This window comes from Balaenoptera ricei, chromosome 19, assembly GCF_028023285.1.
Source record: "Balaenoptera ricei isolate mBalRic1 chromosome 19, mBalRic1.hap2, whole genome shotgun sequence".
Lineage (NCBI taxonomy): Eukaryota > Metazoa > Chordata > Mammalia > Artiodactyla > Balaenopteridae > Balaenoptera > Balaenoptera ricei.
In genome coordinates this window covers 41,739,270-42,027,627 of record NC_082657.1, presented here as the reverse complement: position 1 = coordinate 42,027,627, position 288,358 = coordinate 41,739,270, and the positions used below count along the sequence as shown (strand labels likewise).

The window sequence follows — 288,358 nt, the reverse complement described above, 5'->3', positions numbered from 1 at the left end:
TATGTAATCATGAGTAATGCTCACAAAATCTTTCTAACATTCAGATTTTTATGCATTAAGTTAGTAAAAAATATAGAATTACATACATATATACATATATGTTATAATATATGGACATAGGCATAAAAGGAAATTATACATAAGATATATTATATTATTAAAAATGGTTTTCTGTGATAGATTGTGAATGAATTACTTGTGGTTATTTTTCTGAAATTTCAAATTCCAAAAATAATTGTTTATTTTCTGAAAAAGACAAACACCAATTATAAAAATAAATTGTATTCTGCCTTCCTGGTAGTGTATACCACTTCTCACTATTTTTAACAAGCCCCACCCACAACACTACATATATTTTTGTCCAATTTTATTGAGGTTTATTGACAAATAAAATTCATATATTTAAGGTATACAACATGATAACTTGATACACGTATACAGTGTGAAATGATTACCGCATTCAAGTTAGGTAACACATCCATCACCTCACATAGTTAACGTTGTGTGTGTGTTGAGAACATTTAAGATCTTCTTTCTTTGCAGATTTCAGGTTTACAATACTGTAAAATTAACTAAACTCATGATGCTGTGCATTTGATCCCCAGAACTTATTCATGTCATAAATAAAAGTTTGTACCCTTTGACCCACATCTCTGCATTGCTTCTACCCTCTAGCCCCTGGCAACTATGGTTCTATTCCATTCGTATGAGTTTAACTTTTTTAGATCTCAAATATAAGTGAGATCATACAGTATTTTTCTTTCTCTGTCTGACTTATTTCACTTAGCATAATGCCCTCAAGGACCATCCATGTCATGCAAATTACAGATTTCCTTCTTTCTCATAGCTGAATAATATTTCACTGTTTACATATATTTATATATACACCACAGCTTCTTTATCTGTTCATCTATCAGTGGACACTTACATTGTTTCCATGTCTTGGCTACTGTGAATAATGCTGCAATAAACATGGGCATGCAGACATATCTTCAAGATCCTATTTTCATTTCCTTTGGATATATATCCAGAAGTGGGATGACTGTATCAATATCTAACTCTATTTTTTTTTTTGCTGAATCTCCCTACTCTTTTCCATATGGCTGTGCCAAATTATATTCCCACCAAAAATACTCAAGGGTTCTCTTTCTCCTCATCTTCTTCAACACTTGTTATTTGTTGTCTTTTTGATAATAGCTATTCTGACAGGCGTGAAGTGATATCTCACTGTGGTTTTGATTTGAATTTCTATGATGATTAGTGATGCTGAGCATCTTTTCATGTATCTGTAGACCATCTGTATGTCTTCCTTGTGAAAACGTTTATCCAGGTCCTAAGTCTATATTTAATTGGGTTATTTGTGGGGTTTTTCTGCTACTGAGATATTGGAGTTCCTATATATATATATATAATATTACCCCTTATCAGATATATGGTTTGAAAATATATTCTTCCATTCCATAGGCTACCTTTTCCTTTTGTTGATGGTTTCCTTTGCTGTATAGAAGCCTTTTTTTTAAATTAATTAATTAATTAATTTATTTATTTATTTATTTTTGGCTGTGTTGGGTCTTCGTTTCTGTGCGAGGGCTTTCTCCAGTTGCGGCGAGCGGGGGCCACTCTTCATCGCGGTGCACGGGCCTCTCACTGTCGCGGCCTCTCCCGTTGAGGAGCACAGGCTCCAGACGCGCAGGCTCAGTAGTTGTGGCTCACGGGCCCAGCCGCTCCGCGGCATGTGGTATCTTCCCAGACCAGGGCTCGAACCTGTGTCCCCTGCATTGGCAGGCAGATTCTTAACCGCTGCGCCACCAGGGAAGCCCCAGAAGCCTTTTACTTTGATGTAATTCCACTTGCTTATTTTTGCTTTTGTTGCCTGCACTTTTGGTGTCATATCCAAAAAATCTTTGTCAAGACAAATGTCAAGTTTTCTCCCTATGTTATTTTGAGGAGTTTTATGGTTTCAGGTCTTTCATTTGAGTCTTTAATCCATTTTGAGTTCATTTATGAGTGATGTAAGATAAGGTCTGACTTTACTCTTTTGCATGTGAATATACAGTTTTCCTGACACCATTTATTGAAGAGACCATACTTTCCCCATTGTGTATTTTTGATGCCTTGTTAAGTTTAGTTGACCATATATGAATGAGTTTATTTCTGAGCTCTCTATTCTGTTTCAACAGTTTATGTGCCTGTTTTATGCCAGTACCATACTGTTTCAATTACCTTAGCTTTGTAGTACAGTTTGAAATCAGGAAGTGTGATGCCTCCAAGTTTGTTCTTCCTTCTCAAGATTGCTTTGGCCATTTGGGTCTTTTGTGGTTCCATACAAACTTTAGGATTTATTTTTCTAGTTCTGTGAGAATTGATATTGGAATTTTGATGGGGTAGCATTAAATCTGTGGATTCTTTTGGGTAGTGTGGGCATTTTCACAATATTAATTCTTCTAATCCATGAATATGAAATATCTTTCCATTTATTTGTGCCTTATTTAATTTCCTTCATAAATGTTTTATACTTTCAGTGTATAGATCTTTTACTTCTTTTAGGTTAAATTTATTCCTAAGTATTTCATTGTGTTTGATGCTATTTTGAATGGAATTTTCTTCTTAATTTCTTTTTTAGATAGTTTGTTGTCAGTGTGTAGAAATAAAACTAATTTCTGTACATTGCTTTTCTATCCTGCAACTTTACTGAATTCATTTACTAGTGCTCACTGGCAGGGTGATGCCACTTGGTTGTACTCTGCAACTGAGTGGGTCCACAGTTGGGCTCCATAATTACCCCTGGTCAAGTGGGGCCCCAGGCTGTGCTTCCTGGAAGATGGGTGTTGCTGGCTTGACTCTGCCTTCAGGCACAGCTGCAGGCTGGTCTCTGTAATTGATTATGGCCACAGACTGTGCCCCACAGTTGAGCAGGATCACTGGCGAGGTTCTCTGCTCAGGCGGTGCTGCTGGCTGTGCTCTGCTGTAGGTTTGGGTTGCTACCAGGCTACCAGTTTGGGCAGACTGCAGGTTGTGCCTAGAAGCTGACAGAGTTGCTGAATAAGCTCCCTGGTTGAATGAGGTTGGTGTGTGTACCCCAGATTTGGGCGTGGCTGGAGTTTGAGCCCCACAATTGGGTGGGGTCACTGTCTGGGCTCTCCGGTTCCATACGGCCGCCTCTCATTTCATTGGGATCATTGGCTTGGCTTCTTGCCTGGTTAGGGCCATAGGCTATGCTCTGCAGTGCGGCAGGGTCTCTGGTGTGGCTTCCTGCCTGGGTGAGGCCAATAGCTTTGCTCTCCCACTGGGCTGGATTGCTGGTTGGGAAGCCAAGGCAGGCAGAACTGCCAACCATGCTCCCTGGCAGGACAGGGACACCAGGTCAGCTCTGTGAGTGAGTGGAGTGGCTGGATGGGCGCACTGGTCAGGTGATGCTACCAGCAGGGATGCAGTGCCCCCACGAAAATCCATGTGCTGGTCACTGTGAGCCCTGTTTCTCTTCTTTGTTCCTAGCTGACTCCAGGTGATCTAACCCTGTTACTCCCCCCATGTTCCCCGTGAGACAGAATCTGGCCTCCTAGGAAGTGCCTTGGATTCTGGGGAAGCTGAATATCTACCTTGGACTCTCTTTCTCCACTTGAGAAATTGTAGGCCCAGAGAATCCCTCTCAGTGTGGTGCTGTGTCAGCATGGGGGAGGGCTGTCACAGTCAAAGTGACACAACTCTTCTTACTCTTCTAATGCAGCTTGTCTTTTTTTTCTAGTCCATGGGTGTCCTTTACTCTCACCCCTGGGTTCTGAGATTTTCAAAAAGGCATTCTTGTCTGTGGATAACTGCTAGTTGCTCCTTCTGTGAGGAAATATAGCCAGGGACCTCCTACTCTACGATCTTTCTGACGAACCCAGTCACTATGTATATTTTAATTGGACACATAACCAGGCAGACATTATCATTATGACAGAAATACAGAAAACGATTTGTGGCCACAACACAGAAAGGGCAGCATTAGCAGTAATAGCATAGATAAGCATTTTTTTTGTTTTGGAAAGGTTCAAAATTCATGATTTTCAAGCAACAAAGTACCCCTAGAGTAAGAGACAAGCAACATATAGACCAGTTCTTTAAAAACACGACAGAAACAATGAAGGCATGGCTGAAGCTCATCAACCTATTAAAAAAGATGGAGGAAGACACTTTCTTCCACTGTGAAGTTGGCAGAGCCCATCAACTCAGGACACACTTGACAGCAAACTGAATATAACCAGAGCATGCCAGATTTGCAGAATGCCATTACTCATGCACTGGTTCTATAGCAGTTACTAACAGTAAGTTATTGAGAGCAGTAGGCCATTCTCATCCTCTCATCATCCCCTAACAGTTTAATGGTGAACGGAAACATGATTTTAAGGATTTCTTTAAGATGGAGAAAGAACTGACTTCTGTTAAGTCATAAAGGAGATGATTATGGACCAAATGGGAGAATATGCTGAAGCAGACTTAAAGACAACTTACAGGCCTGGCAAAGGTGGAGTTCCTCTCCCTTGTAATTTGTAGACAGAGTTCCTGAGACTTGACCAAAGCACCAGCTGCCTTTCATTTCCTCAAGCTCTGCTCTCACTGTATAAACCCGGTGATGGAAAAGGCAGCTTTCCAATGGATCACAAATAGATAGCAGCCATTTGGAAGTACTGCAAGGAAAAGAAAGGAGTGTTAGTGACAAAGTATTTATATTTCTTCAGAGTCTTCTATTGTAAGATATTGCTTTAGGTAAACTATGCAAACTTATTATTTTCAATTCTTCTTTCCTAATAATTTTAGATGTGGCTGAATGGCCCTAGATTTGAAGAGATGGTCAGTTATAACGTGTACAGTAAATCTTTCTTCCTTCATGTCAAAGGTAAAAGTAATAACATTGATTGAAAACCTAATATGTGTCAGGGTTTTATATGAGTTTACTCTTTTTGGTCTCACTACTATTCTTAGGGTGCACATTACTGTAAAGAGAAATGGCAACCAGGGAGATGATATGAGTATCAAAAACATGTCACTTGTAGGTCTTGCAGGAGAATTATGAAACCAGTTGTCTCTGACTCTAAGTTGAATAGGCTTTCAACTTTATCATTTAGCCAGAAAAAGGTTGAAATGTGTGCTACAGGAATAGTTAATTCATTTTAAAATAAACTCTCATGTATTAATTATAGGACTTTTCACAATCAAAGCATGCTTTTTAAACTGGCATTTTAATATGAACCTTCCAAATTAATCAGACAATTAGTGCCTTACAGACTCAAGCCTTGTAAACCAAACATTGAGCAAATCTTATCTCTCAAGATTAATTTATATGGTTTGTCTAAAGTATCATATACCACAAAATCATATTTAAGAGTGGGTATGCAAAGAAAAGAATGCTATTGCTTTATTTATAGGATAACCCAAATAAAGTAAACTTGATTAGAAGAAATGATTTAGGAGGTATTAGGTTATGATAGTAATGTTCTGAACTTAGAAACAGTAGCACAGGCTTGAAATTTAGCTTTACTATGAATGAGGTATCCTCAGAAAACTCAGTCAAAATTGTTGAACTTCAGTGTCCTCACCTGAAAACTGAAGGTAATAATGACCAACCTGCAACATTGTTATAGATGAAAAAAATATATAGTAGAATAAATGTTTCATAGTAGGTACAGGATTGTGTTAATAAAATAATTAGGACAAAGTTCATTAGAAATCTATGAAAATCCTCCTTGATTATACCTTTCTAAGTTTTACTCATTTAACACATTTTTGTTGAGTGTCAACATTTATCAAGTGCATTAGTCTGTAGAGCTGCCATAACAAAATACCACAGACTGGGTGGCTTAAACAACAAAAACTTATTTCTCACAGTTCTGGAGGCTGGAAGTGCAAGATCAAGATGCTGGTTGGTTTGATTTCTCCTGAAGCCTCTTACTTTGGCTTACAAGTGGCCCCCTTTCTTCTGTGTCCTCATATACATCTAGCTTTTCCTCTGTGTACATATATATCTGGTGTCTCTTCCTTTTCTTATAAGGACATCGGTTAGATTGAATTTAGGCCCACCCAAATGACTTCATTTAACCTTAATTACCACTTTAAAGTCCCTATCTCCAGATACAGACACATTCTCCGATACTGAAGGCTAGGACTTTCACATATACATTTTGTGAGGACATGATTCAGCCCATAAAACCAAACATTTTAGGGTAGGGAATTGACTAAAACTATGTGCAAAACAAGCGTGTTACTTGACCTCAAGGAATTTTAGTCTGGTGGAGGTATAGATGAATTAAAAGGATATTATAACAGCATGTGATAAATGACCTTAGGGAAATCATGGGGTGCCTGAAAGCAGAGAGTGGAAACATTCTATTCAGATTTGGGGATCAAGGAAAGATAACCAAGGAATTTCTTCTAAATTGCCAACTGACATAGAAATAGAAGTCAGATTTGCAAAGATGAAAAGGTAAAGGGTACCCCAGGCACAGGAGACAATCTGTGCAAAGTCACAGAACTGAGAATTTGTGTTTAGGGAACTTAAGTGAGCTGAAGTGTGGGAGGAAGAGAAAAGAAGAATATGCAGAGATTTAAAAACCATGGTGCAGTCATAATGCTCCTTTCTAGCTAAATCAGAACTTTTGACCTAATCCTAAGGGCACTGAGAACCTCATAAAAAAGTGTTAGATAAGAGGGACACATTAGCAGTTTTGTATTTTAGAAAGATTTGTGATGTAGGAAATGAGCTGATGAGAGACAAAAATGAAATCAAGAGATGAAATTCCTCCAATGCACCAGTCACCATGATCTGGGACATGGAAATATCAAAAGGGATGAAAAAGTAAATTTGTGAGCGACTTGTGGGGTAGAATTTATACTTAGATTGGTTGAGGAGGGATGAGAGAGAGTGCAGAAGAGTCTAAGATGTCTGCCAAGATTTTGAGTTGAGTCTATAAGTGCGGGGTAGTAATATTGCTTGGAAGGAGGGTTAAAGTGAATGGGAGGTTTTAGAGTGGAAGGATACATTCTGTTTAGATGTACTGCTTTTCAGATGGATATCTTATTGGAGATGTCAAAGACAGCAGTTTCTATGGGGTCTGGTTGCTGCTAATTGCATTTTAGTGAACCATCTTCAACCAAATTCAGCTCTATTATTTCTAAGGTAAAATTCATTTATGTCAACTCTTTATTTTTGTAAGACACAACTAATAACTACTAGTTTTCTTTTACCTCCTTTGGAGAAATTATGGATTATAAGAGGTAACTGGATTGGTCTTTTTGACCATTATTTCATGAATCTGCAGACATCAGTTCAGCTTAAAATATGTCTGTGCATGTAGTAAAATATGTTTATCCCATGATGAAAGATGCAAGTAGACAATCAATGAAAATTTATGTAGGGAAGTCTCATTTGTTGCTGTTAAGAACAACTTGAATAAAGTCCAAAACCATGTATTTAAGAAAACTAAAACAGAAAAAAAAATTCATTTAAGAACACAAATTATTCAATAAAAAAGAAACAACCTGATATAAAAATGGGCAAAAAATCTGAATAGACATTTCTCTAAAGAAGAGATACAAATGGACACGATTACATAAAAACCGGCTCAACATCATTAATCATTAGAGAAATGCAAATTAAAACCACAATGAAATAATACTATATACCATTAGGATGGTTATTATTAAACACACGCACACACACACACACACACACACACGCACAAACCCAGAATATAGCAAGTGTTGACAAGGCTGTGGAGAAATTAAAACCCTTGTACATTGCTGGTAGGAACGCAACATGGGTCAGCAGCTTCAGAAAATAGTGTAACAGTGCCTGAAAAAAATTAAACATTGAATTACCATATGTTCCAGCAATTTCATTTCTGGGTATATACCTGAAAGAATTGAAAGCAGGGACTTGAGCAGATGTTTGTACACCCATCTTCATAGCAGCATTGTTCACATTAGTCAAAAGAATGGAAACAACCAAATATCCACCTATGGATGAATAGATAAACTGTGGAATATGCATAAAATATTTTATATTATTTATTTTTTTATTTTATATTTTATATTATTTAACCATAAAACAAATGCCATTCTGATACATGCTACAAAATACATGAACACTGTGCAAACTGAAATAAGACAGTCACAAAAGGACAATTACTGCATGATTCCATTACATTAGGTATCTGGAAGAGTCAAATTCATAGAGACAGAAAGTAGAATGGTGGTTGCCAGAGTCAGAGGAGAGAGAGGAATGAGGAGTTATTTTTTAATGGGTACAGAGTTTCAGTTTTGCAAGATGAAAAGTACTGGAGATGGATGGTGGTAATGGCTGCATAGCAATGTGAGTGTGATTAAAGCCACTGAACTGTACACCTAAAAATCATTAGAATGATAAATTTTTCCAAAATTTCAAAAAACTTTAAAATAATTGCATAGTATTTCCTTTACTTATGGATTAAATTTAAAAGCAAAAATCTCAGTTTGTCATACAGCAAGTATATGGTATCAACACTCCATGATACAATCAGCAATAGTGAATGCTATCAATACATCAGAAGGTCACATTATCCTGCAAGGTGTTTATGTGATATACATATGTTAGAAACAATATTATGAAATAAATGTTAACTTTTCAGCACAGATGGAGAGTTATAAACCCTGGGATCTTCTCTGTCCCCACTAGCAGAAGCACAACAATTATCAACAGATGCTGAGATTAGAACTTACTAAAACTTGGGTGCAAAAAAAAAAAAAAAGTAAAATAAAAGTCAATTTATAAACAATATTGTTATGTCTGCAATTTATATATTTCAGAGGATATTTAGAAAAAGCCCCATGGTAATGAGTTTCAATACATCAAAGCAGAAATAAACACATATGTTCACAGTGTCTTGGAGAATAATACAAATAAATTACTACAAAATGAGGAAAAAATTGATTGGACTGATACTCCTTGGAGCTGCTGTTTCTTTCTGGTTAATTCCATTTATTACATGAAGTTGCTTGAAACTTCTTAAAAGTCTGTTTAATATTAGCTTGTTAAATATTCATAAATGTTTTAGAATTTGGTTATTGCTTTCTTCAGATCCATAACCTTGCTTTAATAGCCCACATATATTCACATCCACTTAGCAAACACATTACACTGTGTCATTAAGTTACACAATGAGTGTAACTGCTTTACTTACTACTGATTCTCTCCTAGGTGTAAGTCATCAGCTAAGAATCTTCTCTCAGAGTCTCAGAGTCTGGAAAGCCTCCTGGTATCTGAAGGGATCAAGCCAGGTGAGAGTCACCGTATCCCTCCCAACATCTTTATTATTTATCACCCTGCTCCAGCAGGTCAGGGTTTTTTCTGAGGACACTGCCAATCTGACTTGAATCAGAAGAAACCTCAGAGCTCACTCTCAGTTAAAGGAGGCCGAATGCCCAATGGCTGAGGAGAGCTCCAAGGAGCTTCACAGCCTCATTAGGGCATAAATGGGATTTCCTGATCCAAATTTGCACATAAAAAGTCAACTCACTTAAACAAACAAACAAATGAAACATTTCTTGATTACATGTTTCAAATCCTTTAGATTCACCTCTTTAGATTTCCTGCTTCTTCCTGACATCTGACTATGCCATTTTCACAAATTCTTAACATGTCCTCAAGAGACCAAAAAGAAAGGATAATGTGAAACTCAAATGATTGTTTTGGACTTTAGTTGCAGTCAGAAATTAGTGTGAACAGAACTTGAAACTGCTGGCAAAATGATAATTTGGGAGCATCAGTGATTTCAGTTTCCTTGACACCCCCTCATATACACCTTACTATCCCCAAATGTTTTTCCCAAACAGCCAGTGGAATTGAAACACCTGCAGCCTGGGACTTCCTTGGTGGTCCAGTGGTAAAGAATCCGCCTTCCAATGCAGGGGCTGGGGGCTCAATCCCTGGTCAAGGAACTAAGATCCCACATGCCATGGGGCAACTAAGCCCTCGCGCCTCAACTAGAGAGCCCACGTGCTCTGGAACCCGCATACCGCAACTAGAGAGAGAAAACCCTCATGCCACGACTAGAGAGAATCCTGTGAACAGCAACGAAGAGCCCGTGTGCTGCAACGAAAGATCCTGCATACCTCAATGAAGATCCTGAGTGCCACAACTAAGACCAGACACAGCCATAAAAATAAAATAAATAATTAAATAAAATAAATATTAAAAAAAAGAAACACCTGCGTTCAGTATTTGTTACTTGTTAAAAGTGGTCTTCTCTTTGAGGTGTATATCCTGTGCATGAGAGACATGAAATGTCCACTTGGGAATCCAGGCAGGAGCTGTGTTAGGGAGATGAAATAAGAATATTAGTGAATCTCCTGGATATTGTATCAAGTAAAGTAACTAGCTTGATTCTCAGGAGGCCTGTGAAGGACTATGTGACTCCGGATAAGCCTGATAAACTCTATCTCATTTTCCTCATCAGTAACATTTAAATCTACAAGCATTCCTCAAATCTCTTCTTCCATTCAGTGCTGTAAGAGGTGTACCCAATGTTTGAATGTGTAAGGCCAACACTGAGCTATCATCCAGGTGACAGTCTAGACACAGAGATCATCAAACTCTAATGTGTATGAATATCCCTGGGGAACTTGCTATATATGAATATTCCTGCAGAACACAGAGAAATTCTGATCTAGAGATGTTAGAAATAGCTGATTTCTCCTTTTAAAAAAAAATTGAAATTTTTTATTATTTAAAAAACTTGTTTTGTTCCGTATGTTCTGATCAAGTATGTTCCTGTCAATGATTTTGGGTCATCTCTCTTCTGCATTGCCATGCTGTGACTAAGGCAGCGGAAAAATTTCCCTTAAGCATTACATACTGTACCTAAAAATGAAAAGGGTCTCATTTTGTCATAGCCACATGCCTACCATGTATGACAATGGTATATATTGGTGATCACTTTAATCAAAGAGGGTGCTTTTAATTTTTGTTCTTCTGAGGATACTGACTGAAGGTATGTATATCTTTCACTCCAAGTTCTAAATATGATCTTATCGTGCCTCTTCTGAAAGTCCCTTAGTTACTACCCAATTATTATACCAATGTTTTTCAAATTTTGGCTAGGGAGGATCCTCAGGGAGGACCAGCCAGAAAAGTAGTTGGAGACAGACCTTCAGTTGTGCCAGTCTCCCTTTCCCTCAAACCCCCACCCACCTACATGCACACACACACACACACACACAACTAGAAAACTGCAGTTTTAACCTGGTTTTGCTTACTGGATTTCCAAAGAAAATTTTGATTGGGTTTCAGAACTAATCAAAGACAGAATCAAAGCATCAGGTTTACTCTCTCTGACACGAAACACAAGTTCCATTATCAACCCTGTTTCCTGTTTCTCACATAGTTCCTTCCTGTTATATACTAGCTAGCTCACTCCTACTCATCTCCGAGGACTCAGAAACATTTTAAGGCTATATTTGGGACCCCTTTTCTGTGATTCCACAGATTTTTGTAAATAATTTTGCCATAATCCAAACTGTAGTATACTATAATCATAGGTTTACCTCTTGATATCTATATCATTCATGGAAAAGAGAGCCCTTTGAGGGCAGATACCATGTCTCCGTGTCTGTTACATGCTTTTTAGTTTTAAATTTCCAGTACCTAACACCTTGCTGGATACATGATACATGCTAGTACTTGTTTACGAAATAGATAGAAATACAAAACAATTTCTTTTTCATTTACTCTCTTTTAATGTGTTATTAATGCTTCTAGCTTTCTTTTTATTTCTCAAAGACAAGATACTAGCAAAACCAGTACATTCAGACAAATTCAGAAGATTACCTGGATTTTGTTAGAGATAAAATAAAAGAATTTAGGTCAAATAACATGTAAATCTTTGAAAGGATCTGGCAATACTTCAGGCTTTGCTAAATTAAGGGTTTTTTGTTGTTGTTGTTCTGTTCTGTTTTTACAGCTATTTAGAAATCAGTGGAGGATGTAGTTTTAGCCTAAGAATGTTCAGCAGTTCCCTACTCACCTCAAGATAAAATCAAACATTCTTCTGCCCTGAAAACTCAGCTCTTTGAAACTGAGATCTTTCCCCATTCAAATCCCATGTGATTCTACATCTTTCTACAAACTTAAGATCCAGACATAATTGGTCCTAATTTGGTCAACACCTACTAATACCTCAAGACCCAGTTCAAATGGTTATTAATTATACAGCCTGTCTTGGTAAATATGTTCTGTTAAAGTGCTTGCCTGACCTGGTAATTTTAGGTCTCCCCTCTTTCTTACTGACATGATGCTATCAAGGCAGTTTGAAAATTTCCCTTAAACACATCCATGACTTACCTGAAAATAAAATATGCATCATTCTGTTGTAGTTAGCACCCCACTATATGTGAGGATGTTAAACACTGGTTATCATTTGAATAAAATACGATACTTCTCTCAGTAATTATTTAAATTATTGTTGAGTGAAACTGATTTATTTATCATTCTATGAATTTTAGCACCTGTATAGAATCATGTATACTACAAATGGGACAAAGAACAGTTCCATCGTTTCCGAAAGACTACTTCAGGTTATCCCTTTATAGTCTCACCTTTCCCCCAACCCTAACCCTTGGCAACTGCTGACCTGTATTCTACCTCTACAGTTTTATTTTTTTGAGAAGGTCATATAAATGGAATCATAAAATATATAACCTTTTGAAACAGGTACTTTTTTCAATCAAAATAATCTCTTTGAGATTCATTCAAGTTGTTGCATATATTAATATCCCACTCCTTTTTATTTCAGAATCGTCTTCCATTGTAGATGTACCAGAGTTTGTTTATCCATTTATTCATTAAAGGATATTTGGATTGTTTCCAGTTTTTGGCAATTACAACTAGAGCTGCTATAAATTTTTATGTATGGGTTGTTGCATGAACATAAGTTTTCATTTTTATAGGATTAATACCCAGGAGTCGATTTCTGGGTCATACGGTAAGTGAATGTTAAAATTTATAAAAACTGTCTAAATGTTTTCCAGAGTGGTTGTACCATTTTGCATTCCCATCAGGAACTTATGAGAGTTCCACCTGCTCCTCACCCTTGTCTATAATTAACACTAGCAGAATTTTTTGGCCTTTCTAATAGGTGTGCAATGGTATGTCATCATGCTTTTAATTTACATTCTCCTAATGACTAATTAAATTTAAAATCTTTATTATAGGGTTATTTGACATACATAATCCTCTTTAGTGAATTACCTATTCAGGTTGTTTGGTCATTTGTTGCTTTCTTCCTCGCCAATACTGCCTTTTAAAATTTTAAACAGCTTTATTGAGATATAATTGATATACCAAGGACTGCATATATTTAGTGTATATAATTTGATGAGTTTGGACACATGCATACACCTGTGAAACAATCACCACAATCAAGGTAACAGACATAGCCATCACCTCCAAGGTTCCCTTGTGTCTCGTGATGGTTAATTTTATGCGTCAAATTCATTGCACTAAAGGATGCCCAGATATCTGGTGAAACATTATTTCTGGGTGTGTCTGTGAGGGTGATTCTGGAAGAGATTAGCATTTTAATCAGTCAACTGAGTAAAGAAGATCCTCCCTTGTCAATGTGGGCAGGCATCATTCAATCCATTGAGGGCCTGAATAAAACAAAAAAGAAAAGGCAAATTCTTTTTCTCTCTTCTTGAGCTGGAATGCCCATCTTCTCCTGATCCTGGACTTTAGAGGTCCTGATCTTGGGCCTTCAGACAAGGAGTTACACCATAGGCTCCTGTGGTTTTCAGGCCTTTAGACTTAGACTGAATTATACCACTAGCTTTTCTGGTTCTCCAGCTTGCAGATGGCATATCCTGAGCCTCCATAATTTCATGAGCTAATTCCCATAATAAATCTCCTCTTCCATAACTTTATATATCCTATTGGTTCTGTTTCTCTAGAGAGCCATGACTAATACACGCCCCCTCTTCTAAATATTTCTGTGGTACAAATATAACATGAGATCTATCCTCTTAACATTTAAGTGCATAATACAGTGTTGTCAGCTACAGATACAATACTGTACAGCAGATCTCTAGAACTTACTCATTTTGCATAACTGAAACTGTGTACCCATTAAATAACTTCCATTTCCCTTCCCCCAGACCCTGACAATCACAATTCTATTCTCTACTTCTACGATTTTAACTATTTTAAATACCTAATATTGTATAAGTGGAATCATGCAGTATTTGTCCTGTGACTGCCTTATTTCACTTGCAATAATGTCCTTCAGGTTCATCCATGTTGCTGCAAATGACAGGATTTCCTTCTTTTTAAGGCTGAATAATACTCCACCGTATGCAGAGTATATCACATCTTCTTTATTCATTCATCTATCAATGAACACTTGGGTTGCTCTGATACCTTGGCTATTGTAAATAATGATATGATGGCTATGGAAGTACAGATGTCTCCTTGAGACACTGATTCCAATTTTTTTTTTCATATATGTATCCAGAAATGGGATGGTTGGATCATATGATAGTTTTATTTCTAATTTCTTGAGGAACCTCCACACTGTTTTCCATAGTGGTTGCACTGTATTACATTCCTACCAACAGTGTATAAGAGTTCCAGTTTCTTCACATCCCTGACACACATGGTTATCATTTTTCGTTTGTTTGTTTTTTATTAATAGCCATCCTAACTGGTGTGAAATGATATGTCATTATGTTTTGATTTGCATTTCCCTGATGATTAGTGACACTGCACACCTATTATTTAATGGTGGCCATTTGTGTGTCTTTGGAGGAATATCTTATCAAATCTTTTGCCTATTCTTCTATTCAGGTTATTGTTATTATTTTTTATATTGAGTTGTAGGAGTTCCTTATACATTTTGAATATTAACCCCTTAGCCCTAAAAATGAATGAAATTCTGCCATTTGCAACAACCTGGATGGACCTAGAGGGATTATGCTTAGTGAAATAAGTCAGACAGAGAAAGACAAATACAATATGTTATCACCTATGTGTGAAATCTAAAAAATCAAACAATCATGAATATAACAAAACAGAAACAGACTCACAGATATAGAGAACAAACTAGTGGTTACCAGTGGGGAGAGTGAAGGTGGGAGGGGCAATATAGGGGTAGGGGATTAAGAGTTTGAAACTACTATGTATAAAATAAATAAGTTACAAGGATATATTGTACAGTACAGGGACTATAGTAAATATTTTATAATAACTTTAAATGGAGTGTAATCTATAAAAATATTGAATCACTATGTTGTACACTTGAAACTAATATAACATTGCAAATCAACTACACTCCAATTTAAAACATTGAATAAATACAAATAAGCATAGATTCAGATATGACCAGAAAGCTTTAGAAGCAACATGTCACGGTAAAAAGGTCCCTTCCTATTGAGAAATGGATGATCATAAATAAGCCCTCGTGGGTCAGGATATATGGAAAGACATTTGGGTTCACCTGCAAGAGTCTGAGGATGCCTCACAGTTTTCAATATTCTGGCTCACAAGGCACCAAAACCTCCTGGCAATCAGGAAGCTGATGCCCTAAACCAGATATAAGCCTTAGCAACCAACCCTTCAGTAGATACAGCAGATCAGATATGTAGAAAGAATGGCTACCATAGAACCCAGATAGGATGACATATTGCCAAGGATGCTGAACTGCCTTTTATATACAGTGAGTTGGTTAATGTAATTATAGCGTGTCCTTTGTGTTCTAAACAATGTCCAAGGCAACTGCCAAAGGAATCTGGGGCCATCCACCAGAACTTCCAACTTGTGAAGGATTGGCAAATTGATTATATTGGCCCATTCCCTCCAAATGAGGTTTTTAAGTATGTCTTGATTTGTGTGGACACCATGTCTGTCCTAACCCAAGCTTTCCCCTGTTGCCAAGCAAACTAGGCTACCCCCATTAGGGCATTACAGAAGCTGAGTACCATATACAGCCACTCTCATGGAACAGTGATTAGGGGTCACATTTTAAGGGTCATGGCATGCAAGACTGGGCAAAAGAACATGACAGTGAATGGAGGTTCCGTCTCTGCTATAACCCACAGGCAGCAGGGTTGATAGAAAGGAAGAATGGAATATTAAAGAAGCAAATTAAACTAGTAACAAGTAAAACCACTTTGGCCTGCTGGACCAGCGTAGGTCCCAGGCTTTCGTACATCTGAATAACCAACCAGTAGAGCCCGTTACCTCATATACCAGACTGGGAACCCCTGCCAAGACACTCAACACTGTAGAGGTACAGAAATCATGGGAAACAGCCAGCGACCTGACTCACGTTATGGATCAAGCTGTTATACTGCTGAGAACACCTAGCCCCATTACACCTGGGAAAGGCGTTTTCTTCTGGAATTCGCAGTGGGATGTCTCACAGGGATGGTGCAGCCAGAAAGCCGCCAAACAAGCCACTTTCATGCAAGTGAAACCCCTCGCTGACCACTCAGGGCACATTCTGGAAGGGGAGTGAAAGAGGAGCGCACCTAACAGCTAATTACGAGGAATAAAGTGTTGGAGAAGGTCATCCAGATGACGCGACCCGTTGGCCGACCTGCGAGCTGGAGCTGGGAATTCGGTGTTCCTCACCCCCTCCCCTGTCCCGGGAATGTACCTTCCGCCCACCATTCCCACAGCTGGAGCCGTTTCACTGAAATAGCCTTGAGAGAGTAACTGAGAGGGTGTACGTGACTGAACTCTCTTAAGGCCTCTCTATTAACTTTGAAGATTCTGCGGGCAGGTGCAGATACCTACTTGTCTCGCAGACAAGTCTCCTGGGTAAGTTCCCTTGCTTATTTAAAGGGCCACCTACCAATTCGGAGTGGGCTGCCTCTTTCCTCAGTCACTTCTGAAGCTCCGTGTCCACGCTCCATTTTGTGAACTAACAGGGAGGAGAGACTGGACCAGGCCCAGGAGCGGCTGAGAGGCCTTGGCTGTGGTGTGCACTCCTCGGGCTGGCCGGCTGGCCGCAGGCTTGTGCGCGGCAGTGGAGGCCAGTGACAGGAGTCGGGGTCTGCTGTGTGCAGATGCAGAGCTACAGGTGTAGCTGTGGGCACAGGCGACGGCACAGGCGACAGCACAGGGTCCGGAGCCCGGGGTCCGGGCCTTGTCAGCGTCCGCGAGCATCTCGTCAGGATCTCGGCTGTGCCGCCGGCGCACGGGCTAGCTGTGGGCATGCGCACAGCGGAGGAGGCGGGTGGCGGGAATCCCGCCACATCCGGGAACCTGAGCGGTCGTCGGAGGCTAAAGTGCCTCCTGAAGAGGCGAGTTGGTCGCAAGTGAGGGCTCCCAGCGCCAGACCGTCCATGGTGGCTCTGGCAGCCGGTGAGGAGGAGGACAGAAGCAGGTAGAGACTCAGTCACTCGCATCTGTAAACGCCAGAAAACCTGTGGGGTCCTCAGCGGCAGGAGCGGTCTGGGTTTGTGATGGCTGCTCTAGCCGCTATTTTCCTCAGTGAGGAAAACTGCTGGTGTCCTCTTCAGAGCAGACTGCTGGGGTCCACAGTGAGGTCCTCAGTGATGAAAGCTTCAGGGGTCCACTGGCATGTGCAGCAGCTGTTGAGGCCCTCGGAGGCAAAGGGTATTGGAGTCCTTGGCAGAGCAGGTGACCGGGAACTGTGGGCGCTCTGCCGGGGGCTGGTATCCGTAGCCTCTGCTTTCCTCCTTGTTTCGAGCTGTCTCTAGACAGCTCGGCTGTGCCAGTCGCTGGGTGGGATGAAACCGAAAGCGGTCCTCCTGCAGGGCCCCGGCAGGCTGGGAAGCTGGTTGCTCTTCCTGTTCTCCTTTTCCTGGTGAAGGGAATTCTCTGGGGTCTGGGAGTTCCCTGTCAGCGCCAAGTAGTCCCAGCCTGGGGGATGGGGTGATGCAGGCAAACTGAAACTATTCTTCCTTCCCTTTTTGTGAGGTTATTATCGGGCTTTTTGTTCCACTGTGTTGCTGAAGCTTCTAAGTGGACTCCTGAGCTCCCCCAGAGCTATGTAAATTTGTGGATAGCTGCTTAATTGTTGTTCTTTATGGAGGCTGCAGTCTGCTACTCCACCATCTTGGTGACATCGCTCTTACCACTCCCCAAAATTTTTTGAATGAGCTTCTCTATATCTACAAAAATATACTGCTGTAATTTTGATTTGAATTAAATTAAATCTTTTTTTAAAAAGTGCGAGGAATGACATCTTTACGAGGTTGAGTCTTCCAATTCATGAACACAATTATGTATATGCATTTTTTTAAAGATCAAATTGGTTTTATTGAGCGATTCATGAATTGGTTAAATAGAAAGATGCTCCCTATGCATCTCTGTTTTTTAAGATCTTCGATTCTTTCATCAGTGCATTTACGGTTTTCAGAATACGGTTTCTATATATGTTTTACATATTTATACAAGAGTATTTCCTTTTGGGGTTATTTTAAATATTTACATTATTGTTTTTGACCTTCATTTTATAACTGTGTATTACATTGCTAGACATAGGAATACAATAGATTTTTATGTGTTGACCTTGCATCCTACAGCCTTGATAAATTCATTTATTTAGTTGTGAGAGGTTTTATTCTGTTTTGTTTGTTTTTAGAGCCTCTGGGATTTTCTCCTTAGATGATGAGGTCATCTGCAAGTAAGAACAGTTTTATTTCTTCATTTCAAATTTGTATGATGTTTATTTTATTATCTTGTTATATTTTCCTGGCTGGAGCCTCCTGTTTAATAGGAATGGTGTGTTTAATAGGATTGGTGTGAGTTGATACTCTTATTAGGTCTTTCACTATTAAGGGTGAGGTGAGTTGTAGTTTTGTTTTGTTTTTGGTAGATGCTCTTTATCGGGTTGAGTGACTCCTATTTCTAATTTCTGAGAATTTTTATCAGCAGTGGATGTTGAATTTTGTCAGATACTTTCTGGGCATGAACTTTTCTGATCATGTGGATTTTCTTTAGACTGTAACTATAGTGGGAGATGTTTGTTTTCAAATGTTAAACAAGCCTTGCATTCTCATGATAAACCATAGATGGTTTGGGTTTATTATTGTTTTATATTATGTTGGATCCTATTTGGTAATATTTTGTGGGGATTTTTGAGATTTTATATATTTCGTGGAAAACCTGCTTTACATGAATGGAGTTTTAAAAGCAACAGTTCATACAAAGGCTCCAACAAGGTAAGTGATTGGTGTTGGTTTCTAGTTTAATTTCACTGTGATCAAAGAACAAAATTTATATGATTTCTCTTATTTTTAATGTGTTAAGGTTTGTTTTATGATCCAGGATATGATGTATCTGGTGTATGTTCCATGCAGGCTTAAATGCATATTCTGCTCTTGTTTAGTGGAGTGCTCTATAAATGTCGATTAGATCCAGTTGACTGATGGTGTTGTTCAGTTTTCCAATATCCTTGATGATTTTGAGTATTAATTCATATTGATCCTGATTTTTACTCAGCAAGAGTGTTGTTTCTGATGTTTATTGTGGATTTATCTATTTGTCTTTTCATTTCTGTTGGTTTTGCAATGTGTATTCTGTAGCTCTGTAGTAAGGTGTATATATACATTTTCTTAGGGAATTGACCCTTTTATCATTTTGTAATGCCTCTCCTTAACCTTAGTAATTTTCTTTGACTGGAAATTTACTTGTCTGATGTTAGTATTGCCACTCCAGCTTTCTTTTGATTAGCATTCATGTGTTATGTCTTTTTGCTAGGCTTTTAATTTTAGTCTCCTTATATCATATTTGAAGTGAATTTCTTGTAGGCAACACATGTTTTTAGATACATTCCTCTAATCTCTGTCTTTTCATCGGCATATTTAGATACTTTACATTTAATGTAATTATTGGTATGTTTGTATTAAGTCTATAATTTTATTAATTGTTTTCTGTTTTGTCCCTTGGTTTTTTGTTTCTACTTTCCTATCTTTTGTGGCATATTTTAACATTTTTAGTATTTCTACTTGATTTATCTATCTATTATATAGTTGATTATAATTTTATGGTATTTTTGTGGATTACTCTAGAAATCACAATATAGATTCTTAATATTTCACAGTATAATAGTATCAGCATTTTATCATTTCAATTGGGATGTAGAAACGTCACCACCATATAGTCCCTTTAGCTTCTTTGCTTTATGTTACATTTTCTTATCAGTTGAAGCTACCTATGTTGAAAACCCCATGATACAATATTATGAATTTTTGCTTTCAACGGTAAAACATTTTAAAGCTCTTAGAGAATAGTCTATTATATTTACCTAAGATATTAACCATTTCTGTTGTTTTTACTTTATTCCCAATATTCCAAGTTTTCTTGTGATATTTCTTTCTGTTGGAAGGATTTCCTTTAGTGATTATTTTAGAGCAAGTTGACTGGCAACAGATTCTACTAGTTTTTCTCTGTCTGAGAATGCCTTTATTCAGCTTCACTCCTGAAATATAGTTATTCTGATTACAGAATTCTAGGTTGACTTCTTTTTTTTTCTTTTAGCAATATAAAAGTATTGTGCCACTTTCTTTCCATCCTCCAAGGTTTTTTTTTTTAATTACTACTCTTTATTTTATTTATTTATTTGTTTATTTTTTGGCTGCATTTGGGCCTTCGTTGCTGCACACAGGCTTTCTCTAGTTGGGGCAAGCGAGGGCCACTCTTCGTTGCGGTGTGCGGGCCTCCTACTGCAGTGGCCTCTCCTGCCGCAGAGCACGGGCTCCAGGTGCGCGGGCTTCAGCAGCCGTGACACAACAGACTCAGTTGCTCCGTGGCATGTGGGATCCTCCCAGACCAGGGACGGAACCCGTGACCCCTGCATTGGCAGGCAGATTCCCAACCACTGCACCACCAGGGAAGTCCCCCTCCAAGGTTTTTTTTTTTTTTTTTTTTTTTTTACTGTCTTCAGTCTTCAGTGTTTTGAATATATTTCAAGGCATTAATTTTGAGAGGGATTTCACTGACCTCTGTGAGTCCATCGGTTTATTTCTCTCTCTTTTCTCTTTTTTTTTTTTGGCATCAAACTCTTTCTTCTTTTTTTTTTTTCTGGGGCTTTGATCACTTGAATATTTTATCCTTTGGTGTTAACCCACTGGTTTGTGAGTAGCCGTTTATTTGAGAAAAAGAGAAAAACAAGTATAAAAATTATACTTCGAAAATAAAACCTTCACAGTTAACATGGAGATGCTACTAGGCTGAGGAAATTACCTAATATCAAGCAGAAACAAGAGAAGAAACACTGACATGTATATTTAAAGAATAAAGTGGATATTTCTGAGAACCAAGATAGAAGTATGTAGAAAATAAGCAATGACTATCTGATAATTCAGTCTTTCTCATAGCTGTTGCTGTGCTGTAAAAAAAAGTGCATGGTGCTATCTGCCAAAGGTGAGTCATTCTTGCAAAAAAATTAAATATTAATAAGTTTAGACATACAGTATATTTTATACAAATTCTTTGATCAGTGTTCCAAGAAATAAAAACTTGGAGACAAATAAATGTTTAAATTGACAATTTTAATACATAATTATGTGAAGTTCTATTAGTTTTGCTAGGAGTTAATGCATGTTACATTATTTAAATAGTACCCAGTAACATTTGCTGGGGTTTTCCAGTGCTTGGATATTCACTGTATACTATTGATCTTTGAAAAAAGAAGTGCATAGAGAATATATGAATGTTGCTGTGGAGTACTCCAACAGAAAATTAGAAACTGATGTAAAATCTGAGGCAGAAAAAGAAATACAGATTTTTAATGGCAAAATAAAAATCAGGACAAGTAGACAAAATATTTTTATTATTTAAAAAGGAAGTGACCTTATACAGAACAGCATACATCATAGCTCTCAACTTGCAGATATTTTGGATGAACTTATAACAATTCAACCAACATCAATGCAAAAGGAAGGAAATCTTTCTATGTTTGGAAAATTTGTTGTGCAACAAAGATTAAGATGACAGGATAGAACAATTAAGCTTTTTGTGTTTTAAACTTTCATTTTTAGTGATAATAACTTTTAAATATTAAATACTTCTGCTATTATATTTTAGTTTCAAATTATTTTATTTGACATTCATTAGTGGTAATGTTTCCTTCTTTAATGTTTCTATTATAAAATATTTCCTTATCAGGCAGAGTTCATTTTGCATACTATTTAAATATACAATCTTGTCATAACATATTTGTTTATAGTAATAACCACCCATGTATTTGTATGAAATTTTTACAATATCCCCCCTGAAGTATTTAATATAATCCTGTCATGAAAAAAAAGATTCACTCTTTATTTTTTAGCTGTTCATTATTATTTGAAAACAGTTTCAAAGTGCATAAAAATACAGAATTATTTATGATTTTGGAAATTCTTAAGAATTCCTGGGAATTATGACTTCTCATTTTCAAATTCCAAAGGTTAGTATCTTTTGGGAATTTGGAATAAGGAGATGGATACTAAGGCTTCTGTAGAATCCTAAGGATTCCAAGAAGTAGCTGTGTAAAAATATCTGAATGAGGTGCTCCTAAGGACTTTGCCTATTTTGAATTTACAGTCTTAGTTCTAACTTCATCTGCATGCTCAGTGAGGAAGTACCCCACATCTAAACATGATTTTATGTTATGCTGGAAGGCCTCATCCTTAATTCAGGGCAGCTTTTCCTTTTGTGGCTTTTGAGGTTTATGTTTCTGCTGAGTGTTAGAATTTCAAAGGTGAGAGACTATTTATTTACATTATGGCCAGTTTGTCTAAGGGAAGTCTGACAGTTGTAATAAGTCTGTTGAGCCTTCAGAGATTTTAAAAGGAAAAAAAAAAGAGACTCTCATTCTGACAGGTTAGCAGTGGGAAACCTTGCCTTGATTTCTGAACTTATTTGTTCTTTGAGTTTTTATGTACCATATGGAAAACCTCCTTTATATGAAAGGAGATTTAAGAGCAAGAGTTAGTACAAAAGATCCAAGTTAGGCATGTGAAATCAGGAAACACAAGTGGAGTGAAATGTGCTTAAGTTGTTGGTAAAACATTTGCTCCTGTTTAATAGCTTAATGAATGGATCTCCTCTCCTAATCCCTCTGACCTCTGTTGTGGGTTCTGAGTGTGAATTCCCTGCAGGGAAACAATATATACTACCTACAATGCAGTAAATTGGGAGGGAAATGGAATCTGATTTTTGTCTTTAACAGCCCAATTTTTCCTTTTCTTGCACATTCAAGTTCCTGCTTCCCACCCTCTAAGGAGCAGGAAATTTTCCAGAGAGAGAGAAGTTAGAAAGAGAGGGGCCAATTTTCTGCTCATTTGTGTGTGAAGAATCTCTAAACAGAGATATCAATGTAATGATAAGGTACTCAGAAAGAAGGCGGCCTATGTACTTAAGATCCTGATTTCAGTGCTTTCAGATAAATGTACAAAACTGGGATTGCTGGATCATATGGTTGTTTTTAATCTTTTGAGGACCTTCCATACTGTTTTCCATAGTGGCTGCATCATTTTACATCATTTTACATTCCTGCCAACAGTGTACAGTGTTTCAGTTCTTCACATCCTCACCAGCCCTATTGTCTTTATTTTTTTTAAATATATAATAGACATCCTAACAGTTGTGAGGTGATATCTCATTGTGGTTTTGATTTGCATTTCCATGATGATTAGTGATGTTGAGCATTTTTCCTATACCTGTTGATCATTTATATATTGTCTTTAGATTCCCATGTTCTTTAAAGCATTATTCACAGTAGCCAAGAAGTAGAAACAATGTAAGTAACCATCTACACATGCCTGGGAAAATGTGGTATATACATACAATGGGATATTATTCAGCCTTAAAACAGAAGGAAATACTACAATATGCAGCAACATGGATGAATCTTGAGGACATTATGTTAAGTGAAATAAGACGATCACAGAAGGACAAGTACTGTATGATTCTACTTATATGATGATTTTATATGATGATCTGAAATAGTCAAATTCATAAAGCAAGGAGTAGAATGGTAATTGCCAGGGGCTATGGGGAAGGGAGACATGGAGAGCTGTTCAGTTTTAGTTACGCAAGATGAATAACAATACTGTAATTTACGCTTAAAACTTTGTTAAGAGGGTAGATCTCATGTTAAATGTTCTTACTACAATAAAAAAAAAAGGAGACCTAACAGAGAAAAGACAGTTCCATGCATGTCAGGGTGCGCTATTTGACCATCTTGCAAGTAGGAGTACCTGGAGTATTTTGGGTGGATGATGGAATAAGAGAGAAGAGGAAATGCAGTTTCACCAAATAACACTGTGAAATGTAAAGTAAATAAACTTTGATGTGCTTTGAGATAATTAATGACATTTGAATCGAAAAACTTCTGATTACGATTGACCCTTGAACAACTCACGGGTTAGGGACACCAACCCCTGTGCAGTCGAAAACCCGTATTTCACTTTTCAGTTGGCCTGCCATGTTCCATATTTGTGGTTCTACATCCATGGATCCAACCAACCTCAGATCATATAGTACTGTAGTATGTATTTATTGAAAAACTTCCACGTATTAGTGCAGTTTAAACCTGTATTGTTCCAGGGTCAACTGTATTTTACTATTTTTAACACAGTTGCATTAGACTGCTGTAGACTAGGACATGTAAATCTATCTGTATGGATTATATCCATTTGGTATCATACCCAAATACCTCCCCTCTGCTCCAGGAAAAGACAAATTGATCTCACTCTCATTTCTGTAATTCTACCAATGTAGTTCCTACTAATTCTTTAGGACTTACATTATTATCACTTCCAAGAAGGCATTTTCTCCCACCACCCCCTCAGGAATAATGTTAACTATTCTGTCTATTGGCATCCATTATTTACTTCTTAACCTTTATCAAATCATTTGTTGTACAATTCCATAATCAATGATTTCTTCTGTTTTGTTCTCTTTCTTGATCCTCAGAGTTAGCACAGGGCCTGGATGGATGAGAGTCCCCCCCCCCTTGAAATATATTTTAAATGAATAGAGAAATAAATAAACTTACCTAGCTAAGATAGTTAAGACAAGTGGTATGGAAGACTACTTATAGTTTAGTATTCATTTTTAGGGAGAAAAGTCTAATCTGGAGGAAATGATACCACTTTGAGAGTTAAAACAGAAATGATAATGGTACAAGTGAGAAAATTTTCTGTTCCAATTTCTCACTTACAGTTCCACCCAAACTGAAAAAAGTTCCAAGAGATGTTTGAGAACTGGTCCAGTGGGATAAAGTTTAGAAACAAGTTCTGTATATGAGACGTCCTCAAGTATCTAAGGGGACATAAGCGGTAGAGTATCTGATAGGGGTCTGGCCCCTTGATAAGATATTCAAAGCAGAACTGGCCATATTTTTTCATACAGTTTGGATGAGGCTTATATCAAGATCTTTCCTTACATTCTTATATATCCTCACTCTTTTTCATGCTATGGATATGTATTTTGCTCTTTACACATTTTCCTTTCTAATCATTTGTCATAGGCATCTTTTTTCCCCTTCCTAATGATATATCCATTGTTAAATATTATATTTTATGTTTTATATTTTTGATTTTTACCTCATGTTTTACCTCAATTATTTCTCATATGCAGCACAAAAGTAACATTTACTATAATAGAACTTCACTGTTGGATATATAATTCCCTACCCCATCACAATTGCCAGTGCACTTATATAAATTCTATGAAAACTTCCTTTTTTTCATTGAATATTATTTTTATGGGGTTTTTTCTAGCATCTTTATTGGAGTATAATTGCTTTACAATGTAGTGTTAGTTTCTGCTGTATAACAAAGTGAATCAGCTATATGTATACATATATCCCCATATCCCCTCCCTCTTGTGTCTCCCTCCCACCCTCCCTATCCCACCCCTCTAGGTGGTCACAAAGCACCAAGCTGCTTTTTTTTTTAAATTTTTTAAATATTTATTTATTTTATTTATTTATTTTTGGCTGTGTTGGGTCTTCGTTGCTGCGCGCCAGCTTCCTCTAGTTGTGGTGAGTGGGGGCTACTCTTTGTTGCGGTGCGCGGGCTTCTCATTGCGGTGGCTTCTCTTATTGCGGAGCACAGGCTCTAGGCACGTGGGCTTCAGTAGCTGTGGCATGCGGGCTCAGTAGTTGTGGCACGTGGGCTCAGTAGTTGTGGCTCATGGGCTCTAGAGCGCAGGCTCAGTAGTTGTGGCTCACAGGCTTAGTTGCTCCATGGCATGTGGGATCTTCCCAGACCAGGGCTCGAACCTGCATCCCCTGCATTGGCAGGCGGATTCTTAACCACTGAGCCACCAGGGAAGCGCCAAGCTGCTTCTTGACAGTATCGAATTTGACAAAAAATATTTTAAATTTCCTGATTTCAGATAAAATCATATTTTAAATGGTGAAGTATGAAAATAATTAGACCCTGTTTACTTAATAGTTTAAATACAATAGACTGTTTTCTCCTAAATAGAAGAAAGAGAAAAAGAAAGAGAAAAAGAAAGTATACGTTCTTATTGTTTCCCACTGGCTGTATTTAGTTGATTTCATGCACTTAATATTTTTTGTCCTTGGTGTTCACTATAATTAGCTGAACAAGATACTTGAAATAATGCATTTTAATGAAAACAATTATATAAAAGTGCTTTTAAAGATCAATTGACAGCCTTATATAGCACTTCTCAAACTGTGCTATTGGATATGTTATTAAAAACACCCTATGATTTTAAAATAGAAGTTTGGAAAATGCTGGATTACACAAAGTCAAATGGGTGTTCAATAGTGAGATTTTTCAGAAAATATTAGTGTACAATAATCCTAAATAAAGATATACTTGGTACCACTTTTGAAACTATTTTTACCATGTGCACACTCTCTCTCTCTTTATTTTGTTTTTAATTTCTAACATTATATATGTGTGTGTAACAGGTAGAAATTATTTAGTTTTTTTTCAAGTTAATTGAAAAGTAAGATCTAATACAGAAGTTGTATGTTTGCATTAAGGGAAGACTAACATCTTGGCATTCTGTAGGAATGAAGATTTCTCTGTGGTTTGAACATAGAAAAATGGCATAAACTTTGACTCATTACATGGTATGCACAGTGGAGTCATGCAGAATTCAAAGGAAACGAAATCTAAAACACTAGCTCACCTACTACATGTGACCTCATATTTCACATTAAATTAATTACTTTTCTTTTATAATTGTGTTTGTTTTGAGCTATGATTCTGGCAGTTTAAAAGTTTTAAAGTGAGTATAAGGATTTTATACCTATACTAATGTTTACATATATTTACATAAGTTTATACTGTTTTAAATCAACTCATAAGATGTAGGATTTTTTCCTCTGTAAATAATAGTTTTATTATTCAAGGTTTAGAAACTTTGTCACATGATGGACATCATCTAAAGGTGCATTTGATCAGTAATGTTTGAATTTCATAACTATTGACTTAGAGCTAATAAATCACTTGTCTTATGGAAGCTCATGTCAGGAATAAAAATGAGTTAATAATTATAATCCCCAAATAAAGTATCTCCTCAAAAACTTGAACTCATCAAAAGAAAAACTTCATCTGCATAATATCATAAAGTTTCGTAAGAATAGAAGTGTGATGTTACCACAAAAAGAGTAGAGATTTTAGTAGTTTCTGGTTGAATGTTACTGATGATTTAACCCATTCCTCTGTGAATTTCCAAATTATAATATCATATACTTAATATATTATTTTAATATATTGTTATGGATGTTATGGACTTATATATTTTCAGAGACAGATAACCTGCATGAGAGTGGAAATACATACACTTTGAGAACAAATAGAGTAGAAATACCTGCTCTGCCACTTGTTAGTTTTGTGATACTGGGTAGTCAAACACTAAAAATATTAATTAAAAAAAAGTCTTCAAAAGACCTCTGAGAATGCATAAATCTCATTTACTGAATTACTGAATGTTATTTTTTTCTTCTCACTAAATACTCCCTATACAAACTTAATGGTTAATATAATAAAATAGGCCATTTTATATAATTATTCTATGGACTTCAGTTTCAAATGTTCTTCTTCTGAGAAGAAGATTTAATAATATGCCTCAGGGAAGAAATGTACAAGTGCTAAGTCTTACTTAAGGTATCTTAAGAGGAAAATGTTTTTTTATGAGTATCTCCAAGTACTTTTATGGCATAAATGTAGTTTTCCTGTCTAAATATCTTTTTGATGAATTTGATATTCAAATAAATATTAACATGATCCACATACAATACCCATTTGAAAGGTTATGGGTGAAAATTCAAGAGAAAAGTTTTTTTTAAGAATAATGCTCAAGTGAGTTAGTTCATTGCCATAGAATATATTTTTCTTCTCATTTGAATCATAGTTTTTTTCAAAACTAAGAACAATTCTCACTTATGTTTTCTAAAGATTTCTTATTCTGTGGAACATAATGTGTGTAAAAGGTTCAAAGTAGGGATAAAAGTAGTGAGAATTAGCAGCTACATAACCTCATGCATTCTATGTATCTATACCTTTATCTGTTTTGGTTAGAATTAATTCATGCATTCATCCACTTTTCTCCCCAGTATTTTAGAGATGAAAGAACATTTTTATAGACTCCTGCATGTACTCACTTCTTTGACGAGTTTGCTTGGCTATTTAAACAAATCAACATATCTTCAGTTGTTTATGATATCATTATCATCCCTGATGTCTTTTTTTTAAGTGAGGGAGGAACAAACAGCATTAAGATGTGCTATTGGCTGTGTCATTTTATGCATAATATTATTCATCATTAGGAGAACCCCAGGAGAAAGGTATCGCCATGCTCATTTTACAGTTGAGATAACTGAAACTTAGAAAGGTTAAGGGGGAAATCACGAGTTATGCAATAATTAGGTGGGTGGCTCTAGATCTATTTGCTCCCCACAGCCTTGGTCCTTTTAAAAGTCAGGCAGCCGTCTAGTATGACCGTATCACATATGTCATTGCTCAGTTTCTTCTCTGTTTTGAAAATTCAAATTCAAAGCCTCTTTAACCCATTTTACTGAGTGAGATTCATCTCACTTTGTTAAAGAATCTCTTTTAATTGATGTTAATTATAATCCTCCTTGTTTCTTCCTTTGACTTAGTTTAAAACCTTCCAGTTTCAGGCAAACCTCATAAAACACATGACCGTGTACTTGCTGGTTGATTCCTGTCTGTGGATGATATTCTCAATGATTCAAAAATTTGACCTAAATAAATGTACTCTGTTCATACCTGCTCCCATAAGGACACTGGTTTCTTTCTGGAGAAAACTCTGGTTTCTGACCTCCTGAGGAGACTTTGACAGAGGTTGGGCTGCACAGGAAGGTAACCTGTAGTGGCACATCTTGAGGCAGAGAGAAAACAGAGACAAAAGCCAGGGGAAATGTAGGTGTTGGTTGTAGCAAGGAGAATTTTCAGGTCCACACCTAGAAACGTGCAAACTTGCGAGATTTGCCATTCTATTCAGCAAACATGCCTTGAATTTTCAACACATGCCAAGCAATATGTAAGAGAAAGGAAGGTTAAAAATCAGGTAATGAAACTAACATTTCTTAAGATGTGACAAACATTGTGGTAGATAGAACCTAAGTTTTACATTCTACTGATGTATTTTTTCTAACGAATACCTATTGTGTTGGTTAATTTTTTTTTTTTTTTTGGATGGTTAATCTTATATGTCAACTTGGCTAGGTCATGCAGTGCCCAGACGTTTGATCAAATATTATTCTCTGTTGTCATGAGGGTATTTTTGTATGAGATTAACATTTGAATCAGTAGACTGAGTAAAGCAGATTGTTCTCTTTAATGTGGGTGAGCCTCATCCAATCAGTTGAAGGCCTCAATTGAACAAAAAGTTTCACCTTCCCCTCCTGCCTTACTGTCTTCAAGTTGGGACATTGTTTTGTTCCTGCTATCAAGTCAAATTAAAACATCAGCTCTTCCTGGGTCTGGAGCCTGCTGGTCTTTGAAGTGGCACTTAGACCATCAACTCTCCTGGGTCTCCAGCTTGCTGACTGCAGATCTTGGGACTTGTCAGATTTCATAACCACATGGACCCATTCCAATAAAGGAAGAGAGAGAGAGAGAGAAGGAAAGAAGGAAGGGAGGAAGAAAGAAAGAAACTCCATTGGTTCTGGTTTTCTGGATAATACTGAGCAATATACCTATGTTGGTGTGCTATGGACAGGAGATTTCAAGGAGTATGAGATAATCCATTTTCTAATTTATTCTTCCCTGATTTTCTCCATCAACATGGCCCCTGAAGTTTCTAACTGAGATCCAGGGACCTCAGAACAGGCATCTTTCTCAAGAAATCTGAGACCACATAGATTTTTAGCCTTTACCAATTCTCTCCCTGCTCCCAATCAGTCAGAAATCTATTTCTGGGAGATTGATCCATTGCTATTGATCAGTTTTCCAAACTGCAGCCGTTTCTTGCTATGTCCATGGTTTTGTCACAATTGTCATCTGCAATGTTGACTTCATATTTAAATATACTCACCATTTTTTACTTAAGTGCGTGTGCTAAAGAGGTTTGACTATATTGGTATTTTACATGGAAAACTAGTATCACTTGCTTTAAAGAGAAGGTAAAAATAAACCTAAGAAAACAAGAGAATACTCTTATATTCTAATACGACCTTATTGCTCACAAGGCTCTGAATTTGAACCAGCTTTCTCTTTGTTTCAAGTGGAAATTAGCAAGTATTAGAAAACTGAAACTTTCTCTTTGATGCAATCAGCATGGATTAAAGATAGTTCAAAAAGACGTTACTTCTTACTGCTTGAATCAGTGTTTAAAAGGTGTACTCTTGGGAGTTCCCTGGTGGCCTAGTGCTTAGGATTCTGGGCTTTCACTGCCACAGCCCAGGTTCAGTCCCTGGCTGGGGAACTGAGATCCCGCAAGCCACATGGTGCGGCCAAAAAAAAGGTATACTTTTTACTACTCCTAATTACCTCTAGTAATACTATGATATGTACGCTGCATTTTGAGGAATGTTATTATTGAACATTTCCATCTTTAGTGGTAAATTATACCTTCTGACCATGCTATTCCTGGCCTCGTGCTTCCCTTCCTCATGCTAAATTTTCTGCAGAGAGGTACTTCCTTGGGAAAACTTTGTTCTGTTGTAAATAACTGTCTTCCTCAGCTCCATAAAGGTAACTAAATTATTGATATATTAGAATCACCTGGAAAACTTTTGCAATGTCACTACTTGAAATTCCTCCCCAGTGGAATGAAGCCATCTCCATAGTTAGAAACTAGAAACCTGTCTTTTTAAAACCAGCCTTCATCCTCATCAAGTCATGAACCAATCTGGACTGAGGCAAGCAAACTAAATCCAATAACCTAAGATCTGTTGCTCCCAGGGTCCATCAATGATCAAAAGGTGTTGACCAAATGGAACCAATACTGAGGAGAGAAGTTCAGTGAGATCATGAGAATGTGCCATTAAGGAACCACGAAAAGTGTTAAAAGCAGAATGGAAGTCTTGGCAGCTGCAATCAAGAATTTAAAGGGAGGTCAGCCTCCCACTTTGTACTTTCAGAGTGAGACATGATTCTCAGGCAAAGATGGAGGAACATTTCAATACACTATAAAAAGTATGGAGGAATATTTCAGTAAAATATGTAAGCAAATAAAATTTTTTATTCATTAGAGTGGCTCAATAATGTATTATCTCATTTTACCACTTACGAGTTTTCACTATTTCCCAAGGTAGGGATTTGGGATATAAAGTTTCTCTTGAGAAACTTTTAGTCAAGTAGGAATGACCTAATAGTGAACACTCATAGGGATACAGCAGTGGCTGAATGACCCCGTGATCTGGGGTGACTGAGGCTGCTGTATAGGTGAAAGGTAGGACCTGATGACATCTGGGGCTTCTTTTTCTCTAAAATCCCAAGTACTATTACTGACTTGTTGCAGAGGTATGCTATAAATAGGGGGTGAAGTATATTATACTCACACATCTATACATGTATGTATCCATTTGAAAGACATCACATGCATTCTTCAGATAGCTTTCATCAAGCCCCATTTATTCCTCCTTTTCTAACATAGAGGAGAATGCATTTGGACGTGGAAAAGGCAATGCTTTTTTCTCCCCCATTCTGTTCTTGTTCCTATTATAACTCGATTACTTTATTTCTAGGAAAAGGAAGTAAGTTAGCTTTGCTTTGGCTCTGGTAATTCTTATTATTTGCTGTGAATGGAGTAATTTCCAGTTAGTGTGTTAGGGATCGATTACAATTTCAGGGTCCTGTCTCTACCATTCGTGTTACCTTAGGTTGAGCGTAAGACAGAATTGTGAAGAAGGTAAAAGTAGTTTTGGTGCCCTCTCCCCTTTTCTTCCTTGGTCTCTATAGCCCCATTTCCTGCAGTCAGACACTTCCTCTCTGCTCCCTGGCACATTTCCAAAGGACTGAGTTTCAATTGTGAAACCTTAATTGTCCCTTTTTTAATGCATATTTATGGATTGTGTATGACCAGCTATACGCTAACCACAGAACACAGAGAAAGGTAGCCTTTGCTCTCCAAAAGTTTATTGTTACACAGTAATACACTGGGGAAAAAACAATTGCAAAAAGTTAGGGGGGAAATTGCCCTAGGATGCCAAAAGAGGGAGATGATCTCTAACTGATGGGGACATTTGATTTGGGTTTTGAAGTATTGCTTTGCAAAAGTGATCTCAGATGGAGAGAACAGGCAAAGCCAAGATGAACTGAACCGAGGGTGATACATACAAAGGTTGTGGTTAATGGACCACCTGGTCTGGAATAAATGATGGGGAAAAAGGAACTTGTGTATAGATATGGATGGATACAGAGAAATCACTAGATGATTCCAAGGTGATCTTTTCCCTTAATATGAAACAGTTAAATAAAAGTAAACCTTTTAAATAATGATATGGGCATGCTAAGACATGTATAGGTAAATAGAGCATTTTTTTGTGTGTGTTAAATAATGAATATCAATTGTCTGACTATAGAAGCAACATATAATTGTTAATATGTTCTTTTTCTTTCTGTATGTTTAAGTTTCCTGGCTAGAGGTGGCCTCTTTTTTAAAGTGAGAATTCAGTTTGGCATGTTTGTAAGAAAGTAAAGAAGATAAGAAGAGTGACATTAGAAACAAAATAAGGAAGGCCCAGAATGCTAAATAGGAGCAGAGGACTGTTGGGCAGTCCATGAGGAGATTGCTGCATCCTGCTGTCTTTATTTATTTTATTCAATTATTTAAAAATCTTTATTATATTTTTATCATAAAGAAAAAATATGGCAACTATAGAAAACTTGGAATCATAGAAAAATATATAAGACAACATGAAAGTCATCCAAAATCCACTCTTCAGAGATAGTAATTATATAATACATGTTTCCTTCCAGCTAAACATGAATATATAATATATAACCCCCCCACCCACACACACACACAATTTTGACATTGATAGAACTAGAATTACACTGCATGTATTTTTTTTAACATTTTTATTGGAGTATAATTGCTTTACAGTGGTGTGTTAGTTTCTGCTTTATAACAAAGTGAATCAGTTCTACATATACATATATCCCCATATCTCTTCCCTCTTGCGTCTCCCTCCCTACCACCCTCCCTATCCCACCCTTCTAGCTGATCACAAAGCACCAAGCTGATCTCCCTGTGATATGCGGCTGTTTCCCACTAGCTATCTATTTTATGTTTGGTAGTGTATATATGTCCATATATACACTGCCACTCTCTCACTTTGTCCCAGCTTACCCTTCCCCCTCCCCATGTCCTCAAGTCCATTCTCTAGTAGGTCTGCGTCTATATTCCCTTCTTGCCCCTAGGTTCTTCAAAACCTTTTTTTTTTTTTTTTTTTTTTAGATTCCAAGTATATGTGTTAGCATACGGTATTTGTTTTTCTCTTTCTGACTTACTTCACTCTGTATGACAGACTCTAGGCCCATACACCTCACTACAAATAACTCAATTTCGTTTCTTTTTATGGCTGAGCAATATTCCATTGTATATATGTGCCACATCTTCTTGATTCATACATTTCTCGATGGACACTTAGGTTGCTTCCAAGTCCTTGCTATTGTAAATAGAGCTGCAGTGAATATTGTGGTACATGACTCTTTTTGAATTATGGTTTTCTCAGGGTATATGCCCAGTAGTGGGATTGCTGGGTCATATGGTAGTTCTATTTTTAGTTTTTTAAGAAACCTCCATACTGTTCTCCATAGTGGCTGTATCAATTTACATCCCCACCAACAGTGCAAGAGGGTCCCCTTTTCTCCACACCCTCTCCAGCATTTATCGTTTGTAGGTTTTTTGATGATGGCCATTCTGACTGATGTGAGATGATATCGTGTTGTAGTTTTGATTTGCATTTCTCTAATGGCTAGTGATGTTGAGCATTCTTTCATGTGTTTGTTGGCAATCTGTACATCTTTGGAGAAATGACTATTTATGTCTTCTGCCCATTTTTGGATTGGGTTTTTTTTTTTTTTTGATGTTGAGCTGCATGAGCTGCTTGTAGATTTTGGAGATTAATCCTTTGTCAGTTGCTTCATTTGCAAATCTTTTCTCCCATTCTGAAGGTTATCTTTTCCTCTTGTTTATGGTTTCCTTTGCTGTGCAAAAGCTTTTAAGTTTCATTAGGTCCCATTTGTTTATTTTGTTTTTACTTCCATTTCTCTAGGAGGTGGGTCAAAAAGGAATTTGCTGTGATTTATATCATAGAGTGTTCTGCCTATGTTTTCCTCTAAGAGTTTTACAGTGTCGGCCTTACATTTAGGTCTTTAATCCATTTTGAGCTTATTTTTGTGTATGGTGTTAGGCAGTGTTCTAATTTCATTCTTTTACATGTAGCTGTCCAGTTTTCCCAGCACCACTTATTGAAGAGGCTGTCTTTTCTCCATTGTATATTCTTGCCTCCATTATCAAAGATAAGCTGACCATATGTGTGTGGGTTTATCTCTCGGCTTTCTATCCTGTTCCATTGATCTATATTTCTGTTTTTGTGCCAGTACCATACTGTCTTGATTACTGTAGCTTTGTAGTATAGTCTGAAGTCAGGGAGCCTGATTTCTCCAGCTCCGTTTTTCTTTCTTAACATTGCTTTGGCTATTTGGGGTCTTTTGTATTTCTATACAAATTGTGAAATTTTTTGTTCTAGTTCTGTGAAAAATGCCAGTGGTAGTTTGATAAGGATTGCATTGAATCTCTAGATTGCTTTGGGTAGCAGAGTCATTTTCACAATGTTGATTCTTCCAATCCAAGCACATGGTATATCTCTCCATCTGTTTCTATAATCTTTAATTTCCTTCATTAGTGTCTTATAGTTTTTTGCATACAATTCTTTTGTCTCCTTAGGTAGGTTTATTCCTAGGTATTTTACTCTTTTCCTTGCAATGGTAAATGGGAGTGTTTCCTTAATTTCTCTTTCCGATTTTTTATCATTAGTTTATAGGAATGCAAGAGATTTCTGTGCATTAATTTTGTATCCTGCTACTTCACCAAATTCATTGATTAGCTCTAGTAGATTTCTGGTAGCATCTTTAGGATTCTCTATGTATAGTATCATGTCATCTGCAAACAGTGACAGCTTTTTACTTCTTCTTTTCCGATTTGGATTCCTTTTATTTCTTTTTCTTCTCTGATTGCTGTGGCTAAAACTTCCAAAATTATGTTGAATAATAGTGGTGAGAGTGGACAACCTTGTCTTGTTCCTGATCTTAGTGGAAATGGTTTCAGTTTTTCACCATTGAGGACAATGTTGGCTGGGGTGTGTCATATATGGCCTTTATTATGTTGAGGAAAGTTCCCTCTGTGCCTACTTTCTGCAGGGTTTTTATCATAAATGGGAGCTGAATTTTGTCGAACGCTTTCTCTGCATCTATTGAGATGATCATATGGTTTTTCTCCTTCAATTTATTAATATGGTGTATCACATTGATTGATTTGCATATATTGAAGAATACTTGCATGCCTGGGATAAACCCCACTTGATCATGGTATAAGATCCTTTTAATGTGCTGTTGGATTCTGTTTGCTAGTGTTTTGTTGAGGATTTTTGCATCTATGTTCATCATACTGGTTTGTAGTTTTCTTTTTTTGTACCACCTTTGTCTGGTTATGGTATCAGGGTGATGGTGACCTCGCAGAATGAGTTTGGGAGTGTTCCTCCATCTGTTGTATTTTGGAAGAGTTTGAGAAGGATAGGTGTTAGCTCTTCTCTAAGTGTTTGATAGAAAATTTGCCTGTGAAGCCATCTGGTCCTGGGCTTTTGTTTGTTGGAAGATTTTTAATCACAGTTTCAATTTCAGTGCTTGTGATTGGTCTGTCCATATTTTCTGTTTCTTCCTGGTTCAGTCTCAGAAGGTTGTGCTTTTGTAAGAATTTGTCCATTTCTTCCAGGTTGTCTATTTTATTGGCATATAGTTGCTTGTAGTAATCTCTCATGATCCTTTGTATTTCTGCAGGGTCAGTTGTTAGTTCTCCTTTTTCATTTCTAATTCTATCGATTTCAGTCTTCTCCCTGTTTTTCTTGATGAGTCTGGCTAATGGTTTATCAATTTTGTTTATCTACTCAAAGAACCACCTTTTAGTTTTATTGATCTTTGCTATCGTTTCCTTCATTTCTTTTTCATTTATTTCTGATCTGATCTTTATCATTTCTTTCCTTCTGCTAACTTTGGGGTTTTTTTGTTCTTCTTTCTCTAATTGCTTTTGGTGTAAGGTTAGGTTGTTTATTTGAGATGTTTCTTGTTTCTTAAGGTAGGATTGTATTGCTATAAACTTCCATCTCAGAACTGCTTTTGCTGCATCCCATAGGTTTTGGGTCATCGTGTTTTCATTGTCATTTGTTTCTAGGTATTTTTTGATTTCCTCTTTGATTTCTTCAGTGATCTCTTGGTTATTAAGTAGTGTATTGTTTAGCCTCCATGTGTTTGTATTTTTTACAGATTTTTTCCTGTAATTGATATCTAGTCTCATAGCGTTGTGGCCAGAAAAGATATTTGATATGATTTCAATTTTCTTAAATTTACCAAGGCTTGATTTGTGACCCAGGATATGATCTATCCTGGAGAATGTTTCATGAGCACTTGAGAAGAAAGTGTATTCTGTTGTTTTTGGATGGAATGTCCTATAAATATCAATTAAGTCCATCTTGTTTAATGTATCATTTAAAGCTTGTGTTTCCTTATTTATTTTCATTTTGGATGATCTCTCCATTGGTGAAAGTGAGGTGTTAAAGTCCCCTACTATGATTGTGTTACTGTCGATTTCCCCTTTTATGGCTGTTAGCATTTGCCTTATGTATTGAGGTGCTCCTATGTTGGGTGCATATGTATTTTCAATTCTTATATCTTTTTCTTCGATTGATCCCTTGATCGTTATGTAGTGTCCTTCTTTGTCTCTTGTAATAGTCTTTGTTTTAAAGTGTATTTTGTGTGTTATGAGAATTGCTACTCCAGCTTTCTTTTGATTTCCATTTGCATGGAATATCTTTTTCCATCCCCTCACTTTCAGTCTGTATGTGTCCCTAGGTCTGAAGGGGGTCTCTTGTAGACAGCATATATACGGGTCTTGTTTTTGTATCCATTCAGCCAGTCTATGTCTTTTGGGTGGAGCATTTAGTCCTTTTACATTTAAGGTAATTATCGATATGTATGTTCCTATTACCATTTTCTTATTTGTTTTGGGTTTGTTATTATAGGTGTTTTCCTTCTCTTATGTTTCCTGCCTAGAGAAGTTCCTTTAGCATTTGTTGTAAAGCTGCTTTGGTTGTGGTGAATTCTCTTAACTTTTGCTTGTCTGTAAAGGTTTTAATTTCTCCGTCAAATCTGAATGAGATCCTTGCTGGATAGAGTAATCTTGGTTGTAGGTTTTTCCCTTTCATCACTTTAAATATGTCCTGCCACTCCCTTCTGGCTTGCAGAGTTTCTGCTGAAAGATCAGCTGTTAACCTTATGGGGGTTCCCTTGTATGTTATTTGTTGTTTTTCCCTTGCTGCTTTTAATACTTTTTCTTTGTATTTAATTTTTGATAGTTTGATTAATATGTGTCTTGGCATGTTTCTCCTTGGATTTATCCTGTATGGGACTCTCTGTGCTTCCTGCACTTGATTAACTATTTCCTTTCCCATATTAGGGAAGTTTTCAGCTATAATCTCCTCCAATATTTTCTCAGTCCCTTTCTTTTTCTCTTCTTCTTCTGGGACCCCTATAATTCGAATGTTGGTGCGTTTAATATTGTCCCAGAGGTATCTGAGACTGTCCTCAATTCTTTTCATTCTTTTTTCTTTATTCTGCTCTGTGGTAGTTTTTTCCACTATTTCATCTCCCAGGTCACTTATCTGTTCTTCTGACTCAGTTATTCTGCTATTGATCCCTTCTAGAGAATTTTTAATTTCATTTATTGTGTTGTTCATCACTGTTTTTTTGCTCTTTAGTTCTTCTTGGTCCTTGTTAAACGTTTCTTGTATTTTCTCCATTCTATTTTGAAGATTTTGGATCATCTTTACTATCATTATTCTGAATTCTTTTTCAGGTAGACTGCCTATTTCCTCTTCATTTGTTAGGTCTCTTGGGTTTTTACCTTGCTCCTTCATCTGCTGTGTGTTTCTTTGTCTTCTCATTTTGCTTGACTTACTGTGTTTGGGGTCTCCTTTTTGCAGGCTGCAGGTTCGTAGTTCCCGTTGTTTTTTGTGTCTGCGCCCAGTTGCTAAGGTTGATTCAGTGGGTTGTGTACGCTTCCTGGTGGAGGGGACTGGTACCTGTGTCCTGGTGGATGAGGCTGGATCTTGTCTTTCAGGTGGGCAGGTCCACGTCTGGTGGTGTGTCTTGGGGTGTCTGTGACCTTATTATGATTTTAGGCAGCCTCTCTGCTAATGGGTGGGGTTGTGTTCCTGTCTTGCTAGTTGTTTGGCATAGGGTGTCCAGCACTGTAGCTCGCTGGTCGTTGAGTGGAGCTGGGTCTTGGTGTTGAGATGGAGATCTCTGGGAGATTTTCGCCGTTTGATAATATGTGGAGCTGGGAGGTCTCTGGTGGACCAATGTCCTGAACTTGGCTCTCCCACTTCAGAGGCACAGCCCTGACGCCTGGCTGGAGCACCAAGAGCCTGTCATCCACGTGGCTCAGAATAAAAGTGAGAAAAAAAAGAAAGAAAAAATAAAATAAAATAAAATGAAATAAGTTTTTTTAAAAGTTATTAAAATAAAAAACAAAAAATAATTAAAAGAAAATTTTAAAAGTAATTAAAAAAAAGAAAGAAAGAAGAGAACAAAACCAAAAAACAAATTCACCAATGATCACAAGCGCTGAAAACTATACTAAAAAAAAAAAATGGGCAGCCAGAACCTGAGGACGAATGGTAAAAGGAAAGCTATACAGACAAATTCACACACAGAAGCCTACGCATACACACTCACAAAAAGAGAAAAAGGGGAAAAAATATATATATATCATTGCTCCCAAAGTCCACCTCCTCAATTTGGGATGATTCGTTGTCTATTCAGGTATTCTACAGATGCAGGGTACATCAGGTTGTCTGTGGAGATTTAATCCGCTGCTCCTGAGGCTGCTGGGAGAGATTTCCCTTTCTCTTCTTTGTTCGCACAGCTCCTGGGATTCAGCTTTGGATTTGGCCCTGCCTCTGCGTGTAGGTCGCCTGAGGGCGTCTGTTCTTCGCTCAGACAGGAAGGGGTTAAAGGAGCAGCTGCTTCAGGGCCTCTGGCTCACTCAGGCCGGTGTGGAGGGAGGGGTACGGAGTGCGGGGCGAGCCTGCTGTGGCAGAGGCCGGCGTGACGTTGTACCAGTCTGAGATGTGCCGTGTGTTCTCCCGGGAAAGTTGTCCCTGGATCATGGGACCCTGGCAGTGGCGGACTGCATGTATTTTTGTGTACTTTTTTTTTTAATATAAATTTATTTATTTATTTATTTTTGGCTGTGTTGGGTCTTTGTTTCTGTGCAAGGGCTTTCTCCAGTTGCGGCGAGTGGGGGCCACTCTTCATCACGGTGCGCGGGCCTCTCACTGTTGCGGCCTCTCCCGTTGTGGAGCACAGGCTCCAGATGCGCAGGCTCAGTAGTTGTGGCTCATGGGCCTAGCCACTCTGCGGCATGTGGGATCTTCCCGGACCAGGGCACGAACCTGTGTCCCCTGCATTGGCAGGTGGATTCCTAACCACTGCGCCACCAGGGAAGCCCTGTGTACTTTTTTTTTAACTGACTCATATCTTATTCTATTAACCAGCTTATAAAAACAGAACTTCCTGAACAATGTTAAATTATAAGGCTGATAGCATTCATCCTCTGGTGTTTGGATGATATACCTTTCCATTGTTCTATAATATGTTTCTAAAGAGATATAAAGACAGGCAGATAGATGGATAGATTTAATTTACTTTCATTTCACTTTGGTCTCCTGAGTAAATAGTTGGAGTTTGCCAACCATCCCATTACATGGAATGCCCATGGAGTTCCACATCTGGAAGTTCGTTGTTGTCAATAGCCACAAACCCACTTCTCAGTACAGTCCCTCTTTAAATATACTGGAGATCTGTTAGACTGAAAAGAGACAGCCTTACCCCAAATGTCAGGTTTTCAGACAAGCTGGCATATGGAATAACTGACAACAGCGATCTCCTACATGCATGCCTACCAGGAGACTCGCTGCCACCCCTCTATGGACAGCCTGCCCCTGTAGCTGCTACTTACTAGCCAGCTGTTTTATGGATGTTCTAGTCTAGGAGCAGAAGTAGCAATTGAGATTGTTATGTGGATGAAGAAGAAGAACCCTCAGGCTGTCTCAGTTAAAATTCCTATGCAGTGATAGAAGATGATTGCAGAGGTGAGAAACACATCATTTCTGAACAAGATAAGAAACAGCAGTAGTGAGATAAAGGGATTCCCTAACATATGTGACTGATGGATTTCTGTGATTTGTTGCATAGCAAATGTGAGTTGCCAATTTCTCAGTCTCCTTCCAATTCTTGTCAGTTTCAGTCCTGTCATTTTCTGGCAATTAAGTAAACCTAGTGTTCAATATAGTTTTGAATTTTTTTTCTGCAAATTTGGATTAGTATCTATGATATATAACCAAGACCCTCTTTAATGGAGCCAACTTTTACATATGGATATGTTAGGGATTCTTTCTGGTCTGAATCTTTCTATTTTTCTACTTCCCCCTCAACCCTGCCCTGAAACATGTCCCGTATTTCAGGGGCCGGCTGAAGGCCGTTTTCTTTGTATCTGGGTTTACTCTCTGTTTACATCACTTTGACATTGATGTTTTATGGGAGAATCCCTTTGGATTCATGACCTTACCTTCATCCATGCATGCTGTGAGGCCTTTTAGACCTAGATTGTATCTGTATCTCCTCAGTTTCCAGAACCCTATATCAGAGTTCTTTGGTTGCCTGGGAGAGGAAAATTGGGGATTTCTATGGGTTTCTAATTATTTCAGTGGGAAATTGAGAGAGGCTGAGCCAGCAGCTCTTAGTTGCTCAGATGTCATTTAAACCTGGAAATAATTCCAATGAAGTTTTCTGAGGAGAGAAATGAATGATTGGTACTATACTTAAAGATAATAAAAGTTTGGCTGCAATGTATAGAAAGCTTTAAAGGGGAACTGAATTTGAGAAAATCGGTAAAAACAAAACGAAACGAAACAGTGTAAAACTTTAAGCCAGAAGTAGTGAAGGCCTGAAATAGGGTAGTGTTTGTTACAACAGAAGCACTGGTATTACTTGGCTCTTGACTCAAAGCCAGACAAATAAAAAATTTAGAAAAAAATCTGTGTTCTTTAGATGACTTGAAAAAGATGGTGGTGGGCAGCCTAGTTAAATATGCTGAGCTGCAATTTGTGTTTTTCTTTTTCTTTTTTTCAAAAAGAAATGAAGATTGAAAAGAATATTATCTACATAAAGAAAATTGTGATTATTAAATAATCTGTTGGAAAGACTCTGGTACACAGTAGGTATGAGAAAAATATTAGTCTTTTTTCTTGTCATTTTTAGAATTATTTATTTATACTCAACTGATTCTGTTTAGCTATTTGTATGTTTATCTACCCACTGAGTTAAAACAAATCCTTCTGTTGTCTTAATTTTATTAAGCTGGATAAACTGTGTTCCTGTCTTGCTTTGTTACCTTGTCCCTGCATCAGAAATAAATGATGAACATCACTATCTCTGGGACCTTTGGTTATTATCTCTGGTTTTCAGAATTGTGCATTTTCCCCGTGTATGTTTTCAAGCTGATATGTCACACCAAGATAACTCAATGTGAGCTGCAGAATTTGTATCATAGTATCACTGAGACTTCCTATCATTTGCCATGGCTGAAACAACCTGACATGAAATATAACACTATAACATGTCAGGTGGAAAATTTAAACATTGCTTTTTCCCAAGGAAGAATAGAATCTTTATATTATAAACCACACTATTTCAACAGGGGGGAAAAAGTTATGATACTGTATTGATTCTTCTAGGGAGCTGAGTTAGCGAAAATCCCTTCTACTTCAGGATTCTTCATTTCCCTCTTTTGACACAAGAACAATTCTAAACAAGCTGTTTCGTAGCTAACTAAAATCCTTTTAAAAATATCCCAAGAAAGCGTTTTGATAAGTACCAAACTAGTAAAACTGTTGTTTACGAGTGTCTTGTTAATTTCTTCTCTCATATTTTCTTGGTAAACTCTAAGTAATCAAGATGGATACAGACATACCTTATTTTATTGTGCTTTTTTTAATAGCACTTCACAGATGCCGCATTTTTTCCTTTACAAATTGAAGGTTTGTGGCAACCTTACATCGACCAAGTTTATTGGTGCCAATTTCCCGACAGCATTAGCTCACTTCTTGTCTGTGTGTCACATTTTTGGTAATCCTAACAATATTTCAGACTTTTTCATTAGCATTATATTTGTCACGGTGACCTGTGATCAGTGATTTTTGATGTTGCAAAAGATCATTGCAAAAAAAATTACAACTCACTGATGGCTTAAATGATGATTAGCATTTTTTAGCAACAAGGTACTTTTTAATTAAGGTATGTATTTTTTTTAGACATAATACTATTGCCCACTTAATCGACTGCAGAATAGAGGAAACATAACTTTTATATGCACTGAGAAACCAAAAAAATTGTGTGACTCATTTTATTGCTGTGGTCTGGAACCGAACCTGCAGTATCTCTGGGGTATGCCTGTACAGTCACTTACAATTTATAAGTCTCTCTCCTTCCTATTTGCACTAGAGAAAAGTAGAGTGTTACAAAGCATATAAGAGCTAATTATGCAAGAAAGCTGAGTTGTAGATGGTGCATTAGTTTCCCTGAAGCGATCAGTCTCCAGTAATTAGCATGAGCTAAAGAGAAAGAGAGTCTACTAGAAACTACCATCATTTCTATGACTTTCTTTCTACTTTTCTCTCTTTATTTTGCTCTCTGCCTCCTTTCACTCTCTTGTTTGCTAGACATTCTTCTTGGCTCAATCAGAAAACAGACTTTGGTTCCTTGTAATAAAAATAATTTATAAATGCACACTTGAGGTTTCTTTCTGCTGTCATTCTGATTTTATATTGATGATTTTTTCTTGATCACTGGAGTACTGGAGGTGAATAAAGTAGCAAATAATCATAAAATGATGATGAGGATAATGATGACATTGATGACACAGATAGTTCACATATGAGTATTTTTTATTCCCTGGAAATCATGTTAAATAGTTCCCAAGCCAGGAGTGGTCTGGTGGTGGGAAACATGGCAATTCTATGTGGTAGGTACATTTAACGTTTTCATTTCCTCACAAGGTGATTGAAATTAATACAAATCAAATTATTCTTCTGAATTATTGTTTGTTAGTAACAGAACCAAAATACAGACCTTATTTATTCTGACTTGAAATCCTATGTGCCTACCCCTCATGCTGTGCTCTATGGAAGATGGACTTGCACTGATAACATAGGATTTAGAGTATTAGCCAAATTCTACTTAGTGGGGACAGATCCAGGGGGTTTCTAAACGTAGACACCACTGCTTCTTAGTGATGCTGCTTTTATAGAGGCATATATGGACTTGTGGGCTCATCCCTATTCTTTGCATTATTGGGTGTTTGGATTTTAAGGTAGTTATATTCCATAGGCAGAGCCAGCAAAAACAAAACAACATAATTAAGTGGCATAGGTGGGTTAAAATGCAAACTACTTATAAAAGATTATAATGGCATAATAGCAGAACAGATAAGGGTATGAATATTTCGGTTGGATAGTGGTGGATTTTAGAACACAGTTCACACTACACCCTTTGTGTGACTTCGAATTCATTCTGCCTTGGTTTCTCCATCATACACTTTTATATTATTGTTCTTACAGGCCTGTTGTGAGGTTTAAATAAGATAATGCATAGAAAGTGTTCTGCACTGTACTTATAAAAAAATAAGCATGCCACAAATGCTGTCTATCTCCTTTCCCGTATCTGTGGGGCATTGGTCTTTCCTTGGTCACTCCGGTCAATCCAACAGACATGGGACTATCAACAACAAAAGGAAACAGAACAGACACAATTGTTGCTGATAAATCATCCTGGATTTAGAGACTTCTCCCTTTGAAATTTAAGAATATCAAAAGCTTAGCCAAGGTGGCAGAGATTATTATTCTTTCTGTTATCCCTTAAGAACTTGAAACAAGATCACATTTGAGGGGGCTTCTTGAGGACGTGCTTTGCTTTGAAGACTGAAATTTTATGTATGCATGTAATGCCTTGTTTGGGATGGTTAGATTTTTACACCCTAGTGGGAAATTCCAGAGCACCTTCTGTGTTCTAATTATTGCTTTAAATTTGCTCAATCTACTGAAGTTGTAGAATATAGTTTTGGGTGGTGCCCAACAGTAAGAATTTGGGGAAGAGAGATAGAATTTAAATACAGATTTGTGCTGGTGCTGTTCCTGTATCCTGAAGTGTCTTTTCCTCTTGGAGCACATTATATCCTCCTTCAAGACTCAGTTCAAATGTCATCACCTTCCCAGGTCATTCCCTAACCCCTCCTATCAGTATAGAAATATGTATTACCTTGTGCCTATAACTGGAAATAATACTGAATAAAATAAGTATTTATTGAACACTCTATCTGCCAGGCATAGTGCTACCTCTTTAATATACTTTATTCCATTAATCCTTATAAGAATCTTTTGCTGAAGACATTATTGCTATGCCTATCTTAATGATGAGGAAATGAAGGCTTAAAGATGTCGTGTAGTTTTCCCAAGGTTACCAAGCTAGTCTTGGGTTTTCCTCAGAGAAGATGGATGTGTTTTGCCCAGTTGCTGCATAAACTAGGCTCATTCCAGAATATTAATGGAGTCAATTAATCTTTTTATTATAACCTCCCCAATTCTCTGGAAATGTTTGTCAAATACAGAATATTAATAAAAAATTAAAATGCAATATACTGAATAATTAAACCCACAAAGGCCTGATTTATCTTTAATGCTTTTAATGATATTTTTAAAAAGGGAAAGTTTTGATAACATATGCTTGGGGCAGCATATGAAGAGATGAACAAGCTGTTCCTTCTTATTGTTTATTCTTAGAGGCTGTTGGTGGGGAAGCAAAATGCCAAGGACAGTGATACTGTGGGTATGATTGCTGTGTGCATGCGTCTGGTAGTATATTATATTTTTCTTCCTTAAGTTTTATTTTTGTTCCATATTCAAAAGTCCTTTTCTCAGTTGTGCTTTGTTTTTTAGAAAACATTTTTAATTTTGAGGATTTTTTTTCCTTTTTTGTCTATCTATTGAGAATTCACTAGATTAATACTTTCAAAGTCCTTCGTAACCAGGTTCAAAGGAACTGAAGTCATGGCACCCTTACCGTATAGCATGAATCTCTCCCTAAAGAATTATCAAGGTAAAGAAATGAGCAACCAAGCCATGAAAAGACATGGAGGAAACTTAAAGCCTAAGTTACTAAGCGAAAGAAGTCAATCTGAAAAGTTCACATACTGTGTAACTCCAAATATATGACATTTTGGAAAAGACAAAACTATGGAAACAGTAAAATGATTGGTGGTTTGGGGCAGGAAAGGATGACTAGGTGGAACATGGGATTTTTAGGGTGGTGAAACTATTCTGTATGATAAGGTAGATACATGTTCAAATCAATACATGTTTGTTCGACCCAAATAATGTACAACACAAGAGTGAACCATAATGTAAATTTTGGACTTTGGTTGATAATGATGTCTCAGTGTTGAGTTACTCATTGTAGCAAGTGTACTAAATTAGTATGGAATGTTGATAGTGGAGGAGGCTGTGTGTGTGTGTGTGTGTGTGGGTGTGTGTGTGGGTGTGTGTGTGTAAAGGGGCATACATGGGAATTATATGTACTTTCCACTCAACTATGCTGTGAACCTAAAACTGCTTTAAAAAATACTTTATTTTAATAAGGAGGGAAAGGAATAAAGCACAGTGGTTCCTTTACTTTTCATATTTATCCTGTCAGACAATCCCAATTTCTGTGATCCTGTAGGAAAGTGGTGATAAGAAGTTTAAGGAAACATTTCCAGAAATGGAAAAAATTGCTAAAAATAGGAAAACTACAAGTTCACAATGCTTTTCCTCCTTCAATATCTAACTTTCCCATCTACTTCTCCCTTCTTTGCACAGATAGCACTTTCTTGTGTTACAGAGCACAGCTTAAACATTGCCAATTTAAGAAGCTTTTCCTGACCATCCCATTGATCACAGACATATGGATGGTGCCTAGCGTATTCACCTACTCTAGTTCTCCGCATACTACTGTTGTTCTTCATATTTATAAATCCCTTTACTTTATCTTATCTGTCTAGATCTCCTTGCCTTACAGTTAGCTTCCTTTGGGGCAGATTAGACATGGGTATCTTCATGTTCTGTCTAGGCCACTGTTTTCACCGTGGAGGACGGCAGTCATAAAAGATACTTTTATGACCCTTAAAGATACAAAAGACTCTCAAAAAGGAAATAGGGCCCTTGGACTCTAGGAAATTTGGCTACTCCAGCTGGTCCTTCAGCAATTTTCAAATTGAGTCCTACGTAGCAGTGATTATGCTTGAGCAGCATTTGTTAAGCCCAGATGTTAAGCCCATTTATTTATTTAAATGAGATTTACCGCTAGGGAAAAAACACTTATTGTGTAGCATACCTACTATGAAACAAATCTTCTATTAGGCACTGGAATGCAAAGATGAATAAAACAGAATCCTGAGTCCTCCAAGTTCAGAAAGAAGCATTGAAGAGGGAGGCATGATTATACTGTTATAATACTACACAGTGTCAGTTATAATGAAGGCTGGTTTCAATATTTGAAATGAACAGTAATTCAGATATTTGATAAAGGTCAAGGGAAACTTCACCAAAGTCATAAATTAGTAACAATGTTCAAGATTCTATAGGAGTTTGGAAGAGAAATAAGGAGGAAAGAGTTTCACGATCAGTTACCAGATGATCTAAGGCTGAGGTGTGTAATAGTGCATGGCTTTAGTGGGATGACAAGCAGTTCACAGTACCTACACCTGCACCTCTGGGAGGGAGCTGTGAAGGAGGAAAAGTTTCTACACACTAGTAAGCCCCTTCACTGGTGGAAACGGGGTGGGTGGGGGTGAAGCTTCAGAGCCACAGAGGAGAGGGCAGCAACAGAGGTGCAAAGTGGAGAGATGCCCGCACAGAGGATCAGTGCTGACCAGCACTCACCAGGATTGTCTGCTCACCTGCCGGGGCAGGTGGGGACTGGGAGCTGTGGCTTGGGCTTCAGAGTTCAGATCCCAGGGAGAGGACTGAGGGTGGCTGCTTGAACACAGCCTGAAGGGAGCTAGTGCACCACAGCTAGGTGGGAGGGAGTTCGGAAAAAGTCTGGACCTGCCAAGAGACCATTGTTTCGGGGTGCGCGAAGAGAAAGGATTCCTGCTCCGTGTGCCCACAGAAGGCAGAGCTCATCTCTAAGCGAGCTCCAGAGACGGGTGCGAGCCGCGGCTATCAGCTTGGACCCCAGAGACGGGCATGAAATGCTAATGCTGCTGGTGCAACCACCAAGAATCCTCTGTGCAAGCACAGGTCACTATCCACACACACCCCCGCCCCCGGGAGCCTGTGCAGCACGCCACTTCCAGAGTCCCATGATCCAGAGACAAATAATTTTTTAAAATTATTATTTAAAATTTCTTTTAATTTAATAATTTATTTTTTATTTTGTAAATTTATTAATAAATTTTTTTTTCTTTCTTTTTTTCTTTCTTTTCTTCTGAGCCATGTAGCTGACAGGATCTTGGTGCTCTGGCCTGGTTCCAGGCCTGAGTCTCTGAGGTGGAAGAGCTGAGTTCAGGACATAGGACCACCAGAGACCTCCTTGCTCACATAATATCAATTGGCAAGACCTCTCCCAGAGATCTGCATCTCAGCGCTAAGACCCAGCTCTACCCAATGGCCAGCAAGCTCTAGTGCTGGACGCCCCATGCCAAACAACTAGCAACACAGGAACACAACCCCACTCATTAACACAGAGGCTGCCTAAAATCATACTAGGTTCACAGGTACCCCAAAATGCACCACCGGATGTAGCCCTGCCCATCAGAAAAACAAGATCCAGCCCCACCCACCAGAACACAGGCACCAGTCTCCTCCACCAGGAAGCCTACACAACCAACTGACCACCCTCACCCAATGGAGGCAGACACCAAAAACAATGAGAACTACGAACCTGCAGCCTGCGAAAAGGAGACCCCAAACACAGTAAGTTAAGCAAAATGAGAAGACAGAGAAATACACAGCAGATGAAGGAGAAAGGTAAAAACCCACCAGACCGAACAACTGAAGAGGAAATAGGCAGTCTACCTGAAAAAGAATTCAGAGTAATGATAATAAAGATGATCTAAGATCTTGGAAATAGAATGGAGAAAATACAAGAAACGTTTGACAAGAACCTAGAGGAACTAAAGAGCAAACAAACAATGATGAACAACACAGTGAAATTAAAAATTCTCTAGAAGGAATCAGTAGCAGAGTAACTGAGGCAGAAGAACGGATAATGACCTGTAAGATAAGATAGTGGAAATAACTACTGCAGAGCAGAATACAGAAAAAAGAATGAAAGTAATTGAGGACAGTCTCAGAGATTCTGGGACAACATTAAGCGCACCAACATTCGAATTATAGGGGTCTCAGAAGAAGAACAGAAAACAGAAAGGGTCTGAGAAAATACTTGAAGACATTATACTTGAAAACTTCCCTAACATGGGAAAGGAAATCGTCAATCAAGTCCAGGAAGCGCAGAGAGTCCCATACAGGATAAATGCAAGGAAAAACATGCCAAGACACATATTAATCAAACTAGCAAAAATTAAATACAAAGAAAAAATATTAAAAACAGCAAGGGAAAAGCAACAAATAACATACAAGGAAATCCCCATAAGGTTAACAGCTGATCTTTCAGCAGAAACTCTGCAAGCCAGAAGGGAGTGGCAGGACATATTTAAAGTGATGAAAGGGAAAAACCTACAACCATGATTACTCTAGCTAGCAAGGATCTTATTCAGATTTGAATGAGAAATTAAAATCTTTACAGATAAGCAAAAGTTAAGAGAATTCAGCACCACCAAACCAGTTTTACAACAAATGATAAAGGAACTTCTCTAGGCAGGAAACACAAAAGAAGGAAAAGACCTACAATAACAAACCCAAAACAATTAAGAAAATGGTCATAGGAACATACATATCAATAATTACATTAAATGAAAATGGATTAAATGCTCCAACCAAAAGACATAGACTGGCTGAATGAAATAAGACCTGTATAAATGCTGTCTACAAGAGACCCACTTCAGACCTAGAGACACATATAGTCTGAAAGTGAGGGGATGGAAAAAGATATTTCATGCAAATGGAAGTCAAAAGAAAGCTGGAGTAGCAATTCTCATATCAAATAAAATAGACTTTAAAATAAAGACTATTACAAGAGACAAGGACACTACATAATGATCAAGGGATCAATCCAAGAAGAAGATATAAGAATTGTAAATATTTATGTACCCAACATAGGAGCACCTCAATACATAAGGCAAATGCTAACAGCCATAAAAGGGGAAATCAACAGTAACACAGTCATAGTAGGAGACCTTAACACCCCACTTTCACCAATGGACAGATCAACCAAAATGAAAATAGATAAGGAAACACAAGCTTTAAATGACACATTACACAAGATGGACTTAATTGATATTTATAGGACATTCCATCCCAAAACAACAGAATACACTTTCTTCTCAAGTGCTCATGGAACATTCTCCAGGATAGATCATATCTTGGGTCACAAATCAAGCCTTGGTAAATTTAAGAAAATTGAAATCGTATCAAATATCTTTTCTGGCCACAATGCTATGAGACTAGATATCAATTACAGGAAAAAAACTGTAAAAAATGCAAACACATGGAGGCTAAACAATACACTACTAAATAACCAAGAGATCACTGAAGAATTCAAAGAAGAAATCAAAAAATACCTAGCAACAAATGCCAATGAAAACACGATGACCCAAAACCTATGGGATGCAGCAAAAACAGTTCTAAGAGGGAAGTTTATAGCAATACAATACTACCTCAAGAAATAAGAAACATCTCAAATAAACAACCTAACCTTACACCTAAAGCAATTAGAGAAAGAAGAACAAAAAAACCCCAAAGATAGCAGAAGGAAAGAAATCATAAAGATCGGATCAGAAATAAATGAAAAAAAAATGAAGGAAACGATAGCAAAGATCAGTAAAATTAGAAGCTGGTTCTTTGAGAACATAAACAAAATTGATAAACCATTAGCCAGACTCATCAAGAAAAAATGGGAGAAGACTCAAATCAACAGAATTAGAAATGAAAAATAGGAAGTAACAACTGACATTGCAGAAATACAGAGGAGCATGAGAGATTACTATAAGCAACTATATGCCAATAAAATGGACAACCTGGAAGAAATGGACAAATTCATAGAAAAGCACAAACTTCCAAGACTGAACCAGGGAGAAATAGAAAATACTAACAGACCAGTCACAGGCACTGAAATTGAAATTGTGATTAAAAATCTTCCAACAAAAGCCCAGGACCAGATAGCTTCACAGGCAAATTCTATCAAACATTTAGAGAAGAGCTAACACCCATCCTTCTCAAAATCTTCCCAAATATAGCAGAGGGAGGAACACTCCCAGATTCATTCTACAAGGCCACCATCACTGATACCAAAACCAGACAAAGATGTCACCAAAAAAGAAAACCTAGGCCAATATCACTTTTGAGCATAGATGCAAAAATCCTCAACAAAATACTAGCAAACAGAATCCAACAGCACATTAAAAGGATCATACACCATGATCAAGTGGGGTTTATCCCAGGAATGCAAGGATTCTTCAATATATGCAAATCAGTTAATGTGATAAACCATATTAACAAATTGAAGGAGAAAAATCATATGATCATCTCAGTAGACGCAGAAAAAGCTTCGACAAAATTCAACACCGATTTGTGATGAAAGCCCTCCAGAAAGTGGGCATAGAGGGAACTTACCTCAACATAATAAAGGCCATATATGACAAACCCACAGCTAACATCGTTCCCAGTGGTGAAAAACTGAAACCATTCACTCTAAGATCAGGAACAAGACAAGGTTGCCCACTCTCACCACTATGATTCAACATAGTTTTGAAAGTTTTAGCCTCAGCAATCAGAGAAGTAAACGAAATAATAGGAATCCAAATAGGAAAAGAAGAAGTAAAACTGTCACTGTTTGCCGATGGCGTGATAGTATACATAGAAAATCCTAAAGATGCCAACAGAAAACTACTAGAGCTAATCAATGAATTTGGTAAAGTAGCAGGATATAGAATTAATGCACAGAAATCTCTTGCATTCCTATACACCAATGATGAAAAATCGGAAAGAGAAATTAAGGAAACACTTCCATTTACCACTGCAACAAAAAGTAAAATACTTAGGAATAAACCTACCTAAGGAGACAAAAGACCTGTATGCAGAAAACTATAAGACAGTGATGAAAGAAATTAAAGATGATACAACAGATGGAGAGATATACCATGTTCTTGGATTGGAAGAATCAACATTGTGATAATGACTGTCCTACCCAAAACAACCTACAGATTCAGTGCAATCCCTATGAAACTACCAATGGCATTTTTCACAGAACTAGAACAAAAAATTTCACAATTTGTGTGGAAACACAAAATACCCCGAATAGCCAAAGCAATGTTAAGAAAGAAAAACTGAGCTGGAGGAAGCAGGGTGCCTGACTTCAGACTATACTACAAAGCTACAGTAATCAAGACAGTATGGTACTGGCACAAAAACAGAAATATAGATCCATGGAACAGGTTAGAAAGCCCAGAGATAAACCCACACACATGTGGTCAGCTTATCTTTGATAATGGAGGCAAGAACATACAATGGAGAAAAGACAGCCTCTTCAATAAGTGGTGCTGGGAAAACTGGACAGCTACATGTAAAAGAATGAAATTAGAACACTGCCTAACACCATACACAAAAATAAGCTCAAAATGGATTAAAGACCTAAATGTAAGGCCGACACTGTAAAACTCTTAGAGGAAAACATAGGCAGAACGCTCTATGACATAAACCACAGCAAGATCCTTTGTGACCCACCTCCTAGAGAAATGGAAATAAAAACAAAATAAACAAATGGGACCTAATGAAACTTAAAAGCTTTTGCACAGCAAAGGAACTTATAAACAAGATGAAAAGACAACCCTCAGAATGGGAGAAAATATTTGCAAGCAAAGCAACTGACAAAAGATTAATCTCCAAAATATACAAGCAACTCACGCAGCTCAATATCAAAAAAACAAACAACCGAATCCAAAAATGTGCAGAAGACCTAAATAGACATTTCTCCCGAGAAGATATACAAATTTCCAGCAAACACATGAAAGGATGCTCAACATCACTAATCATTATAGAAATGCAAATCAAAACTACAATGAGGTATCACCTCACACTGGTCAGAATGGCCATCCTCAAAAAATCTATAAACAATAAATGCTGGAGAGGGTGTAGAGAAAAGGGAACCCTCTTGCACTGTTGGTGGGAATGTAAATTGATACATCTACTATGGAGAACAGTATGGAGGTTCCTTAGAAAACTAAAAGAACTGCCATATGACCCAGCAATCCCACTACTGGGTATACACCCTGAGAAAACCATAATTCAAAAAGAGTCATGTACCACAACATTCATTGCAGCACTATTTACAGTAGCCAGGACATGGAAGCAACCTGAGTGTCCATCGACAGATGAATGGATAAAGAAGATGTGGCACGTATATGCAATGGAATATTACTCAGCCATAAAAGGAAACGAAATTGAGTTATTTATAGTGAGTTGGATGGACCTAGAGTCTGTCATACAGAGTGAAGTAAGTCAGAAAGGGAAAAACAAATACTGTATGTTAACACATATATATGGAATCTAAAAAAAAAAAAAAATGGTTCTGATGAACCCAGGGGCAAGACAGGAATAAAGACCCAGACATAGAGAATGGACTTTAGGACATGGGGTGGGGTAAGGGTAAGCTGGGACGAAGTGAGAGAGTGGCATTGACAAATATACACTACCAAATATAAAATAGATAGCTAGTGGGAAGCAGCCGCATAGCACGGGGAGATCGGCTTGGTGCTTTGTGACCTCCTAGAGGGGGTGGGATAGGGAGGTTGGGAGGGAGATGCAAGAGGGAGGGGTTATGGGGATATATGTATACATATAGCTGAGTCACTTTGTTATACAGCAGAAACTAACACAACGTTGTAAAGCAATTATACTCCAATAAAGATTTTTTAAAATACCAAACTATAATATACTTTTACCATACAATCCATCATTATAATCCTTGGCATTTACCCAAAGGAACGAAAAACTTATGTTCATATAAATACCTGCACAAGAATGTTTATAGCAGCTTTATTCATAATTGCCAACACTTAGAAGCAACCAAGATGTCCTTCAGTAAGTGAATGAATAAATAAGCTGCAGTACATCTGGATAATGAACATTATCTAGCATTCAGTGCTAGAAAGAAATGAGCTATCAAGACATGAAACGACATAGAGGACAATTAAATGTGTATTACTGAGTAAAAGAAGTCAGTCTAACAGGGCTATATAATGTATGATTCCAACTATTTGACACTCTGGAAAAGGGAAAACTTGGGAGAGAGTAAAAAGATCAGTGGGTGCCATGGAGTGTGGAGTGGGGAGGGATGAATAGGTGGAGCACAGAGTATTTTTAGGGTAGTGAAACTACTCTGTATAGTATAATAACGAATGTATATCATTACACATTTGTCCAAACCCATAGGATGTAGAACACAATGAATGAACTCTAATGTAAACTGTGAACTTTGGGTGTTTATAATGTGTCAATGTAAGTTCCTTCGTAACAAATATACTATTTTGGTGGGGGATGTTGATAATGGGGGAGGATATGCATGAGTAGGGTTGGAAAATATATGGAAAATCTCTGTACCTCTCTCTCAAGTTTTGCTGTGAATGTAAAACTGCTCTTAAAAAATAGTCTTTAAAAAAAGTGTATGGTCACCTTAGTGACAAGGCCAAGGAGGGGGATAGGATCTGGACTGTGGGGGTGTGGTATATTATGGTTAGAAGGTTGGGCCTTTTTCCTATGAAGACCCAGATAAGTAAACTGTGAAGGATAATGACCAGATAGGATTTTTATATTTTATTTATTTACGTGATATTTTAAAAGGCAAGTCACTCAAATAGCAACACGAATAGTGAAATATACAGGAAATGAGGATCCTCAAATAATCTAATAAGAAAACTATTAATATTGAAAATAATTGAGGAGTAGTACAGTGTGGACTAGAGCTAAGGCATGGTGAAGGTAGGGAGAAAAATAAGGCATTTAGAGATTTCTGTGAAAGAATCAATTGGGCATGGGCAGAGGGTGATGACTCCATGTTTGTAATGTGACTTACAGCCTGAAAATACAAAAATTCAGAAGGAGATGACATGCTCTGATGTGGGAGATGATAAGATGAGGTCCTGTGGGGCAGGTATGGGAACACAGATACAGGAAGGAATTGGTCAACAGTGATGATTATTTCAGACAAGTGAAGTGTGGGTAAGGCAGTCTTCTGGAATTTCCACAGGCATTAATGATTATAATAAGTGAGCAGAATAAGGATGATGTGAGGTCTAGGAATCTAATATCAATCAGAATTTGGAGGTTTGCTAAGATAATATTTGATGAACACCTCAGTGGAACAGGCATCGTGTTATTATTTTGTACCCATGTAAAATCACATAAATCTCACAGCAGCAGAAATAGGCTGTCATTCTTTCCCCCAACAAATGTTTATTTAATGTATCTTGTGTTTCAGATAGTGTAATCATCATTGGATAACTGTCTTTTACTTTCAAATGTGAAAACTTATGCTCAGAGAGGGGAAGATATTTAATGGAATAACAAGCTAATAACTGGCAGGGGGTGGGGAGGGAATGAACCTGGTTGTGTTTAATTCCCCAGTCAATGCACCTTCTTCTGCACAACCTTGCTATCAAGGTATCAGACCTAAGAACAAATCTGATTGTAAAGTGATTAATTGCATTTGGGTGGAGGTAGATTGTTTAGGATGGGACTTGCAGTCTAACTGGAGTCTTCTATATAGAGAAGAATACCAGTGTCAGGATTTTAAAGTATTCTAATCAGGCACATACACACAAAACAAGATATCTAGGTGGTACAGTGATAGACACAGGAAAATGTTCATCCATAGAAATCTGCTGTCATCTGAAGCTTAACATAGTGGTAAAGGTGGTTCCTGGTGGGTAGAGAATATAATTGGAATATCTCAGGGCAGAAGCTACTAGAAATGCAGGCAAGTTCTTGACATCAATGATATTTTTAGGAGGGAGAAGGATTCAGCCCATCTCTGTCATGATGCCAGGGAGTTCTCCTTGTTTACGTAGTGCTTGTGTGTCAGTGGTGGGGAGAGAGGTGATTGGAGGTAATTCAAGGTTCTTGTCATCCTCACTCCTTTCCGCCCTCCCTTCATTTCTCCCTAACTTTGTTTTCTCATTTCTTCCTTTCTTCCTTCTTCCTTTTACAAACACTAGACTTTTATTTACTATGTGTGATGCACTGGGAATATAATAAAAAGCAGGGCATGACATTGCCAGTATGGGGCTCACATTTTTATACAGAAAGGTAAAAATAAATAAAATAATTTAATTAGTGCAAAATAACACAAAAATCAAGAACACGGGACTGAGCTAGATCTACTTTACATAGGGGCTTCAAGGCAACATTTTTTGAGGGTTGATAGTAAAACCAGGTCTTAAAGGATGAGAATGAGTAACTTGGCACACGTGAAAGGTTTCTTTTCTTTCTTTCTTTTTTTTTTTTTTCTGGCCTCGCTGCGTGGCATGTAGGATCCTAGTTCCCCGACCAGGAATCGAACCAGTACAGAGTCTTAACCACTGGACCACCAGGGAAGTCCCGAAAGGTTTCTTAATAAGAGGAACCTACAACCACCTAGTTACTCAAACCTGCAATGATGGCTCTTTTGTTCTTCACACCTTTCATAAAAACCATCACCGACTCACTATCACTCTGGGTTACAAACAAGAAAATAAAAACACTTATGAGTACTTAGAAAAAAAGGAGATTTAACCAGGAATTAGTTACATTGGTGGTAGATAAGCAGAAAGCCACCTACATTAGTAACCTACCGTGCTTAGGCTGGTGGAAGAAAATTGGTGTTCTCCAATAGGGGCTGAAGCATTAAAGATACACAGATGCCTCTGAGGATGGAGCCGGGAGGCAGAGAGGGATCACGTGAAACACCATTTCCTCCCTGTTTTTTTTTTCTTCCAAATGTCTTACCTGTGCCACTCATTGGTTGAGCATCTAGATGACAAGGGGGGCTTTAGAAGTAACACCCGCTGGGATAGTCACAGCTCAATCCTTATAAAAAGCAAAGCAGGGCTGGTTTGAGGAATGGATCTGAGGATAATCAAGTCTTGGTTTCTCACATAGTATTGTCTCAGAATGTTATCTGAAACCTGTCCACTTCTCTCCATTTTTAGACCTTGGTCTGAGTCATCATCCTCCCCCACACAATAGCCTCCTAACTTCCTCCCTAGATTTAGTCTGATGTCCTGACAAGTCTCTGCAAAGCAGTATGAATGAATGAATGAATGAATGAATGAATGATATTGTTGAAATAATAACGGGTGGATAAAAGGGAGGGGGTATGAGGTTCAATATTCTATATGAACTTCTGACTTAGGAATTTGCCTCTGGTGAAGTAACAATTTTTTCTGAACCTGTATTCCTTATTGGTAAAATACTCATAGCAACTCTCTCACAGGAATGATAGAAGCAAAAACAATGTTAGGTATGTAAAAGTGCTTAGAAAACTGAGAGTACAGTGTGCTGCTGTGAAAAATCAAAACCACTGGCCCAGTGGGCATCTGTATGTTTGAATCCTCACTCTGATATTTACTATTCACGTTGTTGCTTAACCTTTCTGAGCCTCAGCTTTCTCTTGTTTACCATATATCTTTCCCTATTTTTTTTCTTAATCTGGCCTGCCCTCAGGACTTGCTTTGACTGATAGAAAGTGGTGGAAGAGAAATGATGCTGCTCCTGAGGCCAAGCCTTCTATTTGTACCCTCTTGGGACACTGCCTTGAGACTGCCGTGGGAAGCTGGGCTAGTGGACTGGGTTGTGCGAGGCCACATGGAGGAGAATGGAGGGGCCTCAGCAGCAGCACCAACTACCAGTCACACAATTGAGGATCTAGAACCTTCTAGAATAGCCAACCTCCTGATAAATGCAATGCAAGAGTGAATACAAGTAAAATCGGAGGAGAATCTCCTAACCACCCCACATAATCAAGATAAATAGTAAATTGCTATTTGTAGCCATTAAGATTTGGGGTGATTTGTTGCAACAGTAGTTAACTAATACGGTGTATATTATCAAATGGCATGACTTATTAAGAGAACATTATTATTAACTATTGATAAATTATGATTGATGCTACTATTGACATAATAATAGCATTGTTGTATTTTAATCTCTTCAAAATAACTAAAGGGGGGCTTCCCTGGTGGCGCAGTGGTTGGGAGTCCGCCTGCCGGTGCGGGGGACGCGGGTTCGAGCCCTGGTCCGGGAGTATCCCACATGCCGCGGAGCGGCTGGGCCCGTGAGCCACGGCTGCTGAGCCTGCGCGTCCGGAGCCTGTGCTCCGCAACGGAAGGGGCTGCGACGGTGAGAGGCCCGCACACTGCAGTGAAGAGTGGCCCCCGCTCTCCGCAGCTGGAGAGGGCCCTCGCAAAGAAACGAGGACCCACCACAGCCTAAATAAATAAATAAATAAATAAATTTAAATTTCTAAAAAAAAAAAAAATAGCTAAAGGTAGCATTATGTCCAGAGCTATTTCAGTAGCATATGGACCATATTATGACTTTAACATTATATTGAGGACAGGGTTCAGTTGCAATTTATAGGTCTTAGCTTCCCTTCCCCTCCACTTTTTAGCATGTTATCTCATTCATAGTAGATATACATACACATTATTTAGCTTAAGGGAATATAAAAAATGTACAATTTTCAGAAATTGAAATCCTTATTTTTCCCAACATTGACAAACACTTTATATAGACTCTCCTTTGATTTTTAAGCTAACTAAAGAAGAGGGCAGGTGGCATATGCCCTTTTGCTGATTTTTGGAACAAAGACCAGGACAGGCAATTGAATGCTAGTTTGAAAGATGAAGTTGACCCCGCTTGTCCTGTGACCATCTCTTCTTTTTCTGTGGAAGAAAGCTCTCGAAAGTCTTCTGTAAAGCCAAACTTAGAGTGCTCTTATCTGAAAGGAACTGCTCGTCTCCATCTATGACTCAGATTATTTCTTTGCATATTAAATTAGAAGAGACAGTTCCAGCTGGATCCATCAATGTATTTATAACTCAGTCACACAATTTTCCTCCAGGCGGAAAACTTGGCAAACATTCTCGCAGCCTCGCTGTGACTTTCAAAGATGAGAAGAGGAAAATAATTGTGGCAGTTTTTATATCAAACTTCTTGTCTAAATTCTGAATATAATAGGAGAAGTTCAGTCCCCTAGCACATCACAAGTCACCATTTCCACCAAAGGAGGGAGTGAGTAGGACAGCTGAGGAATTTACCAAAAAAATCATAATTTCTTCTGCCTCTCTTGGATCTTATTCCCAATGAATGATCTTTGGTAACAACAGTGAGAATGTCCCTTGAATTCTATGAAAGAAAGGAGTATTTTCATTCATTAATGACCTGGCACAGTATCTAGCACAGAATCAAGACCACTGTGCTGGGTGCTTTAGACACACAATGTCATTAATCAATAAGGCAGATTTGATTTTCCTCAAACTTAGGTTGTGACAAGTTAGTTAGCATATTCAGAGCACAGAGTCATCTCCTATAATTTATTTATAGCTTGTTTCCAAGGGAAATTATATAAGTATATATACACATGGGACTTAAAGTGCTCTTATCTGAAAGAAGTCAGTCGTGTGTGTCCATCTATCAGTCATATATATCTGTATTTTTACTTAGTTTGTGACAGAAAATCAAACTCAAAGTGTTCTAAGTAAAAAGGCAATTTGTTTAGTCATATAACTAAACATTCAGGGGTAAGTCTCCAATCAGGTACAGCTGTAAAATGGTAATATCACTAGGAATCTCACCACGTGTCCCTCTCTCTGAAATTGAAACACTTCTACTCTATTAGTTTCAAGATTAACCAATCCTATATTTAGAAATTCTAGTACAAAAGAATCTTCTATTTCCCAATAAATTTAATTAAAATACCTGATTCAAGTCTCATTGGCCTGTTATAAAGCATTCAGCCATCCCTAGAGTAATCCCTGTAGCCAAGAGGAAGAATTAGGCTGAGAAGTTCAACCTGGATCATGTGTCCTCTGGCAAAATTCTAGCAAGATCTATATATTAGTTAATATAATTATATCGATGTTAACCTTCTGATTTTGAGAATTATACTATGCCCATGTAAGATGTTTATATTTGGGGAAGCTGGATAAAGGTTATGTGGGAACGCTACAGTTTTTGAAACACTTCCATTAGTCTAAAGTTATTTCAAAAACATTTAGAAAAGTATACATTGAACCTAATGGAATGTATGACAGTAAAACTTTAGAGGGTAAATATCTGTGAAAGGCTTCACCTAGCAATTTTCTTTCATCATATGAATTAGAACCTTTGGGTTCCATGGTTGACCATTCCAGTTTTCTCTTGCTTCTTCTTCTTCCCTGCTTTCTTCACAGACCACTTCCTTTTTATATAGATACTTTTGATTACAAAAGCATGTGTTATTATTTATCTGTTCACATATTTATCTCCTCAGCTAAGCTGTGTGTATCTAGAGTGTCAGGTCTGTAGCTCATCTTCAAAGTCTCAGAGCCAAGCTGAAAGTCTAGTACAGACCAGAAGCTCATTAAATGTTACTAGAATACATGAACAGGAGCATGCTAATTTATTAATTCATATCAACAGCTGGGATAACAGACTATTATTTTAACTAGCTAATGGTTTGGCTTTTAAATAAATATTTAAATAGAATTTTAGTTTATAATGTTCATTTAATTCTTTCCTTTCATACATCAGTGTCCAATACCATATTATAGCTAGGGAAAACATATCCTGAGTCTGTTTCTCAGAAAAATAAATGGAAAAATGCTAATAGCATTGCTGTTTCTAACTGCTTTTTGTATGTGGGTTGTAGGGAGTGGGGGGAAAGGCATTGAGAGTTTATTTATGCATTTATTCTATCAATATTTATTAAGTGTCTCAATGCTGTTTTAGGATATGGTCTATACCACCTAATTGTAGGAGATTAGTGGATTCATTTGAAGAAGGAGGCAATTCAGTGAGGGGGAAAATCACCTTAAAGTGTAGCATATCAAAAGTAAACTCACAGTTCCTCCACCCCACCCCCTGCCATTGTCCCCTGCTGTCTTTGGAATGAGCCAGGTTTCAGTCAGCTCTAGTGTTGTCATATGATATACATCCATCAGCAAACATGCACTCAACTCCTGCTGGGGCAAGTGTCATGGGATAAAATGATCTTGGAAATGCTTGCCTATCTGAATATGCCTGAGTGCTAATATTTTATATATTCTATATTTGGTTCTTTTTTAACTAATTAAAATTATTAAGATGGTTTAGATGTAAATATGTATTAGGCAATACAAATGTAACTGATAGCAAATAATATCAACTCAATTCTATTTCAGAGAAATGTGTCCACATGTCTTGTTATGGTAAATGTAATAAAAGTGCAGAGGTCTTGTATCTGGTGACATTCAGGAAGAAGGAATCAGGTATCCATTTGTCTAGGGCTGATGCAATGTTGTAGGCTTGGGGTCCAGTGTACTGACAGTTCTCTGTTCATCAACATGAAGAAAGTCAAAGAGATTTCCTGAATACATGTGATAACGTTATGGGAATTAAATTCCCTGGAGTTTCTAATAATAAATTAACTATCCAGAGATCATTGTTATGTAATCTACTGAAATGGAAACTGACCTAATTCCTACTTGCAATGGACTGAATTGTCTCCCAAAATTCACATGTTCCAGTCCTAGCTCCCACTGTGATGGTACTTGAATATGAGGCCTTGGGGAAATATTTACGTTTAGGTAAGGTCATGAGGTGGAGCCCCCATGATGGGATTATTGCCTTTCCAAAAAAGACTCCTGAGAGCTTGCTCCCCCTCTTTCTCCCTGCCATGTGAGAACACAGCAAGACGGTGGCTATCTACCACCAGAAAGAGAGCTCTCATCAGAAACCAACAATGCTGGCACCTTGATCTTGGACTTCTAACAACTGTGAGAAAATACATTTCTATTGTTTAAGCCACCGAGTCTATGTATTTTGTTATGGCTGAGTTGATTAATTAAGACTCTACCTTTTCTTCTTCCCATGTTAGTTAGCAGAGCTGTAACACATATTCAAGTGTATTGACAAATATTTTTATACTGGATGCCTCTCAACTCTGAAGGGCTAGAGGTTTGACTTGATGGAGAGCTTCAATAAGATATTAGGGGAAGTAGAAGTGATCAAGATTACTTAAGAGAAAGCTTCTGCTAGTACTGATAATATTTTATAATTAAAGAAACACATAATCCAAGGATAGTGTCAACTGTGGGAAATATCCTGATCTGTGACTGAAATTTGGTAAAAGAAATGGGATACATCTTATTTTCTCGTTTGATCACTAAATTCCAAACATAAATGGTTTTTGCTTAAGTTTCCGTATGTCAAAAGTACTTTATTTAAATGGTCCATGTGGTTGGTTTAAGGTGATTAGAATGAGAAGTTTCTATTTGTAGGGTATTTATTCCCTCATATAGAATCTCTGAAGAACAGTGTTGAAACCACTGTTAGATGCTTCAGGAAGCACTGTGCCTTGACTAAGCCTGACCAAGACCTAAAACTTAGGATCACTGGGAAAGCTCATAATTCTCAAAGATTATGATTTTTAGTGTATGAAGTTTAGTAACCGATAATGCATTGTATAGAGAGTTTTAAGTGTCTCGTTTACCTTACCATAATATCTTAGTGATGTATACTTCCTTAATTTTCACGTCTTTTAGGACAGGGACTTCTTCAACCTCCCTGTCTTTAGCTATCTTACTCATTTCCAAACAGAAAAACATGAGACTACATACTGTGGCTAATAGAAAATGAAATATATGACCCTGTATTTCAAACAACTTATATTTAATGGGGACAAAATAATATGAATATAAAATTAAATATTTAAGCAATTCGGAGGAAAAACCAATGACTATTTGCTGTTATTCCTGGAGGGATAGGAATTAAGTTGGACCATGGCATCATAGGGACTGAAATGAGAATGAAGAATATATCAAGTGGTTGTGAGCTAAGATCCATGGATGCGCAGCAAATACAATATTTTAGGGAGAGGAAGGCAGCTATTTCAAGCAAAGTTCCCCCACCCCCGCCACAAGAGAATAATGAAGGTTGGTTGGGGCCAGACTGGAAATAGTGTATCATAACTACAAGAATATAAACAGCATCCACTGATCCAAGAAATAGAATAAAATTTGTTTTGGGAATACTGAACCAGCAGCAGTTTACAGAGTGGGAGTGGTGGGTGAAGAGAGTTGGAGGCACAGAAGCAAATAATGGAGGAGGATCTGGATGGTCTTAAGAAACAACTCTCTTCTTCTGCCAAGTTTCTATTGCTTAAGGGATTCACAACAGGAACTGGTAGCCTAACAGGAATTAAAGTGCCATTTTTATAATTCTAGATTACAAAAGGCAAGGCAGACTCCTTGCTTCAAACTTGACCTCTGTGATGCTCAATTTTATAGATGCAGTTTTGGTTCTCTTTCACTGACCCGTTAGATTCTGAAACAGACCATACTCCTTCCAGCAACTGTGCCTTTGCATATTTGCACATCCATCTCCTCTCCTTGGAGCACTTTATTTTTGCTGTTGTGAATTCATACTCAGTGTTCAGATTTCTGCTCAAATATAACTTCTTCAAGGTGTCTTCCCTACCATCCTCACATTTAGACAGGCATATTCACTGCTTTCATAGCTCATGTTCTTTTTATTCATTAACTTATCTCATCTCAATACCTATACACTTGTTTGTGACCATGATGATTAATGTTTATCTATTCCCACTGAAATGTTAAGTCCTAAAATAACCAGTCCATAGCTAGAAAGTGGCAGAGTCTGGACCTAAAAGTAGCTATCTCTGAAGAGGTGAAAAAACCTAAAATATATCTCAAACAGAGTGAGAATATGGAGGAATCTTGCCAAAGCAAACACAAACAAACAAACCACAGGATTAAACCTACTTTGATATCACTGAGACAAAATACCCAGTACCAAGATTTGAAATGCTTTACCCTTAAACAGGACACACCAAAAAGTAATATTTTACTCCCAATTCAGACTATGTCACTTTCTGACATAGGGATTTGCAGTAGAGATGCACAGAGACACCATGGAAATGCTTGGAAGCCCTCAAGTGCTGAGAATTTTGGGGGCAGACTTCTTCTCTCCGCACAGATGAACAACATGAGCTTGCTGGAAGGGGTTCAAAGAACAGCCCACAGCACCACTCAAGTTTGCTTAAGTGACTGACGTTGGCTTCAGCCTAGAATCCAAAGGTGACAACTGACAAGGAAGAAAGGAAGGGAAAGCAGAGGCGAGGTTTGAACATTTGCAAAAGCCTAAGGCAGCAGAAGGCAAACATCTTCTGGGGTTATCACAATGTTCGTAACGAGTTGCACCAGAAATCTGTCTAACAGAGTGACAGCTGGTGATTGGAGCAGCCAACCCTAAAGAATTACCCCTGTCCGCCTCCTTTGTAGGGTCTGAAACAATAGGCATGACAAGAATGGGTTGTGTGTCTTTTCATGTCTAATTTATTCATCTCTGAAGGGAGGATTATAATAAGATAGTAGACATTATATAGTGCTTACTATATGTCAGACATTGTTCTAAGTGTGTTGCTTATGTTAACTACTTTAATAAGCCCAACACTCCTGACATAGGTACTGTTATCAACCCCTCTTTTCAGATGAGAAATGGAGGCACACAACATTAAAATAATTTGTCCAAAGTCACACAGCTATCATTAACAGTCTAGCTGCTAAGAGCATGTGCTTAATGCTGGCACTACATTGCCCCCGTATTATAGTATGATGGTTAACATTTATTGAATGTGTATCATGAGTGTTTTATATGCCAAACAGCGACATGTGAAATCCTTTGTTCAGGCTTGGGAAGAATGTTTTCCACTGTGACTCTATAGATGAAAGAATTTAGGCAGAGAGAGCTGTCATGTTGAGAAGCAGTTATTGAGCAATTCCAATGTATATGGTAAGATGCTATGTGATGAGCACACATATAAAGATGAATGCCCCACCCACAAGGAGCTGATAGTTTAAGAGACTAGAGGTAGGGGAGTAATGGTAAGAGACAAAGCTAAACATTGATTTGACCATCTACCGTGTTCCAGGTACTAGGCAAGGCATTTTGCATATACTGTTCCATGTAATGCTTACATCATCCCTATGATGAGAAAGGTCTCATTCTAACCCAGTCTTCTATCACTGTGTAGTTTTTATTATATATATATTTATAAACATCAGAAAGGAGCTGGAGAGAGTACCTTAGCAGAGGTGTTCAGTTGAGAAAGCTGTACATCTCTCATAGCCCAAGTTCTCACTGTCAAGTCCATGCCACTTGGCTGAAGCTTCCCTAGGTCTCAGACTGTAGCCCAATTCATATCTTTAATTCTTGTCTTTCCACAGTAAGCATGTGTGAGGGACTCAGTACTGATAAACAGTGTAACTTCAAAACCTTCAGAGAACAATCCATTCTAAGTGTTTTTCATGGAAAATATCCAAAGTACTCAATAATTGATACAAATGATCAGGTGCTTTTTTTAATTAAAAAAAGTGTTTTGCAGAGTATTTTTTTTTTAATTTATTTATTTATTTATTTTTGGCTGTGTTGGGCCTTCGTTGCTGCATGCGGGCTTTCTCTAGTTGTGGCAAGCGGGGGCTACTCTTCGTTGTGGTACGCAGGCTTCTCATTGCAGTGGCTTCTCTTGCTGTGGAGCGCGGGCTCTAGGCGCACAGGCTTCAGTAGTTGCGGCACGTGGGCTCAGTAGTTGTAGCTCGCGGGCTCTATAGAGTGCAGGCCCAGTAGTTGTGGTGCACGGGCTTCCTTGCTCTGTGGCATGTGGGATCTTTCTGGACCAGGACTCAAACCCGTGTCCCCTGCATTGGCAGGCGGATTCTTAACCACTGCGCCACCAGGGAAGCCCTGCAGAGTATTGTTAAAAAGGGATAGATGGGAACAGATTGAGAGAAGAAAGGAAAATGTATTTGCATATAATACCAAAAAAGCCCACAGACTATTACACTGTTTCAGATGCTTTTGTAGGCATAGTTCTTTTTAAGGATGATTATGCACATTGTAGCAATGTGTGGTATGGATTTTCCCTTGACAATAAAATCAGTAACTTGTTGTATGGTACTGAGTACATCCCACCACCTCTCTTGACCACAGTCTCTTCGACTTCCAGTTCTGTGTAAAGGCCACTATAGCAAGATTCAAAAGAAACACCTCTGACCAGAGCTCCAAGAAGATAATGACCAGGGCTTCAGTGACTCCACATGGCCTGCACAGTAAGACCCAAACTCTGCAACTTGAATTCCAGCGCTCTGAGTGTGCCACCACTCTCTATTTACCTGGCTCCCTTCATGTCTTACTACCACCATACAGCCCTAACTCCAAACATTATGACTTGTGCTTTTTTCGTTTTAGAAAATGTCATGTTTATTCAGGATTCAGTCCCTTTTCAGATGCTGTTTCCTCTTCTTGGTATGTATTTTCATACCTTTATCTTTTAACAGATATCTACTCATCCTTTAAGCCCCAAAATTCCTACTCTGTGAGAGCAGTGGCTTCAAAAAGGTACAGTTGAAGTATTATCTTTAAAATGTATGTATTTGCCAATGTGGTAGGTGAAAATATCTCATTTTGCAATTCCCTAATTTCTAATAAAGTTCAACTTTCTGTTATTTGGAAATTGTTATTTTTCAAGCTAAATATCTTTTCATAAGTGGAACATAGTGTGCCTGTGTGTGTGTGTGTGTGTGTGTGTGTGCGTTGCACAGTTGTTTGTTCCCTATTTGAGTTAAGGGTGTGTTTCTCCCTTTTATGCTTCACTTGTAAACATCTGGGTCTTTAGAATGTACTTTTCAGATGTTGAGTTATAGGATATCTTGTATAGACCTCCTAGGCAAAGTCAGGTGAGGCTCTGATGGGATTCAGCAAGAATCTGTTCTGGTCCTTCTAATTGGTGATGTGTGGGTAGCCATGTCCATGTGTATCTATTGATATCTCTGCCTGATAGAAGTTATAAATGAATGGAGGGAATTATTTTTTTCTTTATAGTTGAAAATTTTTCATGGTTCTTCTCTACCTAAATGAATATATGAGAAGATTCAATTCCTACATCTCCTCCATTACCTGTTTCTTTTTTTTCTCTCTCTTTTTTTTTTAACATCTTTTTTTTTTTTAATGACATCTAATGTTTATTAAGCTTCTACTGTGTGCCAAGACCTTCTGCATCATCTCACTGGATCATCTCAATAACTGCATGAGATGGGTACTTTTATTATCCCCATTTAATGGATGAAGAAAGTGGGTTCCAGAGGTAGAAGTAACTTACCAGGAGTCACATAGCTAGGGAGTGGCAGAGCCAGGCAGGGTGCCCATAGATCTGACTCCCCCACTCCACACCAGTGTGCCACACAACCTTGGGATGATGCCTCCATTAAAGCAAAGGAAACACAAGCAAGTTCCTGAAAGACATTCTTCTAAAACACAACAACTATGACAGAATGTTAAATCAAATTCAAAACCATGCAAAGAAAATAAAGCCCTGGTTCTTTCCCCTTACATATTCTCATCAGAATTCACAGTCCCATTATGTGTATTGCTCCCATTGTTCCAGTTTCTTCTTACAAAGAAGTTTTTGGGTTTTTTTTTAACATCTTTATTGGAGTATAATTGCTTTACAATGGTGTGTTAGTTTCTGCTTTATAACAAAGTGAATCAGCTATACATATACATATATCCCCATATCTCCTCCCTTCTGCGTCTCCCTCCCACCCCTCTAGGTGGTCACAAAGCACTGAGCTGATCTCCCTGTACTATGCGGCTGCTTCCCCTTAGCTATCTATTTTACATTTGGTAGTGTATATATGTCCATGACACTCTCTCACTTTGTCCCAGCTTACCCTTCCCCCTCCCCGTGTCCTCAAGTCCATTCTCTATGTCTGTGTCTATTCCTGTCCTGCCCCTAGGTTCTTCAGAACCTTTTTTTTTTTTCTTTTTTAGATTCCATATGTATGTGTTAGCATATGGTATTTGTTTTTCTCTTTCTGACTTACTTCACTCTGTATGACAGACTCTAGGTCCATCCACCTCACTACAAATAACTCAATTTCGTTTCTTTTTATGGCTGAGTAATATTCCATTGTATATATGTGCCACATCTTCTTTATCCATTCATCTGTCGATGGACACTTAGGTTGCTTCTATGTCCTGGCTATTGTAAATAGAGCTGCAATGAACATTGTGGTACGTGACTCTTTTTGAATTATGGTTTTCTCAGGGTATATGCCCAGTAGTGGGATTGCTGGGTCGTATGGTAGTTCTATTTTTAGTTTTCTAAGGAACCTCCATACTGTTCTCCATAGTGGCTGTATCAATTTACATTCCCACCAACAGTGCAAGAGGGTTCCCTTTTCTCCACGCCCTCTCCAGCATTTATTGTTTGTAGAGATTAATCTCCAAAATTTATAAGCCGCTCATGCAGCTCAATATCAAAAAAAACAAACAACCCAATCCAAAAATGGGCAGAAGATCTAAATAGACATTTCTCCAAAGAAGATATACAGATTGCCAACAAACACATGAAAGGATGCTCAACATCACTAATCATTAGAGAAATGCAAATCAAAACTACAGTGAAGTATCATCTCATACCGGTCAGAATGGCCATCATCAAAAAATCTACCTGTTTCTTTCTATTTGCAAAATCTATCTGACTTCATATTTCAGAATGTAGCACCCAACCTTCACTCCCAGAACTTAGCTCAGTAATTTACATAATGAAACAAAGGAAAGGAGCAGAGCATGTGTTTTGGCTGGGTTGATGGACGTTCTGGGTGGTAGGCCATAAATCTCTTCAACTTTTTAACTTTTTTTTATTTTTGGTTGCGTTGGGTCTTCATTGCTGCTTGTGGGCTTTCTCTAGTTGCGGTGAGCAGGGGCTACTCTTCGTTGTGGTGTGCGGGCTTCTCATTGCAGTAGCTTCTCTTGCTGCGGAGCATGGGCTCTAGGCGTGCAAACTTCAGTAGTTGTGGCACGGGGGCTCAGTGGTTGTGGCACACAGGCTTAGTTGCTCCGCAGCATGTGGGATCTTCCCGGATCAGGGCTCGAACCCATGTCCCCAGCCTTGGCAGGTGGATTCTTAACCGCTGCGCCACCAAGGAAGTCCCTCTTCAATTTCTGATTTCTTCTCAATTGAGTCTCTCCACACTGTAACTCATGGCAATTATATCAAAGACATTTGAACAATTTGCATGCCTTTCAGTATTGTGGTAAATTTGAAACAGTTGCTCTTCTTTTCATGGGCATTTTATTGGAAAACTTTCAGACAATGGAAGTGAATCAGCCTTAGTTAACTGATCAGTGAGTCATATGAGTCATATTCTAGCACTTAATTCTTTTATTTTATTGACACCTACCTGTGAGCCCCCGGGTCTAGCATTTTAGCTGGTATATAATAGGTGCTCAATAAAATGTTAATCAATGAGTTGATTTCTCCAGTGTGCACTTGGGTAATATGGAATATGCTAAATTAAGTGCCTTCCTACTTCACCCAGCTACAAGTTTAAATATAATTCTGTCCCCACGGCAATTTCTCAAAAAAGAAAGGCCATTAACTCTACTGACATGTGTAATCTCCAACCTGACTTAGTACCCCAACCTCGCATTTCTCAGATGGGTTTAGTTGCTTAAATGAAACTATGTGGGGCTATTTGTCTCTCTGTCTAGTAGAATTCATGACTGAGTAGCCTTCTCATATTTCAGTTCAGGCTTCAGTGGGTTTCTGAGGAAAATTGCTCTATTTTTGAGGAAAGAGGCTTAAATATTTTATTTCAAGAAAGTATGCAGATGATTAAAAGTACAACTTAATTGGAATAGTTTGTGTTCACTGAATATTTGCATTTCTTATTCCAAATCATCTAGTGTACTATAGCTTTCATTCATTCCTTCATACTTACTAACCCCCGGAGAAAATATCTACCCCAAGAATGATCTCAAAAATTGTGTCAGGGTATAATGAATGCTACCATCTTTTTGTTTCTTTTCTTATTAATTTTCAGTTTCTCAACATAGAACAATTTAATTTCTTTTTTTTTTTAAGACATTTTATTCCATCAGTACTTTAAAATATATAGGAAGGTCCTCTGGCAGTTTAGAGCAGATGAAGTTGATTTGGAATTCACTGATCACCATCATTATCATGGTCATCATTTTGAGAGGGGAAAAGAAGGAACACAGTTCTGACCCTTAGTTGGTTAGTGTTTCTACCAGAAGAGCAAGTATCAGTTTTGAGATCTCTGCTGTATTATGTAGGTGGTTCACCACATCATTATTTGCATTGAAGATACTGAGATGTACCACTTAGATTCCTCTTCAAGAAAAGGCTTACTGTCCATCTGCATGGAGTGTGGTAGCTGACAGACTTCACTTGGTAGCATTTTGAGGGTCTGTTTCAGGAACTCTCTAGCCTAGATCACTCCCTCATGTGGCCTTAATCCAGTTATTAAGCAAAGTACTGGTAAAAAAAAAAGTCTGACCATTTCCACTCAATATGATGGATAACTTTTTTTTTTTTTTTATGATGGATAATCTTTGAGCCACACTTCCTCATTGGGATTACGAGGCAGACTTTGTCAGATCTGCCTTGCAATCCTACAGCCCCTCTGCCCATTCACGCTTCTTACTATTTTCTTTAAAGGATGACTCCCCAAAGAAACCAGTACACTCCTAACTATCTCAGCGTCAGCTTTCCGAAGAATCTAATCTTTGGAAAATATGTTAGGAAGGTAAATAAGAAGGCAGACCAAATGGATGAAACATCAAGCAGGAAAGCTGGCTTTGCTTTGCCTCCACTCTTCTATGCAGATATCCAAGGATGCACTCAGATTTTAAGCAGCCATTTGCTAGAATGATTTGGATGTAGAAGGAAGGAGAACTCCTTTCTTTTCAGGGTTACAGCTGAACCCTTGCCAGCTGCTCACTTTCAAAGAGCATTGTGCTAGAGTTTTGAGAACAAGCCTATCTAATATTGAAAATAAAATAGTGCCATACTTTCCCTTTGGTTTCCTCTTTTGTGCTTGCTTGCATCTCCCTTTTCATGGTAAGATGGTGCTGATAGGCCATGATAGAAATGAAGCCTTCCTGGTCCCTTGACCCACTGGCTTTCTTAACAAAAGCAGAAAGTTATTACAATCCTGAGTGCTGTAAATCAAGAATTTCATCGTCCTGCATATGCATATAAATTCCTTAAGATGAATTAATCATCATTTAGGATCCTCCCTACAATCCTTTGATTATGCAAAACATATTCAGCTAAGAACATTGTGGTTCAGGGAGTTAAGATGGCTTGACTTAGGTGTCATTATGATCATTATCATCATCTCTTACTGAATATTTAGTGGGTGGCAGATACTGTGATGGGCATTTTATATTAATTATCTAATTTGCAACACCTCTATGACATTGATACCATGGTATCCAATTTTCAGATGTGAAAGCTAAGCCTAGAGTGTCTAGTAACACATCTAAGATCACACTGTTAAAAATGCCAGTTTTTCTGTGCTTATCAGGTCTGACAAATGGATTCAGTTTGCCTGGATCCAAGACCATTGCTCTTTTTCTTTCATCTAAGAGTTCTATTAATAGGAGCACAAGAGAGAATTTATAATACTTCAGATGGATTATGGCTTTTTTTCTGACATATCTTGCTGGCATGTATGAAGAACACAGATTTCATTGCACAGAATGTATTTTCACTTCTCAGATCAATCAGAAATGTTTATTTCCTTTCTTTCTTTTGCTTTTCTCATTAAGAATGTAGAAGTTATCCTTATTTTCTTTGTCAGGTCCATATCGTTATTCTTCCCAAGCAATAACCATTTTCCCATTTGAGAGGTAATATGTTAATTAAACTATTATAATGTTGTGGAGTCCCAAGAGCATGATCTGTAAATATAATAGATATGGCTTTGAATAATGGAGCTGATGCTGATGCCCTGGGTATTTGACAATTTATTCATTGTGTGTTTAAGGTTCAGAGGATAACACCTATTTTATAGGAATTCTATGAAGGTGAAATGATATCATCCATCCAACTTTTATTTATTTAGCTATCATTTGTTGGTGACTGGAAAGATAGACATAAACAAGTAAATGCAACAAAACAGACCCACAGGTTGTTAGGGCAGCATAAAGGTACATAGTAAAGTACTAGACACAGGCAGGGGGTTGGACATGCAGGATTTTCTGGAAGACTTGATACCTGAATTCAGGTTTAAAGTATGAAGAATTAAGGCTGAGTAAAGAATAAAGCAATGGGGAACAGAGAATTTCAGTCAAAGCAGAGGGGACAGTAAAAGCAATTGAAAAAAAATCATCGAAAAAACATACTACGGTTGTCAGGAGTACTTACCTGTTGTGAGATGTAAATTTTACAGCAGTGGGCAGATGGAGTGATGCTATTTGGATGCTTTTTTGTGTGTATAAATATCCACAGACTAGAATGATACCTCATACACAGGGCTGAAGAAATCATACTTCTCCTTTTTTCTTTCTCTGAGACTCTTGTTTTTAGATGTTTCTACCTTTTTCACTTCTTAGTCCTTCTATAGGACCTACATAATTCCCTACCAATCATCAGAGTCCACTCATCTGAACTGTCATCCGTTAGTATGGGTTCCAATCAATTAACCAAAGATATTTACCCTTTTTTTTTTTTTCCTCCCAAGAGATTTTCCACAGAGCCCTCATGTCTTCTAAGTAACATTGGCTTCTTTTTATTTTCTATTTATCAGGTGTGGATCAGGTCTTAGGAAGTGATATCATAGGTATCTTAAAAGGATTATCTGCTTGGAAAAATGTGGGGAGGGTGGAAACAGAGTAGGGAACTTGTTTATTTTAAAATAATGAAAAGCATGGAACAAGAATTCAAATTCTTGAAAATGAAGTAACTAAATAATAGCTTAATATGTACATACAGTAGAAAATAACACTTTGGTTCCTTTTTTACATTATTTCTTTTATTGTTGGATTTCTTGGGGTGATTGGAAACAGCTGTGGAGAGAATTTTGTAGGAATATTTAGAATAAATTTATCTGTCAAAGTGGAATTCTAAAAAGAGATTTGAGAGCAGAGAATCATGTTTTTACAGCCATCACTCAAAGAATTTTATTTATTTATTTATTTATTTATTTATTTATTTATTTATTTATTTAACATCTTTATTGGAGTATAATTGCTTAACAATGTTGTGTTAGTTTCTGCTGTATAACAAAGTGAATCAGCTATAGGTATACATATATCCCCATATCTCCTCCCTCTTGCGTCTCCCTCCCACCCTCCCTATCCCACCCCTCTAGGTGGTCACAAAGCACCGAGCTGATCTCCCTGTGCTATGCGGCTGCTTCCCACTAGCTATCTGTTTTACATTTGGTAGTGTATATATGTCCATGCCACTCTCTCACTTTGTCCCAGCTTACCCTTCCCCCTCCCTGTGTCCTCAAATCCATTCTCTACGTCTGTGTCTTTATTTCTGTCCTGACCCTAGATTCTTCAGAACCACTCTTTTTTTTTTTTAGATTCCATATATATGTTAGCATACGGTGTTTGTTTTTCTCTTTCTGACTTACTTCACTCTGTATTACAGACTCTAGGTCCATCCACCTCACACTCAAAGAATTTGAAAGGGATCTGCTATGTGCAAATGGAAATTACATTTCTCACTAGCCAGATATGCTTACATTGCAAAGATAACTTTGCAAAATTTTGTCAGGGAACATTCATTTATTGTTCTGCTCATTAATTTATTTATTCAGTCACTCATTTTATAAGATAGGTTAATTAAGCAACTACTGTTAGTTGGGTTCTGTGCTAGCTGTTCAGAACAGTTATGAAGAAGAATAAAGGTTATCTTTACCAGAACTTAGCATTTTCAGTGGGAAGACAGATGCTATACAAATAATTATAACTCAGTGTGATGTATATACTTAAGCAGAGGTGGTGATTGGTTGCCTTGGGAGCACACACATATTAGGCACAATCTACAGGGAGAAAATCAGAATTGAAGGATGAATACAAATTTTCTGGGTAGACTACAGAGGAGGAGCTTGACTAATGATAAGAGCCTCAAAAGAGTTAAATGTTATCACAATAGAGTTAAACGGCTAAGATTTTGGATTCTGGAGTCAGAGGAATGATTTTAAATTCTTGCTTTTTTCCTATTATTACTCTCTAATATTTCTCCCCCACTGAGTACTTAATATGTATTAGGCATTGGATAAGAAATCTATCAGATCACCTTCTCCAAAGTTCACGGCAGCCTTATGAGTCATCAACATTTTACAGATGAGGCAACTGGCATAAATAGTTTATGGCACGCTCCAGGTCATACAAATATCAGGAAGGATCTGGACACATGTGGTTTGACTCCACAGTCAAACTTAGCTTCCAGAACAGCTAATGTTATCCAATCCCTTTGCTCCATCTAAGCTTTAAATATTAAGGTCTTTGAATAAATGGGGATCATCATTGACTCTGTACCATGAGTCAGTCTCTGTGTTAGGCATTTTAGTAACACAAATAATAACAAAACTAGCAATAACAACAAAATGGCTACCAACTGACCTTGTTTTATAGAAGGCAATGCATTAATCAATACTAAACCTTAGAAATGGTTATGTTTATTCGACAAATGAAGAAGCCTGGGTTTAGCTAGGTCATGTAATTGCCCAGTAACAGAGCTTGATAATGATAAAACATATAAACACACACAGAATCCAGGTTTGCTCCTAGAGCGCATACATATCTAACCTTACCACAGTACTTCCTGCTGCTTAGAAGGCACCAGATCCACTGCTTCACTGGTCTGCTGTCTGTGCTTTCAGCACTGCTACAAGACCCAGAACATGCCTATTGTGGCAATGAAGAAATCTTGCAATTATTCAGAGACAAAGCCCTCTGAATAATAACTCAGGGCTCTGAAATGTTAACTTAGAAGTGTTTACCGACACCTCAGGGGGAGGCAACCATCGGCAGCTGCATCCGACAACACTATCGATGCCCATTGATTTGATTGCTACCATTATTCAGGTAAACCCTCCACTAAAGCCCTAAGATGCACTGTGACTATGGACATGCTCAGAAAAATCCCACACATCTCTTTATGAGCCCACCTGTCACTTCCTTGTGGGGGATTGGTTGCTGCTTTTTCCCTCAAAATACATTTTGAAGAATGGAATAAAGTCTCTGTTCTTCAGCTGCAAAGTCTGATAAGCATGATTAGGTCGTCTTTTCCAGCCTCAGTTACTTTATTGGAGGTACAATAAATGCATATTAGGAAGAATTAAGTAATGATAATTGACATGTGATAAACTAGGTAAATAATTACTATGGTGGCTAATATTTATTAAGCTTTTACTGTATACCAATATTGTTCTTTGTCTCATTGAATTCCTTCGATAGGCCTGAGGGTAAGTATTATTACTTCCATACTTTACAAATGGGGAAGCTATTATAGTGTTATCTTAGTCTGTTTAAGCAGTTATAACAGAATGCCACAGACTGGGTGGCTTATAGACAACAGACATTTATTTCTTATAGTTCTGGAGGATGGGAAGACAGTGAGGGCTTGCTTCCTGGTTCATAGATGACAGTCTTCTTGCTGTGTCCTCATATGGTAGAAGGAGCAAGGGAACTCTCTAGAGTCCCTTTTATAAGGGCACTAATCCCATTCACGAGGACTCTACCCTCATTACTTAATAACCTCCCAAAGGCCCCACCTCCGAATATCTTAACGTAGGGGGTTATGTTTTAACATATGAATTTTGGGGAACACAAACATTCAGTTTATACAAAGCATATATACCCTAAGGTGACCCCCAATGAAACACAACCACATATAATCTTTTCCCTTGAGCTCAGGCAGAAACTGTGACTTACCAAAGGTGAAGGGAGTTTTTAGGTGTAATTGAGGTCCCAAAGTATTTGATTTTGAGTTAATCATCCTAGGTGGTCTGATCTAATCAAGTGACTCCTATAAAAGAGTACCATCTGTTCAGCATATGAAGAAGACATTTTATCTTCTTTGTAAGAACTTAGCATTTTAGATGGGAAGGCAGATTCTAAACAAATAATTATAATTCAGTGTGATATGTAGTACCTAGGCAGAAGTAGTGATTGGTCATCTTGGGAGCACAGATATATGATCCATAACCTACATGGAGAATGTCAGTATGGAAGGATGAATACAAATGTCCTGGGTGGACTACAAGGGAGGAACTTGAATCATGGTGTAGAACCTCAAAAGTGTAGGGCAATATAGTCACGTGGCTAAGACTGGGTCAGAGAAGTCAGAGAGAGTCTCTTGCTTGCCCTAAAGAAGTAAGGTGCCATTTTCTACAGCACAAGGAAATTAATTCTGCCAAAAACTTAAGGGAGATTTTAAAAAAAGATCTTTTTTCAGTCAAACCTCTGGTCAGAAGGCAGCCTGACCAACACATTAATTGCAGCCTTGTGAGACCCGGTAGAGGACTCAGCTGAAATATGTGCAGACTCCTCACTCATGGACACTCTGAGAAAATAAGTTTTTTTTTTTCTTAAATCATTTTGTAATTGAAGTAAATTTCACATAACATTAAGTTAACTATTTTAAAGCCTACAATTCAGTGGTGGTTAGTATATTCACCATTTTGTGCAGCCATTGCCATTTTCAATTTCCAGATATTTTCCTTTTTTAATATTTATTTATTTTGTTTATCCATTCATCCATCAGTGGCCATTTGAGTTGTTTCCATCTTTTGGCTATTATGAATAGTGCTACTATGAATATGTGTGTACATGTATTTGTCTGAGTATCTGCTTTGAATTCTTTAGACTGTGTAACTAGGACTGGAATAGCTTACCTTTTCAAGGAGGAACTGCCAAATTATAATAAATGTGTTTTAAGCCACATTTTTAAGCAGTGATCGAAAACAGCTTCTCTGAGGAAAAACAACAGAATTCAGATTAAAATGTCCATGTATAGAAATAGTACTTGAAAGATCAGGGATTTGATCTCAGATCTGTCTGCAGTTAGGTACAGGGATCATAAACATGTCCATATTAATTCATATTTTCAACAAAATACAGTGTTGCTGAGTTCCTTATGTAAGTCAGTGGTTCTCAAAGAGTCTTCACCAACAGCATCAGTATCACCTGGGAGCTTGTTAGAAATGATTATGACCAAGCCCTACCCAGAGCTTCCAAATCAGAAAGTCTGTGGTTGTGGTCCAGCAACCTGTACTTTAAGAAGTCTCTGGGAGCTTCTGATGAATACTAATGTTTGAGATCCACCACTACCATCAAACAGTAATCTGGGAATTTAAGTAAGGAAATGATGGAAATGAAGATTCCCTCATTGAATGCACAGTTTACTAGGTGAAACTGATAGATGAACAAACATGTCTAATATAGTGCAGTCAGCAGTTAGAGAGAGGGTATAAATTATGCTCTATTAGACTCATAGAAGAATTAAGCCTTCTCTGGAAACATTGGGTTTCTTCACAGAGAAGGTAATGTGCAAAAAGAGACTTAAAAAAGAAGTAGGATTTCTGCAGTTGATGGAAAAGGGAAGCATTTAAGGGGATTTAAATATTTTGTATAAAGTGATGGAAACATGGGCCGTGATGATGCCTTTGGAGAGTGTAGGAGGCATATAGGAGAATGTAGGGGAGGATATCAGAAGGTGAGACTGAACAAGTGAGCGCTAAAAAGTTTGGGCTTTATCTGTTGCACTTAATGAACCATAAAAGAATATTTAGAAAAAAATAGCATCGACTTGGAATTTCATTTCAGAAGGGATAAATTTGGTGGGAGAAAGATGTAGCTCATGAATAGGAAGACTCTTGTTTAATTTGCTACTTTAATGAACACGTCACTAGGCTTCAGTGTTCTCTAAAATAATACATATTAATTCTTTCTAAAAGGCTTTCCTTAAAAATCAGTTATTTGATGACGTATGTATTTTGTTTGTTTTGGTTTTACTTTTTTTTTGAACAGCAGTAATTATGCTGTAAAACGTTGCTATTATGTGCTGCCACTGTTTTAAAATTAAGATTTCTTGTTCTTAAAATTAGTGAAACTGTCTAAAAATGACTTTGATAAAACAGTACTGAATATTGAAACATTTTCTGGGTGAATCTTGGTGCATTCTAAGGGAAACATTATGGTGGGAGTAAGTATATGTTGAGGTGGTGGGGAGGGAGTGACATCACCCTTTCACATGAAAATAGCCAATGTAGGTAGTACGAGCATTGGCAGATTTTACCACAGGGCCACAATTTCAAATTTAAGCTTTTCTATGTTAGGCTTTTCTGGTTGGTTAACACATTCTATGGGGAAACTGGAAAGCTGACTGAGTGTCGGAGAATTCCTGGGTTAGTGTAAAGTGTTCATTCTGCTTCTTGGGTCGGAGGGGGTCCCTGCAATCTCATTTGAAACCCCAGCGCCAAAGTGAAACAGAATACCCTAGTTACTCTGCATAATTCGAGGCAGCCAAGCTGAAAATTATTTGGAACTTTGTGTTATTTATACGATTTGTTCTTCACTAAACCTGCAATCATTAGAGTCACTCTGGAGTCCATAGCTGAGCTGTGGAGCACCACAAGGAATAGAGTGCTACTTCCCGCTTCTCATTTTTAGAAGCGCTGTCAAAGCTGTTCTTTATGTGGAAAAAGCACATGATTTCAATTAGTTTCTAGGGGATAGCAACCTGGAAACTCATTTATTTGATACCTTGAAGTCTCAAATTGTTCTTATGCACCAAACCATGGAAGGTGAAGAAACCAGCAGCTTTATCACTATCTTTCATGTACTTTCTGAGCTACAGTCAGAAAGAGCTTGGTTATAACACATCCACATAACATAGACATACACACACACTTACACACAATCTGTTGAAGGAGTGACAGGGTTCCAGGGCATTTTGGTGACCCTGACAATTTGTATTCAGTTATTCTGAGATGCCCTTTCTTGGATAATTATTTTCAAAAATAATTTGAGTTATTTCTGAAAATAGGAATTCAGTGATACTGTTATTTTGGGATGTGGGTAAAGAAAAAAGGGGAAAGAAGACATCAATACAAACCTGAGTTACAGGCTTCCATTTCCCACCCCAACCTCATTACTTAGAAGTAAGATAACATTTAAAGACGTTCTCAGTAAACTAGTAATAAGCAGCGAGCCTTAGGACTTCCATTGGGTCTCACCAGTCTGCCATTATAAGACCACGTAATTCAGGACTTCAGGATGCTCATGGGATCACTCCAAAAACAGGGACATGGATGAGGTAGCCAGCATTCTGCCAACCTTGAGTTTCCTTCTGAGCCATTCCTCCTATGTATGGATTCTTCCTTTGGTCCACTGGGTCTTCTGCAGATCACTTTCTCAAACTAGCTCACACATACTATTTGTACTTTGAATGAACTGGTCACCTAGAGTCAGTTTGTCAGCTTTATGTCATGGATCTACTTACTCCTTTCTGGGGAAAGTTGTTCTGATAATAACTTCTTTCCTGGCCCTTAAAACCCATCTTTGCTGAACTTTTCCAATGGGTACGTACTCCGTGGCTGAAGCTTAATATCCTAGACATAAATGCCTCTCCGATTCATTAGAGAGATCCCTATGTTTTGTCATAGATCTCAGAAAGCAAAGCCCTAGACCCACTTTTAATTGTCCACTTATTCTCTTTATTTATTTAAAATTCTCCTTTGTGTGATCTTGGGAAAATTAATTTATCTCTCAGTCTTATTGTCTCTTATCTCTAAAGAGCAGTGATTGAAAATGTTGCTATCACAAGCCTCGACACAAAATTACAGTGCTAAGAACGTAAGGATGAAATGAAATGTGATGGGCATTAGTGGGGTGAGGGAATATCAAACTTAGAAATGAAAATACCTTCAGAGGGTCAATCGGAAGCTGATAAGATTAATTTCCCAATTTCCATAATTAATGATAAAAAAATCATCAATTAAAATATACTGCCATGCTTACACTCTTCTCATCTCTGTAGTACTTCCTTACTAGAAAAGCTGAGTGAAGCTCAGTTGCCTATTTGGCCTTTGATGTATAGCTGTGCAGAAGATGTCTCTCCAGCAAGTACATAGTTATGGTCACTAAATATAAAGTTCTTTGGATCAATGAGATGACACAGATAATTAATTCATAAAAAGCCTCCTAGGAAACCTATGCATAAGGTAAAAAAAACCCTCTATGATGTGCTTCAGAGAATTCTCATTGTCAAAGTGAAAAGCAGTAGAATCACAGGAATTTTTAAAAATTGTAATTTGGTAAAGTAGCCTAGTCTGTGTGGCATTCACTAGTCTGTGAATCTGTGCCATTAATAATTACCATATGTTACAACATGAACAGCCAATATAAATTAAAAGATTAAATATGGTTTATTGGCTCAACTTTCTCTCAGATCACTTACTTTTTTTTTTTTTTTTTTTTTTTTTTAAGATCACTTACTTTTGAAGCCTTGGTGTCATCCTCACCCCTGTCTCCTCCTTCACCATTCCGTCCAATCAGCCGCAAAGCCCTAAACGTTTTATCTTACACATTCAAATTATCATGACAGCCTTCCTGCCAGTACTTTCCTTCAGATCTCACCAAATCTTGCTTGAATTATTGAGCAGTTTTTGCGTTTTGTCTCCCTCCCTCCTTCCCTCCCCCTCTCTCTCTTTCTTTCAACCTCTTTAATCTGCTATGTGATGCTAGAAGTATGTTTCTAAAATTACATATCTGATGTTACCCCTTGCCTAAAAATGTCCGGTGGATATTTATGGTCCTTATTAGGGCTTGTTAAACATTCCTTTCTAGCTCCACCTTCTTCGATCTAACCATCCCCATATCACTTGCCCTCCTCTAGCCAAATATTTGAGAAACATACTCTTAATGATGAATATCATGCATTTCCATATGTCTTTCCCTCAATGCATACTGTTTCATTGGTATGTAATGTCCTTTACTTTTACACTTAGTAAATCATTACTTTTTCTTTAAATCTCTGTTCTTTTTGAGAAAATATTCTCAGGTCTTCAGGAGCAATTGGGGACCCTTTTAATGTAGCACAATAGTAACTTATTGATTTATCTGTTACTATTCATAACATTGACCACTATAATGGACTGAGAGAGGACCCCACCTAATCCAACTTACAACCACAGGGCCTTACTGTGTCAAGAATATGTCAAGCACTGAATATATGGTGTATGTAGAAGGAGATGGACTAAGAGAGAACATTTGTTAAAGCAAGAAGAATCCACGTGGTAGAATTTAACGTAATGAAAGAGTAATGTGCAACTTGGTTCTGTGTTAGCTTCTCTGGAGGATGTTGAAGGTCATGGCCAGAAGTTGCATGTGGCCTATATTTAGGCTCATTGGTGGGTCTGGTTTTTAGAATATTTTTGAAAGAGCTGGCGATTTTCTTGTCTAAAGTCATTCTCAACTTCTCTTTCTTTTCCACTGTGGACAAATGTAGCCAAATCATCAACAAAAAAATGAAGAAGGTAGTGGTGGTTTCATCAGAGGAAGCATCTACATGAGCAAACACAGATGCAAATGCAGAGATAGATAGAGAGAATAGAATAGGATAGAGAGAGAGAGAGACAACAGAATCTCACAGCCACAACTAGCATTTTGCAGAGGTCATCGGAAAGAACAAAAGCTTTTTGTAGAAATCAGTTAATTAAAACTCAATACAGTAAGTCCCTTACATACGAACCTTCAAGTTGCGAACTTTCAAGATGCGAACGTGCATTCCATCAACATCAAGCGTGAGGGAAATTGCAGCTTGCCCTCCATCTCCTATTGCTGACGATCCTTCAGCTCTACCATCTCCCACCTCCTCTCTCTCCTCCAGTTAGTAACTCTTCTTGCCTGTTCACTCGATGCCAGCCCCCGTATGCCAGTTGTTGTACTGGACTACTGTACTTTTCAAGGTACTGTACTGTAAAATTAAAAATGTTTTCTTTATTTTTTGTGTTTGTTTTTTATGTATTATTTGTGTGAAAAGTATTATAAACCTATTACAGTACAGTACTATATAGCTGATTGTGTTAGTTGGGTACCTAGGCTAACTCTGTTGGACTTACAAACAAATTGGACTTTCGAACGCACTCTCAGAACGAAACCCGTTCATATGCAGGGCACTTACTGTAATTAAAGAGTGTTCTTAAAACAGGGCGATGTATTAGTCAGGATTTTCCAAAGAAACAGAACCAATAGAAAACTAATCTCTTTCTCCCATCTCTCTCTCTCTCTCTGTCTCTCTCTCTTTCTATATATATATATACACACACATATATTTATCTATTATAAATAGATAATATTCCATAAAAATTTTTGTTATGTAAAATAAATAAATAATAAATAAATATATTTATATATTTATTATGAAGAATTGGCTCTTGTGATTATGGAGGCTGTGAAGTCCCATGATATGTTGTATGCAATCCAGAGAACCAAGAAAGCCAGTGGTGTAGTTCCAGTCTGAGTCCAAAGACCTGAGAACCTACCAGCAGATGGTGTAGGTTCCCAGTCCCTGGACCAGGAAGACCAATATCCCACCTTGTTTCAGGCAGAGAGAGTAAAATTTTCTTTTCTTTGCCTAATTTTTGTTGTTGTTGTTGGCCCCACCATACGTTATGTGGGATCTTAGTTCCCCAACCAGGGATTGAACCCATGCCCCCTGCATAGGGAGCATGGAATCTTAACCACTGGGCCTCCAGGGAAGTCCCTCTTAGCCTAATTTTTAATCTCTGCAGGCCCTCAGTGGATTGGATGATGTCCACCCACATTGGGTAGAGCAGTCTGTTTACTAATCTTAATATTCAAAGTGCTTATAGAGGTGCAGAGACCTTACATGAAGATTGATTTTTAAAGTTTAATCCAATAAGAATCACCAGGAAGATCTGTTAAAAATGCAAATACCATGGTCAAACCACTAGAGATTCAGATATGTTAGCTGTAGGAGGCAAACATTGGCTGTTTGACCATTTGAGTTGACTCCTCGGCAGCTTGTGGAATCTTAGTTCCCCGACCAGGGATCGAACCTTGGCCCCTGGCAGTGAGACACCGAGTCCTAACCACTGGACCACCATGGAATTCCCCTGATTTGACTCTTGAACAACGCAGGAGTTAGGGGCGCTGACCCTCTTTGCAGTTGAAAATCCGAGTATAATATATAGTCAGCCCTCCATATCTGAGGTTCCTCTTTATCTGCAGATTCAACCAACTATGCATTGTGAAATAGTGTAGTAAATAAATTGTAGTAAATTGAAGAAATCCATGTATAAGTTGACCCGTGCAATTCAAACTCATGTTGTTCAGGGGTCAGCTGTATTTAGTTTCCTATTCTTTCATCAATACAACCCATATTTTATTTTGCAGGTCTGCCCTACACTTAGCCCTGCAGCTTGTTTGGAATTGATCTCACAGTTAGTTTTGCACTGCTATATGGATGGATGGATACATCCCTAATATGCAACAGTGCTCGCTATTGCTGCTTGAAAATACTTGCTTTTTCACTGAAACTCTCTGTTCCTCAAATGTTGTGGGATTAGTCTGGAACTCTTAGATCCATTGTTGCTCCATGTGAAGAGTTGACCTAAAGATGAACTATGTGCAGGAGATTCCCATGTGCATTTAGAATGGAAAATATATAGATAGTAGATTTATGTTGAATGTTTTAAGAATACATATATATCACAATGAAACATATACCCATGTTCCCTTGATTTATTCTAAAGTGGATCTTATACTTCTAGCATTTGATGTTGAAGTAGAAGGAAAGAAAAAAGTACATATGTGCTGTGACTAAAACCCTCAAAATAGTTTGTTATGTTAATACTTGACACCATACTTATGCTTATGTTGAAAAAATATGTTTGTGCCTATCAAATGTGTTTTATTTTTTAACACATTTTCGTATATGTCAAAGTAGGATTTTGAACTAATGTTCATTACCAGGAATGAATTCTTGAGTTCAGTTCCACTTTATATCTCATTCAGAAGAAATTCTGATCTTAAATAAAACTGGATTCAGAGGTCAGTCATTCTATTAAAATGAAAAGTACAAAATAATCTCTTTTGCACATGATCCAATGATATTAAACTAGCATCAGTATAATTGACCCTTTTGTACAATTTTAAAACATTTCCTATTGCTGATAGTCAAATATTGCAATAAAATGAGAGGACCTTGTTCAAACATATTATCAAAATTGTGAAGAAAAGTATATTTTGACCTCAATTCAACCAGTTCTGCTAAATCAACCAGATCTCTTTCACATTTAGTAACTTTAATTATTAAATTTGAGAATGTCTAGATATTCCTTATGAATTTGTTTGCAAATAGTTCCATTAGTTAGTATTTTCAACTCTGTGCTAAGGACTATAAAGATAAATTTAAAAACTAGATTCTCAATTGCACCTCAGGTACACTATACGATGTAGACATCTTCTCTAACACTCGGATGTGCTGTGCTGTGGAGACAAAAAAAAAAAAGATATGTATACCTATAATGAACATTACAATTAATAAGAATTATCACTTTTGACAGTCTGTTGCATACAAGGCACTGCTAAGATATATATCTGGCAACCATCTGTAATGATCACTCATTACTTACAGTTTTGTTTACAAGATACAATTGATTCCAATTTTTTATTTTTTCTTTTGGCTGCGTTGGGTCTTTGTTGCCGTGCGCGGGCTTTCTCTAGTTGCAGCGAGCAGGGGCTACTCTTTGTTGCAGTGTACGGGCTTCTCGTAGTGGCTTCTCTTGTTGTGGAGCACGGGCTCTAGGTGCGCGGGCTTCAGTAGTTGTGGCACACGGGCTCGGTAGTTGTGGCTCGCGGGCTCTAGAGCGCAGGCTCAGTAGTTGTGGCACACGGACTTAGTTGCTCTGCGGCATGTGGGATCTTCCTGGACCAGGGATCGAACCTGTGTCCCCTGCATTGGCAGGCGGATTCTTAACCACTGCGCCACCATGGAAGTCCCTACAATTGATTCAAGTCCCTACAATTGATTCAAAGTTTTAAAGGACCAAGTTATAAACAAAAATTTCTCACAAGATGTATAATTCAAGGACAATTTTACTGGGAAAGATTTGGCATACAGGGGTATTAAGGAAGGCTAAATAATCTCTCATGTTTTTTGTTTGTTTGTTTGTTTCTTTGACGAAGCTCCACAAAATCTTTGCAAAGGTTCAGTGAATCAGGGGTCATTTTCACGGCTCCTAAGACTAGGTCTCACAGCATCAACCTCCTTGCCAAGATTTCCTTGAGATGTTGCTGAATATTCATTCCATCAAACAAGGACTCCTGATTTCTTTTACCCATGGAAGCCGGGCAATGCAGCAAAAACCTATTCTTCACTGTCACGCACATCACATAGACAAGACTCTGCTGGCAGTTCAAGATAAGTAATATCTGCCGGAAGAGGGTAAAAGATGTAAATCCTTTCTGTGTCTTATGTACTGCAGACTTGTTTAGCACAAGAGTGTCTGGTTGCTGGAGAAGTTGATCTCCTCTAAATGACTTACAAACTTTAAAACCACAATGGTGGTGAGGAAGTAGGGTGGTGAGGGCAGGGGAAGGTGGGGGAAATACAGCTGGTGCAGGAGGGGAGAATAAGATTATCTCCTTTGGTAGGAATAGTGTAAAGTAGTGAATCTGGCAGCAAATGTAGAATCAGAGGTTATCTGTTCTCTTTGATGCTTCTATCTGGATATATGACCTTGGATAAATCACTGAAGTCTCTAGTTCTTGGTGTCCTCATTTGTAAGGTAGGAATTGTCACCTATGATACCTGCTTCAGAGGGATGGGTGTTCTAAGGGCACAATAATTTTTTAGATGATATAGTTCATGCTTCAGCTCTGCTCTGGCCACAATTCCTCTCCAAATGGTGCATTTCTCCTTCTCTAATTTGAGAATATACATAGAGGACAACTCTCAGAGACACCCCTCTTGCAGTATAAAAAGACACAATGTAAGAGAAAAGAGTGGTATTGGCATTGTGAAGATCAGGAATTAGGAGCAAGTGGCAGCCAGATGGTTAGTGGTGAAATACTCAGACTCTATAATCAGGTAGATGTAGATTTGACGTTGAGTAAGTTACCTTGTGAAACCTCATTGGAATTTCTCTGGAGGAGAGTGGGATGATAGCGTCTACCTCCTAGTGTTACTGTGAGTATTAAATGAGATTATGTTTGGTCCCATGTCTGGCATAGAAATGCTCTCAAAGGTCTGCTGTTGCTGATCTTCTGTTGTTTTTGTTGTTATACTTTTCTGTTATTACCAGAACTATCATTAGCTTTTACTGAATAAATATGTCTGTGTAGCACTTACGCAGAAGAGCTCTATAAAGTAGCCCATGTGAGAAGCAACCAACAGCATGTCGGCATCAATAGTTAGGGATTCCTGTCTTTTGATTTGGGGCTCATATTTGAAAATCCTTTTGGTTTTCTCTGTTCATGGTATTCTAATTCATATGGGCTCTCTCTCCCAATAAAGAGTCACGTGAGCATCTCATGTCTTAGTTTCAACTATTCTGGAAGATAGCTACATGCTACTTTGAAGTGTCTTATTCACCTAGACCTTATAAAATGTAGTTTTATATATGCCATGTAGTCTATTTTTAAGTCAGGTAATCAACCCCAAATATACCCTTAAAATATGGTGATGTATTATGGACAAAGAGATAGATACATGCCTTTACTTATTTAGTTCAGGCTTCTGCCCATTAGAGGAAACCCCTTTTATCCTCCACGAGTGTGGACAATCCCACTCTAAGGTCTCCAGAGCTCAGATCTCATTGCACTGCCTTGGGAGAAGAGGGCCTCTAGAATGAGTCTTATCATCTACTTGGTGATTGCACTCTATTCCTGCTTTTTAAAAAATCACTACTGCATGCAAGACCACCCCCAAGATGGCAAGTGCTGATTCTTAGCACCAAAACATCTCAGATGTTAGAAGATCTTACAGCCTTCCATAGGGCCACAGAAGGGTCCTTAGGGGAATAATGAAAATAAGGTTGAAAAGTACTGCTGTAAGGCTACTGAGGTCTCCAAAATGACTTACCTGTACTATCCTATCTGAACATAATATTTGGAAACAACTGGGAAAAAGGCCAATGGTAATCTGTTACAGACTGAATTGTGTCCCTACAAAGTTCGTATGTTGAAGTCCTAACCTTCAGTATGTTAGAATGTGACTATATTTGGAGATAGGGTCTTTAAAGAGCTATTTAAGATTAAATGAGGTCAAAGGTTTGATCCCTAACCCAATATTACTGGTGTCCTTTTAAGAAGAGGACGAGATACCAGAGGTATGTGACCAGAGAGAAAAGGCCATGTGAAGGCACAAAGAGAAGGTGGTCATCTGAAAACCAGGAGAGAGGCCACAGGAGAAATCAAACCTGCTTACGCCTTGATCTTGGATTTCTTGCCTCCAGAACTGTGAGAAAATAAACGTCTGTCATTTAAGACACCCAGTGTGGTATTTTGTTATGGCAACCATATCAAACTAATTCAGAACCACAGTATCAACTTTATATTGTAAAGCTGGTATTTTACATTGTCAGAAAGTAGGCTTATTAATACTGAGACTCAAAAATAGTCAGACTTAACCACTTAGTCACAGGGCATGACATAAAATTCCACACTTCCTCAGGTGAGGTCCTGCGTGTAGAAATTTTAGGAGGGCACCGAAGAAAAAATAATACGCTCCATGTGATAAAGGCTGAACTAACTTTCAGGAGCTGTGTGGCAAAAGTGACTAGGTTATGTATGGCCCAATTCTTCCAAATGCATCTATCAGATTAATCAACTTCTCCACTCATGGGAAGTGGTCAGTGAGGAGTGGAAAGAGGTCCACATGGAAGGAAACATCTGGACATCGACCATCTCTATCACCAGCCTAGCAACTATCTCAGAGGTAGAGCTCATTAACATTCTCTACATCGATCTAAAATGATTGAGCCCAAGCACTGGGGTATCAGGAGGCATTAGCCAGGTGTCTGATCTGAGAAATAAAAAATCATTGGCGTGGTCATGTGTTAGGTACTTGCTATCCATTTCCCTACAGAGTTCTGGGGCCCAAGGCTGATTTATGGATATACCTGAATGATTAGGATAACATGACTCACTGTTGTAAAGGATGAAATTTGGCAAGGTCACTACTTCTTATTTGACTCCATTTTCATCTCCACGAAAAAGATGTCAACAACTTCTAGGATGTTAGTTAAGGGAAAATGAGATGATGGACTTAGATGTGTCTTTCCTGGAAGAAATAACAGCAAGCATATTTTTGAGGAGTAGACAGTAGTATGAAAGACTACATCATTAACAACTTTGAAGCTGGGGTGGGCCATTTTGAATCCCAACAAAAACAACTGGTCCAGCAGCCACAAGCATTCTAAGTAAGAATGTCACATATTCTGTGACCTAAGTTTCCATTCTCTCATGACATTGCAATGAGTGGACCAAGGACTTGACCCCCAAGCAGCTCATGATACAGTGATATTTATGCAAAGACATGTGGTTTATGTTGCAGACATGCCACATCACTTCCAGATGTTTGCAGAACATCACTGGCAGCATCTTTTGAGAGGCTGTTAAAGAAGAACAGGGCTGGTACTTTCCTGATTCTACTGTTCCTGTACTTTCTTTTGTGGGGAAGGCAGAATGCCAGCCACGCCAAGGGAGATTGTTGCAATGTATGTGTTATATTTGAACTTCAAATCTCCAGTAATTTTCTCAATTGTGTCTTTGTAATGAGTTCTTATGAGGCCAAGAACAAAAAGGCTGAGATTCTCAAAAGGAAGTTGACCTCTTGAAAAACTATGTTCTTAGGCTCAACCTAGCAGCCTCTTCGTACCATCCCCAATAACTCTTGTCTTAATCTATCCAACCAGCACACTTTTCACTTTAATTAAGTGGGGGAGGGTGGAGAGAGAGGAAGACAGAGGAAGAGGGAGAGGAAGATAGAGGAAGAGGGAGAGGGAGCGTGAACAAGAGAGCCTATGCTAGAATTCTAGCAGGCCATTAAAGCTCATAGACAGAAAATGGTCAAATATGGGTACTCATAAAGAATTCTGAGAGGGGGAGTGTCTGAGTAGCATCTTCTTTCTGAGTTGCTTTTCATCCCCTCAATTAAGTATAAGCTAACATGCAGTGCTGACTATTGGCCATACTTCCATCTATAGAAATGCCCCCCCAGACTGGATAATCCTGGCTTCCCATTCACCCAACCCCTATTCATTGTGAAACTTCTTTCACAATGGTTATTGGATAAATCACTGGACTTTTCTGGTCTCACTCCCTTCACAGGAGATTTTAATTATTGCTACTACTTTGCTGCCACATATCCTCTGCCTTATGCAATTATTTGCATACTATTTTGGTTTATACAAGTCTCTTCTATCACTTTAGGAAGTTCACAGATATTTTCTGTAAATGTAAATATATGCATATATTTTCTACTTATAATGGTCACTGATGAGTATCAAACTTTCTCCCCTACCTCAACATGCAGCATTGTTAAGGTCTTCTTGAATTAGTAGCAGAGAATTAAAATATTATTTGTAAGAAGCAATTGAGATTTTCCCCCATAAACCCTCTCCATCTCATCAATCAACCCAGGAAAAGAGCCCATCTATATTTTCCTGGCTAAGATAAAATTCTTAGACCTTCCCAACATGTGATTTCTTTAAAATAACTTGAGGAGGGAACAGATTCATATTATATGAGTAACTTAGTCTGTTTTTTTTTTTTTTCTTCCTCTTCTTCAGTTAAATTTCCTTTGGATGTAATAACATTTTCTCTCCTCTCCACTCCACCAATCCATACCAAATACACTCTACTCATAGCTGTTCATTTTCAATGTCCCTTTAAAAGTTTAAATGTCACATTTGCATTTCAATGTTTAAAATACAAGAAGCTGAAAATGAAATAAAACCATAGGAGGGGGCCTTTCAGTGAATGGAAAATAGTAATAAATCCAGTGTTCTGACCCCAGTTATGGGTGTTCAGCCTCGTAAGGCCCCTTTCATTCATCCTGCTCAGGCTGGGTGACACAAGCCCCTTACCAGACTCCATTCTCATCTCCCTCTCTTCCCATCAGAGTGTCCATGTGCCACATGATCAGTGTTGAGACATATGCTTTCAGTCTGTCTTTGTATTCCCTGAAATGAAACCTTGTAGCAAAACAAAACCTAAATCTTTCTGTGACTACACTGGACTTTAAAACTATAAGGATAATAAGGACTTTGGTAGTGTTTTTTGATCCAGGGAGAACCATTTCTACCAGTTTTCAAAAGTAGATACAGGGGCTTCCCTGATGGGGCAGTGGTTGAGAGTCTGCCTGCCAATGCAGGGGACACGGGTTCAAGCTCTGGTCTGGGAAGATCCCACATGCCGCGGAGCAACTAGGCCCGTGAGCCACAATTACTGAGCCTGCGCATCTGGAGCCTGTGCCGCGATAGTGAGAGGCCCGCGCACCGCGATGAAGAGTGGCCCCTGCTTGCCACAACTGGAGAAAGCCCTCGCACAGAAACGAAGACCCAACACAGCCATAAATAAATAAATAAATAATTAATTAATTAAAAAAAAAAAAAACCTGATCTTTAAAAAAAAAAAAAAAAAAAAGTAGATACATAGCTGATGGATAGTGCAGCAGCTTTTTTATCCTTTTCATGGAATTAGCAAAATTATCTGTCATTGAAAATAATAAGCAGGCACTGAAAAGACAGCAGGTTGCTCCACAGAGGAGATTCTGTAAAGAATGTGTCTTTGGGGCCAGATAAACTGGGGTTCAAATATTTTCTTTATCACTTGTTGGTAGGGTAACTGTGAGACATAGCTTTTCTGAGCCTTAGTTTTCCATCTGTAGAATAGGCACACTAATGTCTGCTTCAAGCTTTGTTGTAAGGATTAAGTGATAGGACATATGTAAATTTCCCTTAAACCACATTGGGTAATTGGTAAACATTCAATGTATTATTATTATTACTATTGTTATTGTAAGCAATACTGTTTACTAATATTGGTATGCTAATGCCTTTTGTCTCTGTGGACCTTCTCTCTTGTGAGATTCACTCAAATGGGTATCTTATTCCCATAGTTGGAAACACCAACTTTGCAGGACATGTGTATTCTTAAGTGGACTCTTAGGCTCAAAAAAGCTTCAGGGAGTAAAGTTAATTCATTACTTCAACAAATATTGATTGGAGGCCTGGTCTGTGCCTCATATTGTTTTACAAGTTAGGCATTCAGTAATGAACAAGGTGAATGAGTTTTCTAGAGCTTATATTCTAGGGGAGGAAAACAGAGAAAAATAAACAATTAAATATACAATCAAACCAGATAATTTTATAGTGTGGTATGTACTATAAAGAAAGTAAAACAGAAGCATGTGACTGTGGGGGGAGATTAATTTGGACTCTGTGGCCAGGGACAGGAGCAACCTCACACTAGAGTTGGTTCTGAGTTTATTCCTAAATTCCAAGTAAGATCCAGTCATAGGAAATGCTGGGATGGGAGGAAAGACCATTCTGGATAGGCAGGGAAACCCATTAAGCTAAGATTAGAAAGAAGACCAGTGAGTCTCAGGGCTACTGACTTGGGCAAAGGCGATATGGGGTACTGAGAGGTGAAGAGGAGTAGTGGGCAGAACAATTTTGTAACAACCTTTCTAGGCCACAATAAGGGATTTGTTTGTATTATACTTGGAGAAGTAGAGAAAGCGTGCCCTCAAAAGACTGATGAGTTGACTCTAGCTAATGTCCAATTGTGACATAATAATGGCTTGGTCCAGGTTATGTCCAATAGTACAGATGGGGAGTAGTGGATAGATCAGAATAAATTTTGGAACTAGAGTTGATAGGCTTTATTTCATGGATGTGAGGGATGAGGAAAAGTGAAGAATAAATTATTCCTACATTATTTCTAGTCATAGCACTAAATGAGACAGATGTGAAATCTTCAGAAGGATAATAAATCTCAGGAATTATAAAAGTACATCTGGATATGGAATCAGAACATTGGGAGTTGAATACCAACTATTCGACTTACTATGTGGCCAGAGGCAAATAATGTAATGTCTCAACTTCCATCTTCTATAAAATGAGGATAATAAAACTATATTTATGTACCTGTGAAAGGTGTTTTGAGAGCCAAATAAAACAAAATCACTGTAATTTTATGGTAATATTTTATCAAGTGTTTAATATATGCAGTGCCTTGTGCTGAATGCTTTCATTTTACTCCTTAAACATGAGATCAAAGACATTTGTTGGTAGTCCCATTTTACAAGTGATGAAATTTAGGCACAGAGAGATTAAAAATGTACATGTGGCTAGATCACAGGTTTAGTTCCCATGCGTTGTAGAATCTAGAGTCTGTGCCATTAACTGTTACCTAAAATGTCTCTTAGTAAGTCCCAAAAAGGTTACTGAAATTTATAGTTGCAAATCATCTATAATATTGTTAATAGGAATGGTAAAAAGAAAAAAAAGTAATTTAATAGGAATAATTTAAAAAATAAGAAGATAAACTGTGTATGAGTAAAAGTTTAACTTCTCCTGAAACATGGTTACTTTGTGATGGGAAAGCAAACTGGAATGAAATTATGTGATAAGTTATCTTAATCCTTTAAATAAAAAAAAAAAAGAGTCTGACAGCAGTGACAGTATCTGATAGTGCTGTCTCTTACAGTACCTAGCATCTAGTAATAGGTCCCTAAGTAGGTGTTTAATAAACTCCTACAGAATACGTAAATAGATCTTTTGGGCAATAGTCTATATTTCCACAATATAAATTTCTGAAGAGCAAACCCTTGACTCTTTTTTCTCTTGTCTTATTTTGCCTTCCCTCACAGTGTTGAGAATAGTAGAGGTTCATTAAATTTATTATTTATCAAATAAGCTCTTGCTGCTAGGCACTAATGAGAAGGAGCATGAACACAGATGGTACAAAAGTGCCAGTAAGTCAATGACTGTTTTTGTCACTGTCCCGAAGCAAAGCAATCATCACATTGTTGGAGACTGGGGTCCACATCTGATCTAAGAAGAAGTGTTTATTCTCTTGTTTATCTTGTTAGTTTATTTTCATTTCCTAATTGGTTAAGATTTGCTTAATAACTTAAGATCCCAGGGCACATAGAACCTTGAAGATTTCACCATTTACATAATGCATTTTATGTTTAGCCTTATTCAATGTTCTGTCATGTTGCTGAGCTTTGAAATGATATATACCCCAGATATCAGGATATTACATTGAACAGTTAGAGAATAAAGTTGACCCACTACCCTCCCTGCCCTCAATCCAGAGGAAGTCCTATTTCCCTGGTATGTGACCTCTTTACATATTTTTTCTCTGCATTAATAGTTCTCACTGTTTCTTTCTTTCTCACTTATTTATTTATTTATTTACTCATTTGCACCGAACATGTGTATCCCTTCTATGCTCTATATATCCCAGGAGTGTAGAACTATGTGTGCTAAACTATAAATCACTCTTGCCTAGAAAAGCATCTGAGGTAACATATGCTTGTTAAATAAATGAGAGATACATATGCCTCTGGGCCTTTACACACCTTTTTCTACCAGAAAAGAGTCAAATTCTTAAGCAACGATAATGAGAAGTTGTATTTAAGGTGAGGTATTAGGGGATGTATCAGCCATCTATTGCTGTACAACAAGTTACCCCCAAACTCAGTGGTTTATGGCAATGACAGTAATGTTGCCATCCGTCCCAGTTTTAGGAATTTGGGAAAGGTTAGGCTGGTAGTTCCAACTGGGGGTCACTTATGTGCAGTGAGATGGGGGCTGGCTGATCATGTTATCTCTGTCTTTCTCATGTATTCTCCATGTATGTGATAGCTCAGCATGAGCTAGTTTGGGCTTCTTCACAGTATAGTGGCCTCAGAGCAGTCAGATTTATTCCATGGTGGCTCACTTCTCTTGTCTGAGTCTTCTAGAATTCAGGCAGAAGCTGCATCACGTTTGTGAGCTACACTTGAAAGTCACTTAATGTCATGTCTGCCATATTCATCTAGATGACTATTTACTAAGGTCAGCTAGAGTCAAAGGGAAGGGTTATAGGCTCGGCTTTTGATGGGAAGAGTGTCAGAGTATTTTGTAGACGTGTTTTAAAGTTACCACAGTGGGTTATATAAAGTATAAATTTTTCTTTGGGAGGTTTTTCTGAAATCCCCATAACTATCTTCTTCCCTTTTGTATTTCCCCATTTAACTCTTTATCAGGAGACAGCAATATGTGTAGTGATGAGGCACACATGCTTCATCAAACAAAATGTATCTATTTTTGTAGTAGGAGAGAGGTCAATTTTTATGAACTTCTCCATGAAGAGGAAAGGGAATTTGGAAACATGCCTGATGTCTTACCTTGTTTCCATTTCTTTTCCCCACAAACCCTTAGGCTGGAGACTCCAACAGGCTGGGTTATTTCAGAGGAGACACAAATGAGCAGAGTTGTATGAGCTGGTTGGTAGAGGGGGAAAGCCTCTCTGGGAGCCCCAGTGTGAGTTGGAGAAGACAGATGTGTTAGCAGCTGTTCAGCTGGATAATGAGTCAGCTCACAATGCATGTGGATAATCTACAATACAGCTAATACATTCACAGATAATCAAGAATTGACCATATGCCACAGCTGGACTATGTGTGAAGGCAGCACATGAGGAAGGAGGAAAAACAGGAATTTGACTGTTATCTTAAAAAAAAAAAAACACTCCTAATATCATATGGATAATAATAGTGGGCCATTCACATAAGTAACATTTGTGTTTATCAAAGCATTATCAGATCTTCCTTTAATTTGCTTTCTTGTGAAATAGAGAGGCCACTCCATTTTTCTTAATGGAGTGCTTTAAAAGGATGGGAAGGAAAAAGAGAGAGGAGACTAATATTTACCGCTCGCTAACTCTGTGTTAGGCACTAAGACCTGCCCAGAACTATAGAAATAATTAGTGACATGACAGATAGAATGTGGCCATTTTAGCTAGCAGTCCAATTCTCATGGAGTGCAATATTAATTATGTATTGCAAATCCAATAAAAATGCCTTTTAGCTGTAAATATTTTTCACTCTGTGCATTTGTGAATCAGAAAAATATATACTGACCTCATAGAATCACTGTCTTCACTTTGCCTCGGAATTGAGGTTTATTTTGTGGTTATCTCACAGCATATTTGCATATTAAACTTATAATTTCCTTAGTACCATCAAGCCTACTTACGAAAAATTCAGATTCTCAGAACCTCCTCCCTAAAGATTCTGATTCAATTAGTTGTGAGAGGACCAGAGATCTTCATGTTTAAACAAACACTTTCTGTCTGAGGCTCTGAGAAACATTTTGGGAAACACTATTCTAGAGCATCGTTCTCAACCTGGGGTGATTTTGCCACTCTGGGGACATTTGTCGATGTCTGGAGATAGTTTTGGTCATCACACCTGGGGAACAGGTGCAACTGGTATCTAGTGGATAGAGGCCAGGGATGATGGTAAACACCCTGCTGTGAATAGGGCAGCTTCCCACGACAAATCTGGCCCCAAGTGTCAGCAATGCTGTAGTTGAGAAATCCTGTTATAGAGGAACTGTAAAAGCCAGTCACATGACCACACAAAGATTTAATTACTACTCCATGATATCTGTCCATATCTATATCTATGTCTGTGTTTATTTGTATGTCCATATCTATATCCATATCTATCCATATCTGTGTCTATATCTATGTCTATGGCTATGACATGTCCATGTCTGTCTATATCTCTGTCTGTATCTATATCCATATCCATATCTATATCTATATTTATGTCTATGTCCATGTCTATATCTATGTCTTTGTCTATGTATATGTATGTCCATGTCCATATCTATCTATATCTCTATATATCTATAAGATTTTATAATATTAAAGATAATTTGCATCTATAAGCTTCAGTAACCTTTTTAGGACTTATTAAGAGACATTTTAGGTAATGGTTCATGGCATAGACTCTGTATTCAAGAGTGCGTGAAAACTCTATATACAGGCACACCTCAGAGATACTTCAGGGTCCTTTCTAGACCACCATAACCAAGTGAATATCACAATAAAATAAATGACATGAATTTTTTGGTATCCCAGTGCCCATAAAAGTTATGTTTATGCTATGCAGTAGTCCATTAAGCATGAAATAGCATTATTTCTAAAACACAATGTACATATCAATTAAAAATACTTTATTGCTAAAAAATCCTAACGATCATCTGAGCCTTCACAATCACTGATCAGAGATCACCGTAACAAATGTAATAATAATGAAAAAGGTTGAAATACTGCAAGAATTACCAAAATGTGATACAAAGACACAAAGTGAGCAAATGCTTTTGGAAATAAGGCACCTATAGACTTGCTTGACACAGTTTGCCACAAACCTTCAATTTGTAAAATATGCAGAGGACAGATGAATTAGCAGTTTGGGATTAACGTATACACACTACTGTATATAAAATAGGTAAACAACAAGGGCCTACTGTACAGCACAAGGAACTATACTCAGTATCTTATAATAACCTATAATGGAAACGAATCTGAAAAACTGAATCCCTTTGCTATACACTTGAAATTAACACAGTATTGTAAATTAACTATACTTCAATTTAAAAAAAATTCAAAGCTTTAGACAAAATTCTACATGCATTCATGATAAAAACCCTCCAGAAAGTAGGCATAGAGGGAACTTTCCTCAACATAATAAAGGCCATAGATGACAAACCCACAGCCAACATCGTTCTCAATGGTGAAAAACTGAAACCATTTCCACTAAGATCAGGAAAAACACAAGGTTGTCCACTCTCACCACTGTTATTCAACATAGTTTTGAAAGTTTTAGCCACAGCAATCAGAGAAGAAAAAGAAATAAAAAGAATCCAAATCAGAAAAGAAGAAGTAAAGCTGTCACTGTTTGCAGATGACACGATGCTATACATAGGGAATCCTAAAGATGCTACCAGAAAACTACTAGAGCTAATCAATGAATTTGGTAAAGTAGCAGGATACAAAATTAATGCACAGAAATCTCTTGCATTCCTATACACTAATGATGAAAAATCGGAAAGAGAAATTAAGGAAACACTCCCATTTACCATTGCAACAAAAAGAATAAAATACCTAGGAATAAACCTACCTAAGGAGACAAAAGACCTGTATGCAGAAAACTATAAGACACTGATGAAAGAAATTAAAGATGATGCAAACAGATGGAGAGATATACCATGTGCTTGGATTGGAAGAATCAACATTGTGAAAATGACTCTGCTACCCAAAGCAATCTAGAGATTCAATGCAATCCCTATCAGACTACCACTGGCATTTTTCACAGAACTAGAACAAAAAATTTCACAATTTGTATGGAAACACAAAAGACCCCGAATAGCCAAAGCCATGTTAAGAAAGAAAAACAGAGCTGGAGGAATCAGACTCGCTGACTTCAGACTATACTACAAAGCTACGGTAATCAAGACAGTATGGTACTGGCACAAAAACAGAAATATAGATCCATGGAACAGGATAGAAAGCCCAGAGATAAACCCACACACATGTGGTCAGCTTATCTTTGATAATGGAGGCAAGAACATACAATGGAGTAAAGACAGCCTCTTCAATAAGTGGTGCTGGGAAAACTGGACAGCTACATGTAAAAGAATGAAATTAGAACACTGCCTAACACCATACACAAAAATAAGCTCAAAATGGATTAAAGACCTAAATGTAAGGCCGACACTGTAAAACTCTTAGAGGAAAACATAGGCAGAACGCTCTATGACATAAACCACAGCAAGATCCTTTGTGACCCACCTCCTAGAGAAATGGAAATAAAAACAAAATAAACAAATGGGACCTAATGAAACTTAAAAGCTTTTGCACAGCAAAGGAAACATAAACAAGACGAAAAGACAACCCTCAGAATGGGAGAAAATATTTGCAAATGAAGCAACTGACAAAGGATTAATCTCCAAAATTTACAAGCAGCTCATGCAGCTCAATATCAAAAAAACAAACAACCCAATCCAAAAATGGGCAGAAGACCTAAATAGACGTTTCTCCAAAGAAGATATACAGATTGCCACCAAACACATGAAAACATGCTCAACATCACTAATCATTATAGAAATGCAAATCAAAACTACAGTGAGGTATCACCTAATACCAGTCAGAATGGCCATCGTCAAAAAATCTACAAACAATAAATGCTGGAGAGGGTGTGGAGAAAAGGGAATCCTCTTGCACTGTTGGTGGGAATGTAAATTGATACAGCCACTATGGAGGACCATATGAAGGTTCCTTAAAAAACTAAAAATAGGACTACCATACGACCCAGAAATCTCACTACTGGGCATATACCCTGAGAAACCATAATTCAGAAAGAGTCATGTACCACAATGTTCATTGCAGCAGTATTTACAATAGCCAGAACATGGAAGCAACCTAAATGTCCCATCGACAGATGAATGGATAAAGAAGATGTGGCACATATATACAATGGAATATTACTCAGCCATGAAAAGAAACAAAATTGAGTTATTTGTAGTGAGGTGGATGGACCTAGAGTCTGTCATACAGAGTGAAGTAAGTCAGAAAGAGAAAAATAAATACCATATGCTAATACATATATATGAAATCGAAAAAAAAATGGTTATGAAGAACGTAGGGGCAGGACACAAAAAAAGATGCAGTCGTAGAGAAGGGACTTGAGGACACGGGGAGGGAGAAGCATAAGCTGGGACGAAGTGAGAGAGTGGTATAGACTTATATACACTACCAAATGTAAAATAGATAGCTAGTGGGAAGCAGCTGCATAGCACAGTGAGATCAGCTTGGTGCTTTGTGACCACCTAGAGGGGTGGGATAGAGAGGGAGACGCAAGAGGGACGAGATATGGGGATATATGTTATATATTCACTTTGCTATAAAGCAGAAACTAACACACCATTATAAAACAATTATACTCCAATAAAGATGTTAAAAAATAAATAAAAATAAAAAAATAAAAAAACATGCGGTATCTGCGAAATGAAATAAAACAAAGCACAACAAAATGAGGTGTGTCTATATGTGGGAGTGTGTATATGCAATGTTTTTTCTATACCAAATAATGTGAGCTTAACTTCCTTTCCTCAGTGAAAGTCTGATGATATCTTAAGAATTTTAGCTGCATCTAAAAATGCCTTATTTTGTTGGAGAATTTCAACCACAGCACAGAAAGTTAAAGATATTTCTTATGTTAGAGGTTTTGAATTCCCTGAGTAAGATTGGACAACCCATCTCAAATTCCGTTCCTCAATCCAGAGACACAAATTGGATACTAAACTCGTAAAACGGAGAAGTTGTAAAGTGTGTCTTTAATATGTTAAAGAAACAATCATGTATTTGGAAAAATCAATCTTAAATGTACCCATATGTATGTGACTGATTAGTGCCTTTTTATGTTCTGCTACCTGGGGCTGTACCCTAATATACATAAACTATTCTGAAATTTCCTCATTCTTTCTCATTTGTAGTAGAAAGGTAGAGACTAGTAAGAAGGAAGAACAGGAGATTGTGAAAAATGGGACTTGCTATGAAGTCAATGAGAATATTTATTATTCATAAGAGGGAGATGAAAAGGAGATGTATTATCTCAGGGCTGATTTTTTTCAACTATTACCTCTCCTTGCCACCCAGGCTTATTTCTCTTTTCTGGGATACTCACATTCTTTGTATCCACTGGATATCTCCTTTGGATATCTCTCAATAAACAATGGCATTCACCTTCCCCCAACACATGCACCTTATACTTACTTTTTTCCAAGCATCAGGCTGATATACAGACTTTCCTATTACAAATTATAGATATTCTAGTTATTCTAGCATTCAAACCCTGTCAGGTTCATACAGATGAATAATTCTTGGGTCACTTCTGAAGTTTATCTTAATAACCCATTTACTCATTCATTCTATACTTATTTATCAAGTGACCAGTATGTGTAGACTTTCTGCTAGATGCTTTCAGTAAAGAATGAGTAACAGTAAAGTTCTGAACTTCCTTGGGTTTATTAGTGAGCAAGGAAGGCAATAGACAAATTTTTTAAAATGCTTATATTTTATGAAGGAAAATGTGGCAAGATAATGGGAGAGATGGAAAGAGGTGGATATTCTGTATAAAACAGTCAAAGCCGGCCCCAACTCAGAAGGTTATTTTTCTGTGGAGAACTAATGTGTCATGATTCTTGATTCTTCTTCTCTTTACTCTTCTAGTGTGACTCTATTTTCATGTTCCACAAGTACCTTATTGACAAATACAGAAGAAATTCCAGAGCCAAGCCTTTAGAACTTCCATAAGAATTTCAGATTACTCAAGAGAAGGCGGCCAGTTTAGGGCAGGTGAAACCCTAATGCCACCTTCTAATAAGAATGTACCTGTATCTGTCTACTTACCTTACAGAGACCAGGCTCTGACTATACTATTCTGTCTTCTATTCTGTCTGAATAAGGAAGTAAGCTCAATTGCCTTATATTAGTATCCAGATTATCATGATATCATAATGTAGTGAGATGTGAATTTATAGTAAAAAACAAAAACAACGGACTTGAAATCTTGACCATGTCACTATGTAATTTTTGACATGTTACTTACTCTTCCTGAATGCCATATCATCCATTTATAAAATGAAGATAATATTGATGGTGCCCATTCACATCTCTAGTCTCAAGCATCAGTTCATATACAGTTGAGTTACCTTCTGTTGAAACTTGCTGTCTTTGCTTTCTGTGATGTTGCTCATCCATGGATTTCCTTCCACCCTTCTGCCTGCAAGTTATCAGTCTTCTTTGCTATAAATATTACTTATAAGCTGTTCCTTTTCAAAATTTCATCTCCAGTATGGGTCCGTCATGTCAGCTGCAGACCCATGTGTGACTATATTTGTGTTGGTGTGTAAATATAAAAATGTCTAGTTGGCATCTGCCCTTGGATTTCATACAGTAATGCCAAGCTTAACATATTCAAAGCAGAACATTTTATCCTTACCCCAAATCTGATTTCCTCAAAGCTGTCATCTTTAGTAAAGTGTTCACATATGAGCCAAGTCTTTCTAGGCACTTTAGATCCCCCAGCTAGTCTTTTAACTCCCAAAGCACAAGTTGCCATCATCTGGTCTGTGGCAGTAATCTTAGCCTCACTGTCATTCTTGCTCCCTTTCAGTCCCATATTGCATACAGAAAATGGAATCATCTTAAAATAAAAACAACATCAGTGAATGCTGTGCCATTGGTTTCAGAACAAAATTTAGAATCTTTCACATGATTTCATTAACCCACATTATCTGGTTTACATTATCTACATTCCCATTTCCTGCTTCTCTTCTTACTGCCCTTCATTCTTCCAGTGGGCCATCTCACAGGCATTTCACACCTATTTTTTCTGCCTGGAATATTTTTCTCCTTCCTGTTCACTGTGGCACAGCTCATTCTTCTTCTTCAGATTAAATCCTTCTTCCCCAGGGAGGCTTTCTCCTCTACCCTTCTCTAGTTCCTGTTGAGGTTGGGTTCTCATTATAAAACTCTTTTTATTTCTTTCATATAGCTTAACATAGATATAAATATTTCATGATATATGTGATTTTCTGATTAATGTATATTTCTCCCATGAGAATACATGATTGCTAAAGGGAGAGACAGTCTGTTTGTTCACTGCTCTATTGCACACTAAACACACTGTCTGGCGAATTACATGGTTCAATAAATATTTTCGATAGAATGAATGCATAATAAGTCATCACGAAATCCAACCATCTCTCTTATTTTCAGCAACCATGATATCACATATAACACAAAAATTTTATTTAAAATAGTCTGTTTTTAAAGTAGCTTCACTACATTGCAGTGATTTCAAATCATCCTCAGTCCTGGAAATAATTGGTCATGTAATTCATTGCTTCTTTCATTCATAAAGTTTATTTTGTGATAAACTTAGTCCTACTAAGTCTCAAGCATTGTATTAGGCCCAAAAGAAATAAGCATTGAAGAACACTGCTATTTCCTTTGCTTTGAAGTCTATTAAATCTGTTTGTGGTATTAATATTTATCAATCAAAGACATCAACTAAAATATCCAGTCATAATAAAAAAAGAAGAGATGTTTACAAAAAAGATTGATCTAGAGGAAATAAAAAGAGTTTGTTGTGCAATATTTTTAAATATCCAAGGGAAATCTGAGACTTGGAAAAATTATTGTAGCAGAGAGAGAGAGAGAGAGACTGTTATTTTAATTAAAGTGATTCATTTGAGGACAAAGGGACAAATTCTAGGGAAGACAGAGCCCCAGATTTCCACTCATGCGGTCAGTGGTGGATTACACCTCAGAATGAGAAGGGGCAATTCATAGTCTAAGCTAAAAGCAAATAACTTTAATTAAGCCTGGCTCATGGGTCTAAGCTTAGGAGACCTTTTTAATAAGAGAGATCGCATGAATGAGGAAAATTTTATTCACCACCTCACCAGGCTACTTTTCCCCTCTTTTTGAACTGCCTTTGACAGTTTCTTCAACATATTTGAGGATGAGAGTAGATGAAAGAAAAGCAGTTCTGACCTTTGGCTTGAACTTATGAAATGAGAATTGGTGATGGTACTATGATAAGCAGTATGCAAGATTCAGAATAAGGCAATTTAAAAGTCATATGGTGTATAATGCTTCTCAATGGGAGAATAATTTTCTAGCCTCCTTTCACATAACATATCAACTCAACAAATAGTTTTGAGTGTTTGTGTACCCGACACTGCCCTATATTCTGCAGTTGGAACAAAATACAAAACAGGATAAATAATTATGTAGTAGATATTATAATGGATAGAATGGCAAAAAATTTTAAAAAGCCTATAATATTATATTATATTAGAATGTATAGTATATCAGATGTTTTAAAATAAATACAAGTCAAAACAAATATTTAAAATAATCGGTGAAGGGGAAAATCATGCTGAGTGTGAGTGGATGTTTGAGAGGGAACCACCTGTACTGAATAAAGCACTTCTAGTGAGCCGAACCTCTGGACTTTTTGTGGCAGTTAGAAATCCCTAAATGCTACAAGTTCCTTTTTTTTTAATTAGCTTCATTCTTGGGTTGATCTGTTAGGCTCTCTCTCTGCTCATATTTTTATAAGGCATATAATTCTAAGAGGTTTAATGTGGGCTAGAGACAGAGTCTGTTGTTACATCTGGACAGAGTAACACAAGTGTGATCAATGTTTGTTTGTCGGAAACATTATTTTCAATAGTTAAGCTGAGAAACAACTGAACCAACAAGAAAGTCATACAGAATATATTGGGTCTTTAAATGCATATACTGAGCTATAATGTTCTCTAAATTATTAAAATGCAGAGGCACGTACCTGTCTAGCAATGTTATATTTTTATTACTCAAGGTGTTTGTGCATGTGATCCAAAGACACATGTGCAGGTTCACTAGAGTTCCAAGGAAACACACACATACACACACACACACACACACACACCCTCTGCTATAGACTAGATATTTGTGTCCCCCCCAAATTCATATGTTGAAACCTAATTCCCAATGCAATGGTATGTAAAGAAAGAGGATTTCTGGGAGGTGATTAGGTCATGAGGGTGGAGCCCTCATGAATGGGATTAGTACCCTTATGAGAGAAGCCCCAGAGAGCTTCCTTGCCCACTCTGCCATGTGAGGTTACAGCGAGAAAGTGACCATCTATAAACCTGAAAGTGGACCTCCACCTGACACCAATTCTGCCAGCAGCTTGATCTTGGACTTCCCAGGTTCCAGAACTGTGAGAAATGAATCTTTGTTGCTCATAAAACAAACAGACTTAGACAGCCCCTTATTATTTTTTTCATTTATTTAAATTGGAGTATAATTACTTTACAATGTTGTGTTAGTTTCTGCTGTACAATGAAGTGAATCAGCTATATGTATATCTATATCCCTTCCCTCTTGGACCTCCCTCCCACCCCCATTCCCCATCCCATCCATCTAGGTCATCACAGAACACCAAGCTGAGCTTCCTGTGCTTTATAGCATGTTCCCACTAGCTATCTGTTTTACACATGGTAGTGTATATAGGTCAATCCTACATGATTGTATACAGTGGAAAAGCACTGGACTTGGAGATAGAGAATCTGGGTTCAAATCCTGAACCTGCTATAGATGAGCTAGTGGCTTTTACAAGCATGGATTTCTCTTCTGTCAAATGGAAATATTGATATCTGCCTCATATATTTGTGAAAGGACTAAATTACTTTAAAACTTTCCCCCAAACATTAGGCAACGAAATAAATGTAAGTGTAATTGCAGTGTTGCTGATGAATGAAGTTTTTAAAATATCATGGCCAGTTACGTGTAAAGTGTTAGGAATTATATCACTAACTCTACGAGTGGAAGACAATACAGTATCAGGAACAGAAAATATCTGGTTAAACTGTATGCTATGGTACATCTTTTTAATTGAAAAATGCAATTGATTTGTTTTCTATTTTGCTAATCATCACCTATGTCAACAATTGATAAAGCATAAATTAAAATTTTCATGTGTCAACATTAAACCTATAAAATCTTCTTAACAGCTGGCATAGTTGTCTCAAAATGTTAGCCTGCTGGATAAATATGTACTTAAGGAGACAGGAGCGTGTGGCCTTCCCAGAGCCATGCTTCTAAATGTTACAGCAGTTCTAACATACTTTCAATTAAATACAAATTAAAGCTCAGGAAATGTCACAAAAGGGTAACCTAATATTTGATCATTAATGTGCTTATGCAAAGGAATATTTACAGCGGTGCATTCAGAAGTGATCAACTCGCCTTTCCAAGTTCCATGAAACCAAGGTTTAAGAAAATGTTTAGATAAAATTTAGAGCAGAGTTTCTTGGTAGTCTGTGCCCTGTAGACTGATTTTGATCGTAAGGAAATGTTGAGAAGTGTTTGTGTTGCAGTTTTCTTTTTTAGTTCAACAACCAAGCGTCTCATGATTAGAGTTAGTTAAGTTATTGTCCAAGATCACAAAAGATCATCTTGTCCAAGATCATCTTGCCCAAGTCATAAAAGACATTAAATGGATAATTCATTAATATCTTCCAAATAGATATATCTGAACCACCTGTGTGGCCAGATACTGTAAATACAGAGTATTAGTCTAATCACCATTAGACCCTAAATGTTAAAAACTCTCTCTTCCGCTTAAAGCATAACAGACCAGTCCGTTTTCCTTCCTCTGGTGATTTAAGTGCATTTGGAAGAATAGTGAACAAGTGATCATCCTCATTTATGTTATAAACCGGTGTGTCCTTATAGATGCTATTCTGCTATTGAGCAACATTCCCTGCTTACAGTTTAATACCCCAAATCCCTTTTGCCTTTTCTCATAGCTCTTATTTGCCAACACTTTAATTATTGTGAATAAGAAACTTGCCACATTTGCCACTTCCAGTGCATCTATTTCCATAGAGCACAGTGTCATCTCCAGGTCTAAAACAAACCTTTTTTGCTGGAGTCTGTAAGAAAGAAAAAGTGGTATCACCTAGATCTCTAAACATAAAGTTTATATATAAGTTGGTATTATTTCTTAGAGATCAGGTTGACAGTCAAAAAATGGTATATGGACCCATCTATTGACTTAAGATATGGGACTATCTCTGGTTTAGTGTTAACTAATGCTTTAGAAAAAAAAATATATATATATATATATATTTTTTTTTTTTCTGATTCAGAATCAGAGATAATTTCTTACAAAAATCAGATTTTCTAATACTTAAAATCATAGATGAATTTTTCACCTCTTCTTAAGTTTAGGTACTTTTTAAAAGATGAAGAGCCTGTGGGAGTCCCAATTAGAGTCAATTATAGTTTGATTGACTTACTTTACCACTTAAACACCTAGAAGAATAACACCTAGAAGAGGTTATTCCTTCATAAAGAAAAAAATTTCCTGTCCCATGTCTACCAGACTTAGGGTTTTATTCTTTGTATGGAAAATAGCCATGGTGCTTGACTGGACATAACAATTAAACTATATAATATACCACTGAATCTAGACATGAGAAATTCTGAATGAAAGTTCAGAGAGATAAAGAGGAAAGAAGAGGGGGAAGGGAGGGTGAACACCTGGAATAAAGAAAATGACAATTAATTAAAATATCTATGCCTAATATGTAGCCAGAATACTTACTCTCTCAGTGTAGTTCTTTATTTTCCCCACATTTTATTGCAGTGTCTTTATAGGATAGCCTGATTATCTGATATGCTTATTGTGTTCATTTTCATAGTTTTCTTTGCTATTTTTGAGTCTTTACTTATCACATAACTTAAGATAAATTTATCCAATTCTCCTTTACCATCTTGATCTTGTTGGAATTTCAATAGGAACTGCATTAAATTCATTTATTTATTTTGGGAGAATTTACATTTTTATCATATTAAAGAAGCCTTTCCATTTGTTACATAGCTTTTTTCATATAGGTCTGACGCCTTTCTTCGACTGAGTATATTCCTACGTATGTTATTAACTTTTTGCTATTGGGAATGGATTTTTAAACTTCAATTCTTCATTTGTTTTGTTTGAGTAAAGAAGAATCTACTGATTATTGTATACGTGTAATCTATTGCTTTACCACATTTCCTTATTAAGCTCTAGTTATACATATGATAATAATCATCACCAAATAGGGATACTTTGACATCTTCTAATGTATAGAAGATTATCCAATTATTTCATTCTATTATTGCAATTGCTGACACTTTCAGAGTAGTGTTAAATACTTAGGGTGATATAGAGTATCCCTGTTTCTGGTTTGATTTGATATGGGTTTTTGTGTTTCACTGTTTAGGATAATGGCAATCATCCATTCAGTAATCCATTCAGTAATTTTTTAAAATGGTTGCTAAGTTTTTCCGGTTTTATTGAGATATACATGACATATAGCATTGTATTAGTCCAAGATATACAACATAATGATTTGATATGTGTATATACCACACAATGATTTCCACAAGTTTAGTTCACATCAATCATCTCATCTGATTACAAAATTTTTTGTGTGATGAGAAATGTTAAGATCTACTCTCTTAACAACTTGCAAATGTGTAATACAATATTGTTAACTGTAGTCACCATGCTGTACATTATATGTAGTTCTTAAAGATTATTTCTACATTGCAGTGGGATCATCAGGTTTTTTACGTTTCTCAAAAAGGCCATTCTATGGATTTTTCCTCTTTATGTTATTTTTATTTTACAGCTTTGTTATTTGTTTTTCTCATTTTAAAATATATGCATGCTGAATGCAGGAACATGAATTAAGACATGGGCATTTTTTCACAAGAGACTGAAAAAAATGATGGAGAAGGTAGAAAGCAAATCATATCAAGAACCATTTTAGGAATCAGAAGAGAAAGAAATCATAGATGACATAAGCAGATGGAGAAATATACCATGTTCTTGGATTGGAAGAATCAATATTGTGAAAATGACTGTACTACCCAAAGCAATCTACAGATTCAATACAATCCCTATCAAACTCCCAGTGGCATTCTTCACAGAATTAGAACAGAAAATTTTACAATTTGTATGGAAACACAAAAGACCCCAAATAGCCAAAGCAATCTTGAGAAAGAAAAATGGAGCTGGAGGAATCAGGCTCCCCGACTTTAAACTATACTACAAAGCTACAGTAATCCAGACAGTATGGTACTGGCATAAAAACAGAAATATAGATCAATGGAAAAGGATAGAAAGCAAGCCCAGAGATAAACCACGCACGTATAGTCACCTAATTTACGACAGAGGAGGCAAGAACATACAATGGAGAAAAGAGAGCTTCTTCAATAAGTGGTGCTAGGAAAACTGGACAACTACATGTAAAAGAATGAAATTAGAACATGGCCTAACACCATACACAAAAATAAACTCCAAATGGATTAAAGACCTAAATGTAAGACCAGACACTATAAAACTCTTAGAGCAAAACATAAGAAAAACACTCTTCAACATAAACCACAGCAAGATCTTGTTTTACCCACCTCCTAGAGTAATGAAAATAAAAACAAAAATAAACAAATGTGACCTAATGAAACTTAAAAGTTTTTGCACAGCAAAGGAAACCATAAACACGATGAAAAAACAACCCTCAGAATGGGAGAAAATATTTGCAAATGAAACAACAGACAAAGGATTAATCTCCAAAATATACAAACAGCTCATGGAGCTCAATATCAAAAAAAAAAAAAAAAAAAAAAACCCATTTAAGAAATGGGCAGAAGAGCTAAATAGACATTTCTCCAAAGAAGACATACAGATGGCCAGAGGCACATGAAAAGATGTTCAACATCGCTAATTATTAGAGAAATGCAAATTAAAACTACAATGAGGTATCACCTCACACTAGTCAGAATGACCATTATCAAAAAATCTAGAAACAATAAACGCTGGAAAGGGTGCGGTGAAAAGGAAACTCTCCTGCACTGTTGGTGGGAATGTAAATTGATACAACCACTATGGAGAACAGTATGAAGGTTTCTTAAAAAAGTAAAAATAGAGCTACCATATGACCCAGCAATCCCACTACTGGATATACACCCTGAGAAAACCATAATTCAAAAAAGTCATGTACCACAATGTTCATTGCAGCAGTATTTACAATAGCCAGGACATGGAAGCAACCTAAATGTCCATCGACAGATGAATGGATAAAGAAGATGTGGCACATATATACAATGGAATATTACTCAACCATAAAAAGAAATGAAATTGAGTTATTTATAGTGAGGTGGATGGACCTAGAGTCTGTCATACAGAGTGAAGTAAGTCAGAAAGAGAAGAACAAATACCGTATGCTAGCGCATATATATGGAATCTAAAAAAGATGATACTGATGAACCTAGTGGCAGGGGAAGAATAAAGATGCAGACCTAGAGAACGGACTAAAGGACACAGTGGTGTGGGGGAAGGTGAGAAGCTGGGGAGAAGTGAGAGTAGTATTGACATATATACAGTACCAAATGTAAAATAGATAGCTAGTGGGAAGCAGCTGCATAGCAGAGGGAGATCAGCTCAGTGCTTTGTGACCACCTAGAGGGGTGGGACTGGGAAAATGGGAGGGAGCTCAAGAAGGAGGGGATATGGGGATATATATATGTATATGGTTGATTCACTTTGTTGTGAAACTAACAGCATTGTGAAGCAATTATGCTCTAATAAAGATGTATTAAAAAAAAAAAAAGATGTCTCAAATGGACTGTGACTTATCCTCAAATATTTAAAGGACTGTAGTGTGGAGGAGGATATGGACCTGATCATTTTTCTTTTAGAAAACCGTTACCTCCACCATTCCCAGAACCGCCATCATAATCATGTCAACCCAATAGTTAAGACTGATGAATGCTGAGGCAAGAACAAAGTCAAGCCATATTTTTGTGTTGGGTCATATGGTTCTTATAGCTTTTGACTGGGAGAAGTAGTCCATGATCTCATGTCTATTATATAGCAGTAATGGCCCTGGTGCCAAGAGTTGTGTCTTAATCATAACATATTCCCTTTTCACGCTAAATGTTTTCTCCTCATCATTTATCTTTGCTTAACATCACACAGTCCTCCTCTCAGTCCTGCACACAGTTTCCATGAGGACAGGGATTTTTCTGCCTTTTTGTCCATCACTATGACTCAGCATATAAAAAAGTGCTGGTTATATAACAGATGCCCCAAAACATTTCTCAATTTAATTAATGAATTGTAGCAAATATATTAGCTGTGTGGTATATCCCAATTAAACACAAAGCATAGTTTAAAAATTAATTAGGGTCAAATTAAATATAGGATTAAACTACCTCAAGCAGTAGTCCCAATCAGTAGAAGTCTTCTCACAAAGATTATTGACAAAGATTTTGTACTGGACTCAGGAACTAGAATGTGGTACTGATATCGAGGTAGTACCAGGAAAATGGTTGGGACAGGTGATTTTTTTTAAGTCCTTTCTATGCTCATTTTCTATTACTTGCTACTGTTTACAGACTTTTATGTTTGCCAGACAATATACATATACACACATTTGTGCATACATGCACATATACATATGCACACACACATTTTTTTCCCCATTCCCCACCAATGATTTGTTCTTATTAAAATGGCTCTATGGTTTTGTGGAGTTTTCCAGGACTTCTTTTATGCATCATACAAATGTTTGAAACTTGGAGTATGACTGCCTTTGGCTTAATTATTTTAAATCATTCCATAACTTTTATGCAATATAATAAATGTGAAGTTTATTTGCATCTGGGGAAAAAGTTAAATTTTGCATGCATTAATAACTAACCAAAGTACAAAGTAATTAACACTTTTCAATGCTTTCTGATAAGTGCAGCCATAACATAGCAATTAAGCTCTCAAAATCCACAAAGAAGATACAGGAAATTATAGTCTTTAAATTCTATATTAAAATTTAGAAATCTGTTTTAGGTTTCTGTAGAGTATGCGTGTGTGCATTAGGTAGAGTGGAGAAGAAAGTTCAATTTAGTAAAGTTTTAATTAGAGAACCTACAATCAGGTAGTACTGAATGATTGTTTAAAATGTACAAGTTTGAGCTGAATGATTTTTACCAGTAAAAACATGTTAGTATTCTTAATTAAATATGGAACTAGAGAAGCCTTTAAAATAGTTTAACACATAAACTACCCGCCTCTAGCACCCACCCCACTTCTATTTGTCAATGTATAATTAAGAATTAGGAAATTTTATAAGTGAAAGTATAAATTACATCTACTTGAATGATTACAAATATTTAGTCTTCAAAAGAAGTGGTGTTTAGGGTATTTTAAATTGTGTCATTTTAGTACAATTTGAGGTCACATCTGTCTAAAATGTTACATATGATCTAGTGGAATTATAATCATCATCATCAACAACAACAATCCTCGACTCTGAATTTGATTGCAATGGGACATGACAGGAGATCTTATAACAAATATTGCTGATTTACACACATATGGATTTCATGTTTACCCACTGATCAAGAGACTAAAGGGCTATAGATCAGATTTCTCTCCATCTCTCCTGTTGCAGATTGTGGTATGCTAGGATTGTATCATATAAAATTATAGCATGATACAATTATAACAAAATTGTTAACAATATGATAAAATTATGATCAGTTGAATATATTTTCCAAGAAAGTGAATCAAACCTTTTAATAGGATTTTAATGGTGATATTATATAGTAAATATAAGAATGTTTTTATTTTCTTCTAAAGTTAAGCTATTTCTGATTCCATCTCTTTAGTTACATGGCCTCAAACAATGGATGAATCTCTCTGTGCCTCTGCAGATATTGATGACACCTTGGGTTGTAATGAAAAGAGAATATGTGAATACAAATACATTGCTTAGACTATTGACTAGAGCTTAATGTGTTCTGAGTAAATTTTAACATAATATTATCTTATTCTTTATGGTACCCATTTTAGTAGATTCAAATGGAGTTATTTCTCTAAATCACAAACGTGGAAAATAAGGTAATATTATAGTGAGGGCATTATAATTCATGTACTATAAATTTTGAAGCCCAGCCTCAGTCTGTATTTCATAAGTGAGAATGAGAAGAAACTTTCCCTAATTTGACATTGTGGAGCTTTATCTTTTGAGTGGGTTCTAAACTTCAGGATACAATTGCTAAAGGTGCCAATATATTTATTTACATTATAAAAAATGTTATGTATATTCAACATTATATACATATACCTATATATAATATGTATGTATATGTATGTGTGTATGTATGTATGGGTATACACACACACACACACAGACACACACAGAGGCACAGACTTTATGACCTTTTCAGGACTTGTGCCTGTCTGATTGGACAGTTTCTCCTACTCTCCTTCCCAATTAAAGGAAAGAATTTGCCATGTGGGGAAGGCAGGAGAGTTACAAATACGTTTTCTCAAAGGTGGTTTCTAGTAATCCATTTGTATGGAATATTGAAAAGGTCAGTGTAATACAGCATGCTCTCTAATTCTTTGAAAATATGAGGCATTAAAATTCTGATGCCTCATTCAAGGTTGTAATGAGAACATAACACAAATTGAACCTATTATTTTGACAGTGATAGTAATGAGAATGGCAAAGGAAATAAACTTGATACTGCAAGTGACTTTTTTATTTCAAAATTTCTGAACTTCCTTGCTGTCTGTTTTGCAAAGGGGAAGCATAATATGCATACAAATACTAAATTCTTTAAAATAAAAATACCCCATGGAAGAGTGGAACGATAAGGTATTTTAAACACTAAGAAAATGTTTATAATTGTGTAAAATCAGACGAAGACCTCTTTTTCTTTAATGCTGATTCTCATCATGGAGAGCAAATTTTCTGAAAGTTTCCAAAATAAAAGCAGCAAAAGTTTATATAGAATTATAGAAATTAGAGCTATAAAAGTAATTAATATGTTAACTCTTTGGGTAAATCAAGTGAAGAAATAGATTGAAAGAAATCCTTAAAGTCATGGTAACAAAGCAGAGACTAGAATTCAGCTCTCAATGATCCCTGTCTTGTGCCTCACTTATCTCCCTTTTCAAAGAATTATCAGCTGCCTGCTATTGCCAGCAACCACCAGTCTTATTTCCATTCATAAAATAAAATAAAATAAAATCCTGCCATTTCTACAAAGAGAAAAGGAATTCTAATATTATCATGAGGATTTTGCAGCTATGGAAAAACAAAGACAATCCATTCTTCCCTTATAATGTCTTTAAAAACGATTAACTGTTTGGCTGTATCCAGAGCTGAGATGTTGGTTGAGTACAGAGAGGGGTATCTGCTAGTGAACTTGATCAATGCAGACAACAAAATTGGATCTCTTTATGCCCAAAGTGTACTTTGTACCTTGTACCAAGAGAGGTTTAGGCTGATGGGCTTCATTGACCAAAGTTGGGTAGTCTCTGTACACAGCTAAACTGTGATGAATGTCCTCTTTCTCTCTAGGTATGTGTTTGTGCTTTTTCGTACCTCCTATCTCAGCTTAAAAGAGAGGCAAATAGGTAAACTGTTTACTCATGAATCAAGATAGACAGTACTTCCTAGTTGTACAAACCAAATATCCTTTTTATTCTTTTACCCTTATGATATGGAGTCATAATTTTATTCGTTGTCTCACTCTACAAATATTGTGCATCAAACTACTGTTTGAGCTTTGATTCAAAAAGTGAGCAAGCAGCCATGCTTCCTGGCTTCAGGGAGAGTAATGATAAGTGAGACGATGAGCGTTTAAGTATGACACTAATAGTAGTTAAGCTACATCAGTGATAAGTGATGTACAGGGGAGTTACAAGGAATAATAAAACTATATCATAGGCAATTTGTTTACTGCTATAATGCTAGTATTAAGGACAGTGCGTAGTACTAGTGGACCCTCAATGAATTTACGTTGAATGAATTTGACCTGGTCAGGAGTGGCCTACCTCACAAATTCCTGCTTCAATTTTGCTCCGGGGTGAGGAGAGTTAATTAATTAATGGAGAGGGTGAGGTAGAGAAAAGCCATTGAAAAGGTTCTGTGGGTCAAGAATCATGCTGAGTTCAGAGAGGGCCAGTGTTTCTGAGATCTAAGAGGATTATATATGTAATAACAGAGAGAGAGACAGAGAGCTGGCAAAAGATAAACTGAGTTAGAGAGATACATAGGAAAGATTGTACAAGGCATTGTGGACCATACAAAAGGAGAATATCCCAAAAGTAATGGGTAGCCTTTCAATATTTTAAATGGGCATAGGAGTGAGTGACCTCATCAGTTTTATCTTCCTATTTTTAAAAATTAATCCATGGAAATAAAATCCAGTATAAACTTCTAGCTCGTTTAAAGGGACCACTGCTCAGTGCTAATCTGAAATAATTCTTCTCCCTGATAAGCCCTTGAAAGTGCTGGCAAGTATCTTTGCTCCCATTTTCTGCAGTTCACCATGATACTTTAAGCTTGCATCTAGTGCACCCTGGGGTAGCCCTATCAACCCACATGTTCAACTTGACACAACTCTATATTTGTTCTATACATTTGCTGAGATCCCATGATTCTATTTATGGATAAGCTCTGCAGCTCCCTGCAGGATACAGCTCTTTGCTGAAACTTAACCATTTAGCAAATGTTCTGACACCAATATAGCCTTCACCTGTCTTCTTCTTTTCCTGGGAATGGACCTTTACTCATAGGCCTAGATGATATAGGTATCATTGGCCTAAAATCACATATCCACCCTTGGATTTTAATACAGCCTTCCATCAGCACTGCTTGGAGTCCTTTTTGGGCCCCATTCAGTATGTGAGATTTGTTTTGTTTTGGTTTGGTTTGGTTTTTTTTGGTATTCACATTAGTCAGAGTGGAATCCCAAGCATCATGTTCTCTTAGATAGTGCCTATGACTGTGCTGGCTCTCCCTATGTCCTTCATTCTTAACTCTCCGTTTCACTCATGATCCACACTGTGCTTGAGTGAGTTTTATGACTGAGTTTTTAAGGCATTACATGTAAGTGTCCCTACTCTAGTCCTTGCCTTTTCTGACTAGCTTGTTAGGCGATTGTGACTCTTTACCATAGAGAGAAAAAATTGCATGTGTGTGTGTGTGTGTGTGTGTGTTTATCTACATCACATCTATACCACGCATACACACACACATACACACAGATTCAGAAGAAATTGTTTTAATTATGTTTCCTGGAGGAAGATTTTAAAAACTCTAACATTTTGATGGAATGACATGAGACTCTAAAACAACCCCTTCTCTGGAGGAGCCATTAAGCATCTGGGGTTAAATGTTGGACAGAGGATTGGGTGAGATGATGATTGAGATGGTCTGGAGTAAGAGGTGTGTTGTCAGGTTGAAAGTTTATCTCAGGATCAACTGAACCTTCCATTTCTGGATGGACTTGACATTGACAGAATCAGTCCATGTGCCTCAGTATTTCCCATGTCACTCTGTTGTTGAAAGTGCACCTGTCTATAAATAGGGAGACCTGTATTCTAACCCTTGCTTGGCAATTTTGTTTGAGAGATATTGAACAAACCTATTTCCTCTCGTGTCCTCGGTTTCAACTGTCCAATGAGTGGTTTGGATTTTCCCCTCCTTCCCAACTGTGTGTATAGAAACAAATAAACAAGGTAAAAAGGAATTGTCTGGACCCATCCTAGACCACTGAATACAGATATCCAGGAGTGGAGCCAGACAGCACTTTTACGGTAGGTCCTCATGATTATAAAACGAAGCCCAGTTGAGGATCTACTCTACTGTGACAGTGTCAATGTTGCCTCCACCACCAGAAACCTTCTCCATTTACTCTTTAGCCTTCATACCTATTAAAATGTGTCAATTAATGAACCTAAACATTTTTACTAAGATAGATATTGCTCTTCTTCTTTTTTTTTTTTTTTCCCTTCCTTGCAGGAATGCTGTTTTCTCTGCTTAGAAAATACCCTGTTCACCTTTGGCTGTCTAACTTCTACTTATATTTATGGTTTTTAACTTGGATATTGCTTTCTCCATAAAGTCAAAACTTGGTTAGAAGCATCATGCATATATCACCATTGTACCCTCTGTGTCACAATTAGTTCATTTATAATTTATTTGTCTCTTCATCCACCTATGTACCTTTTAGTGTAATCATTTACTTCTTTGTATCCCTCAGTCTGAGAGCCAGAACTGTCTATATCTTATTCAACACTATACCCTAAACTCCTATTAGTAAGCCTGAAATAAATTTGTTGATGTTTTGAATAGATGGTGTATTATATATCTCTATACTATATCTATATTTATATATCTTTCGACAGAGAAAGAGAGAGAGAGAGGTCAAGTAAAACTTTTAATGAGCATGAAGTACTAAGTGTAATTACTGATATAAGGCCAAAGGAAAAACATGTGATATTTTAGTTTTGCCCCTTGATGTTAAAAATAATGATTTTTTAAAAATTAAATCTTTAAAAACTATAAAATAGTCTCCCTAAAACCATAACTGCCTTTGTGGGCCTGTAAGGTCCCAGAGAGACATAGATTAGAAACCAGTGGATCCAAGTCCAGTTGAGCCAAGTCTCAATTCCTTACTGGGTATAAAAATCTTATGTTATCTTTCTGTGAGTAAGTACTTTAAATATTTTATATTTTTAAATGCAAACTATTTTGTGAGAAAGATTTGTTTACTATGTTTTTTTCAATCTTCTAGTAAAGTAAAATAATAAAAAGACAGTAAATATTTGTTGAATTTATTTATTTCTCTTTAAAAAGGCAGTCTGACTTAGGTACATCTGGTATTGTTTATACAGCAGAAACTAGAATGACAGCATTTCCACTACAACAACCAAGAAACATCTTCATGATTTTCCTAATTACAGTTCTAAATTTTCACAGGTGTGTTTCCAATAGATAGATATTAATGGGGCCTAAATAACACATAGTTTAACTTATCTACTTTTCTTTATAGAATGACCTACATTTTTCGCTCTATCAAATCCACATACTGAGATGCCAAAAGAACAATGAGTTTATTTGAAAGCTTAGCATTCATTAAGAGTTTTTTTTTAAATGTGTGATCACTGGGGATCATGTAGTTCTTCTTTGATGTCCATTTCTTTCCAAGTATAAAATTAATGCATTACTCGATCATTATAAGGTAGCTTTCCTAAGTCCTTTCCTAAATCAAATACTTAACAGTAAGGCCTCTTCCTCTGATTATCAGCTATTAAACAATGTCTTCCTGTTCATATTTACCTTGATTTGTGTTCTGAAGCAGGACAGCAATTACAGTAATGATATCTTGCTTTTGAATAGGACTTTAGAGGAAGTAACTAGATAATATTTCCCTATAGAAATTTCTTAAAATGTACTTATTTACTTATAATAAGGAAATAAATAATTTACTTAGAATAATCCAAACAAGATGTACATTCTAATACTATTTAAGAAAGAAAAAAATCTAAACTCGTATAAAAAGTAAATAAAATTATAAAGTATGTGTGTCCAATGAAATATGAGGAAATATGCAAATAATGGTTTACAAATTTTATAATAACATATAAAGAATAATACTGATAAAATCCTAACATGCAGGATTTTGGAAAAAACAGTAGATATTCATTTGGAAAAAAAGTTAAATTGTAACAATAAAGAAGAAAAGCAGAAATTAATATTCTACTATGTTCTACTATTGGTTTTACTATACCAATATTTTAGGAAACTTGGTTTCTTGGTTTTGTTTTAGCTCAGTACACCTAAGTATGAAAATAAAGACTAACTTGTGTCAAGCTTCTGTTGTGATTTACTGATCATTTATATTGATCAGTGATCATTTATATTGATTTTTCTCTTTAATCTTATGTATTAGCAAGCTAAATTTATAGATGAAAAAAGTGAGGTTAAGAAATCTCATAACTTGTAAAGGCCAATCAGTTAGTAATTAGTGATGGACATAATAATCCAGCTCACTGTCTTACCATGTTCAAACCATTCAATAATTGAAAAATAACATGGGAAAATGCCTTTGAAAATGAAAGCCTGAAGTGTGAGTGTAATTCCAGAAAAGGATGGAAAAGAAAATATTTTCTTATTATCAAATTACTATATGAATTTAGACATATCTCCCTGAGGCAGTGTTTTCTAATCAGCAAAAGGGTAATAATACCACATACTAACTTGCAACTTAGATAGAGATAGATGATAAGACAGAAATCGTCTAGCAATTATTTGACAATATTTTCAGGCTACAATGTGCTACCTGTTTGGAATACAATAAGTAAAGTACAGATATTGTCTGAACCCTGAGAGAGCTTACACACAATAAATAGTATCTACTGTTACTCATAACATCTTTAGTTTACTGTTACTCTGGAAGCAGTTACCCCAAATAAGTAATAGAAACAGAGTAAAATCTTGTGCAGAAAATGGATGGTTAAAAGGGCAACATTTCTTCTCTAATTGGTACCCTTCCAACTTTTCACATAGATTTCTGTACTGTAAGCCAACTGAAATGACAGCAAAGTGCTAGTGATAAGGGAAGACTCCCAATTAAAGCTTTACAAGTTTGCAGGAATAAACACAATATGCTGTTTTGACTGCTGTTGCCAGGCGTGTATTGTTTTCATGTTAAATTTCTTTTAGAATCCATTGCCTTGCACCTGGGAATATAGTTGCCAAATAACGTAAGCACTCCAGCCCCAAGATTATATTGTAGAATAAGAACAGCCCTTATTTCTGGCAGACGCAAGTAATTGTGGCAGATTTAGAAAAATGTAAATAAAATAAACACCTACATCATACATCTCCCACATCACAACAACAATTAAATATTTTCTTTTAAGTCTATTCAGTACAGGGCTAGGTTAGAGAGATGGATGGAGGGGGATTGTTAATTTCTAGATTTGACCAATTTTGTGTTGGACACTTTACGATATTTAATAAGTTGTAGCATCATGGTTAAGACAATATCAGTCAAACTTAGGTTGGAATCCTGGTTCCTTGACCTAGAGCAATTCAGTTAACCTCTCTGAGCCTCAGTTTCCCCAAGTTTAATTGGGCAATGAAAGTGTCTTTCTCACAACATTGTGATGAATCAAAAAAGACAAAGAAAAAGGTACATAAGACATTAAACTTGATGCCTGATACATAGTGAGTGATGCATATATTAATATTATTAGAGCCAGGTGTTGTCTATGTCTATTACAATAACTAGTGATGTGCTTTACTTAGAACATAAAGAAGGAACCAAATTCTGATAACAATCCTTTAATGACATCTTGTCTGGATTTTCATTGGCACCCAACATATTTATTTCCAACATGTTTACTATGTGAGGGCATATCTGTTTTGTTGTCTGGTGGTCTGTGAATTAATAAACAGTATATGTATCTCTAGACATACATATCAGGTATATGTGTGTGTATGCAGTATTAAATATATTAATATATAGTAATATACAAAAATCAATGTTGTATTTGCTCAAAAATCATATGATGTGAATGTCCTCGAGTTCTTTCTTCCCACCCATCTTAATTACAAAGTCCTCAGGCTTTTCTCCCCTCTATATATGCTGATCAGTCAGACAAGTGTTTTTTGTTTGTTTGGTTTTGTTTTGTTTCCTTTTAAGATTGAGTAGTCAGCAAAATGATGTTCTTGGTCTCAAGGAGCTTATTTTCAAGGAGAAGTGGGGGACACAGACAACACTCACTTGACCAGTAATTTAATAAAGTAAATCCAGAGACTAATGCATTTAAAGGAGGTCATGGGATAGAGGATGAGAGGAAGATGCTTTAGCTTAGCTAGCTGAATAAAACTTTCTTAAGAAATGAGTATGTGATATGAGAAGGATTCTGTCTTTCCTGGTTTTCCTTTGGACTTTGGTCATAGGAATTGTGGGGTAGAAACGGAACAGAGACAGTTTGAAATGAGGCACATTGGCCAGGGATTGGGAAGTGCCTACAGAGCAGGCAATCAAATGCAGGGGGAATGGAGAGCAAGATGCCCAAGTAGCTATTGTATGTGAGAACAATGGAAGGGAAACAAGAAAAAAAAAAAGGATGACTTTAGACCTTGTGCCCCTTCATGGCCTTTAAGCACTGCAAGTAAAATGCATGAACTACTTTGAAATTATGTGACTTTTCTTTCTTTCTACAATAGTGACATTCATTAAGTTAGAAGTATGGGACTTCGTAAGTTGGCTGACTGTGTTCAGAAAGAGCTAAGATACTTCCTCCTTCTACAGCCTCATTTTTTCTCAGCTGTAAAGTGGGGAAAATAAAGACACGTAACGGCGTTGAATGATTTAATATTTGTGAACTGCTTTAAAAAGTATCTGACACATAATCATTGCTGAATAATTGTTAGCTATTAATTTGTCGTTAGTGTTGAAATATTTTGTGTTGATGAATGCATTTTCTGTATAAAATTAATTACTTTCACCAGACAATGTTTGTGGGAAAAATAGCTTTTTTCCTGATTGGAATTCTCCTAAATATTCTTCCCCAGTTTCACAAAGCTATTGTAAATACCATGCAACACTTACACCATCAGTTGTATGTAATTTGATCACATAAAAATAAGCATTATTTGGTTTATAAACATAACTACCCAATAGCTAGTTATAAACCTAGAGGGAGAAGTAACTAATTAACAAAATCATAAATGCAAAGGAACATAAGGAGACCAAGGCAAACCAAAGGGTTTGATGATCCATATTTTAACGGAGACTTTTTTTTTCTTTTTTAAATAATGGAGATTAAAGAAAAAATTCTTTCACACTTTGTAAATCCAAATTAGACTTCTTTGAGTGTTATAGATTAAGTTCCTTATATATTTATTTAATACCTACTGTAGTGTCTTTTGGGCTCTCTAAAGAGAAAAGTGATAAATCATGGTCCCTATCCTCTAGGGATCATAGCTTTGTCAGGAACAAAGAAACAACACATGCATAATTAATGATGTTACAACGTGATGAATGCATTTTAAAGATATGAATAAAGAGTTCTGAGAACACAGAGATAAGAACAATTAATATAATTTCTCAGAGGGGGAGGCATATAAGTTTGGCCTTGAAACTTGTCAGGTGAAATTACACAGTGGAGAAAGAAGAGTGAAATCATTCGAGATAGAAGGTTGAACATGAGCTAAGGGCTGGAGGCCCACAGAAATTGGGGGCACTACTGATGTGGGGGAAATGAAAGAAACGGCCAAATCATTAAAAGTTTTCTATATCGTGCTGGGGACATTGAACTTTGTTCTTTTCATTTAAGTGAGCCATTCAATGATTTTAAGGAAGGACAGGTCATTAATAGAATCAGCTATAAGAACAATCATCTGGACATTCCTGTCTAGATATGACATGCCAGGCACCAGGACTTTTCTGGCCAAGAATATGATTTTTCTGGAGAGTGATGATATCAAGTAAGGTTTATACAGCCCTTTACAGATACTCTATAAGCGTAACCGTCCCAGACTTCAGACAGTACTACAAAGGTACAGTAATCAAAACATATTATTGGCACAAACAGACATGTGGATCAATGGAACAGAATAGTGAGCCCAGAGATAAAACCACACACCTACAGTCAATTAATCTTCAACAAAGGAGGCAAGAATATATTGGGTTGGCCAAAAAGTGCCTTTGGTTTTTAAGTAAAAATAAAAGACACATTTGTCATTTTCACCAAGAACTTTATTGAACAACATATTCACCCTTTTGTTCCACTACCTTCTCTCATTTTTCAGGCAACTTCATAATTCCATCTTCCCAAAACTTTTTATCTTTTTGAGCAAAGAACTGTTCCAGGTGCCTTTTACAGTCTTCCAGGGAATTGGAATTTTTTTCCATTAAGAGAACTTTGTAAAGACCTAAATAAATGGAAATCTGAAGGTGCAATGTCTGATGAATACAGCAGATGAATCAGAACTTCCCAGCCAAGCTGTAACAGTTTTTGCCCAGTTATCAAAGAAACATGCAATCTTGCCTTATCCTGATGGAAGATTATGCGTTTTCTATTGACTAATTCTGGATGCTTTTCGTCGAGTGCTGCTTTCAGTTGGTCTAATTGGGAGCAGTACTTGTTGGAATTATTCATTTGGTTTTCTGGAAGGAGCTAATAATAGAGGACTCCCTTCCAATCCCACCAAATACACAACATTACCTTCTTTGGATAAAGACTGGCCTTTGGTGTGGTTGATGGTGGTTCATTTATCTTGCTCACGAAATGAACTACCATTCCATTGTCTTCCATTCCACATCATTGTGCAGTATCCACTTTTCATCGCCCATCACAATTTGTTTTAAAAACAGAATGTTTTTTTTACCTTTAGATAGAGAATCACATGCAGAAATATTGTCAAGAAGGTTTTTTTCACTTAACTTATATGGAACCCAAACATCAAAGCAATGAACATAACCAAGCTGGTGCAAATGATTTTCAGCGATTGATTTGGATATTCTGAGTATGTCGGCTCTCTCCCGTGTGGTATAACACTGATTGTTCTCAATTAATGTCTCGATTTGATCGCTATTGACTTCAACTGGTCTACCTGACCGTGGAGCATCGTCCAGCAAGAAATCTCGAGCACGAGACTTCACAAATCACTTTTGACATGTTCAATCAGTCACAGTACCTTCTCCATACACTGTACAAATCTTTTTTTGCATTTCAGTTGTGTTTTTACCTTTCTTGAAATAATAAAGCATAATATGCTAAAAATGTTGCTTTTTCCTTCCACCTTCAATATTAAAATGGCTACACAAAAATTCACCAATTTTGATGTCTTTTTTTTTAAATGCACTCTGATATGACAGCTGTCACATGCGACCTAACAGTTGTTTTGGATGAAGTTAAAGATAACTAAGTGCTACTAGAGCCATCTTATGGAAAAAAACCAAAAGAACCTTTTGGCCAACCCAGTGCAATGGAGAAAAGTCTCTTTAGCAGGTGGTGTTGGGAAATCTGGACAGCCGCATGTAAATCAATGAAGTCAGAACACAACCTCACACCATACACAAAAATAAACTAAAAATGGCTTAAAGAGTTAAATATAAGACATGACACCATAAAACTCCTAGAAGAAAACATAGGCAAAACATTTTCTGGCATAAATCATACCAGTGTTTTCTTAGGTCAGTCTACCAAGGCAATAGAAATAAAAGCCAAAATAAACAAATGGGACCTAATCAAACTTACGAGGAAACTATAAACAAAACGAAAAGATAACCTACAGAATGTGAGAAAATATTTGCAAATGATGTGACCAACAAGCGTTTAATTTCCAAAACATACAAACAGCTCATACAACTCAACAACAAAAACACAAACGACCCAATCAAAAAATGGGAAGAAGACCTAAATAGACATTTCTCCAAGGAAGACATACAGATGGCCAACAAACACATGAAAAGATGCTCAACATCAGTAATTATTAGAGAAATACAAATCAAAGCTACAATGAGGTACCCCCTCACACCGGTCAGAATGGCCATCATTAAAAAGTCTACAAATAACAAATGCTGGAGAGAGTGTAGAGAAAAGGGAATCCTCTTACACTGTTGGTGGGAATGTAAATTGGTGCAGCACTCTGGAGAACAGTATGGAGGTTCCTCAAAAAACTAAAAACAGAGTTGCCATATGATCCACTAATCCCACTCCTGAGCATGTATCTGGACAAAACTATAACTCTAAAAGATACACTAACCCCTATGTTCATAACAGCACTATTTACAATAGGCAAGACATGGAAACAATCTAAATGTCCATCGACAGATGAATGGATACAGAAGATGTGGTATATACACACATACACACATACACACACATGCATACAATGGAATATATGGAATATATGTGGAATATATATATATATATATATATATATATATATATACACATATATATATACACACATATATACACACACACATAATGGAATATTACTCAGCCATAAAAAGGAATGAAATAATGCCATTTGCAGCTACATGGATGGACCTAGAGATTGTCATACTAAGTGAAGTAAGTCAGAAATAGAAAGACAAATACCATATGATATCACTTACATGTGGAATCTAAAATATGACATAAATGAACTTATCTGTGAAAGAGAAACAGACTCACAGACATAGAGAAAAGACTTGTGGTTGCCAAGGGTGGGGGATGAGGAAGGGTTGGATTGAGAGTTTGGGACTAGCAGATGCAAACTTTTATATATGGAATGGATATAACAACAAGGTCCTACTGTATAGCACAGGGAACTATATTCAATATCCTTTAATAAACCATAATGGAAAACAATGTGAAAAATAATATATATTACATACATATATATAGTATATATATAATATACATGTAACTGAATCACTTTGCTATACACCAGAAACTAACACAACACTGTAAATCAATTATACTTAATAAAACAAGGAAGCTTTGTGTGTTTTCATTTTATCTAACTTTGTAATAAAACTATTAAACAGAGATCATCACTATTTCTACTTAACAGATGAGGAAACTGGAATTCAAAGTTTCAGTATGTACCCCAAGGTCACATGCATGATAAACCTCTATATTGTGGGTCTACAGTTTAGATAATGCTCATTTTCAAACAAGGATTCTGAACAACCTGAGAATAGAACGAAGAATACATATGGAGGCCAAAATATCTTTTTGGTTATCATTAAGGATGGATGAGATCAGAGGATGTGGCATTAGATTAATTAGTCAGATGAACTTGCTACTTCTTTATCCCAGAATTCAATGTGGACTCACTCAGTCCCAAATGGGTTTGGACCAGGGCAGCAGGGCTAATCACTTGGAGTGGGTCTGCCTAGGTAAGATGACTTGAAGGATCACTGGACACATGTAGGCTTAAGCCCCAAGAGGAAGAAATAGGATGCAGAGCTGAACATTGCAATTCTTTCAAATTTATCTTTGTGATTGTCATTCCAGATTCCCTAAGATAAAGAGTACAAAGGAATGGAGAGTACCCACAAAGGTCACAAAGGTGGAGTTCCCTATACCCGAAAGAAAACAAGATGCAAGGTGGGGGATGAAGCATTTTCCCCACTCCAGCAGTCTTTGAACCCAGTTAGTCACTCTGGACCCATGATGTTTTCATTATACTGACTGATCTTAACTCTAGGTCATTGATTCTCATTTTCCTCCTCCCTCACTCCCAAACAGCCTTGAGATAAAAAGCAAGCCAAAGGCTTCAGGCTAGAGGACAGCTGAGTTTTGGAAATAGAGTAGTTTTTTAAGTTTCTGCACTTAGGAGATAAGACTCCTGAAATGGTGTTCCAGTGTAGGCATTAGGCTAAGCGTGCTGCACAGAGAGAAAGGCACTGTGGTTCTTCTGCAAAACTCTTTCTGAGTGAAAGCTGCCAGTGAGCATTAGTGGTATCCAAGAGGGAGAGCTACTCTGCAGCCTGTTGTGCCTTCATAGAGGGAGATTTTGATGATTCCACTTAAAAAAAACACACAAGACTTTCCAACATCATTGACTTTGTACTGTTAAAATTTTAAGTCTGTTGTTATGTTTCTATGTGGACATCACCATTTTGATGAGCCAGGAGGGTCAAATTATATCATCAATGATGTCTTCATTACATCACCTGGGGAGTTAATCAAATGAAGAACTACTCTTCTTCCTAAATAATTATACCTCTCTGCATATCTCGTGCTGCCTTTGCTGAGAAATGGTGTTCTTTTTTAACTTAGCCGCACAATGAACTTGGTGAAATGTGCACAATAAAAGAGGTTCCTATTTTGAGCTGCTTTTTAACTAAGAATATTTTATACTACTGCATCTTCATAGTCTTTAACACACTGACATTATGTAAATTAAATATGTTAATCCCCAACTCTATGCAATCTTCTTCCATTTAAACTTTTTTCCCCTTTTGTTACCAGAGAGGAGAAACAAAAAGAAAAAAAAGAGGTTGTAAGAAAAGACTCCTGCAGAAAATAATAGCTATGTTCAATGTTTTCCCTGGCTTCTTATTGTTTAAAATGTGCTTTTCCTGCCAAGGTCCCGTTAAAGTGCATTACCTCCACATGCTAATAGACTAATTAAAATATGAATAAATTTAAAAAACACATTTCCTATAAACTTTTTTTTACCTTTTCTGGTGAACTTGGAGTTAGAGATTTTCTGAACTTGGAGTAATCAAAAAGATGTCATTCACTTTATTGCTTTCTTGCTAAGAAAACTTCAGCTCCTTCCCCTGTCTTCAGTATAAACCTATGAGTGGATAGTGCTCCATGGAAGTAGAAGAAAAGTGTTATTTAGGATCAAGAAGCCTACATTGGCAGCTTGGCTGTGTAATCTTGTTCTTGGTGTCTTTTAACTTCTCTGTTGCCATTCTTTTCTTATATATGAAATAGGTATCGATTTACTGCATCTCGAAAGGAGATTATAAAGAAGAGGTGGTGGTTTTGACAAGGACTTCCTTGCATCTGTCTAGCCCTGGTATACAGAATTACATCTGGTTTATCGTTTATCCTAATCATTTAGCCCAGGTAGGGAGCATAATAGGAATTTAGAAAATGTTCATCACATGGATGTAGTTTTGAGGATTATGGCATAGGTTAGATTGTGGAGGCCTGTGAAAGCTGATCTGAACTATGGCTAGGAAGAGCTTGGTTAAACCATCCGTGTCCCTGATGTCCTAGGTAAATAAGAGAAAGCAAACAATAAGGAAGATGTGAGGCAATTTATTGGATTCTAGAAAGCTATCCTAGTTGCCTAAATGTTGCTAATTGAATCTCATAACTTTTGGGTATTTAATAAGTATCCAAGAGTATATTATAGGCTACACTTAAAACTTATGCTTAAAATGTTGTTACAAATTGGACAGGTTACACACTAACTCATACTTAATGAATCATTATGGGGAGAGGAGACTGCATGTATCAGTTCTCTACAATACCAGCCACTGAGATAGACCCTTTCTTGGAGCATTTTCTTTAACCCATGTGACTATCTATGAGGAATAAGTAATATTGTTTCCATTTAACAGATAAGGAAAATGAAGGAACGATATTTAGAACTCAGTTTGTGTACAAAGATTTTATTCATGAGTTGTGGTGGTTTTTATGTGCCTAAATAAATCAGTGTCATTACTAGGACAAAGAGGTTGATAAAGTAATTGATTGAGGCACTATAGTAAACAGTTATATAATGAAGCCAGAGAAGAGTGAACTGAGTGGTGGTCATCAGGATTTCCCTTGGGATAAAAGAGATGGGTCCACAAGGTCTGGGGTATCCATTTCATGAAGTTTTGAAGCTCAGGAAGTCTTGGACAAGCATCTAGTGAATAGATTCTCCTGACTATGGCCTAGGGCAGAAAGATCTTTTTTCCTTTGGATCATCTAACACCTCCAATGTCTTTTAGAAAGACGGATGATATATTTTTAAAAAATATTTATTTATTTATTTGGCTGCGTCGGGTCTTAGTTGTGGCACATGGGATCTTCGTTGCAGCAGGCGGGATGTTTTGTTGTGGCGTGCGGGCTCTTGGTTGCAACGCGCAGGCTTCTCTCTAGTTGTGGTGCGTGGGCTTCTCTCTAGTTGTGGCACGCGGGCTCTAGAGCACATGGGCTCAGTAGTTGCAGCGTGTGGTGCTCTCTAGTTGTGACGCATGAGCTCTAGAAAGCACAGGCTTAGTTGCCCTGTGGCATGTGGGAATCTTAGTTCCCCAACCAGAGATCGAAGCCACATCCCCTGCATTGGAAGGTGGATTCTTAACCACTGGACCACCAGGGAAGTCCTGAGATGGATGATATTTTATTCTAAAATGCCTGATCTTTCTCACATATGGTATTGCTTAGAAATTGAGTTTTGTGTCACTTGATTACAGCTGCATAATTTCACTAAAATGAACAACTCCTCTTCCAGCAACACATATTTCCTATTCATTGATAATGCTTGGTGCTTGGGATCCTTTCCTCATCTTAGAGAGGGATTTATGGCATAATTGTAAGAGTAAAACAAATGTCTTTTCCAAATGTACAGCCTCATGTTTGTGGGTTCCTGGAATAAAATGTAAGAGTTTCTGAGGAGAAGAAAGGAAATCAGAGTGTCAATTTTGGGATTCAGAAATCAAATTTGGCAGCCACAGTCTCAGGTCAGCTCTTGTTATCAAACTATAAATATCAATCCTTTTTTCACCAAACTCCAAACTGGGTTAAGCCTTTTTATGATCCATGTACTTAATATTCACTTATTCATTCACCAAATATTTGAGTTACTACTCTATTTAGTCACAATGGAAAACAAAGGGAATGTTTTAATAAATTAAATAGGCATGATCCATGATCTCAAGGAGCTTGCAATCTGCTAGAAGAGATAGACACTGATCAAGTAAAGAAATAATTCATTATATGATTCCTCATTGTGTTACATTCTATGGAGGATTCAAAGAAGGTGCAGTGACAGAATAACAAGAGGGACCTACTTATATATGGGATAGCATTTAAAACTCTAAGCTCAGGAAGAGAATCAAATTTTTGACAAGGGGAGAAGAGGAGTTTCCAGGCAGAAATAGGAATTTCACATCTTCAGGGAGGAAGAAAACCTTCTTTACGTGGGAGGTTGTTCAGTTTTCCGGTGCTAATCTATGGCTCTCCATTCTGCCTGCTTTGTTCCTTCTGGCTATCTTTTTCATTCCTGTCTATCCACTGCTGATACCTACATCTCCAACTTAGATGTCTCCTGTGAGATTCAGATTTTAGAGCCAGTTTGTCCATTGAACACCTCAAACTATGCATCTCACAGGTATATCAAAGTGACTGTGACTAAAATGAAAGCCTTTACTTTCTCTTTCAGTCCTTCACCATGTCCTATAATCTCTGACCCCTTTCTACTTCATCCTTATGTCTAATTAGTAACCAAAGTTCATCAGTTCATCCTTATATTTTTTCCTGTATATATTTCCCACCTCCCTGTCCTGTTGTCTCTTAGTCTTCTCTTCATATCTGCTGCTTCCTCTCTACTTTAGGTTTTTGTTTAATATTCCTTTTTACAGCCTCAGAATGATTTTTATGAATCCCAAATCTATCATGTCACATCCCTGCGTAAACCTCTAGTGATTTCTCATGGTCACAAGAGAAAGTGCAGGTTCTTATTGACATAGAAAACCCTTATCTATCTGGTACCAGCATATTTTTCTTGACCTTTCCTCTAACCATCCTCTATTTTAAAATATATCATTGTATTATTTTATTGATTATATTTATTTTATATTAAATATTTTCTAGGTATTTCAATCAAGAAGAATAGAGGATACTTCTCTGCCTTTGCACATGATGTGCATTCAGCCTAGACTGCAACCTGCTTCTTTGTGTGCCAGTCATTCTTCTTGTCATACTTCAGGTCCCATATTATATATTAGATTCAGCACTGGGGGGCTACATCTATCAGATTAGTCAGCACAGTGGATTCTAGTGATAGCTGTTTTTCTTTCATGGCCATGATTCTTTTGAGTCCAGGAATTTCCCCTTCATTATTGCATTATTATATCTTCTAACCCCCTACACACATTAGCAGGGCATTTGGTACAGAGTGAGTTCTTGAATGAATGAGGGCATGAGTTGTCAGTGGACAAAAGTGTCTTTCAGGAACCACTTTCTTTCATGATTCTGAAAACTTTAAAATGAATGACACATATGTCTGTACAACAGAGAAATTACAACCTCACTTAAACATCAAATCCTCATTTGAGAGAACAAGTTAAATTGAGAAGAATGTATCCAAAATCAACGAGCAGCATGTCTTTGTGCTTAAAAGGCTGTTTCTTTCCAGTCAGTGTGATGAGAACAAGGATTGACATTCTCAGCCTATCTGAAAAACAGGCCTTGAAGTATCAGACTTCATTGATCATTCAGTAAGCAGTTATAACCACAGAGCCACAACCAGAAAGTTCTGGAGGGGAACAGAAGGAAAGAAAGCTCTGGGTTCTGACTTAACCTTACCATTTAGTCAGTATCATTCAAAGATTCAAAGGTGTCTTATGTTTGTTGTGCCTATACACATAAATTTCAGCCATCTTTAATCTACTACAATCTGACTTCTGTGAAAAAGAAGGCATGCTTTGACTTGTCCTAGCTGGGAGCATGCTAGTTCCAGGTTGGGTTGTGGGGGAGGGAAAAAAAAAAAAAAACAAAGTGAAGAGAAAGAGAAATTCATACATTAAACCCTCTAGAGCAGTGATTCTCAGCCAGGGGTGATTTTGCTCAACGGGATATTTGGTAAAGTCAAGAAACACTTTTATTTATCATGAGGCGTGTACTAGTGGCATCTAGTGGGTAGAGGCCAGAGCTGCTGCTAAACATCATACAGTGTGCAGGATAACCCATCCCCCTAACCAAAGAATAATCCAGCCCCAAATGTCAATAGTGCCAAGGTTAAGAAATACAGCTCTGTAGTCAGTGGCATTAATTGATCCTGTGACCTTAAAATTCACTTATAATTTCAGGACCTCATTTAACTCATTTGTGAAAGAAAGAGGTTGGACTAGATGGTTGTTGAATTTTCTTTGATATATGGTGTTATATAAGTCCTAATCCTAATATGGGATAGAAGCATGAAGACATTATAAAATAGAAAGCAACAATTAGAGTAAGTAAAAACACATGGCAAAGACTTGAGTCATTTGCTTTGAAACATGTAGTTGATATAAAATAGGTTATGCAGGAATTTTTTGCAGATATCTGGGGTTGATCTTCAGCAGCCCTCTGTATTAATCTTTGAGATTCTCCTTCGTAGAGAAAGACTGCAACAGAATTAAAAAGATATACCAAATAGAATCTAAAGTTCTTTAGGACGTCTCTTTCTGCAGATTCAAAATTACTAGTCTCAGTGAAAGGCCATTTACGTGAGACTCTAGCAGTGTGTGCCACTGATAAAGACAGACTCAGAGACATGGGGATGGTTTGCTGAATGATTGAAAGGAGATATTTGTGTGGGCGATTTACTTTCCTTTCAGTTTCAAATTTTAGTACCATGCTCCCCTTTATCCTTCCAACAGTATAATAACCGTGACCCCAATTCACAGCTTGAATCTCCTTATACTAACAGAAGGTCATCTTGGAATGAATGGCCTTGCATTGCCAGATCAAAAAGTGCAGTTTGGGAAGGAGATAAGGAAGAGAGGACAGGAAGAAAGACCTGCTGACAGTTCCTTAATTCTTCCAACCTTAGAAGTGAGAAGACATTGATTCTCTGTTCTGGTGTAACAACCTATGCAAACCATCAGTTTATTATAAATAGGTCTTAATATTCTGTGGGTCAGGACACATCAGGGACCATTTGTCTTTGTTCCATGATGTCTGGGGTCTTGTGGAAGCTGGAATGACCAAAATACCTTGTGGCATCTCTCTGTCTCTCTGTCTCTTTCTCTCCTCTCCCTCCCCCATACCAACTCTCCATATGGCTAACTTGGGCTTTCTCAGAACATGGCAGCCTTAGAGTAATCAGACTTCTTCCACTGTGGCTTAGGGCTCCAGGAGAACAAGACAAAAGCTGCCTGTCTTTTTCAAAGCTAGTCATGGAACTGACAGAATATCACTTCTGCTGTACACTATTTATCAGTGCAGTCACAGGCCTTCTCAGATTCAAAGGGAGGTGAGATATACCCCATCTGTCAATGGGAGATGTGTCAAAATTTGTATGACCATTTTTAATTTGCCACAATCTAAGTTAATTCTTCTGTAAAAATGTTGAAAGTGTGTTCTAAACACTCTGTTGGGAGCATCAGTATTTCACAGGACTGGATAAGGAGATAGGAAAAGATGAAGTGAGATATAAAAAGAGAACAGTCAACGTAAAAAAATAAAGACTGCCTATATGAGACCTAATGTCGTCAAAATTTTTTACTTTTATTTTAAACTCAACATCTGTGATTTGGGTTCCTCTAGTTGACTTTTTTGGGCTCTCATTTCTGCTCCTACAACCTCATTTGTATATGCATTACAACTGCAATTTTTTCTTAGTCTCCCTTTAGATGATCTAAAAACTATGTGTCACTCAGAAGTTTCACTTAGCCACTTATTAATAATCTTAAGAAGTTACATTAATCATCCTGATTTTCAATTTCTTCATCTGTGTAATGGTGTTAATACCAGTATTTACCTCATTAGGTTGTTGTATAGATGACATAAGTTATATAAAATGACTACTACTGTTGAACACGTAGAAGAAACTCCATGAGAATTTGCTGGATTAATTTGCCAATTCTCAAATTAAGGGCCACACTGGCAATAGCTAAGTGTTTGGTGGGAGAAGGGTGATTAAATATGGGTGAATTAAATAAACCTTTTGGTGGCTTGAATAAATTAGCAGGGAAATGTATCTTATGCATCTCTTCTTATTCTATATTTTACCTTGTTGATAGTTGATATTATCTATCCCCTTGGTATAAATGATTATTTTTATGCTGTGGCTGCAGAATCTCTCTTTCTGTTATGACTTAACTTTTTAACTCCAGGATGGCATGTAATTAATTGTACAAAAGCTCTTCAAACTCTACATGTCCAGTACCCAACTCATATCATGCGAATTTTTTTTTGTCCTTTAGTTTGATTATGCAATTCAAGAAATAGAGCAATAAATAGAGCAGAATATAAAAGCTCCTATAGCTTTATTTGAAAAAAAAAGAAACAAAAACAAACTACTTTCGAAGGTTTTGGCATCTATAGTTTTAGATGTATTTCTCTTCATGTGTATCTAGAAAAAGAAAGATGGTTAAAAATATAGAGGAGTTGAATTGGTTTATTTGACCCAAAAAAAGAGAAAATTTAATCATATTACATATGATTTAAAGCTCAAATGTAATGTACCGTGTGAAAGTGACTGGTGCACAGGAAATATTTGCTGTCTTCTATAAAATTATCCATTATAGTATTCTTCATGTTGAATTCCTGTCCCTTCATTATGATTCTGCATTTTCTTCACTTCAATGAAAAATATGTCTTTATTTATAGAAAAACATGATTATATATTCAGTTATGTACTATGTATCCTTCACTAGGCACTAGATGTGCAAAAATAAAATATACTTTCTTCTTTTAGGAAATTATGAGGGAAAGAGGCAGGAACAATGAAAAAATCATACAGTGAATGAGCCACTGGGGTCATGTGCAAGCCAGAAAGGTAGAATGGAATAAGGTGCTGAATCACTAAATATGTACAGTGATGATGTATGTTAGGTAGTGTGTTTGCTAGTAACCCCTTATTGTTGAACCTTAGGGTAACCGTACAGCATAATCCTCAAGAGCACAGGCTATGAAAGCAGAATTTGTGGGGTCCAGTAGTAGTTCTGCCAGTTATTATGACATTAGGCAAATTATATCATCTCTCTAATTCTCAGTTTTATGCATTTGCAAACACATATGTTGTGAGAATTAAATGACATAATACACATAAAGAACATGGAGGAGTGCCATGCATACTGAATACTCAGATGTCAGTCAAAATCAGAAGGGGAAAGAGAAGGGGAAAGAGAGGGGAAGGGATGGTTTTTGAAGTCCTTTTAGGCTATACATAGAAAATATGAACTTTAACATGCTAAGTGATAGGTGCCATTGAAAGATTTTTAGCACAGAGTGCCATGGTCAAGACTTTGATTTAGGAAAAAAAATCGGAACAGATGAAACTCATGCACAGGCAGAACTCCTCAACCAGGTACTACAGATGTGAATAAGGGAGTTCTAGTGGTCTTTGTTTGGTGTGACCAAATGCTTGGCAGAGTTTTTCCTTTCTATTATATAAAACTTTCTATAGCCATGAGTTTTCAAACATTTTGTGTTTCAGAGATTGAAAAGATCTCCCACACTTTGTCATTATCCAGGTGGATATAACAGCCTCAAAGTATGTTTTGGATTTCAAGCTCAGAAAAATTTGGCAACAATTTCTAATCATGAGTGTATTACATCATTGTTTTAAACTCAAAACTTCACACAAGGTCCTGACTATTCCATAGTACAATAATAATTTTTAAAAAGGACAGTTTCCCCATAGTACAATAATAATTTTTAAAAAGGACAATTTCCCTCCATTTTATGGGTAGCCTTCAAGTATTTGTAAGAATGTTTTTAGAAAATAAGAGAAGTTTCTTATGTTATTTCTTATCAATAACATATTGAAGTTATTTTGATGCCATTCAGGTGAGCCTTGAATGTGAACCTCCATATGTGTTCTGATACTTATCAGATCATAACGTGACAGAGTTTATTCATTGTCAGAGAGTCATTATTGCCAAACTCACAATATTCCTTGTGAGTGATTCCTGAAAGACCGTCTCAGATTTTGACCCAAGTGAAGCCAATGCCATCTGTTCATGGGCAGTGGAGTTCCAGGGTTGGGACAGTCAATATCCAGCTTCTGAAATAAATTGCAGATTTAATGAGACACAAATAAAAACAGATAATTGTGGCTGTGGATCTGAGAGGTAAGGTGTGGAGTCCATGCATGACTGAACAGGAAAAAGTGCTGCTTTCCTGTGGCACGTTATAGGACTGCCAGACAAGTGTGATTAAGGCAATTTACACGTGAAATTCGATTATGAATAAAAGGATTCCCCTTCTTTCCATGCATGTTACGTGAAGGAAATTTGTGAGTGGTCTTAATTAAAAACAACTGGTAGCTATTGGCAGTTGGGCATTAGGTGGAAACTGGCAGCCGCTAACGGGAGAGAAGATGGAGAATTAATGACAAGTGAAAGCTTTGTCAGAAAAAAGAACTAGGTGCTTGCTGTCAGTCATCCATCCTGTGCCTCCACAACCAGCGATTCTCCCGAGGATGCAGGCTGCTGGGCTGGCTTCTGCAACATGGCAATCAATATCACACTACTCAAACACAGAGTCTAAAGTGATAGGGGACTTTGACAATGGTATGCAGGTGTAGAAAAGGCAAAATTCTGACTTTCCCCATTACCTAACAACTCAATCTTTTCTGCATTTATAATTTCCTTTAGAAGTCACACTGTAAAAATTATTATCACACTCCTCTTACAATGAGGAGGAGGAGGAAGGAGGAGGAGGAAAAAGGCAATGGAAATTCCTTGGAACATTTTAAAGGTCATGTAACTCTTTTAATAGTTTTTGTTTTTTTTTTTTAACTCAGTGTGGAATAAGGGACATAAAAATGAAACAGGATAAATAAGCTGAACAATCTATCATTAGCAATCAACTATTATAATAATGAGAATAAAATGAAACTTTACATTAGCATTTTTATTTTAATAATACAAACCTTTTATCTTATGTTGCACACACATGGTGTCATCCAAGATAAATGCAATGAAATAGCTGTTATAAGTGCCATTTTATGGATTTAAGGGGAAAAAAACCCCTGAGAAACAGTAGGGTTAAAGAGATTTCTAGTCATAACGATTGTACAGTCCAGATTACGTCTTTCTTTTTTCTTCATTTAAAATTCTCTCTCTTTCTCTCATCTCTCTCCACAATCAGTTACCTCTGCTTTTTCTGCTTCTGCTAACACCTGGCCAAATATGGCTTTCCCAGACCTGGCTTCACATCACCTCAGGTTTAAAATCTGATGTAAAATCTTGTAAATGAATTTTAGAATTAGAGTATGAACTGAGATTTAGATTCTCAATTCAGAAAAAGTCAAATTTTTATATAAATAAGAATTGAAGATTAAATTATTTTTCCCGAATGTAAGGATCAGAAAAATAAAATGGAAGAAGTTGGTATAAGGTGACAGAGGGGATATAGCCACAATTAGAGCCAATGTAACAACAGGGCTGCGGATACCTCACATAGGAACACCAGGCATCAGGTCTGAATCCTTACAATGTTATACTAATACATAATCTTTTCCCAGAGGTCTTCATCTCCTAGTGTGGCATTGATATTTCCATTGTGGAAAACACATATTCAGGTAAGGAATATACAAAATCTGGAGATTCTAGGGAGTTCTGTTACCTAGAGGAAATATAATAAATAGGAGATGAAATTGCAAACCAGTTAGTAGGTATTTAACAAAGTGGTTGAATGATTGAATAACTGAACCCATGCAGTCTCTCTAGAATATATCAATGAATTACATATTCTCTCTGTTTGAAATAAAACCCAGAGTATCCAAAATATCCAAATAGGGTCAGTGAGACTTAACCAGCCATGAGTGTGAATGATCTATCTATACCATCAAAGGCTAAAAAGAAAATATATGAACAAAATAAAATAACTAGTGCAGGAATAAAAATCATACTTAGAAAGAACTATGTGGAAAGAATGATGGTGAGGTTATGAATCATACTTACTTCTTCAAGTGTATGGATTAAATGTCTTTACATATACACATCACTCTGTAAGTGCGTTAGACTAAGTTGGTGCATAACAACTCAAATGGAACTTTTCTCATTTCTTGCTTCCACTTCAGCCTTTTTCCTTGTGCTCTTTTTTTTTCTTCCCTTTCTTTCTCTTTCTTTTTGCTTCTTTTCCTTCATAATCCTCACCTGAAAGATGGACACTGTTATGTAAGTTTTACAGAAAAGGAAACATTGACTTATTACCATTAAACAACTTGCCCAAAATTTCAGTAAGTGAGAGCTGAAACTTGTACCTAGCTTGGTCTGTGTCCAAACAAATCACACATTCAAAAATATTTCCTCCCCTCTCAAATTCTGGCCCATTTATCCAATTTTGTCACTTTATAGATGGAGATATCAAACTTTGGTTACTGAACTACTGAGGAGTCCAATTTAGTTTTAGTTTGAGAATTGCTGACATATGTGTCTAAATATTTCACAAAGCCTACTGCCAATGCATCAAAGCAGCCTTTGATAAAATGGTATCCTATTTTTCTAACATGATTCTTCAGCGATAGAAATTTATGTGAACCAAATCTATAGTTTTGTCATCTCAGTGTCTAATGCCATTTCTTTCAGAAATTGCTTGGAATAAGGGACGTAATCCTTACAGAACAGCTTACACAAAATACAAAGGTTTATCATGGGGCCCAAGTACAGGAAAGTCAGTTAGGCCTCCCTTGAGCCAGTAACCAAGGGGCAAAATGGTATTGTATTGCAGGTAGCTGTGCTCTTCTCAGGCCACCTTAATCTCTTATCTCTAATTATCTCTCTCTCTCATCTATCTCCACAATCAACTACCTTTGCTTTTTCTGCTTCTGCAAACGCGTGTCCAAATAAAGCTTCCTCATACCTGGCTACTCCTCACCTCTAATTTCAAAACAGTGCTTGACTGAACAAGGTGAGACTGGATTCCAAATTCCTACAAGAAAGAACATTATGGGCCCTCTTTGAGAGGGGGGTTTGCCTCTGGTCCAGTCAGCGGTGGACAGGGTCATGTGACTCTCCATCATCTTGGCTGAGGTTGTGATGGTGAAGTGAGAAGGCAGTGCAGGCCTCTACAATGAAAGTGAAGGATGGGGGCAGAAATGATTAGCTTTTCTAGGCCAGATATTGTCAGGCATAGAGGTATGGTTAAGATAAGGCCCTCAAGAGCTCATAGAAAGAAGGGCAGGTTAGCATGAGGCAAAGGTGTAAGTAACTGGCATATTTGCAGCTCAAGAAACCTATCAGTCTGTAAATTCTCATTCACATTTCTCAATACTTCTTTAAGACAATATGGTCACTGCCTTCACAATTGCCTTTATTTACCCAGATGAATTTCTGAGGAGTGAATGAGAAAGGAGAATAGGGGAATGAAGGCAAATGAAGGAAAGAAATTACAGTCAATCCTCAGTATCCATGGGTTCCGTGTACTATGTTTTACATTTGAGGCTGGTTGAATTCACAGATAAGGAACTCGCAGATACAGAGGACTATGGGAATTGAGCGTCCTCAGATTTTCGTATCCATGGCGGATCCTAGAACCAATCCCTCTTGGATACCAAGGGACGACTGTAGGTTATTTACAGGATGGGATAAAAACGAAAATGCAGCTGAACTGAACTATATAACACAGACCGGGGGATGGGAGAGAGAGGAAGAAATGGACAAACAGAGGGACAATATAAGGGAATGAAAGACCTCAGAGAGTGTATGTGGAAAGAGGAAACATACAGTATTGCTGGATTTTAAGAGTTTAATCTTCTTTAATAGTTCTGAACTTCCTAATGAAGGACTGGAGTGTTTTGATGAACTGTGCTGTAAGTGGTACCTAAGTTTCTGGATTCAGGATTCGTGGAATAAGGATCTGACAAAAGGAAGTTGCCATAGGAATTTTCAAATTTGAAGAAGGAACATCTGTCACAGGAAAAGTTAAATGCTTTGAGGACTTTGTAATCTTTGGTTTGAGCCTTGAAGGGGTTTAGGCATGTGGACTCTAGAGGACCTGGCCATGGAAGTGAAGGAAAAAGAAAGAAATTGGGGTGAGGTAGCACTGAATCCCTTCTGCATGAAAGTACTAAATGTAACTTCTATGCAGTTAATTCTTCTCAAGTCCCTCTAAGACCCTTAACTCCATTTATAGTCAAGGAACTGAGACTGGGTAATGTTATGTCCCACAGCTCAGTAGTGGCCAGGTATTCATTGCAATCCCTCCTAATTCCAGAAGTCACAGTGATCCCAGTTTACCAGCCTTTCTCTCAGATAGGAGATAAACGTAAAATTTGTTCATTTGTTGTATTGTTTATATTTATTTTTAAAATATAACTAGTCAAAATGTGACCTCTTCCTTATATAGTTGATTTTCTAGCAATGCAGTGAGTCAGGGACTCTGATTTGTATTTACAGGGATTCTATCTGTCTTTTTTTTATTATTCAAGTGTAGTTGACTTACAATATTATATTTGTTTCAAGTGTACAACATAGTGACTTGATATTTTTATAGTTTATACTTCATATAAAGTTATTATAAAATATTGACAATATTCCTGTGCTATACATTACATCTTTGTATCTTAACTATTTTATACCTAGTAGTTTGTACCTCTTAAGCCCCTTCACCCATCTTTTCCTAACCCTCCAGCCCCCTCCCCACTGGTTACCACTCATTTGTTCTCTATATTTGTGAGTCTCTTTCTGTTTTGTTATATCCCTTTGTTTTATTTTTCGGATTCCACATATAAGTATACCTGTCTTGGATCATGAATCAAATTATGATATAGAATAATATGGTATTCATACCTTCTTAGCTCTTGACTTTTATATTTTAAACAAAAAGGCTCTATGTTAAGTTATATAAATATAGGGACTTCCCTGGTGGCACAGTGGTTAAGAATCCGGCTGCCAATGCAGGGGACACGGGTTCAAGCCCTGGTCCGGGAAGATCCCACATGCCGTGAAGCAACTAAGCCCCTGCACCACAACTACTGAGCCTGCGCTCTAGAGCCCGTGAGCCACAACTACTGAGCCTGCGTGCCACAACTACTGAAGCCTGCGCACCTAGAGCCTCTGCTCCACAACAAAGAGAAGCTACCACAATGAGAAGCCCGCGCAGTGCAAGGAAGAGAAGCCCCCGCTCGCTGCAGCTAGAGAAAGCCCATGCACAGCAACAAAGACCCAAGGCAGACAAAAAATTAATTAAAAAATATATATATATATTTATATATATAAAACTTCCTCTGTACCATGTTTGGGAATTACTTTTTTTTTGTAAAACTAGAGACCTTGCTATGGTTTCAGAATGGAGAAGTTTGACATATGTTCGGACATTCATGAGTTCTCCTTTCAGAAGTAAAAGCAGCAAATTTAACAATAAGGCTAGTGTCCTTTCTGGGACATTTTAGAGAGCTTTCAAGGAAAATGTAAAGAACTGAGCAAACAGCTGTAGAGAGGAATTCACCAAGGAGAACTTTTATAAAAATCACCAAATTCAGAGGAAAGCGGTTAAAATTCTGAGCTCTTGAGTGACTATCTGGTCCCACATCCTGCCTTTACAAAAACTTTCTAGCTGGTAACCTTTGACAAGACAACCTTTCTCAGTTTCTACTTCCTCATCTATAAAATTGGATAATACTATTATTATTGCATAAAGTTGTAGTAAGGTTTAAAAGAGTTAAAATGTGATAAGCACTTACACCAAAGCCTAGCACATAGTAATGGCTCTAAAATTTTATCTGCTCTCATCCTTCTCCTGTATGACTTTTTTCCTCCCCACATATCTATCCTATTTCTTTGAAGAGATTCTTGGGAAACTGGAGACTATGAAGTAGAAATCTAGGGAGGTGGTGGCCTAATTTTGCAACCAAACATTGGAGGAAGAAGCTGAGAAAAGTATGTGGAGATGGTGGGAGGAGTACTAAGGCCAAATCAGACGTAGCTGGATTCCTCAGGACTGTGGGAAGTAAGGAGGAGGGAAGGATGGAAGGGAGGGAGAGGAGGAGGAAGGGAGATGCATGATCAACATTAGTGAAGAACTATAAATTCCTTGAAGCTGGTGTGAGATGATATCTCATTGTAGTTTTGACTTGCATTTCTCTAATGATTAATGATGTTGAGCATTCTTTCATGTGTTTGTTGGCAATCTGTATATCTTCTTTGGAGAAATGTCTATTTAGGTCTTCTGCCCATTTCTGGATTGGGTTGTTTGTTTTTTTGATATTGAGCTGCATGAGCTGTTTGTATATTTTGGAGATTAGTCCTTTGTCAGTTGCTTCGTTTGCAAATATTTTCTCCCATTCTGAGGGTTGTCTTTTTGTTTTGTTTATGGTTTCCTTTGTTGTGCAAAAGCTTTTAAGTTTCCTTAGGTCCCTTTTGTTTATTTTTGTTATTATTCCCATTTCTCTAGGAGGTGGGTCAAAAAGGATCTCACTGTGATTTATGTCATAGAGTGTCCTGCTTATGTTTTCCTCTAAGAGTTTTATCATGTCTGGCCTTACATTTGGGTCTTTATTCCATTTTGAGTTTATTTTTGTGTATGGTTTAGGGCGTGTTCTAATTTCATTCTTTTACATGTAGCTGTCCAGTTTTCCCAGCACCACTTATTGAAGAGGCTGTCTTTTCTCCATTGTATATTCTTGCCTCCTTTATCAAAAAAAAGGTGACCATAGGTGCGTAGGTTTATCTCTGGGCTTTCTATCCTGTTCCATTGTCTATATTTCTGTTTTGGTGCCAGCACCATACTGTCTTGATGACTGAAGCTTTGTAGTATAGTCTGAAGTCAGGGACCCGATTCCTCCAGCTCCATTTTTCTTTCTAAAGATTGCTTTAGCTATTCGGGGTCTTTTGTGTTTCCATACAAATTTTAAGATTTTTTTGTTCTAGTTCTGTAAAAAATGCCATTGGTAATTTGATAGGGATTGCATTGAATCTGTAGATTGCTTTGGGTAGTATAGTCATTTTCACAGTATTGATTCTTCCAATCCAAGCACATGGTGTATCTCTCCATCTGTTTGTATCATCTTTAATTTTTTTCATCAGTGTCATAGTTTTCTGCATACAAGTCTTTTGTCTCCTTAGGTAGGTTTATTCCTAGGTATTTTACTCTTTTGGTTGCAGTGGTAAATGGGAGGGTTTCCTTAATTTCTCTTTCCGATTTTCATCATTAGTGTATAGGATTGCAAGAGATTTCTTGCATTAATTTTTTTTTAATTAATTAATTAATTTATTTTTATGGCTGCGTTGGGTCTTCGTTTCTGTGCAAGGACCCTCTCTAGTTGCGGCGAGCGGGGACCACTCTTCATCGCGGTGCGCGGGCCTCTCACTGTCGCGGCCTCTCTTGTTGCGGAGCACAGACTCCAGATGCGCAGGCTCAGTAGTTGTGGCTCACGGGCCTAGTTGCTCCGCGGCATGTGGGATCCTCCCAGACCAGGGCTCGAACCCATGTCCCCTGCATTGTCAGGCAGACTCTCAACCACTGTGCCACCAGGGAAGCCCTAATGTGTCATTTAAAGCTTGTGTTTCCTTATTTATTTTCATTTTGAGGGATCTGTCCATTGGTGAAAGTGGGGTGTTAAAGTCCCCTACTATGATTGTGTTACTGTCGATTTCCCCTTTTATGGCTGTTAGCATTTGCCTTATGTATTGAGGTGCTCCTATGTTGGGTGCATAAATATTTACAATTCTTATACCTTCTTCTTGGATTGACACTTTGATCATTATGTAGTGTCCTTCTTTGTCTTTTGTAATAGTCTTTATTTTAAAGCCTATTTTGTCTGATATGAGAATTGCTACTCCAGCTCTCTTTTGATTTCCATTTGCGTGGAATAACTTTTTCCATCCCCTCACTTTCAGTCTGTATGTGTCCCTAGGTCTGAAATGGGTCTGTTGTAGGCAGCATACATACGGGTCTTGTTTTTGTATCCATTCAACCAGTCTGTGTCTTTTGGTTGGAGCATTTAATCCATTTTCATTTAATGTAATTATTGATATGTATGTTCCTATTACCATTTTCTTAGTTGTTTTGGGTTTGTTATTGTAGGTGTTTTCCTTCTCTTGTGTTTCCTGCCTAGAGAAGTTCCTTTAGCATTTGGTGTAAAGCTGGTTTGGTGGTGCTGAATTCTCTTAGCTTTTGCTGGTCTGTAAAGGTTTTAATTTCTCCGTCAGATCTGAATGAGATCCTTACTGAGTAGAGTAATCTTGGTTGTAGGTTTTTCCCTTTCATCACTTTAAATATGTCTTGCCACTCCCTTCTGGCTTGTAGAGTTTCTGCTGAAGGATCAGCTGTTAAACTTATGGGGATTCCCTTGTGTGTTATTTGTTGCTTTTCCCTTGCTGCTTTTAATATTTTTTCATTGTATTTACCTTTTGTTAGTTTGATTAATATGTTTCTTGATTTGTTTCTCCTTGGATTTATCCTATATGGGACTCTCTGTGCTTCCCGGACTTGATTGACTATCCTTTCCCATATTAGGGGAAGTTTTCGACCATCATCTTTTCAAATATTTTCTCAGTCCCTTTCTTTTTCTCTTCTTCTGGGACCCCTATAATTCGAATGTGAGTTCATTTAATGTTGTCCCAGAGGTCTCTGAGACTGTCCTCAATTCTTTTCATTCTTTTTTCTTTATTCTGCTCTCTGGTAGTTACTTCCACTGTTTTATCTTCCAGATCATTATCCGTTTTTCTGCCTCAGTTATTCTGCTATTGATTCCTTCTAGAGAATTTTTAACTTCATTTATTGTGTTCTTCATCATTGCTTGTTTGCTCTTTAGTTCTTCTACGTCCTTGTTAAACGTTTCTTGCATTTTCTCCATTCTATTTCCAAGATTTTTTATCATCTTTACTATCATTACTCTGAATTCTTTTTCAGGTAGACTGCCTATTTCCTCTTCATTTGTTTGGTCTGTTGGGTTTTTACTTTGCTCCTTCATCTGCTGCGTATATCTCTGTCTTCTTATTTTGCTTAACTTACTGTGTTCGGGGTGTTCTTTTTGCAGGCTGCAGGTTCATAGTTCCCGTTGTTTTTGGTGTCTGCTCCAAGTGGGTAAGGTTGGCCTGGTCCAGTGGGTTGTGTAGGCTTCCTAGTGGAGGGGACTGGTGCCTGTGTTCTGGTGGGTGAGGCTGGATCTTTTCTTTCTGGTGGGCAGGACCGCATCTGGTGGTGTGTTTTGGGGTGTCTCTGAATTTATTATGATTTTAGGCAACCTCTCTGCTAGTGGGTGGGGTTGTGTTCTTGTCTTGCTAGTTGTTTGTCATGTGGTTTCTGGCACTGGAGCTTGCTGGTCATTGAGTGGAACTGGGTCTTAACATTGAGACGGAGATGTGTGGGGGAGCTCTTGCTGATTGATATTACGTGGGGCCAGGCTATCTCTGGTGGTCCAATGTCCTGAACTCGGCTCTCCCACCTCAGAGGCTCAGACCTGACACCTGGCTGGAGCACCAAGACCCTGTCAGCCACATGGCTCAGAAGAAAAGGGAGAAAAAATAGGAAGAAAGAAAAAAATAAAATAAAATAAAGTTTTTTAAATAAAAAAATAAAAAAATATTGGGCTTCCCTGGTGGCGCAGTGGTTGGGAATCTGCCTGTCAATGCGGGGGACACGGGTTCGAGCCCTGGTCTGGGAAGATCCCACATGCCGCGGAGCAACTAGGCCCGTGAGCCACAATTACTGAGCCTGCGCGTCTGGAGCCTGTTCTCCGCAACAGAGGCCACAATAGTGAGAGGCCCGCGCACCGCGATGAAGAGTGGCCCCCACTTGCCGCAACAAGAGAAAGCCCTCGCACAGAAACGAAGACCCAACGCAGCCATAAATAAATAAATAAATAAATAAATAAAAATAAGAATTGCTCCAGTAATCTTATAAAAAAAATATTATTAGAATAAAATAATTAAAAAGTAATAAAAAAAAGAAGAGAGCAGCCAAACCAATAAACAAATCCACCAATGATAACAAGCGCTAAAAACTATTCTAAGATAAATATAAAAATCAGAAACAAATGAGTCGCATACAGCAAACTCCAAGTCTACAGTTGCTCCCAAAGTCCACCGCTGCAATTTTGGGATAATTCGTTGTCTATTCAGGTATTCCAGAGATGCAGGGAACATCAAGTTGCTTGTGGAGATTTAATCCACTGCTCCTAAGGCTGCACGGAGAAATTTCCCTTTCACTTCTTTGCTCGCACAGCTCCTGGGGTTCAGCTTTGGATTTGGCCCTGCCTCTGCATGTAGGTCGCCCTCTGGCATCTGTTCCTTGCCCAGATAGGAGGGGGTTAAAGGAGTGGCTGGTTAAGGGGCTCTGGCTCACTCAGGCAGCAGGGAAGGAGGGGTAAGGAATGCAGGGCAAGCCTGCAGTGGCAGAGGCCAGTGTGACGTTGCAACAGCCTGAGGCGTGCCATGTGTTCTCCCAGGGAAGTTGTCCCTGGATCACGGGACCCTTGCAGTGGTGGGCTGTACAGGCTCCCGGGTGGGGAGTTGTGGATAGTGACCTGTGCTTGCACACAAGATTTTTGGTGGCTGCAGCAGCAGCCTTAGAGTTCCATGCCCATCTCTGGTGTCCACGCTGATAGCCACAGCTGATGCCCATCTCTGAAGCTCGTTTAGGCGGTGTTCTGAATCGCCTCTCCTCATGCACTGCGAAACAATGGTCTCTTGATTCTTAGGTAGTTCCAGACTTTTTCTTGGACTCCCTTCTGGTTAACTGTGGCGTACTGGCCCCCTTCAGGCTGTGTTCACACAGCCAACCACAGTCCTCTCCCTGGGATCTGACCTCCGAAGCCCAAGCCTCAGCTCCCAGCCCCCACCCGCCCTGGCAGGTGAGCAGACAAGCCTCTCAGGCTGGTGAGTGCTGTTTGGTACCAATCCTCTGTGCGGGAATCTCTCTGCTTTGCCCTCTGTACCCCTGTTGCTGCGCTCTCCTCTGTGACTCCGAAGCTTCCCCCCGACCCACCCCCCGTTTCCACCAGTGAAGGGCCTTCCTAGTGTGTGGAAAGTTTTCCTCCTTCAGAACTCCCTCCCAGAGGTGCAGGTCCTGTCCCTATTCTTTTGTCTCTGTTTTTTCTTTTTTCTTTTGCCCTACCCAGGTAGGTGGGGATTATCTTGCATTTTGGGAAGTCTGAGGTCTTCTGCCAGCATTCAGTATATGTTCAGTAGGAGTTGTTCCATATGTAGATGTATTTTTGATGTATTTGTAGGGAGGAAGGTGATCTCCACGTCTTACTCCTCCACCATCTTGAACGTCCTCCCCTATGCCCCATTTTCTAATTCCCTCTAACTACCTAATCTTCCCCCATTGTTTCCTCCATTCACTCCTATTTAAGACTATTTTTTCTTCTGTTCCCCAAGGAAACTCAACTCCTCATAGCTGAGAAAGAAAAAGTCCTGGCCATGCTTCCTTCCTTATTCCCATCAGCCCTGCTATCTCCAACTTTGAGAAAATGATAATGTAGGGTCTGCTGTGTCTTCATGCTTTGAAGAGGGTAGAACTGCATGGTGGAAATAATTCAGAGCCTGCACATCCAGGCAAGGCTCTGCCCATCCATGGCTATGGTCAGGTTCTTCCTGAAATTCTTAGGAAGAGATCATTCTGGACAGAGTGACTATTCTTGTTCTGAACACAATACACTCTACTTCTAAATAAGAAAAATATGTTCCCACTATTAATGTGATTTTGACCACCCTCACGTTTTGAAAAAAGTAACTCTGGCATTATCGAGTTATTCCTGCTTCACCCCACAACCAATGAAGGAGATTTTGAATAGAACCCTCCCTGCCCCAGCCCAATCAAATGAGAATCTTTGGGGGTGTGGTCTTAGCATCAGAGCTCTTTAAAAAGCTCCCCAGATGATTCTAATGTGTAGCAGTGGTGGGAAAGCTATGTTTAAAGAACGTTAGTCTACCTCCTATTCTGATTTTATTACAAAGTATCAAAAGGAAGGAAGCAGAGAAAAGTCATAATTAACTCAATAATTCCTGAATACATTCTTTCTGATCCCCAAATTCATTATAGAAGGATGGGGAGGGGCAAATAACCAACAGTAAAGTTATTGTGTGGATTATGTATATTAGGGAAACTAGCACTGATACCTTGCATATAGTTGGTGCTTAATACACCATAGATGTATCTGCCCATCTTTTCCTCTAGCTCTTCATAGGAAGAGAAAATAAGATGAATTGGCACTGAGGTACTCCTAATGCAACGACTTGGGAACTGTTTCAGGATTAGGTTCAAATTCTTCCTGTGTCTACAGCCCTGACAGTCAGTTTTCTGACCTGTAGAATTCTTTACTAAATCTAGTTCATAGGATTAAATGAGTTAACCCACTTGAAAATGTCAGGCTCACAGGAGGAGATCAGTTAATGTCGGTGACCCTCTCCTACTGCCCCATTTTTGAACGGAGGTTACTGCTAGGCTGCCTGAAAAAGTCACTGTTGAGACTTCCATTTTCTGTGCATCTAACATCTCCCAGAATGCTAACAAGCATCAGTTCCCCCTGGTTATTTGTGGTGGCTTTAATTCTTGTTCATCCAAGCTGCCAGCCAGTGCTTTTAACACTTGCTATAATCACAGCCTCTACATTCACATTAAGATCTCTGCAATGGCTACTTCTTTCCTCAAAGGTCTGCTGTACAGGTTGGTAAGTCAGTCTTCATGGTGTTGAGACCAGGCTTCTAGGAGGGGGTTAATATTCAAAATTTCCAAGTGATTTCCTCAAATAACAGTCTTTGTTCCTAGTAAAAATATCTCTCTACTATCAAGCTTTTATTTTCCTTCAGCCAACAACATCTATTTAGTTAAGCAGATCTGCACATCCACCCCAGTGTTCACTCTTGTTTTTATTCTTATTTCCCCTCTGACAATTGACTGTGAATCTTGAATGTTTGCATCGGTGCTTGGAGTGGCCAGGAGGAAGCCTTATTAGCTAAATGTTATTTTAATAGTTTTTAGGTTTTACTTTTCTCACCTATTAGGTTATTTCTCATACTCTGTCCAAGTGATGGCCACATTCCATTTCAGGACACTTAAGGCCTTGCTGGATTTGTCATCAGCCTACAGCTCAAATCCGTATACATCCATGCAACCCATGGATCGGAACAGTTGTGTGCTTTCACCTCAGTCTGTTGAAGTCATTGTCATTTGTACCTGAAAGCACTTCTTCTGAGTTCCCAGTGGGATTGTCCCTCCTTTGTCTGATTGTACTCTTATCCCAGGAGCTGTCCTATTCTCCCACTAGGTATAGTTGTTTCAGTGCTAATCTATCTTCTTGGCTACACTATAAAAAATCTTAGAGATTATGTTTGTTAGTCTCTGTACATCTCAGAAGTTGGTAAATACAACCAAAAAATGTGCTTTACAAAGCTTATTGAATTGGATTACTCCAAATTATACCATTTTTTTCCTCAATTACATCATCACCATGGATTTCAAGCTAAATATTGGTTGAGACCACAGAGCATCCTACACTCTGTAAACTGATTCTTTTCTGTAATTAGTTCAAGATCCTAATTTTCAGATTTGGTTTAGTTCTCATCCTAAAAATCTTGCCATCCCTTCTCATCTTCTTTCAGAGACTCCTCTTCCTTTTTGTTCTATTAATTTCATATTATTTTCTAGAGTTTTGAATTGTCATTTCTCTTCCTTATTTGCTATTCACTTTCTTTAGGTAGTGTGAATTGCCACCATGATTTTAATTATATAAGCCAATAGCTCCAAAATCTGTATCTCCAACCTACACCTCTTCTCTGAATTCCAGAAACTGTCACATGGTCTGGAATGGAATAGATGCTCATTGAAGTGTTTTGTGAATGAATAAATGAATGAATGGTATCTTAAGTGTGTACCTAGTCTTAGAGGGCTTCAGAAAGTCAGATGCAGGTCAAACTTGATGCACCATACAACAGAAATTTAATGGAAACGACATATTTAATTTTAAATGTTCTCATAGCCACATTTAGAAAGCAAAAAAAAAAAAAGGTAAAATTAATTTTAATAATTTATTTTCCTTAACTCAGTATATCCCATATATTGTCATTTCAAATTGTGATCTCTGTGAAACATTGTCAATGTGATATATTCTTTTTCATATTAAGTCTTTGACATTCAGTGTGCATTTTACATCTACAGGTCAACTAGAATCAGATGCTAAATTCAGTTCCTTGGTCTTACCAACTACATTTCTAGTGCTTATCAGCTACACATGACTTGTGACCGCTCTATTGGATGGCACAGCCATGGTAAATGGAAGTCATTGCAGGTCCTAGAGCAGGAGACAAATGTAAAAAAGTAAGGTTTTGAAGTAAAATAAGAACAAATCCTCTCCTTACTTAAATGTTACCATTAATCTTTTTTGTTTGTTTAAACAGATGTTTAGTTATATTTTGCAACACAGCAAAAAGACTACCAGAAGGAGAAAATGATCATTATTAACCTGAAGACTTAAATATCATTAAAGGCTCGCCAGTTTGAGGCTGATGTCTGTCATGAACTTAAATATCAAGACTTAGCTCTTCTGCCCCATTTTGCCCATTTGACTCTTATTACTATCCATTTTCACGTGTAAGATTTAATACATTGAGTCTTTTTCACTAGAGTTGCTGCTTTCACTTCTCATTTTTCTCCTTCCCGTAGTCATTGTCTATCACATCCTACAAGAGTTTGGATAGGAAATTGAGAACCAATATGAATTGATCTGACCTGATTGTGGAAAGTCATATTGCAGTCTAAAATAATGAAAGAAAGACCATGTCATATAAAGGGAGTGTGTTTCCGCCTAGATGTGCTGCCACATAACCTTTATAAAAATAGTATTTTCTCTTGCTAAATAGTATTGAACTCGAGTCAGTGACTCAGAACCATCTGAGAGTCTTCCTGAGGTTTGCAGACAAGTCACAGAGATGCAAAATGCCTCAGGGCCTGCAGCTTACCTCTTGGTTTTTGACCTTGGCTTTGTCCTCCATCCCACGTGTCAGATCAAGGAAACCAGGCAACAGCTTGAACGAAGCAAGTTGTGTAATATAAATACAATGAAAACTCTGCCCAGATAACTCCTATTGATCCTCTGGGGCTTTGAGCCATACCACATTGAATTTTTTTTTTTTTTTTTTTTTTTTAGGCCTACTGACTGCCAACAGATTTCACTGGATTTATATGACTTTTTCAAGCCACTAGGATACCAATTAACAAAGGGCTAATGCAGTACAAGGCTTCAAATAACTAATGCAGCTCTGTGAAGGCCTAAATCCTGAGGAATATTTTATCCTCTAGAAAAAGCCAGCTGTTTAGAGGCTTTCGGACCACTGACCCTCTCTGCGAGGATAAAATAGGAGGTGCTTTTGGGTTGGCTCCTTATCTTCTCTCCCTGCTGCTCCCTTGGCATCCTTTTGAACGTCATCCACCTCTTGCCTATATACTCTGCCTCTTTCCGATAAACTCTGGAAAAGGGAAATGGAGTGAAAAATAAGCCCCAAGCCTTGCAGCATCGGTGTGGGTTTTAGAGAAGGAGGCTGGCACAGCTGAGGATGAGGGAAGCATTCTTGTCTTCTGACTTTCTGTCAGTACAAGAAGGAATTCCACAGTTTCTTCAAATTAATCATCATTATGTTAACTTACCCTGTGTCCTTAGTCATAGCTACTACTTCGCTGAGAGGAAAAATAGTATTTTTCATGTCAATATGGAGCTATGAATAGTCTGATCACCATCTCTGAGCAGCGAGTAAAGAGGAAATAAGTAGGAAAATAAGTGATTTGGGGTGAGGGTAACTGTTTATCATCATTTGAAGGACAATGCTAAGGATATTCTTAGATGCCAGGCATAACAGTAAAGTGGAAGTTAAAGGGTGGCAGATTTTGTCTCAGTATACAAAAAGAAAACACTGACAATTGAGTGCCTTCGTCTTTATACCTCTCTCCTGAAGAAAAAAAAAAAAAAAAAGAATAAACAGCCTTAAAAGAGGGAAATCAATGGAGTCATTCAGGAAGAGACGGGACACCATATTTGGAAAATATTAGAAAGAATTTAAGCCTTATAAGGTTGTCACAATGCAAAAAAAAAAGTCTTCTATCCCCTTTAGTACAGGAACTATGAGATTCTGTGGTTAGAGAGATCTCTTGTTATCAGAAATCCTAAGCCAGCTTGTTTTGCAGTTGGACAGTTGTTTGAGGATGAAAGCCCCTTGGTGACCCAGTGATAACATGTGTGCAGCAGTCCCCACTTGGAAAAGGTCTGGGGAGGATAGGAGTGTATGACATGGGGCTAAGGACATGAGATTTATGCCTGTGGAACCTTTGAACCAGTGACGTGTTGAAGAAGAGTTATTAGGTGACTCTCAGAAATTGCCCTGCACTTTTAAGATTCTGTAATATAGGAATAACTATCTGGTCTGAAATGGTATGTTAAAATACAGAAATAGCACTATTGATGAGCCCTGCCTGTAACTTAAACAGAACAAATTAAGGTTGGCAGGAGGGCACACTCCTTTTCTAGAGCCATCAGCATCTGCTCAATCAGATGACCTAATAAAAACAACACACAGATGCATTTTATGGCCTGGGGGTGTTTTCTGGGGAATGGATTAGATGTAACTAATGAAGGCCAGGCAGCCAGCTTAATGCCTACGCTAGCCCTGTGTGGCACGCTTGGCCAAGAAAAGCTCAATAACTAAATGGCAAAGAGAACAGATGAGTCCTGTAATTGGCAAAAGGGAAACGTATTGCGGGCCACAGTAGGGTCGGCGGAGTTGGAGTAATACAAATTTCATTGTGATCTTTCTCACATACTCTGTGGTGCTGGGATTCAGTGGGGGTGATGCTAGGATGCACGAAGAAAAATTTCAGACTTAGGGAACATATAGCCCAAATTCTCACTCTTTTGATGAATTAATTTCTATATTTATATTCAGTAAAGATTCTTGACACATAGTTCAGTTTGTTCTTGACTATGTATACTAATATTCAGTTTTACATTCCACACTGATCATTGAATGTCTATTAGTAGTCAGACCTGACTGAGGAATGAGGGATATAATTAAGAATGTTTCCTGCTTTGTATGTAGCTTACAATGATGTAGAAAGACAAAAACAAAACAAACATATAAAAACAATCTCCAGCCAAGTAAACACATATATTAGTGAATAGTTTCAAAGAGATCTAAGTATTGTGAGAGAAAACTATGTCTGAAATAGAAAATAATATATGGTGGGATAAATTATTGAATGGGTGGTCATGGTCAGAGATGGACAAATGGAAGGGACATTTGACTTCAGATAGAAGGATGATAAGGTGTCAGGGATTCTTTGTGAGGAATCTCTTCTAATGATGTAAACTTCTATTTGTGAGATAGTTTTTTTTCTTCAATATGGAGCTTTTCTCAGTTCAACAAACACTGCGTTTGGTAATTGCATCAATGGGTCAGACATTGTGCTATGTGACAGAGACATCATCCTTTTCTTTTAAGGGCTTGCAATCCTCTTGGAAAGGACGTAAAAGCCAACAAATACTGTACATTGTAATATATCCAATATTAGAATTTTATATCAGATATTAATTTAACACAGTTGATGGTGGGGTTCGTTTTTCCGTTGGAGATTTAATAAAAATAATAATAATAATGGCTAATCTGTGTGCAGCAGAATGGTGAACCATAAAGGTGGAACAATCCAGCATGTGCAAAGATATGCTTGCATGAGATAACAAAGGATTTCAGAGTAACTGCAACTGGTGTATAAATTAAGTATAAAATGGGACAGGTGGCAGAGAAATATTTGACTAGAGAGAGAGAAGTCATATATCAAGGATAATGTGTAAGGGCTTTGGTACCCAACTTATAGATGATTAGAGTAATCTAAAAAGTTTAAAACAGTAGAGTGAAATAATGATAATAATAATAATCGTAAGAAGAAGAGGAGGGGAAGGTTGAGGAAGAAGAAATAACATTTATTGAATATTTAATAAATGTCAGGCCTTTTCATAAGAACCTTATTTATAGTAAATCAGTTCTTGTAAAAATCATCTGAAGAAACTGAGGCAGAAAGAGATCTTAAAAAAATGTATTCAAGGTCACACAGTTCAGCAGAGCCAGGTAGTCTTGCTCCAGGGTTTATGTCCTGCAGGAGGCTACCACTATACATATATGATCCTATTTATTGTACATTTAAAGAGTCACCTTAAGAGCTAGGTGTATGTTCAATGTATGTTTAAAAATCACATTAAAGGCTATGTTAAGGATAAGGTCATGGGAACCTTGCAGGAGTCCAGGCATAGCAATGATAAAGTCCTGCCTCTTGTTTCTTCTATGCACTAGTTCTAGTGTACCCAATTAAGTTATACACTGTCCCTTCTGTAGTCTTTAGATATTAGAAAATCACCTGCTTTCTAGGTTTTTTCTAGGGTACCAATCCTCAGTTCTACCAACTGTTTCTCATATGATGTCTGTGTGCGCACGTTCACTGTTCTGATCACTGTTATTTGGAAATGGTCCAGATTGTCAATATCACCCCTGCTGTTTGATACCTAGAGTGTTTCCCAGTGTTCTAAATTATGTTGCTTCCATGCATAATGTGAGTCACCTCTAGTTGTAATATAGAACATGGGTTATACATTTAGTCTTCCTTGTGGTAATTTGTAAAGCATGAGTAAGTGTGAAATGGCCTGCAGTTCTCTCTTGAATATCACTCAAGGGACTTCCAAGAGAGATATTCCTCTCAAAAGGGGATTGTCCTGTCCTGCCCAGTTTTAATCTCACAGAGAATGCTTTTGGTCTCATGGAAACATGTGGCAGATGTTCAAGAAATGCACATTATATCAATCTTGTTGTACTTATACAACAGATTTAACACTGTATGTACTAGTCAGGCTTTTCCATCTGTTTCAAGTGTCAGAAGCGTAACTCACATTAGCATAACAATGTATATTGGAAACTTCTAGAAGAGCTCACATTTCCACTCTGAATATACTTTTTTTCCTATCAACTCATCTCAGAGTTTCTTGCATTATGTAGTGTAGTTCCACATTTTATACCACAGTGTCACCAAGCCTCCTGAGTGTTCTGTAAGCTAACAATGTTATTTAAAGGCTGCTTTCAACTTTCTGGATACAAAGTAAAACCTGGACGTAATAGGATATCAAGGACTGGAGCTGAGGATTCTGACCAATCTCCATCCATTTCTTTTTCTCCCTTTGTTTATGCTTCTGTTGAGATCATTTTCTTCTACTGCATAAAGGACCCCTCCATGTGGTTGAGGGGAGGTCTGCCACATCCGTATGTCTATAAGCTTTGGGCTTGCAATCCAAAAGACAACAGCTCTATCTCACTGGAGAAAAAAATAATTTAATTGACCTATGCTGTGTTCTGTACTCTATCCAGTTGTTGGGTAGAGAATACTAAGAGGACCCTGTGAAGAGGAAGAGCTTCTCAAATAATAGGTGGTGCAGTTATAAAACATGGTAATGGGAAATTGTATTCTGTGGAGAAAGAATAAAGGGAGGAAGAAAGAAGGGAAGAAGGCAGAGAAGGAGGAAGGAAGAACAGTTGCCATCACTCACAACCATTTTGGAAGAATTTGGCATGATCTAGTAATACTGAAGAAGTTACGATGATGAGTCATAGGTGACCCGTCACTCCTAAGCATGTCCCTTTGCGAAACCTTTGCACATGTACAACAGGATACAGGTACAGGTATACTTTCCTGTAAAAGCCAAAATCCAGGACAAAGGTTCATCAGCTGTAGAATGCACGGATAAATTTTTGTATATTCATGTAAAATTTTCTATATTCGTATGACACTGGAAGTGACTAAATCTAGCTACCTCTAACAAAAGAATAATCTCATTTACTTTAGATTGGCAAGAGGAAAGAAAGTATATAAAATAAATGTATTAAGATTCCACTTACATTAAGTTCAAAATAGGAAAAGATATACTATATTGTTTAGATCAATATATATTATATTGTTTATAGATAATATAGATCCAAAGTATGTTGTTTACTGGTTAAAGAAAAAAATTAAATGGTTATCACAAAAGTCATTACGGGGTTTACTTTTTCAGGAAAGTGATGAGGCTCCTATCAGTTAAGAGTATGTAAGGGGTTCCTGTTATGGTAACAATAATTGATTTCTTAACTTAAATGATAGTTACATGGAATTTCTCACTATAATTATGTGTTAAAATGCAGGCATGTTAATTAATTTTTGGTACTTTTTTATTGAAGTATAATTGACATACATTATATTAGTTTCAGGTGTATCCATTATGAAATGATCACCATAATAAGTGTAGTTACCCATTATAATATAGAATTACAAAGTTATTTTTGTGATGAGAAATTTTAAGAATTAATTCTTAGCAACTTTCAAATTTGCATTACAATAGTATTGATTATTATCACCGTGTTCTACAATGCATCACCATGACTGACTTATTTTATAACTGCAAATTTGTACCTCTTGATCCCCTTCACTCATTTTGTCCACCCCCAACCTCCCTTCCCTCTGGCAACCAGAAATCTGTTTTCTGTATCTATGAGTTTTGTTTTTTTTTGTTTTTTTGTTTTGTTTTGCTTTTTAGATTTCACATATAAGTTAAATCTTATGGTATTTGTCTTTCTCTGTCTGACTTATTTTACTTAGCGTAATACCCTCAAAGTCCATCCATGTTGTCACAAATGGCAAGATTTCATTCTTTTTTAAGGCTGAGTAGTCTTCGTTTGTAGATACATACCACATCTTCCTTATCCACTTATCCATTGTTGGTATCTTTTACATTAAAAATGAAAAAAATAGTTTTTACTGTACCCCCTTCTGACTATGGGCTTGTAAGTGAGAAATGTTCATAATTCTTGTTCCATGGCATGCTAACTACGTGACATCGGGCAAATTCTTTCACCTCTTTGCCTGTCATTTTCTTCAACACATAGTTGAAATACTAAAATAATGATGATTAAAATAGCAATAACAACAATGTTAACATTCACAAAGTTGTGAAATCAAATATGACTGTGCATGTAGTTAGTCACCTAATAATTTGGTTGACGTATACTAAATATTAAATGGAATATAATTTTTGTACTTTATTTCTGATAATGATAATAGAAAAATATTCAGTGAGAAGTATATTGTTTCTCTCTGGCTCTCTGCTAGCAATAGGCCCTTATCTTTGAGCTCTTTTAATTAAAATATAAAATTAACCAAACTAATTGTTTATCTGGGCCTGCATAATATTTTAGAAACTGTTTTCATTGCTCGGAGTCAAAAGTAAAGATAAAAAATTCTAACTTTTAATAAGTTCTCCATAGAGACTGGATTGCTCCTTCACTGCCCACATACTTCCAGTACTAGGATTCATAGGCTATGTATGTAATATGATGTGATATCTGTGTCAGTATCTTTGTGCAAGATTATCACATGGTCATAGAATTTAGCAAAATTTTCAAAAATGAAAATATTTTGGCCACAACTGATTAAAACCACTTTTCTTTCTATTCTGACTTGCCCTTAACCACACTTAATCTCATGTCAGGTGGCGTTAGAGTAGCTGTGGGCTGTGTTGTCATCCAGCTAAGGGGAAGTTGAATTGAGAATGTACTTAATTTGTATTTAAGTAAAATATACTTATATGATTTACCTTCATGTCTGAATATCATTTAGTTAGTTCTGGCCTTCCATTATAGGATGAGCTTCCAGGAATACTACTAAACCAAATTTTGGTGACTCACCTGACATCACAGTGCAAATGGGCAAGGATGGATGTCATATCCTAATTTGAATGTATGTTATGAATCCCAGAATGCAAAGTATATGGACAGTGGGGGAGAAAGAAGGTTTGAAATGTGTGGATCCTGAACCTGGTCTATGAAATATTAAATTATTCAAACCATTATAAAACATAATAATAAGTTCTGGTCAATACCTGGTTAAATGGAAATTCTCTCTTATGAGAAGTATACTAATTATTCTCATATAAAATAAATATATTGAATGATAGATCGATAGAGAGTAACTGATAGATTGAGTGATTGATTGGTTGATTGATAATTTGATATAAATTATATATGGTTCAATTTTTTATTACCCTGAATATGTAGAGTAAAAATCTCTAGCAGTATTACATACAGCAAAAGCTTTGTGTTTGAAATTTCATGTTTTATGCATCTCAAATATCAATAAATTTTAAAATAGATAAAAACACTAGAGGAGAGAATTGGTGATGTTTCTAATACTTTAATAAAATAATATTAAAAATATGTTACCTGAATAGATATATACCCAAGTAAGATATACAAGTGGTCAATAAGCATATGAAAATATACTCAACATCATTAGTCATCAGGAAATGTAAATCAAAACCACGATGAGGTACAACTACAATGGTTATAATAAAAAAGATGGATACTCACATGTTTTAAGGATGTGAAGAAATCAGAACATTCATACACTGTTTGTGGGAATGTAAAATGATACAACAGCTTTGGGAAATAGTGTGGAAGTTTCTTTAAAAAGTTACACACAGAATTATCATATGTCCCTGCAATTCCATTCCAAGAGAAATTAAAACACATATCTACACATAAACTTGTATATGAATGTTAATAGCAGTAGCTCAATAAAAAAATGATACCAGGAAAAAATCCCAAATATTTGGAAATTAAACAAATAGAGATTTCACTTGGGACATTAGACAAGAAGTCAAATCAAATGAAAATAAATATACATGTTATGAAAATGTAGGAGATACATCTTAAGCAGTGTTTATGGGGAAATTTAAAGATTATAGTAGATAAAAAGAATGATAGGAAGTCAAGGACCTGAGTTCTACATACTTACCATATGTTCCAACATTTCTAGGTATTTGCCCAAGAAAAATGAAAATACATGTCCACACAAGCACACAACACATGATTGTTCATTATAGCATTAGTTATAATAGCCCCAAACTAGAAACAACCCAAATGTCCATAAGCTGGTTCATGGACAAATGCATCAGGGTATATATACAGACAATGGCTTCTCAGCAATAAAAATAAACCAAACACTGATACATGCAACAACATGGACAAATCTCTTTAAACATTGTTCTGAGCAAAAGAAGCTATAAAAGACTACTTCTCTGTAGTTCCATTCATATGACAGTCTAAAATGCATACATTCAGGGGAGGAAAACAGATCACAATTACTGAAAGCCAAGACTTCAAGGGGTAGGGGACGGCCTGCAAAGAGACTAAGAAAACTTTTTGAGTAACTGGAAATGTTGTAAATATTGATTATGGTGTTGTTACATTATGCTTGTATTTACCAAACTCATTGGACTATGGGCTTGGAATGTAGGAATTTTATTGCATGAAAATTATACCTCAGTAAAGTTGTTTGAAACCTGTCCTTTGAAAAAAGTAGGGTTTTTGGAGTTCAAATCCTTGAATTCACTTTTATGCAGATACCAGCTATGTGATGTAAGGAGTGTAGCTTACAGTCTATGAAATCAGTACCCTGTTTATAAATTGCAAGTCATCATATTTACCTCCCCATTTTGAGGAAGAAACATTTGAAATCATGTATCTGAAAGTGCTCCATGTAAACTGTTCCATCAGTATCACCATAGAACATTTTCTGCTCTTGAGTTATATGCCTTTTGTAATGTTTGTACCTTTAAAACCTTTGAAGTAATAATGCAGCTACATACCCCATACTGTATTTCCACTCCCCAGTATTTACTTCACATAGACCCAGGACTTGCCTGACATTCCCTCTGTTTTGCCGGCTTTGATATGAATGCCTTCACGAACGAACTATTGCAGTTAATTTCAGTTCCCAGAAGTTCACATGCAGGACTATTTGAACAGTCTTGAATCCACAGTCTCCATTAGCAATGACAGGTGCCACCTCAAGGTGCCTTGGGCAATTCTTCCGAAAGGTCAGCTATAAACACATTTGTTCCTGTACTTTCTCCTTCCCCCTCCTCCTAGCACCAAGCCCAATTACTTCTCTTTTGTAAGTCAGTATCTTCATCAGTACCACACAGCAGAAGGAACAATATACTTAGGTGACAGTTTTTAGCTGGCGGCAGATCTGATTAATGAGGCAAGGCTGAAATTAACTTTTCCTCATGTCACATACATTTCCCAAGTTATGTAAAATCCCCCATGTTACGCTACCTATTAACATCTTCACTACCAATAACCACATTGAAATATAATGTACTTTTTACTGAAATAAGCATCCATCCGTGTCCTATTATCTGTAAATAAAATGTGACATGATTTGATATTAACACAGATAAATTTGTCCACTTAGAGAACTCTTTAGTCAATACAGTATTTCCTGATTGCATGTCTCATATACATATATACATATAGGCATATTATGTTAAAAATAGTAATAGGTACATCTTGATGGCAAAAATGGAATATAGAGTAAGGCAGAAATCTTTGACAGGTAATTATTGTGAATGGCAGTTATGCCATATACATTAAAAATAATCAACCATGTAACCAAAGGCAGATTGCCATTCCCATTCAAAATTAATTTTCCAAAGGAACGCTGTTCAGCATTCTGAAATTGTTTTCAGAGTTCAATAATAAAAATGGCAAATGCTCCAATTCCTCTCCTTTGTCTGTCTGTACTTAAGAAAATCCATTTGGCTCAGACCCACAGAGCTTAACAGCAAATGTTGCATATTATCATTGTAATTAGAAATAAATAAATTAGAAATCTGCTAATAGAAGATGTATTTATAAATAGAGTTAGTTGACCAAAAAATAATCAGAATTTTTTAAAAAGGTTAAAACCATAATTACTAATTTTCTTATTACCAAATGAAGCCAATATTATTTTTTAGATAACTAGCTAAAAATTGTCAACATGGATTCAATTTACAACCTGGAAGCAATTAGATAAATTTAATGTGGAGGAATCTCTAGATTATTTGATCTGTAGTAATACAGGGACAAACTAGTATCTATTTTTTGAAGTTTTATAAATATTGAATGAGCTTTTACACATAAATCACTTAAGATAGCATCTAGTATATTGTTAGTGCTCAATAAGTATTAGCTATTAATTATCACTGTGGTTATTTATGTTCTAGTTCTGTCTTGTGAGGTAATGGTGTCATGCTTTCTAGTCTGTACAACAGAGTATACAGTTTTACAATCTGTTTTTGGTTTTGTCACTGAGTAATGTCTGGCCTTGAGCAAGTTAGGAGGCCTCTCTGGATGTATTTTACTTTCCTTTTTTAATGGATAATTTTGGTGTAGATAAAGATCCTTTTCTCTCTTAGAGACTATAATTAAGTCAATGCCTGATGTACATCAAAATGTTCCCGGAACCGAAAACATATTTGTGCTTCCAATAATTCCTTTGATGATCTCATACAAAAGGTGACTGATTATTACTTTTATTTCAAATGTTATAAATGGACACTGGCTTTAATATTGGGGGTTCAAGGTGCATTCCCATATCCTCCAAGTCACATCTTGGTGCATCCCTAGTCCAGCAAAGGGACATCTTTCATTATTTGTTCTCTCCGTGTGAAACTACGCCCAATAGATGGTTAGTGAGCGCCAACTGCATGCCAGGCAAATGCTAAGTATTAGTCCTATTTGGAAGATGTGTAAACTGAGGCTTACAAAGATTAAGTGAGTTGCCTGGTACAGTCTAGGAGTACCAGTATCAATAGCCTTTCTCTTGTAAATGTAATGTTAACTCTCATTAAAAAAATAAGTGTAAACAAAGTTAAAGTTAAAACCTTCACACCCCTACCTTCTCTCTTTAAATGCTACTCTTCCAGTTTTCCATTTTGTTTGAAAACAATAACAAATATAGATAGATGAATAGATAAATTTAGATCTAGATCTATATAGGTTATCTCTATCTATCTATCTACCTATCTGTCTTTGTTGTTATTGTTTTCAAATAAGCATAAAGAGTGAAAGAGGGAGAAAGCAGGCAAAAGACATCTAAAGAGAAAGAAGGAAAGAAAAGGGAAACAAAGCAAAATAGTTTTCTCTTAATTTGTTTGATTTTAGGGTCAATGCAAAACGGAGAGACAGAAGGCAGGAAAAGCAAATCAAGTTGATGAGTTCTGAAGCAAACTCTAAAGTCTAAAAACACAGTCCCATCTGTATTCTCTGGTATGGTCTCCAGTCTCTGGGCCCTTCCCTTGCCCTGTCCACAGTGGCTCACACATCACCTGACCTGGTGACCAACTCAGCCCAATAAGACCATTCTCTCCTCTGAGCCCAGCAACACTTCAGAAGAGGATCTGACACACAGGAAGGGGATCTTGGGGCCCTGCCATGACCGTTGGCTCACAGGGTCTGCACAACTAAGGCCTCTACCTTTTATGGGCTGCAGATACTCTCGTGAAATTCAATCGGTCGAACCTCATGATGGACACAATCTCTTTTAGCTCTGACATACAAAGATTTCAAAATTGCCGAGTGTCCTACTGGCCTCCCATTTATAGAGGGTATTTCCAAGTATAAATAATGGTATTTTTTATAATCTTGGTCTTGTTTGTGTTCACAACACCACTCAGTAGTGTCTATAAGTTACATAGGGCAGGCGTATCCTCACGACTAGCACAGTGTCAGCAACAAAGCAAGTCCTCAAAGAAGGCTTGTGAAATTATAAGGAGATAGTCCTAATAAAGACTCCCTGTTTGACTCATTTACTGCAGTGGACTAACTCTGAGTAACAAAGCGTTAGGGATTATCAAGTTTATCAAAATTTAATTTAATTTATAAAAATGCATCAATTTTAATTTATGATTATATAAGCTATTTAATTTATAATTGAACTTGATTTAATTATAAAATCCACAATTTTGGTCAAACCAAAATTAGTGAAGTTCTTTCTTTGACTCCATTAGCTATAACCCTTGTCTTGCAATTGAGACAAAGGCAGACAAAGGCCCTAACTGTAGTCTTTGCCTTGTTATCAGCAAACCGTGTAGCTGGATTCCAATTAGGATCCCAGTCCACCGGGATTGACACCCCAATCCATTAAGCGATCAGTTGATTAACCAGTTTTTAAAACAATTGTGGACAGTCCCAATAGTATTTTAATTCAACCACTATTTCACCACCCTTTTCTTAAGTCTGTAATGAGAGACACTGCTCAAAGGAAAGTCTATGTCCTATCAATTACGTAAATACAATTTGGCATAATTCAGGTTGACTCCTAGTGATCAAGGGTGTCACCAGTTGGGATGGAATGAAAAGCACAGGCATTGTATCATACAGATCTGAATTTGGCCCCCATAACTTTGACTTTTCAGTCTAGTTCACTTATTCTCTCAGTCTTTCTTACTTTAAGCATAAAAAGGGACAATAGGATTTACCTTTCCTGCTTTCCTTAAGAATTACAGATATTTGTCAGCCATAAAAAGGAATGAAATTGGGTCATTTGTAGAGATGTGGATGGACCTAGAGAGTGTCATACGGAGTGAAGTAAGTCAGACAGAGGAAAGCAAATATTGTATAATAACACATATATGTGGAATCTAGAAAAATGGTATAGATGATCTTAGTTGCAAAGCAGATGTAGAGACACAGATGTAGAAAACAAATGTATGGATACCAAGGGGGAAAGGGGTGGGGTGGGAGGAATTGGGAAGTTGGGATTGACACATATACGTTATTGATACTATATATGAAATGAACAACTGATGGGAACATGCTGTATAGTACAGGGAACTCACCTGGTACACTGTGGTAACCTAAATGGGAGGGAAGTCCAGAAGGGAGGGGATATCTGTATGTGTATGGCTGATTCATTTTGTTGTGCAGTGGAGGCTAACACAACATTGTAAAGCAACCATATTCCAATAAAAATTAATTACAAAAGAAAAAAAATTACAGATATTTGTATTAAAGCACTTGCACAGTAATATACATAGTAGGTGTTTAATAACTGATAGCTGCTATATTTTATTACTGATATTATTATAGATAAACTTTATTAAATAATACACAGGTTATTATTAGGTATTCCATCTGGTATTTAGATTGTAATTGAATTAGGAAGTATGTCGTCTACAGTTTCTTTATTGAGACATATAGGGGAAAGGTTGGGGGATTGTGAGGTGAAATTACAACTCCTCAGGTACAAATAAAATCCTGATGTAGTTAATGAGTGACCTCACCTGTGATAGTAAGACTCAAACTTCTCTTAGAATTGAGAGAGAAAGACTGGGGGGTGGGGGTGGGGGAGAAAGTATTGGGGAAGGAGCCAGCAGAGAGAAAGATAAAAATATATCAATTGTAGTTTATGAATAGTTGCATTCAAAGAATGTAGTGCTGAACTTAATTAAATATTTTGTCTCAAGTTATGAAACCTTCAATCAATTTATTTCTCCTCTTTAAGTCCCCTGCTTTTGTGTTCTTTTAAAAGTAATAATAATAATTGTCAAAAACACTATCACTGCCACCACCTTCTTCTCAAATTAGTACTGAGCCAATTGTGATAGTCAGTAAACTATAGTGGATAAACATCTATGCGATCTTAAATATCTTAGAGGTGTGCAAAGCCATGGGCCATGTGAGAGCCATCTGTAAACACTGAGAAGAAAAAGGAAGAATGGGGAGAGGTACTAATATCTTTTTAGTACTTTCTTCTGACTTTTCATGTTTTGTTTCATTACATTCTCAAAACTATTCAAAGGGTATTTATTACTTCTACATACTACAATGTATAAATTCTAAGAATCAAAGAGGTAGGAAATGTCAGAGCCGTGACAAATACAAGTCTCTGGGTCTCCAGTTTTTTTTCTGTTGTCTCCAATCTACCAGAGTTGTTGAGTGAGAACATGGATAATATGATGAATAAAACTGAAAAAATAATGTCTTCTGTGATAAGTTGGGAAAGACTTCCTGAAGAAGAACACTGTGACCTTGGATTTCAACTTTCTTGAGATGACTACCCTATCTCCAAAGTGGCAGTAAGCTTTCTAGTCTCTGCTGATTTTTGTGAAATGAAAATTAGCAGATGGAAGTGAATGTGTTTTTAAAACACTAAAGCATCCTAAAAACATGAGAACATTTTCAGAAAGGAAATAGTTGGGTGAGCTGGAATTGGTGGTTGAGTCTCCTGTAATACTAATCACCTAGACCAACATTTCCCAAAATCTGTTCCATCATTGATTCCAGGAACCATAGGTGCTTCTGCGGGGGGAATGTCCCAAAGTCAGATCACTTTTTGTTGGTAAAGTTTTTAATCTTTTTTCCTTTTTATGATATATTTAGTTCATATTGGCATATTAAAAGCTCTGTGATTTGTGCAATAAAATAGAAAACAGTTTCCATTTAATATTTTAAATGAATAATAATTTTTTTCAATAGGAATAAAAATTTATTCAATATGAATAAAAATATTGAATGAAAGTCCTGATTCAGATCTTAGCTCTACCACTTACTAGTTATGACTTTAGGCAACTCTTTGAGTTGATACTTGCTCATTAGATAATTGGGTGATCCCATTGCAAAATAGTGTCAGTTCAGGGAAATATTGTAGGTACAGTGTCTAGTACACAGTAAGTGTTCAATAAACACTAGATGTCCTCTCCTTCCCTCTACAGATCCCATGTTTTTTTGTTTTGTTTTGTTTTGTTTCACCAGACAGATAATTGCCTTGGAGCAAAAACACTGTCTATTAGTCATATTTGCCTTGCATGAAAAGAGTTTGTGTCAAATCCTAGTTTTAGGAAGGAAAGGATAACTAAGCACTTTCTGTCATATTGGCAGGCACCCATCCCATTCTTGGAAGCTAGTAAGATAAAATACTGCAAGTCAATATCTCCATGTCATTTTCTAAAAATTTCCTTTCATTAAGAAAAAAAAATTTAAAGAGATACAAAATTGCTTCTGTATTTCACCTCTCACACACCAGGAGAAGAGGAAGTTCTGAAATCGGGCTCCCCCATCCCCAGTGGGCCACCCCAGGTATTTCCCTGTCCCTGTCCTCTCACATCCTGCTTCTGCTCCTCCATTTATCTGGGGCCTGTATTTGGAACTCATTCATGTTTACTCGATAGCTTGGATTATCTCTTTTACTTATGCTGGAATTCATCAACATGAAAAGGAGTGAGGGATGATCCTTCACTTCTCGTAAACACTTCATTATTTGCCTTTGGTATTTGAAGACAACAAAACAAAACAAAGCATATTCTTACAGAGTGTCTCCTCAGTAATTACGGCTGGTGTTGTCAGTTCCAGACTGCCCTCCTGCCAGCATCTGAAATATCTAGCAGAGAAAGACAAAGAAACAGCCATTTTTACTCTTTCCAAAATGATAGCCTAAAATCAACTCAGCTGTCCTTGCTCTCTGGCAAGCTCCCAGGCCAAATGTGCCTCTCTTGTTTGGGGTGCTAGTCTTGAAAACACATTTGGACAGGGGGCTGACAAGGAACTAGCAACAGAACTGAGCCAGTCATTTTGCCAAGACAATACCTGACGTTCAAAATGCTGCTTTTCTTTAATCCTGTATACTTTACAGTTGTCCTCATTGCCTTTGCCTGGCATTTCTTGGAAAGACTTTGTTTTACATTTACTGCCTTTGCCTCTGTTTGCCGTGACGCAACTTAATGAACACATTTAATTACATAGTTTTTTTTACCCCCTCAGATAAATGATATTAGGTGAAGAATAGTTTCTTAGAACTTGCTCTTTGTTGTTTTTGTTGTTGTTGTTTATTACGCAGTTTACATGTACAAAGAAAAAGAGGACATGGAAAAGGAAAAAATTGCCCTTTAGTAGATAGATCAAGCTTATTATCTCTACTGCCTTTTGCTTATTACTTCATGACCTTGAACAAATAGAATATGTTTTTGTACCTGAGTTTCTATCACTGTTAATAAGGAAAAGTAATATCCATCTTTATTTTAAGAATAAAAATGGGTATTTTTGGAACTTCCCATTCAGACAGGATGGCATAAACCTGTATCTTTCTGCTCTCTGCTAAACACAATATAAACCCTGGAAATAACACAGACAACAACAAAAGGAGAACTCTGAAAACATGGTAAGAAGGAGCTGAGCTGGTTTGGGACCCCAGGACTGGAAGAACAGGCATTTTAATTTTGCCCCACCCCAACAGAAGAAGCCTACTAAGCCCTGACATTTTCTGACCCCCAGGCAAGCCATAGAAGGTGTCCCCGGTAAGTTCCTCCCTCTGCTGGATCTAGCAGAGTGCTTACGACAATATCAGAAGAACTCAACACATACATGACCAGCAAGGCAGATATACAAGGACCTCTGACAACAGTAAGTGTCCAGAGAAAGCACTCTTCTATACTGCAGGGCCTAAGACTCTACTTTCCCACTGAGAAATACTGAGGCAGGAAGATAGAATAGGCTGAAGGGATCTAGTCAGAAAAGGAAATTCCATTTGGAAATCTCTTTGTCCACACAGTCCTGAGACTGTCTTTTCTCCCCTCGGTTCAGCCCCTCAACATCATCCAGAGACACTGGAGGTGGGACATAAGCAATGGATGGACACAACCACAGCAAGTGGCTAGAAATAGAAAACTTCACCCCTCTTCAGAGGTACTGGAGTGCATGGGCAGAATCAGCAAGAAGGAGCCAGCAGTAGCAAAATGCTGTTTGGCTCAGAGGGTCTGAGACTCCCTGTCCCTTCAGAGGCAACCAGGCAGCTGAGGGAGGGGGAAACTGCTAAGGGCTTCCTACCACATCCCTCCCCCATGAAAAGGTACCCAGCAGCCCAAGATGGGGAAATCCCATTTGTATCCATGGTGGGAGCCCTGCTGGTACCTAATAAACTAAGAATAAAACAAAAACAAAAAACCAACCAACCAAACAAGGCTCTGGAAATTAAAGTGCCATTGGAACCACAGTCCACAAATGCAGGCCAAGACTTGTGTGATAAAGCTAAACATGATGACTACCTGCTAAAATAAAGAGTTAAAGAAAAAAGAGTTAAATAGGGCAATGAGTTGCTAAATTTAACAGACACTATGTTGAGAATACTATAAAAAATCACCCTTCATACCAAGAACCAAGAAAATCATTTATATGAGAAATGATAGTAAATTAATGCTAATGCCAAAATGAATCCAATATTGGAATTATCCAACAAGGATTTTAAAGCTTCTTTCACAAAAGTGTTATAATAAGCCATTACAAATTTCTTGAAACAAATGAAAAAATAGAAAAAAATTATAGCAAAGAAATAAATGTTATATTAAAAAGATCAAATAAAAGTCATAGAAGTGAAAAATACAATAACAGAAATAACAAAAAAATTAACCAAATGGGCTCAATTGTAGAGTGGAGATGACATATAAAGGAACCAGCAAACTTGAAAGCAGATCAGTACGATTTACCCAATTTGAAACAAAGAGAGGAAATACACTGAAAAAAAAATTGAACTGAGTCTCAGGAGCCTATGGAACAAAAACAAAAACAAAGCAAAACAAAACAAAAACAAAAAGTCCAATATTCATATTACTAGAGTATCAAAAAGAGAGGAGAAAGAGTGGGGCTGAAATAATATTTGAAGAAATAATGGCTGATAACTTCCCAAATGTGTTGAAGAAACCAACATATAGGTCCAAGAAGCTAAGCAAACCCCAATAAGATAAGCACAAAGAAACCTACGCCAACAACAATACGTAAACTTTTGAAAGCTGAAGACGATGAAAACACCTTGAAGGCAGAAAAGAGAAACAGTATTATCCATAGGAAACCCCATTTCAATGTCTGTGGATTTCTCATTTGAAACCTTGGAGTCCAAAAGAAAGTGGCACAATATTTTTTCAAGTGGCAAAAGAAAAGAACTGTTAACCACAAATTCTATTTCTGATAAAACTACCCTTCAGGAATGAATGAGAAATAAATTCTCAGTTGGAGAAAATGAAAAGAATTTATTGCTAGCAGACCTACCTTTATAGATTGGCTGAGAAACTTTTTCAAACAGAAAGGAAATAATAAAAGAAAGAATTATGGAACATTAGGTAGGAGGAAAAAACAGTGAAAGAACAGAAACATGGGTACATAATGTAGACTGTCCTTTTTCTCATGAGTTTTATAAATCACATTTGATGATTGAAGCAGAAATTATTACATCATCTAATACTCAAGACAAAGATATTTAAAACTGAGGAAGGTAAAGTGACCTAAGTGAAAGTGAGATTTTCATATTGATTTGAAGAGGTAAAATGTTGATATTCACAGACTGTGATGTTACACATGTATATTGTAACACACAGTGCACCCACTATGAAAATTACACAAAGAGATGCACTCATGAACACTACAAATAAATCAAGATGGAATCCTGTACAATAATCAAGTAACACATGAAAAAGCAAGAAAAAAGAGGAATGAGAACTGGAGGAAACAAACAAAACTATTAGTAAAATGGCAGATATGATTCTAGCATACCAGTAATTATCTTAAATATAAATAATCTAAATACAGAAATCAAAAGAGAGAATGATAGAGCAGTTAACAAGATATGACCCAATTATTGCCTGCTTATAAGAAACTAACTTCAAATTAAATGATATATGTAGATTAAAAGTAAATGGATGGAACAAAAGTTTAACATGCGTATAGTATTTTTCAAATGGGAATTATAATAATAATACGTAATAAAGTAGAATTCAGAGCAAAGAAAATTACTATATGCAAAGAGGGGCATTGCATAATGACAAAAGGATTATTCACCAGGAAGACATAGCAATTCTAAATGGGTATTCATCAGCAGTAGACCCTCAAAATACATGAAGTAGTAATGGAAAGAGCATAAAGCAGAAATAAGCAAATAAACAATTATGGTTGCAGACTTCAATATACCATCTCTATAATAGGAACTGACAGAAATACTAGACAGGACATCAGTAAGAATATTAAATCTCTAAACAATGCAATTAACCAGTAGGATCTAATTGACGTGTATAGAACATGCTGCCCATAGACAGAAGGATCATTTTACCCTATATTAACACCTACTATACATGTATAGTAATCAAGACAGTATAGAAGTAGTGGAAGGAAAAAATATAGGCCAGTAGAATAGGGAACCCAGAAATAAAATCACACAAACATGCTTAACTAATTTTTGGCAAAAGTGCAAAAAACAATTTAATGGAGAAAGGATAGTCTTTTCAACAAATGGTGCTGGAACATTTGGATGTATAGAGGCAAAATCAATCAATCTATCTATCTATCTGGCCTAAACTTCTCACCATATACAAAAATCAATTCAAAATGAATTACACATTTAAATGTAAAATGTAAAACTGTAAAAATTTTAGGAAAAAAATAGGAGAATATCTTTAGAATCTTATCTAGACAAAGAGTTCTTAGGCTTGATACCAAAAGCATGATCCATGAAAGAAACAATTGATATATTGGATTTCATCAAAACTAAAAAAAAAAAAAAATTACTTTGTGAAACCCATGTAAAGAAGATGAAAAGAGAACCTACAGACTGAGAGAAAATATTTGCAAATGACATATCTGACAAAGGAGTAGTATCTAAAATATATTTTTTAAAACTCTCAAACCTTAACAGAAATACTTTTTTTTTTTGAACAGACATTTCACTGAAAAGAATAGACAGATGGCAAATAATGACATGAAAAGATGTTCAACATCCTTAGCCATCAAAACAATACAAATTTACACCATAATGACATCTACTACACATCTATGTCTAAAATAATAAATAATAACAACACAAAATGCTGGTGTGGTTGTGAAGAAACTGAATCATTTATACATCACTGGTGGGAATGTAAAATGATTCAGCAACTCTGGAACACATCTTGGTGGTTTCTCATGAAACTAAACATTCAATTGCCATACATTCCACCACTCCTTGGTATTTATCCATCCAAAATGAAAGTTTATCTTCACACACACACCAAAAAACCCTGTGCATGAATGGTCATAGCAGCTTTATTTGTGATAGCCAATACTGGAATCAGAGCTAATGCCCTTCAGTAGATGAATGGTTAAATAAACTGTGGTATATGCATACCATGGAATACTACTCACCAATAAAAAGCAATGAACTATTTGAGAAACACCACACTTTAGATGCATCTGTAAGGAATTATGCTGCATAAAAAAACCAATCCCAGAAGAGGTGGTTTCACTTATATAACATATTTGAAAAGACACAGTTTTAAAAATGGAAAACAGATTAGTGGTTGCCAGGAGGTATGGTTAGTAGTATGGGGATATAGTGTGGAATGAGAATGGTTTACAGAGTTTATATTTAGCTGTGCAAAAGAATCAGCATCACTCCATGCTAAATTTTTATCTTTATTTATGATTGTGTGTTCATTGAAATCTCTCTGTCTTCCTCCATTGTTTCTCTTCTTTCAGTAACCATGCATGCATTCATTTATTCATTCAACAAACAAGTTCAGTCAGCATACTTTTATGAATCCTGCATTTCTTTAGATATGGAATTTAAAGTGAAAGAATCAAAACACTCCTGGGAAAAAATAAAAATCATAGTAAAATTTCTAATCCTGAAATAAATCTTTAAAGTAGTATTCTGTCCTCATATAACTTTATTACTATGAAAAGTTACTTGTCACTTTCTCATATTGCATTATTCAGATCAGCAGTATGTACCAGAAGTCATATGGAATAGTTATAGGACATTTAAGTGTTTGGCTATAGCACTTAAGTCATTATAGGAAACTTATGTTTTACTCACCAATGTAAAAAAAAACTCAGGAATTTGTGAAGCAAATCATGTTACACATTTTCTCTACCCAAATTCCAAATAAACTACCCTGCGGAATGTTTACCATGCTCAGACCTATTTTATTTTTTTTTTAGTTTAATACTTTCATTTATATTGGAGTTTTTATTAGTAGTGGCAGTAAATAATGCATTATCCTTTGAAAATGTTGTTAGAATAAGTGTGCCTTATCAATAATGTACTGTGAGAAATCCATTGTTTTGATTTAAATTCTAAGTTCATTTATTATTGACCAGTTTTGGAAAAATATCACGTTATCTTTTACTTGAATTGTCAAGTGCTTCACATAATATCAGTCCTGGGTCTCTGGATAGTCAAATGGCATAACAAATGCTGGATTAGCAGTGCTTATAAGTCTAACACACACACACATACACACACTCACACTCTTACACACACACACACACACAGCATTCAAATATCTTGAATTTCAAGCATTACAACTTCAGTAATTATCTAACTTCATACATTGTTTTCCTCCTTTCCATTTGTGGGGCTAACTAAAATGCTAAGTTTGCACTTAAATCTGTGCTGGTGAAACATAGGCAAACTCCCTATATATTCCAGTTTTATCACATTCTAGTGAAATTATATAAAGCCTACTTGTAAGGAAGGCATTGGTTTACTGCTTTGCTTGGCTAAAAGTTCATTGAAAGGGAGTACACATTGTCAATTTAAGAGAGTCATTTTGAATAAGAGTTTAGAATTGGCATTGCTTGTAGACTAACAATATTTATCTGTCATTGGTAGTTCAGTTTAATCTGAAAAGGTAAGAGAGAAAGACAAGTAGTTTAGTGTTTTTGATTTCTTGCAATGTGCATGGGGCATTCCATAAATCCATTCATTGCAATAACACCTATACTTCAATATCCAAACATTTCTTTTCTGGAATGAGACTGCTAAGACCAGAACTAGGATCTTCAATGCATTATCTTTGTCTCTTTGTGAAATTAGTTTATTACTCTATGCCTCAGTTTTCTCATCTGTAAGATGCAAATGTAATAGGTAATAGTAGTACCCATGAAAAGAGCTTCAGCAAGTATTAAATGTAATTATATATACATATAAAGCTATTACTCTGGAGGCTGGCCCAGGGTCAGCATTCAATGTATGTTAGCTATTATTATTATCTTTCCTACAAAGAAGTGAGTATTACTCTCAAATTTTCAGAGTATTTTAAAGCTCAGAGAGGCTAAATCACTTGTTGCAGCTCAAACTGCAAATAGCAGAGCCAGGACACAAACATGGATGTGTTGCACTCCGTAGCTTTATCTCTTTCCACTATGGCCCTGCCTTTTCCAGGATTTGATCAGGTGGAAAAGAAATCTCACTTCACATTCCATGTGTACCAGCTGCTTAGAGTGATGCTGATTCTTGTGCACAGCCAATTGGCATAAACATTGTGCCTTTTACTTAAAGAATTTGGATCTGCTTTGTGTACTTTTATTATTGCAAATTCTAGATTGAAGAGGTGGTAGTGGGCTAACTTGATAATTTGGAAGGATTACTTTAGGTAAGTTAGCTTGAAATAGAATATTTTGCAACCACTGGGCATTGCAGTTATTGATAGAAAATGTTTTCTATATTCCAGGTAAAAAGATAAGAAATGAAGGGGGAAGGGGCAAGATATCGGTAGAGGATTAAGCGGTACAAACTACTGTGTTTAAAATAAATAAGCTAGGACTTCCCTGGTGGCTCAGTGGTTAAGAATCCGCCTGCCAATGCAGGGGACACGGGTTTGATCCCTGTTCCAGGAAAATCCCACGTGCCGCGGAGCAACTATGCCCGTGCGCCACAACTACTGAGCCTGCGCTCTAGAGCCCGTGAGCCACAACTACTGAGCCCGTGTGCCACGACTACTGAAGCCAGCGTGCCTAGAGCCCATGCTCTGCAACAAGAGAAGCCACCTCAATGAGAAGCCCGCGCACTGCAACGAAGAGTAGCCCCCGCTCCCTGCAACTAGAGAAAGCCCACGTGCAGCAGCAAAGACCCAATGCAGCCAAAAAATAAATAAATGTTCCTTTTAATAAATAAATAAGATATGAGCATATATTGTACAGCACACGGAATATAGCCAATATTCTGTAATAAGTACAGATGGAGTATAAACTTTAAAAATTGTACACCTGAAGCTTATATAATATTGTGTATCAACTATAACTCAATTAAAAAACAGGTGTAAAAAGATAAATGAATTGATTGTTCTTCATAATTACTTTACCCTTACAATATCACTAGAGTCAATCTGGGCTCAGAGTGTGTTCCAGTGTTTCTTAAAATGAACCTGTATATGAATCATCTGGATACTTAATGATTTGTGTACTGATTCTCTAGTTTTTTATTGAAGTATAGTTGATTTACAGTATTATATTAGTTTCAGGTGTACAATCTAGTTATTCAAAATATTTATAGATTGTACTCCATCTAAAGTTATTATAAAATATTGGCTATATTCCCTGTGCTGTACAACATATCCTTGGGGCTTATTTATCTTATACATAATAGTTTGTACCTCTTAATCCCCTACACCTATCTTGCCCCTCTAGGTTTTGTTACTACTTGTTTGGGTAGAGCTTGGGACTATTCATACTTAGGAGCAGTTCCGGATACCTATATGAGGGTGGTTTGGAAACAAAACGTTGATCTCTAGGTAATGTTGAGTGTAGCAGTGATATGCACATATTTAATACCAGCATTGGGGGTGGTATCCTCAGTCCTTTGATATTTGTTAACACCTCTCTTTGGTTTTTGAACCAAGACTTTGTTTTTCCCCTAATTATATGGGTTTTTCCTTTATATTTATTTCATCATTATGATAAAGATTTTATTGAAGAATAATTCCTGTTTTCTTATAAGTAACTAAAATGTTACATCAGATTCTAGCATGTTTCTACTTTTTATAGAAATATGATTAAAGAATATAATTTTTATACAATCAGTAAATAATTTGTGAAATAGGAAATTTAAGCAACAAATGTCAATTTCTACTTAATTAGAAAATATATATGGATAGCTGTTAATTTAGATTACTCAGAATTCTCTTTTTTTTGTTATCTACTTTATACATATTAGTGTATATATGTCAATCCCAATATCCCAATTCATCCCACCACCACTACCGCCCACCCCACTTTACCACCTTTGTGTCCATACATTTGTTCTCTACATCTGATACTGTTTCTGCCTTGTAAACTGGTTCATTGGTTACCGATACCATTTTTCTAGATTCCACATATATGCGTTCATATACAATATTTGTTTTTCTCTTTCTGACTTACTTCACTCTGTATGACAGTCTCTAGGTCCATCCATGTCTCTACAAATGATCCAATTCTGTTCCTTTTTATGGTGAATATTCCATTTTATATATGTACCACATCTTCTTTACCCATTCATCTGTTGATGGGCATTTAGGTTGCTTCCATAACCTGACTATTTTAAATAGTGCTGCATAGAACATTGGGGTGCATGTATCTTTTTGAATTACATTTTTCTCTGGGTATATGCCCAGTAGTGGGATTGCTGGGTCATATGGTAATTCTATTTTTAGTTTTTTAAGGAACTTCCATACTGTTCTGCATAGTAGCTGTATCAATTTACCTTCCCACCAACACTGTAGGAGAGTCCCCTTTTCTCCACACCCTCTCCAGCATTTATTGTTTATAGATTTCTGATGATGCCCATTCTGATCGGTGTGAGGTGATACCTCACTGTAGTTTTGATTTGCATTGCTCTAAAAATTAGTGATGTTGAACATCTTGTCATGTGGCTCTTGGCCATCTGTATATCTTCTTTGAGAAATATCTATTTAGGTCTTCTGCCCATTTTTTGATTGGGTTTTTTTTTTTTTAATATTGAGCTGCGTGAGCTGTTTATATATTTTGGAGATTGATCCTTTGTCCATTGATTCGTTGGCAAATATTTTCTCCCATTCTGAGAGTTGCCTTCCCATCTTCTTTATAGTTTCCTTAGCTGTGCAAAAGCATTTAAGTTTAATTAGGTCCCATTTGTTTATTTTTGTTTTTATTTTCATTACTCTAGGAGGTGGGTCAAAAAAGATATTGCTGTGATTTATGTCAAGGAGTGTTCTTCCTATGTTTTCCTCTAACAGTTTTATAGTGTCCAGTCTTACATTTAGGTCTTTAATCCATTTTGAGTTTATTTTTGTGTATAGTGTTAGGGAGTGTTCTAATTTCATTCTTTTACATGCAGCTGTCCAGTTTACCCAGCACCACTTATTGAAGAGACTGTCTTTTCTCCATTGTATATCCTTGCCTCCTTTGTCATAGATTAGTTGACCATAGGTGCATGGATTTATCTCTGGACTTTCTATCCTGTTCCATTGATCTACATTTCTGTTTTTGTGCCAGTACCATATTGTCCTGATTACTGTAGCTTTGTAGTATACTCTGAAGTCAGGGAGTCTGATTCCTCCAGTGCCGGTTTTTTCCTTCAAGATTTCTGTGGCTATTCGGGGTCTTTTGTGTCTCCATAGAAATTTTAAGATTTTTTGTTCTACTTCTGTAAAAAAAAAAAATGCTGTTGGTAATTTTATAGGGATTGCATTTAATCTGTGGATTTAGTCTGTAACACTTAATAATTACTTCTTGTGTACAAGTTCATGATATAACTACCGCATCCTAATTAGTCAGAATGGGAGTTGTCCCATCAGGAAGCTTGCACATTCCTCTTAGATAGCCTCATCCATCAGAGAGCAGACAGCAGAAGCAAGAAAGACTACAATCCTGCAGCCTGTGGAAAGAAAACCACATTAACAGAAAGGCAGACAAAATGAAAAGGAAGAGGACTATGTACCAGATGAAGGAACAAAATAAAACCTCAGGAAAACAACTAAAGAAAGTGGAGATAGGCAATCTTCCAGAAAAAGAATAATGATATTAAAGATGATCCAGGACCTCTGAAAAAGAATGGAGGCAAGATGGAGGAAATGCAAGATGTTTAACAAAGAACTAGAAGAATTAAAGAACAAACACCTAGAAGAATTAACGAGCAAACAGAGATGAACAATACAATAACTGAAATGAAAAATAAACTAGAAGGAATCAGTAGCAGAATAACTGAGGCAGAAGAATGGATAAGTGACCTGGAAGACAGAATGGTGGAATTCTTTGCCGTGGAACAGAATAAAGAAAAAAGAATGAAAAGAAATGAAGACAGACTAAGAGACCTCTGGGACAACATTAAATGCACCAACATTTGCATTATAGGGCTCCCAGAAGGAGAAGAGAGAGGGAAACGACCCAAGAAAATATTTGAAAAGATTATAGTTGAAAACTTCCCTAACACGGGAAAGGAAATAGCCACCCAAGTCCAGGAAGTGCAGAGAGTCCCAGGCAGGATAAACCCAAGGAGAAACATGCCGAGACACATAGTAATCAAATTGACAAAAATTAAGGACAAAGAAAAATTATTAAAAGCAACAAGGGAGAAATGACAAATAACATACAAGGGAACTCCCATAAGGTTAACAGCTGATTTCTCAACAGAAACTCTACAAGCCAGAAGGGAGTGGCACAATATATTTAAAGTGTTGAAAGGGAAGAACCTACAACCAAGATTACTCTCTACCCGGCAAGGATCTCATTCATATTTGACAGAGAAATCAAAAGCTTTACATACAAGCAAAAGCTAAGAGAATTCAGCACCACCAAACCAGCTGTACCACAAATGCTAAAGGAACTTCTCTAAGTGGGAAACACAAGAGAATAAAAGGATCTACAAAAACAAACCTAAAACAATTAAGAAAATGGTAATTGGAACATATATATCGATAATTACCTTAAATGTGAATGGATTAAATGTTCCAACCAAAAGACACAGGCTCACTGAATGGATACAAAAGCAAGGCCCATATATATGCTGTCTACAAGAGACCTACTTCAAACCTAGGGACACATACAGACTGAAAGTGAGGAGATGGAAAAAGATATTCCATGCAAATGGAAATCAAAAAAAAATCTGGAGTAACAATACTCATATCTGATAAAATAGACTTTAAAGAATGTTACAGGAGACAAGGAAGGACACTACATAATGATCAAGAGATCAATCCAATAAGAAAAAATAATAATTATAAATATATATGCACCCAACATAGGAGCACCTCAATACATAAGGCAAATGCTAACAGCTATAAAAGAGGAAATTGACACTGACACAGTAACAGTTGGGGACTTTAACACCTCACGTACATCAGTGGACAGATCATCCAAGAAAGAAAATTAATGAGGAAACACAAACTTTAAATGACACAATAGACCAGATAGACTGAATTGATATTTATAGGACTTTCCATCTGAAAACAGCAGATTACACTTTCATCTAAAGTGCACATGGCACTTTCTCCAGGATACATCACATCTTGGGTCACAAATCAAGCATTGGTTAATTTAAGAAAATTGAAATCATATCAAGCATCTTTTCCAAACAGAAAGCTATGAGATTAGAAATAAATTACACGGAAAAAAAGTAAAAAAATAGCACATGGAGGCTAAACAATACGCTACTAAATAACCAAGAGATAACGGAAGAATTCAAAGAGGAAATCAAAAAATACCTAGAGGCAAATGACAACAAAAACACGATGATCCAAAACCTATGGGGTGCTGCAAAAGCAGTTCTAAGAGGGAAGTTTATAGCAATACAGTCCTACCTCAAGAAACAAGAAAAATCTCAAAGAAACAATCTAACCTTACACCTAAAGGAACTAGGGAAAGAAGAACAAACAAAACCCAAAGTTAGCAGAAGGAAAGAAATCATAAAGATCAGAGCAGAAATAAATGAAATAGAAACAAGAAGACAATAGCAAAGATCAATAAAACTAAAAGCTGGTTCTTTGAGAAGATAAACATAATTGATAAACCTTTAGCCAGACTCATCAAGAAAAAGAGGGAGAGGACTCAAATCAATAAAATTAAAAATGAAAAAGAGAAGTTACAGTGGACACCGCAGAAATACAAAGCATATTAAGAAACTTCTACAAGCAACTGTAGCCAATAAAGTGGACAACCTGGAAGAAATGGACAATCCTTAGAAAGGTATAATCTTCCAAGACTGAACCAGGAAGAAATAGAAAATATGAACAGACCAATCATAAGTAATGAAATTGAAACTGTGATTAAAAATCTTCCAACAAACAAAAGCCCAGGAACAGATGGCTTCCCAGGCAAATTCTATCAAACATTTAGAGAAGAGCTAACACCCATCCTTCTCAAACTGTTCCAAAGAATTGCAGAGGAAGGAACACTCCCAAACTCATTCTACGAGGCCACCATCACCCTGATACCAAAACCAGACAAAGATACTACAAAAAAAGAAAATTACAGACCAATATCACTGATGAATATAGATACAGAAATCCTCAACAAAATACTAGCAAACAAAATCCAACAACACATTAAAAGGATCATACACCATGATCAAGTGGGATTTATCCCAGGGATGCAAGGATTCTTCAATATACGCAAATCAATCAATGTGGTACACCATATTAACAAATTGAAGAATAAAAACTATATGATCATCTCAATAGATGCAGAAAAAGCTTTTGACAAAATTCAACGCCCATTTATGATAAATACCCTCCAGAAAGTGGGCATAGAGAGGCCCTACCTCAACATAATAAAGGCCATATACCACAAACCCACAGCAAACATTCTGAATGGTGAAAAACTGAAAGCGTTTCCTCTACAATCAGGAACAAGACAAGGACGTCCACTCTCGCCACTATTATTCAACATAGTTTTGGAAGTCCTAGCCACAGCAATCAGAGAAGAAAAAGAAATAAAAAGACCCCAAATTGGAAAAGAAGAAATAAAACCGTCACTGTTTGCAGATGACACGATACTATACATAGAGAATCCTAAAGATGACACCAGAAAACTACTAGAGCTCATCAATGAATTTGGTAAAGTTGCAGGAAACAAAATTAATGCACAGAAATCTCTTGCATTCCTACACACTAACAACGAAAGATCAGAAAGAGAAATTAAAGAAACAATCCCATTCACCATTTCAACAAAAAGAATAAAATATCTAGGAATAAACCTACCTAAGGAGGTAAAAGACGTGTACTCAGAAAACTATAACACACTGATGAAAGAAATTAAAGATGACACAAACATATCGAGACATATGCCATGTTCTTGAATTGGAAGAATTAATATTGTGAAAATGACTATACCACCCAAAGCAATCTACAGATTCAATGCAATCCTTATCAAATTACCAGGGGCAGTTTTTACAGAACTAGAACAAAAAATCTGAAAATTTGTATGGAGACACAAGAGACCCCTAGTAACCAAAGCAATCTTGAGGGAAGAAAATGGAGCTGGAAGAATCAGATTCCCGGACTTCAGACTCTACTACAAAGCTACAGTAATCAAGACAATATGGTACTGGAAGAAAAACAGAAATATAGATCAATGAAACAGGATAGAAAGCCCAGAGATAAACCCATGCACCTATGATCAACTAATCTATGACAAAGGAGGCAAGGATATACAATGGAGAAAAGACAGTCTCTTCGATAGGTGGTGCTGGGAAAACTGGTCAGCTACATGTAAAAGAATGAAATTAGAACACTCCCTAACAGCATACACAAGAATAAACTCAAAATGGATTAAAGACCTAAATGTAAGACCGGGTACTACCAAACTCTTAGAGGAACACTTAGGAAGAACACTCTTTGACGTAAATCACAGCAAGATCTTTTTTGACCCACCTCCTAGAGTCATGGAAATAAAAACAAAAATAAGAAAATGGGACCTAATGAAACTTAAAAACTTTTGCATAGGAAAGGAAACTGTAAACAAGACGGAAAGACAACCCTCAGAATGGGAGAAAATATTTGCAAACGAATCAACGGACAAAGGGTTAATCTCCAAAATGTATAAACAGCTCATGCAGCTCAATATTAAAAAAACAAACAAACCAATCAAAAAATGGGCAGAAGACCTGAATAGACATTTCACCAAAGAAGACATACAGATGGCGAAGAGACACATGAAAAGATGCTCAACATCACTAATTATTAGAGAAATGCATATCAAAACTACAATGAGGTATCACCTCACACCAGTTAGAATGGGCATCATCAGAAAATCTACAAACCACGAATGCTGGAGAGGGTGTGGAGAAAAAGGAACCCTCCTACACTGCTGGTGGGAATGTAAATTGTTACAGCTACTATGGAGAACAGTATGAAGGGTCATTAAAAACCTAAAAATAGAATTACCATATGACCCAGCAATCCCAGTACTCAGCATATACCCAGAGAAAAATGTAATTCAAAAAAACACATGCACCCCAATGTTCATTGCAGCACTATTTTCAATAGCCAGTTCATGGAAGCAACCTAAATGCCCATCAACAGACATATGGATAAAGATGAAGTGGTACATATATATAATGGAATATTACTCAGCCATAAAAAGGAACGAAATTGGGTCATTTGTAGAGACGTGGATGGACCTAGAGACTGTCATACAGAGTGAAGTAAGTCAGAAAGAGTAAAACAAATATCGTATATGAATGCATATATGTGGAATCTAGAAAAATGGTACAGATGAACCAGTTTGCAAGGCAGAAATAGAGACACCAATGTAGAGAACAAAATTATGGACACAAAGGGAGGAAAGTGGGGTGCAGGGTAGTGGTTGTGGGATGAATTGGGAGGTTAGGATTGACTTATATACACTAATATGTATAAAATAGATGACTAATAACAGCCTGCTGTATAAAAAGTATGTAAATAAAATTAAATTTTAAAAAAAAGAATGGTAGTTGTTTGGGATATGTCCATAACTCTTTGAAGTCCTTCATGTGACACATGTTTACATTATATAACCCCAAAACTCTAATTTTTTTTTCTGGACATTAGATTGCCTGCATGTCCCTTAGAATGTGGTTCCAGAGCTTGACATATTGCAACTGTTACCTCAATGAGGATAATGTAGCTGAACTGTATATGCACTCCACTGTGTTCTCATAAACTTCACGAGGCATTTCCTAGTGTTCCGTTCCCAGTTAGTTACCTGAGAGGTTAGTAATGCTCATATTCTCATAAGATTTTTAAATTTTGTTGTCTACACACCAGAACTTACAATTTTAATGTAATTAGCAGGTTAAGTGAACATAGTGATGTCATGTATATATTTGACTAACTCAAAACAGTCTGTTGATGTAGTTTGCTGAACATCAATAATTTGTGGTTCAATGCAGAGCCTTAATTGGGGATATTGTTTTAAGCCTGTATAGTTTTTTTTTTCTGTTTTCTTGTTTGTTTAATGCATTGCAAACCCAGGCTGGAATAACCTTCTAAAGATTGCTTTCTGTGAGAGCAGCTCTACCTTCGTTCTAAATACTAGAATATTAACTGCAATAATTAGGTTCAGCATACCCAGTATCTTAGGTCAGGCCTGGAAGCAGAGCCTGAGACAAGATTTCATGTGAAAGTGATTTTTTTAAAAAGTCCTCTTAGGAGAAATCTATAAAGAATGGGGGGGAAGAGATGAGGACAGGAAAACAACCCAAGTAGAGATGTGGTTTCCAGAGCTCAGCTTCAACCTCATATCATAGGAAATTCTGTAGGTCAATTGTTTCACAGGTGTCCCACTAAAGGCAAGAAGGCAGGACTGCCATGACTATGGACTGCCTTGAAGGTATGAGGTCTATAACCTTCTAACATTCCAGACATCTCTGGGCAAGTTTGCTCCAGTTAGTCAAGGGTAATGCTCTGGAGAAGATGGGTGCAGGTATTGGCAGTCAACACCAACATTAGCTGGGGGATGGAGGTACTCTCCTAATAAAGTGGATCCGATTAGGGAATCAATAGTATCTGCTTCACTCAGCCCATATAGCAATCAGAAATAGGAACTAATGTGGTTCTTTATTACAAGGCTTTATGACTACAAGAAAAATAATTGAGAAGAGATTACTAAAACTATAAAAGAAAGAATCTAAATTCAAACTATACTTTCTTATGGAAAATTTAAAATGTCAATTGCAGAAATTTCTCAATATATCATATTACAATGACTTAATGATCACACATTATGTTTGGAGACTTCATTTGTAGTCTGTGCAGTGGTGTCCATGCAGAGCTGAAGTTTTAGAATCTGTCCTTTCTGTGTAACAGTGTAAATACCAACATTATCATTACGACTTTCACATAAAGACACAGTAAACCTCTCTAGTTTTAATATCTGCTTCTCTGAGCAGTATCCATCATTTTCTTAGCCCTGATACTTGTACTATGACACTACAGGAATTTTCTAGTTCTCTCTAGTAGTGAGGTGAAAAGGCAACATATTCTAGGTTAGGAATAATGTGTTATAGCAGAGAAGTCATTTGATATATAGCCATGCCCTATTCATATACAAAAAATGCCTTTGTGAGCTGTATCAGTGTGGAGTTTCATGGTTTAACATTCTTTGAAGACATTCTCCTTGTCAATTTTGATCTCAGTTGTGATAACACTTCTGTTCATCAATATATGGTTTTCATCTACTTCTGAGTCCCTGGGAGGAGTTGAGTTCCCAATTTCTCAGAGTTATATGCAAAACCATATAATTTGCTTTTAAGCAATAGTATATAAGTACAAATTATATGCATCAGTTCCAGGTAGAGGTACTTAATTGTTGATGCTCAACTCTTCAAACCGTGTTCCCCTGCAACAATGTTTTTGTAAGTATGCCTTTAGGTAGGGGCATCTAGGGATGCTGAGATAACATGTAGAGGATAGCTGGAATGGAGAATCACCTGGACCAGACATTTGTTTTAACATGACACTGACACTTTTTGTTTTACCATCTGTTTTAACATGACATTGACACTTTTGAGGTTACTTGTTAACCCAATGTGACCTAGGGTATCCTAATATAGAGATTGAATCACTTTACTCTCTTGCAGGCATAAATGAATACCAATATTATGCCAGTTTGACAAATTAGTAAGCTGAACTGCTAGTACATTACATGATTTCACTAGCAGCAAAGAGAAAATGGGTGAAAAAAAGAAAAGATTTGAAACCGAATCTGTTCTGAGCCTAGGGCAATTTTTTACTACTTGTAGAAAGAAAACAAAGGGTCTTCTGCACTGCCTACTTATAGTGGATTTAACCATGTGATAATTACATATCAGTGTACTGAAGGCTGCCACTGAAGATACACAACCATTTGATTGTCATATTTCCACAAATACCAATGATTTTTTTTTTTCCCAAGGAAAATTTTAAAACATTTTAGACCATTTAGGAAGAAATACAATGATCAATGCATTTGCAGTTCTATAGAGCTAAATGTTCTGGACTCCAAATACAATTAAAATCTAAATCATAGAATTTAGAATCAGAATAATAACAAAACCACAATTGCATCTTCTCAACTTGCTTCTACTAATTCTAGTATTATTGTCATCAACGTGTATCACCATGTATTAATTCTAGTATTACTGTCATCACCATGTATCAGTTTTTTAACTAGTTACATTTTATGTAATTTAATCTTCATTAAAATATAACCCAGATATTACTGCTCACAATTTTACAGCTGGAAAAACTGAAAATTAGAAAATGTAAATGATCTCTCGAAGGTCAGAGAGTTTCTATGGGAGAGGATTCAAATACAATTTCATCTGAGTAGGACCTCATGAAAGACCTTAGCTTGTGTCTTAGCTTAACGACAACTCATTTACTGGATGATCTCAAACAAGCCCTTTTTCATTACTCAGTTTTTTTCATATGAAATTAAGGATAATAATACATCTCATAGGTTTGTTGTGAGTATGGAATGAAATGACATATGAAAACATCTGTACATTATAAAAACTCATACAAGACAGTATAGTTTTCTTATTATTTTACAAATAATTGTGGGAATACTATAAGGGTTATTATGAATATGTGCCCATACTTGGTTCCATTATATTATATACCATTTCTTGTAAAGAACAGTGATTTTTAAGAAGCTGTCTTAAATGTAATTATATAGTGGGCAAGTATAAGTGGTTAGTTAACTGTGTTGGTAGTTCTTTTTTGAAGAATATCCCTAGCAAATAGCTAAATAGCTCATTGGAGCAATCAAAATTAAAAATACATATCTGAGGCTTAAATACTCAAAAATAGCTCACAGTTAAACATCATACTGCTTAAAATTTTAAAAGATGCAATTATCTTTTTTTTTGGCAATCTCTGAATAGTCTCTGGATTGTTGGTGGATATAAAATGGTTTCAAACAGTACCTTTTACAAGATTCTATTAAATTGAAATACAGATGGGTATGCTATTTTCCTCTCTTACTATAATCTCTCCTCCAATTTCCTCCTGGAATATACATATTCCCTGAAAAATGGATTAATTCAGTCAATTTCAAAAGTTTGAAATAGTGGTATGGTAGGTGATTAGAAATTCAGTCCTTATAAATGTGTAAAGTAAAATAATTTTACTTCATTCCAAATAATTTTGGAATACCCATTATATACACATACACCTACACACACACACACACATACACACACACACACACATACACACACACACACACCATTGCATTACTTAATGTCATACATGCAAAATTCTCTTAGAATTTGAATCTTATAGGGTATGATAACATTATGATAGTGTCAAAACAATTCAGAATATAAAATAAATTTTTTACTGAAAAATATTAGAGGAAGAGATGTAAAAATAAAGGTAAATGGCAATGCTATGGTAAACATATGGTGTATTATTTGTATGCCTGTTCATTGGACACATATATATTGGACACCCACTATATGCCAGTCATTGTCCTAGGGGTTGGGATATAGCAGTAAACAAAACAGACAAAGCCCATTTTCTTGCAGAGCTCATATTATAGTGAACAAGATAGATAGTAAACAAACAGATATATAGCCATGCTAAAGGATGCTCAGTGCCCTGAAGGGAAATAAAGCACAGTAAATGTGTAAGAGTTGTGGGGCTGCTATTTTATATAGGATTGCATATTTAGGGTTCTTGCAGGAACAAGATGACACATTTAAATTGGGATAATTGAGGGTAATTTAATAAAGAGACTATAAACACATGGACTAGATTTTGGGAAATGCTAAAGGATGGTTTCATACCTCCAGGGATAGTAACAGCTGTGTACAGTACCAGGTCTAAAGGGGTCCAGAATAGAATCTGGAGTAGAGAGAGAGTTTATGGATAGAGCCACTTTACAAGGAACTGTGACTTTAGTGGTGACTTCCATAGAAGAGAACAGAGGAATAAATACCCCAAACTAACATGCCTTCTTCCATCTAGTCTCCAGATGATGCACTTCAATGAACAAGCCCTACCAGAAATAAAAGGACAAGGCAGTTTGTCTATACAGTAGATACTGGACTGCCTGGTAGGGCACAGAGCAGGATAGAGAAGGACAGAGACTAGTTCTAGAGGGGGAAACAGAAGATAGAGCCACAGGTGTTCAAGGCATCCCTCTCTGGAAGGTGATAGTTGAGGAGAGACCTGAACTAGATAAAGGACAGAGACACTAATGGTAATCTGGAGGAAGCTCTTTCAAGATTGAGGGAACAAAAAATTTTAAGGTCTTGAGCAGCTCCCCACTTTCACGTGGTGCCTGAATATCATGAAGAAATTTATGTAAAACAGGTCCCAGTGTTCTCTTCTTCTGTCAGTATAGGTGATGTCCTATCTTGTCTTTTGGATTTATATCCTTTTTCCAATTCCCACTATTATCACTGTAATTTGAGTCTTCATGATTCTGGCCAGTATTATCTATGGTGTCGTCCATTTTTCCACATCTAACTTGTAGGGGCCCAGGCCTGACCAGGTGAATTATTGCTGCTAATAACACCTAGGTAATTACTTGTAGAGGGTTAATACATGCCAGACAAACATCATCAGAGTAAGATAGCCAGTCTGAAATAGAGCAAGGGTGTTTCAAGATGCAAAATTGTAAACTTAATGGGATGCTGACAGTGATGGGGCAAAGCAGTTGTTTGCAGGTAAGACACTGGAGCTACTCCTGAGTTTGTGTGCCGGTACCTTTAGTGACTATTTCTTGCTATGTGTGGCCATTAAAGGCATGGGGAGAAAACAAACATCTCTATTACTTTATACATTCATTCAGAAAATATGATTTGAGTGTCCACCATATTCTAAGTTCAAGTGATGTAAAATAATTGGGGGTTTGGTCTACTTTAAATGGGGTGATCAGAGAAGGGTTTGTGAGATGACATTTTAAACGTATACTGTAAGTGAGCCTGGGGAGAAAAGGGTAAGAGTGCACTGTCATATATAACAGCCTCCTAATCTTTATCTCTTAATTCACCCATTAATAGAGAGTTTGTCTCTAGAGTAAGTGGTGATGATAACGATGCTGATTATAGGATTAGGATGAGGAGAGTGATATTGAAGATAACAGTGATGCTAAAAGTGATAGGAATTGATATAATAAAATTCCCATGAGGGCAGAGACCATGTGTCTGTTGTTTGCTGCTTTATCCTCAGCATCTATCACAGACATAACATTGATATTCAATAAATGTTTGTTGAATGAGCAGAAGCATGAATGAAAGATGATGGTAATGACTAGGAGTGGTTCAACACAATTGAGTTGATGATAGAGTATTATGTACCTCAGAACTAGAGACTGTCAATTTTCGTCTGTTTCAATGGCTTTTAAGGAAATGAATCATTCTAGTGATATCAAATCTCAAAGAATTAATTTTCACCTTATTCTGTTGAGCATTATCACCTAGTATTTAGCACATTGTTAATTATCACTTTGTAACCATTTGTAAAGTGTGAAAAACCTGCTGCACATATTCCTTTCACTAATTGTGTTTCTATCCAATCGAGAGCAGTGACAAGCAGAAAATACAGTGTTTACGGTAACATATCTAAAATAAACTGATTATAACTTTTCTTCTTAAAAAATAAAATGCCAGTAATTCCTCTGCATGTACTGATAAAAGATAGAAATATGTTATATAAAGTATTGAATGTTTCATTGAAAAATCCACAATAAAATCCCAAATCAATTGTGTATATCTATACATCAATAGAATACTGATATAGAGGAAGGAAAAATAACAGCTCTGGGGTCAATAATACATACATGACTCAAATCTGAACTGTGCAACTGGCTATTGGGAAAATTATATAAATACTCTAATTTTCATTTTCAACGTTTGTTATAATTATGAGGATTAAAATTACACCCAGCATAAAGAAGGTACTCATTGGATACTAGTTGCTGACATCTTTCTACATTCAACACAGTGTCTTATCAGAACATTTGTCAAGCTATGGATGGAACTAAAACTTACGGTTTTAACTGCTCAAATGAGCTTTATTATCTTTGACACCTACTGTGTGTAGGGTTTAGTGACATATATTTTAGAAGATCTAATAATGCATAAATATGGTCCTTGCCATTAGTTTACAGTCTATGAATGGAAATGGTTTTATGCATCAATAATTCTGAATCAGTGTTTATTAAAAAGTAAGTACAAATAAATTCTGAAAAAAAGCATTATTTTTATTCTAATGCTGTGTAATCATTTAATACAATTATGAAACTATGCTTAAATAACTTATGTTTATATGATTAAAGCTACTATATAATTGTGTATAGATACAATTTTGTTATATTTCTTAGAGAGTCATCTCTTGCCCAATGCCTCCTAAAGCCTTTCTCCAGCCTTTCCAGTACTAGAAACATGTCATCCACAACTTAATATAGAATTGTTGCTACAGAGAACAGATACAAGCCAAACCTTGTTCCTTGATCTGTGAATATCAAGACATTGTAAGGCCAGAGATTCCGAACTTAAAGAACATGAAATATAAAAAAGTTCAAGGATAATCTGAAGTCTACATACATATTGTATGATTCCAAATACGTGACCTTCTGGAAAAGGCAAAACTATGGAGACCATAAAAATCAGTGGTTGCCAGGGGTTAGGGAGGACAAAGGGGAAGGATGAGTAGGCAGAGCACAGAGGACTTTTAGGACAGTGAAATACTCTATATGATACCATAAAGATGGATACATGTCATTATATATTTTTCCAAACTGAGAGAATATACAACACCAAGAGTAAATCATAATGTAAACCATGGACTTTTGGTGACTATGATGTGTCAATGTAGGATCATCAGTGTTACAAATGTTCCACTGTAATGGGGGATGTTGATAATGAGGGAGGCTATGCACGTGTGGAGGCAGGGGATACACGGGGGATCTCTGTAGCTTCCTTGCAATTTTGTTGTGAACCTAAAACTGCTCTAAAAAATAAAATCTTAATAATAAAAAAGTCCAGGCATAATGGCTGTCATAAACAGTAAATTTTCAGAAGTACACGAACACTCAGAGTTGATTTCTGTTCCCACAGACCAGTCAATATTTCTAACAGTTGGATAGGGAGGGCATCAGAGTGAGGAGATGGGAGACTAGGTGTTGGAATGGCCTTGAGAAGAGGCTGTTTCTAGAGCTGCATATGGGAGGGAGAAGAATTTATAGAATCATTGTTAGGTTTGGTGATTTGAGGAGAAAGACCTTAAGTTGCTTCCAGATTGTGCCTTATTGATCTCCTTGTCAATCCTAGTGCATTAGAAATAGGAGAGTAAAAATTGTTATGTAGGATAGCTTTTTTAGACACATCAGAGAATTGAGTTCACAGAGCAAACTGCCACCCCAAAATCTGGGGAGGTAGGTGAATCCAGAGAGTCACAGTTGAAATCTGTTTACTTGGAGTAGAAGTTGCTTAAGTGATAAACCAGTAGAAAGACTTAAATGATAATTTTGATAAATTGCTGGAGGCTGAGTGGGGACTAGCATAAGAATGAGAAACTCCTGGGTTTGGAGCCGTCTTAGAGTGACTTCCACACTTTTGGGGGTTTTACTTCCAGGAACCCCAAAAGGTTCTTAAGGTAAAGATCTGAGAAAGATCCCTTCTTGACTCTGATAGGTAGATGGGAAGAATAATTCTCCTGAAATACTCCCAGAGCAGTCTTTACAGCAAAGGCTTACTCTCCAGGAGAAACATCTTTATCAGAAGATGTTATCTAACTTTATCTAATGTGGGGGGAAAAGAAAATACACTGCTCCAGCCCACTCTAGTCTTCCTGTGTCACCAAAGGGAAACAAAAAGCTGAGAAACACCTGTGAATGTCATAGCCCACAGAGGGCTACTAAAAGATTAGGAGTTAATAAGAAGTATATAGAATGCTTCCCCTCCTCCATGCCTTACTACTGTGCTAATAGAGCTCCAGTATAATAGGAGAGATTACAACTGAAAGAGGTGCAAGACACAAACTCTTTCTGAGGAGAGTTATGTAGGAAAGACCACAATCAAGAGAGGAAACAAAAAGAAAGATGCTAGAGGAATTTGAAGCTGCTGGGAACTACAGCAACAACAAATATTTAAAAAGCCCATGTCTAACCAGATTAAAATAACTTCTCACACCAAGGACCTACGTACCTTATTTGCCATCCTAATACATGTCCATCTTTCAACAAAAAAAAATTATGAGGCATGAGAAAAGCAAGAAAAAAATAAAAGAAAAACAGTCTGAGTAGACAAAGTAAACCTTAGCTCCAAACTCAGAAATGGCACAGATGTTGGAATTATCAAATAGGGAATTTTAAGTATCTGTGATTAATATGTTAAGGGCTCTAATGGAAAAGTAGACAGCATGCAAGAACAGATGGTTAATGAAAGCCAAGGCATGAAAACTCTAAAAAATAATCAGAAGGAAATGCTAGAAATCAAAGACACTTGTAACAGAAATGAAGAATTCCTTTAATGGGCTCCTCAGTACACTGGACATGGCCAAGAAAAGAATCAGTGAGTTTGAAGATAGGTCAGTGGAAATTTTCCAACTGAAATACAAAGAGAAAAAAAGAATTAAAACAAACAAAACACCTAAGAAGTCTGGGACAATTTTAAAATGTGTAATATATGTGTATCTGCAATATCAGAATATGAAGAAAAAGAGAATGGAGCAAAAAATATATATGACTCAGAACTTTAAAAATTAATGACACACACTAAATCACATATTCAGGAACCCCAGAAAACACCAAGTAGAATAAATACAAACAGAGCAAAATCAAATAAATAAACCAAAAAACTACACATATGCATATCATAGTCAAACAGCAGAAAACCAAAAAGAAAAAAAATCTTGGTGAAGCCAGAGAGGAGGAAAAGCTAGCTTACCTATTCATGAACAAGGATAAAAATTACAGTGAACTTCTCAGCAGAAACCAAATAAGAAAAAAGAAAATGGAGTGAAATACGTTGATTGAAAAAAAAAAAACACAACCTAAAAGTTGAGAATTATGTTTTATATGGAGCATTACTGAAGACTATAGCCAGGAAGCAACCTCTCAAATAACTCTGAGGAACTGTTCCAAAGAGGTAAGTGTGGAGCCAGGATACACTCGAGTTTTTTGCTGGGAAAAAAACCCATGTAGTCAAACATCAAAAGATTACTGCTAATCACAGAAAAACCCCCAGACATCTCAAGTTAATGATGTTAGTGCTTTTCTGTATAGGGGAAGATACAAGAGTTTAGCCTTATTGAAATTATTCCTTTGATATGCATCTTAACTGTGTAGGGCCAGTATCCTGTTTTTCTCCATCCTGAATTCCCCTCAGGGTGCATCTTTGCTGGCTGCGGTGGCCAATGGATTGTTGGCAGGCAACATCCTTTGTTTACTGATATGGCAGGCAGCATTCTTTGTCCACAAATATTTAAAGTATTGAAAAAACTTACCAAACTAAAATTATTCTCCAGTGAATTGTCCTCCAAAAATAAAGGAGCAATTAAACCTTTCTCAGACAAATAAGAACTGAGGGAATTCATCACAAGCATATATGACCTGAAGTAAATGTTAGAAGTAGTTCTTCAGGGAGAAGGAAAACTATATAGGTCAGAAACTTGAATCTATGTAAAGAAAGGGAAAGCATCAGAGAAGGAATAAGTGAATAATTTTTTTCATATTCTTAACTTAGCTAAAATATACCTCTTACAACATTACTGAAAAATGAAATGATTATGTATAAATCAAACAAAATATGTGCAGGATATATAGTATGTGGAAAACTACAACACTCAAAAAAATATCAAAGATGTAAATAAATGGAGAAATAGCCATGTTCATCAATTAGAAGAGTCAACATTGTTAAGATGTCAATTCCTTTGAACATGATCTATAGAATGAATGTAATCCCAAGCAAACTTCCAGCAAATTATTTTGTACATACCAAAAAACTCTATCCAAAGTTTATATTGAAAGACAAATGACCTTGAGTAGCCAACATGATGCTTTATGAACAAATTGGAGAACTGGCATTACCTGACTTCAAAACTTAGTATAAAGCTACAATAATTAAGAGAGTATAAACACATAAATTAATGGAACAGAAAAGGAAGCCCAGAGGTGGAGCCACAGAAACATAGTCAACTGATCTTTGACAAAGGAAAAAAGGCAATTCAATGAAGAAATGATATTTTTTCAATAAATGGTGCTGGGGCAATTGGATGTGCATATGAAAAAGAATGAATATAAACCAGACAAGTACACTTTTTACAAAACTGCCTGAAAATGGGTTATAGATTTTAAATTTAAAACATGCAACTGTAAAATTTCTAGAGGAAAACATGAGAAGATCTAGATGACCTTGGGTTTACCCATGGGTTTTCAGATATGACACCAAAAGCATTATCCATGAAAAAAAAAAATTTATACTTTATTAAACTTAGAAACTTCTCTGTGAAAGACATTGTTAAGAGACTATAAAAACAAGTCATAGGTTGGAAGTTTAGTACTTGCAAAACACTATCTGGTAACTTTTGTTTGTTTTATATTTTAATCTCAAACATTCAAAGAACTCTTAACACTCAAGTATAAGAAAACAACCCAATTAAGAAATGAGGAAAAGGTCTAAACAACCATGTTTACAAAGAAGATATACAAATGGTAAATACATTTGAAAAGACACGTAACATGATTTAACATTATAGGACTTCAAAATAAGACAACAGTGAGATACCACTGCCCACATATTAGAGTAGCTGAAATGTAAAAAACATAACAAAACAAATAGTACTGTTTGTTGGTGAATATTGAAAGCAAGAGAAACTGTTAATCATTGCTGGAGGTGATGCCAACTGATAGAGTCACTTTGGAGGGCAGGTTGGTAGTTTCTTACAAGTTAGAAACAGTCTTACCGTTCAGTCTAGCAGTTGTGCTCCTAGGTATTTACCCAACTGATTTGAAAACTATACCTGTACAAAACGGACAAGTGAATGTTTGTAACAGCTTTAATTGTAAATGCCCCAAACCAGGAGCAACCAAGAAGGTTTCCAACAGGCGAATTGTTAATCTATGGTACATCTATACAATGGAATATTATTCAGCAATAAAAAGAAATGAACTATCACTCCATGAAAAGATACACATTAAGCTCATAAGCAAATGCTGAGTAAAAGAATGAAGGTTGAAAAGGTACATCCCATTTAATTCCAAATATATGACATTTTGAGAAAAGCAAAACTATAGAGGTGTTAAAAATATCAGAGGTTGCCAGAGAGGAGAGAGGTGAAGAGGGCTAAATAAGTGAAGCAAAAAATTCCCTTATTTTTTTAGGGTAATGAAACTATTCTATATTGTAATGGTAAGTACATGGCACTGTGCATTAGTCAAAAGCCGTAGAACTTTATAGCATAAAAATTGAAACTTGGTGTATACAAATTTAAAATATGCATAAATCATAGTGTCCCAGGACAAAATGTAGAATGGGACAAAGCAGTCTAACTGTATTATATATGTAAGAAACAATTTCACTGAATGAGATGGGGAAAAATATTTTTGCTTTAAATAATTTTGGAGATGACCGGAGTCTAAGACTAAAGGCAAAAGAAACTGTACACAGACACTGTAGTCGAGTTGTTATTTCCTTCAGGCGTACTGGTTAACAATTCTGATACTGTTATATATGTATACCAGAATTGCACAATTAAGCAAATGGATGGCTGATGGTGAAAGCCAGGTCTCTTGCTGCTAGAGTGAAAATTTATAGAAAAACTAAAGTAAGGAGGTAATCTATGTGGTAATGGATTACAGTTAGATTCATCAGTATAAATTCGTGTTTAGCTTAATATAGATAGAATTGGTTACATATAGAAATATTTATAGATATGTATATACATATAGATTAATATAAACACGTATTTCTTGTTCTTTCAGCTTGAAGGGTCTTGAAACATTAACACGTCAGTAGCTGCAAGCACACCTAGTACTTAGATCTTGGCTTCTAATATGATTCTTACAATAAGAGGAACCAGGCCTTCTTGGAGATTTGGCTGAATCTAGGACTAGGGTAGGATATACAAAAAAGAGGCCTTGAGTATCTTGCAGTGCAGAAAATGAAATAGTACTTAAAACAAACACACACAATAATGGGAATATGTCAAAGGTACACAGGAACCAATTGGAAAAGTTCTCAGTGACCACAGCTGGAACAATTTGAGCAACAAAATAAATAAAATTTTATTGGGTTATAACCCAAAGTATAAAATAAGTATCCATGAATTCATTCTGATGTTAATAAATCATTGAATAAATAAATAGAGAATAGAAAAATCTATCATCCATAATTTCAGATAATTTATGCAGATGCTTTGCCATCAGGGAGGTAGGCTGTGCCTCAAGGATTGATTTCTTTCCAAAGACTACAGTGTGAAAGGGTTCAACAAGAGTAACTTCACAGTGGAGAAAACTGATAAATGCTACCTCAGCCAGGTGTCAAGGTTAACATCAATAGTGATAAGTCATGTCAGTAGTAAGTACCCTTGATATGTGAAGAATAGGGCACTTTATTTCTGGTCTTCCTCACAAAATCGCATAATCCCACTATAACCTTCAAAAATAAAAGACAAATCCCAACTGAGGTACAGTTTACAAAATGCCTGACCGTTATTTCTTAAAACTGTCAAGGTCATCATAAACAAGGAAAGTCTGTAAAACTCCCACAGTTAAGGGTATCTAAAGATACATGACTGGTAAATGTAATATGGCAATCTGGATGTAATCCTGGGACAGAAAAAAAAATTAGGTAAAGATTAAAGAAATCTGAATAATACTCCAAATTTAGTTGATGATAATGTATCAATATTGGTTTATTAATTGTAAAAATGTGCCATGTGAATCATTAATTATAGGGGAAACTAGATGTGAGTCATATGGAAACTCCCTAAACAATCGTCACACATTTTCTCCAAATCTAAAACTACTCTAAATTTAAAAGTTTATAAAAAATATAATCAATAAAATTGTGATAGCTATAACAATATGCTTGATGATGTAGTTTTGCTAAAACTTACCATTTTGTTTAATAGTAAAAATATGTTTGTGTAATTTAGTTTTATATTTCACCTGTATTTGTATTTTTCCTCAACAAAAGTACTACAGAGATTATTCTTTATTTTCATTAATATGATATAAAACGATATTGATGATTTTAATGATTTATTTGCATGTTAGAGAAATTAACCACTATGCTAACCCAAAACAGTGCCAGGAAGCAGTCCATTGTAATTAGATTTACCTGTTAACTTTCTAAACTTGTTTCCTTGAAGATAATTTTAACGATAAGGTACAACTGAAGTTAGATGGTTATCTAATTAATAAAAATCATCATTTAGTGTGATTTTCCTACTGCATCTAATGCTAGGTATCTTTTCACTGATATAAAATGAGCAATGTATCTACTTACCACATATGTGTGTACACACAGTATATGAACAAATTCATTACTTTAATGCAGATACACACATGATTTAGAGTGATAATAGAGTTATAATACAACATAAAGTATTTAACCACAGCAATAAGTATGTATGCATGTTTGTGTGTGTATAAATAAATAAATATATATATACATATATAGAGAGAATATATATGTGTGTGTAGATGTGTGTGTAAATGCACATAGTATAGGAATAAGTTCATTAATATGTTGTTAAGCTGTGGTATTAAGTGAATGTGGGAACATGATTTACAGATTTGGGGGGAAAATCTCAGTTAATCCTTCTATTGGCAATGTACAGCCCTGAGTTAAAGAAGCCCCCTAAATGTTGCCATTGGATTGTGCTTAAACTAACACTATTTCAAGTCAATAAGAATAAGAGCTACTATTTTTAGAGCATCCAAAATAGCATGAGCTATTGGCTATCACTGTATAGTTACTCAGAGATTTGTTTTTATGAAGAGCCAGTATGGTCCAATTTTATCCACCCCTGATCCCATGCCCAAGTTCCTCTAGAAGAAATGTTTTTCATTTGTATTTTCTCCTAAGGAAAACAAACAAACAAATATTCCTTTTGTCTACCCAGTGTGACGATCAGAAAATTTTGAGCATTGGGAGATTCATACATCTCAAAGACAAATCAAATTATCAGTGTGTGCTCTTTAATTTTTTATTTTCAGTACAGCCCTTGTATCTGGAAAACATGTAACAGGCACTCATATTTTAAATAGTAATTTTCTTGTAGTATTTTTTAGCGATAAAAGTCTGGGTCAACATACATTGAAAAGGATTACCAGTTACCAAGTTACCAAGCACCTTTCACTTCTGCCATCTTTCATATCTGCTTTGCATGAGTTCTTACACTTATGTCAGGAAAATACTTTTTGAATCTTATAGCAAATCATACTTCATATGTGAAATATATGATCCCTAGACAGAGAAAAGAGAGCAAGAGAGAGAGGGAGAGAGAGAGAGAAAGCAGAGGTAGTTAAGGGGAAGCTACTATGTCTACTATATGTTGCTTATTTTTATTCATGTCTTTTAATTTCTTCTACACAATTTTTCATGAAGAGGTTAGGTTAGGTAATTATTTTTTTATTTAAACCAGGTTTGTGTCACCAAAGAGACATGCCAATTCTAATTTATGTATTCCTATATCAGTGAATTACCATGTTAAAAGAAAGCTAGTTTTGACATTTTGCAAGGGTCCTTCCCCATTAATGCTCTCCAGTTAGAAAGCATTTTTGAGTTTGAATATTACTTTAAATTTGTAATTATTGTAATAAGATTACAGAATTAAAGAAAACATAGAGGCAATTGTGTCCAACCTTTTATTCTTCAGCTATGGAGAATTTCCCTTACAGAGATCACATTTCAAACATTACATATCTACTGGCTATCAAAATTGAAACTCTAACCCTGGTCTTCCAGCTGCAAAGTACATTGCCCTGACCACTACAAATATTAATAATACTTGTGTACCTACTGAGGGCAAGGTGGCATGCAGAATATGAGAGGCAGCCTTAGGCTATGACTAATGAGTCTCTTCACACTAATGGTGCAACTTGTGATCAAGATCTTGGCCCTCAGTTTTGCAAACTGAGAACCACTAATTATTCACATAGAGGCAATGCATCCCTAGACAAACTCTGAAAAACAATCTAACAAACTATGATGTTTCTGTGTTAATTTATAATGGGATATAAACTCTGGCAGAATCACCAGCTCTTTTCTTCTGTTTATTTAACTACATGAATATTGACTACTTTCAGTGTTCAACGTGTAAAGGTGGACATTATGGGTAACACACTTGAAGACCGCGCAGTCAAAGCACAGTATAGATTTTAGAGCTACAGGGCAAAATAGGGGAAATAGCTCAAAAGATAGATCAGTCAATGTTGGGAAGCCCTTGAATAGCAGAATGATAAATTACAACTTAATTTCTTTGGCAATTAGAAGATGTTGAAAGTTGTGGAGTAGGCAAATTATATGATTAGAGATCTGTCAGGAAAATTGATTTTGCAAATATGTTATAGTTCCAAATATTGTTCTTTTCCTGCCTAAGATTGCTTTTCTCATATTCTCAGGGAATTGCCCCATTTTTCTTTAGGAAGCCACCCTGTCCCTAGTGATAAAAGTATTTTTACTGGATTGAAGAGAAAAAGAGGTAGTAGTAGTTAGGGTTGTTTTGATGTTATTAATATTGTTAAGACAAGGGGGAACAAAATCTGCATGAGGGAGACATTGATGGTTTTGATTCTTAGTAAATTAGTTAAATGAAGAGCTAGAGGGAAAGAGGGAAATGGAGGATTAAAGTATGTCTCATTTTGATCTTGGGAAATGAGAAGATAGTGATGGTTTTGACATATGTAATGGTGTCTGATAGAAAAGTTCATTTAGAAAACCAGGAGAATAAGATCCTTGCCCCTCCAAGTAGTTATGTGACCTTAAACAAGCCCTCTACCTTCCATATTCTTCGGATGTTTCATGGTAAAATGATGGAGTTGAACAAAATGATCTCTAATCCAGATCTAAGATCCATATTATAACTGAAATGACCATTTTTATTTTATCATAGAGAATTCAATTTCTTGGATGATTACTCATTATTTGAGATCCTTATGTGAGCATAAAAGTTCATTTCATACACTAATACAGAACCAGATTCTAATTAAACCTTAGAACTCACAAACATTTCATTAAGTTCAGTTTATGATAGCAACAACTCAGAATGACTATTTTATAATAGAGTAATAAATATACTACTGCATTGTTAGTATCTTATGATCTCTTACCCTTGATTTCTCTTCCTGCTGGGGCCCCCAGGCCCTTAGTATAGACTAGTGAGACCTCAATCCTGTGACTCTAGTCTGGGCTGATCAAGACCACTGTTTTAAAACTCTGAGGGCACACTATACAGTAAACAGTCCTGATAATCTGGCCCTAATTGTAGAAACTTAATATCTCTGTTATATTTGAGACAAAGTCTAGCCCAATGAGTGTAGAGATAGGATCTCAGTCAAGTTCTTTGCACCTAAATCTGTTTGATTCACCATTGTATACACAGCACCAAGCAAAGTGCCTAGGACAAGTTAGAAGCTCACAGTTTCATTTATCAGATGAATTAATACTGTGTCTTTGTGTTGATTACTTGTCCAGGGGGCAGACAATGTTTTAAATGTGCCTTCTTTGCTCTAATGGTATTGCTGCTGTTTTAATATTCTCCATTGAATTCTTTGATTTGCACGGACTCACTTTGTAGTACACTCCACAATGAGTGCTCTCAGCTCCTGTGGCCATGGATATTAATAGCCATATACGCTTCTGTCTTGGCTTCTCTCCTTTAACATATTCTGCCCTAACTTATTTGTGGTTTTTGAGGGTTTTTGTTGCTGTTTTAATTGTATGTTTTTGTTTGTTTGTTTTGTTTACTTTCTTCCCAGACACGCTTCAAGGCAAAACTCAAATTAATTTGACCTATGCAATTCTTCTCTTTGTTCTGCTTTTGAGCACACTTTTTTTTTTTTTTTTTTGGTCCAGTGTGCCAAGTTCTGGGAATGGAAACTAGATAAGTCCCAGTTCTTACAGGGCTAGAAATTCTCAACGCATTCACCTCTCACTCAGGTCGTAAATGAAATCATCAACAGCCTAGACGAGTATGGTGAAATTGAAGGAGTTCAGAAAAAGAGCCAGTTGACTAGCTTTTGATCACTTTTGAAAGTTTTACTTTTGTTCTGTTTGTTTTTTCCCCAGTTGTGAAATTAGAGACTTGCTTAGATCTCTCTGGATTCCTTTTCACTTTTAATTTATATACCTAAAATATATTTCTTGATAAATTTTAAATTTTCAAAGTAATGTTGGAGATATGTTTTTACTTTGTTTCATTTTTATTAAGAGGCTCAAAAAATCAGAGGGAAAAGTGCTCTTTCAGCCATTGACTGGGTAGCTATGATGCATATTTATGCCCTTCTATCACAGATCAGTCCATGAAATTTTAATAAGATGGAATTTTAAACTGTGTATAAAAACAACCAACTTACAGGCAAGCAGGACTTGCTTCAAGTCTTTGCTCTAATGTATACTGTATGGACCCATGCCTCTACCTTTCTAAGCTTTAGTTTATAAACACATTAATTCAGAGTATTACCTAATTCATCATTTATAGTGAGGTTAAATAAGGTGTTGAGTTTAACCCAGTGTCAGGCACATGAAAATGCTTATTAAATCTAAATACAGTTAATCGTATAATTAGTAGACATATTCTTTCTAGTGTGCTTGCAAATTTATTCTGTAAGCATGAGGATACTCATGACCATCACTGGTGCTTTAATACCGAGACTCCTGTAAAAATCTATAGGCCCATTAATTAAGCCTTAGTAAATAGTAGTTTGTTCTTGGAAGACAGGATGTTTTTCTCAAATTTATGTCTCTCACTAACCCTAGCACAGGCTCCAGTGCATTATATGTGTCTTGTTTAATATCTGTTTATGACATCATCTTGTCACTGTACTATGACTAAAGGAATACATCATTTTTCTTTTAAACTCGATTTCCAGTGGCAAGCTTCAACAAATTCCACAACCCTTTACTTTAAAGTCTGGGGAGAGTAGTATAAATCACTGTCCCAGGATGGAGTATATGTGGCATGCCTGTATCTTGGCAGACTTATTAATAACAGCATTTTTTCCTATAGAGTCTCCACATAGCCTTAAAAGTTTTCAACAGAATGTTGCAGAAGGCCATTACCAATGCATGAGAGGGATTGAAACCTCTTTCACAATCTTGATCTAATTTTCTCATTATGTTTATGTTGAAAGTGAGACCCAAGGAATTTAAGTGACTTTCCCGTGAAAATCAAGATTTCTGGTTCCCTAGGTTTAGAATTATAAAATTGTGAAATTGTGGAGGGTGAGATATTAAAAGAAAGAGAAGTGGTATTTATTGATTACTTATGTTTTGTCAAGTCATGATATGTGTTATGTGAACTCACCTTCACATCACCCTAATTATAAAAGTTTTCTTTTTTATAGATGAGGATACATGTAGGAAGCAGTAGTGCTGAGATCTGAGCCTCAAATCATCAAAACTGTTTTTCCTTTATAATTTTTCTCCTTCAATCATGTAATTACAACCCCTCAATTGACAAATAAGTGCTTCATTCCCAGTGCCCTAGGTTAAATGGTTTGTTCAGTGTTATAAATGCATCAAGTCAGTGGCAGTGCTGGGTGCATTTCTGAGTAAGATAGTGTTCATTTGCCAAACACAGTTGAAGTCTTCATCCTGATGGGGTTTTTTTTTTCACAAAAGGGGGACATAATACTTGGCCTCTACTGAAAATATTTACTTAAAATTAGAGGCGGGTTAAGTCAAGTTCCTGATAGATTGTCAAAAGAGTTTAGACTTGAAATCTCTTTATAGTAAGTTTACAGAGAACACTTCCAGTCACTTAATGCCTTTGGTGCTTCTTTTAATACCTCTGGAAATATGCTACATTAACTATGACATTTTATTCATTTTGTTTACATTCTTGGCTCAATTTGTCTCAAGCAGAATCTTTATTACAGTACATCTTAAAGAGGACAAGTCTTAGCAGACAGATTCCCTTATTAGGCAAACCAAGAGCACCACACACAATGAACACACCTGTGCACACACACAGGCACACACACACACTCTCCAAATAGGTCTGTGTTTCCTTTTGGAAAATGTTGTTTCAGTATAAAATGTATACTTTAAACACAGCTTCCCGTATTTAATTCAGCTACCACCAAAGGGACACACTTTAAAGATAATGAATATCAATACAGACTTCTGCAAAATGTTTACCTAGTGAATGGTAAATCACTTTGCGCTCTGGTAATTCCTCCAGTACACTTCCTATAGGAATCCCAGCACAATTAAGGGCAGATGAGGACTACAACAGATCAGTTAATGTATTTCTTTGTCATTCTTACAATAATATTGAGTACTAAATGATGTAAGATATATCTAGTAAATCTTTCTGAAACTTTTACCATGTCATTTGATATTTTGGTGGGTGATCTCTAGCCAATCCCCCAAAACCAGGAGATTGCAAGTTCAATAATGGCATTAGGAGGCGGTTACACCTCGTGGCAAATCATAGAAATTCTGGAGTCTGTCTACTAACACCAAATTCTACTCCTTCTACTTGTGAGGTTGTCATATAAGGCAAATAAGTTTACCCATCTAGCCTTTATTTCTTCATTCTTAAAGTTGAGATAATAATAATGCTTAAGGAATGTGGCATTTTCCAAATGAAATAAGATAATCTTTTAAAGCATGTGACATAATGCCTTTCAACAATAAAGGTTCAATAAATGATTCCTAATTGTACCACAGGGTGCTATCTCTAATGCTCAAAACAACTCCATGAGAGAGAAATCATTGTCCCCACTTTACAGGTTTAAAAAACTGGACCTCAAGGTGGTACTGTAATTGACAAACTATTAAGTGGTTAAATCAGTTCAGACTCTAAACTCTAGTCTATTCAGTTCCAAAGCTTATGTGTTTTCCACCCCACCAAGCATGACATTACTATAACATTCAAGAAGTGGTCATAGGAGGTAAATGAACCTGTTAGCAAGGCATCTTTAGAAAGAACAGCTCAATTTCAACCCTGCCAAAACTCTGACCGTTGTGTTTGGCAGACACGCTTCAGCTTCCAGATGGATAATTTTGAGCCAAGACACTAATCAGGTCAGTAGGTCAACCCAGAGGAAGTGTTTGCAGCTAATGTATCCTGGCAGGTCTATCAAAATGTGGTCATGCTCAAAATCTCATGCTCTACAGGGCATTTCAAGGGCCTTTCAGAGCAGAGGCAAATGATAGAAAATGCCTGTCTTCAAAACCTCCCATACTAAGGCCACTTTCTTCATGCTTTGTGGAACAGAACTGCAGGCATCAACCATATATTTGCATAAACCTTGAAGAGATAAGGCCCTGCCTCCTAAAGAACATTTTGGAGGATAGGTGTTCTTGCCATTTTGAGGCAAAGTGCACATCGGGATTTTACTCTGTAGAATAATATAAAGCATGCCCATTATAGAGAGACAGTACAGAGGGAGAAAATAGCATGTATTTAGGACAGGGGCCAATATGGTGCTATTCCTGGCTCTTGTCACTTGTGACCTTGGGCCAGTTGCTTAACTCTCCTGAATTTCATATCATATGTAGCCGTGATGGAACAATGCGTACAGCATGGAGTTGCTGTGAGTAATAAAGAGAAAAAAAGTTTAAAGCAGTCGACGCAGTTGGCATCACACAACTTCAGTTCATCTGCTTTCTTTTCACCATCTTGCAGTTAAACTACTATACTCTGACATCTTAAAGATCTTCATACGATCATATATTCTACACAATGTACTGAAGCTGATTTACTGAAACTGTACTGACAGGGTCTATAGGAGTCAGGAACACAGCAATGTATTGATTTGACTGTAAATTAATGGTTACCAAAACCAAATGGATCCTCAACAATCTAGCAAGGTTGCTTTGTTTATCTTCCTCTTATCTTACTGCTTTCTCATTCTCCATAACTATATTAAAACTTTTCCACTATCCTCAAAGGTCTAGTGTCTCCTTCTCCATCCCACTCTCCCTTCACCTTAAACATATGACCCAAAAGATGCCCTGAAAAATGTCTCTTAGTATCTGCACTTTTTTGGCAGCAAATATACTAAGAATTATTCACTGAACACAGTTTTTCTAAAAACAAATTTCAAGGGCGTACCACAGCTTCTGCAATGGAATAGATGTTCAAGACATATATGCTAAGTGAATGAACAATGGTACATATATACAATGGAATATTACTCAGCCATAAAAAGGAATGAAACGGGGTCATTTATCGAGATGTGGATGGACCTAGAGTCTGTCATACAAAGTGAAGCAAGCCAGAAAGAGAAAAACAAATATCATATATTAACGCATGTATGTGGAATCTAGAAAAATGGTACAGATGAACCCAATTGTAGGGCAGGAATAGAGATGTAGACATAGAAAACAGACATGTGGACACAGGAGGGGAAGGGGAGGGGGGGACAAATAGGGAGATTAAGTTTGATATAAATGCACTACCATGTGTAAAATAGATAGCTAGTAGGAACCTGCTGTATAGCACAGGGAGCTCAGCTCGGTGCTCGGTGATGACCTAGATTGGGGGAGAGAGGGGGAGGGAGGTCGAAGAGGGAGGGGTTATATAGGTATACATATAGCTGATTCACTTCATTGTACAGCAGAAACTAACACCAAAATTGTAAAGCAATTTTACTCCAATAAAAAAAAAAGCTTCAGGAGATTGCTTCAAGATGGCAGAGTAGAAGGACGTGCGCTCACTCCCTCTTTTGAGAGCACCAGAATCACAACTAACTGCTGAACAGTATTCAACAGGAAGACACTGGAACTCACCAAAAAATATACCCCACATCCAAAGACAAAGGAGAAGCTGCAATGAGATGGTAACAGAGGCGCAATCACAATAAACTCAAATCCCACATCTGCTGGGTGGGTAACTCATAAACTGGAGAACAATTATACCACAGAAGTCCACCCACGGCAGTGAAGGTTCTGAGCCCCACGTCAGGCTTCCCAACCTGGGGTTCTAGCAACGGGAGGAGGAATTCCTACAGAATCAGACTTTGAAGGCTAGTGGGATTTGATTGCAGGACTTTGACAGGACTGGGGGAAACAGACACTCCCCTACTGAAGTGCACACATAAAGTAGTGTGCACATCAGGACCCAGGGGGAAGGAGCAGTGACTCCATAGGAGACTGAACCAGACATACCTGCTAGTGTTGGAGTGTCTCCTGCAGAGATGGGGGGTGGCTGGAGTCCCCCCATTAGCCCCACCAAAGAGCCTGTAGGTGCCAGTGCTGGGTCACCTCAAGCCAAACAACCAATAGGGAGGGAACTCAGCCCCACCCATCACCAGACAAGTGGATTAAACTTTTACTGAGCTCTGCCCACCAGAGCAACACCCAGCACTACCCACCACCAGACCCTCCCATCAGGTACTTGGCACAAGCATCTTAGATAGCCTCATCCACCAGAGGGCAGACAGCAGAAGCAAGAAGAACTACAATCCCACAGCCTGTGGAATGAAAACCACATTCACAGAAAGATAGACAAAATGAAAAGGCAGAGGGCTATGTACCAGATGAAGGAACAAGATAAAACCCCAGAAAAACAACTAAATGAAGTGGAGAGAGCCAACCTTCCAGAAAAAGAATAATGTTAGTGAAGATGACCCAGGACCTCGGAAAAAGAATGGAGGCAAAGATCGAGAAGATGCAAGAAATGTTTAACAAAGACCTAGAAGAATTAAAGAACAAACAAATAGAGAAGAACAATAAAATAACTGAAATGAAAAATACAATAGAAGGAATCAATAGCAGAATAACTGAAGCAGAAGAACAGATAAGTGACCTGGAAGACAGAATGGTGGAATTCACTGCCGCAGAACAGAATGAAGAAAAAAGAAATGAAGACAGACTAAGAGACCTCTGGGACAACATTAAATGCACCAACATTCTCATTATAGGAGTCCCAGAAGGAGAAGAGAGAGAGAAAGGACCCAAGAAAATATTTGAAAAGATTATAGTTGAAAACTTCCCTAACACGGGAAAGGAAATAGCCACCGAAGTCCAGGAAGCGCAGAGAGTCCCAGGCAAGATAAACCCAAGGAGAAACACGCTGAGACACATAGTAATCAAACTGACAAAAATTAAGGACAAAGAAAAATTATTAAAAGCAGCAAGGGAAAAATGACAAATAACATATGAGGGAACTCCCATAAGGTTAACAGCTGACTTCTAAGCAGAAACTCTACAAGCCAGAAGGGAGTGGCACAATATATTTAAAGTGATGAAAGGGAAGAACCTACAACCAAGATTACTCTACCTGGCAAGGATCTCATTCAGATTCGACGGAGAAATCAAAAGCTTTACGTAACAAGCAAAAGCTAAGAGAATTCAGCAGCACCAATTCTGCTCTACAACAAATGCTAAAGGAACTTCTCTAAGTGGGAAACACAAGAGAAGCAAAGGATCTACAAAAACAACCCCAAAGCAATTAAGAAAATGGTAATAGGAACATACCTATCGATCATTACCTTAAATGAGAATGGATTAAATGCTCCAACCAAAAGACACAGGCTCACTGAATGGATACAAAAACAAGACCCATATATATGCTATCTACAAGAGACCCACTTCAGACCTAGGGACACATACAGACTGAAAGTGAGGGGATGGAAAACGATATTCCATGCAAATGGAAATCAAAAAAAAGCTGGTGTAGCAACACTCATATCAGATAAAATAGATTTAAAATAAAGAATGTTACAAGAGACAAGGAAGGACACTACATAATGATCAAGGGTTCAATCCTAGAAGAAGATATAAAAATTATAAATATATATGCACCCAAAATAGGAGCACCTCAATACATAAGACAAATGCTAACAGCTATAAAAGAGGAAATTGACAATAACACAATAATATTGGGGGACTTAACACTTCACATACACCAGTGGACAGATCATGCAGACAGAAAATTAATGAGGAAACACAAGCTTTAAATGACACAGTAGACCAGATAGATTTAATTGATATTTATAGGACATTCCATCCGAAAACAGCAGATTACACTTTCTTCTCAAGTGCACATGGCACATTCTCCAGGATAGATCACGTCTTGGGTCACAAATCAAGCCTTGGTAAGTTTAAGAGAATTGAAATCATACTGAGCATCTCTTCCAACCACATGCAGTGAGATTAGAAATAAATTACAGGGAAGAAAATGTAAAAAACAAAAACACATGGAGGCTAAAAAAATACATTACTAAATAACCAAGAGATAACTGAAGAAATCAAAGAGGAAATCAAAAAATACCTAGAGGCAAATGACAACAAAAACACGATGATCCAAAACCTATGGGATGCAACAAAAGCGGTTCTCAGAGGGAATTTTATAGCAATACAGTTCTACCTCAAGAAACAAGAAAAATCTCAAAGAAACAATCTAACCTTACACCTAAAGGAACTAGAGAAAGAAGAACAAACAAAACCCAAAGTTGGTAGAAGGAAAGAAATCATAAAGATCAGAGCAGAAATAAATGGAATAGAAACAAAAAAACAATAGCAAAGATCAATAAAACTAAAAGCTGGTTCTTTGAGAAGATAAACAAAATTGATAAACTTTAGCCAGATTCTCAAGAAAGAGAGGAAGAGCACTCAAATAAATAAAATTAGAAATGAAAAGGAGAAGTTACAATGGACACCGCAGCAATACAAAGCATCGTGAGAGACTACTACAAGCAACTGTAGCCAATAAAGTGAACAACCTGGAAGAAGTGGACAAATTCTTAGAAAGGTATAACCTTCCAAGACTGAACCAGGAAGAAATAGAAAATATGAACAGACCAATCACAAGTAATGAAATTGAAACTGTGGTTAAAAATCTTCCAACAATCAAAAGTCCAGGACCAGATGGCTTCACAGGTGAATTCTATCAAACATTTAGAGAAGAGCTAACACCCATCCTTCTCAAACTCTTCCAAAAAATTGCAGGGGAAGGAACAGTCCCAAACTCATTCTACAAGGCCACCATCACCCTGATACCAAAACCAGGCAAACATACTACAGAAAAAGAAAATTACAGACCAATATCACTGATGACTATAGATGCAAAAATACTCAACAACATACTAGCAAACAGAATCCAGCAACACATTAAAAGGATCATACACCATGATTAAATGGGATTTATCCCAGGGATGCAAGGATTCTTCAATATATGCAAATTAATCAATGTGACACAACATATTAACAAATTGAAGGATAAAAGCCATATGATAATCTCAATAGAAGCAGAAAAAGCTTTTGAGAAAATTCAACACCCATTTATGATAAAAACTCTCCAGAAAGTGGGCCTAGAGGGAACCTACCACAACATAATAAAGGCTATATACGACAAACCCACAGCAAGCATCATTCTCAATGGTAACAAACTGAAAGCGTTTCCTCTAAGATCAGGAACAAGACAAGGATGTCCACTCTCGCCAGTCTTTTTTTTTTTTTTATAATTTTTATTTTTATTTTTATTTATTATTTATAGCTATGTTGGGTCTTCGTTTCTGCACGAGGGCCCTCCCCAGCTGTGGCAAGCGGAGGCCACTCTTCATCGCGGTGCACGGGTCCCCCACCATCGCGGCCTCTCCCGTTGCGGAGCACAGGCTCCAGACGCTCAGGCTCAGCAATTGCGGCTCACGGGCCCAACCACTCCGCAGCACGTGGGATCCTCCCAGACCAGGGCACGAACCCGTGTCCCCTGCATCGGCAGGCAGACTCCCAACCACTGCGCCACCAGGGAAGCCCCACTCTCGCCACTCTTATTCAACATAGTTTTGGAAGTCCTAGCACGGCAATCAGAGAAGAAAAAGAAATAAAGGGAATCCAAATTGGAAAAGAAGAAGTAAAACTGTCACTGTTTGCAGATGACATGATACTATACATAGAGAATCCTAAAGATGACACCAGAAAACTACTAGAGCTCATCAATGAATTTGGTAAAGTTGCAGGAAACAAAATTAATATACAGAAATCTCTTGCATTCCTATACACTAACAACAAAAGATCAGAAAGAGAAATAAGGAAACAGTCCCATTCACCATTGCAACAAAAAGAATAAAATACCTAAGAATAAACCTACCTAAGGAGGTAAACGACCTATACTCAGAAAACTATAAGACATTGATGAAAGAAATCAAAGATGACACAAACAGATCGAGAGATATACCATGTTCTTGGATTGGAAGAATTAATATTGTGAAAATGACTATACTACCCAAAGCAATCTACAGATTCAATGCAATCCCTATGAAATTATCAGGCGAAGTTCTTACAGAACTAGAACAAAAAATCTTAGAATTTGTATGGAGACACAAGAGATCCCTAGTAACAAAGCAATCTTGAGGGGAAAAAATGGAGCTGCAGGAATCAGACTCCCTGACTTCAGACTCTACTACAAAGCTACAGTAATCAAGACAATATGGTACTGGAACAAAAACAGAAATATAGATCAATGGAACAGGATAGAAAGCCCAGAGATAAACCCATGTACCTATGGTCAACTAATCTACGGCAAAGGAGGCAAGGATATACAATGGAGAAAAGACAGTCTCTTCAATAAGTGGTGCTGGGAAAACTGGACAGCTACATGTAAAAGAATGAAATTAGAACACTCTCTTACACCATACACAAAAATAAGCTCAAAATGGATTAAAGACCTAAATGTAAGACCGGACACTACTGAACTCTTAGAGGAAAACATAGGAAGAACACTCTTTGACATAAATCACAGCAATATATTTTTTATCCACCTCCTAGAGTAATGGAAATATAAACAAAAATAAACAAATGCGATCTAATGAAACTCTAAACCTTTTGCACAGCAAATGAGACTATAAACAAAGCAAAAAAGACAACCCTCCGAATGGGAGAAAATATTTGCAAATGAATCAACAGACAAAGGATTAATCTCCAAAATATATAAACAGCACATGCGGCTCAATATTAAAAAAACAAATAAACCAATCAAAAAATGGGCAGAAGACCTAGATAGGCATTTCTCCAAAGAAGACATACAGATGGCCAAGAGGCACATGAAAAGATGCTCAACAACACTAATTATTAGAGAAATGCAAATCAGCACTACAATGAGGTATCACCTCACCCCAGTTAGAATGGGCATCATCAGAAAATCTACAAACCACAAATGCTGGAGAGGGTGTGGAGAAAAGGTACTCCTACACTGTTGGTGGGAATGTAAATTGATACAGCTACTCTGGAGAACATTATGGAGGGTCCTTAAAAAACTAAAAATAGAATTATCATATGGCCCAGCAATCCCACGACTGGGCATATACACAGAGAAAAACATAATTCAAAAAGACACATGCACCCCAATGTTCATTGCAGCACTATTTTCAATAACCAGGTTATGGAAGCAAGCTAAATGCCCATCAAAAGACAAATTGATAAAGAAGATGTGCTACATATATACAATGAAATATTACTCAGCCATAAAAGGAAGGAAATTGGGTCATTTGTAGAGACGTGGACGTCCCTAGAGACTGTCCTACAGAGTGAAGTAAGTCAGAAAGAGAAAAACACATATCATATATGAACGCATATATGTGAAATCTAGAAAAATGGTACAGATGAACCGGTTTTCAAGGCAGAAATAGAGACACCGATGTAGAGAACAAAGGTATGGACAGAAATGGGGGAAAGTGGGTTGCGGCATGGTGGTGGTGGGATGAATGGGGAGATTGGAATTGGCATACATACATTATAATATGTATAAAATAGATAACTAATAAGAACCTGCTCTATAAAAAAATAAATTAAATTAAATTTAAAAAAGTAATTCATGAGCTCCAAATTTAAAGAAAATATATAATAAAATTAATTAGTATTAAAAAGAAGTTTCACATATAATGAGCTAGATGGATTGAAACAACAGGAAGTTTTAAATTTGTATTGAGAATAACACCTCCTTATAATCTTTCTGTTCTTTACACAATATGGGGTATTTTAGTTCTATGATAATTCCTAACTATTCTGTGATGTAGGCAGGTCAGAGATTTTGATCTCAGGTAAATGACAGTTCAGAGACCGTAGATAACTTTTCAGAGAGAATTAATCAGCTGGGATTAAGGTCTTCCTTTCCCGATTATTTTTTTTTTCTGTATACTACATGGTATTACATATGCCTATCTTGAAGAACAATGCCTGTACTCAGAAAGCCCAGAGCTGTCCAAGACTAAATGCTTATTTAATATTTATAGATAGCAAAGATCTGATCCATGTGTACTGTGTTCTGGGTTTGTTCCATCTGACAGGTATGCCAGTAGTGCTCACCTTTCATTGTTCAAGGCTCAATGATTTGGAAATGACTTCTCTTAAAGCAGGTATCATCATACTGTCCTGGATACTCTATCATTTGAGTATACTGCTGTTAGTCCCACAACTAGTAGACTTTAAATGTCTGGGACTGGCCTATTCACGTAGACTTTGGATAATGTTTCCTAGATAGTAACTGTTATCTCGTTCTCTTCTCCATGGTACTTTCTTTGTTTATAGTTATGGGCTTTCCTAAATTGGAAAGATTCCCTAAAAAGAGTGCTTACTTTGTTTTCAGCGGTTTTAATGTCAACCACATTCCTCTCTAGTACTTGTGTTTTCGTAACATCAGGGGAAATTAAAATGTGACCTTTTTACACAAGAAAATATTGTTGCATTTGCCAGCAGCAATATTATAGGAAAAGGTGAGATTTAGAGAGCCTGCAACTTTTTGCTCTATGACCTTAAGATGAGTCTTATAATCTTTCTGTGAAGTATGCCTAGTAATTACCTATCTCACCTGATTATTGTGGGTGTGTAAGAAGGCAGTGTATATGAAAGTGATGAAGATAGTTATGTTATGCTCATTACTATCTTAAATTTACTAATTCCTATTGAGTATATTTCTCTATTCTTCTATCTCTAGCTAGCTATTTGTATGCAAAAATGAATGTTTTATTCCTAAGAATGAAAAGATCTTAAAAGTACCTGAAAGTCTAGAAAATTGAGCCAGAAATAATTTAAGAAATGGAGACTTTTTAATCAATACCCTCAACTTTTACAACACACACACACAGACACTCACCATTGCAATTTTGTCACATTCTTCTCTTTAATTTGGTTTGTATTCCTAAGTGTGCAGTGGGAAATCTGCAGAAGGTTTGATCATGCTAACTACAGAATTGTACAAACACAGTGCCATTCAGATGAAAGAAAGAAGGGGACAGATAAGAGAAATAGCATTATTTATATCTGTTCTGTGCCGTTTAGTAATTCAAAGAAAGCCAAAACAAACAAAAAAGAAATCTTTACCATAGGCATTTCCCTGTTACTTTAGAAGTAGAGACTGTGGAAGCTTATCAAGCTTAAGTAAGCAGACAAAGAGCACGCAGCTATTAAATTGTGGTTTCAGAATTCAAACTAACTCACATCAGACTGAATTCCAACCTTTTTATTTGCATGATGCATGATAAATCCTACTAACATTTTCTAATTTATTTAGCTTTTACCCACAGGCAGAGGCATTATCGAGTATTAAATATGAAATGTGCACAGTAACCCTTCTCCAGCTACTCCCCCTTTCTTTTTTGTCCTCCACAGGTCTCCAATTTCTTGCTTCCCTTACTTTGAAAGCCCACTTATCTTGACTTTCTTGACTAAAAGCCATTAACTTTTCTCTTGGTGATAATCTGAGCTGCAATTTGGTGGTACCTCCACTCCTGCCTGTGACCCATAGGATCTCCATATCCCTACTGGCCATTCTGACCACTTACTGACCATTGGGCCTCAGTAAGGAAATTCAGCCTAATTTCACCATGTAGTCATCTTTTGATTGTAGAAATCAGTGAACATATCAGACTTTTGTCCAGAACAAAGGGTTATTGTGGCAACTAAGTCCTTTATACTGAGTTGTAGATGGCTCCCTCTTGAAGGTTAACATCTGCTTTTTAAAAAAGACTTTTTAAACAAGGTCCTACTGTATAGCACAGGGAACCATATTTAATATCCTGTAATAAGCCATAATGGAAAAGAATATGAAAAAGAATATATATATGAATATGTATGTGTGTATATGTATGTGTGTGTATATATATCTGAATCACATGTGTATGTGTGTGTGTTTATATATATCTGAATCACTTTTCCATACACCAGAAACTAACACAACATTGTAAATCAACTATACTTAAAAAAAAAAAAAAAAAGCACGTTTTAAATCCTTGCCTGGGACATTGGGTTATCTTTACAACCATTTTATACTATTAGATCACTCTTTTCATGTAGGATGGACTGGATAGTCATTACGGATTCTTATCATTTGCAAGCTAGAGAGACCTTATAGGTGTAACCCATTATTTCCCAGTCCACATTAGCCTGCAGGAGGCTGGACTGACTTTATCACAACTACACTTCAGATGGAAGGAGTAAAGACAATGAAAGGAAAAGGAAAGTACAATAAGCTGATTAACAGTGTATGTCTGTCTCTGCAGAGGGGGCTAAAGAAGAATCAGTTATGGGGACAAATTTTCATGACTGGCCCAAATTTAGGAAATAAAGAATCACCAGTCCTACCTCTCATTAGACAAATAAAACTACAGGAACTCAAATGCCTTCATAAATCACATAACATTGCTGGAAGGGGCGACTCCTTCCTCCCCCTTCCCTCTGCCTTTTTTCTTTTCCGTTCCCTTCCCCGTCCCCGATGACCAGATCCTGAGGAGGCAGCTGCAGTGGCAAATGCTGAGTTCTCGGTGAAGGTTTTTCATTTCTCCCATCCCCTTCCCTCCCCACCCCATCCATTAATATTATTCTTTTGAAGATTCTTCGTTGTCGAGCTGCCAAAGTGAAAAGTGAGATTGCAGAAGGCGGTGCTTCTCCTTTCAGTGCTTCTTCTGGCGGAGGAGGAAGCAGGGGTGCACCTCAGCACTATCTCAAGACTGCTGTCAACAGCGAGTTCCCGGGGAAATCCCCAGGGCAAAACGCGCAGAAATCGATTCCTGCAGGAAACACTAGATGAGATGACAACTCCGTAGCAAACAACTACGCAAATGAAAAAGAACGACATGATGCAATCTTCAGGAAAGTAAGAGGCATACTAAGTAAGCTTACTCCTGAGAAGTCTGACAAGCTATGCCTTGAGCTCCTCATTGTGGGTGTAGAGTCTAAACTCATCCTTAAAGGGGTCATACTGCTGATTGTGGACAAAGCCCTAGAAGAGCCAAAGTATAGCTCGCTGTATGTTCAGCTATGTCTGCGATTGGCAGAAGATGAACCAAACTTTGATGGCCCAGCAGCAGAGGGTCAACCAGGACAGAAGCAAAGCACAACATTCAGACGCCTCTGAATTTCCAAATTACAAGATGAATTTGAAAACCGAACCAGAAATGTTTATATCTATGATAAGCATGAAAATCCCCTCCTCCCCGAGGAGGAGGAACAGAGAGCCATTGCTAAGATCAAGATGTTGGGGAACATCAAATTCGTTGGAGAACTTGGAAAGCTTGATCTTATTTATGAATCTATCCTTCCAAAACACTTTTGGAAAAAAAGAAGAGACTCCAACTCAAAGATATGGGAGAGGATTTGGAGTGCCTCTGTCAGATAATGAGGACAGTGGGACCTAGATTAGACCAGGAAAGAGCCAAGTCCTTAATGGATCAGTACTTTGCCCAAATGTGCTCCTTGATGTTAAGTAAGGAATTGCTGGTGAGGATTCGTTTCCTGCTGCAGCATACCATAGAGCTGAGAGAACACCATTGGGTTCCTCACAAGCCTTTTCTTGACAATGGACCAAAGATGATCAATCAAATCCGTCAAGATGCAGTAAAAGATCTAGGAGTATTTATTCCTGTTCCTATGGCTCAAGGAATGAGAAGTGACTTCTTTCTGGAGGGACCGTTCATGCCACCCAGGATGACAATGGATAGGGACCCACTTGGAGGACTTGCTGATGTGTTTGGACAAATGCCAGGTAGCGGAATTGGTACTGGTCCAGGAGTTATCCAGGATAGATTTTCACCCACTATGGGGCGTCATCGTTCAAATCAACTCTTCAGTGGCCATGGGGGATACATCATACCTCCCACACAATCACAGTTTGGGGAGATGGGAGGCAAGTTTATGAAAAGCCAGGGGCTAAGCCAGCTCTACCATAACCAGAGTCAGGGAATTTTATCCCAGCTGCAAGGACAGTTGAAGGATATGCCACCTCAGTTTTCTAAGAAAGGACAGCTTAATGCAGATGAGATTAGCCTGAGGCCTGCTCAGTCTTTCCTAATGAATAAAAATCAAGTGCCAAAGCTTCAGCCCCAGATAACTATGATTCCTCCTAGTGCACAACCACCACACACTCAAACACCACCTCTGGGACAGACACCTCAGCTTGGTCTCAAAACTAATCCACCACTTATTCAGGAAAAGCCTGCCAAGACCAGTAAAAAGCCACCACCATCAAAGGAAGAACTGCTTAAACTAACCAAAACGGTTGTAACCAAGTATCTGAATAGTGGAAATGCAAACGAAGCTGTCAATGGTGTAAGAGACATGAGGGCTCCTAAACACTTTCTCCCTGAGATATTAAGCAAAGTAATCATCCTGTCACTAGATAGAAGTGATGAAGATAAAGAAAAAGCAAGTTCTTTGATCAGTTTACTCAAACAGGAAGGGATGGCCACAAGTGACAACTTCATGCAGGCTTTCCTGAATATATTGGACCAGTGCCCCAAACTGGAGATTGACATCCCCTTGGTGAAATCATATTTAGCACAGTTTGCAGCTCATGCTATCATTTCGGAGCTGGTGAGCATTTCAGAACTAGCTCAACCACTGGAAAGTGGCACCCATTTTCCTCTCTTCTTACTTTGTCTTCAGCAATTAGCTAAATTACAAGATCCAGAGTGGTTAACAGAGCTTTTCCAACAAAGCAAGGTTAATATGCAGAAAATGCTCCCAGAAATTGATCGGAATAAGGACCACATGTTGGAGATCTTGGGAGGAAAGGGACTGGGTTTCTTATTCCCACTCCTCAAATTGGAGAAGGCACTGGTAAAGCAAAGTTGGATCATCCCCTCAAACCATATATAAGTGGATTAAAGATAACATCTCTCCCAAACTTCATGTAGGTAAAGGATTTGTGCACATCTTAGTGGCTAGCTTCTTACAGTACATTTCTAGTGAAGTAAACCCACCCAGTGATGAAAGAGATTCTTCCTCTTCTCCTTCCAAAGAACAGTTAGAGCAGGAAAAACAATTGCTTCTTTCCTTCAAGCCAGTAATGCAGAAATTCCTTCATGATCACGTTGATCTACAAGTCAGTGCCCTCTGTGTTCTTCAGGTGCACTGCTACAATAGCAACTTCCCGAAAGGCATGTTGCTCTGCTTTTTTGTTCACTTCTATGACATGGAAATTATTGAAGAAGAGGTTTCTTGGCTTGGAAAGAAGATATAACCCAAGAGTTCCCAGGGAAAGGCAAGGCTTTGTTCCAGGTGAATCAGTGACTAACCTGGCTAGAAACTGCTGAAGAAGAAGAATCAGAGGAAGAAGCTGACTAAAAGAATCAGCCAAAGCCTTAAATTGCACAAAACATACCGTTGCTATGACGTAACTGCATTTGACCTAACCACTGCGAAAATTCATTCTGTTGTAATGTTTGCACAATATTTAAAGCAGAAGCATGTCAGGATTTCTTTCTGCATAAGGTTTTTTTTGCAGTGTAATGTCTTAATCATAGTCTACCATCAAATATTTTAGGAGTATCTTTAATGTTTAGATAGTATATTAGCAGCATGCAATAATTACATCATAAGTTCTCAAGCAGAGGCAGTCTACTACAAGGACCTTCTTTGCTGCCAGTTATCATAGGTTGTTTTAAGTTAGAAAACTGAATAGCAACACTGAATACTGTAGAAATGCACTCTGCTCAGTAATACTTGAGTTGTTGCAATATTTACTTATCCATTTGGTTGTTACAGAAAAATTCTTAACTGTAATTGATGGTTGCTGCCGTAATAGTATATTGCCAGTATTTCTACCTCTAGTAATGGGTTTTATGTGCTAGATTTTAATATCCTTGAGCCTGGGCAAGTGCACAAGTCTTTTTAAAAGAAACATGGTTTACTTGCACAAAACTGGTAAGGTTTGAGATTTTAAGTGCCCTTGAAGTGGTCTTTGTGGGTGTGAAACTAATGGTGAGAATTTGAATTGGTCCCTTGTATTATAGTATTGAAATTAAGTCTACTTAATTTATCAAGTCATGTTCATGCCCTGATTTTATATATTTGTATCTATCAATAAACATTGTGATACTTGGAAAAAAAACATTGATGGAAGGGAACATACTAAACTCTAGAAGTTATGGTTTACAGATAAGCAATATTACCACCTAGACACATTCACCAAGCAGTCTCATGTGGGCCTTAATTAAAGCTTAATTCTGCATTTCTTCTAGTAATTATATGTGCAGGCTGCTGTTAAATGAAGAATACTCTTTATTTTCCTGGGCCTCTTAAGAGTATTGCAATCCAAGGTTGGGACTACAAATTAATACTAAGAGGTTTAATTACTAGAGCATATTCTATGACATTTATATGAAATAATAGGCTGAGCATAACAAAATTTTTAAAAGTAGCACTATCATATGCCAGACACCCTCCTCAATCTACTGTCTGCCTTAATCCTCACAAAATTAGATTTAGTCGTACTGCTATGACTGTTACCAAAAGCCAGACCCTATATAGAACTTATGATGTATTAGCCATTGTTCTAAGTACAGACAGACAGACAGACACACAAACACACACACACACACACAAACATGCATGAATGTATGAAGTTGTTTAATTCTTATAATCACTCTATAAGATAGGCGTTTTTATCCCTGTTATATAGATGAGGAAATAAAGGGTCAGAGGCACTAAATAATGATTATTCAATAGGTATTAATTAAATGTCTCCTCTTGTTGGATATTATGTAAGCACAGGGGATATAAGGATTAATATGAAAGAAGTGTTCCTGGAGCCGTCAGTCTAGTGAGGAATACAGACTTTAAACTGATAACACCAAGAGTTATTACTCATTAGCATAGAATTGCTATAATGAAGAATTTTATAAGAAAGTATATAATATAGAGGTAAAATCTCATCTCCAGAAAGGGGAGCTTTTCTCTAAGCCATAATAGCAGATTAGAACAGCTTCCCAGGGAAAAGCGGAGGGAGGATAGTGAAGACAGTAAGAGTTTGAACTGCACTGTCCAATGCAGGACATGAAAAACGGCTAGTGTAAATTCAGGTGTGCTGTAAGTCCAGTATACACAAAAACTTCTACATGTTATTATAAAAATAAAAATAAAATAAAATACCTTGTTCATACCTCCATTTTTATATAGACTACTTCTCAAATGTTAATGTTTTGGATATATTGGGTTAAATAAAAAATTACTATCAAAATTAACTTCATCTGTCTAATTTACTTTTTTTAGTGTGGTTACTAGAAAATTTGTAATTACACATAAGACTTGCTTTGTGGCTCATACTATGTATCTATTGGGCAGGATGACGTAGGGTTTCAGACCACAACAAATGCCAGTAGCTTGGAGGACTCATTGGTGAGAAGCAGACCTGTGAGGCTGCAGTGGGTTAACTATGATGTGGCAAGAGCTGAGGCTGGAGATAGAGGCAGGTTAAGGGCACACACCTAGGACTTGGTGTCAGACACTAGGGTATTCTTGCTTCTTCATTCAACCAACAGCCAGGCTTCTCATCACTCCGAAAGCTCTGGGATACACAGATCCATGTTCCTGGAGTTTACATTCTTCAAATGAGCTGCTCAGAAAGAATGTACCAAAAACTGAAAATGAGAAAAATGATTCATCTCTGCCAATTCCCTGAATGAGCAAGATTTTTGGCCCAGGATGTGGCACTGGGAAAATAATATAGTTTACTTTCCTAGTGGTTACCCTACCCTCTCTTTTCTTTTTTCTGTGGTTAACCATGTTTTCATTTTTCCTGTTTTTCTTTTTTTTTTTTCCTAGTGGCAATCTCCCATTAAGAAGATCCCTGGGGGTCCACTCTCATACCTCTTGTGCTAAACCCTACCACTTTCTGAAGGAGCTAATCCTATCTCAGTGCAATGCATATATTGTTCTAGGGCTTATTACATTCTTCTTTGAGTTTTAGTTGTATTTTTATGTTTGTTTGTTTTTTTTTTTTCCCCTGGGATAAAGCAAGGTAATTTACTGAAGCAGAAGTGATACTAAATGACTGTTACAGTTACTACCATAACTAACTGAATAAATAAAAAGAGAGAGAAAAGGAAACACCAAAGAAATATAAGAAATACAATCAAAATTTGTTGTAACATGTATAATATTGGTCCTCTTGTATTTATAAGCACCAAAATCTATTTTAAAAGAGAGTGTGTGCACATGGCATGTGCATGCATGTGTGTGTCTGTCTGTATGAGACCCTCATCGTGTGTGTGTGTGTCTGTCTGTGTAAGACCATCATATAGGCCAGAGTTGAGATATCAGTGTGGACAGCTGTACTTTTCTCTCTCATTCACAATAACTAAAGTGTGTTTGTTGTATTTTAAAGAAAATTTCTGTTGGAATCCCCCTCTCTGAGTACATGGTAGCTAAAGTGACCTGTGTCATTTTCATTGATATGTGTCTACTATTTTAATGGAAGCCTAGTTAAAGATTAACTAGCTAATCTTTATGATGATAGAATTTATTTGCTTTGAATTTTCATAAGATTTATTGCGGGGCTTCCTATTGCTCTCCTACAAGAGATTTGGATGGTCCTTTCACCCACCCTCTCTCTCCTGTTCTCAGTTTTTGCTTATTAAAAGAATATTTAATGGCTGTAATTCTACCACATACCCTGAACATGGCCCTGAGACTGTAAAATTCAATCTACCCAGGAAGAAAGTATGTAAACATAAGCTGTAGCTGCCATAGCTGTGTTGAAGAAGCATGGATGTGGTTTACAGGTGATAAAAAAGAGCATAATCCATGAAAGAGGTACTGTTTCAGATGATTCTTGACAAAAACTTGCCTTTAAAATGATGGAAAGAAATCCCAGATAGAAAAATCGGAACAGCAAAATTTTAGGATAGTGACAAAAAGTCACATTCCAGAAAGCACAAATAGTTTGGTGTAGCTGGAATGTAGGCTATAAGGACATTAGCATATTGGAAATGAAGTTGGAGAAATGGGCAGAGGTTCAGTTAATGTCATGTTAAATAATTTAGGCTTTATCCTGTAGACAGAAAGACACTAAAGACATTTTTCAACAAAATGGTATGTAAGTAGCTTTGTGTTTGAGAAAGAACATCCTGGCAGTAATATAGAGGTTACTTCCTATGTGTGCTACCTTGTTCATTTATATTTAAAAATTCTGAAAGAATGAGACCTCCTGTCTCCAATTTCTTTCTTCCCAAGGAACTCAGTGTAGTCCTCAGCAAATAATACGAATTTATCCATCTTTACTGAAAAGAAGTGAATATTATTGGAGTGTGTTTCTTTAAGTAGAACATGAGCTTTGGCACAACACAAACCTAAGTTAACAGCCTAATTCTACTTCTTACTAGTTGTGTATCATTATTGAGCCTCAGTTTCTTCATCTGTCAGAATGGGAATGAAAATATCAAGCACAAATATTACTGAGAAATTTGCTTGGTGCATAGACATTTCCTCAGTCAGATTTTGTGTTTATACCTTGGTGTATACCACGACTGTCGTGGATTCTTAAATCATTCCTCTCCCAGAGTGTATCTTCAAAACAAACTGAATGAAATGCTGTTAGATTAGATCGCCACAAAGACAAAATAACCAACTACTACTGAAAAGAATTTATTTTAAACTTTATTAGTACAATATGTCAGCTACAGAAAAAAAAGAGAAGATTTTAGTGAAACCACTTTAAATTCTAAACAACACATACCAAAAGTTTAGAGCAAGAATCAAAGCCTAGCTACACATTGGGTCTTAAGCACATTCTAACTGACCCTGAGCAAAAATCCAAATTCTATTCTGCACAGATGGCAGAAAGCAATATTCCTGTGCTGCCAAAAAATATGTGTGGGCTGAGAGAAGCACTAGATGACTTATTAAAATTGTTCTTTTAGCATCACCTTTGATAAGGGCTTCAAGACATTTCAAACTAAATGAAAAAATCAATGACCTATAGAATGCAAAATGAATGTAGGATGCTGTTGCTTTGACGGGATGTATTCCCAATGTGGAATAAGATTTCAAATTGGAGTACTATGTAGAGACAAAAATACCAAAGACTGAAACTGCTAACAAAGTTTATAATCTGAGCTGGGGAGATAAAAGAGTGGAAAGTCTTCCAAATAGTTGCATTTAGCATTGGGTGAAGCCCAGTTTTCATTCCATTCTAAGTTCTTCCTTGGGAATGTACAGTTACTCCTGGGGAAGTCTCCATCAAAATTTTCTCGACACACGGCTCTGGCTAAATCCAGATTTACTGACCCCTGGGACCTAGTTCCTCTGGTATGCCAATCCAAGTGATGCTTTCTCAACCCTTGTATTGGCTGGATTATTTTAAAAGGTTTAAATGATAGTTTGAAGTTCCTTTTTTTTTTTTTTTTTAATTAGCTCACTGTGCCTGTGGACCAGATGGCAGTGAGTGCTGCTGCTGTTCATTTAAATAAATAAAAATAAGAGGTCAGAAAATAAATTTAAAAAAAAAAAAAAAGAGGTCAGGCAGATTTTCAAATGTTCTGTGTGAAGCAAAGAGCAACATGCATCCCCCAACTTTTTTTCTTTCTTGTCTTTTTCTTTAAAATGTTCAACTTCAATGGAAAATTCAATCAGCATATCTCTGATTCCTTTATACTTAACACATCAGAATGTTTTTTAAGTGCTAGTTGATGTCAAAGATACATTATGAAGATTTGTGTAGGTAGTTTCCAGCCTTTGGTTTTAGAAAGAGAAAAGTTGCATTTATGTTAAATGAATCTAAAAAGGTTGATTTTGGTGCTACGCTTGAACTCCACAAATGATAAGTACCTCCAATCTCAGGAAAATATATTTCTCCATAGACACTGTTATAATATGCAGTTTTATGAGGCATAATATCCTCATGCACACTCTCCTTTGTCATAAAAGTAAGAGGGTAACAAGTGGGTGTTTGAAAAGGGTAAAATTATTGAAACAGTAGAAATGACTCTGGGCATAAAAATAATTGTTGAAAAAAATAAGTGTTTAACTTGGATGGTTTTAGCATTTGTGGCAATTAATGCTTATGTATATCCATGAATTAAGAATCTATACACATTAAGGGTTGGGATGGACAGGAACAGATAGAGACCAGAAAGTTTTGTTTGAAATGCCAGTATTAAGGTCAGTTAATCTCCCCGTAACTGTAATATATGTTTAGGTATGCCCAAGTAACAAAGAACCCCCAAATCTCAGTTATTAGCTTTAGTTGTGGGGATTAAAATAAGGGTCCTATTCATTGTGGCAATTCAGGGAACCAGGCTGAAAGACATTTTATCTAAATGTACTTCTACATTAACCACAGCGGTACAAAGGCAATCTGATGAATTGTGGCCTCCCTCTTTAAGTTTTCATCCAGAAGTGACATATCACTTCATCTCTCATTTCTTAGAAAAAAACAAGTCACATTCCCACACCCAATTTCAAAGAGAATGGGAAAACTCAATCCAACATTTGCCTAGACTGCTAAGAGCCTGAAGTATTTGGCCAATTCCACTTAGGTCTACTGCTCTAACCGAAGAAGCCAGGAATGCAAGACCCAAAGAGAGTGTGTCACCAAAGTTCTTAGAAGCCACCTAAAATCAAAATTTAGGAAGCTATTTCACATCAAAAAGAACAGGGTTGAAGCCATTAAAGTGAGGGTAAAATATGAAACAGTTGAAACAAAATGGAAGGAGATTGGTGAATTTTGGTGACTGTCTTACATAGAGAGGGATCTTCTTTAACTCTAAAATAGTCCTAATTCATTGTATAAAGATTAGTCTGTGTATCTTACAGGTACAAGGTCAAAGCTGGTAACAAATCTGAGAGACTGTGCATCACCAACAAACTCTTCTCTCTTAGTATTTGATAGTTGTATTTGTGCCATTCAATGGATTGAATTTAATTCACTATATGACTGTGCTTTTAACAACTTTAAAAACAACAACAACAACAACAAAACCTTTTCCTTTCTAACCTATATGGTGTGTAGTTGCTAAAACTTGACTACAGAGATGATGAAGTCAAGTCTTTTTCTCCTTGGATTGAGGTATCCCCATAAGAACCTATGTTTTCCAGATGTAAATTCCCTAATATTTTCCCATTTTGAAGAGTCTTCTATATCTAAAACCTTCATTCTTCTTTTGGCACATTTGAAACCCATTTGTGCTCTTCAGTAAGCCACAGTGGAAAGATTCTAGGGTTCAGTGTCAAACAACAGGAATTTGAGTGCCAGCAATGCCAGTTTTAACTGAGTCACCCTAGCATTGCCTTAGTTTTATCATCTACACAATAAGGATAATGTTACTTATTTTGCATTGTTTTATAAACATAGAATACTATTTTAAAAAAACATGGCTTAAAATTCAAAAGGTAATAGACATGGATTAAATATTTATTTCCTGGCTAAACTTTAATGGCAATATTATTTTAAGGGAGGCCATATACCATAGCATTTAAAAGTAGAAATAAACTACCTTTGTTTAAAATTTGTATGGAAAAACAAAAGACCCTGAATAGCCAAGACAATCTTGAGAAAGAAGAACAGAGTTGGAGGAATCACAGTCCCTGGCTTCAGACTATACTACAAAGCTACAGTAATTGAAACAGTTTGGTACTGGCACAAAAACAACCACATAATTCAGTGGAACAGAATAGAGAGCCCAGAAATATACCCACACACTTATGGTCAATTAATCTATGGACAAATGAGGCAAGAATATACAATAGAGAAAAGACAGTCTCTTCAATAAATGATGCTGGGAAAACAGGATGGCTACATGTAAAAGACTGAAATTAGAACATTCTCTAACACCATATACAAAAATAAACTCAAAATGGATTAAAGATATAAATGTAAGACCAGATACCATAAAAATCCTAGAGGGAAACATAGGTGGAACACTCTTTGACATAAATCATAGCAATATTTTTTTGGATCCATCTCCTAAAACAAAGGAAATAAAAGCAAAAATAAACAAATGGGACCTAATTAAACTTAAAAGCTTTTGCACAGCAAAGGAAACCATTGACAAAATGAAAAGACAACCTACTAAATTGGAGAAAATATTTGCAAATGATATGACTGATCAGGGGTTAATATCCAACATATATAAACAGATCACACAACTCAACATCAAAAAAAACCGAACAACCCAATTAAAAAATGGGCAGAACTGAATAGACATTTTTCCAAAAAGGAAATGCAAATGGAGAACAGGCATATGAAGAGATGCTCAACATTGCTAATCATCAGGGAAACGCAAATCAGAACCACAATGAGACATCACCTCACACCTGTCATGATGGCTAGCATCAAAAAGAACACAAATAACAAATGTTGGCGAGAATGTGGAGAAAAGGGAATCCTCATACACTGTTGATTAGAATGTAAATTGGTGCAGCCACTGTTAAAAACAGTATGGAGGGTTCTCAAAGAACTAAAAATAGAACTCTTTGATATATATATATGAAAAGAACAGCAATTCCACTCCTTGGTATATATCTGAAAAAACCAAGAACACTAATTTGAAAAGTTACATGCACCCCGATGTTCATAACAACATTATTTACAGTTGCCAAGATATGGAATATATATCACAATGGAATACCACTCAACTTAAAAAAGATGGAAATTTTGCCATTAGCAGCAACATGAATGGACTTGCAGGGCATTATGCTAAGTGAAACAAGTCAGAGAAAGACAAATACTGTATGATATCACTTATATGTGGAATCTTAAAAAAATACAACAAACTAGTGAATATAACGGAACAAGGAAACTCACCAATATAGAGAACAAAGTAGTGGTTACCAGTGGGGAGAGGGAAGGGGAGGGGCAATATAGGGGTAGGGTAGAAAGATATAAACTATTAGGTATATAATAAGCTACAAGGGTATACTGCACAACACAGGGAATATAGAAAATATTGTATAATATCTATAAATGGAGTATAACCTCTAAAAAGTGTAACTCACTATATTGCACACATGTAACTTATATAATATTATATATCAACTTGTGTATTTCAATTAAAAAATTAAAATAAAAACCAAACCTACATCAACCACTGTGTAACCTTTGGCAAGTCATCTTTGAGATGACTTGAGATACATCTTTCCCATCAGTTAAATTGGAATGATGATAGGAATGCCAACCTTATGGTATTGATGTAAAATTAAAGGCAGTAATCTACCAAAAATTAGCTTTATGCCTGGCAGACAGCGAGTACTCAAAACATGTTAGGTATTATTACTGAGTTCAACATGTGAAAATGCTTTGTAAGCTATCATATGATGCAAATGTTAGTTACAACATTATTCTTATTAGTGTCATATTTCATTTTGTTGAAAGGAATCATAATAACACTATCATGCTCCATAGATTACTGATAGTTACTCAAATTAATGTGCCCAAATGATAATAACTTTGTCATTGATACACTAATTGTTAGAGAAGGAAGGAAACTGTCAGTGGTTTTCGGTGTATTTTTGGAAGTGGAAATATTTTTGCTTTTCCCCAAATGAACCAAATAGAACTCAATCTTAAAAAAAAAAAAATTAAATCTGAAATTGTATGTGGTGGGTTGGTTTTGGAATAATGCCTTAGTCCTTTCTGTTTTGAACAGTTTATTATTTATACTCTATATCATATTCTTTATTCTTACCTTTGTTTTCCTGAATCACTTATATACTGATTAATATAAACCATGTTTTAACTCAAATGAGTTAATAGAGCTGAGAAATTATACAATATAACTATTTTAATATCAAATTAAAGGCTAACCTTAAAACAGAAATCTTGAAGACATACAGAGCCTGTTCTGTTTCTCTGTCTCTTGGTCTGCCTGTTTCTCTGTCACTTCCTTACTCACAAATAGATACATATGCTTTCCCTTTTCACAAAAAAGCTGGTCCTATCAGCAATAATATTAAAAAAGCTTGAACATTCCATACATTTTATCAAATCTGAATAATCTATTATGTTTGAAGAAATCACATTTTAATTTTAAATAACTCATATCAATTAAATACACAGCACTTCAGACTGAAAACCAGGGGTAGGCTTGCAGATAAGGATTCTAGCCTGGAAAATCTTACAGTTTGGTAGGAAAGATAGGCAAGCATACAACTAAGTTTAAAAGAAGCCAGTGCAATACGCATTCCAAATAGGGTTTGAAGCAAATTGCCATGTGTTCAGGGTAGGAAGAGTGATTAATTCAGGATGGAGGCATCAGGAAAGGTTCACAAATGCATTCCATCATCATTTGTGTGGTGTGGGTCGGGGAGCACAGGATCATTTTAGGTTCTTTATTTTTTTTTTATTTTTATTTTTTTTAAAGAGCAGGTGATATACAAGCTGGCTTTTTATTTTTATTTTTATTTATTTAAACACTATTTTATTTATTTATGGCTGTGTTGGGTCTTTGTTTCTGTGCGAGGGCTTTCTCTAGTTGTGGCAAGTGGGGGCTACTCTTCATCGCGGTGCGCGGGGCCTCTCATTATCACGGCCTCTCCAGACGCGCAGGCTCAGTAATTGTGGCTCACGGGCCAAGTTGCTCCGCGGCATGTGGGATCCTCCCAGACCAGGGCTCGAACCCGTGTCCCCTGCAATGGCAGGCAGATTCTCAACCACTGCGCCACCAGGGAAGCCCCAGGTTCTTTATTTTTGACTTCCAACCAGGCTCTAATGAATTTCCAAGGGACTCTCCCCTTGGATCAGCTCTTCCCTCCAAAGAACAACCTCCATCCCCACCTCCCAACCTTTTAATCGTTCATGCATTGATTGCTGAGAAAGCTTTTGGCCAAATGATGAGTAGTTACTAATTTCCCTGCATTTCCTGGGCACTGGGTGTTTCAATTGACATTTTCTGTACATCAGGGATTTAAATCAAGGCACAAACCATATTTTTGAAAAGTGGCTATCTTTTGTTTCTTTGTTTTACATTCAAACCATTTCTCTGGGCAGTATTTGTTCCATTGTTTCATTAATGTGTGGACAAAAGTTTTAATGATATAATCAAATCAATGTGTCATTCATCAGAAAGAAGGAAAATGTGTGTGTGTGTGTGTGTGTGTAAGCACAAAGTTTTGTACTATCAGGTTTGTAGGGGAGGTAGATATGCAAACAATGAAATAAATAACCTACAGCAAAGCAAAATATGAATTGAGCTCAGATAAAAAAGGGACAGTCTACAACTATTTGGGGTGAGATTTTTTTCTTCTCTCCCCTGCCCCATCCTACCCCAGACATGGAGAACACTTTAAACCTATAGACTGTAGAGTTTGTAAACAAGCAATGTTCATTCAAAGCCTGTTGTTTAAATAAAAGTTGTCATGTCTGCTCTTATATTTTGCAACTGCTGGGAAGGCATTTGAATTCAGTTAATCTTCAGAGAATCTAAATTTACATTGTTATAGTTATAAATATACCAGAGGCCATTGGATGGTATATTTCCCTTTACTCTTCCTAGTCAGCTGCCCCTTCATATGTCTTCTTCCTCTGGACACCCAGAAATGCCTAGGTTCCTTTTCTTCCTCTTCCTCTGGCTTTCCTCCCTTTCTCCCTTTAGGGCCTATCTTTATTGTCCTACTTTGTACATGAGCTGGTAAGCTCCATTTCATGCCACTGCTACTTTGGTTGGAGATAGTGGAGCCTTCACCATGGAGTCTCTAAGACACTCTACTTCACTCCATACACAGTATAAGTTCAACCAATTATTGTGCTTAGATGTTATCTTCCCAACCAAGAGTGAAAACGGAGGGATTCCAAGGGCTGGAGACAGAGAACTTCTATCTATCCTACCACATTTGCATACATTCTACAAGATATTGGAGATCCATGAAAATTATGTTTTCAGGAATTGTAATACCATGAGATAAAGCTTATCTTATAATATTAAATTTAAATAGCAGGATACAAAAATTGTGTACAAAGTAGAACACAAGAATTATAGAACATTGATCAAAGACAAAATAAGAAAGAAAAATGAAAAAAAAGGACAAGTAAAATACAAGATGCTATAAGTATTTGTTTGGTACTATGGCACTATGGTAAAAACTATGGGTGCCTTTTTTTCTGCCTTTCCTTTTTTTTCTTTCTGTTATCTCTCTCTCTGATATTCATTAATCACAATGCCTATATAAGTAATAGCATTATTGAGGAAACACAATCTGTTAACAATATACATTCTTCATTTTATAAGCAAATGCACACATTAATTAATGGTGTATTAAGAATACATACTCTTTCTGGTTTCATCAGATTGACATGTGATAACACTGTTTAAAATGTTTCTTAGTTTTTTTTAACACATGTGAAACATACACACACTAGAGCTTCCTTCTAAGTAATAATTACAGAAGAAAGTCAACTTGCATTGTGTGAATTGTATAAAAATAGATTGCTGAGAAGGTTAAAACATTAACCAGGTATTATCAGTACAGTGCTGATTAATTATTTCTACTTTGGGGAGTAAAATCACTATGTCAACCTGTAAAGGAAGGAGAATAATAATTTGAGGAGTGATTTAAAACATGACTCATGTAGTAGAAGGCAAGAATTCCTTCTGTTTTCTTTCTTAAATTCATCTCCCTCCAGTGCCACAATACTTCTGACTAGAGAGGCTTAAAAATCTTCTTTGTAAAGGTAAGAAGGGGAGAAAAATCCTTTTACAGAATTGTACTTTCCAGTTTTCATTTGCACGATGCTTTCCTTCCCCTTGATATTATGTGTTGAGAACAACTGAATTATGACCTTGGCTTCCAGTCAGATCCTGTTGAGTCACAGAAGATAAATTGATGAACAGTGCTAAAGTTAAGGCTCGTAATTCAGTTGTCCAAAGTACATCCTGCAAAAGCAGTTTGTATAAGCAATAAAAAATGGGGGAAAACTGCCAGGAATGCTCCCTTTTCCATTTTGTTTTGGTTCTTGGAGAGAGTTTTGCCCAATAAATGTGTTTTGCATTCTTCAAATTTGTTGCCTTTTGAGCCAAATCTAGAAAATGACTGGGTTTCCAAATTTGATAGTTTATTATCTATAGAAAAATTCAGGTTTCTTAAAAAAAATAAAGGGTGCGTTCATGCAGTAACACAGCAATATCAGGCCCAGAATTTGTGCAGGGAATTCTGACTTCTCCCCTGTATATGTCATTCACCTGTAAAATCTTAAGTTTATGCAACTCCATGCATTGAATATATTTTATATGCTGGATTAAATGATATTTTTAATGTATGTTTTATTGGCTAATCTATAAACTTCAACATCTTTAGTGTTCAGTTTTGTGTCTCATGTTAAGCAGAGGGCCTAGAACATAGTCTAAGCACATAATCAATACCCAGTAATTTGAGTATTAACTACAATACTCAATAAATATTACTTATAGAGTTTCTACTATGTATCGGGCACTGTGATTGTCATATAGGAACAACAGCAGCAAAAACAAACAATTAGCTTTTATTGAATTGTTAATATGTGCTGAGAATTATGTCAGGTACTTCATACTCGTTTAATTTCCAAAATAAGTTTAAAAGATCGGGGTCATCACTTTTTATATTTTACAGGTAAAGATATTGAAGTTAAGGCAGGTTAAATAATTTTCCTAAATTGCAGAGCTAAGTGGCAGAATTAGAATCTTACACAACACTGACTTTGCATGCATCACCTTATTCAGTCATTACAATAAGTACACAGGTAGATATTATTACACACTTATTTCTCAGATGATAAAAAACTGAATCTAACAGAATCTAAGGAAAATGCTTTTTTTTTTTTAAATAGAAGAGGTGAAGAAAAAAATTGAACCCAGTTCTGAATGCCTTTAAGGTTAATGCTCTTCCCCTGAGAAGTAGGTTATTTGGTGGTTTTAAGTGGATTTTAGAGATTGAACCCTCACTCAAGAAGCTAAGGACTGTGAAGAGGTTAAGAGATACACAGAAATGACACAAAGCAGGAAGTGACAAATTCTATGAAAGAAATGTGGACAGATAACAACATCTTATGGGAGTTTTAAGAAAGGAGGCGGAATCATGAAGAGCTTCACAAAAGAAGTAGCATTCAAATTTTCCTTGAAGCACAGGTGGATCTAGGCATAAAAGGATATAAATGCAATAAGCCATGGATCCAAAACGTTGGGTTGGAGCATATGCTCTGTAAAGGAGAGAGAAGATAGGTACACTATATAGTGCTAAGGATTTCAGTACTACAATCCCTCAGAAAGTTTTTTTTTTAAAGAAACAGTTCATACATATCGTAATATATGATGTACAACAAATCAACTTTCTTCAAGTCCTTCCTGTACATAATTTTTAAAAGATGAAACAAACTGACATTAATTGAACAACTACTCTGTGGAGGGTCCTGTAATAGGAATAGGGGTGAGGGGAGAGGGAGAGGTCCACCAAAAACGCTGGCAGAGTGGCTAACCTAGAGGGGACTAATGAGACTGTAATCAGTTGGAGAGTGAACCTTCAGCCAGAGCAAAATAAAAAACGAAGTGGCCCGTACAAAAATTGAATTTACAACTGGCCTCATTAGTGCCCTGTTCTAGCTAATTGGGCCGTATGTTAACACAATGGGCATGCAGCAATGTTGGAAGATAAATGAAAAAGCGCTCCTCTTCCAACTCCACTATCATGGATATATGGAGTACCAGATGGTGGCACGTTATAAATGGAATGAGTCATTCTGGAGGCACATCTGAAGTACCAATAAATATGGGGTTCACATAAACAGAAGTTTATCTACAAGCACCTTCTCTAAACAGAGTTGGAGAAAGGAGTCAACAGTGATTTTGGACAGAGCACTGGATTGAGAATCTGGAGACTGAAGGTTTAATACTGCTGACCACATTTGCACCTACTCCTCCCTGTCTTTGGAATTCACTTCCCCCAGAATTTTGTAAGCCTGACTCCTCAAATTTTATTTATCATCTCAGTTATCTGTCCTCAGACAGCTTTCCCTGACTAAAAGGCTTAAAGTAAATCTTCCTTCATATTCTCGACCTCACTACTGTATTGATTTCCTCCAAATATGTGAAATTTTAAATTTACTTTTTCATTATGTTTCACCTACACTAGAATCTAAGCCCCATAAGGGCAGGGATTTTTTTCCTGTCTTGTTTACCAGTATATCCCCAATGTCTAAAATAATACCTGGTTCATGGTAGATGCTCAATAAATATTGAGTAATGAAATTGTGGCTTTGCCCTATACTATCTGACTTAAGACAAAACATTTGGTCTGATATAGTGCTGTCATTATTATTAGTGAGGATAAAAAATAGCAACACTGTATGCTGTTATAAAGGTCAAAACTGTCAAATCATGTGAAGGCCCTTCAAAATTTGTATGGGATAATAGAACATGAGTTTGCCATGTTCAGTAAAAGAGAACAGTCATGGGAGGATAAAGCTTAACGGCCAAAAGGAGATACCAAGTGTCTTTTTGAATAAGGTGGTAGGAGATTGTGTGTCCTTATCCAATTCTGTTTTCTATTCTGTGTTTCAATTTCTGTCATTTGTGAGGACCCTCATAACTCTAGAACATGATGAATTGCTGATGATACAGCAGATTTTTTTCTTAACATCTTTATTAGAGTATAATTGCTTTACAGTGGTGTGTCAGTTTCTGCTCTATAACAAAGTGAATCAGTTATGCATATACATATGTCCCCATATCTCTTCTCTCTTGCATCTCCCTCCCTCCCACCCTCCCTATCCCACCCCTCTAGGTGGTCACAAAGCACCGAGCTGATCTCCCTGTGCTCTGCGGCTGCTTCCCACTAGTTATCTATTTTACATTTGGTAGTGTATATATGTCCATGCCACTCTCTCACTTTGTCCCAGCTTACCCTTTCCCCTCCCCATATCCTCAAGTCCAGTCTCTAGTAGGTCTGCATCTTTATTTCCGTCTTGCCCCTAGGTTATTCTGACCATTTTCTTTCTTTTTTTTTTTTTTTTTGGATTCCATATATATGTGTTAGCATATGGTATTTGTTTTTCTCTTTCTGACTTACTTCACTCTGTATGACAGTCTCTAGGTCCATTCACCACACTACAAATAACTCAGTTTTGTTCCTTGTTTATGGCTAAGTAATATTCCATTGTATATATGTGCTACATCTTCTTTATCCATTCATCTGTCGATGGACACTTAGGTTGCTTCCATGCCCTGGCTATTGTAAATAGAGCTGCAGTAAACATTTTGGTACATGACTCTTTTTGAATTATGGTTTTCTCAGGGTATATGCCCAGTAGTGGGATTGCTGGGTCATATGGTAGTTCTATTTTTGGTTTTTTAAGGAGCCTGCATACTGTTCTCCATAGTGGCTGTATCAATTTACATTCCCACCAACAGTGCAAGAGGGTTCCCTTTTCTCCATACCCTCTCCAGTGTTTATTGTTTGTAGATTTTTTGATGATGGCCGTTCTGACGGGTGTGAGATGATATCTCATTGTAGTTTTGATTTGCATTTCTCTAATGATTAATGATGTTGAGCATTCTTTCATGTGTTTGTTGGCAATCTGTATATCTTCTTTGGAGAAATGTCTATTTAGGTCTTCTGCCCATTTTTGGATTCGGTTGTTTGTTTTTTTGATATTGAGCTGCATGAGTTGCTTGTATGTTTTGGAGATTAATCCTTTGTCAGTTGCTTCATTTGCAAATATTTTCTCCCATTCTGAGGGTTGTCTTTTCGTCTTCTTTATGGTTTCCTTTGCTGTGCAAAAGCTTTTACGTTTCTTTAGGTCCCATTTGTTTATTTTTGTTTTTATTTCCATTTCTCTAAGAGGTGGGTCAAAAAGGATCTTGCTGTGATTTATGTAATAGAGTGTTCTGCCTATGTTTTCCTCTAAGAGTTTGATGGTGTCTGGCCTTACATTTAGGTCTTTAATCCATTTTGAGTTTATTTTTGTGTATGGTGTTAGGGAGTGTTCTAATTTCATTCTTTTACCTGTAGCTGTCCAGTTTTCCCAGCACCACTTATTGAAGAGGCTGTCTTTTCGCCATTGTATATTCTTGTCTCCTTTATCAAAGATAAGGTGACCATATGTGCGTGGGTTTATCTCTGGGCTTTCTATCCTGTTCCATTGATCTAAATTTCTGTTTTGGTGCCAGTACCATACTGTCTTAATTACTGTAGCTTTGTAGTATAGAGTGAAGTCAGGGAGCCTGATTCCTCTAGCTCCGTTTTCTTTCTCAACATTGCTTTGGCTATTCGGGGTCTTTTGTGTTTCCATACAAATTGTGAAATTTTTTGTTCTAGTTCTGTGAAAAATGCCAGTGGTAGTTTGATAGGGATTGCTTTGAATCTGTAGATTGCTTTGGGTAGTAGAGTCATTTTCACAATGTTGCTTCTTCCAATCCAAGAACATGGTATATCTCTCCATATTTGTATCATCTTTAATTTCTTTCATCAGTGTCTTAAAATTTTCTGTATACAGATCTTTTGTCTCGTTAGGTAGGCTTATTCCTACATAATTTATTATTTTTGTGGCAATGGTAAATGGGAGTGTTTTCTTAATTTCACTTTCAGATTTTTCATCATTAGTGTATAGGAATGCAAGAGATTTCTGTGCATTAATTTTGTACCCTGCTACTTTACCACATTCATTGATTAGCTCTAGTAGTTTTCTGGTAGCATCTTTAGGATTCTCTATGTATAGTATCATGTCATCTGCAAACAGTGACAGCTTTACTTGTTCTTTTCCAATTTGGATTCCTTTTCTTTCTTCTTCTTCTCTGATTGCTGTGGCTAAAACTTCCAGAACTATGTTGAATAATAGTGGTGAGAGTGGGCAACCTTGTCTTGTTCCTGATCTTAGTGGAAATGGTTTCAGTTTTTCACCATTGAGGACGATGTTGGCTGTGGGTTTCTCATCTATGGCCTTTATTATGTTGAGGAAAGTTCCCTCTATGCCTACTTTCTGGAGGGTTTTTATCATAAATGGCTGTAGAATTTTGTCGAAAGCAGCAGAGGCCGGCGGGATGTTGCACCAGCCTGAGGCGCACCATGCGTTCTCCTGGGGAAGTTGTCCCTGGATCACGGGACCCTGGCAGTGGCGGGCTGCACAGGATCCCGGGAGGGGAGGTGTGGAGAGCGATCTGTGCTTGCACACAGGCTTCTTGGTGGTGGCGGCAGCAGCAGCCTTAGCATCTCATGCCCGTCTCTGGGGTCCGCGCTGATAGCCGCAGCTCGTGCCCATCTCTGGAGCTCCTTTAAGCGTCGCTCTTAATCCCCTCTCCTCGCGCACCAGGAAACAAAGAGGCAAGAAAAAGTCTCTCGTCTCTTAAGCAGCTCCAGACTTTTTCCCGGACTCCCTCCCGGCTAGCTTTGGCGCACTAGCCCCCTTCAGGCTGTGTTCACGCAGTCAACCCCAGTTCTCTCCCTGGGATCCGACTGAAGCCCGAGTCTCAGCTCCCAGCCCCCGCCCGCCCCAGAGGGTGAGCAGACAAGCCTCTCGGGCTGGTGAGTGCTGGTCGGCACCGATCCTCTGTGCGGGAATCTCTCCGCTTTGCCCTCTGCACCCCTGTTGCTGCGCTCTCCTCTGTGACTCCGAAGCTTCCCCCCGACCCACCCCCCGTTTCCACCAGTGAAGGGGCTTCCTAGCGTGTGTAAAGTTTTCCTCCTTCAGAACTCCCTCTCAGAGGTGCAGGTCCTGTCCCTATTCTTTTGTCTCTGTTTTTTCTTTTTTCTTTTGCCCTACCCAGGTAGGTGGGGATTATCTTGCATTTTGGGAAGTCTGAGGTCTTCTGCCAGCGTTCAGTAGGTGTTCTGTAGGAGTTGTTCCACATGTAGATGTATTCTGATGTATTTGTGGGGAGGAAGGTGATCTCAGCGTCTTACTCTTCCGCCATCTTGAAGCTTCTCCTGATACAGTAGATTTTAACAACCATTTATGGCTGTGTTTAACAGACTGACATTTCCCTATTTCCCATTTCTCAGGTCATATTTAAGATGCCAACACAGAAAAAAAGTGTGTGTGTGCACCTTCATACTCATTTTCTTACTCATTGAGAACTGCCACAGTAGTCAATATTAAAAAATAAAGTGTCAAAAACTTACTGTACGGCCAGCACAGGGCCAAACCCTATGGGTTGGCAGAATGATTTTGCCATTCCAGGGGCATACAACCTAGATAAGAATGTAAGTTAACTGTTTGAAAAAACAGTGCATATTGCTCTCCTACAGTAGCTTTACTCTGAAATAATAAAGATTAAATTGTCTAGCATAGAAAAGGAAGGAAATAGCATATAAGCAAAAAAGTTCTTATATTATCGTGTATATAGTTTGCTTGATAATAAGAGTAGGAAGACAGAGGCCAAAACCAGAGAGCAGGGAATTATCTCAGGCAAAATAACAAGGAAATTGGACAGAGGTTGCCTTTCTAAATAACATATAAGACACCAAATTCCAAGCATGGAAAATATGAGGAACATCATTTATAGGAAAGGCAGTGGTGTAAAATTCCAGGAACAAATGGAGGAAAGAAGTAAACCATCATTGTTTGAGCACATATGCTCGGCAAAAAAGAATTTTATGTTATATTTTGTTTATCTTCTGGAAACCTTGCACTGGAGGTATCATTTGTAGTGGTTTACAGAAGAGCAAACTGTGGCTTACATAGTTTCACTGGTTTGTCCAAAGCCACACTATTACTATGTTAAACAGCCACTTTTGAATCTTAGGGGATATAGGGAGTTTAGAATACTTGTGTAAAAACAGGGTTTACTTACGTTCATATCACTTTTGTAGACTTATAGCCCAGCATCTTTGTGTAAACCCTTGCCTGTCTAAAACTGCACCAAACTGAGTCTGATGTCTGAAATTTTTATGGTACTGCAGTAAATTTGAAAAGAGTCAACTTCGAAAGGAGATTGCAAAACCTTTACTATGACTAGCCCATATGGTAGCTTGTTTCACAGGAAAAGCTCAAGAAAAACACATTGAAAATCCTACTTTATGCAGTGAGTTTCCCAAAGATAAAGTGCTATAGCTGTGGTGCAAGTTTCTTTCTATTTATCTAGGTCTGTATCTTTAAAATCTAATTTGAAAGAAAAATTTGTGATTAGGCACATTTATTTGGCTCTTTTAATAATAGCAGTTTAACTTTGAAAAATTTATAGAATTGATAATAATAATGATAAAAAATTAGGTAAAATGACAAACAAGAGTAAAAAATAAGATTGTAAGATTTTTAGTATTTTTATGCCTTACAATTAATAATGTTTTTGTTTTATAGACACTCATGCAGCGTTGTTTGTTGATGTTTATTTAATAAATATATACATATTGTACACGTAGCAAAACTTGTGCTAGATGGCCAGGATTTAAAGATGCATATGGAAGTCTCTGTCCTTATGGCACTCATAGTCCAGTGAATAAGACAGAAATAAATAATAATTTCAATTTAGTATATTAAAAACCGCAGTGATTTTGGACAAAGGCTGACCACTTTTGACTGATGGCTTCAAAGAAGGACATACTATGAAAAGTTTTCCCTTGGTTGAAGAGAACAAAGAGGTCCCTTTGCCAAAGCAAGGTGGGGTAGACCACTCATGAAAAGAGAGCAGTTCTATGTGGTTGAAGCTTTACCCATCTGCCTTGGAGTAAAGAAACCAGATTGAGAAGTAGTTCAGCTACCAATACTGAAGGGCCACAGATGCCATGCCACTGAATTTGAACCATTGTCTCATCTGTAATTGGAGCTCACAGTCACTTCCTTTTAGAATTAGCCTGGATAATCTAAAGCCCTGTCACAGATCCAGGGAAAACAAGCTGAAGCAAATGTAATACAGGATTGAATATTTCAGTCAGGAGAAAATAAACATGACAGAGTTAAGCAGTGTGTGGTTGAACAGAAAGCATTAGCAATGATTATATATCAGTCTGAATCTTAGGCTTATAAGACAGCAGATGCAGATAAATCTCATTTTTATCGCCTATGACATTTTCAAACAATGAAGTATGACTTTTTGAAATTTTTGACATCTTTCAGTACTTGCAGTCATGGTGTCAGTGGTTTTATAGGAAGCTCTTGCATGCCAATGCTCTAGACTTCAGGGAGTCACTCAGTGTCTACAGTCTCGAAAAAAATCTTAGGGTTCTAGGGTTTTCGCCTTGATGACTGTATATATAAATTTCCATTAATTGTGCCCAAAATGAGACAGATAAACAGGCAGGCATAAACAACCCTCCATTTCTTCTTTCTTTTTGCTATTCTCCCTTCATTCTTCTTTCCCTCCGTTCTTTCCTTCCTTCAATAAACATTTTTTGAGAACCTACCCAGTGACTAACATGGCTGTCATGAGTGACTAAAACACAGTCTCTGTTCTCAGTGAGGTTACATCCTGGGGAAGGTGTGATGGAGTACAAGACCTAGATAATAAATATACAATTAATCAAATGATGATAAATAAGTAGGATGCACTGAAAAGATCTACGTTATGGCCATTTCCAAATACAGTGACCAACCTGTCCTGGTTTGCCCCAGACTCTCCTACTTTTAGGGACTGAAATTCACATGTCCCAGCAGTGCCCCCAGTCCCAGATAAACTGAGTCAATTGGTCACTACAAGTTCCATGAGCACATTGCCTTATGAATATTGAGCATCACCTGTGAATAAAGGGGGAGACTTTAAAAGGATATTTTCAGTTTACGCCTTAAATGTATTTACTCAGGATACAGTTCTGTCTAAGCAACCAGTAGGGAGGGTTTGTCAGGTGTTTTTTCTTTTTTTATGTGAGCTACCAAAAAGTCTGCTGGGAAATAATTTTCCAGAGGTCAAAAATAATTTAGTCACAACATTACGTTCATGGATAGCAGGGCAGTTATAGATGTAAGAGACGAGAGTGTCTGCTAAGACTGATCTGTAGTCTTATCTCTGTACGTCTGAGAAGGAACATCTCCATGACTCCTTAGGGAAGCATAGGTGAGATCAGCTCTGGAGACAGAAGTATTTGGTAAAGTGGTGGAGAGGAGAGGTGAGGTATATTTAAGGTATCTAGAGTAATGGGACAAACGGTCAGGAAAAAATGAATAAATCTTGTTATATTATTTACTGCTATGCTGATATATACAAGAATGCATTGATTAGAATAATGCAGTCAGTAATTGTTCAGAATTTACTTATCCAGCAATTTTAATGACCAATAAAATTGATTTACTTACTCATTTTTTTAAAAACAGCATTAAAAGAGTTAATTTAGGATACAGAGGTAAAGGATACCTAAATGTGCTAAGAATTTACTAAACGCTAGGTCTTATGCCAGATAATTTGCATAATTTATCTTCTAAATCCTCAACAGATTCAATAAAAAATATATTGTTTTCCCCATTTCACAGATCAGGAGACTGAGTGTTAAGAACATGGGTTGACTTGGCCAAAGATCACACAATTAATGAATGCCTCTTCAGAATTTCAATAACTTGAATAGCAACGATGCTATGAAAATTGTGCTAGTGGGTATGAGCCAAATCCTCTGAAAACATTGGAAAAAGGTTGGCTAATTTTGCATGCAGTCCTCCAGAAAGGCTTCATAATACATCTTCAGAATCCATGTTGGGGAATGCTGCCTTCAGGCACCACTTTATTATAGCTGAGGGTAATCACTGATGAAAATAATAATGATCCTGAGTCAACAAAAATTAATAAGCACTTTTTTATTAGTGTAAAAGCTTTAGGATAGTTTTATGTAAAAATTTAATGAAAAACCTAACAAGTTTTAAGCTCATCATTGGCACTAGAGATGCATATCAGTTTGAAAGCGTTCCTTTAACCTGCTGAATTTTTCAGTTTTCAAGGGCAAGCAACCAAAAAAGGAATAAAGGAGAAATCAAAAGGGATAAAACAATACTTATATTCAACGATCCTTAGGAAAGTCACCATCTGGTTGGTGAAAGGAGATCTGGGGTTTTGTTCTGACTTTTTCACCAACTAACTTTGGTCTTTAGGCTATTCCTTTAACCATTGTGGATTTCAGGATACATATATTAATACCTGTTCTCACTTTATAATTCAGTATTTCTTTTTAAGACCAAATGAGAAAACATATATGTTTGAAAATTAAAGATTACAGCAGATGGCAAATAGTTTGTTATTTAAATAATAAAATACTAATATCTAATAAAATAAAATATATAATTAATGGTTTAATTTTTATATTTTAGAACTCCATTAGAATTCAATAAAATATCTTAATTTATTATAATTTAATATTGTTACTGCTTTTTCTTTACTATTAGAAACTGAGATGATCCATGGTCTGCCTGCCTGGAATTAAAATTTAAAACAAACAAATAAACAAACAAAAACTAGACACTGTTGAACCCCTAAAAGATTTCTACTAATTATATATAGTAATTATAACTTAAGTATATATAAATTATGTATGTGTAAAGCACATTCCATATGCCAGACATAGGACTTTGTTCTTTCCAAAACTCATCTCTCCTGATTTTGCGTTAGCAATATGACAGATTTAGTATTGGTTCCATTTTATACAAGTGGAAACTAAGACTCAGAGACATACCTGAGAGTATATTACATATATAGGCATCCCTCAGAGACATTGTGAGTTTGGTTCCAGAACACTGCAACAAAGCAAATATTGCAATAAAGCGAGTCACAATTTTTTTGGTTTCCCAGTGCATATAAAAGTTGTTTATACTATACTGTACTGTAGTTCATTAAGTGTACAATAGCATTATGTATAAAAAATGTACATACCTTAATTAAAAAATACTTTATTACTAAAAATGCTAACCATCATCTGAGCCTTCTATGATCTATGATCTAAGATCTATGATCTTTGCATAGTAACAAAGATTATTGATCAAAGATCACTGTAACAAATATAATAATAATGAAAAAAATTGAAATATTGTGAGAATTACCAAAATGTGACACAGAGACCCTAAGTGAGCAAATGCTGTTGGAAAAATGGTGCCAATAGACTTGCTCCATGCAGGGTTGTCATAAACCTTCAATTTGTAAAAAAAAATGCAATATCTGTGAAGCAAAATAAAGGAAAGCACAATAAAACGAAGTATGCCTGTATTGAATGGAGCTGAGGTTAAAGTAAGTACATAAGAGGTCCCACAACACCACTTTTTACATCACACAAAAATACCTGCCCAGTTTATTGCTCAGAGCAGGAGTAAGAAGTGAATGAGGAAACATGGGCTACATATTCTTTAGTCTCTAAAGCAGTGTTCTCTACCTTAAATTCCTGCTATGTTAAGTCCTGTGTAGATTAGGCTGCTTTATAAGGCTATAGGGAGAAGACCGTGAGGCTCTTCAGAGAGCCTGCTGCTGTCCCCAGGCTTATTTAGTCTTTTTTATGTCTTTGGTGTGTTTTGGTATGATTCGTTATCATCTTCATCTGACACACATGTATATTCAGTCTGGAGCTGGAATGGGCCAGGACTTCCTGGTTGCTTTTGTGACTTTTGCTTAAAAGTAGTGTAATCTGGACTGTCTTGCATCTGTATTTCCAACTTGATTGAAATGTTTTGTACCCAGGAATTTGATTTTATATTTCTTTGCCCCACCCCCTAATACCTAAAATAGTTCTATGTAAAACTAGACTATAAATGTCTGTTGGTTGTTTTTATAACTGTGCAATGCTAAAAATAAAGGGTAAAAGGGAAAAAAAAAAGAAAACCTTTTGAATTCTCTCCCCTTGAAAATGCTCTTGCCTCAAGGATGATCTGAGGAATCAAGAAGCTATCACATGCCCACTGTCACCCCGAATGGAAGTCAAATCTTCGAAGCCTACCCAGTATTTAAACCCTGGCAGAAATAGTAAACTAATTTTCTTTGGAAGCAGGATTGTGCATGTTTATTTTGTGATTTAATAAAAAGCTGACATAGCGGTCATTAGCTTCCCAGAGTGGGCTCCGTTTAATATGCAAAACACACAGAAATTAACATAGTAATTATGTTAGAACTAACAGGATACAAACATTTTAAATGGATTTAACACATTAAATAATTTCATGTCTTATGTGGCCCTGGTGTCTTTCACAGATGGTCACAACATTTGCTAATTTGTTCTACAGGTAGTGTAAATTAATGTGATTTTCTTTGACTCATTCTTTTTGAATGTGGCCAAATAGCTTTATTTTTACTTAAAATCATAGCTACTCTGCTTAATGTGTTTTTGGTTCCTTTAGCAAAGAAGATCTATGGGGTTTTTTTTCAAAATGGTGGCTTTCTTTGCATCTAAATTTGGATGTTGGGGAAGAAGAAAGGAAGTTAGTAAAAATATGTCCATTTGATGTGTCAGATAGCACAAATGTTAATGTCACTAATGCTACTCAACTAGAAATCATTTATTCCTTTGCATAGCAATCATTTTTGAGACACAGACTATTCACAATGTACCCTACTAACTGCTGACAGTAAAGGATGAATAGTATGTATTATGTCTTCAATCTTTAAAGTCTATAGGGATTGCTAAAGGGAATACATTAGGGAAATGTATATCAAGACCAAAATGAGGTGCTACCACACACACTTAATTAAAAAGTGAATTTTTTTTTCATCTTCTTAATATTCCAGCAAAGCGATATAAACAATATTCTGTAGGAGTTCAAGGAAATAAAATATTGTTACTACCAGTTAAATAGTAATAGACTTTAGTAAAAGGAATAATTGCTTCTTGGAGAAATGCCTGATTCTAGATCTAGGAAGATAATATAAAGGATGATACAAGAGCATCTCTTTATACAAAAAATCAAGGACGTAGTCAAAGTCTACCACAGTCACATCAAAACTAAAGGATTTAGGAGTCCGACTGAAGAGGTCTCATTTGTCAAAGATAAGATAATCTAACCATTGATAGGGATAATAACTGCAGTGGATTAAAATTCATAAGGTATGATTTAATCAGAGTCATTATTATGAAAACAAAACACAACAAAAATCATCAGTTCTGATCACCTTTGGAGAATGCTAGAACTTACTCTTTCATAAACTGGTAACAGGAGAAAAATTAAGCATTATCCTGACCTTATTATGCACCCTGTATCTCAGACTAACCAAAGAATCAATGAGGGAAACTTTCCCTTAATGGAAGTATTCCAGCTTAAAAAAAGAGACAAAAAACAAAACCAGAAGGATTAATAGAACTAGAAAGTCACATTTTGCAACCCTTAATGATTTTGTGGACATGGAAAATGTTCATGGATGGCTGCTATCATCACTAAAAGAGGGAAATGACAAAAGAACACACCATCTTCTATGAATTTGTTTTTAAAAATAAAAAAGATAAATAAAATAAGAACAGCAAAAGAACAACAAAAACCTTGATACAAATTCATGGTTCTCAACCAGGTGTAATTCTGTCCTTAGCTAACATTTGGCAAAACAACAACAAAAACCTTGATACAAATTCATGATTCTCAACCAGGTGTAATTCTGTCCTTAGGTGATATTTGGCAAAATCTGGAGGCATTTTTTTTTAATTGTTACAGTTGGGGAAGTGCTAAGTGGCATCTGGAGGACAGAGCCCAGGAATGCTGCTAAACATCATACAATGCAGAGGAAGTCTCCCGCAACAAAGAATTATCCAGATGACTTAATAAAAGATGTCAACAGTGCTGAGGCTGAAAAACCCTGATATAAACATATGTTTACAGAAAATACAAAATACAGAGTATTGTGTTAAATAGTACAATATGCATGCACTCAGTAAAATCTGAACTGAGGAAAACTCTGCAGGGCTAAAGACATGTCTCTTCAAAAAATAAATTGCAAAGAGATAAAGCAAAGAGAAGAAAAGAGAGAGATGCACACACAGACAGAAAGACAGAGAACAGAGATGATCTATAGATTAATAAGATTTGAGACTTATCACCCAATCCTAATATATAGCCATAAAACCATACTTAAGAGAATACAATATTAATGGGATACATTGGGATTTTTGTAACATGACTAGAAATTTGAATTGCTAACAAATTATTATTTAATGTATGATAATGATATTGTGAATGTTTAAACTATTTGTCCTTATATTGTAGAGATGATGCAGAAATTTTTAAAGATAAAATATATCTGGAATTTTCCTCAAAATAATCCAGAAGTGGAGAAACATATTGAGTGGAAACATACATGAAACAAAATGACCTCTGAGTTCATAACTGTTGATGCTGGATGATGGTTACCTAGAGGATCTTTAAACTATGTAGTGTTTGAAATTCCTCTAAGGATATTTTTTAAGAGTTATCAAAATAAAGAGTTTATATCCCACCATTTCTAAAGTAGTACAAATCTCAAAAAGAATTCATCTATTAATTTGTTAACTTATTTATTCATAGACTATTTTGATCTGATTTACTATATGAAAATACTGACTTTTGAGTCAAACACCCTTGGAATTTAATTCCAGTTCTGCCAATTAATAACTGTATGACATTGGTGTGCAGTTATCTCATTCCTGTCATCATCATTTTACTCATTTCCAAAATGTAGGACCACAATATCTAATATTAGTTACTGTTATATTAGAGATTATAAGTGAAAAGTGCCTAGCACTATGCTTGGTATAGAATAGGTATGTAATGAATAGTTGCTGTTATCACTACAAACTTTTCAAGAAGGAAAAAAGTCAATGTACTACCTTTAAAGCAATGTTTTGTTAAAATGGTTAATCTTCAGAGTATCCTTCACTAAGGAAGTAGATTTTGGATTGGTAAAATTGCCCTGTGAATGAACAATAAAAATTAGAAATATATTTTAGTTTCATGCAGCTATACTTCCTAAGCCTGAATTTCCTTTGTAGTTTTCAGTGATTTGGTTTGACTTGGTGAAGCTGACTGTTTACGACTTATGCTGACCTTAAAATCCCTCAACTGTCTTCAGAGTGACTAATTATTGATTTTGTGTAAGGACTATTTAATTAAATAGATAATAGGAAGAGATAGCATTTCTGTATAGAGAGAAATGGCTGAAGGTGATTATTAAATGTTTTCCTTGTGGAATCTTGATAAAGTCGTTGTTAATTTATATTTTCTTCTTTAGGACATGCCTGTCTCCTCATTCGCCTCCTTTTCTGACATTGTCACACCATTGGGATGGTGCCTGTTTATTTGAGATGTCTGACATTTCTCAAAAATTTGGCTTGACACGTGTACTAATAAAGCTCAATTATTGAAAGATTAATAGTGCATTGGGAAAGGTCATGTATGAGAGAATGATGTATGTTTTGATATTTGAAACTTATTTAGGTGGTTAAAATAAATTAACCTGACCATTACCTGCTGGTATATACTACCATGGTTAACTCAGACAGTAATCAACAGTGCAAATACTGTAATACATATATGCTTCTATTACGAGCATTAAGTGTTTTTATTTCATTGGCAAATTTTTATTGAATGTTTACTAAGTTCCAAGCACGGTGCTAGGGTCTAGGGATGTTCTGGTCAATAAAATATGGTGAGTGGCTTCTCTTAGATTGCACAGCCAAGTGGAAAGTTTGATAAGCATACACTTGGAGAGCAGAGTGTGTAAGTAGTAGGAAGGAAGCAATCTTAGGCAGAGTACTGACCCAGAGAAAGAGCATACCGTGGGACTGATGCTCTAAGTATAGAATTACCAGAATTAACCCCTAGGCTGGTATCTAAGAATTGACATTTACTAGCCTGGTTAAGAGAAATGAATAGGGGTAGGGATGGGAAGGATGACTCCAGGCCTTAGAATTCATGTGTTGAAAGGGAGAGAGTCAAGAGGGAAAAGTACACACTATTACTGATGTACTATTTTTGCCCCTCCAATTCATTGCTTGATGAGGCTAAGTGGATTTGTGTTTTTCATGGTCACACCTTATAATGTAAATTAAAAAGAAAATTCAAGTGCTTCCAGATTGTTCAAATTGTCTTCTATCAATTCATGGATATAATAGTTCATTCTGGAGGTATGTAATGGCCTTAAGATTAGAAGATGGGAGTTCAAAACATGACTTTACACTCATGACTTTTTAAAAATCTTATCACTAGGAGTTCTAGAATGGTGAACATATTAAATTATCTCCTACTTCATAAGATCTTAATTAAAAATTCATTGGGTCAAATGTGATATTGACTAGCACATTTTTAGAGGTAGACTAAGTGTTTTGGGTATTTTTGTGGCAGCTTTAATGAGATATAATTCATGTACCATGAAATTCACTCAATAAAAGTATACAATTAGTGTGTTTACAAAGCTGTACAATCACGACCACTGTCTGATTCCAGAATATTTCATCACCCCAAAATGAACCCCACGCATGCCCATTAGCAGTCACTCCTTATACCCCCTTCGTCTTTCCCCTAGCAATCACTTATATATTTTCTGTCTATATGGATTTGCATATTCTGGATATTTCATAAAAATGAAATCATAAAATGTGTGGTCTGTTACATCTGGCTTCCTTTATTTAGCATAATGTTTTTAAGCTTCATCCATGTTGTACAGTGAATCAGTACTTTATTCCTTTGTGTGGCTGAATAATATTATCTTGTATGGATATACCATATTTTGTTTATCTGTTTATCAATTTATGGACATTTGGATTGTTTTTCTTTTTGGCTGTTGTAAATAATGCTGCCATGAATATTCATGCACAGGTTTTTTGTGTGAACATATGCATTAGATTTTCATAAGTATATAACTAGAAGTGGAATTGCTAGGTCATATAGTAACTCTCTAACTATTTGAGGAGCTGCCAGACTGTTTTGCAGAGTGTCTGAACTGTTTTACAATTCTACCATCAAGGATGTTCCAGTTTTTCCTCATCCTTGCAACACTTGGCGATTGTTTTTTCATTTTAGCCATCCTGTCAGTGTGTGGTAGCACCTCATTTTGGTCTTGATATACATTTCCCTAATGACTAATGATATTGAGCAACTTTTTATGTACTTATTAGCCAATTGTATACCCTCTTTGAGAACTTTGGTTTTAAAGGCAATTTTGAATTTAAGTATTTATTGGTTAGATTACATCTTCACATATTGAATTAGATTGCCATGATAATATTTTTGTAAAAATATAATTTATTAATGAGTATTCATCATCTGCCCTATGTTTGTTGTGACTTGACATTTATATAAGAACAATAACATTAGTAATAATGTTAAGATAATGAAGAGTAAGAACAAAAAATTACTCAACCAAAATAACAACAGTAAGACATTTTGCTTGTTAAGCACCTACTGTGTATCAGGCATTCTCAGTATCATATTCTGCACATCTTCTTGTCTTCTGGAACCATGTGTTTTAATATTTCACAACTTTTACATGTTATGGGCAGTGTTTCAGATATGGTATAAGGAGATATTATTACTTGAAGATAGTGAGGAAATCTTATTTGCATATAATACAGAATCCAGTGGAATTTATAAATGGAGTTTTCCTTCTTTAACAGTAATGAGAATGTTCATGCTTTAATTATGCTTTATTAAGTTTGGCTGGGATGGCAGTACTGTGTAGTATTGGGAAGGGGAAAAAAAGTTCTTGGCCCTTAAATTTTTTCCCCTTTAATCAAAGTCTAGCACATATGCCCTTAGAAATGTAGGAATTTTAGAAAATAATCAGATAAATATAGGTTCACATTCATCCATTGCTATTGTGCTTAAAAAATGTATTTTATTAAACAAACTGTGGCAAATTCTAACAATGGAATAAAAAGAATATTAACTTTTATTCACAAAAAAATATTATTATGTATTCAGTATGTGCCAAGGATCTGTACTGAGTGCTTGGGATATATCAGTTAAAAATTAAAATAATAATATAGATATGTACATATTTACATGGTAAAATGCATAAAATATGTTGTGAATGAAAAAATATATTGTAATATATCATGTGTATTATTTTTGATATATAGTTAGATATGAAGCTTATATTGAATGCACCAAGATATAAATAACAATGATCCATAATCACTGTTATGATCAACAGTGTTATGGTTTAACAGTGACTATGGATCACTCTTATGATCCATTATGGCTGAATTTTATTTTTCTCGTCTATATTTTCCATTTTTTTAATTATTGAAAATAGATTGTATAAAATATAAGTATAAAAATAGGTTTAAATTTAGATAGATTTAAATATGAGGATATTAAATGCTTCCTCATCTAACAAAAATAAAGACCATATTATTTGGATGACAGTGATAATGTAAACATTAAATGGCATGTAAAGTAAGTACAAATTATCTAATACACTTTGTGATGGGTAAAGTATTTAAGTGCGTGCTCACATATAATTATCACTATAATTCTGTAAGAAGAGATTATTGTTCCAAATATACAAAAAAATATTTTAAGGCGTTCTTAGCCAAAGTTCCCATGTTAGGTCTTAATGCAAACGCTAGCTTTTCTTCTTCAAAGTCTTTTATTAAACTCTCTTTAGAGCACATCAGAAATAAACTCTGGGGTCTACTAATTCTTAGAGTACCAACTGTGAAGCACATATATTGTTGGTTGACCTATAGTTTTGTAACTTGTGTTTTCCATAATTTAGTAACACACATTGTTACAAGGTAGATAGAGTGTCTCAGTAATCAAAACCAGAGGCTTTTCACCTGAGTCCTTTCATGCCCCTACCTGGTTCTTCCAAGAATAAAGGCTGTCAAGTACCTGAGCTCGGATGAGGTATTTTGCCATTTCAAGCAGCTAACATATTTTAGACATTATTTCTCTGAAACCTACGATAAGGCTTGAAAGGAGACTCTCCCTCTGCTCTCTTTTAAATAGAAGGTAAAAGCAAGAGAGGATTTTACTCTCCACAAACAGTGATACAAACTTAGGGAGACAATCATGTCTCAAGTCCCCACTCCTGTTTTTTATTTGTTTTGTTTTGTTTTTGTTGTCACAAAGCAAAGTGAGGCATTTCTTTACCGAGGTCTTCAATTGCCAACTTCTGTTAAATTTCTATTGCTTTCCTCATCCTTCTATTTCTGCACTCAGTTTAGAAATAAAGTGTCCTCAGTGTGATTTTTCAACCCATTGAAATGGTTGGAAATTGAAGAGTGTTATACTTTTATCTTCTATCATTCACATGTTTAAAGCCCCACCAGTACTCTGATGTAATTTGTTCCATATGGATACTTCATCATATGATGTATATAATCTGTTTTCACAACTAATTTTTTCCTTTAATAGGTTCAGTATTTTCTCCCTGTGTGTGAATGATAAAAGTATTTACTTTGATCACATTGCTACAGTTGGAAGAGCTTCCATAAGGAACCTCTCCAGGAAGCTCATTATCAATAACTTATGAATGTTTCAGCCTGACTCTCAGACTCTCCAATTCCAATGACATTGCTTTTTTACTGATACAATGGTGAAAGCCAATTACTCCTTACTCTAGATCATTTTTACTTCTTGATGGGAACTACCTACTTCAATCAAAACATAATCATCCTTTTACATAAGACTCATTCATTCCCACATCCATAACTGCTCAAAGTGTCTTTCCTATCATAGAGTCTTCCCCCAGTCCTCTTGGACCCATTCATCCCCTATACAATTTTCAAAGTTTCTTTTAATTCTTTCTCTGCCAAGTTACTTTTGGTCATAGAGATACTGTCCCTCCTGTGATTTATTAGTTTCATGGTTTCTTATATCTTTAATCAGACATAATATTTTCACTATATTGTAACCAGAGTGATCTTTTAAAACTGTAAATCAGATCAGGTAACATTCTTACTTATATCCTTCAATGGCTGCCCACTGCATTGAGAAAAAAAGCTAAGCTTCTCATCACAGCCTAAAGGAGACTTTCAAATCTGCTCATACTGAGGTCTCCATCTTTACCTCATTTCATCTCTGCAACTCTCAGTACATTCCAGCCACAATTACTCTATCAATTATCTCTTCCTGCATAAAATCAGTAGCTTAAAATAACAATCATTTATTATTTCAAAGCTTCTGAGGGTCAGGACTCAAGGCAAAGCTTAGCTGAGTGCTCTGCTTTGGGATCCCTCATGAGCCTGCAATCAAGGTTAGCTAAAGCTGGGATCTCATCTGAAAGCTCAACTAAGGAAGGATCTGTTTCAAAGATTACATGGCTATTGGCAGGATTCAGTTCCTTGCAGCCTGTTGGATTAAAGGATTTGTTTCCTTGCTGGCTGTTGGCCAGTGACCATCCTCAGTTCCTGTCTGAGTGTTTTATTGACCTCTGTTGATTGCCATGTGGACCTCCCCAATATGACCTCTTGCTTTATCAAAGTCAGCAAGGGTGAGAATCAATAATGAGAATCTGCCAGCAAGACAGAAGTTACAATTTTATAGAATATAATCACTAAAAATATTTACATCCCATTATATTTTCTGTATTCTGTTCATTAGAAGCAAACCATAGCTCCCACCAACACTCAAAAGGAAAGGCTTACACAAGGGCATAAATACCACACAGCGACATCTTTGGGGGCTCTTTGTCCACCACACTTATCTTCAGTCTCATCCTTGAATAATGCAAATTCAGTTGACTTCAGACTGTTTGCAAGAGTTCTTCCCTCTGTTTCAAATGTCCTTTTACTGGCTCTCTGCATAAGTGGCTCCTTTTTACTTCTCATTTCAAATGCCATCTCTTTCGCTAGGTCTTGGCTTACCATCCTTAGGCATTAATACCGGTGCTTAATGCATCGTCTGAATGAATACATGAAAGGCTGCCTCCACTGGGTGTAGCCCTGCATTCGGTAGGAAATGGGCTTTGGATATCCATTTCTGAGTAGCCCTAGACAATTTTATTTTCCAACACATTTTATATCTGTTCTCAGATGATAGTGAAAAGTCCCAAGCAGGCAGCAACAATTGCCTTAATTTGTATTTAGAACAGGAAGAAGTCAGGTTGACTCTAACAAGATCTAATGGATAGTGCAGGTCATTTGAATTCCCGCAAGTTGGAGTGTTTGAAATCCAGATTCCTCCATTACTAGATTAACATTTGTCTCCAGGGCTTAATAATGGTATGTGAACATTGTTCAAGAAATATACATTGTATACAAAGAAAGAAAGAAGGAAGAAAGAGAAGATGGAAGTACATTTTCTGAGTCCGTTTCCTCATTTACTAAATGGGTTTAGCCACACACACTCAGTGTATAGAAATATCGAGCATAGTAGAAGGAGAAATAATAATTATTGTATTACACCAGTTTATAAAAGATAGAGGTAATGTCAATCCTTAGGCAGTAATAGTCCAATATCCTTTACTCATATTCAGAGTGTATCATATTTGGGGAACCCAATGTTAAACAAATTTGAACTGTTTTCCTTACTGGGGAAAATCTTTGATATGCGCATCATTGATTTCCCAGTGAGGTAGGAGTGCCTCTGGGGATTGAAACTGCATTTTACAAGCATCTTTTATCATAACCCTCCTCCTTCATTGAGAATCTCACAGGACATTGAAAAATCCCCATTAAGGAACAATAATTGATCTCTATTATAGTAACACTGACCATTAACACATACTTTAGTATTTTCTATGCTTATCATGTTCGTAAGTTTCTGGCCATTTAAAAGCTAAGTATTTTTTATTAGGACTAAACATCAGACTCTGTATTCTGCCCACTGTTACATCAACAGCAACAATGAGTCCCTTTTATAATGCTGGTGTCAGATAAGAAGACCCTCCATTTAGGCCAACATATCTTTCAACAAATGGAATTATATTTCAAGTTGTATGATTTAGCTTTTGGTATATTGGAAACTCTAAGATAAAAACTGTGTCATAATGGGATTCTTTTGTATTAGCATATTTGTTTTTTGTTTAAAATACCATAAATTATTCTCTATCCCTCAGCCCCACTTTTTTCATTTCAGTGTGTTTCATGTATTAATGTTTTGCTTATTTGCTACTTCAGGCTCACTTCTTCAATTGTTCTGGTCAAATAACTCACCCCCTTTCACATTCCTCTAGGGTTTCCTACACCTCTCACAATGCCACTTCATCACAAATACCCTCAAGTAAGTACTTATCTTCAAACAACACATAGCTTCTAATACATGCTGGGGTGGGGGAGGATTCCACTCACTTTTAACATAGAGGAGTACATTCTTTATTTTTATTTCTCTATTATACATTCATATACATATCTAGGACTAGGACTAGTCTAGATAGATCGGCTAGTTGAATCATTTTCACGTTGATTTCAGCCATCAATGGCTAGTTGAATCATTTTAACATTGCATCTATCTGACTTTTTTCTCCCTCTTCTTCCACTTTTAAGGGTTCATGCAGTCAGATTGGGACAACCTGCCAAATTCAAGACACTCTCCCTATTTTAAGGTCAGCTGCTTAGTAACCTTAATTGCACATGCAACCTTAATCCCGTTTTGCCATGTAACATAACATATTCACAAGTTCTGAGAATTAGAATATGTGCATTATTGGGAGGCCTTTATTCTGCGTATTATTCTGTCCCTACAGTGAGTTCCCATTTCAATTTATGTGCAATGCCATGACAGGATTTAATCACATTCTATTTTAATTGTCCATTTCCTTGTCTATACGCCACACTCTACATATCCAGTCTTTGCCTACTCTAGACTGCAAGCTTTTAATAGAATAGATATTAGGTCTTTTGTTTCCCTAGAGAATAGAATAATCCCAGGGAATAGCTGTCCTGGAATATAGTTGCCTTTTAATAAATATTGGTTGCACTTTGACTAATGTGTATATGTGTGTGTGTGTGTGTGTGCACGCGTGTGTGTGCATGTATTTGAATTTATCCTGAAAGTAATTAAGTTTTGGGTAACTGGAAATTAACCAGTAGAATACTACTGATTTTACAGGAGGTGACAATGACTTCCAAACATATATCTTCTCTGAATTACTGATCATGCATCCAACTTCTTTGTATCTCTATTTGGACCTCAAAATTAGCATGTTAGATAAAGAACCACCAATTCCTTTCACTCTATAATGTGATCTTTTTCCATCTGTCCCTGAATCAGGCACTAGTACTACCGTATACCTATAGATCTATTATTGCCGTTTCTCTTTTCCTTAACACTATGCTTAATTCATTAGAGGTAGAAAGCTGTGCCTTTAAAATAGATCTTAAATCTGTCTACTTTTCTCCTTTTCTAATTTAATCAACACAAACTACCTTTATCACTTACCAGGGTTACTAGTAAACTTTGCATGAATCTGCTCAGGCTGCAGTAACAGAATACCACAGACTGGGTGACTTAAACAACATAAATTAATTTTCTTTCAACTCTGGAGCATGAAAATCCAAGATCAATATGCCGGCGGGGTTGGTTTCTGATGAGGCCTCTCTTCCTGGTTTGCAGATGGTTGCCTTCTCACTGTGTCCTCACATGACCTTTCCTCTGTGTGTGCATGCTCCTGGTTTCTCTTCCTCTTCTTATAAGGCCACCAGTCCTATTGAAATAGGGCCCTGCCCTGGTGATCCCATTTAACCTTAATTACCTTCTTAAAGACTCTATCTCGAAATATAGACACACTGGGGGCTTTGGCTTCAACATATGAATTTGGGGAGTACAATCCAATCCATAACAACCTTACACCCCTACAACCCATTTTGCACTTAGTAGAATAGGTGATTTTCTTAAGACTTAATTTGCATGATAGCATTTCTCTGATTAAACCCTCTAGGCTTTTCACTAACAATTTAAATAAATTTCCAATATCTCATCCTGGTCTGAAAAGTCCCTTTCATCTGACTCCTCTCTAACTCTCTAAACTTAACTTGTACTACTTTGTCCTTTATTTATATCCCTAGCTCATCCTTGCGTCAGTGCTTTTGCATTCACTGTTCCCCTTCTCAGAGAGCTCTTTACCTAGACCTTTTGGTTTTTGTCTTAGCTCAGATAATACTGCTGTAGCCTTTTTCACCACTTTCCATAAAGTAGGTACCCTGCAACTAAGTGGAAGCCATTGGAGCTATGTTTCAGGTGGTGCATAATCAAATTTGTCTGCAAGCTGAAGACTGGGATCATATGACCCAGAGAGGCACTTTCCAACTTTAGAATCAAATGTTTTCATATTGTTACCAAGAAAACAACTATTTATAAATAGTTGTTTCTATTCTGCTGAAATACATTCAATCTCAGTAACAGACGGTAATTAGCAAAGAATCTAATCAGCAACATTCTTTAGTGCCCATCATTAAAAAGCTTAACTGTTGCACCATTTTGCTTTTCTGCTTTATGAAGAACTCATTTATGTACCATTTCAATGCTATTGTAATTGTGAGTTTTATGGGGGGATTAAATTACTGTCCTCAACTTTACAACACAAACATTACCTGCAGTCTTCTATAACCCAGCCACGGGAGCAAATAGGGAAAAAAGGAAAAAATTAGCATAAAAGTACTGATTCTGGAACTGAACTTTGATGCTCATTGGTTTGATTGATCTGAGGTACCACATTAAGATTTCAAGACATATGTTATAAAATTTCCTTTTTATTTCATGACTCTTTTTTTTCTTGCAACCGATTCTTAATAGCTATACACTAGGGAGGATGAATGCACCTAGAAAGACGGAATATTTAAAAGACACAAAATGTCAATTCGTAAATATTTGAGCATTTGGTTGACATCTCATCTCAAGAATAGAGTTGCCAAAACTGCTCTCACTAATAAAAAATTAAAAAAAAAACAAAACCCTGAAATGATTCATGTAGTTGGAGGCAATTGCAGTTATCTTTGTAGAGAAAGGTCAGTTTCATAAGATGAATAAAACTCATACAATAAATTATTTATTAGCCATTTTTTCTTGTAACTGTATTAAATACATGTGCAAATCATGTATTTTAGGAGTTGTTCTAGAATGAGAAGGTACACTTTTCTTTCAAATACTGCTGATTTAATCTACAAAAAAAAAAAGTCATGCCCTTTTATCCATCAAGTAATATTTAATTTACAAGTTTAACAATTGTGTGTTGTTCTCTTTCTATCTCTTTCTATACAAATAGAATTTTTTTTCTTTTAATTTTTTTCTTTTCCATCTTCTTCTGTCTCTCTCGCTCTCTTAGATTAGATTAAAAAGTAAATGTTGAAGGTAAGATACCTCATTAAATGTAGGATACTGTTTATTCATTTATAATCCACACTCTATTTTAGATTTTATTCTCAATACAGTCCTCATATTAACCTCTTTGATTAGCAATCACTATTCCTATCTCTTAGTTGAGGAGGTTAAGGCTCAAGAGGTTAAGTGACTCATGCAAGACACACAACTATTAAGTTGTGAAACCAGTATAGAAAAGCCTACCATAGGAACATCCCCAAAGAACTTGGGGTGAACATAAAATTCTCAGCTGGGATACAGAGCCACAAAAAACAATCTGCCAATGACTACAGACCACATGGAATAAAATAGCTGCATGATAATTGCACACGTGGAAAGAGAGTAGAGAGAGGACAGCTGAGCCAGAGAGGTGGTCTTGAAGGTGAGAAAAGGCAAGAGTGTGGGTGGTACTTCTTATTGATCAGGAATTTTAAAATATTTATATACAATTTTGAATTTAATTAATTATTTCACTTATTTGTTCACATAACTACAGATTGTTAGTGCCACTTACAATAGTTTGAAAGGACAGAAATGATTTCTGCCTTGTAAACTTTCCATCTCAATGAATGAAACATAAACTGGTTAAATAATTAACTTCTTCATGAACAGAAATCTATAATAAACTTTATGTAAGGGTATGACATCTAGGTACCAGAATAAAAGTGTATGCTTGCCCTGGTGAACCACTACAGACAGTGAGATCCTGGAAATGGTGTTTGGGGACTGATGGACTGGAGAGGTAGTTCATCAAGTTTGTGGAGGGATTGGAAAGCCATGCTTAAGAGTTCTGTAAATTCTGCCTCCCAGAGATGCTGTTTTAATAGGTCACAGAGATCCAAAATTGTGCACAGTACTTCAAAAGTTTTACGACAGGGTGAGGCATTTCTCATTACTGAAGAGAGGAAGATTAAAGCAATTTCATAGCACAGAGTGTTACGTTACTGAAATGCTAATGAACTTAGACAGTAAGTAATTTAGTATATAGTCTGAAACATAAGATGGCTAATGTTTTGTCCCTCTTAAAAAGATATAGCTTCTTTTGTCTGTGTGTGCATCCACATCCACACACATGCACATACACACAAATACACAAAAATGCATGCAGTCTTCTATAACCCAGCCACAGGAGAAAATAGGAAAAAGAAGGAAAAAATTATCATAAAAGTACTGATGCTGGAACTGAACTTTGGTGCTCATTGGTTTGATTGATCTGAGATTAAGATTTCAAGCCATGTGTTATAAAATTTCCTTTTTATTTCATGACTCTTTTTTTCTTGCAACTGATTCTTACTGGCACACCAGCCTATTAAAAATGATTTTGTAATTGCATATAAAAATCAATAAATGTATAAAATAAGTAGATAGAAATTAAATACTGTATTAAAGGGGATGAGTAAATTGTAAGCATATTCTGAAGTTAATATTAAATATGAAAATCAGAAGAAAAACAAATGGAGATTTACCTTGTCTATCTGCAAGTAACTACATGTTTAATTTTTAACATGAGAAAAATATGTTCTCACATAATTTTCATAATGTGAAAGAAAAATAAAAGTCTAATTTATGAGACCGAGATGTCGTTCCAAACCCAACTGTTGCCTTCCTTTTGCTTCCCATTCACAAACCTGTCAAGTACTGAACGGAAGAGGAGATGAAGAAAGAATCTTAAGCACAAAGGTGGCACGCATTGGAACCAATATGTGCTGATTGCACTGATAATTTCCTTCTTTGCCAATGTGCATGCAGCTGGCAGGGAGTGAGCGAGGGAGCTGGGGTTGATGAGGTAGAATGAGACTGTCATTTAAATGGTGTATTCGAGGCTTGTATAAAATTCTGGTAACTTTGGGATTAGACCAGAGGTTAAAGTCAATAATAACTTCCTCATCTTCCAAAAAAATATGGCTAAGGTTAACCTGTGAATGTATCCTCATACACCTGAACATCTACTTCTTGTTTGAGTTATCCCAATTCATCCATCCATCCATTCATTCCATAATAATCTATTTTGTACTTATTGTATTTTGAAAAACCTGCCAGATACTTTCCTTTAAACATGGCCGTAATTCAGGAAAACAGATGATCTTCATCTTGATGATGAATAAACTGAAGTTCAAAGAACTCAATCCTTAAATGGATAGCTGGTAAATGCCAGACCCAAAATTTAGTCCCACTCATGTTTGTTAATTTCTTTGTTCATTTGTTCAGCATACACACTGTTATGAGAACAATCAGCTAGATGTCTGGAGTCAGTGGAGGTTGGGGAAGTTGTAATTCCTAATCTCCTGGAGTTTGTAATCTACTGAGATTATCTGGTGTCAAAATCGGTTGCTCTTCTTCTCTATTACATGTTTTCAATAGAGAAAAAAATGCACATACTGAGCACCAACCCTGTGTTTGGCACTAACCATATTTCACTTCATGTAACAACCACAATATTCCCTTCAGTACATCTCCTTTATAATATGCCCTGTTTTACGAATAAGAAAGCAGAGACTTGTTTGCAAACAATAATGTCATAAGCACTACAGCAAATACGTGTAGGGCCAAAGTATCTCAAGATTTAGAGTTTACATAAAGGTCATAGAGAAATCTATGCTCCTTTGCCTTTTTTTTTTTTTTTTTTTTAATATTTATTTATTTATTTATGGCTGCATTGGGTCTTTTTTTTTTTTTAATTATATTTTGCAAATTATGTTTTTATTTATTTATTTTATTATTTTTGGCTGTGTTGGGTCTTCGGTTCGTGCGAGGGCTTTCTCTAGTTGCGGCAAGTGGGGACCACTGTTCATCGCGGTGCGGGGACCGCTCTTCATCGCGGTGCGCGGGCCCCTCACCATCGCGGCCCCTCCCGTTGCGGGGCACAGGCTCCAGACGCGCATGCTCAGTAGTTGTGGCTCACGGGCCCAGCTGCTCCGTGGCATGTGGGATCTTCCCAGACCAGGGCTCGAACCCGTGTCCCCTGCATCGGCAGGCAGACTCTCAACCACTGCGCCACCAGGGAAGCCCTGCCTTTTTTTAATGCTGGCTGGAAGTGAGGGTGGTGGTGAGAACTTTACTTCCTTGAGAAATTTCTGCCACGTAAAGCATAAAGCTCCAGGATTTCCTCTTGATATTAAATTTAGTTGGGTTAGGCTTAGAAAAGAATAAAGAGAAAAGGCACGTACTAAAGAAGCCAGAAAAGATAAACGTTCTTAAGCCTATATTGACATTTTTCTTGTTCAAAGAGTTAAGCTATGTACCACGTATATATCTCAGAGAATGAAGTTAGGTATGAAATTATACCCACACTCACAACTGGGGAGGAGTAAAAGGAAGAAAAAAAGAAACTCAGCATAAATATTTCTCATAGAAAAATCCTTCAGGTTAACCCAGATCTTATTTCCTACAACTCATGTCTGGAGAGTCCCTAAAGGAACCACAGCAGCCTCAGGACTCAGAATAACTTGCAGTTAATTATTATGAAAATAATAATTTCAAATGAATAGTAATAATGATGATAATATGCCATGGTTAAGCCTAGAACGTAAATAAAATGCTTATATATTTTATATTCTGGGTCGTTTTGGAGTGTTTCTTTTTTCACTTTTTAAAACAATGTATAAAACCGTATAAAATGTACTAAGTGTACAAATGTACAAAAATAAAGAATATTAAAAGAAAATAGCAAAAGAAAGGAAAAGAAGATGAGAAGGAGACAAAAGTAGTTATGAAAATGAAAAATATGCAGGTGATTTCCTCTAAGCTGTCTTTCCTTGATTAATCTTGTGACTATGATACACCAATCTTACGCCTAAAGTCAACCAACTAGTCATCTTAATAAGCTGGGAAGAGAAGATTTAAAATAATCAAAGGACTCTTATTTAGGACTTGTTTAATCTAATAATTCCCCGGGAAATATCTAAGAACAAGACTCAGCAAACACTGGACCTGTTACAATAAGCAAGGCAATGTGTCCATGTGATTTGGGAGAAGGTGAGAGAAATGAGCTTCTTTGCCAGGAACTCACAATCCAGTAAGATAAATCTAGATATGAGTCATATTGTTCTAAGTGTATCAATGAAGACACACAAGTTACAACTTTTAATGCTAGATCAGAAAGGAAGCAGGAAATTTTACTTTCAACTAGATAGATCTGAGAATCCTGGTAGAATCCGTAGGGTTAGTTTTGAAAGATGGAGATGCAGGGGGAGAGAATTCTGGTTGGAAAAAAAAAAAAAAAACACTTCATGAACAATGTTAAATTATTGAAGAAAGTGCATGGGAACCACAGAACTTGTGGGTTGTCCGATAATACAGGAAAAAATGGCATTAGTTTGGGAAAATAGATCTTGGGATGATAACTGGCTTTAAGAGCTAAGAAAACCACTGAAGAATGATAAAACTTTCTATCTTAAATCTCATGAAGATTGGCTTGACAGAAGTAGACAGAATGTTTTGAAACAAGAGTGTAGAAGCCAAGGAATCAATTTGAGAAACTACAGAAATATTTAGGTAGGACATAGCAATGATATTTTCTAAAGAGCCAGTGAACTTTCTTTTAAATATAAGAAAACTAGTTACAGTGTGTGTGCTCAGTCATTAGGATGCCATGATGGAAACCCCTAATGCCCTGATTACAATCCACATACTTTGGGATCTGTAGTGTGTAAGTGTGAAGGAATATAGTACATACATCACTTGGAAAATAACTAGCAGAAACAAAAGAAAATGCAGCATCAAACATAGAGTTCAAACTTGCCCATTTTTCTTGCCCTCTGCTTTCTGTCTCTAAAAGAAATAGATGTTATGTTAAGCGTACCTTTATTTTTTTCTGTATAATTGAAGGAAATGCCTTTCATTTCCCATAGTTTGGTATGGTCCATACTTATTCATTAATATGACAACAGATGGGAAACAAAAACACTCACTGAGAGAACTATTCATGCTAGCTTGAAAACACCTAAGCATAATTATTTGGCAATTCTGGAGATTTTGTAGAAGGGATTTACAGCAGTGTTACTCAACTGTGGCTACTTCAGAAACACCTGAAAAGTCTTTTTTTTAAATCCAAATGTCAACGCTATACTCCAGTCTCTACTGGTAGGACCCAGGTATTAATATTTACTGAACTCCTCAGGTGATCCTAACATGCAGACGAGGTTAAGAACAACTGCCTCAGAAATACACAGGCAATAATTACAATACCAGCTATTAACACAACCCTCTTGGTCATGGGGAATTTACTAACTTATATGAGCCCTAGTTCTCTCATATATAAATGAGAATAAAATAACCACTTTTCAGAATTGTAGAGATAATTAAATATCATAATATGTGTGAAAGACTTTAGCTCACACATAATAGATACAGATCCAGTTAGTAAATATCCATGCCCATTCCTTTATTATTCTTTAGGGATTGGGGTAACGTCCACTGAAAAAGTCCAGGGATAAAAAGATACGTGAGTTTCATTGCCTGAATATAGTCTTTTTTTTATTCTCTGACTGCCTTTTTTTTGAGAAAACATATTTAGGGGTGAGGATAACAAAGGATGGTAAACCCAGCATCACAGAGGGCAAGAACATTTCAGAAGCCTTATCATAGCAAGGACTGAGCTTTAACTACTTGGTAATTCTACTGGAAAAATGACAGTTATGTGTCAAGTAGCATTAATGTTATTGAATTCTCTCCAGATTATTGGATAATTAAGTTGTCAGTATTTAGTCCACAGTGAAAATCACTTGTATTGAAGACTTTTACTATGAAAAGAATCCCAACTGGAGTTCTAATTGGTCCTCCTTAGGAACTTCAGATTTGTCTTGGTTGAACTTTCATTTCTTTAGCATTCAGACATACGTCCTGCAAGAAGCAAGGAACCCTTTAAACTGGCCACAGGTATGTTCCCAGATTCCTTTTCAATAGCGTCCCCTAGAAGGCGCTGTCAGTCTCTGACAGGTAGCATTTTGGATTGATCTTCTTCCTCCATAACTGGCTTAGTTCCCTGAAAGAGGACATGGAGGTGAGCAAGGAACCTCCTGAGGAATGAGTCAGTGACCATGAGAGTATTTAATTTGAGGAGAAAGCAGGAGCAGATGGTACACATTGTGTGACCTCAAATGGGCTGTGTGAAAACTAATACCAAGGCAGCCAAAGATAAAACCTTTGCAAAACTATTTTTATAACTGCTTAGGGCATTTAATCTCAATAATCAATCTAAGTTTTTATCATCTTGGGATTTCTTAAAAACTGACAGATTTTATTGTATACATGGACAGAGAAGGAAATACATACATAAATTATTCTTTAGGATAGAAATAAATGGTATTGAAAAGAAAAGGTATGTGTGTAGAGATTTATACTTAAATACATCTAGAAATTCTGTGTTAAATAAAATTAACATTTTTTTCCTAAAGAAGGTTTTAGGACTTTTTAGAAACATTAATCTCTTAAAGCTGATTATGATTCTCCAAAGGTGGGCTAAAGATAAGTAACATCACTGAGATATATTTGATTAGGGTATCGTTTTGTCATAGATTATGTTGTGTGACCACTATTCCACAGAAATCACTTTGACAAATGCAGGTATAAGACATTCTTATTGAACAATCTTACCAATTTTTTTTAATTAAAAAAAAGGTAACTGGAAGGCAGGAGGCAGTTAGAGATGATAGATAGATAGACAGACAGATAGATAGGCAGATGTACAAAGTCAGAAAGAAACAGAACCAGCATCAGCAGAGTAGGTCTGAGACAGAGAAATGAATAAAAAGATGCATTAGCAGGTGAAAAATTTAGAGACTTAGATCATCCATGCTGAGATTTTAAGACCCTTCTTTTATGCTTCTGAATTTGAAGGTAAGGCTGGGGTTTTGGGATATGAATGACCTTAAAGGAGACCCGCTAAGACAGACATCTTCTAAGTCATTAAGCAGAAAATAACTCACCATTGCTCTCTAGTTATGAAGGTAACTCTTCCTTCCTTCCTTGAGTGTGTTTCTGTTACCTTTTCTGTGAATTGGAAAGATAGAGTCCCCTTTCTTACAGGGCAATTGTGACAAAGATGTGATGTTTAAAACTACAATCCCTGGACACAGTAAGGACTTAATTTATGTCAGTTGTAATTATAGTAACAGCCTGTTAAAACTGTCAGTTCCTCAACCAATCTCCTGGCATAAAACCCGTGAGCAAGTCCTGGCCCTGAAGACGTATATTTGATACAAAGAGCTTTGAATTTGGACTTTGAACCTCTAATCAGAGATTCTGTTTCTGGCTCACCAAAGCAAAATGTCTTTGAGCAGAGCACTTATTTCTAATCATCAATGCCAAAAATTCTGAGTTCCAGTTCCATATGTGTGGGGTGGGGAGGGGGTGTCCCCACCAAGTAAGCAATTCTCTGGCACCAACTGGGTGTCCTATAATTCAGTTTAGTTCCAACACTATCTACCTCACCAACAAGGTGTCCTATAATTCAATTCAGTTCTGACACTATTCATCCACTTGGAGATAGCACAGATCCCACAGGTTAAGAGCTCATCCCTGCAACACTAACCCACCACACACACTTCAGATGCCAAACTCAGGTGAGTTATCACATGTGCTTCTGACCAACTGGCTATAGATCAGACGTTCCAATACCCAGTTGAATTAATTTGCTAGAGCTGCTCACAGAACTCAGAGAAGCATTCTAATTACTAGATTCCAGTTTATTATAAAAAAATATGACTCAGGAACATACAGATGGGAGAATACATAGGGCAAGGTATGGGGAAAGGGCATGGAGCTTCCATGCTGTCTGAGCACGCCACTCTCCCCAACCTGTTCATCAACCTTAAAGCTCTCTGAACCCCATCCTTTTGGATTTTTATAGAGGCTCCATTACACAGGTGTAATTGATTAAATCAGTAACAATTGGTGATTGAACTCAACCTCCAGCCCCTCTCTTCTGAAAGGTGGGGAGTAGGAGTTGGGGGGATGGAACTGAAAGTTCCAACCCTCTAATCACAGGTTTGGTTCTCCTGGCTACCAACTTCCATCTTTAGGTGTGTCCCTGATTCACCTCATTAACCTAACAAAAGACACCTTTATCACTCTCATTCACTTAGGAAATTACAAGGATTTAGGAGCTGTGAGTCAGGAACTATGCAAGAGGACCAAATATATATTTCTTAGAAATCACAATATCACAATGCCTTCATGCAGCATGGTTTTTAACTCTTTTTCTGAAAATTCCCAAGGTTGCTGCCTTGGTGTAAGGGGTTGGAATCATCCACGATAAAATAAAGAGTCATGTTCCCAGTGACTGAGACACATATGATCAATCACATGTCATAATCCATGTGAAAATGCTTTGATATATGCCAAGCACCAAGTGAAAATAGGGCTTACTGTCAAAAGATACAATTTGATAAGGGAAAATTAAGCTGTAATTTTACCCATTATGCATAAGACCACAACAATTCATTAAGAAATCTGTATGTAGGAAATAAATAACATTTAAGACATGTTTAGGTGTGGATTTAACTTTAGGCTGAGATAAACCCATCAACAAATCCCTTCAAGCAGTGCTATTTAGAAACTGGAAGAAATTTATAGAAAGTGTAGAAATATGAACATTTCTGACTCTCTGGGAATACTAGCACACTATGGGATGTGTGAGGTTCCCTTCTTTTCTATGCTTGACTCAGAAATACAGTCTTAGCCCAATAGACTGTGAAATTTTCTCTTTATTTAGTTACTTGGTTCAGTGGGACAGTGTCATTAAATTGCATTTGCTTGCATCCATCAGTGCATGGGGAACAATACTTGCTCAAGAATCCCAAACTGTCTCTAGAAATAAAGGACATCTCCCTATTCCTCCTTCTCTTTTCTTCCCTTGTTTCAGGCGCTCCTGGCAACATATCATGCATGCCTCCTTGCTCCTCTCAGAAGCTGCCACCACCTACTCTCTCCAGTGGGTGTCTTCCCCCAAAGCCAAGCAATACTTTATTTACTGCCTCTGGAGACAAGCATAGGAGTTCTTTCCATCTAAATTGCTGTTTTGTTGATCACTATGGGGAGGCCATCAGGGAGTTACTAACCAAGAAAAACCCCAAGAAACAAACAAAAAACCAACCCAAAAAACAAACAAACAAAAAAGAAAACAAAAACCCAGCAACATAGGGAATGTACAAACTGGAAAGTTTTTTGCAGTCTTGTTCCATGGTGTCTAGTCCCATACTGCTTACTGATAGAATAAACAAAATAAAAAACAGAGTAAGGCTTTTATCCACAACCAAAGTGCGTTCTCTCTCTCGCTGTCTCCCTCTCTCTCTCTCTCCTGTCGCTTTCAGTGTAGGATTTTCTGTATCGGTCCCCTCAATCACTGTGAATCATAATTGCAGGGGGAGCTTGTTAAGATGTGCAGTTTGGTGCTATTAAAGGGGTAAGCATTTCTCTGTTTTTCCTTCAGTGTTCCATGAAAAAAGTTTATTAGCATTAAGTAATGGCCCCATCCCTTCAAAAAGTGTATTTGTATTAGACCCCCACTGATATCATCAACTGGGTTCTTAAAATTCTGAGAGATTCAAAGAATGTGAAAATGCTCAGCTAATTTGGTAATTTGCAAAGGACATTTAGAGAATACATATCTCTTCAGAATGTGTATTTTAAATAAGAGAGAAGACTTTTTTCCCACTTTCTATCACTTTAGTCTTATTCCCAGCTGACCCTATCTGAGAAAAGAAAAGAAAAACATGTTTAATAAGATGATAAAAATAGAATAAGCATAAATGAAGATTTTGCTTTGTTTCTAGGAGCTGAGAGGGATGGTAGAAATCAAAATCAGATAAGTAAAAAGAGCCTCTTGTGACCATCAACAAAAAGGGAGATGATTCCTATAGTTCCACCCAAGATATACTCCATAGTACTGTTAGGTAACTAGATAGAAACATTAAATATTTTATACCATTTCCTACACCTGAGTTTTTCTGGTACTGGACTCTGTCTGTATGATGTCCCAATTATTGTGGACCTAAGGATTTACTGACAATAAAATTTTTTTTTACAAAACAGGTAAAATTCTGGGGGACAAATTCAAAATAGAAAAGTGCCCTTTCGTAATTGAGTGGTAAAGAGGGAAAATAAAGGAGGAGAATTTAGGGCCCTGGAAAACAAAATAGAGCCATAAATTGGAGGAAGTACTTACTACTTATTACCCTAAAACAAACCAATCCATTAAGGTAGCTGGACTTTCCAATACAGACAGAAGAGGGTGATATTTAACAAGGAATTTTGTAAAATGCAAAAATGCCACATATATGAACAAGAAGATTGATAAATTCATACATAATTTATTTTACAAACTCAGAAAAAAAGTCCAGAACCTATATCAAATAAGGGAAATTTTCTTAGGGGGAAAAATACAAAAATCAAAACAAAAAACTCTGAAACCTAAACAGCTGTAAGAGAACACTCCAAACAAAATTATGTCATCAAGCAAACATTTGAAAATTAAAACAAAAAACCCTTGAGATTAAAATATTAAGAACATTAATATTTTTAAAAGCAGAGGAAAATAAAGATAGTAGATTGAATTCAAATGCAAATGGAAGAAAAAAGACAAAATTATCTTGGAATGAAGAGTAAATTACAAAGTGCCTAAGGTTGAATAGTCTCAAATAAACATTTAGTAAGGAGAATGGGAAGAAAGTCCGATAAACAACTAAGTGAATAAAAATAAAGAAAGTAGTAAAAAGGTTCACAGAGAAGACATTGGAATGAAAGAGATACCTAGTTGGGACAGCATTTCTATTATTGTTACTCCCTGAAAAAGAAAAGAAAAACAATCTAAATAGCATTAATATTTAAAACTATAATCTAAGAAAATAGTATAAAAATAGAAAAACATGGATCTACAAATGGAAAGTGTTCATAGGATACATTGGAAGAATGGTTTGAAGAATAATACAGGCATACCTTGAAAGTCTAAATTAATCCTTGATCAATGGGCTGCAGAATAGATGTTGTGATAACAGGCATGAAAACAACATTAATCTCATTGAAAAACTCCATCAGAGCTCTTGGGTGGCCAGATGCATTGTCAATGAGTGGTAATATTTGAAAGGAAACTTATTTTCCTGAGCAGTGGGTCTCAGTAGTAGGCTTAAAATATTCAGTAAACCATATTGTGAACAGATGTGCTGTCATCCAGGCTTTGTTGTTCTATTTATAGAGCACAGGCAGAGTAGATTTAGCATAATTATTAAGGGCCCTAGGATTTTTGGAATAATAAGTGGGCACTGGCTTCAACTCAAAGTAACCAGCTGCATTAGCCCCTAACAAGAGAGTCAGCCTGTCCTTTGAAGCCTTGAAGCCAGGCATTGACTTCTCCTCTCTACCTATGAAGGTCCTAGATGCAATCACCTTCCAAAATAAGGCTTTTTCTTCTACACTGAAAATCTGTTGCCTAGTGTAGCCACCTTCATTAATTATCTTAGCTAGATCTTCTGGATAACTTGCAGCTTCTACATCAGCTCTTGCTGCTTCACCTCACACCTTTATGTTATAGAGATGGCTTCTTTCCTTAAACCTCATGAACCAGCCTCTGCTAGCTTCAAACTTTTCTTCTGTAGCATCCTCATCTCTCTCATCCTTCACAGAATTGAAGAGAGTTAGGGCCTTGCTCTGGATTAGGCTTTGGCTTAAGGGAATGTTGTGGTTGGTATGATCTATTCAGACCACTAAAACTTCGTCCATATCAACAATAAGGCTGTTGCACCCCTCTTACCATTTGTGTGTTTGCTAGAGTAGCACTTTTAATTTTCCTCAGTAACTTTTTCTTGTATTCACAGTTTGACTAACTGTTTGGAATAGGAAGCCTAGCTTGCGACCTGTTTCAGCTTTTGACATGCCTTCCTCACTAACCTTAATCAATTTTAGCTTTTGATTTCAAGTGAGAGACGGGTGACTCTTCCTTTCACTTGAAAACTTAGAGGCCCTTGTAATGGTATTGATTGGCCTAATTTCAATAGTGGTGTGTCTCAGGGTATAAGGAGGTCTTAGGGGAGGGAGAAAGACAGGAAAAGACCAGTTGGTGGAATAGGCACAGACCCAACATTTATCATTTAAGTTTGCAGTCTTACATGGAGGCAGTTCATGGTACACCAAAACAATTACAATAGCAACATCAAAGATCACGGATCACATAGCACTATGACAAATATAATAGTAAGGGAATAGTTTGAAATATTGTGAGAATTACCAAAATGTGACGTGTAGACACAGAATGAGCAAATGCTGTTGGAAAAATGGTACCGTTAGAAGTGCATTAAAACAAGATATACTTGTATTAGGAAGGGAGGTAGCCAATTCCTCAGTAACAGGTTACTCTTAATCCCATGTCCTTAGAAGCTTTCTTGCCAACCATATTTTACTTGACAATTTAATTGCTAAATAGAAATTCCTTTTAATTTTCTTTATCTATTAAATGACAATCAGAGAGATACCTCCTCTTTCTTTTTTTTTTAGTTTTTATTGGACTATAGTTGATTTACAATGTTGTGTTAGTTTCAGGTGTACAGCAAAGTGCATCAGCTATATATATATATAACTGATTTTATATATATATATATATCCATTGTATATATATATAAATATAAATATATATATATATATATATATATATATATATATATATTCTTTTTCAGATTCTTTTCCCATATAGGTATTACAGAATATTGAGTAGAGTTCCCTGTGCTATACAGTAGGTCCTTGTTAGTTATCTATTTTATATATAGTAGTGTGTATATGTTAATCCCAATCTCCTAATTTATCACTTCCCCCCATGTTTCCCCTTTGGTAACCATAAGTTTGATTTCACTATCTGTGAGTCTGATTGTGTCTTGTAAATAAGTTCATTTGTATCATTTTTATTATATTCCACATATAGGTGATATAATATGATATTTTTCTTTCTCTGTCTGACTTACTTCACTTAGTATGATAATCTCTAGGTCCATCTGCAAATGGCATTATTTTGTTCTTTTTTATGGCTGAGTAATATTCCATTGTATATATGTACCACATCTTCTTTATCCATTCCTCTGTAGATGGACATTTAGGTTGCTTCCGTGTCTTGGCTATTGTAAATAGTGCTGCAGTGAACATTGGGCTGCATAGAGTTACCTCCTCTTCTCATTTGCTTAGGTCTCATCAATTTATTGGTGATAATTATCTGGAGTTATGCCAGTTAAAGAATTAACTCGAAAACATGGGGAAAAGGTATGAATAAACTTAACCAAAGATGTATAAGACCTCTACATGAAAAAATAGAAAACGTGGCTAAGAGAAATTAAGAATATTAAGTAAATGAAGACATATACCTTGTTAATGGATGGGAGTTTTAATATTTTTAAAATAATAATTCTTCACGAAATGATGTATAGATTCGAAACAATTTCTATCAGAATTTCAGCATGTATTTTGTGGAAATTACCAAGCTGATTCTAAAATTTATATGAAAATTTTAAAAAACCTAGAACGGCCAATATATTCTTGAAAAGGAAAGAACAATTTAGATGGTTTATACTAAGTTGTAAGACTTAGTATAAGGATTCAGAATATGAAATGATGAATTAGTATAAAAATAGGCATATAGAGAGAGTCCAAAATAGACCGACACACATATATATATAGTCGATTGATTTTTGACAAAAGAGCTAATATAATTCAATGTGGAAAGGGTGGTCATTTCCATAAATGGTGCCAGAAAAAGTGGCTACCCTATAGAAAACAAAATGAACCTCTACCCCTACTTCACACCTGTGCAGTGAAGGGTTAACTCAGCAGATTTAGGATGTTCAAACACTCAGCTTACCAAAGAAAAGACTGATCCTTAATCAGCTCCTAGGAGATAACCTCTAAGCCTTTGGACTATCCTGACTCCTAAGAGGGTCTTTTGTATACCTGAGGCCTTGGACCATGCAGATAGTTTATGCTAACCATGTGATTTATGGGGGGTACCTTAGGCTGTGGTGCATCAGTTTGACCTCTGGAAGAGCTAGAGACTGAGCAACTAAGGTCAGTCATGCAGGTGCACCATACTCATAGGACTGACACCCAATAAACTCCCTATACATTAAGGCTTAGATGAGCTTCCCTGGTTGGAAATACTTCCTGCATGTTAAAACACATCATTGCTGGGAGAATTAAATGTCATTCCTGTGATTCCAGTGGGTGAGGACAACTGGAAGCTCCTGCCTGGTCTCTCACCAACTATGCACTATATAAGTTTTCCTTCCCTTACTTTAATCTGAATCCTGTAGTTATAGTTATAACTGTGAGTATAACAGCTTTTCTGAGTTTTGTGAATCCTTCAATCAAATCACTGGATATGTAGGTAGACATGGGACTCCTACATAACACCATACACAATTAATTTAAATGGACAATGACCTAAACATAAAAATAAAAACATTAAACTTACAGAGAAAACATGAAAAATCTCTATAACCTTAGAATAGGCAAGCGTAACATAGATAGGACACCTAACCATTAAAGGAAAACAAAATCAGAAAATTGAACTTCGTCAAAATTAGAACCTTCTGCTCTTCAAAAATACCCATTAAGAAATGAAAAAAAAACCAAACAAACCCTAATTGGTAGACAACTGTCATGTACATCTGACAACGGAATTGTATTTAGAATGTATAAAGAGCTCTTAGAACTCAATAATAACAAGATAATTCAGTTTTTTAAAAGGGAAAATATTGAACCGAATCTTTATAAAAATATATAAATGAAGAAAAGTGAAAATATATTTATAGGTGAGTTTTAATAGAATTTTAAAATAGCCAAAAAATAAGGGAAAATGTCTATCAACAAGTGATTTTATAAAAAAAAATTATGGTACATTTGTACAATGGAACACTACTAATTAGTAGTAAAAGAGTAATCTATTGAGATTTTATTAGGGATTCTTTTAAGGAATAAATAACTCAGATGATCTGCTTATAACCCTTGGTATGTAAAACCCTTCAATGGACTTCCATTGTACTTAGAATAAAACCTAACATCTTAACAATGAACTGCAAGCCCCTGAATGTTTAGCTCCTGACTTCCTGTCTATCCTCTTCCTAAAGTCAATCTATTCTTGCTCACCAAGCTCTAGCCCATTGATACTTTTATTAGGTCCAGTTGCCACCTCTCTCTTTTTTTACACAGGGTCCTCATTATTCCTTTATAATTCTTAGTAAGATTTAATTGATTATGATACATGTAATGAGAATGTCCATATATAGCACAGGAACTGGACCATATTAGATTATTAGAAACTCTCTTTAGAAATAGAGATCGAGATTTTTGTTTGCTCATCCTCGTTCTTCTCTACCCAGCTCTGTACCCCAGAAAGCAGACCCTCACAAGAAGGCATCAAGAGACTTTCTGGTTTCAGCTTGCATGGGGAGAAGAAAGTGGGTGGCAGGAAATTGAGTCAGTGGAGTTTATTCCACTGACTCCCTGTATGCAATGTCACTGTTAGTTGGCTACACCTTATTGAGTCACCCTTCTTGCCAAGCAGTCTTCTCCTTGTAGCTACCTTCTTTCCTTTCCTCTTGCCCATGCAAGCCTACGAATAGTTTTGCTATTTTACCTACTATTACTAGTCTCAGGATACTATACTACTTCTGGTTGGCTTCCTTACCACAATTTATTTCCTGACCACAATTTATAAATAGTCTGTTTATTAATCTCCCCCAACTATCCAATTTGAGCCTTTAGCTGACTTATAAAATGAGCAAATGAAATACAGATGGTGAATTAAATGGTAATTTAATACTAGAACACAAATTGTTACAATTCATCAAAAGAATGGGTCAATGAAAATGAATCATATGAATAGATATCAAAGATGTTTTTAAAGTTCAAAATTTATACCTACTAGAAACTGTTAACAGAGTAAAAATTATAGAATTTTTCATTGATATAATAAAAATAAATATTAGAAAAAATGTAAAAAATTAGCATTATTAACATTAGATTGGAAATAGTCTCATTAATTTTAAGAATAAGTTTGAGGGCTTCCCTGGTTGCACAGTGGTTAAGAGTCCACCTGCCAATGCAGGGGACACGGGTTCCAGCTCTGGTCCGGGAAGATCCCACATGCCACGGAGCAACTAGGCCCGTGCGCCACAACTGCTGAGCCTGCACTCTAGAGCCCGCGAGCCACAACTGCTGAACCTGCGTGCCACAGCTACTGAAGCCCGTGCGCCTAGAGCCCATGCTCTGCAACAAGGGAAGCCACCTCAATGAGAATCCTGCGCACCACAACGAAGAGTAACCCCCGCTTGCCGCAACTAGAGAAGAGCCCACGCACAGCAACGAAGACCTAATGCAGCCAAAAATATCTTAATTAATTAATTAATTAATTAAAAAAATAAGTTTGAGAATGGATAATAACCATCATTATTTTTTAACTGCATTCTAGAAATGATCTTCAATAACATCAGAAAATATAACAAAATAATAGGTATTTTTGAAAGTTGAGTACAGTTTTTACCATTTGCCAGTTATATGATATTTCACCTGGGAAACCCAACAAAAGCAGCTGCAAAACAAAAACAGGGAAATATAATCAGTAAATCCAATAACAGAGTTGGTAACAAAATTAGCATAAAACTAACACTGTTCTCATATACTCGCAAATAGCTGGTTAAGAAATATAAGGTAATCCCATTTAAAATAGCAATTACTAAAACCAATACCATACAGTTCCTGGTATAGAACCTTATTTGTTTTCCAATAAATACTTGAAAAAATATTTGAGAACGTTTAAGACTATGGATTGAAGAGGGATGAAGAAGTCCCTGAGATTAGGATATAAAAATAAAAAATGGAGATGGAATGATTTTGTAAACAATAAAGCACTAGATTTGATCCACAAAATTTTCTCCACCAAAGTCTTAGAAATTAGAGGCTACTTCACATCATGCATTTCAGAATGTAACATCTGATCTAATTTATGATAGGAGTTAAATTTATGTTTGTTGAATGTATGATACATATTAATTAGTAATTGAGTGAATGAATGCATGCATGCACAATGAGAGAGTGACTGATGCATCAAATGTTCAATTTCCAGTTTAGACTGCCTTTCCCTGAAAATGGAAATTGCATATAAAATCATTTATTGCATGCACACTTGAAATTGTACAGCTCTACCAAAAATAGAGAATACCTACAGTGGTTGTTTTACTACCTCTAAATGTCAATCCTTATCACTAGATTTAAATGAGGAAGTTCCCAAAAATGTAATGTACAAGTTTCATATATAGTAAGACTTTGAAAAAAAAAATTGTTCAAACCCTGTACTCATTCCCAATTTCCCCTCAGGATTCCTTTGGGAGACCAGAGGCAGCTGGAAGCCACTGTAGATGTCAGAGTGAGACAGTCAGTTTGAATTGAATGATGCTAAAAATAAAATGAATGGTGGTACCACGTGAAGGATTAGCCATAAAGGACTCAGGCTTTCCTCAGAATTACAGTTATCTCTGAAAAGCTGTTTGAACTGATACTATAAGTGGGAAGAAATTCTTACAACACATCATAAGGGATTTTCATAGAGAGATTAACTATATTGGTTCATGAAACTCAGAGATGTCCAGTGAGTATAGAAAAGGTTAGAGATTTTAAGTTTTATTGAAAATAAAACTTTTAAAAATATCGGACCCAAGTGTGGTGAGAAGTAAGACTTTTAAGAATCAATATTTAATTATTTATTATTAAGTCACAGGATAGTATGGTATTTAACATACAGGCTAGTAAGGATGATACGTTTCAGAACTATAAGACCAGGTACAAAGTCCTGGCAGCAACACTAAGCTATGTGGCCTCTGGTATTCATTTAACTCTCCCAAGCCTTGCTTTTTTTAATCTAAATGAAGAGAGTAACAATGACACATCAGTTATCTTAGAGCAGATCATTTGGACAACTGTAAAAGACTAAAGAGATTGTAAATGTTCTCTTTAGGGAAGAATATCTCCACGTGGATTTTTGCATTCCATTATATCTAGCATATCGGTATTGAAAAGAACTCTAGATATCAGCTCTTGCCTACCAAGATCTTACCTTTAGTGTGGAAAGACATAGTCCTTTTCCATACACCTGCCCCTTCCTTCCTCCATCTTTCATTTGCTCTCTATCTCCCTTTTTTCTTTCCCTACTCCCACTTACACAATGATTCAGCACCTGCTATGTACTAGATCCTGAGCAAGATGAACAAGGTATCCCTGCACCAACTTCCAAAGGCTCTCATTCACTCTCAAAAAATAGTTTGGAAACTTAATTCATCACAGTGCAATTCTAGCACTTTCTTAAGAAAGTGATTGAATTCTTGCATTTCCTCTACCGCTCTCATAGACTTCTATCTTAAATTCTAAGTCCTTATAACGTGTGTATATATCTCTTGCTTATTTCTGAATATAGTTGTATGTGTGTGCTAAAAGAAAATGAATAGGGCAATTGTCTAATAATCTAATAACAAGGGTAATATTGTGTCTTCATATACAAACATCTTATTTGTGCTTCAGTGGTTGGAGAAATGGCCAACTTGAATACTTTACAGACTAGACCTGTATAAAATTATCCCTCTCTGAATCCCAGTGCTCTCATTACCAGCTGTATGGCCTTGGCTATTTACTTAGCCCCTCTGTCTCAGGTCTCTTAAAGGAAAATATGGGCATAGTAGAGGTACCTAAACCTAGAAGCTGTTCTTATAATTATGAATTAATACAGGTAAAAAGCAAGAAATGGTGTTTGACACAGAATAAGAATAGTGATTATTACATATATTATTTTTGTATATATATATGCAGTTATGTAGTTTTTATATATTAATTCTAAAGTATGTGTGTATATGAGAGAGAGATAAGGTTAACATATAGCTATATACATATTTAGTGCTGAACACTTATTTTTCATTTAAGTGAGGCTTCACTCATTTATTTCAGAAGGATTTCTTGACTGTCTACTGGGTCCAGGCTATGTATCCAGTGCTAGTGATGTGGTTATAAACAAACAAACAAAAAAAAGTGATAAGCGTGGAACTGTGGCAATGCAAGATTAAATTCTGGGACCCAAACAAGAAAATCAGGCATGCGTAAATAAGGCTCTTAATTAATTCCTAAATTTTATTTGCACTTTGTTTTTGTACAATGAAAAAGGACAGAGATTCAGTAGAATGATCTACTATGAACGAACCAAATGCAGAGAATACCATTATATAAGGAAATATCTTCAGCTGTCTTTTTCATTTTCCAGAATATATTATTTTGCTGTACTGAGTAGTTTTAAAGAATAAGTGAGATTATATACTAATGTTTTTAGCTCCCTAAAAAAGATCATTATCAATGTTAAATCCATGTAAAGCACTTTAGAAGAAACAGAATAGAAATGGTAGTTACCAGAATTAATCTGACTATAGAATTTGGCACATATAAAAAGGCATAATGACACCTAAAACCATACCCTTCTTCCCAAATTGCCATGACATGCATAAGATTTTTCAGTAAAGTCCATTAACCAGGTCTATAAAACACTCTTAGGAGAAACACTGATTTTCAGTACATTTCTCAAATTGGGTAATTTGAGGGGTAATTCAAGAGTTTTGATATCATTAAGACTACTTAGTCCAATTATATAGAGTCTGCATCACAATTACTACTTTGAATTTTCTTTTGTCTATCTTAAAATTAATTTTTAGCTGTATTACTTATAAGTGTAAGTAAAATCAAAGTAACTATTATTTTTCTTCTTTGGGGGCCTTTCTTTACAGAAGAAGTAAAAAATATAGTTATTTTGGGCCACTTCATTTTCAATTTGTAGGGAATAAAAAAGGAATATTTACTGTGATGTGAATATTCATAAAACATATCTGGTACTACAACTTGACTAAATTTTTAAATATATTTTCTGTCTTCTAAGTCTCTCTATAGAAAATCAAGTATTGTTTTCTTTATAAGGTTATTTTCTTTGATCAACAGTGCTATATTTTATTCTTTGATCAAGTTGTTTGTTTGTTTTTTTTTTTTCTGTCTGCTTTCATTTATCTAACACCCTGCTGTTTTCTTCACTCTCATTAAATGTTGCTGGTTTCTAGAGTGAAATGAGTTATTCACTTTGGTTTATCATGATCTCAAGCTTGTTTTTCTTCTTTTCTTGCTTTATTTTTCCTTTTGCTCTTTGTATATACGGAAATTCTATTTTTTGAATAGCAAAATGAAATGAAAGAGAATTTTCAAAGAGGCTCCATGCTCCTAAATGAGACATCTAAGTTAATGGTCATTAAATTTAATGGAAAGAAAAAATAGTCTAGGTACTAATTTTTCAAATGGAATATGTATGGCAAGCTCCACTCCATCACCTTTTGGGTTTTTCGTGGTGTGAATTTAGGAGATGGGGAGAGCAGTTCAGGGTACTACAAAGAGAAAAATTTGGAAACATATAAGGAGATTCAAATTTCTGCACTGCATTAGTAGTTCTAATTAAGATGTAAAATATCATGAGCCCATTGTGTCCACCATAATCATGGGGCAAGTCTGATAAGCAAGCTGCAAAATCTTATTTTAAAAAAGACTCAGAGAGCTGAGCATCCAAACATAAAACGATGACTTCCTAGGAAAGAAGAGATCTATAGCTGTTTTCATCTCTAGTGGAGTGTTGGAAGGAAGAAGACTGCCATAGAGAATGGTTAGGAGAAAAAAGCCAAACTCTTTTCAAACTTTTAATGGCTATATTTGTTCTGGCATGACAGATTAGAATCCTTCAGAAATCCAGCTGAGGAGCAAGCCTGCAAAGAGCCACCAATTCTTTCTCATGTTCTTTCACCGAATGCACTAGGGTAGCAAACAAAGTCTGCGGGAGAAAAAGAGAACTGATAGAGACTCCCTCTAAGGCATGAGAAGCCTTCATTAAGAGGGAAGGTACCAACCACTTGTGTGTTAGGGAAACAGTGGGAGAACTCAAGGAAATCCTTCTGAGAAACACCAGCTTTTTCCTAAGGATACTGCAAGTTCCCTTCAGAGTCTGGGCAATATATAAGAAAGAGATCACCAGCTACAGAAAGAGAGTGTCAGGATGAAAAAATACAGAATTCTCCCGCATTCCAAAAAGATAACATATGGGTTGTAAAACAAAAAGAGATTTCCTGTTTCAAAAACCTGTTAGCAGTGAAGTAGAGCATAAAGAGATATACAATCTTCCCAGAGTAAATCCCATGCTCTGCTGAAGGAAAAGTACTGATCCTACAGTCAAAATATTTGAAGCCAGTGGCAAAGTTAATCTAATTAAACCACCACAAACCCTACATGCATCGCAAATACATATCAAATTGAATTAGCTTTCACAATAGCAGCCTGAAAGGGAAAAGGGTTATAATGGGTCATGCACCTTCCTGGGGTTAAATTCTAAATGTTTCAGTGTCTATTTTTTTTTAACACACAGTATGATCTATAATTAAAAAAGTGTGATAGATAAGAAATAAAACAAGGAATTGTGACTCAAATCAAGAGAGTATATAGTCAATGCAAACATAGAGATAGCCAGATATCAGAATTATCACTGAAATTTCAAAATAACAATGGCAAATAAATTAAATGATCCAATAGAAATGATGGACCACATGCATGAACAGATGGGAAAATTGAAGATGGGGACACAAAGGAGAATGCTGTAAATAAAAATAAGATACTAGAAATGAAAAACTCATTTGAGGGATTTAGCATCATATTAGTCCCAGTGGAGGAAGGGAACAGTGTATTATTGTTTTCTATTGCAGTGTAAGACTTATCACAAAGTTAGATGCCTAAAACAACACACATTTATTATCTCACAGTTTCTGTGAGTCAGAGGTCTGAGCACAGTTTGGATGAGTGCTCTGCTTAGGGTCTCACAAGGCTGCAATAAAGATGTCGGAGCTTTCTGAGGAAAAGATCTGCTTTCATGCTTCGTTGGGTTGTTGGCATGATTCATTTCTTGGCAGCTGTATGATTCATGGCAGCTCGTTTCTTCAAAACCAGCAATCAGAAATGAGGAAGTGGAGGAGATAAAGGGAGAGATACACTCCAGCACAGTGGATATTAATGTCTTAAGTAATCACAGAAAATTGGTTAGAAACAAGTCACAGGTGCCACCCATACTCAAGGGAAGGGATTACACAAAGGTATGAATATCAAGAGGAAGGGGTCATGGGGCCACGTTAAAGTCTGTTGCATAATAGTCAACTTCAAGAAGAGGTGATAGAAAATATCCAAAATCAAACATAAATAGAAAAAAACTTTGAAGATTTGTAGAACAATGTTAAAGTGTCCAACAAATGTGAAAAGTAAAGCTCCTGAGATAGAGGAGAGAGAACGAAAACTCAGCAAACACCATACAGGATCAACACAAAGATAAAGAAATCCAGTCACATCATTAATAGGTTGCTGAAAACCAAAGTTAAAGAGAAAATCTTAAAATCAGCCACAGGGTGGAAAATGACACATTTCAATCTGGGAAAAAATGGTAAGAAGGGCAGTTAACTTCTCATTGGAGGGAAAAGATATAGGCCAGAAGACAATGGAAAAGCATCTTTAAAATGCTGAAAGTAAATAAAAATAACCTCATGACCTAGAATCCTGTAGAAAATGAAAATATACTTCACAACTGAAAGTGAAATAAAGACATTTTCAGAATCATAAAAGCTGAGAGAATTTGTCTTACATTACAAGAAATGATTAAAGAGCTTCTTTATTCTTAAGGGGTATGATATTAGATGCAAGCCCCAGTCTGCAAGAAGAAATGAAGAACATTCAAAAAAGAGAAATATGTAGTTAAAGACAGAGGTCATTTTTTTGTGTATGTTTAAACTTCTCGGGACTTCCATGGTGTCGCAGTGGTTAAGAATCCGCCTGCCAATTTAGGGAACACGGATTCAATCCCTGGTCCAAGAGAATCCTACATGCCGTGGAGCAACTAAGCCCATGAGCCACAACTACTGAGCACATGTGCCACAACTACTGAAGCCCACGTGCCTAGAGCCTGTGCTCCACAACAAGAGAAGCCATCGCAATGAGAAGCCCGCACACCACAACGAAGAGTAGCCCTCACTCGCCACAACTGCTCATATGCAGCAATGACGACCCAACACAGCCAAAAATAAATAAGTAAATAAAAATTTTTAAAAACTAAACTTCTTTAAATGAGTGTTAACTGTTTAAAGAAAAAGTGATACCAATATCTTATAAAGCTTTATAACATAAGTAGAAATAAAATATGGCAAAATGCATAAAATGGAAAAAGAAAGAGAAATAAAATTATAATTTGTAAAGTCTTAACGTTGTTCATAAAGTAGTGAAATATTATCTGAAAGTAGAGTGTGATATGTCAAGGTGAATACTGCAATCTCTAGTACAACCACTAAAGCATAACAAAGTTTTAGCCAAAATGCTGTTAGTGGAGATGAAGTATAAAGGAAGTATAGGTATATATTTAACTTGATTCACCCAAATGAAGGAAAGAGGGACAGAGAAACAAAGGAAAAATAGGACAAATAAAAACAAATGATAAGATAGAAGTCGTAAGTACAAACATGTCAGTAATTACACTAAAAGTAAATGGACTCAACACAAAAATAAGGCAGAAATTTCAGTCAATATAAAAAGTAAAGCCCAACCATATGCTGTGTTCAAGAAATACAATTTAAAAATAAAAACAGAGAAAGTGAAAGTTAAAGAGTAGAAAATAACAGGACATTCAAGTAACTAATCAAAAGCAACCTGGAGTGGCTATGTTAGTGCCAGGCAAAGTAGGCTTCAATACAAAGATTATTACAGAAGATAACAAAGAGAATTTTATAATAATAAAGGGGTGAATTCATAAAAAGATATAACAATCCTAATTATGAAAACATCTAATACCATTGCTTCAAAATATGAAATAAAAAATTGATAGATAAAAGAGAGAAATAGCCAAATCGATCTTGAGAGTTGGAGATTTTCATAATTTTCTGTCTTTCAGTAATTAGTAAGAAAGGTAAGGAAAATATTAGTAAAGAAAAGGAGATAGGAACAGCACTATTTTCAACCTATCCTTATTACTGTTAATAAAAACACTCTCAACAGCTGCTCAATACTCTTTTTTTTTTTAAAGAAGGCATTTTAAAAAACAAAATAGGCTGATTCTTAAAACAAGTGTTAACAATTTCAAAAAATTGAAGGAAAAAAATACATTCTCAGACCACCACAGTATTAAAGATAAAAAATAAAAAAGATATCTAGAAATTCCCCACATAGTTGGACATTAAGCAACACCCTCAAATAATTCATGTTTTAATGAAGGAATAATAAGACAAATTTGAAACTATTTCAACTTGAATGTAGTGAAAAGTTACTATGTCAAAATTCTGGAAAAAGAAGGAAATGCAGTGTTTGAGGTAATTTTTTTTAAGATATAAATAATTATAGTAGAAAAGATGGGTCTAAAACCAATAATCTAAGCTTTCATTTTTTTTTTTAAACATCTTTATTGAAGTATAATTGCCTTACAATGGTGTGTTAGCTTCTGCTTTATAACAAAGTGAATCAGTTATACACATACAATATGTTCCCATATCTCTTCCCTCTTGCATCTCCCTCCCTCCCACCCTCCCCATCCCACCCCTCTACGTGGTCACAAAGCACCGAGCTGATCTCCCTGTGCTATGTGGCTGCTTCCCACTAGCTATCTATTTTACATTTGGTAGTGTATATATGTCCATGACACTCTCTTACCCTGTCACATCTCACCCCACCCCCTCCCCATATCCTCAAGTCCATTCTCTAGTAGGTCTGTGTCTTTATTCCCGTCTTGCCACTAGGTTCTTCATGGCCTTTTTTTTTTTTTTTTCCTTAGATTCCGTATATATGTGTTAGCATACTGTATTTGTTTTTCTCTTTCTGACTTACTTCACTCTGTATGACAGACTCTAACTCCATCCACCTCATTACAAATACCTCCATTTCATTTCTTTTTTTTTTTTTTAATTTTTTTTTCTTTTTAATTAATTAATTAATTATTTTATTTTTGGCTGCATTGGGTCTTCGTTTCTGTGCGAGGGCTTTCTCTAGTTGTGGCGAGCGGGGGCCACTCTTCATCGCGGTGCACGGGCCTCTCACTGTCGTGGCCTCTCTCGTTGCGGAGCACAGGCTCCAGACACGCAGGCTCAGTAATTGTGGCTCACGGGCCCAGTCGCTCCGCAGCATGTGGGATCTTCCCAGACCAGGGCTCGAACCCGTGTCCCCTGCACTGGCAGGCAGATTCTCAACCACTGCGCCACCAGGGAAGCCCCATTTCATTTCTTTTTATGGCTGAGTAATATTCCACTGTATATATGTGCCACATCTTCTTTATCCATTCATCTGTCGATGGACATTTAGGTTGCTTCCATGTCCTGGCTATTGTAAATAGAGCTGCAATGAACATTTTGGTACATGACTCTTTTTGACCTATGGTTTTCTCAGGGTATATGCCCAGTAGTGGGATTGCTGGGTCGTATGGTAGTTCTATTTGTAGTTTTTTAAGGAACCTCCATACTGTTCTCCATAGTGGCTGTATCAATTTACATTCCCACCAACAGTGCAAGAGTGTTCCCTTTCCTCCACACCCTCTCCAGCATTTATTGTTTCTAGATTTTTTGATGATGGCCATTCTGACCGGTGTGAGATGATATCTCATTGTAGTTTTGATTTGCATTTCTCTAATGATTAATGATGTTGAGCATCCTTTCATGTGTCTTTTGGCAATCTGTATATCTTCTTTGGAGAAATGTCTATTTAGGTCTTCTGCCCATTTTTGGATTGGGTTGTTCGTTTTTTTGTTATTGAGCTGCATGAGCTGCTTGTAAATCTTGGAGATTAATCCTTTGTCAGTTGCTTCATTTGCAAATATTTTCTCCCATTCTGAGGGTTGTCTTTTGGTCTTGTTTATGGTTTCCTTTGCTGTGCAAAAGCTTTTAAGTTTCATTAGGTCCCATTTGTTTCTTTGTGTTCTTATTTCCATTTCTCTGGGAGCTGGGTCAAAAAGAATCTTGCTGTGATGTATGTCATAGAGTGTTCTGCCTATGTTTTACTCTAAGAGTTTGATAGTGTCTGGCCTTACACTTAGGTCTTTAATCCATTTTGAGTTTATTTTTGTGCATGGTGTCAGGGAGTGTTCTAATTTGATACTTTTACATGTATCTGTCCAATTTTCCCAGCACCACTTATTGAAGAGGCTGTCTTTTCTCCACTGTATATGCTTGCCTCCTTTATCAAAGATAAGGTGACCATATGTGTGTGGGTTTATCTCTGGGCTTTCTATCCTGTTCCATTGATCTATATTTCTGTTTTTGTGCCAGTACCAAACTGTCTTGATTACTGTAGCTTTGTAATATAGTCTGAAATCAGGGAGCCTGATTCCCCCAGCTCCATTTTTCGTTCCCAAGATTTAAGCTTTCATTTTTTGAAGCTACAATAAAAATGGCCAATTACAATCAAAGGATGTAGGAAAATAATAAAAATAAGAATGGAAATCAGTGAGTGAAAAATTCATTTTTGAAAAACTAACATATTTATTCCCTAACAAAACCATACAAGAAAAATAAACAAAGCAAATTACCAAAATAAGGAATGAAAAAAAAAGGGGGGGACAGATGTCATAGAACTTTCAAAGATACTAAGGAGATAATATGGACAAATTTTATGCCAATAAATTCATTTAAAAAAAGGTAATTGACAATTTTTTTGAAGATAAATTGCCAGAACTGATATAATATGTGATTTTTCTACTCAATAAAAGAAAATCCATATCAAAAATCTTCCCAAATAAAAGTTCAAAGTGAACTCTATCAAATAAGAGAAAACTTTCATTTTTACACAAATTCAGGAATTGAGGGCAAACACTCTTCAACTGAAGTCATGAGGGCAGCATAACTCATATTTTTAAATTTGAGGAAATACTACACAAAAAAATAAAACTACAGGGCAATATCTATCATGAACATATATCCAAGTAGTTTTTTAAAATAAATGCAAGTTTTGCCTCCCAAATATATCAAAAGGAGTGTATCAAGACAAAGTGAATTATGGTGGGAATGCAATCTTGGTTTAATATTCAAATCCCAATCAATATAATTTATTACGTTAACAGAACAAAGAAATTTTATACCATCATCTCAATGGGAGGAAAAAAGAAAAGCACATGACAAAATTCAATACTCCTCATGATTAAAACTAAAGAAGAAAGAGAGAAAGAAAAAAGAAAACCAAAGGAACAAGCAACAACAACAAAAAATTTCCTATCAAAACTAAGAATAGAATTTTCTTTTTAATCTGATAAGGGCATGTATAAAAATCTTACAGACTACATTATATAAAATGGTAAAACTTTGAATGTTTTCCCAGGAACAAAGAAAGGATATCCACTCTCACCAATTCTAGATGTCTGGCTAAAGGTTTATCAATTTTGTTTATCTTCTCAAAGAACCAGCTTTTAGTTTCATTGATCTTTGCTATTGTTTTCTTCGTCTCTATTTCATTTATTTCTGCTCTGATCTTTATGATTTCTTTCCTTCTACTAACTTCAGATTTTTTTGTTCTTCTTTCTCTAGTTGCTTTAGGTGTAAGGTTAGGTTGTTTATTTGAGATTTTTCTTGTTTCCTGAGGGAAGATTGTATTGCTATAAACTTCCCTCTTAGAACTGCTTTTGCTGTATCCCATAGGTTTTGGTTCATCGTGTTTTCATTATCATTTGTTTCTAGGTATTTTTGGATTTCCTCTTTGATTTCTTCAGTGATCCATAGGTTATCTAATAACATATTGTTTAGCCTCCATGTGTTTGTGTTTTTTACAGTTTTTTTCCTATAATTCATTTCTAATCTCATAGCATTGTCTGAAAAGATGCTTAATATGATTTCAGTTTTCTTAAATTAACCGAGGATTGGTTTTTGACCCAAGGTGTGATCTATCCAGGAGAATGTTCTGTGTGCAGTTGAGAAGAAAGTGTATTCTGCTGCTTTCGGATGGAATGTCTTATAAATATCAATTAAGTCTATTTGGTCTAATGTGTCATTTAAGGCTTGTGTTTCCTTACTAATTTTCTGTCTGGATGAACTACCTACTGGTGTAAGTGGGGTGCTAAAGTCCCCCACTATTATTGTGTTACTGTCAATTTCCCCTTTTACGGCTGTTAACATTTGCCTTATGTATTGAGGTGCTCCTATGTTGGGTGCATAAATATTTACAGTTGCTATATCTTCTTCTTGGATTGATCCCTTGATCATTATGTAGTGTCCTTCTTTTTCTCTTGTAACAGTCTTTATTTTAAAGTCTCTTTTGTCTGATATGAGTATTGCTACTCCAGCTTTCTTTAGATTTCCATTTGCATGGAATATCTTTTTCCATCCCCTCACTTTCAGTCTGTATGTGTCCCTAGGTCTGAAGTTGGTCTCTTGTAGACAGCATATATAGAGGTATTGTTTTTGTATCCATTCAGGCAGTCTGTATCTTTTGGTTGGAGCATTTAATCCATTTACAGTTAAGGTAATTTTCAATATGCATGTTCCTATTGCCATTTTCTTAATTGTTTTGGTTTTGTTTTTGTAGGTCTTTTTTCTTCCCTTCCTCTTTTGTTCTCTTCTCCTGTGTCTCACCAATTCTATTCTACGTTTTAGTAAAAGCCCCAGCCCAAGCACTAAAGAACAAAAAGAGATAAAAGGCATACAGATTGGAACGGAGAAAGTAAAGCTTTCAACATTCACAGGTGGCATGATTTTGTATGGTGAAAATCCTATATTATGTACATAAAATTTATAGAACTAATATATAGATTTATCAAGGTCCTAGAATACAAAGTCAATATACAAAATAATTTTATTGTATACACTAATGATAAAAACATTTTAAAATGAAATTTAAAATACTGTTTATAATAAGTGCTAAACCTATCAAATTGCAAGGGACAAATCTAATGGAAGATGTGTAATATACTATATCTGCATAGATAATGACAAAGTATTGAATAAAGAAATTAAATAATATATAAATAAATAGAAAAATCTACATATCCGTAGATGGGAAAGCTCAGTATTAGATATTTTCCCCTAAAATTCATCTATAAGTTCAACACAATTCCAATCAAAATCCCAGCAGCCTTTTTTTTTTAATTGGCAAACCGATTCTAAACATATTTGGAAATGCAAAAGGACCTAGAATAGCCAAAACAATATTGAAAAAAGAAAAGTAATATGAAATTTCCATTACTAGGTTTGAAGACTTGCCATAAAGCTGCAATAATCAAACAGTGTAGCATAATGATATACAAATAGATCAATAAAACTGTATAGAGTGCCAAAATAGAACACATAAGTATAGTCAATTGATTTTCACACGTTTCCAAATTAATTAAATTTGGAAAAGAAACATATTTTTAACATATAGTGAAAAAAAAAAACTAAGAGAATATATTGGTGAGTTTGGGGAGGCCAATATTATTTAATCAGAATACAGAATACACTAACCATAAAGATGTCTGCTGAACAAAAACACTATTGAGAAAATGAATAGGTAAGTCATAGGAGAAAACAATCATTGCAATGCATGTATCTGAAAAAAAAGTCTTGTATCTGAAACATACAAAGAACTCATGTAAAATAACAATTAAAATACAAACTTCCCAATAAACATGGTCAAAAGAATTGGCAAGAAACTTCAGAAAAGTATGCATATTAATAGTCAAAAAGAACATGAAAAGGTGGTTGTCATCATTAACCATCAGTAAATTATAAATTGAAAAATTCACACCCACTAGAATGGGCAATGTAGAATTTTTAAAAATAATTAAATATATATAAATAATACCTGCAAAGACAGGGAGCAATTGGGATCGCATGTTGCTGGTGGAATATTAAAGCAAAACAACCATTTTGGAGGGCCCCTTGAAGGATTCTATTACAGTTCAATATACAATTGAAGTTAAATTACTTGTATACAACGTATAATTCTCTGTACCCACAAGGTCACTCCTAAGTATTTACCCAAAAGAATAAAAAACTATGTCAAAAAAGAGAAAAAACAACCCATGTACATGAATTTTTATAGTAGCCATATCTGTGAATTAGACTTATCCCATATACTCATCAAGAGGATAATAAATAAACAAACTCTGGCCTATTAATACAATTGAATGCCACTCATCAAAAACAAAACAAAAAACACTACTGAAACATACAGCAGAGATATATATTAAAACACATATACACACACTATACAGAGTGAAAGAAATCAGACATAAATGAGTACATACTCTATATATCCTGTGAAATCAAAAGGCAGGCAAGACTAATCTTTGGTGTTGAATATCAAAAACTAATCTCATCAGGGCAAGGATGGGGATCAACTGGAAGGAAACTTTCAGGGATGAGGAAAACATTCTGTATCTTGTTTGAGTTGTTTTACATTAGTATCTACAATTCTCAAAATTTATTAAACTGAATGTTTAAGATCTGTTCATCCTATTGCATGTAAATTATGAAAAATAGATGATAAATACAATAAAATAATAATAAATAATAAAATAATAAAAACAATGAATGAATAAATAAAACTTCTTAGCACTACCACATATATGGATATTGGATAATTTATTTAATCTCTGTAGACCTCAGTTATCTTCTCCATAAATCAAGGATAATTATATCTGCTTTACAAATTGGAAGCTTCTTTTTCTTATACATAAGCTGTTGTGATACAAAAGAACTTCAAATATCCTGTACTAAATATTCAAAATGTCATTTCATTAGTTAATTAAAGGAGTAAATTATTGAATGTTTAATAAATAAAAAATCAGGAAACGTCCTAATGACAATTTTTTAAAGTTTGTGAGTATATTTACAGAAAATTCTTATCAACATATAAAATTAAAAATTTTCCAACATATATTTAACATTTCAACTTTCTAAGTAATTATCATTCTTGAAAATCTCATGATAATTTGAGGATGGAGAAAGAAAAATTTCAGTTTCTTTCCAAATTGGGAAATTAATGACTATCAGTCCAACTGGGCTGAATTCTTGACCCCTAGACACAGCTTTGTTACATTTATGAGTCTTTGAAGAATAAACGTACATTTATTGATAAACTTGGGTTTGCTCAGCTTCTCTAGGTTTTTGTGTGCTGATAGATACAGTCTTATTTTGATTTTTCAAGCTGTTAGAGAGCTTCCAAAGACTGTAGATTTATTCAATTAAATAATGATGGGGAAATAACAGCATGTGAAAAGGAAACCACTGATTCATTCTGATGATAAATCTCAAACATCAAAATTAACACATCATGGTAGCTTTTATTCCTTTTTACTTGAAAAATTTTTGCACCAATTAAATGATACAATTAAAAAATAATAATACAGAGAAATCACATACAACCCACAAACCTGAAACAAACTTTTTCTTTTTTCTTGGCCTGTTTCTTTTTTGTTTGTTTTTGGTTTTTTTTGTTTTGTTTTGTTTTGTTTGTGGGAGGAACCATTTTTCATTGTAGTAAATCATTAGTTTCAAGAATGAAAGAATAATCATTAAATTCTGGCTTTATATGTTAGCTATTTGACTTCATGCAAATATCTCAAACTTGAGCCTTAATTTTCTAAAATGAGAGTAACATCCATTTTTTTGAGATTCTAAAATATATTTTAGCACATTTTTAATTGCCAGGAATCAAAATGCATTTTAATAACATTTAACAATTAATTATAGAATTACAAGAAAATTACAAATATAAGGTAGAGAGTTTCTTTATACTTCACACCCAGTTTCTCTTAATGTTAACATATTTCATTACTGTGATACATTTGTCAAAATTGAGACCAACATTTGTATGCTATTATTTTCTAAACTCCAGACTTTATTTGTATTTAACTAGTTTTTATACTAATTTTCTTTTTATCTTCCTGTATCCAAAGCAAGATAACACATTGTAATAGCTCATTATGTCTCCTGTAACATTTCTCACTCTTTCCTTAACTATCATGACCTTAACAGTTTTGAAAATTACATTTTGTCTTCTGTCCCTCAATTTGAGGTTAATTATTACTTTTTCAAGATAGATGGGGGTAATTTGTTTCAGGGAAGAATATCACAGACATGTAATGTTACTCTTCATCATATCATATCATGATATCAAACTAACATCCCTGGTGATTTTAACCTTGATGATTTGGTTAATATAGTATATATTTGATATTTAGGTTATAATCCAAACTTACTAATTTTTGCTAAAGTGTTTCAGCTTTGCCTATTGAGGACTCTTCTGATCTGCTTCTGTCTTACTGGCATCCCCATTTTTTTTGTTTTTTAGTGTTTTCTTGCTTTTAGGCACTACAAGAAAATGCAAGTTAACTGTATTTTCTGTGCCCCAGCCTAGAATCAGCCTTTTCTCTAAAGAAACTTAGTTTCTTTTATTGGAGAATAGCACTTAGAAACCAAGGGATTAGGTGTACTTGTGGCTTTTGGGGTGTCACTATTTCTAGACCCTATAGGGACCCTTTTAATGTACTTTCTCAGAGCTAGAATATATAGGTATGCACACTGACCCAGGTATATACACATATCTGCTATCTATCTATCCATCCTAAACATGAGCTCATATTTTCTCCAACTTTAATCCAGTAGCATAAGGATTCATTCTAACCTTCTCCCTTGCATATTGATAACTTCCCTCTCCAACAGTGAGAAACTGGGTTCCACCATCCACCATTTGTTAACTTGTGTGTTATACCCCAGTACACATGTAATACAGCATAAAATTGTGGATCCATGCTCCCCATGAAAAACAAATTTGCCAACTAGAGTACCATGTTTATGTATGGTTCCTTTTTCCTTAAGTTGTTGTATGAAAACATGTTCACACAAAATCCTTCGTGCTAATTTTTATAACTTTATTCCTAATCCCCTAAATCTGTAAATGACCTAAATGTTCTTCAACAGGTGAATGGCAAAACAAACTGCTATATCCCTACAATGGAATAAATACTATTGATCAATAAAATGAACTGAACTATTGATTTGTACAACTACCTGGGTGAATCTGAAATGCATATTACTAAGGGGAAGAAACCAAACCCAAAGCAGTATGTTGTTATGATTCCACTCACATGACATTCTAGGAAAGGCAAACAGAAAACAGATTTTTGGTTGCCAGATGTTCAAGCTGGGCTAGAGAGGGTTGTTGATAGGAAGGAAGATGGGCAGGGTACTTTTTAAGATGAATATACTATTATGTATGACATTGGGGTGGTGAATTTGGGCATTTGATTAAATCCATAGACCATATATCACAAAGAGTGAACTTCAATTTATGCAAATTTAATAAAAATAATCAACAGGATGTCAGGGGTCCTAAGCTGAATGAAGACATTTTTTAACTTTTTATTTTATATTGGAGTATAGTTGATTAACAACGTTGTGTTAGTTTCAGGTGTACAACAAAGTGATTCTTGGTTATTGATTTTAAATATAGCAATGTGCACATGTTTATCCCAAACTCCCTAACTATTCCTCCCCCCTACCCTTCCCCCTGGTAACCATGTAAAAGATGTTCAACATCGCTAATTATTAGATAAATGAAAATCAAAACTACAGTGAGATAATACCTCACACCAGTCAGAATGACTATCATCAAAAAATCCACAAACAATAAATGCCGGAGCGGGTGTGGAGAGAAGGGAACCTTCCTACACTGTTGGTGGGAATGTAAATTGGTGCAGCCACTATGCAAACAGTATGGAGGTTCCTTAAGACACTAAAAAGAGAGCTACCATATGAATCTGCAATCCCACTCTTGGGTGTGTACCCAGAGAAAAACATGGTCCGAAAGGATACATGCACCCCAATGTTCATTGCAGCACTGTTTACAACAGCCAAGGCATGGAAACAACATAAATGCCCATTGACAGAAGAATGGATAAAGAAGACATGGTACATATATACAATGGAATATTACTCAGCCATTAAAAAGAATGAAATAATGCCATTTGCAGCAACATGGATGGACCAAAGATTGTCATACTGAGTGAAGTAGGTCACACAGAGAAAAAGTATCATATGATATCGCTTATATACAGAATCTAAAAAAAAAAAAAAATGATACAAATGAACTTATTTGTGGAACAGAAACAGACTAACAAACTTTGAATAAAGACTTTGATGTTCCCCACACCCCCGCCCCAAACCCCCCCGGGGGGGAAAAAAGTATTAGAAACTGTAATATTCTTCTTCTTGGGCCGCCATAAACAAAATACCACAGACTATATGATTTAAACAATAGAAATTTATTTCTCACAGTTCTGGACGCTGGGAAGTCAAAGGTCAAGTACCAGCTTATTTGGTTTCTGGTAAAAACTGTCTTTCTAGTTTGCAGAAGACCCTCTTATTGTATCCTCAAATGACCTTTCCTTGGGAAATGTACATTAAGAGATCTTGCTCTTCCTCTTATAAATCCACTAATCCTATCAGATTAGGACCCCACCCTTATGACCTCATTTAACCTTAATTACCTCATAAAAGCCTTATTTCCAAATACCTTCACATTGCCAGAATGGGGTGGTGTGTTAAGACTTCAACATATGAATTTTGGAGGGACGCAATTCAGTCCATAACACATATGTATAACATAACTTAATGGGGGAGAAAGGAGCAGATCTAAATAACTTTGGAAAATGTTGTTTTTGATGTTTTTACTGGAAACTATATGTTTAAAGTGAAAATTAATTTTAAAATTGATGCATAAACTTAACATATTGTGTTGCTTCATTTTCTACCCCCAACCCTTAAGAGTTGTTATTAATTTGATGATGCATCTTAAAATTTATGGGACTTTGTATCTTACAGAGATTAACTTTATAACATCTTTAAAGCGTGTAATACGTCTTCAAACACAGAATTGTCATTTAAATAATGGGAGCTATTATATTTATTAAACCTTTACCTAGCTAAATTAGCAGTGAATATATAATTTTCTTACTCTGCTTTTTGACAGAGTATTACAGTATTTCTATGTTGTAACGGTCATAATAATAATAATAATTTTTAAATTACCTTTTAGCTCTCTATAGAATAGATGTACAATTATTAATTTACTCATTCCTCAATTTTCAGACATTTAAATTACATCTTGATTTGTGATTTGTTGCAATGTTCTTGTGGTTCCATAAAGCTGTTTTTAATCTTAAAATAAAACTGAGGCATTAAAAACATGCAGTGAAGGAGATTGGCTCAAGATGGCAGAGTAGAAGAACGTGCGCTTACTCCGTCTTGCGAGAGCACCAGAATAACAACAAATTGCTGAACAGTCATTGACAAGATGACACTGGAACTCACCAAAAAAGATACCCCACATCCAAAGACAGAGGAGAAGCCACAGTGAGACTGTAGCAGGGGCGATACCACAATAAAATCAAACCCACAATGGCTGGGTTGGTGACTCACAAACTGGAGAACAATTATACCACAGAAGTCCACCCACTGGAATGAAGGTTCTGAGTCCTGCATCAGGCTTCGCAACCTGGGAGTCCAGCAACGGGATGAGGAATTCCCAGAGAATCTGATTTTGAAGGCTAGTGAGATTTGATTGAAGGACTTCGACAGGACTGGGGGAAAAAGAGACTTCACTCTTGGAGGGCACACAGAAAGTAGTGTGTGCCTCAGGACCCAGGGGGGAAGGAGAGTGACTGTATAGGAGACTGAACCAGACCTACCTGCCGGTGTTGGAAGGTCTCCTGCAGAGGTGGGGGGCAGCTGTGGCTCACCACGGGGACAGGGACACTGGCAGCAGAAGTTCTGGGAAGTACTCCTTGGTGTGAGCCCTCCTAGAATCCAACATTAGGCCCACCAAAGAGCCTCTAGGTTGCAGGGCTGTGTTGCCTCAGGCCAAACAACCAACAGGGAGGAAACTCAGCTCCACACATCAGCAGACAAGTGGATTAAAGTTTTACTGAGCTCTGCCCACCAGAGCAACACCCAGCTCTACCCACCATCAGTCCTTCCATCAGGAAGCTTCCACAAGCCTCTTAGATAGCCTCATCCACAAAGGGAAGACAGCAGAAGCAAGAAGCACCACAGTCCTGCAGCCTGTGGAAAGAAAACCACATTCACAGAAAGATAGACAAAATGAAAAGGCAGAGGGCTATGTACTAGATGAAGGAACAAGATAAAATCCCAGAAAAACAACTAAATGAAGTGGAAGTAGGGAACCTTCCAGAAGAAGAATGATGATAGTAAACATGATCCAGGACCTCGGAAAAAGAATGGAGGCAAGATGGAGGAGATGCAAGAAACGTTTAACAAAGACCTAGAAGAATTAAAGAACAAACACCTAGAAGAATTAACGAGCAAACAAACAGAGAGAAACAATACAATAACTAAAATGAAAAATACACTAGAAGGAATCAATAGCAGAATAACTGAGACAGAACAACAGATAAGTGACCTGGAAGACAGAATGGTGGAATTCACTGCCACAGAACAGATTAAAGAAAAAAGAATGAAAAGAAATGAAGACAGACTAAGAGACCTCTGGGACAACATTAAGCACACCAACATTCACATTATATGGGTCCCAGAAGGAGAAGAGAGAGAGAAAGGACCCAAGAAAATATTTGAAAAGGTTATAGTTGAAAACTTCCTTAACATGGGAAAGGAAATAGCCACGAAGTCCAGGAACCGCAGAGAGTCCCAGGCAGGATAAACCCAAGGAGAAACACGCCGAGATACATAGTAATCAAACTGACAAAAGTTAAAGACAAAGAAAAATTATTAAAAGCAATGAGGGAAAAATGACAAATAACATGCAAGGGTACTCCCATAAGGTTAACAGCTGATTTCTCAGCAGAAACACTACAAGCCAGAAGGGAGTGGCACGATATATATATATATTTTTTTATTAATTTATTTTTTGGCTGTGTTGGGTCTTCATTTCCGTGCG

The 288,358-nt window shown here is 36.6% G+C and overlaps 1 protein-coding gene across 1 annotated transcript; it reads left to right on the top strand.

Annotated features, from left to right (window-relative positions):
• The first annotated feature begins 77,679 nt into the window (after positions 1-77,679).
• LOC132352959 (eukaryotic translation initiation factor 4 gamma 2-like) lies at positions 77,680-213,691 on the top strand. The gene is given in 4 exon segments (XM_059903758.1): positions 77,680-77,748; positions 210,941-211,646; positions 211,649-213,170; positions 213,172-213,691. Coding segments are annotated over 4 exon segments (2,694 nt in total). The 3' UTR covers positions 213,569-213,691.
• The last annotated feature ends 74,667 nt before the right edge of the window (positions 213,692-288,358 follow it).